We start from the raw sequence: 203,814 nt of genomic DNA, 5'->3' as shown, positions 1-203,814 counted from the left end.
AACATAGTTTTGATTTATTTTGGATTTTGTTTAGTCACAACATACTTTCCATAGTTCCATTTATGTTCCATAGTTTTGATTACTATTATTCTAAAATAATATATATATATATATATATATATATATATATATATATATATATATATAATATATCTAGTGTATCAGTACGTCGGTGATGTCTTAAAGAGGCTAGGCACTGAGTTATGAAAGCCAGATTACCTGATTTATTGTTTAAGCTAATAATACGTAATAACAGTGAACGTTACGCACAAGCGCGGCATATCAAGAAATGTAAAAATCAGGATGTATATCGTGTACTCACTCTCTCTCTCTCTCTATCACAGACACACACACACACACACACACACACACACACGCACACAAGCGCGTAAACAGTGAACGTTACGCACAAGCGCGGCATATCAAGAAATGTATATGTATTTTATATATGTTTTATATATAATATATACGATTTTGTTAATATATCTTCATTATATATTATTATACAAAATTCAGTAGTCAAAACACAGAACATATAACAGAACATAAGTTGTTTATTTTTTACAACATTATGTGCTTATTTTTTTATGTGCAATCTTCATCTTTATAACAGAAGATACAATACAACAATCCTTTACCTTTTCATTGTGGAAGGTTATATACAGCTTCCTTTGCTCGTCAAGTGCAAGGTCGATCCGAGATTTTCCAAAGATTTTCAGTGTAATTTGACACTGGATGTGAGCTGACGACTTTTCATGCTTGGTTAAAGCTGCGGGCAGGTTGTTCAAATCACAATATCCCGCTGAAGTCCAAACAGTCTGACTGGTTGAAAAAAGCAGGCAGGGATGCTGATTGTTAGCACAGCCACATAGCCAATCTTTTCTTACATACCAATCAGTTTGAAATGATCGGAAAATTTTTGGGCCCTTTTGCTGTACTAGTCCATCTGGCGTAGACCTCCCTCTTGCAATTAACTCATATTTGGAATTAAAATCGAGCTTGGAAGTTGGAAAAATTTCTTAATTCCGTGATTACGGCCGGTGCTGTCATTTTGATTTTGAATTTGGCGGGGATTAGGCATAGATGTGGTGTAATGACGTTAGCTACGCAAATGTCCAGGAATATCTCGATTTTAATTGGTCCATGTCTGATACGTAATGGAGATGATTACGGGCATAACATATTTACGTCAAAAGGCACAGCAGATTTGTGCTTTTTGCTGTACATGTTAAAGAATACAGGATCGAAGTGCGCATGCGCAACATGGGTTTTCCGCGTGTCGTCTGCAATGAATGGACCGTAAAAGCACTGCTTATTCTACCATTTGTTTTTAGTTGATTATGCGTAACTGCTACATTTGTCATCATAACGTCTAAACAATTGGAATAACACACATATTGCATATATAAATCACAAGAATAAAAAGTAAAAATACGAATACAAGTTTATTATTTAATAAACATTTTATTTTTGAATTTTGGCAGGGTAGGCAGTGCCTAGTTTGCCTACACAGACCGCACGTCAGTGATATATATATATATATATATATATTATTATTATTATTTACAGAAAAGGGAGTAGGACACTTCGAATGCAGCCTGCAAATTCGACCTTCTTTCATGGGAATTAGGAGGACACATGAGGTGTATCCTTCGTGGGCACTCACAACCCACAATTCTTTGCTTCAACGGAAATGTAAAAAAAATATATAATAAAAAAATGACGCCAATTTGCCCATAAATATGATGTTCAAATGCAAGGAATGTTGAATTACCTCAGTAGATGGGTGCAGAGTAGATAATATGTGTAATTATATTAATATATAATTAAAATTAAGTATTAGACTAAAATTACACCTGTAATATCTATTTTATTTTCTCTTTACATCATAACTCTACTAAAATGTATCTCATACAGTCCCTTCTAAAGGGACTTTGTTTCTTTCTCACTCAAAGCGCTCCCGCTTGTTAAATAATTATTTATTTTTATTAATTGTTTATATTTAGTTCAATTACAGACAAGTACAATGCAAAAAAGTACAAGGCAAATACAAGGCATTATGGTACAGTTCAGCGTATGTGAAACAGAGAATAACAACAACTAAACCATAAAATGAACATGTTTTAGTTGTTGTAGCGCTTGTTAAAGAGTGGCGTGCTGTCATAGCAACCATGTTACGTTCCGTTTCTGTTTGTCCAATGAAGGCTGTCTCATTTAAACAAGACTTGTTTAAAGGAGGACGCTCAGTATACTGCAGCATTCAAAGGACACGTCCTACCTTGCACGCAGCCTTCCAACAAGACACAGCCAGGGAGTGGATGTTAAAAGTGAAGTAGAACGCAGGCCTGATGCATCCCGAACAGCAGCAAAGAACCACCTCTCACCAGTCAATCACCCGCCGAACAAAAGTTCAAACTTGAGTGCGGATTTAAAAGGAAATAACTTGACAACGGAAGTAATGCCCATATTTCTCGCTAAGCATCACAACATTTTTAACAATTAATGTTAATATTTTATTTTAAGTTCACAACAAGCATATTTTTTCAGCTGGGCTGCCTCTATTCAAATATCAAACAAAAATTATTGTATAATATTATTATTATTATGCATAAAATTATGTGTCAGAGACTTTAAATGGGAAATTGTGGACTGGTTCAATTCAAATAAAATGGTGCTGTCTTTTTGGCGAGTTTATTTCTTTTTCGTCATGGATACATTTATTTCCATTTTTGTTCTTACTCTGTCGCTTTCAAAGTTGATTTTAGTTTTTAAGACTACGTTTTGTGTATTTCAAGTTGTTTTAAGTCTTGAAAAGGAGTTTATGCTATGAAATGTCCTATTTGCAAATGTTTGCACTGCTTTGTATGTCATTTATTTGCAACTACAGTGATCTGATTGGTCAAGAGGTCCCAAACTCCTCTTTTCACATTCCATTAATTTTACTGCACATATGTAAATAAATAATAGAGGATTGCACAGCAGTCTTAAAACCACTCAATGTCATTTGAGATAGCCAATCAAATTAGCGATTAGCGAATATATTTAGCTACTTTTCAGACCCCTTTAGCGACTATTTTATTTTTTTAAAGCACCTAGCGAAAAATCTAGCGAATTTTTGGACAAACCTTAGCTACTTTCCGTAGAAGAGTCTCCAGTACTGCCGTGCGAACATGAGGTCTTGCTTTCCCGCCACAGGCGCACCTCTCTCTGCGTCTGCTCTATTCAGTGAGTGCTAGAGAGGAGCAGCACATTCAGTTGACCGCACGGCAGCTGACACAGACGTGAATGAGCTGCGCATGTGCAAGAAGAGTTGCCAAGGACCAATCACAAATCTCTGTTTGCTCCTCCTTTGTTTTAATTTAAACAATTTAATTTGAACATTATTTTTCTTGCTGATCACTCAATGTTACCCCAGAAGGAGGCTGTGCGCTGTGTGAGAGAAGAAAATAGATAATCTGTCGCTTCTAACTTTCTCTGTGTAATAATTTTACATGTAAATATGATGTTATAACATCAGGATTTTAGCAGTGCAGAGTTGCAGCTTGGAGATTGCTTGTAAGTGATTACTGGTTAACATGTAGTCTTTGTGGGCGGTGTTTCAGTCTCTATTTTATACTCGTTACGTTGTCTGACAACAGAAACAGAACCCATATGTACATGAGAACCGCTTTATTGGGAATTTGGTTGTTTTTATAAAACAGTATGTGAGCACAGAGAGTAGGAGAGAAGCAAACAGATGTAAAGGGCTGACACCGGCTGACACTAGGCTGAATGCAAATATGACGCGATGACGTCATGAATATGCTAATTAATGCATTACATCATTTAGCTACTTTTTGAGCGTGCTTTAGCGTTTTGAATCGAAAATTCACCCTCAGATTAAAACTAAAACATGGTAAGTTTTTAGGATGTGGCAAGGACAGTGTCATATTTGTATGCAAATATTATTAGGCAATCATTTTAAAATTAATTTAAGACTTTCAGAATAATATCTTTACGTCTTTAATTAAATCCTAATTGTGTGCAGCATCTCCTAAGAGTCTTCTTTTAAAAGAAGGAGTAGTTCACCTAAAAATGGAAAATGTACTTTTACTCACTCATTTACACACCCTTATGTTGTTCAAAACCCACATGCTGTTACTTTTATAATTACTGAATTTCATGCTATTACTGAACATAAAAATAGATATTTTAAGCAGCTTTATTCCATATAATAACAGTTTACAGTGAGCAGGAGCATTCGAGCTTCAAAAAGGACAAATACTTTCCACCTTCTCAGCGAAATAGAGCGCCGCCATTATCAATGAATATACCACTTATGGTATAACCCAATTTCAGCTATTTTAGCTATACAAAAATACTGCATTATTGATTACAGGCTGGCGATTATTGTCAACATTATTAACATTAATTAAGATTTTCATAAACATCATAGTTTAATACTATAATGCATCAGATCAAACAACTGATTAAGAACAGAAAGTCCACTTGCACTTACTTTACATGCATGCACACCATATCCCAAGGGGAAAACTCAAAAGTACTGCCAACGAACAGTTATTAAACTAACTAAACTAGAGTGAAGTTAGCAAACTGTTCACTCTAACTTGCTATGTTGCATCTGATCAATGCTCATGTTGTGTTTTCACTTCAGGCATGTGAGGCTGCAGTAACATCAAGCAATCTGATTGGTCAGAATTCTCCATCACGTCTGAGAATACCTTGGCCTTTTGAACACACAGCTTCTATTTTGAAAAGACACACAGCCAACTTAAAGATGTCAACTGAAAACAACACAGTCAGTTTCCCTGAGCTTATCAAGCTGAAACGAGATGGTGGTGAACTGAGTCTGGCAGATATACATGCCTTTGTGCAAGGGGTCAAATCAGCAGACATCCAGGAGAGTCAAATAGGTAAGTGCATTATTTTTAAGATCATAGTTCCATACACATCCTAAGGTGATAAGGAGCACCTCATCACACACACACACGATGTACAGAAAACACAATGAGCTCAATACTGTCAAACTGTTCTTTCTTTGGATAATACAAAGTATACAGTATCTGCACCTACAATGTATGACATTAGATGTTGTGTTAATTAATGCTTTGCTGTGTAAGATAGATATGGTGAAGACAGGTCCATGCCTGAGAACTGTTCGAATGAGAGACTCTGCTTATCCTTCAGAATCTAAGAGTATCTTGGAAAACTTAAATGTATGTTATATTTTAGGCATTTCAACTGTCACCCTCCGTTTAGCCTTTGATTTATTCCTGCTTTCTCCAGTCGATAATGAATTGGAAACTGTAACTGCGTAGCCTACTAAACGCCCTTAACGATGCGTGTCCATCAGCGCGGATCTGAGAGGGCGCATTGCGCAACTTAATATCAGCTGTGCGGAACTTAAAACTTTACATTCCCGTGTAAACATATTGGTGATCTTACCAATCATCACGCATGTACATTTGACCGTTTACAGATATAGCTATAAGAGACACACTCACGGTGCATGTTGAGGTGGACTGTGAAGAGAAATCGATCCAGGATTTTACATAGAAACTGACCCAAAAGTTGTTGGGGGGGGCAGCTTTGTCCTGGTTCTCACGATGGCCAGTGCGCTCCTGATCGGCCCCAAAGTGCGTCAGCTCCCCGGGAAAATGCCCGCTATAAAGATTACCAATCCAGCCCTGTATGTTACAGACGCGACCAGTGCTGGATTGGTATTATGTCATAGCGGGCATTTTCCCTGTGGACCGACGCACTTTGGGGCCAATCAGGTGCGGACTGGCCATCGGGAGAACCGTGTGGGCAGGTCGCGAAATGGGCCGCGATAAACTGAAATGAGCCACCGCGTTATGCGGAATAGGCCACAAAACGGTGCTGCTATATGCCCAAGGGGGCAGCGATATGTAGAAAAGAGACCCCCACCCTCCTGAATAAAGGCAAGCTGCTGCTGTCGCCAGCATCTGTACACTTGCATTAATTGATAATTCATTAATTGAATTAATCCCGGGATTTGAAGTCAACCAGTCTGTTGAACAGGTAATGTGACTGGTGTGTGATTGTGGGAAATCTGTATATGTACTTGTAACGTTTACTGATGCTGATGATGTATTGATTACTGAACAGATATACAGTTGAAGTCAGAGGTTTACATACACTTAGGTTGAAGTCATTAAAACATTTTTTAACCACTCCACATTTTTCACTTTAGCAAACTATAGTTTTGGCAAGTTGTTTAGGATATCTACTTTATTAAGTAATTTTTCCAACAATTGTTTACAGACAGATTGTTTCAATTTTAATTGACTATATCACAATTCCAGTGGGTCAGAAGTTTACATACACTAAGTTAACTGTTCCTTAAGCATCTTGGAAAATGTCAAGCCTTTAGGCAATGAGCTTCTAATAGGAGGTGAACTGAATTGGAGGTGTACCTCTGGATGTATTTTAAGGCCTACCTTCAAACTCAGTGCCTCTTTGCTTGACATCATGGGAAAATCAAATCATTAAATAGGCCAAGACCTCAGAAAAAAAAAATGTGGACCTACATAAGTCCGGTTCACAATTACGAGCAATTTCCAAATGACTGAAGGTACCACGTTCATCAATACAAACAATAGTATGCAAGTATAAACACCATGGGACCACACAGCCATCATACCACTCTGGAAACAGACTGAAAAGTTGTGGCAAAATGGCTTAAAGATAATAAAGTCAAGGTATTGTAGTGACCATCACAAAGCCCTGACCTCAATCTGATTGAACATCTGTGGAAGAACTGAAAAAGCATGTGCGAGCAAGGAGGCCTACAAATCTGATTCAGTTACCCCAGTTCTGTCTGGAGGAATGGGACAAAATTCCAGCAACTTATTGTGAGAAGCTTGTGGAAGAATATCCAAAAAGTTTGACCCAAGTTAAACAGTTTAAAGTCAATGTTGCCAAATACAAACAAAGTGTATGTTAACTTCTGACCCACTGGAAATGTGATGAAAGAAATAAAAGCTGAAATAAATAATTCTATCTACTATTATTCTGACATGTCACATTCTTAAATGAAAAGTAATGATCCTAACTGACCTTATTGGCATACAAGGTGTTTATAAACTTCTGATTTCAACTGTATATGGCACATATACAGTTGAATATACAGCATGATTGTTGGTGCCAGACAGGCTGGTTTGAGAATTTCTGTAACTGGGGATTTTCACATGCAATATTCTCTAGAATTTACTCAGAATGGAGCCAAAAATAAAAAACAACCAATGAGCAGCAGTTCTGTGGAAAAAACCGCCTTGTTCATTCATTCATTCACTCATAGACTTTCTCTCAGCTTGAACCAATCTGGCCATTCTCCTATGATCTCTTTCATCAACAAGGTGCTTTTGTCCACAGAACTGCAGCTCGCTGGATGATTTTTGTTTTTGCACCATTCTCGTTACATTCTTGTAAGACTGTAATGCGTGAAAATCCCAGGAGATCAACAGTTACAGAAATACTCAAACCAGCCTGTCTGGTACCAACAACTATGCCACAGTCAAAATCACTGAGATCAGATTTTCCCTCATTCTGATGGTTATTGTGAACATTAACTGAATCTTCTGACCCATATCTGCATGATTTTATACATTACAGTGCTGCCACATGATTGCCTGATGAAATAATCGCATTAATAACTAGATGTACGGGTGTTCCTAATAAAGTGGCCAGTGAGTGCATACTATAGTATGGATACTGTGCATTTTACTAATGCATAAAATTATGCACTCAACTTGACCTTTGATCTTGTCATCAATGATGTAAGATATCTTGTCTGTGTTTCTAGGTGAAGCAGATCCTTCAGGATGTAGGCTGCTGCATTATAGGTCAGACAGAGACTCTAGTGCCAGCAGATCGCATTCTGTACGCCCTCAGAGATGCCACTTCAACTTTTTGATAGTATTCCTCTCATCACAGGTGAGCTTATTATAGAGAACTTTCAGTGGAATGTTAAATGTGAATAGATATATCTTCTTCTCTTGATTGGTTGTGTCTCCTGTACAGGCTCTATCATTTCTAAGAAAGGAGCCGAAGGCCTGAGTGCACTTGTGTTAGATGTGAAGTTTGGAAGGGCTGCTTTGTATAAAGATCTTGACAGTGCTCGTCATCTCGCCCAATCACTTGTAAGACAGCAATCATAAGTATGTGTGTGTACATGGTATGGCATTGTATAATGCTGTGCTTGTCAATGTGCCTAAAGGTAACTGCAGGCAACAGGCTGGGCATGAAGACAGGGGCGGTGCTTAGCCGGATGGATGCTCCCATTGGCCGATGTATAGGAAATGCAGTGGAGGTGTGTGAAGCTCTTGAATGTCTTAAAGGACGGGGGCCAGATGATCTTACAGAATTGGTCACGGTTTTAGGTAAGCAAGACCCATTTTAAGGATAAAAAAGGGATGTGACGTAACTATCTATAAAGCACTTTTAACCAGACTGATCATACTGTGAATTTGTCAAGACTTGGTTGAAAGTTTTGTTGCTGAAATTGGTCTGTTCTTACTGAAATGCAAATCACTGCCCCCAATGGCCGAAGCTGGAAGTGCTGTTGAATGGATTGCCATGTGTGAACTTCAGTTTCCAGGTGAAATGTCCAAAGAGTGGTGCCAAAAGTGTTGTATTTTTAGTTGAAATGACATAATACAGTCTACAGGAATGTATGTTTTATTAACTCTATCCCTAACACAAACCACAACCCTAAAATCTATGTGTCGATTTCCTGTGTGATCTTGTTGCTTTTTATGTCACAGGAATTACACCAGATTTAGAAAAATTTCCAGCTTTAAGTAACACAGTTTTGTTCAGAGGAATAATGTATGTGCGTTATCAAAAAATACAAGCTTGCATTTCTACTTGAGCCCTCTGTAATGCAGAGTAGTTACTTTAGTTATAAGTACATCACTGGCCACTGCTTTAGGTAAGAAAGATCCTTTTTAAAGCTCATGTTATAACCAAGTAAAACCTGGGAGCTTTTACGTGATATCTGGACAAGGATAAAAAGAAGGCCTATGTACCTTAGAACACTTTTAACATTGTGCAAACAGGAATTACACCAGTTGCACAGAAAATACATCCGGCTAGAAAAGTAGTCCCATTTCTAAAAAGACAATTTAGACAGATTTACAGCTCAAATATCACACATTTTTGTTTGTAAGAATTAGTGCAATAGTATTAAATAGTAACATTTAAAGTGCATGGACTAACATTGTAAGTACTAAATGTACATAGGTTTTTTGTTTGTTTCTACAAACTGAAGGATTAGTTGACATTATTGTAATGCCACTGATGCAGTCAATAGGGCTTACCTTGCTTTGAGCAAGTTCACCGAACCTGTCTTAATCTGTGTTATTCAGATCACTAGATTATGTGTGCCATGTTCCTATAAAACAGTTGGTCCACTGGTGTCCAGAATAAGGAAAGCATACAATTATGCACATTGTCTGTTTGTATATAGGTGGGTATCTATTGTGGATAAGTGGCCACAGCTCCTCCCTAGAGATTGGGAAGATTGAGATCACACAAAAACTGATGAATGGGGATGCTTTAAAAAAGTTCCAGGCTATGTTGGTGGCCCAGGGTGTGCCTGAAGATGTTGCCCATTCCCTGTGCTCAGACACCACCAATAACTTTCAGCACATGAAGAAGGCAGCACATCAAACTGAGCTTAAGGTGCTACACGATGGTAATTATATTCTTAAAAATTAAAAAAATAATATGTTAATTAATTTTACATAACACAAACAGCACAGATGTGATTACATATACATATCACACAGAGCTCACTATTAATATTCACTGTTGGTACATCTGCATTGTTATTCATCTACGCACATTTTCAGAAACACATCACCTATTATCTCAGTGGCAGGCATTATGTGAATGTGACAACTGATTTGATTGACAGGTACAGTTTTGGAGATTGATGGTTTGGCCCTGGCCCAAGTGCTGCATAAGTTAGGGGCAGGACGGACTAAATCTGGAGAGAAAATCGATCACAGTGTAGGAGCAGAGCTTTTGGTAGACATCGGACAGGGGGTAATGAAAGGTTAGTAATAAACACTCTCAGTGTATTGCTCTATTCAGAACCAGTAAATGCTGTGTACTGCGGTTTTTTTTAATACCATGTGAAATAGTGTGCAGCCAAAAATGTTTCCAACAGTATTACATTCTTTCAAAAATAGTTCCAAACACAACGTGTTTACTAAAAGTTGCACTGAGGGACATTGTTGACTTTAATTGCAGGCCAAACGTGGATCAGGATTCATCACAACAGCACAGAGCTGAGTACACATCAACATTCTGAACTGCAGACAGCTTTGGTCATTAGTACCAGCAACACATATGAGATGGAGTCACGTGTGGCAGAATTCGTATACCACAAATAATCACAACATCACCATAACACATCTTCAAGATGAATCCTACTTATTGTGGACTACCAAAAAATTTCAGATTTTTGTACATATAACCAGTACATATTGTTCTTTATGTTAAGTACTAAGCAGTTGCTATGATACAAGTAAGCTAAAGATCATTGTGGAACTTTGAGCAATGAATATGTATCTGGAAAATATTTAAACATATTTGCTTTACAATGGCCTCTTAAATTTTACAGTAGCCAAGGTCTGCTCAGTCCTTCTGGAATTCACTTTCCTTCAATGTTCAGTTCTAGCTCTGCTCAAACTCACCTCATCCAACTTAACCTGAAAATTACAGCCAGGTGTGTTGGAAAAGGTTTGGAACAAATCTCTGCAGGAAGGTGGATCTCCAAGAGTTGGATTGAGAGCTCAGTCATAGTAGATGACTCCTGCCACCACACACTCATAGACATAGAAAGACCGCACGCAGCTTTGCTCCACTAAATTCAAGTCCAGCCCATCCTGTACAGAAATGTCCATGCTGGTACCCAAAGATATTTATAGGCTTTAATTTATAATGCATTGATATTCCTTTAGGCTTTCTTTGCAGATTGACACCTAGATTTAAAATTAATCAGATTCATAGCCTTAAAAGGTATTCAGATTTCTAGTTGTTTTTTCAAAATGAGCATGCCAACTTGTATCCATATATATATATGTATATTATTTTAACAATTCAAAATGTCTTTTTTTTTTAGCACATTACTGGTGCTTTTTTTTTCCAGTTAATGAAGCCTTTCTTTGCATATTGAATGAAAAGAACCAGGCAGTGTGATGCATTTTTTAGTTAAAGGGATAGTTCACCCAAAAATGAAAATTCTGTCATTATTTATGCCAGATGCACTTGACTTTCTTTCTTCTACTGAACACAAATTATGAATATTTTAGAAGAATATTTCAGCTCTGTTGGTCCTCAATGCAAGTGAATGGTGGCCAGGACTTTGAAGCTCCAAAAGGCACATAAAGGCGGCATAAAAGTAACCCAGAAGACTCTAGTGGTTAAATCCATGTCTTCAGAAGTGATATGATAGGTGTGGGTGAGAAACAGATCAATATTTAAGTCCACTTGCAGTGAATGACTCAACAAATCGGAGATATCCATCCATCCATCTTCAACCACTTATCCGAAGTCGGGTCGCAGGGCAGCTGCTCCAGCATGGGGCCCCAAACTTCCCTATCCCGAGCCACATTTACCAGCTCTGACTGGGGGACCCCGAGGCGTTCCCAGGCCAGTGTGGAGATGTAATCTCTCCACCTAATCCTGGGTCTTCCCCGAGGCCTCCTCCCAGCTGGACGTGCCTGAGACACCTCCCTATGGAGGTGTTTACCAGATGCCCAAACCCCTTAAACTATAAAAATCTAGTGTTCAGCAGAAGAAAGTCATGCACATCAGTACTCATACGACTAAATGATGAGAGAATTTTAATTTTGGGGTGAATTATCTTTTTAATAAAATAAAGTGGAGGTAGGATGCATTTGCAGCCATCTAGTGGTACAAATCATGTCTACAACATTAGCACAATGTAATGCACATATTTTCTAGATGATTAAAATGACAGCAAGTTTTGTATTCTATCTTGGCATTTTCCTGAAAATGTTTCCATTACGCTTTAACTACTTTTTTTTTTTGCAAAACTTTGGATCTGATTGGGTGAATCTGACAGAAACTGTCAAGGAAAATCTGGGTTATATTTCACAGCAAAATTTTAAAGAATATATTACATATAGAAATATATTTTCTTTATGAAATTATTATATATATATATATATATATATATATGTTTGTATATATTCATATACATTACATTCTTTCGATTTTTGTGTGACGTGATCTGGACATATTTTTGTGAGATTTAACCGATTACATAATTCTCTGATGACAATTAAAGTCTATGATGACAGTTGATGTGTAGAAAATAAGGATTGTGTTTTAATTTACATAGATTTCCATTTGTGCCTATTTAGTGAATTTCACCAATACATCAGTGAATTCATGAATGCAAATATTCTTATCTCTCCTTCATTGAAAATAAAAATAAATACTGAAACCATATCAAATAATTTCTTGATTTTTATTATTATTAATTCAATAAACATTAAAAAAAGGATTTGCAATAACTATTTTCTTGAAGATTAAAAAAAAAAAGCAAATGATGTTGTTGCTTTTCCATGTCTGTAGATTTCCAACAGTAAATTGAAGCCAGGGGATTTTATTTGAACATAAAATTTTCTGTCCTTGTGTGTGTTTGCGAGATGTCAGTGCGCCACAGAGTTGAGTGGCTCTGCTCTTATGTTGCCAAGATCCAGCGCAGAATCTGTCTCTTCATCGACTTCACCGATTACAGCCCTTAAACAGAAACACACTAGGTTGATGCCATGGATATTGAACCCACAATGGTAAAAATTCATAAGACCTCATCTCTGAAGCATCAAAAAAACAATTATGCCTGCAATGGTTTTGCACAATGTAAATAACAGCAGAAACACTAGAATGGTCATAATACATACACATTATCGCCTCTGACAATGTACAGTCCCAGAACCACCTGTTCAACCCCCTGGGAAGAGCTGAACACACGCTCATGGCTCTCATCTAGGATGAGGTTAATTGTTTGATCAAAGCCCTTTAGCGTTCCCTAAGGACAGAAAAAAAACAAAAACATAAAGACTTGTTTGTTATTGCACACATACACAGTTTACTTAAAGGAAAGGTTTACCCCAAAATAACCCAATAATGTTATTACAAAGCCATATTATTTGATGGAAAACAAAAGGCAGAATGTTAAGGACTGATAGCCTCAGTCACCATTCACTTTCATTGCATATTTGTTCTATACAATGCAAGTAAAAGGTAACAGACTGAACGTTCTGCTTAATGTTTGTGTTCCACAGAAGAAAAAAGGTCATACTGGTTTAGGGTGAGTAAAGGATAACAATTGGGAAATGGAGTTGAGAAAGACTTACCACAATCATTCTACCGTCAGAAGTGACGATGGCAACAGTCCCTGAAAAAGTACTGGTTAAGGAAATTTCATAAGGCACATAGAAGACATCTGTAAAAGCTTTGCAGCATCTAAACCATTTGTGGTTTTGGAGCTTATAAAGTTTTCTAAGAATGTGCAATAGACAAGTAAGTTAAGCTCTACCATTCAAATTAAATGGCTATTATATTTCATGCATCTAATAATCAGCTGTTCACATTGTTGATCCAATGCATGGATCCTGAAACATGCTTAAGGGCTAATGGACATGTCATGTATTTACAGTGCATGAAAACTGTACAAAAAAAATATGTGTAAGGCTCACTTTGATAACAAAATGCAATTCTGTGCGTATTATCAAACGCACAATAACATAATGATGACTTAATCATACTAATCATCACAATGAAAGCACGCGAAAACACTCGCTCGCGCGCCAGCTCTAGCAGCCCATCGATACACAAAACCCTGCCATTAAAACTGATCTTAAAAAAAAGCGCTCGTGTACTCATGCTAAAATGCATAGAAGGATACGGTTAATGTAACTCTCAAGGGCGGTAGACATCTCTGCTCGTGCTTGTTTGAATCCACCGGGGCTCCAGCAGAACAATTCAGAAGAAACGCATTTGTTCTGCTGCGATTTGACCCGGAAATGAGAACGGGCAGACTCAAGAAGTCGATGACCTATTCAGCTCAACGACAGGCAGTTTTAGTCGATAGGGAATAAGTGAGCCTGTAATTGTGTTATTGTTCCGTAGATGGCGCACTCGACAGATTTCCAACGATTCAGATCTTGGTCAAAAGGCAAATTGTTCCTTGGTGAGGGACGATGGAAATACTGATGAATGATGATGATGATGATGATGATGATGGTTACAAAAAAGTACTGTGATCGTGCAGTATCTTAGAACAGAGATGGTAATACATGATCAAACCATCTCTGCAGAAGAAAAATAATTAAAAAATAAAATATAAAACAGCTTAAACCGCCCAAGATGGTTGCCTGGTATTAGCTGGTTAAAGCTGGTCTCCCAGCCTGACCAGCTAAAAAGTGCCCCAAACCACTTTAAAGGAATATTCCGGGATCAATACAAGTTAAGCTCAATTGACAGCATTTGTGGCATAATGATGATTACCACAAAAATACATTTAGACTTGTCCTCTTTCTTAAAAAAGAAAAAGAAAAAAGAAGAAGCTATTTGAGGTTACAGAGAGGAACTTACATGGAAGTAAATGGAGACCATTTTTGAAGGATTAAAGGTATCGTGCAGCTAAAAAGTTTATAAAAGCACTTACATTAATTCTTTGTTAAAACTACTCATCTATTATTTGAGCTGTAAAGTTTATATCATCATTTATACAGTGGATTTAGGGTTTGATGACATATCATCATAGCAATTAAGTTGTAAAACTGGATATAACTTTACACAGAAAACATAAGTATGCGATTTGATCGCACTAAAATCAGGTTAACATGCATATGTTTATGTCTTGTGACTATACTTTTGAAATAGTGAGGTTTTTACATTTACAAATTGGTCCACATTCACTTTCATTGTAAGTGCCTCACTGTAACCCAGATTTTAACTTTTTTTAAAGAAAAGGAAGGGTAAGTAAAAATAGTGATAATAAGTATTATGCCACAAATGCTTTCGATTGAGCTTGACTTGTATTGAACCTGGAATATTCCTTTAAAACCAGCCAACTGATCAGCTTAGGCTAGTTTTAGCTGATCCTTTGATGCAGGGATGGTACTTTGATAGCTATATACAGTACCATTACATTAAATGATTACCTATTCATTTACCATGGTTTTTATAATTATTGTACATGGTAGGGTCATTTTTTGTTAGAAGATGACATCATTGAAACATCAAATACACACTTACACATACTCACACACACACACACACACACACACACACACACACACACACACACACACACACACACACACACACACACACACACACGCACGCACACACACACACACACACACACACACACACACACACAAAGTGGTGGACACATGCTGTTATGTTATGCACAACACAAGTGATTGTCAAAGTTAAACATTCATGTTGGTATGAGGAAGTAAACTTTAAGCCTTAAGATGCATTTTAGAAGGGTCTCCAGGAAACCATTGTGTAAACAGACAGCACAGGCAAAGTATAATCAAAGATACTGAAACTAGGGAAGGAAAAGGGATGTATAAAACTAAAAATGCAGAGAGTTTGAACTTTCACCATACCAAATTGGACAAAAAACAGGGATAACTGGTTTACTTTACAGGTAAGCCAAATCTACACCTTTGACATTTCTTGCCTGTGGTGTTGAAGAACTGGACAGGAATTTAAAACATCAGTCCCATTATGTTAATCAGCTGTTTAATTTGGATAATTTGTCTCTAAACACCCTATCTTAGGTTTCATTGGAAGTTGTTGCAGTTTTTAACCCAATATGAAAGCAAACGACAAACTTCAGATCCTGAAATTCTTTCTGATGCTTATCAATTCATTCTTTGTGGTAAGCATATCATAAATCATAACATAATCATAGATAACATCATAGATCTGCATATACCTGTGATTTTAGGTGACATTTTGTGTTTTGTGACACTAGTGTCTTAGATATTCTCTGACCCTTCGTATAATGGACATTTAATTTTAAAACATGAAGAATTGTGTTGTTGTTTTCTGTCAGCACTAAAGATGTAAACGCCTGCTCATGCGATATATAATATCTTATTTCAAATATGACTAGATGTGCATAAAAGTAACACATTAATCTTGACAGATTCTTGGCATCAGCATTTTTGCATGTTCAGCTTGGATATTTTTTGATAAAGACAACTTCATAAGTGTTATAAGCGCTGGTAAGTTTTTCTTATTAAAGTTGATATATTGTTCACAATGCATCACACTGTTTTAACTCACAAACTGTAGCGCTTTTGCAATAACATACAGTGCAAGCAATAGTAATTTTAGGGAGTAATGCCTTCTCCAATATCCTTCAATTAAAAAATATCAATATTTCCTTCAGTCTGATTGAGGAGCATTAATACTTAATGAAGTATCTATGACCTCATAGGGCAGGAAGTAAAGCTGGTTGCTTGGGGACTCTTTGTCATTGGTCTTGTTGTTGTTGGTGTGTCCTTACTGGGTTGTATTGGTGCATGTTTAGAGAACAGATATTTCATCATATTTGTAAGTATGACCATACTGTACACTTAAGCACAATACACAAAGAACCCTAGTGAATCTTTGCCTATTAAAAATGAACTTTTATCCAGAGTTGGAAGAACAGTCATCTGTCAACATTACCTTTTCTCTCTTTTGCAGTATCTGAGCTTCTTAATTGTCATTGTCCTGGGTCAGATCTTCATCACCCTAGTGCTTTTAATACAACGAGGCTTGGCAAGTCTTAGCATGAATTATTTATACTGTTAATAATCTGTATTCTGTAACATTCTGGTAATGCTGTCAGGAGGAAACACAACTGGTGAATGGATTTCATTTACAAATTAACAACAGCCATTCCTCAAACCAACTAAATCCAATGTTGTTTTTTCCATATTAATGCAAGCCTATTGGCTTTAAAGATTACTTATTTAAATAAGAGTTTATAAAACGGTGAGGTATCATGTCTAACACACATTTTTTATGTTACCAGATTGAGAAGTTTTTGACGGAAAGTGTGGCTGGCATAATTGTGAATTATGGAGGAAATGAAACACAATCGTCATGGAGGCTTTTGGATAGTGTGCAGAATTCTGTATGTGCATGATCTAACATTAACAAATGTACTACTGACTATAAAATATTCATAGACTATAGAACCATTCGTCATCTGACAATTATCTATTACTTATAAATGGGCCATGCAGAAAAAATATTGATAAGCATGTTTTTGCTCTAGGGAAAATGCTGTGGTAGAGCAACACCAAATGAATGGATGAATAATACAGTTATTCAGTCCTTGAGTGAGACAGACATCTACCCTTGCTCTTGCTTCAATGATACCTGCCCCGTAATCCTAATTGGAACACACAGCTTTGGAAAGGGTTCAAACATCTATAAAACGGTAGCACATGTTACCTTTTTTCCATCTTCTCAACCTTTAACTAATGGTCTCTTGGTAGTTTTAATTTGCACACTGAACACATTTTTGTGGTTTTAGGGCTGTGGGACGGTTCTGGGAAACTGGCTAGGAATGAATATCAATGTAATATTCGGAATGGACGGTGGGCTTCTTTTGATTCAGGTAAGAGAGACTGAAATAATAAAAGTACATATATGTTTGTATCCCATTAATGAAATATTTCAGGTCAACTAGAAGTCAGCTCCGTACCACAGATGCTCTTGATTACCACAGAAAATACTTTAAAATCACATTTCAATTTCATAAAAAGGCCAATACAAAAACGCACATACAATGGAAATCTATAAGCAATTATTGTACGGTTGCCCTATTGACTTCCGTTGTAAGTTTCATTATTTCCGTGTAAGTGCATAACTTTCCGAGCATTGTCTGATACAACTTAAAGGAATATTCGGGTTCAAAACAAGTTAAGCTCAATAATCAGCATTTGTGGCATAATGTTGATTACCACAACAATTCATTTAGACTTGACCCTTGTTTTCTTTATAAAAAAAAAAGAAAAAGAAAAGGTAAAATCTGGGTTGCAGCTGCATTTATAATGGAGGTGAATGAGGCCAATCCGTAAATGTTAAAATACTCACCATTTCAAAAGTATAGCCACAATACTAACCATTTCCGTGTAAAGCTATATCCAATATTACAACTTCATTGCCATTACGACATAATGCCGTAAACCCTGTAATCCTGCAAAAATTATAATATATAAAACTTCACAGCTCAAATAACACACAAGTTTTAACAGAATAATTCATCAAAGTATTTTTTATCAAATTATAAGCTTCACATTTCTTCCTTAAAACCCTCCAAAACTTGGCCCCATTCACTTCCATTGTAAGTGTCTCACTGTAAATTGTTGAGTCTAAACAATTCTCTGTGTTAATCAACATTATGCTACAAATGCTATTGATAGAGCTTAACCTGTACTGAACCCGGGATATTCCTATAAAATATCATTGGATGATGCTGTCTTGTTTTCACAGGTACTGCAGTTCATCTTTGGCATTTACACCTACAAATGCATTGGCCGCAAAACAAGAGAGCTTCACCCCATTAATCTACTAAACGCTATGGAGGATGAACCTACAGTGGAACCCATAGACCAGCAGTTTCACACAGACACCCATCAGCCTGAAGTTCAAACCTATAACCCGCTAACAGTCTGTGGCAATGATAATGATGGAAATTACCTTGGTGAATATGATCACGGTGGATATGATCGCAGTAGCTATAATTACAATGGAAATGTTGCAGAGAATTATGAGCAGTATAACAGACATGAAGTTTATGAACAGGACGGCAATCTAAATGACAACACTCCTCACAATCTGCAACACACGCCGAGCTACAATGGCAGTTATGATCAGCGATATATACAAAATTACCCTCAAAGGTACAATGGTGATTACTGAAACCAGATGCCTTTCCCCAAGTAATCTGATCAGATTGGGATGGGCACATTTGAGTGCTCCTTTAAAAATAGCACTCTCTACAAAGAGTTAGCAATGATTTTTCTGACTAAAGACACTTAAAACCTTCACGAAAGTCCTTTGTTTTGTGTCACAGGATGGGGTACTGAGTTCAGTACTTCTGACAGGTGGTTAATGCATGTTCCCAAGAGTATCATTTGTCATTTTAAGACAACCACCGTCCGTCATTCTTACAGAATTCATTCCAAACCTCTCCGGTCAGACACTCAACAACTCAACATATTTGAAAAAGTCACATTTTATGGTTTTATGAACACAGACAATGTACTAATTTTCAAGATGCAGATTTTTTAAAACAAGTTTTCAGTTTTATTTTAATGCCCCTTTACAAGTTTAGATATATTGTATAACTGTAGAAGTGTAACAATATAAAAATACTGACCTGAAATCATAACTGGTACATTTTGAGATGATCCTCACATACATACTGTTGTCATTTAGAAATACTGTCATACATATGGGAACAAAATAAAGGTTTTATTGATGAATATGTCAAATAATAATTTTAGTTAATCTTTTTAAATTAAGAATAAAACTGAACCTGGTTTCTACTCATACATAAAACATGGTAATTTAGAATTTGATTGTCTAACCAATAGCCATGATTATATCAGGCAACTTATTCTGCAGTTTGTACTGCAGACGTGAATGATCCCCCAAATTGTAAAGTTTCTAAATAATTTTTTCCCTGGCATGTGAAAACAAACTGCCAAAAAATTTCAGAGACTTGAGGATCAACAGGGAACAAATAAACATTGCATTTCAGATGCATGCACAAGTAAACCATTAGTCATCTTTAGCCTTTCGTGCCATGGATTTTCCATGATCTTAACTTTGATATTTCAAAGGTTGTTTTGTAAATCACTGCATTATTATTTCACCCAGATCTGCTTTATGAGTCAAGTGATGATGTTGATGACACAGGGGGCTGGTGGCGAGACCATTTAGTGTGTGTGAATGTACAGTATGTATCTGTGTGTGTGAAGTTGAGTAGGCAAGTCAAGAGTGGGCTTTGACTGAAGTATGATGGACGACACTATCTATAGGCCATAAAGAGCAGCAGTCTGTCTGCATGAGAGGGTTCTTTGTTAAAGTCGCCCTGCGGTCGATGATAGCCAGGCTGACATTAACGACCTTGTGCAGTGATGAGTTGGCAGTCATGCTTTACGACAACAGTTGACAGTGCATGCATAGATAATGACAAATAGAAAGTTACACGGAGGGGAGCACAATATTTCCCACCCTCAAGAATGATGCACTCAGAATGAGTCAACTGGGAATTTTCAGGACTGTTTGGGATACACTGTGCCATTGACCCAAAAACTTAGAATACAAATATAGGTGTGAAATAATCAGCAAAAATGAAAATTCTGTCAATATTTAGAACTCATCCTCATTTCGAACCCGTATGACCTCTTTTCTTCCGTGGAACACAAAAAGGAAATGTTTTAAAGAATGTTCAGAGTTCTACAACGAAGGCATATTGTGACTACAGCTGGTCAAGCTCGAAAAATGACAAAAAAAGCACCAAATAAGTAGTCTATATAAGACTTATATGCTATAATATAATTAATGCTATAATATATACAACACTTCTACTGTTCCTCAGCTGGTAGCATGGCATTAGTAATACTGGGTTTGTTTCCCAGGGAACACAAAAACTGAAAAATGTAAACCTTGAATTCACTACAAAATTTCTTTGAATAAAAGCGTCTGGAAAATGCATATATCAGATGATCAGACTGAAATTTAAGTCATTTATTCAAACTAAGCAGGAACCAGTGTCGTCACTGACATCAAACCTGATGCAACTTTTATGGTGATTTTTGCTTGGCATCCCCTGGTCATTAAATGCTTTCATTGAATGGACAAGAGTAGTTAAATGTGAATTTTGGAATGACAAGAGGGTAAGTAAATGATGAACATTAAATTTTTTAGTAAACTATCACTTTAAAAGGGAAGAGTTTTTTTTCTCCCTATTCTGATATCCAGTTATATTCCTATACAACTGGCCTATCCGATATTGTTCATGTCATTGCTATGAGGAGAAAAACAGACACAGAGAATGAGAGAGTGATGCTATAAAAAGTAAGATTGAATTATGGGTTATTATGAGTTATAATAGTGTTGTCTATCATGTGATGTGAGCTCAATTCTCATGCTCTCTGGCTCTCCTCATATTGTCATGAAGACAATTAGCTCTTGTTGTGCCGCCTGATTGTGCGAGCATGTTTTTATGTGTACGTGGCCAAAATTAGTTAATAATAAAATGTGAAAATGTTTGAGAAAAGAATATAAGTTTAAATATGTTCATTGTACATGATAGAATTTGAAAGCCACTAAGTGGAATAAACAAGAGCCACATTACCTTTTAATTACTGGTACTACTACCAACTCCTAATGTATAAATATTGGGTCTCATTCACTAACTGTGCATAACTATGTATTTATGTTACTAACGGTTTTTACAAGTTTTACAAGTTTGCACATGCAAGAACGCGCGCACTAACACCCACAAATCACACTCCTATTGGCCTTAGAAACATGAAATGTGTTGAAGGTAGAGTTCATTAAAAAATGAAAATTCTGTCATAATCCCTCTAAGTCACCATTCACTTTCATTTAATTGAATCTTATTCCATAAAGCGACAGTGAATAATGACACATTCTGCTAAACATCATCCTCTGTGTTCCACGGAAGAAAGTCATACAGGTTTGGAACAACAGGAGGGTGAGTATGTAAATGTAACAGATCTTTCATTTTTGGGTGAATATTTATAGAATTTACATGAATAGTCATGAATCAGTAGCTCGATCTGGGATAGGTTTTGCATAAAAATGTAGACTGTTTAGGCATCAGGAAAACTGGCTAATGAGATGGTCTGAAACAATATAATGTGTTGTCTAGGTCTTTATAAAATATTTTTATTGTGTTTCAACTGGTTTGATAATAGCACCCTTGACTTTATTCAAAGATCTTGCAGAGCAAACTTTCATGTGAGCGTGCATCTTTAGAGAGTGGAAGAATAAGTTTGCAAAGAGTGACGAATGACTGTACAGGTGTGGTTGAGCAGGAAGCCCTTATTTGGAGATTGTTTAGGCGTGTATTATGTTGCCAAGTCTTCTAGGGTTAGTTCACCAAAAAATGTAAATTATGTAATCATTTACTCACCCTCATGCCATCCCAAATATGTTTGACTTTCTTTCATCAGCTGAACTCAAAAGATGATTTTTAGAAGAATATTTCAGCTCTGAAGGTCCATACAATGCAAGTGAAAGGGTGCCAAAAGTTTGAAGCTCCAAAATCCATATACGGGCAAAATAAAAGTACTCCAGATGACTCTGTTTTTAAATCCATATCTTATAGGTGTGGGTGAGAAACAGATCAATATTTAAGCCCTATTTCCTTCACTTTCACTTTCTCCTTTTTCGGTTTTTGGTGATTTACATTCTTTGTGCATATGCCCCCTACTGGGTAGGGAGGAGAATGTATGACAAAAAATATTTAAATATTTTCTCACCCACACATATCATATCATGTCTGAACACATGGATTTAACCACTGGAATATTATGGATTACATTTATGCTGCCTTTATGTGGATTTTAAAGCTTCAAAATGTTGGCACCCATTCACTTACATTGTATGGAACTACAGAGCTGATATATTCTTCTAAAAATCTTTATTCGTGTTCTGCAGAAGAAAAAAATTCATACACATCTGGGATGGCATGAGGGTGAGTAAATCATGAGATAATTTTTCATTTTTGGGTGAACTATTCCATTAACCGCAGACATGCTCTCCCTGATTTCGAATAATAATTCCCTTATTACAGATTCATCAGCATTAGAGTGAGACTAAGGACAAATTTAAGTGGAAATGCACCTGTTGTGAATCCGGCAGAAGCTTTTTTGCACAAATAGGAAAGAACACTCATATGCAAATATAAATAAATTAGACCCAATGCTACATCCACTCTCTACAGAAGAAATGGATCAATGTAGGAGCAATGTTTACAGACATGGATCTGATGTGTCCAGGTCCTTTCCATCAGCATCAAGTCAAAAAAGACAAATTAGTTAAAAAACACCAGAAATCTCGAGACTGTTGTCTACGCTCTAAATCAAACGTATTCTAGACAAGCAAGTGCTCTGTTCCAAAGAGGATTTGTGGTGCAACATAAACCGTCTTCCTCATGCAATGTGTTGTTGGCACAAAAAACCATTTATCTTCCAGAGGCCTTTAGGACCAGTGGCTTCCTCAAAGCCAGCGAGCTGCTGCGGGCATTGCAGCAAATGCCTCTCTGCCACTCAACAAGCTCATCAAAGAGCCACACTTCCTGCCGGATGAAGTCATAAAGGTTTTCCCATGGCTGTTTTATACAGTAGGATGGCATACCAGAGTAACAGTCTCTCACTGATTAGTTGAGCTCAACAGAAGTTGCGATTTGCCTCTTCAGCTCAGTATTTTTGTGGTTAGCAGGTAAGGCTTGATGAGTAAGCCTACAAACGTCTGTCTCACAATAAATAATTCCATTGTAATGCTCTCGTTTGCCCCCTGGCACAGTGACAATATTCCAATATTCCATTCCCTTAATTGTTCACTTCATAAATCCAGAGATTTCCAGTAAAAAATACTGCAGTTTCCTTTGATCCCCTCGTGCATTTTAGATTAGACTTCTGTATCTGCAGACCCTGAAGAATCCACCCACACACTGGAAGGATAACATACGGCAATGAAATGGGCTTTGTTTTGTCTTGTTTACCAGCTTACAGACAAAGACTTGTTGGAACAAAAATATTAATCATCATTAGGAAGCAGTTTAACACTGGTACCTGTCCTGTTGACTATGAGGGCTGGACAGCGGGTCCCCTCCTGCAGCTCCACTGAGAGGCTCTCTGTGAAGATGCATATCTCCGCTATGTAGCTCGGGGCCACTTTCTGCAGCTCTGTCGTGGAGCTCATCTAAACTGATTGATGTTTCATGCCTCCTTTGTGGGCAACACCCTCCTCTTCTGAATACCTGCAGATTGAGTAAACTTTGGTGGATTGCACATGCATTTTCTTTCACACTTCTCTTCACTTTAGATGTGACAGTCACCGGCATTCTAGAAGCACAATGCAAAACATGACAGAAATGTCATTTTATGGCTTCAGGGCAAGCTTACGATTAAGACGCAGGGAAAACTATTGTCACTGGTAAACAAAGGTATATTTTGTAAGATTGAGACATGGGGAAAATAATTTGCTTCAAATTTACCGGTTACTTGTTTTTTACAAATTACAAATTAACCCTAGATGATCTCTAGAATGTTCTCAGAACAATTGTACCATTTAATTTAATTTGATATGACTGAATGATATGAATTTGAAAATATTGTAGATTGGGGGCCTGGGTAGCTCAGCGAGTATTGACACTGACTACCACCCCTGGAGTCCTTAGTTCGAATCCAGGATGTGCTGAGTGATTCCAGCCAGGTCTCCTAAGCAACCAAATTGGCCCAGTTGGGAGGGTAGAGTCATATGGGGTAACCTCCTTGTGGTCGTGATTAGGGGTTCTCACTCTCAGTGGGGTACGTGGTAAATTGTGCATGGATTGCGGAGAGTAGCATGAGCCTCCACATGCTGGGAGTCTCCGCGGTGTAATGCACAGCGAGCCATGTGATAAGACGCACGGATTGACTGTCTCAGAAGCAGAGGCAACTGAGACTTGTCCTCCACAACCCGGATTGAGGTGAGTAACCGCACCACCACGAGGACCTACTAAGTAGTGGGAACTGGGCATTCCAAATTGGGAGAAAAGGGGATAAAATAAAATAAATAAAAATGTACGCTATGTCCTATGGAAGCAGTTCATTTTAAAATAGACTTATTTTACAATGTTTCACAGCCATGGCTATTTGGTTAGTCCTCCTTTTGAGAGTCCTCCTTCTATATTTCACTTGCTAAGAATTCAACAGAGCCACACATGTTCTGGTGAGTTTTATAGTATATATATATATATATATATATATATATATATATAATTTTAATTACGTCACAACCATGATATATTAACACAAATCGGGAAAAAATTATTTGGGATTTTAAGATAATTTCCCTAATGTTAAGTACGGTAGGTCATATTAGTAGCTAGCAACACTAGAAAAGCTACAGTATATGGCTGCATTTAATCAACTTGATCACATGGGAGGTTCAAATATCCTAGGATCAGCCAGATTCAGCCACATTATGCCAACTCACTGACAATCGGCATCTCCTATCAGACAGTTTTGCATTGGCTCAGTATACCCGGGACCGGACAGAGCATTGAAACCAGGAAGTTATCGTGTTCGCATAATCAGCGTGATTCGGAGGTTGCATTTTACCCTGTAACATTACATTTTTACTCCACTGATGGTTAGGTTTAGGTTTGAGGTTTCAGTTTTGGGGTACAGTTTATAAAATATGCATATTCTTCACTACAGACTGTACAGCTGAAAACACCTTGCTTCACAACTCGCTTTTGGCACCCTTCTATGGACATTACACCCGAAAAATGGAGCTCACACGTGTCCATACACCCAAGAACACTTAACGCTTTGGCCTTTGAGGGCAGTGTTTCAAATTTCTGCAAGCACAGACCGATTTTACCTAAAGAAAAGTCAACCAAATCTTTCCTATTTCAATTTGAGATCAGCCTGATCTCACGTGTGATAGACAAAATTACCATATTTTGCAAATACTGCAAGATTTCACAGTGGTGACAATTCAATAGGCAGAGCTGAAAATCAGTTTGAAATATTAGTGTGTCGTTCGTGAACGAAGCTGTCTTTGAACTAATCATTTACGTGAACAAATCTTTCTCGTTCACTGCCATTGTTTCATTCATTAACGGCTATGTGTTTTTTAACAAATCAGTGAATGAATTTCATTGGTGAACAGATTCAAAAGACACGAGTTACTGTGATGAATCAAAACTCCCCACCACTAGTTTGAAATCATCCTGTAGTCTCGATTCATTTATTTATTTAGGTGAATGCCAGATTTGTGAATAATTACAATATCATTTTCTTTATATATTTAATGTCATTGTTGACCCATATTGAGTATGATAGCAAATGATGAACACATTTTGTGATCAAAATGGTTAAAGCATTATAGTTGCACCCATAAGAAGGTGAATACCTCTGAACAATGTTGAAAACATAAATCCAAAATAATTACTTTATTCACCGTTTTGTTTCTTGTCTCAAGAATCAGTGAGTTTGCAAACAGCTTCAAGAACGGCACTTACCATTCTGACAGTAAGAACTAGGACTGCCATATATGGTATGATGAACAGTGCCAAGAGCCCATGAAACACTCTGTTCATTCCATTCTGTTGTCTAATTTGACCTACCAAAACATAAAAGCACATTTCCTGTTAAGTCAACTGGTTTTTCATATGTGTATACCATAACAACACAATAAGTGCTACACTCCTGTCTTGCAAACAGAATGTCTATTGATTTATCTGCAGTGGAGTGCATTGTGCTTACAAATGGCCATATTTTGTTTCAACAAACCCACATGGCCCACATGGATTCTAGGCCTGTGGAGCTCCAAAGAAAGCTCCACAGAATTCTGCAGAATTGGATTGTGTTACTGATTAAGTTGTAAGCAACCTCTATCCCTTGCATGCTCGTTCATTCAATAACAATGGGAGTGTAGTGCTTTCCACTTTATTTAACATATTTTACCATGTTCAGATCCATTGCACAGAATTCTGCAGATTTTCGCCTAGACAAATTCTGCAGATTCCATCTGCTCTTTGCTTTTATACAACTGTTCTATAAATAAGTAGTTCATATCAAGTAACTTTTTTTTTAAACACAATATGGCTTGTTAATTTGTCTATTTCTGCACCACTAATGAAAAGAGTTTGAAAAAAAAAAAGAATAAACAGCGAACTGGATCAATGGTGAAGCAACATACAGATTTACAGCCTGTTTGGAATGCTGCAAACAGACAGAGCGATACATCCCAGTATATCAGCACTCCCAGATCGCTGTCCAATCAGATTAAAGGACTGAAACTAATTGTTGTATAAAAATATACATCATATGCATAGCATGACAATACAAAATGTGTCACGCATTTACCTGGTGTGAAAGTTGGGGCTTCACGGTTCTTGCAAGGAGGCGGGGCACAGTGATGAAACTCGCCAAGGGTGGACCCAGTCGCTGTAAGAACATCTTTAACATGGGCAAAGAATCGTCTTGTGGGCCACTTTACCCGTCTGTAGTGACAATTGAATGTTTGCATTGTGAACTCCTATAGAAGACAAAGAGTACTAGAGTATATTTGACTGCCCAAACAATTCAGTTTTAAAGAATATGAAGTGCAAAATGAAAATGAGAGGAAATTACCAGCTCCTCTCGGTCAAGGGTGAAACGAAAGCCCTGCAGCATAGTTATAAATATAGTAATGTTTGCTTTGTTCATGGACAGGTTGCCAAATCTGAGTGATAGTGCCTTTAAACCGCTTTCAACTGGAAACAGGTTCAAATGTAGCCAGCAGGTTCCACCCTTATACATCAGAAAAGGAAAGTGAACAGGTGCCAATGTTGGAAACTTCACAAAGTACAACAATGTGATCCATTAATGTTTTAAATGAAAATGCACCAATTTTAAGACAGCAGATAATGTGGGTCCAAAGGTCTGAGACCACACTGAGAATCTGAGATTCAAAATCTAATTTAAACCTGGGAATAAGCAGAACGTTTCTAGTTTTTGATTATTATTAATTATTTTTTGTGCATATTAAAAAAATAATACAAAATAGATTCTGCACTACTTCTTGGTCACTAAACAAACAGGAAAATCTGAGACATTCACCAAGTGAACTCTGTACAAAAGGTCAAATTTCCTTGCTTCCACTGAGCACACAAAATGCTCTTTGGAAATTTCTGAAATCATGCTGGATAACATTGATCATCATATTTTGCATAAACTTGTGGAGTCCATGCTATAAATTTTTTTTCTCCCCAATTTGGAATGCCCAATTCCCAATGCGCTCTATGTCCTTGTGGTAGCATAGTGACTTGCCTCAATCTGGGTGGCGGAGGATGAATCTCAGTTGCCTCCGTGTCTGAGACCGTCAATCCGTGCATCTTATCACGTGACTTGTTAAGCATGTTACCATGGAGACGTAGCACATGTGGAGGTGTGTGTTTCGCTGTCCTTATCTGCATATCGCGGCATCGTTGTGTGATCCATTCTGCATAACATGGTGGCTCATTTTAGCTTATCGCGGCCCATTCGGCCAGTTTTGCGGGCGACCCACCGGGCCACTCGGTTCTTCCGATGACCAGTCCGCCCCTGATTGGCCCCAAAGTGTGTCAGCCCACCGGGAAAATGCCTGGTATGCCAGATTACCAGTCCAGCCCTGCACACGCCCCACCGAGAGCGAGAACCACACATTATAGGGACCACGAGGAGGTTACCGCATGTGACTCTACCCTCCTTAGCAACCTCAGCATGCTCTGGATTAAAACTCATGACTCCAAGGGTGGTAGTCAGCGTCAATCCTCTCTGAGCTACCCAGGCCACCAAGTGCATGGTATTATTAAAGCAAAAATGGGACATACCAAATACTAAGGTATTTGGCAGTTCATATTGATTGTTCAATTTAACTTTTTACTCAAATTGTCATGCTGATAATATAATGATTTTTTTTTTTTAATTAAAAAATGCTAAATAGAAGCATTTTCACGAGAGGACTCAGACTTTTGGACCCCACTGCATATTGTTGCAGATATAAAAGTGACATTACACACACACACACACACACACACACACGGATAATTGGTTGGCTTATTATTACTATTTTAATTATTTTATTATTATTATTATATCACTCAAACAACGTTTATTTATTTATTTTTAAATGATCATTCATTGCTCTTACCATGTCCTTGGAGATAAAATCCAGAGGTATTCTGTAGTCATTGGGAATGTTCTCACTCTGATTATAATTTAAAAAAATGGTACTGATTAGTTTATTAACACTGTGATATCCAGTGTTATACAGTATAGTCCATTTCTACGTGCAAATCAAGAAAGGAATGAAGTAATAAAAAACTGTTGTGCATCTTACCAGTGTTTCCAGAGTGGCAACATCATCAGTTAAAGGGCTTCCGAAAACACCCGAGCACGTCACGAGCCCAGAAAAAAGCAATACTAGTACACAAATGCTTTCTCCAATCTAAAACGACAAAAACTCGTCAGTGTAGAGCAGTAAAAGTACAGGAACAGCACATACCGCGTAAAATCGAACCGCTAAACACCTCTCCAAGCGGGACCCAAGTATCACATGATACATTTTGAATATTTTCACAAGAAGAACACCAGAGAGTACATCAAAAGGACTGATAAATTGTCTTAGAAAGTGAGTTGATCCACAGCGCATTTGGTTGCGCCGTGGGTGTGCGCGCGCGCGAGCGTCTCCGCGAGAGAGTGTACTCACCTTAACCTTCCTCATGTGGAACATGGGAATATTAAATACAGATCAGTCGTGTCTCGTTATTGTCTTCGCTTTCACTGACAGCGGTATGCAGGCATGATTCCGCCTGAACATATAATGACAAGACGGAGGTCGGAATCGGTGGTTTTGGCGTGTCTGTCTGTCTCCTCCGGTCCGATGGGGAGATAGCATACTTAGCGCGCGACGCCTGTGCGCTATTCTGCCCCACAGCGCTTCTGTGAACAGAATGGGGGCTGATGGACTTCTCCCCTGTGTTTAAGAGAGGTAGGGCGCTTTGACTCACTTTTAATGTGTAATAGAGAGAAAACTATTCAAGTGAACATGCTTGACTCATTCAGACCTCAATCACAAGGGCCACGTGGGAGTTTCGTGTGTGTCACACCTACAAATGTAACTTTCTCCTCTGTCAGAGGGCCGTTACTTGCGATTTTATGATTGTACGTTAACTTCAGTAGACATGGTGTCCATGTTAGACTACATGTAACTAAAATTAATTACCCTGTTTTAGCAATTACATACAAGCAGATAAAAAATAATAATTTCACATTCAGGCAATTACTGTGTATAATGAACTACCTAATTACACAACAAATTAAACACTAATATAAAATCAGACCAAAATGTGTCTACTGTACTATTATTATATAGATATACCTACATTAGATAACATGAACTAACAATGCACAACAGACTAATTTACAACACTTATCTTGGTTTATTTTCATTTGAATTGGCTAGTAACAGCTTGGATGGTCCTTTTCCTCTTTTTCCACTGTTGCACTTTACGTGAAGTCATGGCGCTTCTGGACAGTGCTGATGTATAGCAAATTATTAACTTGCATCTGTGGGTGCAGCACTGAACGTTGTGGACTGACAAAGGTTTACCAAAGTATTCCAGAGTCCACTTTATGATTTCCATTGCAGACAAATGCCAGTTTTTAAGATATCTGAGGGATCAGATATTTATATATAATTTGCCAGGTAAAATATAAAATAATGTTGTTGTAGTGCTTTAAATATAGAACAGGTTGAACAGAAATTACAAATCACTCCTTTTTTATTTTAATTGGCACCTTCCATACTGTCCCAACTTCTTTGGAAGCATACAGCAAGGTTGGATTGTATTAAACAGTTATTACAAATTACTATATTGAAGCACTCAACCAGTTTGAACTCTACCAAGTACAACTTTAGTTATTCATACGAAAAACAACCTACTAGTAAAACATACCACCTGGTTGTTTTGTGCCAATATATATATATATATATATATATATATATATATATATATATAGGAATAGTTGACACAAAAATGTGTATTTGCTCATTTACTCAAACTTATGCCATTCCAGATGTGTATGACTTTCTTTCATCTGTAGAACTCAAGTGAAGATTTTTAGAAGAATTTTTCAGCTCTGTAGTTTTACAATGCTAGCAAATGGGTGCCAATTTACTCACATAGTATGGACCTTCAGAGCTCAAATATTCCTTTAAAAATAATAATTTGTGTTCTGCAGAAGAAAGTCATACACATATTGGATAGCATGAGGGTGAGTAAATGATGAGAGGAATTAAATTTTTGGGTGAATTATTTCTTTAAGTCTTTCATGCGGTTGTATATTTTTTATTAGAAATTTTTGAAGTTAATTTCACTCCTTTAAAGTTTAAAAACACCAATACCCAGGGCTGGGAAGACCCCAAGTTATTAGGGTTTGTGTGCAGTGATACTCTGTATACAACACCACCTTGTGGCGACTAACAATAGTTTGTTTTGCAATTTTAAATTAGGAACTTATGTTGACATATGTATGATAATGTATGATTGACAGATGGATTTATTCTTACCAGAACAGGTGTGTCCTGTGCTTTTTAAGAGACAATACATGGTAAGGTTCAATTTAATTAAAAGGAAAATAACAGCTGCTACAAGACATTCCAACCTTTGCCTTATGAAAAAGAGGCACCTTTCAACATTTTATTTAGGATTTTTTTTTTTTTTTTTACAAACACGAGGGAGGTCACAAAAATAACTCCAGAATAAATTAGTGTATCAACCTTTTAATGAATAAAATGGTATTTGTGCTTTGCTTTAATCTTTGAGACCACTGTGTATAAAGATGGGTGTAACAGACGTCATCTTATAACTTGGCCGTTAACGTTCAAAGCCAATTATATCAAGGACTGTGTGAACTGTCAGTTTACTTCATGGTTTTTACACAATTAGATGGAGGGACATTGATATAAAACATTGTAGTGGTAAACAGTCAAATCTGAGGTGAGAAAGAAATGAAAATCAAAGAATTAATCTTAGAAAAATTTACACCTGAGATAGCATCATGTATCGCCGCATCTGGCCGAACATAAAGGCACAAAGTGGCATCTCATTTCCTCCTGCGGGGGCTCTTTTCTGTGTCCAACTTCCTGCCCTCTGTGTTGTCCTTCCTGTTGTACCGGTTGGACGTGGAGGGCTCAGAGGGCTCTTTGGGTTTCTTAGTCTTGTGATCAGCTGTAGCTGATATGGGCTTTCGGCCCCCTAAAGCCCAAGAGAAGGCGGATTTGACGAGGAAGATACTGGCTAAAGTAGCCAACAGAGTTGACAGCAGCAGGGGCCCCGAGAAGCCTTTCAGGTGACTCCGGATGTGGCTTAGGACTTGGGATACAGGCGTGTCTAAGCGAGGCTGAACTGGGAACTTTTCCTACAAACATAAACACACAAAGACATTTCAACAAGGGTATGGTTGAATGGAATATATTTAGTATATTTACCATACATTCTATATATGGTCCTTAAGTTTGGTCATAAAGCGTCATTAGTCTAGTTATAAGACTAGTTTTGAAATTCTTCTGTCTTGCGAGTATGACAGTGTTAAGACGTTTAAATGTGTTTTAATGGTGTCTCTAAATAAGAAGTCATTAGTAAAAATGCAGACAGATTGTAAATTCAGTCCATTTCCAAGAATCAGTTAAGAATCATATGTTTCAATGAATGATTAATTTGTCATCACTGAAAAAGTCCACACATGGCTTTTTTTATTTATTAAGCTAATATGCTTTAGGAAAAATATTTGTAAATATTGACGTTTATTCATATATATATTATATATATTATATTGCATATAAATAAAAATTATTAAATATTTAGTGTTAATTTAGTGGGAGTAGTGGTGGCGTAGTGGGCTAAAGCACATAACTGTTAAGCAGAAGGTTGCCGTTTGATCCCCTTGGCCAGCACCATTGTGTCCTTGAGCAAGACACTTAACTCCAGGTTGCTCTGGGGGAATTGTCCCTATCATAAGTGCACTGTAAGTCGCTTTGAATAAAAGCATCTGCCAAATGCATAAATGTAATTTAGTAGAAATCATGCCTTGATTACAACCACAATTCCCCAAAAGTTGGGACAGTATGCCAAATGCAAATGAAAACAAAAAGGAGTGACCCTTTGTTTTGGTGAATTAAAAAAAAAAAAAGAAAAAAAAAAAGAAGAAAAATATATATATTTTATTTTTTTTAAATATACCCTCAAATCACATGATTGCAACATACTCCAAAAAAGTTGGGACAGTTGAGTCTTTACCACTGTGTATCACCACAATTTCTTCTAATAACACTTAAGCGTTTGGGACCATCACCCATTCATCCATTATGCAGGTCATCAACTGCGCAACTCTACGTTCCTTCGTTGCAGTGTTTTACGCTTTATAACGCACCATACATTCTCAATTTGAGAGAAGTCAGGACTGCAGGCAGGCAAATCTAGCACACACTATCTGCTTATGCAGCCATGCACTTGTAATCGGGGCAAATTGGCTTTGTCCTGCTGGAAAATGCAGAGATGTCTCTGGAAAAGACGGCGTCTTGATAGCAGCATCTGCATGTTGCTCCAAGATTTTTACATATCTTTCTGCGTTAATGGTGTCCTCACAGATGTGAAATTTACCCATGCCATGGGCACTGACACACCCCCATACCATGACAGACACTGGGTTATGGAACTGACACTGTGAACAGCTTAGATGGTCTTTTTTTCTCTTTGGCCCAGAGAACACAAAATGAGGTTTGGCAGGCCAGATGTACAACTAAACAAGAGGATAAGTACATCAGAGTCTCTAGTTTGAGAAATAGATGCCTCACATGTCCTCAACTGACAGCTTCATTGAATTCTACCCACTTAACACCAGTTTCATGTACATCAGTAAAAACTAGACTCAGGGGTGCAGGCCTTATGGGAAGAACAGACAAGAAAAAGACTCTTGAAACAGAAAAACAAAAAGAAAAGGTTAGAGGGGACAAAGAAACACAGACATTGGACAACATATAATTGGAAAAGAGTGTTATGGATCTAAACCCCATTGAGCTTTTGTGGGATCAGCTAGACTGTAAGGTGTGTGAGAAGTGCCCGACAAGACAGACACATCTATGGCAAGTGCTGCAGGAAGTGTGGGGTGAAATATCACATGAGTATCTGGACAAAATGACAGCTAGAATGTCAAGGATCTGCTAAGCTGCCATTGCTGCACATTGAGGATGAGAACTCTTTGAAGTAGTTTAAGAATTTTTTCAAATTGTAATAGTAATATTTCATGTTAGTAATGTCCTGACTATACATTGTGATCAGTTGAATGCCACTTTATTTCCATAAGAGCAAAATCTGTTTTCTATTCCAAATTTTTGGCTGCCAGTGTAAATCATGAAGTAGCTTTACTTTGAATCGTATTCAAATAAAAACAGTACAAAGTACATTTACAAATCACTCTTTTTTTTTTTTTTTTTTGGCATTTTGCATACAGTCACAATTTTTCTTGGATTGGGGTTGTATTTTAAACCAGATTTTTAGTTCATTTTACTTCATGCTTTACACTTCTGAATCTTTTAGCTAAATTGGCTGTTTAGTCAAAACAATGTTTTCAGAGAAAATGGAAGCTGTAAATAGAGATACACCAAATATCAACAAAATGCTGAAAAATATTGATGTAATAGTTTTAGCTATATCACGGATCTCTAATTTCAATTCTCATTTACAACAAATATGCAAAGCAATAATATCCCTTGCAAAATTCTAAGACCACATCCATATTAGTCTTTTTTCAGTTTTCTAATGTCTTAGTATTACAAACTATGCATTAATGGAGAGCGTTTTCGAAAGTTTCTTGTTTTTAGTGGAGGAAGCACGTAAACGTTGCAAAAAGATTGCGTTTTCGAATTAAACCGTATTAGTTTAGACGAGGCCTAAAAATAACACATTATGGCAATAACTTAACCATATGTTCCAAAGATCTTATTTACCGTCAGTCCAGACTCCTCCAACATTTTGTCTAGAGTTGTGTCACCAAGGTTAACAATGGGAAGAAACTCTCCTGTGTACTGCCTCTTCCACCAGTCCTGCAGATGGGACCTTCCAAAATGGCAATACAAACAGCACAGTAAAACTTAGAGCAGATTCAGACTGTAATGTTGTTTCTGTTCTGTTCAAGATTTCAATAACTGAAGTATGGATCACAAACAAATAAGCCATTTACATGTTGGCTGTCATATAATTACATCATTTCAGTTTTAAAATAACTGCTCAGGGGGAACTCCTACACAAAAGTTTGCTTTTTTAAATCTTTAAAGGTTAATGTTTCATTTAACTTTCCAAACATTCATTTACACACTGCAAGATCTGCATATTTTGCCAGAACAAAAGTATGACTAATGGATCAATGAACTATTCCAATGGATACAATACAATTACCTTTCAATTTACAAAACAATAAAAAAATATAAATACTAATCTAAAACCACAATACAATTAAGTGGAATATGTGGGAATCGGCGTTGAATAGAGGCAAAAAAGCTCACTTGTCTTTTGCAGGGTATGTGAAGTGGTAGTTGTAAAGCTTTGCTTTTATGAAGGCTGGTGGTTTCTGACTAAAAGGGTACTGCGTTTCATCTACCTGAAGCAGACTAACCACTAGAAAGCGAGAGAGAAAAACAGAGGGAAACATAAAGGAATAGTTCACCCATAAATGATAATTCTCTCATCATTTACTCTTACGTCATTTCAAAGTCGTGTGACTTTCTTTTTTCTGTGGAACACAATGATTTTTTCAAGGACATTTGTTGTGTTTACATCTATACAATGCAAGTCAATGGGGTCCAAAACTTTCAAGCTCCATTAAGGACAAAAAGGCAGAATAAAGGTAATCCATATAGACTCAAGTGGTTTAAACCATGACTTCTGAAGCAATACGACTGGTTTTGGGTGAGAAACAGAACAAAAATGTAATTCCTTTTTCACTATAAATCCTACCATCAGCAGTGTCCTAGTAGCGATCATGATTTGAAGTTCAATTAAACTTTGTGCTTGACACATTTGCAGAAAATTTGAAACCGAGCTTCAAATCAAGATCACGCTTCAGCAAACATGGACTAAACCACATGAGTAGTATGGATTACCTTTATGCCGCCTTTATGTCCTTTTTGGAGCAGGAAAGTGTTGGACCCCATTGACTTGCATTGCATGGATATATTCACATTATATCTCCAAAAAAAAACTAATTTGTGTTCCACAAAATTAAGTCATGAGCTTGAGGTGGCATAAAGGAGAGTAAATGATGACAGAGAATAATTCCTTTAATTTCTTAATAACTAAATGTAATTATCTAGCAAACAATAGTTAAAAAAATAAAGTTGAATAAATAAATAAAAATGACATTAATACAACCAAATCAACTTTTGCAGCTTTAAAATGTATGGAACCTACTAAATATTACAATCAAAATAAAATATTTGGTTCATCATTTATTCTCTGATCTGGTCTACAAAGTTCACTAGAAAAGTGACTGCTGCAATATTCGCTCACCCTCTGGTTTCCCCTCTAGGAGGCGCTGAACGAGACCTGTAAACCAGGGGCTTTGATCATGCCCACGCTGAGCGGCCTGCCACATCAGCCACTCTAGCCGCGGCTGGTGGGGTCCAGCTATGGCTGGTGCTACATTCACATATCCTGTCTTATACATGGAGTTTATTTCCTACGAACAAAATAATGCATTGAGAATAACATTAAAACTTTCCTTTGAATGAATTCAATGCAAACAATGTTTTATAAATACTCAGAATGTAAAATTGACTTGGATAGTTGAAATAAGGCACATTTTTTCTATTTCTCATTCACCTTCCATGTCAGGCCATCATAGCTGCCCTCTAAAATGATCTCAGGCCTGCCCTCAGTAGACGTCATTCTATGCTGGATGCCATAGGCCCCAACCAACTGGAGCCTCTCCACAGAGCTGTAACAATCTCTCACTTCAGGCAGCAGTGTTATTCCAGTTAAGGCTGCATATGGAACCTAGCAAGAGGAAACACAAATACTAATGTGCTTGTTTTGGATAGACAAGCACATACACATTTTTATGTGCTGTTCAGAGGTGGGTTAATCTGAAATATATCATTCCATAATAATTGGAAAAAGTTATATGATCAGAATTTGCCCAATTCTGTATAGATAGTGGGGCGTAGTGGCTAAAGCACAGGGCTGTTAATCAGAAGGTCACAGGTTCTAACCCCATGGCCACCACCATTGTGTCCTTGAGCAAGGCACTTAACTCCAGGTTGTTCCGGGGTGATTGTCCCTGTAATAAGTGCACTGTATGTCGCTTTGGATAAAAGCGTCTGCCAAATGCATACATGTAAATGGAGTAATTTAGCATGTGCAGTCCTTAAAGATCACATGAAGATATTTTACATGGACAGCAGAGAGTATCACAAAATTGGGCAAATTCAGACTTTTTTTCCCAATTAATATGGAATGATATATTTCAGATTAACCCACCTCTGAACAGTACATAAAAATGAAAAATAAAACAAAAAATAAAACAAAATGTGATTGATCACAGCTCTGCCTGTTTTAGAGGGCAGGTCTTAGACAGAATAATCAGTGAGGTTGACCAGATATTTTGCTGTTTAAACAAAGGTCTAGCAACTCACCACACTGAGGGTGAATACACCTATAGAGGCCGTCATGATGACTGCCCACTGGATGAGGGACCAAAACTTGCCGAGAATGCCTTGTGTGCACACACACCTGACAGAGTAAATGTTATCGTTATCTTCTTGTAGACAAAATAAATAATTTCCTCACAAAAAATGTGATGTTATCCTTTAATAACTAGTTTTAGTTTGCAATCTTACTTAAGCATGGCTGCCACTGCTTCCCAAGTGAAAGAAAGCACAGCAACACAGATAGTGGGCAAATGAACAATCTGCAGGAACTGATAAAAGTCCTTTCGAGTGAAATCTGAAAGCAAGTTCATGAAAAACCAAAACATTAAATAAAATAATCTTTGGTGGGCATGTTTTTATTGAGAGCAATATGAGGTTGAATAATGCCTATTCATGACAAAAAATATATACTTCATGATCGTTTTGTTTTATTTTATTAAACAATTCAGATCTAAACTATTGGAAATATCTCAATCAATATACATTTTAGAAACATGCTGACACACATTGACCTGGTGAGTATCACAGATATGAAGAGTAACTCACCTACTGTGGATGACAAAGTTTTTTGTTCCCAGTTAATCTGCAGTTTAAAAAGTTTAACTTCACTATACAAGATCAAGGCATACACAGCCAACTCCACAACCAATGCCAAGAGAGAGACCAAAGACCAAAGTGTCAAGCCTGCGAACCAAAACACACAAGAGAAAATAAGGGCTCATAAATGTTGGAAACTCCACATAATGTACCGATAAGAACTAACATGGTACTAGCAGACAAAAAGATTTAATAGGAGTACTTCAAATTACTCATTAAACATCTGATTTATTGTCTACCGAGATACATTTGAATTTTCTCTTAGGTCTGATCATTAGTGGAAATTATTGCAAATGACTACAAAAAAACAGAAGTCATATTGAGAGTTTATGAGGTCATACTCTTGGGTTTCTTCTTTTTCTTTGGACCAACACTAGAGCTGAAGTGATCATCGTCCAATAATGAGAAGCTCAGGGCGATGCTCAGCAGATTCAGAAGACTGCAGTTGCCCGTTAGGATGTGACCAAGCTGGAGAAAAATCTAAAGAAATCGTCAAAAGAGGCAGATGGGTGAAAACAGTGAGTCATGCAGAAGAACACAGAGACTCAACATTAAAGCAATATTCTGGGTTAAAAAAAAATCTAAAATTCTCTAAATGTTGGCAGATGAACCTCCAGGTAATTCCCATGGGTGGATTTTTCTCCATGTACTGTAAACATCCCCTAGGTGGTGCATGTGTGCAAATCATGCTTAAGTTACAGGATTTTTGCTTGTTTTTACAAACTTAGGGACAAGTCTCTATTTTCTGCAGTTATTGTAAAAAATTAGTCAAAGATGCTGCTGAAAGAGCTCAGATCAAAAATGCATTCTTTTAACAAAACACTCAGCAATTTCAATTCTCCAATCACATCATCATACAGATAAGAAAGGTTAAATGAGGTCCATATAAACATGGAAAAAAATACCATAAAGTGTATTTACACTGTTTTCTGCACAAGACATGCAGGTCTCTCTCTGTATAAGCATTAGGGGTAGACTGACATATCTGTTTTACAATAAAACTGTGCCGATAGTTACTATTTGGAACTATTGGTTATCTGCAAAAATCAATGCAGAGATTGAAAATCAGGATTATTCCACAGGTCTGAAAACACTGCATATTTTTGGTTATTTTGACCAGTTTTCATTTTCTGCAAATAAATGCTCTAAATGACAATATTTTTATTAGAAAGTTGGGAGAAATGTTGTCAGTACTTTATAGAATAAAACAATTTTTTATTTTACTCAAACACATGCCTATAAATAGTAAATCCAGAGAATTTTGCAGTGGTCTCTGCATATATGCAGTGGCCGGCGCTGGAGTATTCTAGTTAGAATGGCTTGGTTCTACAGTAAAACAGCAGAATTTAGAGGTGCAATAAAAATAACAGAGGGATTTGCTGTATTTAAATCTCTCATCATTGACAATATTCCTCCATATTTTTATCCTCACATATTTTGTTATTTTGATCATTAATTGTTCTAAATTCAAGCAAATGTATGCAAAGAAAAATGCACCAATATGGAAAAATCCCCAGCCAGCACTTGCATTGTCTTGAATTTCACATCGTTTGAATAAAAATCTTGTGAATTAAACCTAATACTTCTGGTGAATAAATAGACTATAAAAAGCTTAATTGATCAAATACTTAAATATAGCATTGTAATGGAGCCAAGTTTCCTTCATTTCAAAATAAGAGTCCTTGTTTAAAGTTATAAGTCCTGTATTATACACAAAATCAGATTTTTTTTTCCTGGTTATTATTGGGATTTTGGTTAAACAAACTTCACCTGGGATTTTATTCATTTTGGACTCTTGTAAACTCTTGTGTCTGTTCCAGTCATAGTCAGGAAAGACAGATTTTTTTTTTTTAAACTATCGACCAATTAATCTGTTGTCAGCCTTTTCCACCACTTTAGTTATCAGTATCGGCAAAATCCTCTATCGGTCAAACTCAAGTAAGTATGGACACATATTTAGAGTAATATACATAACATACCTGAACATAAAAGCCAAAAAGTCTCAAACGGCGAATGGGAGCAAAGAACGTCAGAAGAGGAACTACAATCTCACACTGTAACAGAACCACTGATCCAAACTTCAACAGCCAATCAGGGAGCTGATGGGCATACCAGGCCAAAGGGGTGGGACTTATCTGGTTCTCAAAATGATGACTCAAAGCTGCAAGAGAAATTGCTTGATGAGTTTTCAAAACACTTATGTAGAGAAGAGTCGTTTTCACCACACAGATGTGTGGCAGTCTACTTTATGGATCATGACTATTTTCACCATTACTTCATGAAAACTCAAAGAACCTATAAATATTATTAGGGCTGTCAATGTAACTCATTAAGCTTGTTCAATTAATAAAAAATAAATATGGTACAAATTAAATAAATGCAATATGTTTGTTCAATGCATTTACATTTTACATGTATGCATTTGGCAGACGCTTTTATCCAAAGTGACTTGCAGTGCACGCAAGGATAACATTTTTTAAAGCTCAACTCATCTGTCACAATAAGGTAATATCTTTGAATTTTCTCATTTGGGGGCTTTTGTCAGCAAATATTGATATGTGATTAATCATATATATATGTTTATACCAAAACATTACAAAAGTAAAATGAATGCATGGCCAACATAAATGAACTTTTCTAGCTTCTAGTATATCTGAAGCACAACAGAATGCATAAATGTAAAAAAAACTAATTAAATACCTGAGAGATTCCACCAAGCTGTGTCGCCACTGGCCAGCTTACTCACACCGGTGCAGAAGGTAAGCCGGAACAACAGCCAGCGGGTCAACCAAAAGGTCAAAGGGTCATGGTACCCGTTAAAGGAGCGACCCCGCAGTAAACCAAGAGGAGCTACAAGCACAGCCAGAAACCCCACCTCCAACAGCAGCATATCCCTAAGAGACAATAATAAATCAATAGACAATGAACACATTTTTATTGCTCATCTTTAAAGGTGAACGATGTAATTTATGGTTTTAACTCACTAGATGTTGAAGCAAACACAGTGGGTTAAATCTTTATTGTGCTTAAAATGATTTAACTACTCTGTAAATACCTGTTAGTTATCCTAAAGCTGTCAGTGAAGGATACAAATGTATAAAAGTCCACAAAACCATTGGTTTTAGTTGAGTCACTGGATATAACTTAATGGGCAGGTGCAAAAATGCAGTAAGGTATGTGGTCAGCCTTCTCTCCGTCATAAACATTCTACACATTGCCATACTTTAACTGTCTGCTGCAGAGACCTTCTTCACGCTAGCACCATCTTTGATTTTTAATAGGAATGACAACGAGGCTGTGAGGGATAGACTTATAGTCTCTTCAATGGGCTGTATTGCAGTTTAAAGTGTTTTTGGATCGTTCCACGGACAAAACATCAGAGGTGTATAGTAACGAAGTACAAATACTTAGTTACTGTACTTAAGTACATTTTAATATTTGTACTTCACTTGAGTAAAAATATTGCTTTTGACTTTTACTTTCACGTCACAAAATTTTTAAGAGAAAATTTATACTTTTACTCCGATAAATTTCTCCAGACTCTTTCATTACTTTTGCGACTGAACACCATAAACAAATAACAGCTGTACATTCAAAACTGCATGCAGATCGGCAATAGTGATGCGTGATTTGTTGAAAGAATCATTTGAGTGAAATCTTTTAAATTTGATTCCTTTGAACTGAACAAAAAGATTTGAATCACAAATCTGAATCAAAATCACAAGCGAAGCATGTGCCATATGTCATCTGTCTCCACTGGGGAAGACAAGAAATTACTCATAGGAATTTATTTTTTTTCCCCCGACTAATTAATTTGATAAGTTTAGGCTTAAACATTATGAAAGCTTTTAAATAATAAAGTTATGTGCGATCAGTCTCCTGCCTTTTCAGGAGACCTGTTCATATAAAAGTAAACCACATGTGTTTACATTTTACATTTAAACAAGGTATGATGTGTATGAATAATTACCAGCGCTCATAAAAATGTCCAACAATATTAATTTTTTATATTTTATGAAGATGTGAATCATCTTTGTTGAAGCAATACTAGTTTTCTGGTGGTAGCTAAAGTGTTATATTTGCTTTGTAGCACATTTATGCTACAGTATGTGGTAACTAGGGTTTTCTGGATGGTTGCTAGTGCATGCTATACAGTTATCAAGGTGATCTGTTGTGTTTTGGTGCATTGCTACAGTATGTGGTTGCCAGGTTGTTACTATGCTGTTGCCAAGTTATTTTCTGTGTTTTTGCACATTGATTTGCAGTTGACAGGGTGTTCTAGGTGGTTGTCAGGTTGTTGCTATGCTGTTAAGTTATTTTAATGGTGTTTCAGAACATTGCTATGCAGTTGCCAGGGTGTTCTGGGTGGTTGCTTATTGGCCCCATATTCCCATAAATATGATCATTCTGGTGTGATTTAAATGTGCCATTAAATGGATAGTTTCTTAAAAATGAAAATTCACTAAATTTTCTCACACTCATTCGATCCAAGATGTGTATGACTTTCAGTTTTTCTGCAGAACACAAAGAAGATTTTCTGAAGAATACCGCTGTTATTTAGGTCAATTCAATGTAAGTGAATAGTGCCCAGACCTTTAAAGCTTCAAAAATCCCATAAATGCAGCAAAATAGTAATTCATAAGACTCCAGTGGTTTCCTCAATGTCTTGTGAGAATAGACCAAAATATAACTCCTTTTTCGACTATAACATTTAAAATTAGCAGTCTTCTTGGCCATCAGGATTTCAAGCTCGATTACACTTCCTATAGCGGCACCTAGGGCTCTGTGCATGCGTCAAGCACTAGAAAGTGAAATCGAACCTGAAATCACAATTGTCCCAAAAGATTGCAATGGCAAGATATACAGTGAAAATTATTTACAATTTTGTATGTTTTCACCCAAAACCAACTGAATCGCTTCAGAGGACATAAATTTAACCACTGTAGTAGTATGGATAACTTTATGCTCCCTTAATGTGCTTTTTGTAGCTTAAAATGTTTGGCTTATATTGAATTGACCTATAAAGCTAAAATATTCTTCTAAAATCTTTGTATGTGTTCTGCAGATCATACATATCTGGGATGGCATGAGGGTGAGTAAGTGATGAGCACCACCAATCAAATAAGTTGCCATGGGTTTAATGAACTGTTCTGTAATTTATGCAATTTACTTGTACTTTTGATATTAAATGTAATATCAGATACGTTAATACTCAAGTCATTTTCTAATGAGCTACTTCAACTTTTCCTTGAGTCAATTCCCATGATCTTTACTTCTACTCAAGTATGACAAATACAACACTGCAAAACATTGATAAAATATCTGACCGAGAACATTCAGTATACAAAGAACTCCAGACAACATGAGTTGTGGAAACTCAGATGTGATATAAGACCCTCCCAGCCTTGTGGTCATTCCCATTAAAATCAAAGATGGTGCTAGCACAGGCTGGAGTTAAACTCTGCAGGGTTGTGGCCCTCCAGGTACTGAGTTTGACACCCCTATATTAATAAGGTCTATGACTTGCAAATGCTCTAATTATCAGGATCAACAAGTCGGAGAGGCACAGTAAACAACAAATGCTCACGTCTGCATCAGTTATAGCGTGAGTGAGACATGCAAGTTGTGATGTATGCACAAAATGTCCAACTTACCATTCAGAGTGAAGGAAGTCCCCCCCAGCCTGTAAAACAAAACAATTGATTATGCAATCTGAATTATGGAGCATTGGTCGTAACGTCAAAAGCCTTTAAAAGATCAAATTTTTATTTTATTTTTTTCTCATCATTTACTGACCCAAATGCCATCCCAGATGTTTATGACTTACTTTCTTTTGCAGAACACATATGAATGTTTTTTAAAGAATATCGCAGCAGGTTCATACAATGCACGTAAATGGTGTCCAGAACTTCAGAAAAATCACGTAAGTCAGCATAAAAGTAACCCATAAGACACGAGTGGATAAATCCATATATTCTGAAGTGATATGATAGGTGTGGGTGAGAAACAGATCAATATTTAAGTCCTTTTTAAACATTAAAAAAGGTCTTAAATATTTATATTTCTCACCCACACCCATCATATCGCTTCAGAAGATGGATTTAACCACTGGAGTCTTATGGATTACTTTTATGCTGACTTTATGTGCTGTTTGGACCATGAGTTCTGGTCACCATTCACTTGCATTGTGAGGACCAGCATAGCTGAGATATTCTTCTAAAATCTCCATTTGTGTTCTTTAGAAGACATAAGGGTGAGTAAATTATGTAAGAATTTTCATTTTTTGGGAGAACTATCCCTTCAGCACCGCAGCTAATGCTTTTATGCACTTAAACAGGCTTTCAAACATCATAGTGATGTGCAAAACTACACATTTTGCCTGAAGGTCTAGTCGACTAATTGATCTAAAGGAAGCTCTGTATAATCGGAGCAAGTGGAAAATTCAATCAAGCAGGTGGAGGTGAAGGTCAAAAGGATAGTATACTAACATTATAGAGTGAGAGGTAGAGGGCCCACAGGCAGAAGAAGGTCAGACTGTCTCTCAGTGGCCCCAGTAGCACAGCACACATGCCTAGAACAACCCCAAGCAGGCAGATGAGCTCCAGGACATGCTGGGGCTCCAGACCCAGAGACGGCCCCAACCAAAGCAGGGATGGGGAGACCTGAAGCTGTTCCAGCAGGGGCCGCTGCACCCGGGGCATCAGTAGGCGGACAGGGACAATACCCTCATCTCCATACAAACCTGTCCAGAGAGGGACACATGCAGAGAATAGTCAACATGAAAAATAATGACACAATTTACTTTCTAAATACATGTTTGTCTTTGTAATCATTCAACAACATGTAATAACTTGCTTGCCTCTGAAAGAACTTTCATCAAGACCACTCATTTTTCAACCACATTCAGATCTGGTTCCGTTATGGTACAGAACGCCCACTTTCCCCAATCCAGTCCCACCCTGATTTTCAATTTTACTTGGAAATCCGCCACATTACAGAAGTAAAATTCCATTTCATGTCGACTTTAACACTACAGGGATGACTGAGATATTAAAAAGTGAGAATATGAAAAACTAATAATATTTTATCAGTGCTCATGCAAATGTACAGCATACTGTAGGAAGAGCTTGCCATGTGTTCAGTGGTGACAGACTGCCCACAGGGCTGCACAGAACAATATGTTGTGTTTGCTATGTGATGGAAAGCCATTGAGAATTAAGCTGCATGTTAACATTAATTCAACAGAACAACATTGTCTTTCACTGCCATGACGATGATCAAAACACAAACTCGTCCTGTGACTTTTAATGCCTTGAAACTGTTGCAGAGCAGACACCAGATGTCTTAACTGTGGGTGCACTTAAAAACTGCTTTAGGCTACTTGCTAATAGGAAGTGTGTAACTGACATATCGTGCTGTAAGAACAGGAAAGACAACTTAACTAAGTTACTGAACTTCCATTCATGGTGAACGAACTAATGAATTTATACATGAAGGTTAGTCTCACTCACCATTCACTTTCACTGTATGTAAAATAGATGCAATCAATGAGGGCTTACATTCTGCCAAACAAAATCTTTTGGGTTTCACAGAAGAGGGAACGTCACACAGGTTTGGAATGACAAGATGGTCAGTGTGTCATTTTTGGGTGAACTATCACTTTAAGATGGTAGGCTGTTGACTGGTTGTAAAGTTGCATTTCCACATTTCTGACAAGCATGCCTCAGCAAGAGTGTGTTTACTGTATAAAACTGGTTTTGGTTAGAGAAACGTTAGTGCATTGTGCCAAGGCCAAAGTATGAATTGTAGTTGCTCTATAATTCTCTTTGAATTACGCCCTTTTGGTGAATGACCCAATTCTGCCACACACAACTCCCTCACACTGCCTAATGGGATCTACTGCATAATCATCAAAAACCCTGAAAAATTACTGGTAGCTCTTATTAGCAAACATTTCCAAAGGAACAAAACTCAGTGAATGTGCACTCTTTGGAAAGTTTTAAATATGCATGAAATATACTATTTTGATATAGCCCAACTTTATCAAACAGGAAGAGAGCATAACATTTTCCTTATCTGTGGGCTTGACATGGTGCTGGTGGTCAGATCTGGTTGTTAATAAGCTTAGAGGTGGGAATCACAAGGTACCTGGCGTTACGATATAATATTGAAATATAGGTCACGATACAATATTATTACGATTCTTTACTTTTGCGATTCAAAACTGATATATTGCAACATTTCACTCAATGTTTCTCATTCGTCTTCATCTGACTTAAGAGAACCAAATCTCCAAATCATCAAATGCATTGTTAAATTAATATAAAAGTGCCAGTTTATTTCTTAACATCTATGTAAAATGCAAAGCCATAAGCATATAAGACCATAATGGATCCCCATTTCTGTGGTTAAGTCAATGTAGCTAGTCTTTCTAAAAAATTAATTATAATATTTATGAATACATTAGTAGCTTAAACAGGTGATTGTGTAAAGCATGATAACTACTAAGGGACTGTTGTTGAATTCATATATTGATTTGGCAAAGAGAAAATTTTCCCCACATCACCACAATATTAATGTGGAAAATTGTAAATAATATGGATAATTGGCGAGCAAATATCGATGCAACATAACGAGGAAATATATTCCGACACTTTAACATATCGATATTTTTCCCAACCTTTAATAAGCTTATTATTAATAAATCCAACACCCTAACCTTGGTCCAAACAGATTGAGCCTATTGAGACTATTATAGCAGTGTTTTACATGTATGTGGCACAAAATACATATATAGAGCCCCATGGAAATCAGGTCAAGAATTTATAAATCTGCTTAGCCAAAACCCTAACCAATGGTTAACTAGGAATCCATCAACACATGTGCAATTCTCATCTAATCTTTACAGTAACCATACAAACAGTATTGAAATCTAAATGGATATAACATAAAAATGAGCAAAGAGAAAATATGCTTTATGTTAATATGTATAAGGGGTTGCATTTGATAATAAAGTGCATAAAATGTTTCAGTGTATGAGTCACAGTATAGATATACAGTATGAGAGATTAAACTAAGGAAGCTGCACCCATGCCAAATTTGATTTGAATGGGTTCATTGTGCTGGCACTTGTAATTGATTTGAAACAGATTGCACATTTACTTAGTTAATAAAACAAAAATATTCCTGCAGTTTAATTTTCTACATGAATGCTCTTACTGCATATCTATTGGGTACTAGAAAGGATGTAGGGACAAAAGCTCACAAGCCCCTAGTGATGATGGGTCACTCTGCTGTGCATTATCAGCAGGACTCCAAACATTCAGCACCAGTTTTGGGTAAGTTACTCTAAAAAGGTAATGCATTACTAACTACTAATTACATCTTCTACAGTGTAATTAGATTACTGTACTAATTATTCTGTCTGAAAAGTAATTGCATTAATAATTACTTTCTGAAACCCTTTTCAACCTCAACCTGATTGAAAAATACAAGGATAGCCATGAAACTGTTTAATTCTTTCAAATAAATCATATAAAATCAAATAAATTATTCATGAACTGGCCAAAGAATTTAAGGGGATTACGTTAAATTAGAAAACATATTTTAACATTAGACAATTTCAATTTGAAACTCACCATTGTTTTATATAGAATTGTTCTGTAATCTAAAGTATTTAACACAATTACAATTACAAAAGTAACGAATTAATTTAAAGTAATCCCTTGTTTTATTTAAATGAAAAAGTTCATTACAGTAATTCATTATTACTTAGTAATGCAATACTCCCAACACTGTTCAGCACATGTGGTGAAGACCGAATCGAATCGGTGTTTTTGAACGAATCATTCTCGTTTACTCCCATACGTTGACTATTTTAGCAGATTTGGGATCGCTTGACCGACTGAACAGAAAGTGCATATCTCAATAGATTTATATAGACGCAAATTATAATAATGGACAATATGACTAGTTTCGATTTCGGACGACTCGGTGCTTTATTAACATCGCTTCTTTACACTAATAAATGATTCGATGACTCACTATCGACACGCTCAGACATACAGAAATGGTCACTGAACAAATCTTTTAGGTGAACGGATTCAAAAGACTCGACTCATTGGGATGAATCAGAATAGCCGTCACTAGCAGGAACTCCGCGAGCAACAGCGGTCAGTGAGATGCACGAGGTCCTTTACAAATGTTACATTTAAAAGTTCGAATTTGACCGTAGCCCAATTTGGCGGGAGAACGAGCGAATTAGCCTTATAAATAAATGAGCTGAAGGCATTCAGTTTTGTTTTCGCCAAAACGCGACATTCCACAACACGAGAAAAGTTCAAGTACAAGCGTAACCTTTATAGTGCCGCGCCCAAAATCCACCATTGAAAAGCGCAACATGCCCCCTTCCAAAAGAGAAACTTCCCTACCTGGTATCTGGACGTAGATGGATGCAAAAGCGCACACGTAAATGACTGCAATACTCCACAAAAACATTTGTCTGGGGATTTTCACTTCCCCCATCTTGTCTGCTTGCTGGAGGGATGAGGTGTCACTTTGTTTCGGGGGACTCGAGCGCAGATGCTCATTGGAAAAATGAAAAGGAATAGAGAGGGTGGAGTTTTAATTTGTAGCACATGCGTGCACGCGCAGCGAGAGCAAAGCAATGTATCCGCTAATAAGAATTTATAAGCGTCTCGAATGTGCTTAGAATCAACAATCTACACTGTTATTGTTTTAGAAATGCGATATGCGTCACTGTTTATGTTACTGATTCGACTGACCTGGAATAACCTTTTCTTGTCCAAATCATGAGTTGTGTGAACTTGTCTTTAACCTATACTTTATTAAATGCAACGTTAAAATGGTAAATAGAGGATTTCTTTCAGAAGGCAGTACAAGTACAATCACTTAAAGTAAATATTGCTTAGCATGAAACTAATCAATAATCCACACAAGGAAATGCATAATATTTTAATAAGCTTTATTACAGGTATTATTTTTGACAAGTTTGTATCCATGAGTAGAAAGCTGACACTCAGGTGAACACAGCTGGTTTCTGAGGTACACATTTTTTTCCCCGCCCCATGTTGACATTCCAACAAGGTAGTAGATGCCATTTTCCTCACACATAAGGGGTGCACCTGAGTCGCCCTAACAAATATGACCCAGACATGTGTGAGAATGATTATTGTTATTATTAGCGCTAACGCCTGTTGAGAAGCCAGTTTACAGTGTGTGCACTCACAGGTAGACTTTCTCGGCCTCCAACCAGTTGTCACACAAGACGATCCATCTTCAATAACCATTTCATCATCTTTATCCATTATACATACTGGGAATATCGTCAGTCCTGTATGAAACACATGTACCACCCCACAATGTAACTCAGATTGTTGAGAGAGATCCCATGATAGAAACAAATAAGCTCAAATGATAGATTCTCTACCTAATCGAGCCGGAACACTTAAGCGGACCATGGAGAGATCAGAGACATGTGGGAAGCTGCCATTATGGGCCAGACTCTGCATGCTTTCCACAGTTACAGTTTGGCTGGATATAAAGTTGAGGTCATAAGCCCCCAAGACCACAACATCTCCAGCCCTGTAGGAAAAACTCTCAGGACATCAGACAACGAGAAGCAATCACTAAGTTAAGCTATTACTTTACGATTAGTTTGAAAGTGTAGAAAACGTATTCCCTGCCATTGAATAAGTAAAAAGAAAATCTGGAAAAAGTGCCTTTCCAGACCTTAAAGGTGAAGTGTGTAATTTCTGTACCACTAGCTTAAACACATGGAATTGCAAAACTAATAGTTTTTCCTCAAAAAGATATTTCATATCTTCTATTGGTCAGACAAACAGATAGTCCTGCCCCAAACTCACACAATCTTGCCATGTCAGTCAGATCAGGATTCACAAACAAACAAAGCAATGTTTAAAAATGCCACAGTGTCACACATTACACTTGTTTGGGGGAATCAACCTACAGTATGAATGCATTATTTACAGTTACCTCACATCGAAAAAATTAAACATCAGCTTAAGGATTTATGCAATCAGAGATGGTGAAAAGGCATCTATATGGCCTTTCATGTGTCAAAATCACTGTCCTCATGTGATTTCCATCTGGCTTACTTGGTATGGCAGTGCCGTGGTGCCAATATCCAGTTTGGGTAAAATGAGGATGCCGCTGCAGTAATGTGTGTAGTGACTCTGCAGGCTGACTTGCCAGGGCCAGGAGTTAGGGCATGCCTCGCTCACATTCTCCACATTGAATGTGCCGTCCTCAAGAGGACTCCACCTGTGCCAAACCACTGGGCAGCAGACAGGGGTCCATTTTGCCCGTGGAAAAGGACATGGATAATGAAACTAAGGAGGAACATGATAGTAACACTGTATTCAGAATGGAATACTAGCTCGTTACTTACTAAATACCCTGAAGTATATACTTTTTTTCAAATACCAAGAGAAACAGTAGGCTGTTTGCAACATTAAATGTTTCAAACAATAGTCTGCTACATTGTTGTCATATGACCTCATTACTTTGTATGCTCAAAATGTAATGTAAACGCAAATTCTTGATGTAAAGATGCAATGCAGCATAAAAGACAGACACAAACATTCCTGCTTCTGTAACCTTTGCGGTGTAAAGATGGCATTAGAGGTCTGGTTCAGTAAAGAGTAGTACATGTTAGTATGCTATTCTGAACATTATCCAAGAGAAGGAAAATCTTACCAGCTTATTCCATTCCAGGATTTTCTTCCACAAATTCAGCTATTAGAGGAAGATATAGCCATTTTAGATACCATTAGAAAAGTCACTGCAACTCTTACTCTCTTATCACTGAAATCACCTTAATGTTTCAAAACTGGAAACCTCAATTCAAATTCGTACCATGTATTGCAGAATCAATCCATCGTTTGTATGGTAAGGGAAACTGGGGTGTAGACTCCTGGTTTTTGAGTCCTACCACATCCGACCCCCCAACTGACCAGTCTAGCAAGCTTGTGCCTTTCACCTGTGAAACATGAAAGTGGACCACCAGAGTCGCCCAAAAAGACAAAGGCACACATAGTTATATGCACACTCACTCACAAATACACGTTCTGGGATTTGGCAGAGAATTAGCTGCAAATGCTTACCTGACAAGCATCCATTCCACCAGTATCTGCCCCAGCGCACATCATTAACGTACGCATTTTCCCTTCGTAAAATTTGCTACATGTTTGTGGGTCAAAAACAGTTACATTAACCTCTTGAAGTCTGGAGGCACGTGGACCATCAATAAAGTGATTCAAATCTCAATTAATCATGGGAATATATATACAGTGGGGCTCAAAAGACAGAGTCCACATTGAAAATCTGGGATTCATAATATAATTTAAACCCATAAATACAGTTTTAGAATTTTGAGAAATTTAAAATGTGAAATAAGAAATATTTAAGATCCTGTATTATTTCTAGGTACTAATCAAATAAGCACATTGGCAACATTGACCACAAACAAAGTAGGGCAAGAGGGATGAGTTATCCGTTTAACTTGGCCTTGAATTTACAGAATCCAGCAGGCAGGGGAAAGACAGGGACTTACAACAGGTTACAACAAAGACAGCTCATGTCCTGCAACCTATAAAAGGCTGTGTTTTGTATGCTATTTGTTCTCTGTGATTTAAAAAGAAAATATGCCACAGTTGCCAAGACTTGAGTCATTATTTCCTTCTAAACTTTGTTTAAGAAGTGGGATCTTTGCAGATACAGGCTGTGTTTAATTAATAAATAAATACATAGTCTGCATGCACAATGCGCTTCAGGAATAGAGTGCTGCTCTGTTGACACACACACACACACACACACACACACACACACACACACACACACACACTAAAAATTAGCAAACACACTTTGAAAATTTTTCAAAGAGAACTTTCTACACAGTGAGGTATTCTCAACTGATTATGAAAAAAAAAAAAAAAAAAACTGGTATCGGATCGGGATTAGCTGATACTTTGAGTTTATTAAATCAGAATAGGTTCAGATGAGAAAAGATTTAATCGGTGCAGCTCTTCACAGTAACCAGCGTAATGTAGCAACATTCCTACCTACTGCATCTCCTTAATGCACTGGTGGAGAAACTGGAGATTGAATGGGAAGAAGAGAAGATAAGAGGCGCCTCTATGGAGGAATGATCATCACCTATCTTGAACTAAAACAAATTCTGGTGTCAGAAACTACTGCTCGCCCCTCGGCCTTGGTGGCATCACAACCGCAACGGGGCAGTGAGCAGGCCCCGGAGAACGTAACTCCCTCCCAGCGCAAGAAATAGGACCCATATTTGACATTGAGGGTCAAATTGTGGAGCTAGGACGCTCCCCACGGGCGAAAATTGTGCCTGTGCCATTTCTTCAACCACCTGTAAATCCAGGAGCTGCTGCTGCTGCACAAAATGAAGCATGGCAACTCCATGTTCTGGACAAAGATGAATGAGCTTTGTCGAATGTTACATGCTGTCATGAAGCCTCATACACAATAAGATACCAGCAGAGGCCATGGCAACAGCAATCTGTAAAGACATGAAACTCTCCGACCTTCCTAAATTGAAGAACCCGAACAAGATGTCTACCCTGATGTCCTACACCTTTAAGAAAGCCCAGAATTTCACCTGGGGCCTTATTGACCACATCCACCTGGCCCTGAGTGGAGACGTGTACGAGTAAGCAGAAAAGAAGTGGGCAACCTTCTAGGCCCATAGCGGCCTGAACAATCCAGAAAGCAAAAGCAAGGTCTTACTGAGGCTCTTCAAAGAAGGCCTCACGAAGGACCACGAGAATGTGTGAAAGAACATGAAGATACCCTTGGAGAATACCTTGGAAAGGGTCCTCCTGTGGGCAGACACAGTACATCAGGCCCAGGGGAAGTACGGCATGGCCAGCACAGCACCAGAGGTGCGTGCCATCAGAACTGCTTACTATGGGTGTGGGCGAATCAGCCACTTCCGGAGAGACTGTCAATCCATTTGATGTCCCAGGTACAGGTGTACCACGCCTGGTCAATCCCTGGCCAAATGACCCGGACGCCAGGCAGGCACCAGAGGACCTCAAGCACAAGACTCCCACCGCAAAGCCTGCACTGGGGAGGAGGTACTCCAGAAAATGAAATAGGTGGTTAACTGCACCTAAATGTGCCAAAGTGATGGCGTTACAGCAGACAAGCTGTATCTGCAGGCATCCTTAGGGGGCCGGGTTGTCAAGTCATGTCAAGTCAAGTGGGTTGTGATCTAATGATAGACACTGGAGCCTCCGTCACAGATTTGAGTCTTTATTTCCTACTACAGACCACAAGAAGGCCTGTTTACAAAAAAGTCAGATTTACTTTCTTGCTTCCAATGAAGCACACAAGATGCCCTTTGGAGCATAGAAATTTGCAAAATAGAAGCATTTCCATCAGTGGACGCTGGACTTTTGAACCCAACTGTATATTTTCCCACGATGTATGAAGCACATCCACAGTAGTTATTTATTCTTGCTCTTAAGGCCCTACTTTCTCTGATGGCACCCCAACCAGTGACTGTGCATGATTCCTGAGAAGGCAAGTCTCCGATCCAGATGGCAACAGGTCTCACACACTCATTAAACACAAGTGGAGTGTGCAGTTTCAGTAGGGCTATGTCATTCTCTTTTGGATGTAGTTCTCATGCTGGATGATTTTATCCACCTTTACAGTCTTTAAAAATACACATGTGAGAGTTAAAATATATATAAAAATCTAATTAAGTATATGCATGATTTCAAAAATAGGGCAGCATTTTAATGTTAAACGTATTAATAAGATAAAAGATGCAATGACTGTGACTGTGGCTAATATTCTACCTAACATATTTTGTGTTCCATAAAAGAAAGCAAGTCATCCTGGTTTGGAACAACATGAGGCTGAGTAAATAAAATGTTTATAACAAGATAAAGAGATACTGACAGATCACACCTTTAGTTTACTGTCATTAAATGTGCACTCAGCAATGTTTTTAAGCATGTCATCTTGGATTTACACCGACACCTAGGGGCATGTATGCAGCACAATTCAAACAATAGTTTTCAGTTACTGATGCCTTTGTTGACATTCACAATTCACTGTCCATCATTACTAATTTAATCAAAGAGTGAAAGTGTCCAATAACAGGGCTGTTACTGAGTAGTATTCAGCTGGTCATGTGATCATATCATGGCAGCCTCCATGAGGGGGCCCTCCCCATGTAGAATCAGTGAGCGAGCATAATTTTCGAAATTATTATTAATTTCTTTAAGAGTACAACTTTTTAAATTTGTAAAAACAATTAATGAGTGCACCTTTAATATTACTGGCAGTATTTCAGAATGGATATGAATGCTGGTCATTAGCTCACTAATGGCTACAGAATCAGGTCAATGAATCAGAAATACGATGAAATAAAGGCATAAACTCATAACCACCTAATTATGTCTTACCATAACAGCCCTCGTCAAAGATGCAGTTGGTCTCCGGTGAAGTACTCACACTGTGATTTCTGTCTTAAAAGAAATATTGGACTTTTAAGTCACGCGATTCTACAATGTCAACAAATCATTACGGATACCAGGACGTGACATGTAACTGTTACAGCTATTTTAAGTCTCACCGGGGTCAGCGTTCCTCCAATTAAGACAGAGGATTAAAATAAATAAATAATCTTTACACATGTTCAGCATATATGCGACTTAAAAATGAACGGAGATATACAACGCAGAAGGAACCGACACAGTAACTGAAGACGGTGCATAAAAACCTGAAAGGCGCAATCAGCGCTTTATTAAGTGGAGTAGTTCAGCTGTTTACCACTAGAGGTCAGCAAACACCAACTACAACCTCTCACATACATTAATCACGAACGCGAACAAGCCCTGTGTGGATCCTTTGCAGCCATCAAAATTGCAAAATTACGTCCATACTTTGCATGAAAAACCAACCATTCGCTTAGCTTGGAAGCTATTATTATATTGTATTAATCATCCAAGTGGTCAATCAGAAAATTTGATGAGAATGCTTTGCATACAGTAGACAGACATTACAAACTATTGCCAGTGTGCGTTAGTTATCTGGCTCCACTGAGCAAGGTTTTAGTTCTGTGCTATGGCCTTTAAAACCCTTTGATTAATAATGTTAAATTAACATAATATATATATATATATATATATATATATATATATATATATATATATATATATATATATATATATATATATATATATATTATTAATATATATATATATATTGTTCTTAACTAAATTATCTGCGTATCAAATGCATTTTATACTGATAAGCTAAAAATACACTTAAACTTTATCGTTCAGTCAGTCTTTAATTTCCATGTACAGTTGAAGTCATAAATTATTATTTTTTTTAACCACTCCAAAGATATCTGCAAACTATAGTTTTGGCAAGTCGTTTAGGACTTTAAAGTAGTAAATAAATTAGTGATACTAACTGACCTAAGATAGGGAATGTTTTCTATGATTAAATATCAGGAATTGTGAAAAACTGAGTTTAAATGTATTTGGCTAAAGTGTGTGTAAACTTCTGACTTCAACTGTAAAACAAATAACTATATTGGTATTTTACAGTTATTGATACACATATATCATTATAAATGAAAATGCATCTATTTTGCATTTTTCTAATTTAATAACATTTTTAGCCCAGAAAATATCAGTATAACAATTTGAACATAAAGTTGAGTTAACATGAATTTCTTAATATTTACAATGTCCCCCTTTTGCTTTAATGACAGCATGCAATCGAACTGGCATTTACTCTACCTTCTTGTTCCATGAAAGCCCATGGAAGCAAACACATGTGAGAGTGGAACAACATGAGGGTGAGTAAATGATGACAGAATTTTCATTTTTGGGTAAACTATCACTTTACAAGGGGAGTTATACAAAAATTAAAGAGGTTAAATATTGTGTATGAGTGAATTAATAGCTGGCCTTGGAAATACAGTTTTAATAAAAAGTTGTAACTTTACGCAGAATGGCACACATTGCAAAATTTCATAAAGCAGTGGCTGCAGAAGAATGACAAACCTCACAATACAAAAACACATTTACAGGTATTGTATAATATTTATTTATTAAATATTCATGCATTACTTCACATTGGTTTCTGCTATGAATGTTAAGCAGGGCTGCTGAATTCAAGAAATGTTCTTGATGATGGTTTCTATGGCAACCAAATGTAAGTGCACAGATTACGGTGTAATCAAGGGTACCTCATGACAAATTCTGGCCGCCAAAAATATGACTATAATCCATTTAATGTCGTGGTGACCTAGTTCAAGAATATACGTATGATATTTATTATCAGAATGTAAAGAGCCTTCAGTATTATAGCTTATTATGAAAATATCCAACTCACTGCACAGGTCAATATGCCTTTAGTCCATGATACATTCCACAATATTGATAGTATGTACAATACAAAAGATAAAAGATCAAATTAAAGCATTCAGTGAATGACCCTGTCATTTTCCCTTCATTTAAATCACTTAAAAAACAACAATAAAAACATGGACGCAAAATAAAACAGACCACCTTCAAAAGCTCTACCATGTTCTTGGAACACACAGTCACAGCACCAGCAATCTCTTATAACTCAGAGCATTTGTCTGCAAAGCTTAGCAATCAATGAAGCAGAGAGGACCTGGAAAGGTTGAGAATAAAAGCTATGGTACAGTTGAGAGCCGGCAAATCCGAGCAAAATCTCTCTCAGAGATGGTGCTTCTGCGTAAATGTCTGATGGTGAGGATTAATAAAAGACCAATCACGGAAAATGGACCCTTCAAACACTCTACGGTCAAATTTAGAAGGACGTACTTGTCAGTTGTGTTGGCCTGAGCACTAGGCTACATTGTTCTGCTCATATTCTGCTCAACAGTTAGCAGAAGCGAATTAAATACTATACAAATAACCAAAGTCAAGCCTCTTTTCTATTCTCGCAATAGCCTGAATAATGTCTGTAACCATTGTGCATTGAGTGCATTACTTTGGTTAAAGTATTTAGTTGTATTCTGCTGCTGTGTGAACCAAAATTAAAATTCTCTCATAACTTACTCACCCCTTCATGCCATTCCAGATGAGTATGACGTAATATTTTTAAAAGAATATATTAGCTTTGTTGGTCCTCAAAATGCAAGTGAATGGTGACAGAACTCAGAAGAATGTCCAAAAAGCACATAAAGGCAGCATAAAAGTAATCTATTAAACACCAGTGGTTAAATCCATGTCTTCAGAAGTAATATGATAGGTGTGGGTGAGAAAAAGATCAATATTTAAGTCCTTTTCAACTATAAATCTCCACCTTTGACCAGCCCCAACCTGTAAGTGGCTGAATGTGGATGTGAAAGTGTAGAAAAAGTGTACATTAAAATATTCAATATTGATCTGTTTCTCATCAACACATATTCAGAAGACATGGATTTAACCACGGAAATCATATGGATTACTTTTATGCTGCTTTTATGTGCTGTTTGGAGTTCTGGTCACCATTCACTTGCATTGTGAGGGCCAACAGAGCTGAAATATTTTTATAAAAATCTTTGTTCTGCAGAAGAAATAAAGTTATACACATCTGAGATGGCATGAGGGTGAGAAAATGAGTAAATGATGATCCCTTTAATGGGCGGTAAAGAGTAAAGTGGCTTTGGGACGACACACAGACATCCTGAAATATGGTGCTGTAAGATACCGCACTGACACACTGAGGTCAATAGTATCGGCATGGTCCAGTCCTGGATGTAGAACTTATAAATGCCAGGCTTTCAAGTCTTAGACTCCCTCTTATAAATTGGAAGCAGTCATTTATCATCTCCTGAGTCCAAACTGTAGTTTGCATGTCTAAGTTCACTCTCCGCCTGCCCTTCTCTCTCTCTTGGTTGCATGTCCTTTGTGATTTGGGCAACAGTTCAAGTCAAGCTGCTCTTCTAGGCCCCTTGTAGTTTTTTCTCTAGTCTGTCCAGCTTGGCCAGATTTTCTTTCAGCAGTTTGGAACCGGGTGAGAGTAGAAGAGCTCTTTGGTAGTACATTCTCGCTGCTGCATAGTCTCCCTAAAAGATTGAAAATAGATGGTAATGCAAGTTATGTATTGTAACAGTTAAAGGATGGGCAAGGAGGAGGCGGGAACCAGCTGAACAGTCAACATCAACTTTTAATGTCAAACTTAACTTAAAACAACATAAAACACAAGACAAACACAGACAAACATGCAGCACGGCTGCATGCGTCTCTCTCTCTCTGGCGTCTCAGGCTCCCCTTTATCTCGCTCTCCCACTGATCATCAGATTCAGCGCCCGGCCACGCCCTCCTCCTCGTCACATATATATTGGCTGACAACAGAATACCTGGGTGAATCTCACTAGGAAATGTCCAGATCATATTTGATTTTTCAAGTTCTTCTTTCAAAGAAAGAAACCTATTTTTAGGAGCATTAACATATTATTTTCACAACAATTAAGCAGCCTCACCTCCAAATTCTAATTACTGTAATGCTTTTTTTGTATTATTCTCATCACTTTAATACTGTTAACAATTTACCTTTTTATTATAATTTATAAAAAATGAGTAATAATAAAAATGAAATGGCCATGCCATATTTCACCCCAAGTAAAAACATTTTTTTTATAAAAAGATGCCTATTTTTAAGTACCATTGAGAATATTTACAAGATAATTAAGCACCTCCAAATTCTCATTATAAAACACTAATTTTATTCTCAATACTATAGTACAGCAATGAAAATCATCCTGTCTGGACACAATTTAATGCTTTTATAACTATTTTAAATATTATATTATATTTAATATAGTATATTAATACGTCATTTTTAATTGTATATACTACATTTACAAATCATTAATTCAATAATTAATTTAAACTCTTTAAATTCATGCAATTAAATCTTAATGTGCCTTCACTTTCTTTATGAAACATTTAACTTCTTTTTAAAAATTGTTTATGATTTGGGGTGAAATATGACCCGGACATGTTCTAGAGACATTAAGTAAGATTCACCCAATTACATCAGAGCACATGATGCTTTATAATTATAGAATTTGAATTTGCTGTGGAGAATCTAAAATGTATTATACCTTGATATGCTGGATGCCGCCCATGTTCATCCAAGCTTGTGATTGGTCAGGTTTGAGCTCAACAGCGAGCTTGTAACTCTGGAAACATTAGGTCAACACAACACATATTATGTACACATCATGTAGCCTATGATTAATTCAACAGCACCTGTTATATCAGTTTTTGGCTTGGTTTAGAAACATGATCCCTTCATGATTAAAAAAAAAAACATTAGGAGGTGCATTTAACAGACTGACTCAACTGCAGTCGTGGTGTCAGACTACACACAAGGGTTTATTGTTTAGAGCTTATAACTGAGCTTTGAACTGGATATCAAATTTGGCACTGCTGACCTGTAAACCTGAGACCAGCCTGTTCTCATCTGTCCCTTTATGGTCAAAATAAAAGTAGTACTACAGGCCAAACAGAAGCAGGAAACCTGGAAAGTCCAGGAACAAAGACTGCAGCCAAAACAGTCCTCTTATGAACTGGAAACTTGAATTCAGTTAATTTAAGTCCTTTTAATGCAGTTCTGATACAGAGAAATACTGAGGTTAAGAACAAAGCTCAATCGTGAGTTGAAGTATGGACTGTTTATATTCAGAGATAAAAGGAGATGGCTGATTTTTGTGTGACAGTATCAGGGCAGTGGAGAGGATCGATGTAAATGTGAGAAAGAAGCTTGGAAAACGTGTGTTGTGTAAGAACAGGGGAACAGAATTAGCAAACACTTTTAGTCTTGCATAGCCAGACATTTGAATTTCAGGATAAAGTCTGGTCCACAATGCAATTATTTCGGACCAAGAACTGTCCATTTAGACAGGAAAGGGATGTCTGATCGTACTTCACCTTTTTGTGATGTTTAGTATCGGGTAAGTTTGGTGTTACCTGGAAGGCTCGGTCAAGTTGATTCATCTCTCTGAGCTGGTTGCCCATGGAGAAGTGCAGCTCTGCTCTCACTGCAGGATCTGTTAGTTCCTGCTGCAGTGCTGTTTTTAATGCATCCAACGCCTGAAATATACATGCACGTACACACACACACACACACACACACACACACACACACACACACACACACACACACACACACACACACACACGTTAACATAGCTACTTTGTAATCAGTATTTTTGTCTTGTTTTCCAGTAAAAATATCTGAACATCTTTAAAACAAGATGCATTTACTTAAGAAGCAAAAATGTGTACAATAAGTAGATCAGAATTGTTTCCAGAGCGTATAGTGTATTTTTTTGTCTCTCACTGGCAGATTGTCTTGTCTTGTTTTAAACATAAACCTCACAAAATTTGGATAGATTTGTGCTTTATAAAAAATAAAAATCAAGAGATAGAGAGAGCGTGAGAGAGATAACAACACCTACTAAAGCCAATGGTGTAACACCCTATTAACACAGGATGCATCAATGGCTTGAGGCCGTCTACTCCGGACGCATCAATGGCTTGAGGCTGTCTACACTGGATGCATCGAAATTAACGTTCTAAACCGTTCATTTGTCTTGCCGGCAGGAGTAGCACCAGCGCGTGCAGCGCAAAATGTCCATTTACTGTCTGCGCGACACAACGTTCGCATCTTGCATAGCCAGGGTGTAAGAAACATAAACTTTTTAACTTTGACTTGACTTTGGTGTAGACAGGGTGTAAGAAACAAACCTAATTAAATATAAATGTATCTTGTTTTAAGGAAGTTTAGATATCTTTACTGGAAAATCTACAAAAATACTAATTAAGTTTTGTTTCCATATTCATTCAGTATTGTTTTGATATTAAGCTAATTATAATTACAATAGACTGATCTTAACCACTTTATTTTTATTTATTTTAATAATAATAATAATACAACAATAAATTAATAATAATAATAAAAAACTAAAATTATTATTAATAATAAAATAAAATAATATTAATTCAAAAGAATTATAATAATAATAAAAAACATTTAGTTATTTATTTAAATTTACTTATTCTTTGTTTATGAATTACCCAAAATGTCCCCAGAGTATGTCAGATTTAGCTCACTTCTGGGGACAAATTTGGCCCCAATTTATAGCCAAGTATGTGCAGTCTCACACTCACACACACACACACACACACACACACACACACACACACACACACACACACACACACACACACACACACACACACACACACACACACACACACACACACACACACACACACAGATCTTCTTCTTTTTGCAAAATTGGACTATGGAAAAATGTAAATGCTGCCTGAATTGATTCACAGAACTCCAAATGAGGAAAAAAGCATGTGTTTGTGTGTTTTCCTATTCAGTAAGGGGCAATAAAAGAGAGCACGCATGGACTGACAAACACAAAAACATGCACTCCCACCTCAGTGTGATTTCCTTGGTTGCTATAGATGGCGGACAACAAGCGGTAACATTCAATGCAGTTGTTGGTCTTTGAAATGAGGCCCAGGGTCATTTTCTCTGCCTCTGTAGAGCGACCCGCCATGGCTAAAACCTGCGCCTGTGGAGAGAAAGAGTGAATGATAGAGAAAGTGAATGATAGAGAAAGTGAATGATAGAGAAAGAAAGAGGGCCTAGCCAATGAAGTTGAGTTTTCTCAGGCCATGATGTGAATCAGAGCAAAGGGTCTTTGAAGACTCAATTAAGCTGACGTCGTACTCTCTGAAACACTACAAGGAAAAGGCGCTGAGCCAACGCTGTCGAATAATGCAATCAAATATACAGGGTCGGGTAGTCTTGGCCCATTTGAACATTCTGTCACTGTGAATCTATGCAATTGTTCAGAGTTTAGTTTGTCCACGGTGCAAAAACTGGAATTCTGATCTGTAAGAAAAGTCACTGCAATTCGAGTTAGAACAGTCTGAAGGTCTGTGCCGAGCAGGGATGTGCACCATTCAGAATTGAATAAAGTTTGCCATTAAAATTCCAATTCAATTCCTGAATTTGGATTGCATGCATAATATGGTTCCATTGTTTGCCCATATGCATGGTTTTATCTACAGTACATTATTGTTGTGGTTGATTTTGTTGTCACTGAAGGTAACTTGCTGTTTTTCAAGTCAGGATGAGTTAGTTTCTATAATAAAATGATCAATTTGTTGATTGTTACCCTTGTTGTGTTTAACGTGCCAAGTGTTGAGGTCTGTGTGTGCCATTTTAATATACTTTATACAGTATGCATTTTTTCCTCAAGTGTTCATGTGATGAGTAAAAATGTGATATTATTGGTTTAAGACAGCAAGCACATCACTCTCCATGAAATATATGTTTATAGAAATGTACATGAGATATATGATTTCAACAAAAATATTGAACAGTTAATAACCATGTAAATAATGTAAGCAGTTGACATAGAATGTTGACAGAATCTTTTTAATGTTACTTAATTTAAATATGTAAGATTAATATGAAATATATGTACAGCTAACATGTAAAAGCCATGGCAGGTTGACATTTTAAAGTTAATTTACTTAAATTGAAATATATTTATTAAACTAGTTCTACAAACACATCCCTTTTTACAGTACTAATGATAAATGATATATATATATATAATCATTTGTTTTGCTTTATTTAAAATGTTTTATTTTATGGACCATTGTGGAAGAATACTTCATTTCCAAAAATGCTTGAATATTGATTTGCTTAATATATTAAGCAATCAATATTTTCAAAATGGTAACCTCTGAAGTTATCTGAAACTTTACATTTACATTCAATTCAATTAAATTCAAAGTCAACTCATGAATTGAATGGGAGTTCATTCTGAAATTCTGAATTTTGCACAACCCTGGTGCCGAGTTTGATGTATGTAGCTTGAAAGCTCAAGGAGACGTTACAATTGAAAATGCTTGTCTTGGTCTAGGGATTTTGATCGCTTTGTCAAGTGATCATAATGATACACAGTTAAAAAGAGTCTCTTTCACCAGTGCGAGCCAGATGTCAGTGCTGTCTGGCTGAAGTGTGGCTGCCTCTCTGTAAACCTCCAGTGCTTCTTCATATCTGCCTGTGTTATAGTACAAAGCCCCAAGAGGGGTCAGGATGTCCACCTTACGAACCACCTGCAGGGCCCTGTGTGGGACACAGAAACACTCTCAGACAAAAACTAGTTTACAGTTCCATTCATTGTAAGCTGGGAACACTGTTAAGTTTATACAGTTTCATTGGATCTCAGCTTACCTTTTGTACCATAACTCCGCCTCTTTATTGTCATTGGACGACCGAAGAAGGCGGCCCAGGTTCACCATGGCAACATAGTGAGCTGGCTTGAGACGAACAGCTTCCTGGTAATGAAAGGCCGCACGGTCTCCATGACCTAAAAGAAAGGGTGATTGATAATATGGAGGCCTCGAAATTATGGTGAGCGCCACTATTACTTTTGCTCATACTTACCCATACAAAATCTGATATATGGCCATTTATAAACATACATACATATATATATATATATATATATATATATATATATATATATATATATATATATATATATATATATATATATACACACACACACAATTAAGGTTACTGTATCTATTTGGGCATATATGTACATTTTCAAATTCCTCTATTATTTGAGAAAATATGTTACATATATATGAAAATGGGCATTTTTTTGCAGTATTTTTAAACATATGATGTATATATATATGTACAATGATATCAATGAAAGCTAATTATGAATAGACATATTATAAATGTATTTTACATAGATTTTTACATAGAATGTGTATTATTTATGTACTATTAACATATATACAATCTAAAAGAGTTTAAAGTGATACAAGCTTCGTACCTGTGTCCACAAGGAATACGGCATAGTTATTATGGAGGTCCGAACTGTCAGGGCAGTTCTCAATCCCTTTTATATAAATTTCATTTGCTTCTTTTGAACGTCCCTATGCAAAAAAAATAAAAAGTATATGAAAATAATTAATAAATATATGTGAATATACAGTATACTATGGTCTTGAAAAAATCCCTCTTTATGTGTGTCATTTACTGTAATTTGAACAAAACCTGACAGAGAATGAGAGACCTGGTCAGCATATAGAGAGGCGAGACTAGAGTATGCATCAGCAAAATGTGGACCGAACCGAATTGATTCCTTCAGCATCCTCTCTGCCTCTTCTTCCTTCCCCTGAGACCTGAAAAGAAATAGTATTATCATCCTATTCTTTATATACACAAGCACAAACATAGTGAGAGATAACTTGGGTAATTTTAGGACTTAGGTTGGGAATCAAGACAGAATAAGAGATTCTTATTCAGAACTGGTTGAGATTTAAAAAAACCACTTGATTCAAATGACTGGAATCAACTGAAACAATGATTGAAGTTTGGTTCCGTTATCGGTTCTGGAACATCCCCCGTTGCGGATGGAACACCGTAATAAAAGATGCACTATAAGCATCAGATCTGTTGCCATGACGATCAGCATGAGTCTATTTTTATTGTCGGCTGTGAATCAACAATCAACTTTCAAACGATTGTGATTCGTTGCATCATACATTGAAAAATATTTAATTAATTAAAACATTTTAATGCCCATTTTTATTTTATATAGGCCACATCCCAGACATTGCAAGACTCACAGACACACTAAATACAAAGTATGGGTTGAAGAAAGAAAACCAAGACAGCAAAGTTGCGTGATAAAATTAACTTTTTGTTTTCAAGAATTGGATACCATTTATTTTAACTTTTATTGTTATTACAGAAATCTGAATTTTTTTTTATTTGAATGCAGGCTTGTGAGGGTAGTGAATGCAATGAGAAATGTTGTCCAAACAGCTGTCAATTCTTTCCTCTTCAAAACTACTAAAAGAATTGTTAACAGAACCATTAAGGAACCAGAATCAGAATTCTTAAATTCCTTTTGATTTTCTTTACTTGCAATTCCACAATGAGTAAATAGTAAATAGTGTGTGTATTAACTTGAGAAGGTTGCCCAGGTTGAAGAGAGCTCTGTTGTGTTGAGGGTTAATGCCCAGCGCTTTCCTGTAATAGATTTCAGCCTCCTCAGCATGGTGAGTCAGGGTGCCCAGATTATTCAGTGCACTGGCATGTCGAGGGTATAGTCTGCAAAAACACAGAGAGACTGTGGCAATGAAAAGTTAGAGGAGATTATACAGATTTTACATAAATCAATGAAAGCACTGATTCTCTTTGCAGAAAAAGAAATGGTGTATTTTTGGCAAATAGAAATGCATCCATCAGCAGACAAAAACATGCAGAATAAAACTTTTCTTAAAGACTCCATGAAATAGCTTATTGAGACACACGAAGCTGCAGGGTTCCCACTCTTTTCAAGGCACAATTTTCCAGGACATTGCCAGGACATTTTATGCACTCATAACAAGGGTAATATTTATGCAAAAACACATGCATCCATTTAAATCAAGCTTTTATTTTGGCATTTCTGTTTGTTTTTGTTGGTAGTTTCTCACCTCGAGACACCAGTTTGCTACATGGCGGAGGATCTCATGAATCTCTCTCATGAATCTCAGTTGCCTCCGCGTCTGAGACTGTCAATACACGCATCTTACCATGTGGCTTGTTGAGCGCGTTACCAAGGAAACTTAGAAACGCTATTCTCTGTGGCATCCACACACAACTCACCACGCACCACACCGAGAGCGAGAACCACATTATAGCGACTACAAGGAGGTTACCCCATTTGCCTCTACACTCCCTAGCAACTGGGCCAATTTGGTTGCTTAGGAGACCTGGCTGGAGTCACTCAGCTACCCCGTGTGAATTAATTTTGAAAACAATCTGTGGTCTGACAGTCATCGTTGTCTGCTAGCTGCCTTGAGATGTCACACATGTCATATAAACTAAAACACATAGAGACTGTATCACCAATATATCATATAGAGACTGTGTCTGTTCCCCAAACTACCAAACAGAAACCCCTCACAAACTCATTAAGAATTTTTTTCTTGAAAAACAAAATAATAATAATTAAGATAAACATCATATAAAAAGTAGGGCTACTATTAGCACTGATTGTAAATTAAATTCTAACAGATCATAGTTTGGGTGTGCTCTGCTAGACTAAAACCTGACTTAAACTGGATGAATATATTAGTTTAAATTAATCTACTTCCACAGTTTATTGTTATAAACATGAGCCTCATCTGAGGGGTCGAGGAGGAGGTATTGCTACAATTTACAGTGAAGTTTTTGGTGCTACTCAGAGAACAGGATATAAGTTTAAGTCTTTTGAACAATAATGCTTAAAATTGCATTGTCAGATTTAAATAAAAAATTTAATTTAATTTTAGATTTAATTCGGTAATATGGAGTTGATGTTGATACTATAGAAATTCTACCGCAGAGCGATGACATCTCAGATCATTACCTCGTCTCTTGTTTGCTGCGATCAGCTAATGTCACTCAAGCTACACCACGCTATCGTTCAGGTAGAACTATTCTTTTGACCACTAAAGATAGCTTCAATAATAATCTTCCAGAATTGCCTCACATACTCAGTAGGCCAAAAAGTCTAGAATAACGATGTAATAACAGAAAATATAAATACAGTCTTCTTTGGCACTCTTTTTCAGATTTTTCATTTTTATTGGTTACTCCTCCAGTATGACACACAACACTTCATGTACAGAGTCAACCATTATCTCCCTTAAATCACATTATTTCCCTTCCCCCCTCCCATGCAATCAACAACAGACGAAATGAGGGACTTAGATATATATATATACATATAAAAATCTATTCTAGGGTAAATCTTATGGACTGATGAAAATTATAGTCCCTACCAGATGGGTTCAAAAGTCTCCAAATATCTGTAAGACCAAGATTTGTACACATTCTGTGAAGCGTCAGTGTTGCTCTAGGGGCACACTTTTGCTTCACTATGATCAAGAACTGAGTCCATCAAATGATTAAAGTCTCCCCCCAATATTATATAGTGAGGGGTGCCAGCGGCTTGCAACATCCCTTCAAGATCTATAAAAAAGCCCTGATCATCGACATTAGGTGCATAAATATAAGCCAAAATAAGACTTTGTCCCTGAATTTCAGCTAAAACATTAATGACTCTTCCTAATTTATCTTTACTCTGTCTGAGAAATTGTAATTGTAAATGTTTCCTTATCAGTGTAATGACTCCCCTGCTCTTACTCAAGCCAGCGCTATAAAAAAAATACCCACCCCATATCTTGCCACATGTTTTAGCTTCCTGTGGAGAAAGGTGCATTTCTTGAAGAAACACTATATCATATTTCTTACGTTTAAGAAGAGAAATAACTTTCCTTATTTTAATGGGGTGCCCCAACCCATTCACATTCCACATGGAGAGAGACAATCCACTCATATTAACATTTGAGAAAAAGACATGATTATAAAGACCACATTCCAACATTAGTGCAACAATCAAACCATGGTCATCCCCTAGAACAAAAAAAGAAAAACGTGCGCATTTAGCATGAAAGCGCCAACTGGCGTCAGTCCCTTCAAACGCCTACGAGAGCCCACCCGACAACCTTGCCAACAGATTGCTCAAGTATGGTGTTTCTAGACCATTTTCAAATCTCCCATTTGTGTCATCCCAACTATGTTCATTTCTGCAGAGAAATGGTATATATGAACAATTTCAGTCAGGATTTAGGCACCATCACAGTACAGAGACTTCACTTATCAGAGTTCCAATTGACTTGCTCTTATCATCTAATTGCGGATGCATTTCTCTTCTAGTGCTTTTAGATCTTAGTGCTGCCTTCGACATGATAGATCACGACATTCTCTTGAATGGGCTGCAGAATTATGTTGGCATTAGTGGACTTCCATTAGCATGGTTTAGGTCCTATTTATCAGACCGCTACCACTTTGTATGTGTAAACGAGGAATTGCCAAATCAAACAAAAGTTAAGTATGGAGTTCCACAGGGATCAGTTTTAGGGCCTCTGTTTTCTCCTTATTTATGCTTCCCTTGGGAAATATTATCAGGAATCGTGGAACAGGTTTCCACTGTTATGTGGACAATACCCAACTTTATTGGTGTTATGTTGGTTCCTGTTAAATGTCGTATTAATCAAACAATTCTGTTAACTACATACAAAGCTTTGAATGGTCTAGCTCCATAGTACTTAAGTGACCTTCAACCACACTATATTCCATCACGTTCATTACGATCACAAAATTTGGGCCTGTTAATTGTACCTAAAATATCAAAATCCACAAAATCTGATTGAACTGCGAAGCACCTCATTGATATCTGCCTGCATCACCTTTGTCTATTGATGGACCACACTCTTGAAATGGAATACATAGACTATCATTTAATTTCCAACAAAAGCCTTCATCACCCAACTAACTAACAAAGTTAAATTTGTTTCAACAAAAAGCTAAAAAGCTCAAACTTAAGCTATTTTAATGATTCAAGTATAGCAAATTATCTGCAAAAGCGTCCTTAAGCTTTGATGTTGTTTCGCAATGCGCAGTCGCCAGCAGTGACAAAAAAATACAAATTTGTGTATTTGAATCGTATTCGGAGTCCCGATTTTTACCATGTGAAACAATTAACAATGGCAAAGGAGGAAGCTGGGACCAGCTTGACAAACATAGACATTTAATAACACTTTTCAGTGTATAAAGAAACAAAAACACACACTGTAGCCAGCTACGTCAAATCATAAAACACACACAAGAACGCAGACAAGCTACGTGCATCTCTCTCCCATCTGATGCTGTCTCTTCTACTTAAATACTCCTGCCTCCCGTCGCTGAAACTCGCTCTGCCCAGATACCACTCGGCTCCGCCCTGCTCACCACACCATGTTTTTGTACATGTAACGAAAACCTTGCTAGCAACAGTCAAACTGTTTTATTATACTAAAATATTTTCCAGGACAAATTATTATTTTCCAGGACATTTAGGTATTTTTCTAATTTTCCATGACTTTTCCAAGACTGGAAAAGTGCATAGCAAAACTTCAGGTTTTCCAGGATGCGTGGGAACCCTGAGTTGGGGTGAGGTTTTAGAAGCTTTTTTTTAAATTCTTTTATAGCCAATAACCTTTAGCTTATGTCACAGCCATGAACATGATTTGCTTATGGAGGGACTTTCTCAATAATAGACATAGACTTAACCAATTTTGATTTATTTTGTTTTTAAGAACTATGCCCACAAGCACACTTACCTGAGGGCAGTTTTATAGTGGTAAACAGCTTCTTGGTTTCGCCCTCTGTCCTTTAGAAAGTTAGCATAGTTGTAATGAACTTTTGCATTGTGAGGTAACGTCTGGATGCCAGACCTGAAGACGGATGGCAGAAAAAAGTTCAGAACTCCACAGAGAACAATCTCCCACACAGATTAAACTATGTGACCCCTGTACCATACTAACAAAAAATCTTGAATCTTATTAACGTGTTTCCAAATATGGAAATAGAAATAGAAAGCTGCTAAACAACAGAAATATTACATTTTAAATCCATATTGCAATAAAAAGCAATACACAAAATGACACATTAGGAAATAGTTCACACATAAATGAAAATTCTGTCATTTGAATGCACGGAACACAGATTATCAGTGAATAAAGACTTACATTTTTATCTGTTCCTTGCTATTGTATAGGTCCATAAGACTTTGAATATAACACTCAAATCATATGAACTATTTTAATGATACTTGTATGTCCCTCTTGGAGCTTAAACATTTAAAATCAGCATCTACTTTTGTTGTATGGAAAAGAGCAGCCAAGATATTCGTCAAATTATCTATTTTTAAAGGGTTTCCAATGACATGAGGGTAGGTAAATGATGACAGAATTGTAATTTGTGGGTGAACTATCCCTTTAAGAATGCTAAGGATCTTTACACACACACACACACACACACACACACACACACACACACACACACACACACACACACACACACCTGAAGAGGGCTTCTCTGGAGAGCCAGATCTCGTTCTGTTGGATGGTCTTCCAGGAGAAGAGAAGGAGGACAACCAGCATGGACACAGTGAGCGCAGCCGCTCCCCATCGATTGATCACTGAATACAGTCTGTTCAGCCCATGCACCACCAGAACACAGTAGCCCATACTGCACAAACACACACAAACACACGGCATGTTTCAATTGTTTTCTATCTAAACATGCACTAGACAGACAGTATTCGATGTGTTTAAAATTAGCAGCTTTTCATATTTTGTTAATTTAATAATAGTTTATCTAACATATTTAATAGTAGTTATCACGGTAAAAACATGACATTTGTACCTAATGCTTTAAATTAATGCAAGATAATCATGAGAAGGATAAAATACCCTTCATTCCATTAACCACAGGAAAAGGGCTGATCTTTAAACGCTGATGTCACTGTGGACACAGTCAGAAATGGCTAAAGTGAAACACAATTACACAGACCTTCTGTGTGGAGATTATTACATATTAACACATGGATTGGTGCAAGAAAGAGCAAGTTATATCAAATCACATATTCCACATTTATTTCTGTTGTGTGTCTTTTGTTGTTTCTTATTTAATGTCTGTGGGCCTTCATTTGGATTCTACTGCCGATATACTGTATGCTCGCAATTTCTTTTTCTTGCTTCGTCCCTGTTCTGCTTCACAGGAAACTCCTCACACACAGAACACATGCAGACTCCTACAGCTTTACACACACACACACACACACACACACATGTTATTCTACCTATCATTATGAGGACTTTCCATAGACATAATGACTTTTATACTGTATAAACTATAGATTCTGTCCTCTAAACCTAACACAACCCCTAAACCTAACCCTCACAGAAAACCTTCTGCATTTTTACATTTTCAATAAAACATTGTTTAGTATGATTTTTAAGCGATTTGAATTATGGGGACACTAGAAATGTCCTCATAAATCACATTTATAGCATAATAACCTTGTAATTACCAGTTTGTAACTTACAAAATTGTCCTCGTAAATCACAAACACACACACACACACACACACACACACACACACACACACACACACACACACACACACACACACACACAAACACACGCACACACATCCACTGCTTCCCACAATCATACATTAGAAACGTAATGTACTTAAGCCCCCATCACTGTCATTATCACATTGCAAGGAAATTTAATTTTCTTAATTTTATTATTTGTTGTTATGCCTTAAATTTATGCTGCTCATTTTTGATATAATTGAATTAAAGTAATGAGAATCTAATTTGAATCACCATTGAGAATAATAGATATAAAATAGGTGTAACACTTCATATTAAGCCCATATTATAATGCATTAGTAATGTCTAATAATATGTCATAACTTCTCATTAATAATTGTAACCACAATCATAATACATTATTATACCTACTTCTTCATAGTTATACCTTAGAGTATGATGATTTATAACACCAGCAACAACACATTTTTATCAGCTGAAATTATAATATATTATATATATTTGAAATATTGAATACTGAATATATATATATATATATATATATATATATATATATATATATATATATATATATATATATATATATATATATATATATATATATATATATATAAGGTATGCTTTAAGAAAAGTGACAAAAGCTGCCTTCTTATAAACATCCATAAGATATTTTTAAGTGGTTATAAGACATTACAACACATGCTGGAAATGATTTATGTTACACATGCACAAAATAAAAAAAAACACACACATTCAATGTACATTTTTAGATATTAAGAAAAACACTTACAAAATATATGTATGTTAATCACACATGTAGCCAATCTTCTTGGTTGTAAATACAAAAAAAATCTAACTGATTCTATAATGGACTCTGTTAAATAAACTTTAATGTTTGTGAATCTTATTTGGAGACTTATTATATAAATAACTTCCATTGTATAAGTGTAACTTGTTAGGGGGCCTGGGTAGCTCAGCAAGAAAAGATGCTGACTACCACGCCTGGAGTCAGAAGTTGCAATCCAGGGCGTGCTGAGTGACTCCAGTCAGGCTTCCTAAGTAACCAAATTGGCCTGGTTGCTAGGGTGGGTAGAGTCACATTGGGGTAACCTCCTCATGGTCGCTATTATGTGGTTCTCACTCTCAGTGTGGCACATGGCGAGTTGTGCGTGGATACCACACGCAATATGTCTCCATGGTAAAGTGCTAAACAAGCTACGTAATAAGATGCGCGGATTGACAGACTCAGACATGGAGGCAACTGAGATTCGTCCTCTGCCACCCGGATCGAGGCGAGTCACTACACCACCACGAGGACTTAGAGTGCATAGGGCATTCCAATTGGGAGAAAAGGGGTGAAAATCCCCCCCAAAAAGAAAAGTTTGACTTGTTATGTAATGTATGTTACAAGTTTATGTTATGGCTGTTTATAAGAAGATTTTGCTTTTGTAACTTTTTGTAACAATTAAACCACTAATAATATGACCATGTCATAAAGCCTTTTGACCGTTTACACCATGCTTTTGGATGACAGCACTTATACGATTAACTTTATTAGCTTCTGCTTAAAATTGGATGTTGCTTGTGTTATAATGCATTACACTCTTATGTATAACTATGAATAGGGGAAGTATTATGTATTATTTCTGTAGTTATAATTATTTATGAGAAGTCTTATTATAAGGTGTATTATGAGACATTATGAATGCAGTATAATCCATGTATAATGCCTTTACAATGCATTATAAATATGGGCTTCATAGAAAGTGTTACTGATATTTAGTTAAAAATCCAACTAAAACATCCCGATTAACAAAAGCAATGAAAATTGTGGAGAAGAAAATGCTTAATTGCCATGTTAATAATGTCCCAATGCAAAAATGTGAAAAGCAGGCTTAATTTTCTTTATGCAAATTATAATTTCTTATTTTTTCTTTTGATTTTGGGGTGAAATGTAACCGTAAAAGTTTTTTTGTGAGATTTCCCCCAGCATGAGTAATGGTAATACCGATGCTTACCTTATCCTTTTGCTCCACACACACACACACACACACACACACACACACACACACACACACACACACACACACACACACACACACACACACACACACACACACACACACACACACACACACACACACACACACACAATGAACCAGAGAGACTGCAAGTTCCACACATTCCTCTCATAGCTGTGTGTTAATTTCTATTGTGGAATGTGAGTGTGAATGTGACTGTATGTGTGCGTAAATGGTTTGGCCTCTAAGCCGCAGTGCCCCTAAATGTCTGATTACTATTGCTGTTAGCGTTAACAAAGGCAGTGTGTGGCAGGGCGGACGGCAGGGCCGTGTCGTAATTCTACACACCCGGTCCCTTATCAGGCTAATCAAGCCTCCAAGAGGGATAAAGGCCGACTGGGGAAGATGGTACGGGGGAGAGAGAGATCGTTTACAGGCATGTCCGTCATGTGTGTGTTTGTATCTTTTGTTTAAGTTTATCATTAAATCTATTATTTATATTGTCAAGCTGGTTCTCGCCTCCTCCTTGGCCATCTAAATCACTTTACACAGTGCAACTAATATTTACTCTGCATGCATAGATAAGGGCTTCCTAAATGCCAAGATAAGTGTTGCGCTGATGATAACAGACCATTAAAATTCACTGAGCACAACCCCTCATTACTTATAACCAAGTGTACTCAGGGATGTAATGCAGAGTGTACATGTACTGTATGTGTGTGTGTTTATTGGGTCACAGCTACTCTCTGAGCTAATGAGATAATTTTTGAACAACCACTATTTAATACCACATCTCATTGTTCAAATTACCATTTAATTTTCTCATTAACACTGTTCAAATTAATACAGACGTTTACTTAGGTACCTAAATAAAGAAATACCTTAGACTTATATTGTTTTTTATATAAACTACTTAAATTAGCTAATTATAATTACTACAGCCTAACCCTAATTCTACCTCTAAATCAAGTCTTTTTGCATTTTAAGAATTTAAAAATACTATATTATTTGCTTTAATTTTTAATCGTTTTCCAAATGAAGACCTTCCTTGATGGTTTTGTTAGATCTAGCTTTTGGGGACACTTCTGTCACCAAACTAGCTAAGTACATACACACAATCTCTTATTACAGATCAGCGGTGCATCATGTGAAACAGGGCTCTAGACAGATGAAGTACTGTAATCAGTATTGTGTTATCTCCACTAAGGGGAAGAGAAGAGGATGAGGGTTGTATTTGTAAAGCATTAGAAAAAAAGGCACCGCAGAGAAAAGAATGGACATTCAGTATACACAAACACACACTACACACACACACACAAACACACACTACACACACACACACACACACACAAACCTGGGCATGTAGAGAACTCTTTCTGCCACCACAAATCCCACGCGGAAGAACAGATTACTGGCTGGGATGAAGGGAAAGACCAAGAACAGCACGCCCACCAACACCTCCTTCCCTTCCATCTTCTACAAAAACAAAGAAACAGACAGAAAGAGATGGGCTGGTGAAACCAAAGGTTTGCTACCATAAATACAAAACACATTAAATTGAATTTTCTGAAGAAAAACTCATCATCCCGATGATAGAGCATTGCTATGCAGTTGCTAAGGTATTCAGAGAGGTATCTGAGTTACATGCGGTTCTGTGGTTGCTAGGGTGTTCTGGTGTCTTATTACAGTAACATCCTAACTCTAGAATCCAATCTTATCTTTTAGTAACCCATGGGAATTTCAGTTATGATCAGTGTTGGGTGTAATCTGATTACAAAGTAATTACTTACTGTAATCTAATTGCTGTTTTAGTCAAAAAGTAGAGTAACACATTACATTTGCAATTTTTTAAATCAGATTACAGTTACTGACCTTCAATTAAGCAAATTACCAGTTGTGTCTGTTTGAGTTTCTGTGACAGCTGAAGGGTGTGAACCTTGTAATGAGTCATCGTAAAGGAGAAACGAGAGGTGCTGGGTATATGAATTGCATGTGACAATAAACAAGGAGGAAATTATGGCATTATTTTGAATTCATTCAAGTGTTCTGTAAAATAGTTTTAGAAAGTAACTTAATAATAACATAATTAGTAATGCAATTACTTTCCCCATTAAGTAGTGAGTAAAGTAATCTCATTACAATTTTTAGAGAAGTAATTCGTACTTTGTAGTGGATTACTTTTTTAGGAAACTTGCCCAACACTGGTTAAGATCTATTTTTTATTTTCTATTTAACTAGTTATGGTTTAACTTAAGACAGGAAGTTTCAGTAATTCGGACCTTGTTCCCTAATCATGGGTGGGGTCCCTTCATAAAATGTCTATGGGGGGGTTTTTCACCCATTTTACTGTCAGCCAGGTGAAAATCGAATGTCTGATCATTTATTGCCATAGCACAAACAGTGCAGATTTATGTGCTACCGAATATTCATGGATTGCTCATTGTACAAAATTACTGACAAGCGCCAACCCCTATCAGACATCTGGGGATCAATTTAGACATGATCACCTTTCACCCTGGTGCAACCACCTAGTCACAGGTTCTGGTCCCGTGGGAACCAGGAAGCAGTCGGGTTCAAATAAAAAATGGTGAGCATGATTTAGAGGTTGCAATTTCACTCTAATTTAATTTTTGAACTACTGTCACCAAAATCACAGTGCAATAAGTCTGAATACTTGGTTATGTGTTGCTTTGACTCCAAGCATCAGCATTAGTAATATTGATGCTTGCTTTAGTAAGCACCACTAACAAGAAACACATCATACACCACATATTGTACAAACACATACTCAAGGACACAATTCACCATTTAATACCTTGTCAATATTTCCACTAAACTGCAATAAAATGAACACTTCACAGTTGCAGAGCTTCCATATATTTACTAGTGTTATCTGAGAGCATATGCATGAAAAACAAGCTAGTGTTGTGATTTTATCGATGTATGAATTGATTAAATATGACAGATGAGGAATGAGATGTCAATACAGAGATATGAAATCTGAGATAGAAAACCAGATATGAAACTGTAGCTGTATCACTCTATGATTACTTTGAATCGCCTGAAATGCTGATTAAAAAACAAACAAACTATAAAACAAACTATTGTCTGGAGTTTAATTCTCATATAATAAAGTCCAACACACACACACACACACACACATACACGATATGAAGGTTTTAATACTCATTTGTGCCTTGCAGTCCATCAGAAACATTAATTAACTTCAAATGGTGACTCTTGACAAGCAATGTCTGTCGAGAAATGAGCAAAAAAAACTTTGATAACATTCAGCCAGCAATCAGCATTATGGACTTGCTCTTTGGCCTGTATGTGTCATAATGTGTCTTTGTGAGAGATAATTAGCCTGGTAAACATTCCTGAGGACACAGATTGGAAAGACATTAGGTCAAATTTCTGGCACAGAGCCCACCATGGCTGATCAGTGGATGGCTGCCAAGGGACGCAAACCAAAATGGCGCGGACACGGATGGTTATGTGAAAATGAACACATTTCATTACTATGCATTTCCAGTGAGAGACATTTTAATCTCCTTAAAGTTTAAAGGTTAAAACAAGTTATTGTTGAGGAGGAAAATACTGTTGATTCAGCTGGCTTATTCTCACCTCTTTATTTCACCTCTATAGTAGTAAGATTTCCCCCTTATAACATGATGTAATTAAGCATTGTGTTTTTGCTACTGTTTCTTTTAAAGTTCACTTTGTAAATGGTCCATACATAGTTCACACTCTCATTCATCAAGGTGGGCCAAGTTGCTGAATACTGAACATGTATTAATATGCAATCATGATATGTTCAAATACTCATGATATCTGAATGACCCATTTATGCATCTTTGCTTCATTGGACTTGGGAGGGATCATTGCATTGTGAGCATTACAGTAAGTCTTCATTGTACATATAATTCTTTTTTGTTTTTAAAGCAAAATCTTGCAAAGACAGATAAAACAGACAGATACACAGAGCTAAAGTGCTTATGTTTTTCTGGGAAATATTAGAAGGGTAAAGCTGGGTCATGAGAATGATGATAGCTTTGGCATTAACCCTCTTACCAGTCGCAATCTGTTGTTATGGCAGCACAAACAGAGGTCACCCGAAGCCTGTCCCAAAATGTCACTGGGCCAAACTCCATTCAGTAGCGCTCCATAGACTCTCTCTCCTATCTTTTTTTTGCTTTGCTCTTTCATTCTGCTTTCTCCCTCAACTCTTCCTTTAGTTTCCTTTTCATTTCTCTTCATCTCTCCAGAGACAGAAATAAACTGGATCACTGCTACACAACATTAAAGGATGCATATCACTCAGTCAAAAGAGCAGCTTTGGGACTCTCTGATCACTGTCTGGTTCATCTTCTTCCGACATACAGGCAGATATTTAAATTAGCTAAACCTGTAGTAAAGACTGTAAAAAGCCCGGACCAATGAAGCAGAGCTGGAACTACAAACCTGCTTTGACTGCACTGATTGGAGTGTTTTTGAAGCTGCAGACACCAAGCTGGAAGAGTTCACAGATACTGTGACATCATATATATTGGTTTCTGTGAGGATATGTGCATCCATACTAAGACTTATTTAACATACAGCAATGAACCAAACAACTAAACCATGGTTTACAGCAAAATTCAGGCAGCTTCATCAGGCCAAATAGGATGCTTACAGAAGTAGGGATACAATCTTGTACAATCAGTCCAGAAACACACTGACAAATGAGATAGAGTGGCTAAAAGAAGCTACTCTGAGAAGCTGGCAAACTAGTTTTAAGCTAATGACCCTGCATCAGTGAGGACAGGCCAGAAAGACATTACTAACTACAAGACACCATCCCCCAACTCTGTAGGGAATCAACAACTGGCTGACGACCTGAATATGTTTTACTGTAGATTTGAAAAGCCCAGTCTCACACCCCACACACAATCTGACCTTCACTTCACACAAACATCAACACCTCGTGCGACCCCCTCCTCCCCACTCCTGCTATTCAATCTGTACTTAATATCTGTGAAGAGGATGTGTGCCGGGTCTCCCAGAAACAAAAGACAAGGAAAGCACAGGGCCAGACAGTGTTTCACCCACTTGTCTAAAATCCCGTGCTGACCAGCTGGCCCCCATCTGCACACAGATCTGCAACAGGTCACCGGAGCAGTGTTAAGTTCCCTGCTGCTTCAAATGCTCCACCATCATCTCTGTCCCAAGGAAACCCCAAATCACAGGAATTAATGACTACAGACCCGTCACTTTGAAGTCTGTGGTCATGAAATAATTTGAGAGAATGGTGTTGGCCCACCTGAAGGACATTACTGGACCCTTTCTGGATCCCTATCAATTTGCTTATCGAGCAAACAGGTCTGTGGATGATGCAGTCAACATGGGATTGCATCATATCCTGCAACATTTGGACAAACCAGAGATAATAAAGGATCCTTTTTGTGGACTTAATTTCGGCTTTCAACATCATCATCCCAGCTATTCTCTGGACTAAATTTAAACTTCCTTTGCCAGTTGAGGAAATTCATCCTGCCACAGGTGCTGCTGATACAGTTCTAATCAGCAGTCAATGATTCTGTCCTCTGCACTTTAATAACTATCTGGTTTGGTTCAGCTACAAAATCAGACATCAGAAGACTACAAAGGACAGTTCAGACAGCTGAGCGGATTATTGGTTGCCCCCTGCCCTACCTTCAGGAACTGTACACATCCAGAGTGAGAAAAAGGGCTGGAAAAATCCCTCTAGACCCCACTCACCCAGCTCACTACCTTTTTGAACTGTTGCCTTCTGGCCGGCGCTACAGAGCACTGAGCACCAGAACTGTCAGACACAAGAACAGATTTTTCCCCTCAGGCTATCCATCTCATGAACAGTTAAAACCGCCACATTTACATATATATATATATATATATATATATAGTCTTATTGTGTATTTCTGTATATACATATATTTTCTATCTGCTTTTTATTTTAATCTATATTTTTATTATCTCTATTAAATTCCTTGTATGTGTAAGCATACTTTGGAATAAAGCTCATTCTGATTCTGATCTTGTGTTTTTTTTCAGTCCCTCTGTTCCATTCTATCATCTTTACCTTCCCTTCCACTCTCTTTGTGAAGAGGACGACAGCATTTGTATTTTAAGATGTTTCCACCACTGCAAATATATACAATGGCCCCCAAAAGTACTTGGACATTTAAAAGGAACATATGGGTGTCATTGAATTAGATAACAAAATATAAAATTGCCTTCTTTATAAAACACAAATCATTTCACAAAATTAGTTGTGTGAAATGATAAAACAATAGGTTTACTGGTCAAAACGACAACACAAATCAATTTTGTCCATAGTTAATGTGTGTGAACTACGCCTGTGCTTGGACACCTATGTGAACTTGAGGGGTACTGAATTCATACATTGACTAAAATTACCATGGGACCAGATGGTTTAAAGACATTTGAAAAATGGCTCAGAAAAGTGAATTTAGTGTATTTGATGACACTAGGCAGTGGCATAACTACTGGGAGGGCAGTGTAGGCAGCCACACTGGGCCCAAGGTGAGAGAGGGACCACAATAGCAGAACAAAAAGGAAACAATAAAAATTACCATGGGACCAATGGGCGATGATAAAATCCTACCAAACCCACTTCGGAAAATGAAAAGTGATCGAGGGGGACCACTGCAACTAGGTTTGATTTTCTTTTATGTAGTGAAATGAAATGTATACATTTTCAAGTGTGACATAAGTGTCCCACAGTAGTCCTAGATAAAAATAAAATACAATTATTATTGAGAGTCAAAGTGTATTCTGTCATATCGATGACAGGTATGACTGTAGGATCAGTTCACTTGAGAAATATGGATCGAATATAAAATCTGAGATTGTTGTCTCTATAAACAGAATGAGACAAACCTGCTTTTCTGCTTGGAAATATTTGCACACATCCACACATGCCTGATCTCAGTCAGTAAAAGCAGATGGCAATTTACTGACATTGGTCTGTCTGCCTGTGTCAAACACACTCTATGAATTATTCAGTCGAGGATATGAGATCTGCTGAACAGGGACAGGAATATTCTCTCTCTCTTTTATTTTCCCTCTCTCTTGCTTTCTCTCTGGCAAGTTGGATCAGCCATTCTAGAAACAGACAAAAAAGAAAACACACACTGCCTTGTTCTTTCCGAAATCTCAAGGTCTTTAGTTAAAGACACAGCCAATACAGCAGCAGGCGACCCAAAGAGAATTCTGGGATCCGTCAAGGACTGACTGACATTCCCTCACAGTTTCTCAAATATTTTTAAAACAACCTGTGACATTTTTATCAGTGGCTTAACTTCTTATGACCTCACAAGAGCTGAGTGCTCAAATACTGTTTTCAATCAATTCTATAACAAATTTTTCCTTTGAAACGCATGTTAAAAATCATGTACACTCACATGAAACTCCAATCATATAAGTGGCCTAATAAATGTTATAATTTATTTTATAAGGATATTTGTTTATAACATTAATAATAACAATAATAATAATGAAAATACATAATAATATTTGTATTATTATAATTAATAATATTAATACAAATCATATTCAAATAATTATATAAAATTCTAAATTAGCGTAGCAACTTGTTGCATTAATGTATAGAACATATGTTCAAATGTGTGTGTTCATCTGCATTTTAAAAGAGTTTGAATGTCGTAACTATCCATTTTATAATACACATTTAAATACACTTTCAATACATAAAATAAAACATTTGATGCAGCTGTGTATTTTTATGCCATATGAAAATGGTGTATAAAAAAATTCCACAGCCAGAGTTTGTGCTTCTTAAAGTCGGCACGACCGAGATGAGTCTAGCAGAAATAATATCCTGAAGAACTCAATATCCTGATGGAAATGTCTCACTTCATGTGTAACCTGCGTGAAGAATGTGCGAATTAGCTCACGGCAAACATCTGCTTTAGGTGAGCATCTGCACACTCATTTACAGAATCATTTCTATTTTTCACGGGTTGCTATGGCGATGTGTAGCAAAGAAATGCACTCCGCTCATGGGATAAAAGGCAGGGTGTGAAACAGTATGTCTGAGACAGTACAGTATGTCTGCGTGTTTTTTTAAAATGTGAAAAGTAGGTTTGTGTGTGTGTGTGTGTGTTTTTCATAAATTCTGTAATGACAGACAGAGTCTGTGGAGATACAGTCCCAGTGGTTGTCTTGACATGTGTAAAAAGGGGTTAAATTAGGCCTGAACGATCTGGATTGACATTCTGACATTTGATTTAAAAATAAGAACAAATATTGACTCCATGTTTGTTAATCCATACCATTTTCCATCTGCTCCAGTCCAGTTTTTGTTTGATCCAGTAAACACATCCCATATCTGTTTAATAAGTGTAATTTGTTCAAAAACTCTCCAAAATGAATTACATTTAACATTTTGTAAAATAAAATAAAAATTACTTTCAATGGTTCAACCTAATTTGTCAGGTTGATTTAGTAAGATTAAAAAACAATTATGACTTGAATACATTTTATTAAGTTCACATACTGTGAAGGATTTTTGTTTATTTTTATATTTATGTGTACATTTATCTTGATTGATCATTTTATTTTATAAAAGACATTATATGTATTAGAAAAAATATACTGTATGTATGTAGTACTATAAAAGGTGTTTTAAGAGATTAAAGAGGTATTTTTATACTTTATAAAATTTATTAAAGAGGTTATTAGACTTTTTGGGGTGGAGGTGGTTCCATGTACTATCTTACCAATGTCACTAAAATCACAACCAGATTTTAGGGTTCCTCCACCTCAAGAAATCCTAATTTGACCCCTTCACGTTAAGTGTGTGTGCGCACTCACCTGTAGTCGTGTAATGCACTGCAGGCTCAGCATCAGCATGACCAGAGCCAACATCAGGGAAGCAATATTCCGTTCGTCCCATAGAGATTCCACTAATGGAATGCTTCCCACCTGTCAATCACAACTCACACTCAGTATTTGTGTTTGTATTGCACTCTCATCAAACCTTCATTCATTCGCAGAGGTTGGTGTGTGTATTTGTGTGGATGTGCAAGTTTGTGTGCATTTTATGCAATTAACCTGCCAGTCGTAGCATAGCACTATGGGAGCCAGTAGCAGCCAGGCATTGAAGGAGAGCAGATAGCAGTATGTGAGAAACCTAAAAAGCCAGATCTCAATTAATGCATCCAAATTCAAAGACTCATTAATGCATCTAAATTCAAATTTAAGCATTTAAATCTACAAATACATGGTACACATTTACAGAAAGTAATAATGACCTCAACCTAACGTCATAGAATAATAAAGCATAGTAAAAGTATTTAAGTAACTTAAACACTAGCACACATAGAAACACTTCAGAAATACTAGAAAAACAACAGTTCTCCTTCAGTAACTGACAGTATACAGTATATGGGAGGGAATGTCAAGGTTTTCCTGCTATTGTGTAAATACTGAGGTTCAAACCTCTCACAGATTTTAAATGCTGTTGTAGTCCATACAGTCTTCATGTGTTTCTCTGTATTAGCTGTACTTATGAGAAAATTCGAACTGACCTGGTGAACAGATACAGAGAAAAGGAAGCTGGATTGTCTTGCTCTGAAAACAGCGGCATGGATCCACCCATCAACCATAAGCGAAAAGACATGATGACTGTGACCTATGCAGGCAAGACAGTAACAAGACATCTGAATCTACAACATATGTGCACACAAGAAGTGATGAAGGTATGATTGAATATACCAACAGTAGGTTGGTAACAGAAAGGTTGCAGGTTCAATCTCAGGTAGGAGGGCATAGGAACCATTGAGTGAGTGAGATCACGATTATGTACCATGGGAGAGTAGCTTGCTAGAATAGCTAAAACACTGCAGCTAGCATTGTGACGTTTAGTGGCTAAAACATGGCTACTTACATGTAAGGAGATGATACAAGCACGTTTGATGAATGGGAAAGATATTCTGATGAGCTCTTTCAACCTGGAGCGTGACAAGTGCCTAAAACGAAAGCATAAACAGATGTGAAAATCTCTTGACTACTTCATACTGTAACTCAATCAACCTACGAACTCATTTTCATTCATTACAGACTTAATTAAACCATCAGCTAATTAGTTATATGGCTATATTAATCTGTTTACTGCTTCTTTTAATTAATGAACTCTCCATCTTATGATAATTAGACAGCAGAGTACCAAGAAAATAGGTGAAAACACGCACATACTGTAGACCTTAGAAGCTGTATTAGCGAGAAACTCTCATTGACACAATAGTTTTTATATGAAGATACAGATATTGACTATACCTGGCCCTCACAAAACCCTTTTTGAGCAATGGCTTTTCCACAATCTTACCAGTCATTTGTGATTACTGGACACAGAATTAATAAAATGAATTTTCAATCAGGCTTCTTCACTAATGAATTATGCAGACCTTTCTGACATATTAACCATTTGGACATTCTAATTGACTTTACACAATAGCAATATATAGCTCATGAAATATTATTCAGAGCAGAGGAAAATCTTTCAAATGTAAATTCAATATATAAATTTCCATTACTTTTTAGACTTGATCAATTTCCATGACTTTTCCAGGCTTGGAAATCACAATTTTAAAATTCCTCAATACTTCGAATCTGGTGCATAACAAAATGTTTGGCATTTCCCAATCAGTGGATGTTTTTTGAAATGGGATGAGCATTTTTCAACCACTTGACCCAATTTTCCTACTACATAGAGATTTCTTACTTTCATTGGACAGTTGAAAAATGCCCATCCTGGGCTGCGTTTCCCAAAACCATCATAAGCCTAAGTACATCGTAGAAGCCAATGGTTTCAATTGTCTCAATGATCTAATTAGGCTTATGATGATTTGGGAAAAACAGCCCTGGTTTGGAAACGCCCACTGATTGGGAAATGCCACTTATTTTTACACAGAGACCTACTGTATACTTTAATATTTCCAGGTTTTCAAATGAAAGTAAATTGGAAAGTTTTATCAACCCTGATAATTACATTTCAAGTAAAATATACTCCCAATCACGAGTAAATGTTCTTTAAATATGCCCATATTAGAAAATTCTGAAGGATCATGTGACACTGAAGACTGCAGTAATGATGCTGAAAATTCAGCTTTGATCACAAATTGCATTTTACAATATATTCAAATAGGAAACTGTTCTTTTAAATTGTAAAAATAGTTCACAATATCACTGTTTTTACAGTATTTTGGATAAAATAAATGCAGCCTTGGTGAGCAGAAGAGACTTCTTTTAACAGGTAATTTAGGTCTTTAAGTCTTTATGTAAAGAAAATGTATAGTCAGATTACTTCTTTTAACTTAAAACTTGATTTTGATCATTAAGTCTCCTCACATTCATTTTCTTTCTGTCACATTCTTCATTGATATGCCCAGGGGAGGGGTCTTTGTCTTCTCATGTGTGAATTACAATCAATATTCATGATAATTCAAGCCTCCTTGCATATGACTTTTCTAACACTAAAAGTGTCTTACAAAAGTTAAAGTACTATATTGTTTTGTATGAATGAGTGATCAGGATGGTTTTCACATCATTTTGTAACAAAAACTCAACTAAAAGCCATGCATAAACGTAATGTTCTCAAAAATACAAACATGTACACACATGTTGCCCACATATTATTGTAGTCCAGTTTTATGCTGAATACAGTGTTATCAGACATTAGCCATTAATATGTTTACAAATGTCAAGACATGTCAAAACTTCTCCAGGGCCCAAAACACCCTCAGACCCAAGAAGGTTAAAGCCGTTTAAATTACTTGGACACTAGGGGTGTTCTCATGAACCACATTTAAAGCATAATACCCTCGTAATTACTAGTGTAGCCTAAAAAAATGTCCTTGTAAACCACACACACACACACACACACACACATGTTGTGTTTCCATGTTTTATGGGGACTTTCCATAGACATAATGGTTTTTATATTGTACAAACTTTATATTCTATCCCCTAAACCTAACCCTACCCCTAAACCTAACCCTCACAGAAAACTTTCTGCATTTTTACATTTTCAAAAAACATAATTTAGTATGATTTATAAGCTGTTTTCCTCATGGGGACCGACAAAATGTCCCCACAAGGTCAAAAATTTCGGGTTTTACTATCCTTATGGGGACATTTGGTCCCCACAAAGTGATAAATACACGCTCACACACACACACACACACACACACACCCTCTTTTGAAAGCCACTCTAAACTAGAACGGCAGCATTCCTCTTTGAAAGTGCCAACATATACAGTGAATTTTAATTTAGCATGACATGACACCATGACAGCTGTGACTAGAGATGTGAGGTGTGATGAATGAAAGAAAAGAAGAGGCAAGAAAGAGAGAGGGGGAGGAGTCGAGCTCAGGGAATTCATCGCACTTCTGCTGATTGATTCAGCAAAAGACCTAGAGAATGCTCTGCCTAAAGACTGTGACTGTGTGTGTGAGAGTGTGTGTGTGTGTGTGTGTGTGTGTGTGTGTGCGCGCACGTGCACATCATTGCTTCACAGAGCATATTGTACCCCAGGGATCTGTAAATGTGCTGAAAGGCAACACAGTCTTTAAATAAAAAAAATGCTAGCCTCCCCCATCTTTCCTTGCCCTTCAACTCTATGTCTGTCTCTCAATTCTTCCGCCATATTTGTATTTTTCTCACTAAGAGAAAAGAATGGAGACAGGACTGGGGGAGGGGTCTTAAAATGAACAGTCACATGCTTAATCAATACACATGACTACACGTTGTGCAACACCGCTGTTTTTCAGAGTATACGCAAAACACTGTGGCCGGTTGTGGTCAAATTAACGTGTTCACATGATGGCCGAAGCCGAACTACAATAGCATTATTTAATTGTGTAAATCTGACTTCGCAAAAATTGGTCCGACTAAAGTGTTTACAAGATATTTTAAAAAGACAAATAATTTTTTTAGTCTGAAATCACCCCAAGTTTATGATGTTCTAGTATTTAGATGTGGGTGTCTGCTTCTGTTGGCACGAACAACACTAAGGTCATGCGTTGGAATGGCCAGAGAATCCAAACATTTAGAAAAGTAATAGTACACATCTTTTCAACAAACTCGTTTGAGGTATCATTCATGTGTGCTGCACAAACAATGTGGGATGTGCTACATGCTGAAGTTTAATTCTTAGGATTAGAGGTTTGCTCAAATGTCTATAGCAAACTATTAAGGAGGCAGTTTACCCCCAAATTAAAATATTTTCATCATTTACTCTCCATTGTGTCATTCCAAACATTAAGTCTCTGAAACTTGAGAAACATTGCTTCAAAGTTAATTAGTTTTAGTATGGATCCTGTAGTTACGGCAAAATGTTTAACACAGATTTATATTTTTCACAGAATCTGATATCAGTCAGAATATTTGTCAAAATATGCGCTTCCTGCCTCCTCCACGTGACCTTACGTCATCCATCTCATGAGCGCGTGTCACAGAGATGTACGGAAGCGAACATTTGTAGTTAAAAAGTATATAAGTATTGTTTTGTTTCTAAAAATAATCAATCGTTTGGGTTCAGAAGAACTTTATTTGTCGACTGGAGTCGTGTGGATTATTTTGATGCACCCTAAATATGCATTTTGGACCATAAAAAATAGAGTACAACCACTTGCATTGTTTAAAGAAGGAGGCCTGAAATAAAATCCTAAAAATCTGAAATTCTGTTTTGATGAAGAAAGAAACTCAGATACATCATGGATGGCCTGAGGATGAGTAAATTATCAGCAAATTGTAATTTTTATGTGAACCATTCATCTAAACAAAAATATTTGAGAAGTGCATAATTAGACCCCCGTCTACACATACAATGTTATCATCTGTTTTATCATTACAATGCATTGGAGTTGATATGAATTAGACAAACATGGCATGTCAAATCATGATAGCAGCACCAGCAAAAATGCAGATAAACAATGATTTTAATAGCACTGGGAGATTTTAGATACTGTCAGGCATTTCAGAGTGTCTGATAGGACACTTATGAATATTGCACTAGTGCAGAGTTACAAGAGCGAAAACAAGTGTCAGCTTATGCATTTAATAATAACAGAACCCACATGAGACACTCCTGCCCCTCACTTCAACACACACTAAAACATGCAGACAGGGAGACAGCATGTCTACAGGCATTACGACGACTATCAGTCACAATCACGCACTCACACACTCAAACTGTGTGTGTGTGTGTGTGTGAGACAGTTTGTGTCTTGTGTCCTCCCCAGGGTCATGGGTAGCGGCAAAGGTTTATGGGCACTTTTGAAAATCAAATAAAGCTGCTTTCCCTTGAGGAAAATGGAGAAAGCAATCTTTCCTTGCTGTTCTTCAAGGCTGTGAGTGTTATCATCCCTGACAAAATCCCACTCTGTTTGTGTAACTGTCACAGATGTTCTTTTCTGATGTCACTGAGGGTTCACTGACCTCCTGTTACACGGATGCCTGATTGGCTCACACACATTCCTTTTATAACGAATAAAAGTCTAATAATGAAAATGTACAAAGTCTAAAACGCACTAGTGAAAATGCTTCTATTTTGCGTTGTTTTTAATTTATTCAACATATATTAACAGCATAACAATTTGAGTGAAAGTTGAATTGGTTTATTTTTATATTAAATTTTCAATCAAAATCCTAAAACGTTCCATATAACAAAATAATAATAATTAAATTTGAATGATAATTAAATTTAAATAATACATTTTACATAAACACAAATGTTTACTACCCAACATTATATTTTTCATATTAAATTACATTTCTTAATAATGGGTAAAAAATGACTTCTTGCACAGGATTTTTTACTGATTGGAAAGTTTAACTTTTATTATTATTATTATTATTATTATTATCATCATTTTGAATTAGAATTATTTATCAAAATCAAAAAACTTTCTATTTATTACTAAGTTTAAATAACAATAAACATATTTTTAAATAAAATTGATATAATAATACATTTTAAATAATAAATTTTACATGAACACATTAATACTATCAAAATAATATTATCCATAGTAAATTACATGTCATTTTAATTGGTAAATAACAGCTTTTAGTACTGGATTTTGGAATGGTTCAAAAGTTGAATAGATTTAGTTTTTTATTTTGAATTTGAATTTTGAAAACAAATCCTAAAGCTTTCTATTTATTTATCAAGTTTAAATAAAAAAATGTTTTTATTAAATGACTATAATAGTAAAATGTAAATAATACATTTAACATAAACACAAATACTAACCCAAACCTCAAATTATGCATATTAAATTAATTTACTTAACTATGGGTAAAAATTACTTTTTGGCACTGATTTTTTATTTAATGTTCATTTGGAATCCATGTGACAGCACATCAGTGAGGTTTTCGCTGTGTCTGAGGTCATGTGGTCTGTGACTAACATATCAGAATAGATGCATGTCTTGTGCTTTTGATCTCTGCAAAGCATGCAGGATTGCTACAAGACTCAGATGAGCAAAAATGGTCAGAACTGAAGTCAGTGTAACAACACAGTGATGCTATACTGCTTTGGGCTGGACAGGACAAATGCATTATTGCAAAGGGATAAACATCCAATTATAATAGTTCAGGATGCAAAATATATCAGTGACCACATTGGTATAATATAATATTATAATTTTTCTAATGTGTGTGTGGGTTTGCAAGGGTGTAATGTTTGCACACAGTAATCAAGAATCAGTCTGGTAACAGTCGTGAGTCTCTTTCAGTAATGAGAACCCATGAGCCAGTCAAGGGTTCCCTCTCTATGACAAGCCCCTTTGTTCAGCGATTCACACTCTCTCATAGTGAAGACCCATGACACAGAGCCGATTTTAAGTAGCTGGGTCTGTAATTGAAGCAAATGAGGTTCAGAGACAGAGAATAAACGAGAGTTTAGGTGCAGACGGGTAGTGAAATTCTTGTTTGTCGCCTGATTGACTCTCCTCGAATGCCAATTACCGCCACATAGCTCGATAGAGCGAGCCGTAATTGGAAGATTGCTTTGTGTATTCTCCGTCAGAGTTCTGCGTGCTGATCTTTGGCAAGATAGTCTGGGTGCACAATTTTATTTCAATGATTACAAAAGCAGAAAATTAATTTGTTGTAATCATAAAAAACATTTTGGGCGATTCTAATTACCTGCTTGTAACTAAAACATTTAAATAAATAATACAAATATGTTACACGGAGACATCCGCAAACATTTTTGCATGGAAAAATCGTTTCACGTATGGCATCTAGACAAGGTCAGACTGTGTTTCTGACAACATTTGCATGTTTTGATGAGCAAAGCTAATTTTCAGACCATACATATAGGCTGTAACCAGTCAATGTCTGTCTGGGGACTGCCGATCTTATAAATTCAATGAGTATGCATGCTTTGTGATCCGATTACATGTAATTAATGTGTATTGGTCTGATTGACCTGTTGAACTATTCTGAATGAATAGTCTTGCTCGTCTGGGTTGAAGATTGAAAGCATATGGCTGTTTGGCTGGACCAGTCAACAGAGGAATTCTCAATTCCTCTTAAAGTCTTAAAGACATTCAGCTTCTCTTAGACCTCTATATGCCATTAGTTCACACCAATCAGAGATAAGAACTGTGCTGTTTTAAATCTAAATCAAAGCAGTGTTAAGAGATGATCCTTAAAGCTGGATTAATGTCACTCTAGAGATGGGTGAGGGACTTTGCTGTTATGTCTATATGAAATACACTTGAACTTGTGATGAAACCCTTTGATAAAAAATGAGATGTGAAAAATATGATCCATCCACAAGAAATGCAATTTAAAGTTAAATGTGATAGACATGACATGTAATTAATGTATGTCATGGTGTCATGGATGCTGATTTGCAAAAATATCAACAGAATAGCATTCAGTGCCCCCAAAAGCCATGCCAGCCAACAATCATTACTGCCAAAAAAATAACTTGGCAGATAATAAGTGCAGTAAACACACACAGAGACTTACGAGATGAGTGGCTTACGGCAGATCACCAGGAAATCATAGAGGATGCAGACTTCAAAAACAGTAATGCCAGTCTCTTTCACCAGCATGGCACAGGTGCCCAAAAACAGACTGAGAGCCAGTGAAGAGACAGACACTGTGGGGGGGAAAGCGTCAGCCATTCTGCTCACTGACACACTCCTGAAAGACAAATACATGAAAGTTACTAACTAAACATTTTCCACTGAGAGGTTTAGATATGCTGAAAATAACCATTTAGTAGAGAATCAGAATCAAATGCATCAAGATATCTGAAACTTGATTCATAGTTATTTACATAAATATGCTAAAGATAACCATTTAGTACAGAACCAGAATCAAATCATTTAATCTGAAACTTGGCCATGATTCGGTCTGATTCAATTCAATTATTTTTGTACGATTCAAAATTATTTAATAACATATGCTAAAGACAACCAATTAGTAGAGAATAATAATCAAATGAATCATTAAGTTTAAATATTTGGCCATGATTCAGTCTGATTTGATCCGTTTCAATTATTTTGGTACGATTCATAATCATTTTCAAAAGATAAACATTCAGTAAAGAATTATAACGAAATCTTAAATTTGGCCACAATTTGTTTAGACTATTTTGGTACATTTACTATTATTTCAAAAACAAAAAAAAAAACATGCTTCAGCTACAAATGTAACAGGAGGTATACTTTGCACAGTAGAGGACTTTAAAACAAACAAAAAAAAAAAACACCAAAAATTGTATTTCATATGAGAAAAGAATACAATTTATTTGGTATATTATAGTAATTACAATTGACTATTGCATTTAATAATAGATGCATTAATGTTTAAATCATTGCTGTTACCTAATATAGGAGAGAAATGCCAAGAGGAACAGCATGCTGGCTAACACATCTGCTCTGCCAACAATCCCAGACACCTGTAACACACATTTACACACATTTAAAATTCATTCCATTAATGCAACTAAACAGTTCAAAGCCATCATACAAACTCCAAATAAACAGAAAAAAAATATATGTCGCAGAGGAAATAAATTGAACCTCTTTATTTCTGTCGGGGAAATTATTCTAATAAAGAAAGACTCATGAGAAGTCTTTGTATATTTCCCAAGAGAAGAACGTTTATTTCGGTACTGGGTGAAGTTCTCATCCACAAGTGCAAAATCAACCAGACACAATTTATAACTTTGAGTCAAGGATTCTTGTACATCAAGCAGTTCTAAGGATTTACTCTGATTGGTTACATTTCTTTAAACAAACATCACACCTTGATGGAAACAGGGCATATTTACCTCACAACTCTGATAACGTGTGTGTGTGAAAGTCTATGTTATGTTTAGCCACTTGGCACCTCAGAGACAGCTCTGAGTTCCTGTTGGGACACCTCAGTCATTGAGGGGTCAAAATTCTGTCATCACCTTTTTTTTTCCGGTGGTACACAAAAGGAGATTTTAAGCAGAATGACAGCCTTGGTCACCATTCACTTTCATAGTAAAAAGATGCAATGAAATTGAATGGTGACTGAGACTCACATACTATCATCTCTATTTGTGTTCCATGAGGAAAGAAAGTCTACTTGAGGGTGACTGCGATATTTTTGGGTGAACTATCCCTTTAAGTAAGAAAAGGTTGGTCGTCCATGGTGTGTGTGTGTGTGTGTGTGAACAGTGAAGGTACATTTAATGATAATTTCTTAATAAAAAAAATAACAGAAGAGGCAAACAAAATCAAATGTAAGAGCAGGAAGCAGAAAAGGGAAATGAGACAATTTATTTCCCTGGTGCTGTCCTCTATGTGTCATGTCATCTTCCCATCCCCCTAAAAACATACATCATCCTTAACATCGTCCTCTCCTCTCCTCTCCTCTCCAAATTCTGTTTCCATGCATGTTTGGCCTGTTTGGTTTTGCCAGAGGCACAAGTGTTAAAATGATCCTTCAGTTGACACAATCCACATCTGGAGGGCTTCTGGAGCCCATCCCCCTCAAGGCAGAATTCCAAGGAATTATACACACACTTCCAGATGACACGCCCCAGAGCAAGAGGAAATACATGCACTGCTGGTAAGGGACAGGGAGCGCATGTGTATTTTTGCGCTATTCCGAGACGAGAGTCAGCTCAAATGTAAACATATAAAAGCCCTCTGGTCCATAATACAACTCACCGTCTGTGTGGCATTACAGTCTGGCTGCTGTGTTAATGGGCTGGAACAAGATGAAAATGTTGGGAGTAGTGGAGTTATCAGCAAACTACCAAAATTGCTGCAATAAAAGGTAAATAACAAAGGCACTTGCAGACATAAAAACGTGCACTAAACACAACTGAATGTGCATAATGCCGCATTCCTCATTTGTAACTTTTATGGGGATAAAATTAATAGGCCTAAGTAATACATTTAAATGGATAGTTCACCCAAAAAAGAAAATTCTGTTATCATTTAATCACCCTCATACTGTTCCAAACCCGAATGACTTTCTTTTATGGAGCACAAAAAAAATAAGTTAGCTTCAGTCACCATTCACTTTCATTGCATCTTTTTTTCCATTACAATGAAAGTGAATGGTGCCTGAAACTAGTATGCTACCAAACTAACATCTCCTTTGTGTTCCATGGAAGAAACCGGACTATAGATAACTCCTAAACATTTTCTCACTTTTCTATACAAGCAATGATAAGCACATGATAATCTTTACAACTAATAGAACTTGTGCGTTTATACAAGGCTGCAAGCCAGCATAACACTCTGACCCCGTTTCCTGATCAATTGTGTTTTAAGGTGTTTGGTGCAGGAAATGGATCCATGGATCTCTGGGGCCCCTTTAAGGGTGTGGATTTAAGTGGGACTCATATTTCAGCTAACCTCCCTCTGCTTAGATAGGTGATTAAATACAAGAACACACAAGCAGCACAAATTAATTGTATATCGAGCTGACAATCTGAAACACTGCACAAGAGATCCACAGCTATACCTCATTTCAGCCAATTACCTAATTATACAGGAATTTCACAAGAAAAGCTGCAGCAGAGCCCTGTCCTGCCAACAGAGAGGTTCAACACACATACATGGACACGTTTACTTTTGCTATCTGTGGCGAGCAGGGCGGGGCTGAGCGGCATCTTGGCAGAGCGAGGCCGGGAAGATAATTGGTAAATGAGTTCCTCCTGTGTGCCACACCGGTCTCGAATTCCTTTGAGGAGCGGCGGGAGTATTGAAGGAGAGGCGACAGCAGCAGGCAGGAAAGAAAGAGATGCACAAAGCCTAAGTTTGTCTTTATGTTCATACGTAACTGTCTGAAAAGCAGTGCGTGTTTTTGTTTTGCTATACACTGAAAAGTGTTTATTTATTTTTTATCACCTTGTCTCCCCAATGTGTAATGCCCAATACCCACTACTTACTAGGCCCTCGTGGTGGCGTGGTTACTCACCTCAATCCGTGTGGTGGAGGACAAGTCTCAGTTGCCTCTGCTTCTGAGACAGTCAATCCGCACATCACACGGCTCGCTGTACATGACACCGCGGAGACTACCAGCATGTGGAGGCTCATGCTACTCTCCGCGAACCACTCACAACTTACCACAATCGTGACCACAAGGAGGTTACCCCATGTCACTCTACACTCCCTATCAACAAGGCCAATTTGGTTGCTTAGGAGACCTGGCTGGAGTCACTCAGGCTCAGCACACCCTGGATTCGAACTCATGACTACAGGGGTGGCAGTCTGCACCAATAATCGCAGAGCTACCCAGGCCGCAATCTGAAAAGTGTTTATTAATTGTACCACCTTTCATTTTTACACTATCGAAATGGGGACATGCCATAGACTTCTAATGTTTTATAAAAAGCTAATTATAATCACAACTTAAACCCAATCCCTAAAGGAAGACTTATGCATTTTAGAATAATAGTAATAATAATAATAATATTAATAATAAAATGCATTTTATATTTATGAATCCATTTTCCAATTGCTGATGTCCTCAAATGTCCACAGGCAGAGATTTTGGCAGATTTAGCTAACATTTGGCAACGATTTTTTCCCCAAACTACAGCCAAGTACATACCCACACACACAATCAGACCTCTGCAAATGTACATTCATAAATAAAATAGACAGAACAGAGTTTTCCACTCAAACTTCTTGACCCCATTGAACATAAACCCTTATAAGGAACAGACAGTATGGAGACACTTACACAAACACTCTTTATCTCTCTCTCACACTTCTTGTATTCTCTTGAAATCTGAGCAGGTCTGGGACCTAAGCCTGAGTGATTTAAAGAAAAAACTGACAGTAAGGTGCATGAGAGTGTGTGTTAGCAAAGGTTAAGGCCAGGAATCATACATCTACAAATTAAATACTGAGACTGCATGAATAGCTGAATAGAGTAAGATACAGACTGACAGATAAAGTGGCTTTGAATGGATTTTTTTACATATTAATCTGTAAGCAAAAACATTGCTGTCTAAACTCATAAATCCACATATTGACTGGACAAGGTGATTTGGAAAACAATCAGCTATTTTTCAATTAGAAGACACTATGACATCATCAGCAGTGGGCAGCACTGGATGCCGGTGGGTGGCTGTGCAGAATTAAGTCAGGCAGATGGTCAGCAGGTTGCAGGCAGACTTAAGTAAAGTCTCCAGGGAGAGACAGAATGCAAGTGAATGGAGCGCTTTCATTCTTCGTCAGGATCCTGCTGACGCCTGAAAAGTGATGCTCCTCTCCACTAGCAACTAGCCAATGGGCCTGCTGTCCCAGCTATGAGGACAAACATTTGGTTGCAAGCTAAAGTTAGAGAAGGGGTTTGTGTTTGTATGGTCGGTGTGGCAACAACACATCTATATTTCATCAAATTTGAAAAGTGATAAAAATGTCATCCAATGTTATATATATGTATATTTCTGATAGATACAACAAACAAGACAGTTTTATTTATGTATAGTTTGAAAATTATTGCGAATGTGTCAGACTCATGGCTTAGCAGTTACCATAAACTCTCTAAGACAGAGCTGTGGCGCTCATGTGAGAAATACAATTTCGAACTCAGCTTGCAACATTTCTTGCAACACACAAAAAAGTTATTTTTATTTATGCATAGTTTGGAATGTATGCTTCTGTATCAGATCCATGGCCAAGTGGTTAGCACAAATTTACTGACACACCGAACTGTGGTGCTCATGTGGAAAATGCAAGTTTGAATCTGGCTTGCAACTTTTCTTGCAAAACACAACAAATACATTTTAATTCATGTATAGTTTGAAAATGATTGTGAATGTGTCAGACCCATGGCTTAGCAGTTCCCAAAAATGATCTAACACATAGCCATGGTGCCCATGCGAGAAATACAAGTTTGAATCCAGCTTGCAACATTTCTTGCAACACACAAAAAAGTAATTTCCATTTATGCATTGTTTGGAAATTATGCTTCTATGTCAGACCCATGGCCTAGTGGTTAGCATAAATTTACTGATACACCGAGCTGTGGTGCTCATGCAGGAAATGCAAGTTTGAATATGGCTTGCAACTTTTCTTGCAACACACAACAAAGAAATTTTCATTCATGTATAATTTAAAATTATATTAATGTATCAGACTCATGGGCTAGCCATTATCACAAATTCTCTGAGCCATGGTGTACATTTGGCAATGCGAGTTCGAATTCAACTTCCAGCATTTCTTGCAACACACAACAAAGACATTTTCATTTATTTATAGTTTGAAAGTATGCTAAAGTTTCAGATCCATAGCCTAAAAGATAGCACAGATTATCTGACACACAGTGTCGTGGTGCTCATCAGGCAAAGCATGTTCGAATCCGGCGTGTGACATTTCTTGCAACACACAACATGTTATGTATGAATAGTTTGCAAATATGCTAATATGTTAAACCCATGGTCTACCGGTTACCATGAATTCTCTGATGCAATGAATCGTGGTGCTCATGTGGGCACTGTGAGTTTGAATCAGGCACAACACATGCAACACGTCTTGCACAACACAGCAAATACATGTTCATTTATGAATAGTTTGAAAGTTATGCAGAAGCTGCTCATCCATAGCATAAAGGTTAGCACAGATTATCTAACACACCGAGTCAGTGCTCATGTGGGCAATTAAAGTTCGAATCCAGCTTGCAACATTTCCTCATCCTGTTACCCCCCCTCTTCTCCCACCTTATCTGTTCCTATTTCACACCATCTATGAAAGTACAAATAAATAAATGCAAGAAAACAGACATTTATGCCAATCTGTGAACAACCATGCTTGCAGAAAAACTCACAGTACCTCTACATCATATATTCATCCAGAGACTAATTATATTTCTGTCCGATCAATCAAAAAATGGAGGTCACCACCTCCAGCAGTTGTGTGTGCAGTGTGAATGTGTGTGTGTGTGTCTCATTATTGCTGATAGGATGCAGGGCAGCTGTTGATGTATGGTGTTGTTTACAGAGAGCTCATGATCAGAATATGTCTCAGTGGCATGGACTCACTCCTGTCCCATGCTTTGCTGTAAACACATTTTTCAGCTCTGCGAGTGACTGACGCTTAAAGACATAACATCTCCTATATACGCCATCAAATTACAAACTATGGGCTGACTCAACAAGAGCTCTTCAAAACAATATTTAAACAGACATCCAGAAAAAAAACTACACATTTGATTTCTGAAAATATATCAAACGCATTTTTCATTCAAATAAATGAAAATTCTGTCATCATTTACTCATCCTCATGTTGTTTCAAAACAGTATGACTTTCTTCTGTGAACTATAAAAGTAAATGAATCTCTCTTTTGAGTTAGATCTTTTCAATTAATAAGTTGATCTGGTTGACAAAACCAATTTGAATGATTGGGCATTACTACTTTTCTCGAAATCAAAAAATTAGCAAAAAAGTGTGTGCACACTCACTGCTTCAGTGTGAATGGGATGCACTGAGAAGAGGAGGGCTGTGAGGAAGGAGAGGTTGCTGTCCTCGAATACACACTGTTCGCAGGTGTGCATGAGCAGTGTTGTCACCATGCAGTGCAGACACACATTCACCAGATGGAAGTAAAATGGAGTCATGCCACCCAGCAAAATATTTAACCTGTAGTGAGTGCAAAAGAGAGACAGAATTAGTGTTAACAAGACATTGAAATATGATATCCAGCCAGGTGATACAGAAAAGAAAATGCAAAAGGAGCTCTCTCTTCCATTTAAAACTGAAGGTGTGTTCACACAGCAGTTTGCAGCGACAAAGTGAACAGAGGACATTCATTTCCAATGACATGAGCAGTAGCGACTATTGGCAAAACAAGGTAGGTGACAAAGTTAGAGTGGGATCACAAGACTTTTCTACATTTAAAGGCACAGTTCACCCAAAAATGTAAATACTCTCATTTACTCATTGTCATGCCATCATAGATGTGTATTTTTTCTCTGCAGAACACAAAGATTTTTAGACAAAAATATTTCAGCTCTGTAGGTCCTCAAAATGCAAGTGAATGCAAGCACATAAAGACAGCATCAAAATACTCCATATGACTCTAGTGGTTTAATCCATGTCTTCTGAAATGATCTAATCAGTTTTGAGTGAAAACAGACCAAAATGTATCTCTTTTTCACATTACATCTTGCCTTTGCAGTCTCTAGGTACAATCATGATTTTGAACCGACAACCTTCTGCTTAACAGTTTAGTGCTTTAGCCCACTACACCACCACCAATTTATATTCTCTGATGAATTACGAGATATTTCCTCACCTCAACCTGATAACCAATTAAATTAGAAAGTTCTATTTGATTGTAGGAAAATATAAAGATATTATACAGATACAATATTACATTAAAGAAGCTTTGATTGGGGGAAGAAAGCCAGGGCACTGCTATGTGGTGGCTTAATTGTGAATCTGAGTGCTTAGTAAAATAATAGCACACATCTCTACAACAAGCAGCAAGAGATGATTTTTAGAGGGATTGTTGAGAGTACCTGATTATGAAAAGAAAAAGTGCTATGAACTCGTAAGGCTAAATGTCAGTTCTTGTGCTTGAGGACCAGCTTGGACAGCAAACTTTTTTTTAGGCAGGTATAAAAAGCTGTCCATGAAGGTTGTGGTTCAAATTAATTCTACACGAGTCACTGACTACACCTGCCACTTAATATTTAGCTCCGAGCTTGACGTTCAGTGCCCAGGGTATGAGCAAGCGAGAGACAGGATGGAATGAGAGCCAGAATGATAACAGTTAATTGCATGATGGAGGGAAAACAATAATGACAGTAAAACAGTTTGTTCATCAGCAGGCAATAAAAAGCCAGTGTTTGTTGAGACAGAGCACAAGTGTGTGCAGAACTCTCTGCAGGAGAGAACAGAAATGTCTTCAAGGCTCATCACATTTATTTAGCAATCAAAGAGCCATGGAGAACTCTGGGCAACATCTAACATCAGCTAATTGCAACTATTCCATGTGATTTGGATCTGAACGAGGAAAATATTATAAAGGAATAGTTACCCCAAAAATGAAAATAATTTCATTATTTACTCACGCACCAAACTATATGCAAATATATGAAACATATATAACATATATTTTTTCTATTAAAGACTCTTTACATTGCTCATGCATAAAAGAAAAGTTCAGTGTCCTGGGCTCAAAAAAAGGTTGCAAAAAATAAAATAAAAACACATCAAAAGATCACTACTCTTGCACTATATTAAAAGTCTTCTGAAGCCATATGATAGATTTGTATGAGAAGCAGACCAAAATTTTAGTCATTATTCACTGATAATCTTACCCCTGCCCCAAAGCTTGATTTTAATCCAAGTCCAGAATTTAAAATATGAGTGTCAAATTCCAATGCTTTTTTGGTGTCAGTGTCATTAATACGCCATTTTTAAATCTGAGCTAGACAGAAGTGTAGGCAGAGGTTAAGAGTATCAGTGAATAATGACTAAAAATTCTTAATAGAGGTCTGCTACCCTACCCGAACCAGACAAGCCCATCAGGTTTTGGTTAGGGTTCTATTTTGTTACTTTGTAATAAAAAAGTTCAGGTGGCAAAGATAACCATGTTACTGTCACACATAAATCAAAATTGCTCTGCATCCAGCAAAGTTTCAGCATTTGATAAATGGTATAAGCCAATGTTTTTTTCCCTTTTAGACTTTTGCGCTGAGTAGGGGTGTAACGGTATGATAACCATCACAAAAATTACCACGGTATTACTGTAACAAGGTATTGAGGTGCATTGATGATAATATTAGCAGTTTAATATTTGGTAATTAAATATGCCAGATAAACAAAGAGAGAAATATTTCAGCTATAACCAATTCTTGAACTTTATTTTGGATTTCTTCAATGTTAATCCTTTAACTTTGGATCTTGAACATCAGTACTCTTATTCTGACATCACAAACAGGTTAAAAAAATAAATAAATTCAACATCTACAGCAGTCAGATGATTACAATTAAAAAAATATGTTGTTATTGTTATTATTGTTATTTAGTACTATGTTTTACCAGTAAAACATATTATTACTAGTATCAAACACATTGTTAGCCTATTGTTGCGCTGCACTTGAATAAGTGAACTGTTGTTATTGATATATATATAATATATATTCCATCCAAGTGATGTAAAACATTAAATAAAATAGCTGCTTGTGTGTACCTGTCTTTTTAAAGATAAATTCTCACCTAGACAAGAGGTTTCTGCTGGCTGGTTGCCTCCAAAAAGGCAGCTGCCCCGAAAACAGCACCATTCTTCCTGGAAGTCCACGATGAGCTCGCAAAGACCATGTCTGTCTCACATCCAGATCGGAGGAGCTGCGGTCCTCACAAAGGTGGACCACGCTGAGGAAAAGGGATACGCTAAGCTTCCCCCTTTTGAAGAGGCGGTTGCAGCTCATTTCTGTCCTTCTGCCACTATGGGATGGAAATCCTACACCACCCACCCCTCCAAGCCATACCGACTAACGTCCACATTGGCTGAAAGAGCTTATACAGCAGCAGGCCAGGCTGGCTCAGCGCTCCATAGCATGGCAGTGCTTCAAGTCTTTCAGGACAAGCTCCTCAAAGATGTAGATGAGCAAGGCCCAAATCCTGACATTGGTAAAAAGAGCCACTTATCTGGCACTGTAAGCTTCTAATGTTACTGCGCAGGCCATCAGAAAAGTGATGGGTAATCTGGTGGTTTTGGACCGATATGTCTGGTTAACACTCACGGAGATGTGTGATGCTGAGAAAGCCACCCTGCTTGACACCCCTGTCTCCCCTGATTGCCTCTTCAGAAATACAGTGGAAGTCTTTCTGATGATTTTTGTCCAAGAGAAGTGTTTCCTCTCATCTCCCCGCTCACGCTCTGCTTCGAGCCAGTACCCGGCAAAAAACCCCACAACCAAACCTTTATCAGCAAGGTGTTAGGCCAGGTTTTCAGACGGAAAGTGGTGACCATGGATGCGTCCAATATGGGTTGGGGTGCGCTGTGCGATGGACACCCCGCTTTCGACACTTGGACGGGTGCAAAACATCCACTAATTGGAAATGCTAGCCGTCTTCTTAGCTGTGAAGGCTTTCCATTCCGACATAGTGAATCAACGCGTTCTGATTCGGTCAGGCAATGTGTCAGTTGCAGCATACATATATCGCCAGGGCGGCTCTCGATCACTACCAATGATGAAACTGGTGCAACGCCTCCTCCCCTGGGCTGTCTAAACTGCGGAGCGTACATGCTGTAGTGCCAAGGACCAATGGTGGAGGAATGGAGACTTCATCCTTAGATGGTTCTGAGGATTTGGGAAATGTTCGGCAAAGTGGAAGTCGACCTATTCGCCTTCGTGGAGACAGCCCACTGTTCTGTTTGGTACTCCATGTCCCAAGCCCCACAAAAAGTGGCAGACGAAACGCAAATATGCGTTTCCCTCTGTATGTCTCTTTCAGTCTGTCATTAGCAAAGTCTGAGAAGACAAGGAAACGGTTCTGTTGGTTGCCCAAATTGCCCAACCAGCCATGGTTTCCGATGATGGAAATATTAGACGGCCCTCCATGGTAAATACCACTACGGAGGGATCTGCTCTCTCAAGCGCAGGGAAAAAGTTCAAGCTCTCCAGACAGATGATGATGGACGTACTTGAATGTGAGGATGCAGAGCGGCCGGGAAGATTTATGGCTGGTGTTTTCAGACATCCTTTTGCCCCAAAAGTCATTGGTGAAGATGCTCCGGAGACTGGACCCAGGTCTGACACCTGGATTGTTGGTGATGGCCCATATGTCATCATGCACAAACTCCCCCATAGAGAGTTACTGTAGCAGAGCGCACACACCACCACTAGCAAGGCATACTGGAGTGACCAGACTCCCACTCCCGCCAGCAGCTGCTGCAGCACAGGAGGAACGGCTTTGTCCCGCGGCTGTTCGCTGTCATGTCGGTCCTAGTCTTGCATGCTGGTAGAGGTAGCGAAAGAGAAGAGACGTGTCCGTTTCCATTGCCCATGTGTGGCACTGACGATCTGACAGCGTATCGTCTCTGAAGGCATAATATCAGTGCTGAATGTGTGTTAAATGTTGAAATATTTGGCATCTGCAGCCAGAGCTCTGGAACCTACATGTATGGCCCCAGAACGGAGCACAGCGAATGAGCCTGAATTGGCTCAGTCTGTAATGAACAACTTTTTGCAGGCTAGAGCGCCGTATACTAGATGAATGAATTAATGAACGTTACATTTATATAGCGCTATATAGATCTAGAGATATTTATATAGAGATGCCTCTATGCACTATAATGGCATGTGTTTGCATATTGGTGCTCTTCACACAGGAAAGACCTAGTGAATTGCTCCATAACAGAGATCCTTACATTCCTTCAAGAGTTGGATGCAGGTCTTACTCCATCAACGCTTAAGGTTTATGTAGCGAACATCTCTGCATTTCACACCCCAGAAGCTGGCTCCTCTATGGCAGACATGATCTGATCCTAAAACTCTTTAGGGGAGCGAGGCGCTTGAACCCCCCCCTCACCCTGCTATGGTTCCAACATGGGACTTAAACCTAGCGCTGAGGGCGCTCACGAGCCCCCCGTTCGAACCACTGGAATCCGTTGAGTTGCGTGTGCTCTCTCTAAAGACTGCACTGCTGTTGGCTCTGGCCTCAGTCAAATGGGTTGGTGATATTCAGGCACTGTTGTTTGACAGTTCGTGTCTGGAATTCAGACCGGGGCTTTCGAAAGCCAACATCGCACCCAAAAAATGCTATGTGCCTAAGGTACATTCCATGGCCTTTAGGGCTCAGATAGTCCACCTACAAGTTTTCTCTTCCCCACTGTCTAATTCAGATAAGGAGCAGTTAGTGCATTTATTTTGCCCCGTGTGGGCATTGCACACGTATGTGGAGTGCACCCACCAGTTTAGACTGTCAGATCAGCTCTTCGTTTGTTATGGAGGATGCACAAAAGGCATGTCCTTCTCCAAACAAAGGCTCTCTCACTGGATCTTTGATGCGATCACCCCCAATTATTACACCTTATATTGGGCAAATGCGCACCTAAAAGGGCTTGGCTCAAACACCATTGCCAATCATAAGACTGGTGTTATGATACAAGGGATTCAACTAGGTTGTGGAAGGAATTCCCAAAAGCGTTTCATAGCAATGAGATTACATGTGTAACTGGAGACGATTTTCCAAAAATATCTAATTACATGGATACAGTTTTCAATTATTTTAGAAAAAAACACCACTAAAATTCATCAATATGTAATTTTTAAATTACAAAGGTTATTATTTTGCCTTTGGATTTGCCATTGTGTTTTTATATTTGTTGTTTTGTTTTGCACTTCATGGCCACCGTAATACATGGACTAAAAGGTCATAGATTAGAGAGGAACGCCCGCACAGTGAATTGGGAGTAAATAAACACACGAGCTTATCCCACACGCATCCAGGTCTGTTTAATAGCACTACTTACAAGTGTGTTTGTAATGATTGCTGAGTTAGTGTACTCTGGGAAAAGTAAATCACTTATAATAGCTCTCTCCGAAAAACTGCAACAAGTGCTTTTTGACACTGTAGATATGTCAACAACTGCGCAATCACATAGGCTGAATGTGTTTGACGTTTTTAAACATATTAAGTGTCGTTCACACAAGTGTTAGTCGGTATATACATGCGTCAGTCTCGCGACACAAGCATTGCGTTTTTAAAACGCCGCGTCAAGTTAAATACAGTGCACCTCATTTTGCTGTTGTGGAACACAAGAACGTATCATATGTGAACGCCCCCAACTGTTTAGGTTACCAAATTATAACGCCCCATGTCAAAACTGACGACAAAGATCACACTTTAAAGTTCCGTGATCGCACATAGCTCAGATAGAAGCTCAATCTCTCCAGACAGATGATGGACTTACTTGAATGTGAGGATGCAGAGCGGCCGGTAGGATTTATGGCTGGTGTTATCGGACATCCTTTTGCCCCAAAAGTCATTAGTGAAGATGCTCCGGAGACTGGACCCGGGTCTGACATCTGGATTGTTGGTGATGGCCCATACGTCATCATGCACAAACTCCCCCCAGAGAGAGTTACTGTAGCAGAGCGCGCACACCACCACTAACAAGGCATACCGAAGCGACCGGACTCCCGCTCCCGACAGCAGCCGCTGCAGTGCAGGGGGAGCGGCTTTGGTCCCGCGGCTGTTCGCTGTCATGTCGGTCCTCGTCTCGCATGCTGGTGGAGGTGGCGAAAGAGAGGAGACGCGACCCTTTCCATCGCCCGTTTGTGGCACTGACGATCTGACAGCGTAACGTCTCTGAATGCGTAATATCAGTGTTGAATGTGTGTGAAGTGTTGAAATGTAGCTATCCGCCTCCTGGCGCATGCGCGAGAGAGAGAGAGAGAGAGAGAGAGAGAGAGAGAGAGAGAGAGAGAGAGAGAGAGAGATGCAAATTAGAGAAATGAGATTGTGAGAAAGAAAATGAAACAGAAAAACAGAGATAAATGCAAATTAGTAAGTGAAAGAGAGCGGTGCAAATGAGATCACATTTACCATGAGAATAGTTTAAAATAGTTACTACAGAGAATGGTAATTCGTACAGGATTCCCACACCACAATGACTTTTCCATTCATTCATGATTGAGGATCTTGGATAACACTAAAATAAGGTGTAATTAGTTAACATGAATTTACAATGAACAATTATTTTACAGCATTAGCCTAATCTTGGTTATTTTCAATACTAACACATTGATAATAGAAAGTTGTAGGCCTACATTAGCATTAGTTAATGTACTTTGAACTAACAATGAACGTTATTGTTAGTTCATGATACTTAAGGCATTTTTCTAATGTTAATAAATGCAACCTCATTATAAAGTGCTACCGGATCTTGGATAAAAAAATAAAAAAGAGAGAGAGAGATTGCATTCACAAAGAGCACTTTCTGAGGAAGATATATTTTAGAGCTGAGCATATAAACAACAACAAACAAAAGTATTATAATAAAAAAATGGCAGACATGATCTGAGTATTCTACTTAAAGGAGTATTCTGGGTTCAATACTGGTTAGCTCAACGGCATTTGTTGCATAATATTGATTAGCGAGCCCACACGCTCAAGCTATAGCAACAAGACGTAAACAATGAGAGTGTTAGCATGATTTTAATGTAATAAAATCACTTACAAAACTTTTGTGTGTAAAGTTTTATTCAGTTTTACAACTTTGCCATTAAGACGTAACACATAAACCCTAAAACGACTGTAAAAATTGTTTTAAAACTTTACAGTTCAAATAAGTTTTAACAGAAGAATTAATGCAATTGCCTTTATAAAGTTAGACGATTACACACATCTTAGCCAAATACATGTTTCACAATTCCTGACATTTAATCATAGAAAACATTCCCTGTCTTAGGTCAGTTAGGATCACTAGTTTATTTTTAGAATGTGAAATATAAGAATAATAGTAGAAAGAATTATTTATTTCAGCTTTTATTTCTTTCATCACACAGTGGGTCAGAAGTTTACATACACTTTGTTTGTATTTGTTAGCATTGCCTTTAAATTGTTTAACTTGGGACAATTAGTTGCTGGAATTTTGGCCCATTCCTCCAGACAGAACTGGTGTAACTGAATCAGGTTTGTAGGCCTCCTTGCTCGCACACGCTTTTTCAGTTCTGCCCACAGATGTTCTATCGGATTGAGGTCAAGGCTTTTTATGGCCACTACAATACCTTGACTTTGTTGTCCTTAAGCCATTTTGCCACAACTTTGGAGGTATACTTTGGGTCATTATCCATTTGGAAGACCAATTTGCGACTAAGCTTTAACTTCCTGGCTGATGTCTTGAGATGTTGCTTCAATATATCCATTTAATTTTCTTTCCTCATGATGCCATCTATTTTGTGAAGTGCACCAGTCCCTCCTGCAGCATGATGCTGCCACCCCAATGCTTCACGGTTGGGATGATGTTCATCAGCTTTCAAGCCAAACCATTTTTCCTCCAAACATAATGATGGATATTATGGCCAAACAGTTCAATGTTTGTTTCATAAGCCCAGAGGGCATTTCTCCAACATGGAAGATCTTTGACCCCACGTGCACATGCAAACTGTAGTCTGGCTTTTTTTATGGTGGTTTTGAAGCAGTGGCTTCTTCCTTGCTGAGCAGCCTTTCAGGTTATGTCGATATAGGACTCATTTAACTATGGATGTAGATACTGGTCTACCTGTTTCCTCCAGCAATTTTCACAAGGTCCTTTGCTGTTGTATGATCTCAAGCCTATCAGATGCTAATTGCCTAAAGGCTTGACATAATTGTTTTTTTAAAGGAAACAAGGGACAAGTTGAAATTACATTTTGTGGTAATAATCATTTTGCCATAAATGCTGTCGATTAAAGGTATAGGTCACCCAAAAATGAAAATTCTCTCATCATTTACGCACCGCACCCTCATGCCATCGCAGATCTGTATGACTTTATTTCTTCAGCAGAACACAAATGAAGATTTTTAGAAGAATATTTAAGCTCTGTAGGTCCATACAATGCAAGTGAATGGTGATCAGACCTTTGTAGCTCAAAAAATCACAAAGGAATCATAAAAGTAATCCACATGACTCCAGTGTTTAAATCAATATTGTCAGAAGATATGTAATATGTGTGGGTGAGAAACAGAAAAATCTTGAACTCCTTTTTTTACTCCAAATCTTCACTTTAACTTTCAGATGTGAAAGTGAAACAAAACAGGCATCACATGTGACTTTCAGATGTAAAAGTGAAAGTGGAGATTTAGAGTAAAACATTTTTTTTTTTATCTGTGTCTCACCTAAACCTACAATATTGCTTCTGAATATATGGATTTAACAACTGGATTCTTATGGATTACTTCCTTTTTGTGATTTTTGGAGCTACATAGGTGTAATCACCATTCACTCTTGTATGGACCTACAGAGCTGAGATATTCTTCTAAAAATCTTCTTTTGTGCTCTGTTGTAGAAAGTCATACACATCTAGGGTGGCATGAGGGTGAGCAAAATATGAGAGAATTTTCATTTTTGGGTGAACTATTACATTAAGTTTAACTTTTATTGAACCTGGAACATTCCTTTAATTTTGTATTAATTGCCAGGTCACAATTTAAAAACTATTTCCAAATATTTCCATGTTTTCTATGACCCTGGGCACCCTGCTGCCACAGTAAAACCTAAAGTCATCAAAATACAAAATTAAACAAATTGACAGAATTATTCTGAAAGCTTTTTACACTGTTTCAAGGAAATCCTATATTATGGACATACAGTAGTATGAGAATATTGGTAGACACTATAGTTTCCATGGTGAATTTATGTAAGGGAAGAGAGAATGAGAATGTGAGAGAACGATAATATGAGTTAGAGAATGAAAGACAAAGAGAGAAAGCATGAGATAGAAATGCAAATTAGAGAGACAGAGCAAGCACATAGATCCTGCAGCACTAAGACAGGAAATCATTAAAGAGCTTTGGGATATTTCGCAATGATTGCAATGCCTTAATCGTGACTCGTGTTCCCAACCAGTCAAAAGGAAATTGCTCTGGGTTTGGACTTGCTAATGGAACAGGGTCACAGGGATAATGGATCATAATGATAAACACTTTTCAAAATTAATTCACAGGTGAACATCTGGCTAAACATAACTTAATACAAGAATTGTTAAGATTATCCTTTCTAGGAGCTGTTCAAATATATATGGTGGCTCCCTCTCAGGGGCAGATTATGATTTGCCCTGGGGACAATTATCTCCAAGTGCCCCCCTCCACTCAAAAGTTGTTGAGAAGGGGGTGTGGATGTGTGCATGTGTGTGTGGGGGATGGGTTTGTTGCTCATACCCAAAAGGGTTTTCAAGCAGAGGGGGATCACCAAACTAGATCACGCAGCCTTAAATCCCAGGGCAACCCCCGGCCAGTCAAGGGCCCCAGTCAAGGGCCCCTGGGCACTTGCCTGGTCGGTAATCTGTCCCTGCTCCCTGTGGTCAAATAACTCTTGCAACCAGATGTGTATTACAATAATTTATAAACAAATTAGGGCTGTCAATCAATTTTATTAATCATTTTAATTATATCACATGCCGATTAATTGCATAACAACATTTGCCGAAATAGTCGCCCAAATAAATATAATTATAATAATAAAAATAGATTCTGTATATATAATAAATGTAATAATTCAGACAATTCAAAGACATTACATAATTGTGGTAAACATGTGAAGTATTGACTAGTATAAAAAAGGTGCGTTGCCTGTAAAGCAGGAGCTGCGCTGACTGCCCCCTGCTGACATATTATTAGAGTTTACTTATGGTCGGGGGCATGATGAATTGTGTTACATTTTTCTCTCTATGTGCTATTTTTATATTATTAATTGCACTGAATTAACACATCAAATTGACAGCCTTAAAATAAATAAATAACCTTTTTGACAGATACCTTGAGTTGAACAAGTAAATGAAAAAACAAGTTAATTAGAAGATGCAAATTTCAGTGAAAAAGTTCAGTCTTTTCCACACACAAAGCTATCGTACAGCTTGAGAAGACTTCGCAAGAGTCACATTGACACATTTTATGCTGCTTTTTTGTCATTTTTGTAGCTCAAAAGCCCTTGATAGCTATACTTTCATTGTATTGAAAAGAGCAGTTTGAATATACTTCAAAATTCTCCTTTGCTTTTCACAAAAGAAAATAACACGAGTTGGGGCAATAAAATAATGGCAGGTAGCATTTCCATTTTTGGGTAACTATTCCTTTTAGGATCTCAGAAAATATGCACATGGATCTGTAAATGCCCAACATTCTCAGGGAAGTTTGATTCTTTTGAGTTCCACACATTGCAAGAACACACACAACCATGTCACCACACGGTTAGTGTTATATTAATTTACGAAAACAAACTCTGAAACATACAAACATGACAATTATAAACATCATCCTTCTGACATCTCAGCCAGTGCACATTTCATCTGTGTGGGAAAAAATATGCCCATGTATTTCCAAAGGCACTGACCAACACCATAAACCCCCCATCTATGTGCCTGTCTCACTGTATGTCTATCTCTCTGGCTGGCTTTGACATGTCTCTCCGCACTGTGTTGGTCGAGTTCCTCGCCGACTTGTTGTAAATGGATTAGAGACTCAGAGAAACAGAATACATAACATTCTTTTCTGAGATTTCTGCACAAAATCGCAAACACACATAATTTTGCACAGATGGGCACAGATGCACAATCTGCTCCGGGGTAAGAGTTCAACCTTTCTGGGACCTCAAAAGGCCTATCCATGTCTCTGTTTTCCTGTTAAGAGTCTTGGATCTGAAGATGATGCCACTCATGCCAGTTGACATGGCTCTATAGTATCTAGAGTTAACGTTGGGCAGTTTCAGTGTCTGAACCAGATCCTGGGTAAATTCTTTACAGATCAAAATCCAAAGTCTCTTCTGGAGAGAGGGTGAGATAATATTGAATTAATTCAAGATTCTTAAAAAAACTAAAATCGGACTCAGAAACAACAACAGTCATCAGGCAGATAATATGAATGTTCCATGTGCCACTTCTAGCTTTTGGGAGACACAAGCCCACAAACACACATGTATACACACCATATAAAGGTAAATTTAAATTTGTATAGCAGGGGCCGTTCACGCACGTTTTTCAGCATCTTGCGCATAAACTGTTTAAGAACTGGATCTTGTAAAAATGCCTCTCAAGATGCCCGTGTTCGGTTCCATTGGTTGCGCACCATCACATTTTTTTTAAAAGCAACAACGCATTCAGTCTGAATGGCCCCTAACCCTACCCCTTAAAGAAAACTTGCTCTATTTTTATGATGCCAAATGTCCTCAAAAGGAGGAATTTTTCCAAATGTTTTACTCAAACTAAAGCCAAATAGCCAAACCTACATACTCACCACATTCCCTTGACTCCTGCGCTCCTCTGCTGAGCAACATTGTAGATCTCCTGCAGTTGTTTCTTTTGGTCTTCACTCAGAGAGGACGTAAGGGACTGATACCATCCTGCATCTGAACATTGAACACCTGGAACAGGAAATATTTCCAATTACTTTTGGAACACTTGTGGTGTCAAGAGTTTCTTTTATTAATTTACTAAGCAACTGACATGTAAAGAAAGGATATAAAATACATAGGCTTATCAACTTATCCTAATGCAACTAGTATTCAAAAGAAAAGTCTGTTGTATCTAGAAGACATAGTAGTATGTCCCAATACTGACGAACTGTCTTACTAAACACTCACACACAAGTATGCAAGTTTTTCCATCACCAGCAAAGTACAAACTAGAGCTTAGTATAAGCATGCGAATTAGAGTGCAAACTATGTCTTGGCGCCATTAGGGAAGCATTGTATAAGTAAATCTAAAACCCCCAAAAATGTAAATTCTCTCATCATTTACTCACACTCACGCCATCCCAGATGTGTTTAACTTTCTTTTGCTTAACACAAACGAAGATTTTTAGAAGTAAATTTTAGCTCTGTAGGCCCTCACAATGCAAGCGAAAGTTGGCCAGAACTTTGAAGCTCCATAAAGGCATCTGTAAGACAGTAGTTTAATTTATGTCTTTAGAAGGGATAGGATAGGTTTGGGTGAGATAGAGATAAATATTTAATCCTTTTTTCCTATAAATTCTCCTCCCTGCCCAGAAGGTGGTGATATGCACGAATAATACAAATCCCCCAAAACAAAAGAAGAATATGAATGTGAAAGTGGAGACTGATAGTAAAAAAGGACTTAAATATTCACGTTTCTCAACCACAGCTATCATATCACTTCTGAAGTCATGGATAAAACAACTGGAGTCGTCAGGAATACTTTTATGCTGCCTTTATGTGCTTCAAAATGTTGGTACTCATTCACTTGCATTGTGAGGACCTACACAGCTGAAATTCTCTTCTAAAAATCTTAATTTGTGTTCTACAGGACACAGAAATACATATATATGTGGTACGGCATGAGGGTGAGTAAATGAGAGATTTTCAGTTTTGGAAGAAATATTCCTTTAACAGTAAAAAAGGGCTTTCTACCTCACTACAAGCTGTAAGAATGAAGGACAGTGATTCGGGGTTATAAGGTTGTAATTAATTCCTGCAAGTCAAACGTCTGATGTCTTTGGTTCAGAAACGTTTTAAACTAACACTCGCCAGTCATTCCTTCATTCCCTCACGTCTCAGGGCCCAGTTACCGGGATAAAATCAGTTCTCAGTCATCCGTAATGCTTGATGGCTAAAGACTAACCTCAAGCAATATGCCACAAATAGCACTTCCTGTGCAAGGATTAGTTTACCTGAGGTAGAGTGAGGTAAGGACTTCATGAAGCGGCAAGATTAGAATAACCATAAAAACCTCCAAAAGCAACAACAACAAAATAAATTGGACTTGAAAGGTCAAAGCTTAAAGACTTTAATACATTCAATGTGCTCTGTTCTGGTAAAGGGGCCATTTTCTATCATTTTGGAGCATTTTATTTTTCCATGAAGAACACTTTTGATGTTCAAGTTTCTTGCATCAAAAACAATCTTTTTACACAACCATTTCCCACCCTCTTTCTGACCCTTAGAATTAAACAGGATGTTTTGCTACTGCACCTTTAACACTTCAAAATGCAAATTAGGTCATATTTCTTATAAAACATTTTAAAGGTACAGTAGCTAATCTCTATGCATGTGAAACGTATAATCCAACTCTTCCGATGACACGTAAAAATGGGTACATTTTTGAATTGCAAAAAAAATTTCATTTGCAAGTCACTTTGAATAAATGATTAAAATGACAAAATTTTATCTAATGTAAAAAGTACATTTGCTAATGCTTTTTGTTTTTAACGTTTAGTCTCCATTAATGATCTTGGTGGAGCTTTGCGTTGTAAACCAAGTAGGTCTACTTAGTAGATTATGCGATTTTATTTCAAAAGTCCTGTTTTCCATGATATGGCCCCTTTAACCCCATTCTGTCAGCATTTAAATATCTTTCCCTCTCCCCACAATCTCACCATTCTCATCCTCCTCTGAACCTTGATCTCTCGAGAGCTGCTCTGGCTTGAAGACTCTGGAGGCATATATGTGCTTTAAGCCCAGGAAGAGGAGCAGGACGGAGGGGACGATCTGTCTCACCACTTCCACCAGGACTGCAGGGCGGCTGGGCAGCTCCATCAGAACACAGAGCCCAATGATGCACATCTTACGATCGTGCAGTCTGCGGAGTTAATGACACAAAGCAATCACATCTTTACAAGTGATTTTGATAATAAATGCAGTCATTGGCATCATCATATACTGACATGGCTTATTTTGTCCAAGCAATTTAGGTGTGTGTAAATAATTGTATATGTTAAGGGCAAATTATGATCCTGACCCCACTGCTGATTCATGCAGTTATACACTGCCCCGATGCCTCGTTAATTTCTGTCTCTGCCAGCTGGACATCTCTACTTTAGAAAACTTAAAGAAAGGTCAAATAAAAAAAAGCACCTTTTTGCACATTGTGTATATGACCTCCAGGTACTTGGGATTTGCCAGCAGCATATTTGTATCCATAGAAACATAATTGTGCAAGAGAGGCATCATATCTGCATAAACAGGGTAATATATCATATTATTAATAGAGCCGTCAATATAGCCATAACCATTTTCTAATGACTCCAAGCAAGTATGCACATCCATCATATTTATGACTATTTCAACCTAGTTCAATCATGGGCTGAATTATAGTTTAAGGTGGAGCAGAGAGATCAAGTCTAGGCCTGGCTCTTGGCTGTGTTTCATATTGCTCTACAAGCATGTCTGACACCTGTGAAGTAGTCAAAGCAGTCAGTAGTTGCCACATCTGAGGGGAGATAGACTGACAGGTGAGTCCAAATGCCAGTGACATTACCTCCTCATAAAACTCTGAGAGAGACAAGACGGGACATGAATGACACCACCAGAAAAAGACAGAATAATTTTCACGGGCAAAAATAATAAGATAAAGCCTATACATGAAAAATGTATCAAATTATTTGCTTTGATATTCGAGTGAAATAAGATGTATTTTATATCAGAGCTCCACCATGTGGTCAAATGTTTTAAGAATTCTTTATGTACATTTCATAATTCCCGTTTGTACTGACAGCACTAAACTTGGATGTTAAAGTTTAACACTGTTAAAACTTTTTTGTAACACCAACGGTTACTGCTGCTCACTGAAAATAAATAGACTTGTCATTACTTTGTCATTGCAAAGCGCTGTCAGTGTGAACGCTCCTTATGTATTGTTTTTGGGATGTCTGGATAATCTTAAAAAAACATTTAATCTACTTCATGAGAAGTCATGAAAACTTTTATCTTTAGCCAAAATGTAGGTTAATAAATCATAAATATGAAAACACCAAACCCCCCCACACACCTGCCATACATATGATGGGTTTCTGCAGCACAAGACCAATGACCTGCAGGCATATGCCCTCCAGCTGCTGAGTGATCTGTCACACAGAGAGATCAAGAGCACAATAAACTCTTAGTGACTCTCCTTTTGGGGTCAGTTTATTTGATTTTCAACTTTCAGAGAGAAAACCTGTTCAGATCGAGTGTGATTAAAAATAACTATATAGTCAATATTTTTCACCAAAAAACAAGTCTGTTAGAGAATTTTATCTTCTCTGATAACATTTTGACTTGTCATGATTAGACACAGAGCACATTTCCAAACCTCTTTGTGGTCCTCCATGACGGTGAGTATGGTGTCTATAGTGCTGAGATTGCCCAGTGCCATCACTGTCTTATCTTCACTCTCCTCATACTCTTCACTCTGGAGAACCTTGCTGAAGATCTCAGCCTGCAACAAACAACACATACATCAAAAATATTCTGCCAGAATGAATCTACCACCTTTTAACTGATAAGCTTAGAAACACAGACTAGAGCAGTACCAGATTCTGTGTCATAACCACAGCTATCACAGCCACTTCCTGGTTATATTCACAGATCATTTTCTGGATGACGCTGGTGAGGTCGTCATTTTCTGCTTCTTTAATGACGTACAGCAATTCCTGCATCACAGGCCTGATATAGAGCTTAGCTACACTCCCAGGAGACAAGAATGTAGAAAAAAAACGTGGGAGAAGGTGCAGACAGCATCCAATCGTGCTGCATTTAAATAAATGGATTAATCTACTTGTCTCTTAAACCAATTACCCAGAGTAAACCGATTTGGGGGAATAACAAATCAGGATGTCAGAGATGTTGAAAAGTAGAAGTCTTTTAAAATGCATGCATGTATTGTATATGCAATCAATATAATATACGTATTCATACCATTGTAAAAAACTTTGAGTTAATACGAGGTGGTTTAACAAAAAAAAAAAAAAAATAATGCAAGTAACTAAAAAATGTCAGTTGATATAATCAAGTCTAAGGGATTAAAGAGTCCTTACAGCTTGGACAAATGCAAGTGTGCACAGGTACATAACCTGACTTTTTTTACTTCATGTCTCGCATGCAAAAATCCTCATGATATAACAGGTGTACGTGTGAATCACATTTTTTTTCAAGACGCCAAAGCTTGTGTGATGTTATTGACCTTTTAATTTAGTTTATACATTATGTTCTAAACATCAGTCAATGAAAGCGGAGTCATATTTGTATTTGACACCGTTGTCTCTCTCCTAGTGCTTGGGGTGTAGTGTGTGTGTGTGTGTTCAAACCTTGCTCCTGGTTGCTGACGAGCGTCTGTAGTGCAATAGCTGCTTCCACTTTGACAGGCATCTCCTTATCATCCACCAGGTTCTGTTTGACCAGCTCCACAGCGTTCCTCAGAACCAGCTCATTATGAAACTTCAGAGGACTGAACGAGTGCAGCACCCAGCACGACTACACGCAGACAGCAAGAAATACCACAAATAGGTCTTCATGGAAACCACAGTTGCATTGAAAATGGACTTTAACTAGTGAAGTTTTGATATCTGAAGTTCTAAATTAACATTGCTGTCAGGTGCACTAATACAACCTAGACACACTCACTCACCCTGGCCCGTAGGTAGCACAGATTCGAGTTGAGCAGAGGAAAAACATAGTTTTGTAAAATGATCTCCATCTGGTCCCTGTACACTCGCTTCTGCAGAAAAAGACACAGAACATATAAAGAAACAACTGGAGTAACCTTGTAATATTCCAAACTGAGAGTTTGGCAGAATATTTCATTTCAGACACCAAAAACTCTCAGACACTTGACAGTATCTGATATGATGCGGTGGTCCAAGCATTTTGTTTGATATGAAAAAAAACAAAAACGAACCTTTAGCAAAGACTGAGCTAACGTGCCGATTACATGCAGGGCTCCATCCTTCCTGCGAGGGTCAGCATTGGGGTCTATAAGGATCTGGTGACAAAATTCCATCATCTGAGGCAAAACCTAAACAAAAAGCACCAGAAAAGGTCAAGACTTCTGCTCCAATGACATTACAAATGCATAATATTTCAAAGTAATGTTAATTAAAAATAGAAAGGCTGTACATTTTATGCATTCTTGTACATCACTTGAGCAAATAACTCAAAGAATATAAATGCTAATTTAAACAAAAGCTCTCGCCATAAATACTGGTGTGAGGGTGGACTCGCCTCCTTCTTCTTCCTGGCTGCTTTACACAACAGAGTCTGAGCAGCCGTGGCCGGGAACACATGATCGTCATATATATCTACAGTAGCACAGGAACAGGAACCACAAATTAGCCAATCAGATCATATTTCAAGAAATCACCATTAGACAAGATCATACACCAAAAAGAGGGAAAGATTTAAAATGTATTTAAACTCTAAACACACTGACTGAATTTCATGCGGATGTACTCGTATGGATCATCCTGCCATAGTCTTTCATCTTCATCTTTATAGCACATGAGATTAAACACCACCTCCTGAGTTACAGTGAGGAAAATAAGTATTTGAACACCCTGCTATTTTGCAAGTTCTCCCACTTGGAAATCATGGAGGGGTCTGAAATTGTCATCGTAGGTGCATGTCCACTGTGAGAGACAATCTAAAAAAAAAAATCCAGAAATCACAATGTATGATTTTTTAACTATTTATTTGTATGATACAGCTGCAAATAAGTATTTGAACACCTGTCTATCAGCTAGAATTCTGACCCTCAAAGACCTGTTAGTCTGCCTTTAAAATGTCCACCTCCACTCCATTTATTATCCTAAATTAGATGCACCTGTTTGAGGTCGTTAGCTGCATAAAGACACCTGTCCACCCCATACAATCAGTAAGAATCCAACTACTAACATGGCCAAGACCAAAGAGCTGTCCAAAGACACTAGAGACAAAATTGTACACCTCCACAAGGCTGGAAAGGGCTACGGAGAAATTGCCAAGCAGCTTGGTGAAAAAAGGTCCACTGTTGGAGCAATCATTAGAAAATGGAAGAAGCTAAACATGACTGTCAATCTCCCTCGGACTGGGGCTCCATGCAAGATCTCACCTCGTGGGGTCTCAATGATCCTAAGAAAGGTGAGAAATCAGCCCAGAACTACACGGGAGGAGCTGGTCAATGACCTGAAAAGAGCTGGGACCACCGTTTCCAAGGTTACTGTTGGTAATACACTAAGACGTCATGGTTTGAAATCATGCATGGCACGGAAGGTTCCCCTGCTTAAACCAGCACATGTCAAGGCCCGTCTTAAGTTTGCCAATGACCATTTGGATGATCCAGAGGAGTCATGGGAGAAAGTCATGTGGTCAGATGAGACCAAAATAGAACTTTTTGGTCATAATTCCACTAACCGTGTTTGGAGGAAGAAGAATGATGATTACCATCCCAAGAACACCATCCCTACTGTGAAGCATGGGGGTGGTAGCCTCATGCTTTGGGGGTGTTTTTCTGCACATGGGACAGGGCGACTGCACTGTATTAAGGAGAGGATGACCGGGGCAATGTATTGCGAGATTTTGGGGAACAACCTCCTTCCCTCAGTTAGAGCATTGAAGATGGGTCGAGGCTGGGTCTTCCAACATGACAATGACCCGAAGCACACAGCCAGGATAACCAAGGAGTGGCTCTGTAAGAAGCATATCAAGGTTCTGGCGTGGCCTAGCCAGTCTCTAGACCTAAACCCAATAGAGAATCTTTGGAGGGAGCTCAAACTCCGTGTTTCTCAGTGACAGCCCAGAAACCTGACTGATCTAGAGAAGATCTGTGTGGAGGAGTGGGCCAAAATCCCTCCTGCAGTGTGTGCAAACCTGGTGAAAAACTACAGGAAGCGTTTGACCTCTGTAATTGCAAACAAAGGCTACTGTACCAAATATTAACATTGATTTTCTCAGGTGTTCAAATACTTATTTGCAGCTGTATCATACAAATAAATAGTTAAAAAATCATACATTGTGATTTCTGGATTTTTTTTTAGATTATGTCTCTCACAGTGGACATGCACATACGATGACAATTTCAGACCCCTCCATGATTTCTAAGTGGGAGAACTTGCAAAATAGCAGGGTGTTCAAATACTTATTTTCCTCACTGTATAGTCTGCAAAGACAGATATTAAAGGAATAGTTCACCCAAAAATGTAAATTTTATCATGCTGTCCCAGATTGTTTTTTTTCTTCTGCAGAACGCAAACAAAGATTTTTTAATAAAAGAATATTTCAGCTCTATAGGTCCATATAATGCAAGTGAATGGTGACCAAACCTTTGAAGCTCCAAAAAGCACATAAAGGCAGCATAAAATATTCAATAAGACTCCTGTGATTTAATCCATGTCATTTGAAGCTATCCAATCAATATTGGATGAGAACAGACAAAAATAGAACTCCTTTTTCACTGTACATCTTGAAAGCAGTCTCCTTGGCGATCATGATTTCAAGCTCGATTACACTTCCTAGCATCATCTAGCACTCTGCGCATGCGTCAAGAACTTGGAAGTGTAATAGAGTATGATAGTGCCTAGAGACCGCAATGGCAAGATGTATAGTAAAAAAGGAGTTACATATGGGTATGTTTTCACCCAAAACCAATAAAATATCTTCTGAAGACATGGAATAAACCACTGGAGTTTTATAGATTACTTTCATGCTGTTTTTATGTGGTTTTTGGGGCTTCAAAGTTCTGGCCACCTCTTACTTGCATTATATGGACCTACAGAGCTGAGATATTCTTCTAAAAATCTTCTTTTGTGTTCTGTTGAAGAAAAAAAGTCATACACATCTAGTATGGCATGAAGGTTAGTAAATAATGATAGAATTTTCATTTTATTTCATGCTGTTTTGGAGTCTGTTCTTCTCACCGGCATGTGTGGTTTCATTTGTTTCCATGTGATCGAGTGTGAGACACCCTGAGTCATGTAGATCAATGCCTGCTGGAGGACCCCGAGGACTCACGTACTGCTTCTGTCTGTACTGATCAATCACCTTCAACAATACCTGCAGGAATACAAAGATAAAATCTTTTTTAATGCACAATGATGACCAATTTACATGCACAAACCCAAACTACACATGCAGTCCTTACTTGTTGGATTCCTGTAGCATAAGTCTTCCAAGTAAAAATCTGCAAACTCAAAATACTCCTTTGTAACATTGCCGGGACTGCCATATCTGAGAGCAAATCAAACAAAGAGTACAAATCATACCGAATAATGAATACTGGGTTTATTGATTGTATTCTCATCCCCTGTCATTTACTATTGTATTTCACATGGTATATGTCAGACATTGTAACAAGCGATGTCTTTTTTTTCTGTTTCTATGATAAAATGTATCGATGTCTTATAAACACCAAAATGTGGTTTGTCGTTTTGAATCACCTCTCAAACATTCTCATGATGATGTGCAGAGCCCATTTCTTGCACTTCCACCAGATCAGTTCAGGTCTGTCATCTTCATCAGCTTCCAAAGTCTCCTAAGAATCATTGAACACAGAGTCATGCACTTGTATCTGCTCATAAGATCTTAAAGGGATAGTTCACCCAAAAATTTAAATTCTCTCATCATTTACTCACCCTCATGCCATCCCAGATGTTTCTGACTTTCTTTCATTTGCTGAACACAAATATTGATTTTTAGAAGAATATTTCAGCTCTGTAGGTCCATTTAATGCAAGTGAATTGGTGCCATAATATTGAAGCTCCAAAATCCACATAAGGGCAACATAAAAGTACTCCAGACAACTCTGATGGTTAAATCCATATCTTCTGAAGTGATATGATAGGAGTGGGTGAGAAACAGATCAATATTTAAGTCCTTTTTCCTTCACTTTCACTTTCTTCTATTTTTGGTGATTCACATTCTTCGTGCATATCGGCCCCTACAAGGCAGGAAGGAGAATTTATGACCAAGAATGACTTAAATATTGATCTGTTTCTCACCCACAGCTATCATATTGTGTCTAAACACACAGATTTAACCACTGGAGTCTTGAAGTAATGGATTACTTTTATGTGTATTTTGGAGCTTAAAAATGTTGGCACCCATTCACTTGCGTTATATGGACCTACAGAGCTGACATATTCTTCTAAAAATCTTCACTTGTGTTCTGCAGAAGAAAGAAAGTTATACACACCTGGGATGCCAGGAGGGTGAGTAAATGATGAGAGAATTTTTGGGTGAACTATACATTTTAATCCATTAAAGTATTTTCTCCTGGTATATGAAGGCCTTAAACACAGTATAGAAACTTAAATGGCTACTATTACCTGCCTGTCGCACAGGAAACTCCACCTGATCTGACACAATGATCTGTAGCAGAGTGGGGGCGAAGTTGATGATCTTGTAGGACTGCAGAAATCCCAACATTTGAAATGTGAGAGCTTGATGACAGACTTTTAAAATTCTTCAAAAGCAATTAATTACATTAATTCCAATCCAATCCTGGCTGATTATTTTTAAGTTATCTGTTGCTGTGTTTCATGTCATCAACTCTATGTCAACTACTAAGAACAAACACTAGATTGGACATTAAATTGAATTCATGGCTCTGAACTGACAATTCATTGAAATGGATTTAAACATGAAAATTCAACAACTCGATAAAGCAACCGTGAACTTAGTTTACTCAGAATGGTTTATACTGGCTGTTGAGAATGCGTGATTGCACAGAATTGCATCAGTGGTCTATGCAATGATGATTTATATGGGTCAGAACCAGGACACAATGTAAAATATCCCAGAGAATAGCATTCCACCAAAGGCAGATTTATTCTTTCTGCAGTAGTGTTCAATTTCACATCACTAATATGAATATTGAGGGATTGTTTCTCTATTGTATAAAAATAGAATTAAAACTTTAAGATCTTAGAATAAAGCATATAACATTAACTTTACATGATTTAGTCCATAATGACTAAGATGATGGCAGTTGCATATCCCCTGCATCTGATTCTATTGTTGCACATTCAACCAATGCAACTAGTTTAAAAGCAAAACAACACGAAATCAACCAACTAAACAACAACAACGGTGAGACAGGGCTGTGATCAGATATATTAGGTATTACCCTCCTTTACGCATTAGATTCAGGCTTTCTTATAGCAAAGACAATGTTCTTATAGTGCTTCTGTTCTCCAAAGTAACAACAAACTTCTCCAGATGAATGACTGACCTGGTTGAGTTCATTCTCAGCCTCTACCCTCAGATTGGGGTCTATGGTGCCTTCCAGAGCCTGTGTGATTCGATTGGGATCCATGAGGGCCGATATGATGGATGAATTTGAATAAACTTTGGGATTATCAGACAGATACACGGGCGAGATTCAGATGTTTCGAATCTCCAGATAGCCCTGCTCACTCTGCCGCAAAGCGACTGTCATCGTCGCAAAGACCAAAGAGCCGAAGCTAAAGGTTTACGGTAGCAAATGGGTGTCATGACAACGTCGGTGATTAAAGGACAAGTTCACCCCATTTGACAAAATGAAGAAAAAGAAAAGAACAAGAAAATAAAATTCTGTCAACATTTACTCACACTCATGTCGTTTTACAGTCAGAATTCTGGCCTCAATCACAAACTTCCGTTTGTGTTCAACGGAAGAAATACAATCACAAAGATTAGGAATGCAATACAGGTGAGTTAATGTACATTACATTTAAGTTTAACGCACATTATTGTATTTATTTATTTATAATTGTTTAGTAACTAAAATAAAGGAAACACAAATTTGATTGTGGAGAGGAAAATGTCATATGTAAAACATGAATAAAAAGTATTAAACTGTTGGATTGTTGAGGTGCTTTAAAACGAAGTACGTATAGGCCTAAAAGTGATAAATGCCACTTTTTAAGCAGATTCATGGTGCAAGCAATGCAAAGATATATTCTTCAAAAATATTATCTTAACACAGTGCTGAAACCAGATAGATAAACAAACAAACAAATAAATGTTTAAAACAGCTACTAGTTGAAATGTTAAAATATAACAAAAACTCTATAATATACCCATCTAATTTAATATTTAATTACATTTTAGTTTAAATTGTATTAATATTTAAGTAATATATTAAAAAAACAATATATATATATATATATATATATATATATATATATATATATATATATATATATATATATATATATATATATAATTACTTCAATACAATTTTAGTAAAGCATATTTAATATTAATTAGCTGGTGCGCCTAATGGATTCGCGTTTCGTATAGACAAGATTTGTCCCTTGCGTCTCTCCGTTGTTGTTATTCTTGTTTGAAGTGTCATGGTGGTGATGAAGACTAAACATGTACGTTTCACTTGCAGAAAACTGTCTGAATACTTAAAATTCGTTTTTTTTGTGAGGTATTTAGGTCTCTTTTCCATTGACCGTAAGTATTGGCTACATTATCAAACCGATCAACTCCTTCATAAACATTTCTTTACAGATAGTTAGTTCGGCTCATGAATGTGCAGCAGTTGTCAGCTGAACTCAAGCCTGTCTGATCTGAACTGAGCTGATATCTCTCTGTATAAATAATGACTGACACTCAGCGCGATGAAGAGTTGCGCCCGGTTCCGAAAGAGCGAGCCGTCCTCGAGAGTTTCTTCACCCAGCTCGGCATGTGCTGGTTCGACAGGGCAAAGGATTATGTGGAGAAGGAGAAGGACGCCAGTAAGAGCGCTGGGGCCATCTGGGTGGCATTGCTGGCCGCCCTTGCCCACCTGGCAGCTGCAGAGAAAGCCTACCACAACATGACTTTCCTCGGGCAGAAACTGGGTATGAGAGAAGCATTTTCAGTGCTGTTCCGTTACAGAGAAGTACCGTGGTACAGTACAGTGATGGTATTAGATGGCAATACCATGTATTTATTATACATCATACAGTAGGACTGATTAATGGTTGTATTCACTTACCATGGTATTTACATGATATTCCAAGGTACCTCAAAGAATACCGTTGTACACATTCCATCGTTGCCTCCAGGCATCCCGAGGGTACCACCCTCATTTTTGAGGGTACCACCCTCAAAAAGCATGGTTTTGCAATGGTACTAGTACGGAATGATTACCATGTTCACGTAACATGGTAATTACTCAGTATCCCATGGTACTTATGTGCCAGGGTATCTACATGGTACATCTCAAAAGCGCTATGGCATAATGAAAGTACCATGTTTTAAAAAAAACAGGATAATGCCATGGTGCTATGATATATACAACAGAACTGAATGGTTAGGGTATTTATGTAACATGAATTTTACATGTTACTATATATAATTTTTCTGCCATGGTACATGAAAAAATAAATAAAAACATGTCCAAAACAGCATGGCATTACTATAGTACTATGTGAAAACAACAACAAAAAAACATGGTAATACCATGGTACTTCCTAGGGCTTTCCCAACCAAAGATTTTCCTAGTTGACTAGTAGTCGTTAGTTTAAGCCATTAGTCTACTAGTCGCACATTTATGATATTCATTTAATTACTTAAATATATATTTTGGGGGCATCAGAATATGGTTTAAGTTCCAGGACTGAGAAAGAATGTTATAAGTAACATTGCTAACACTGTTCTACATTACAGAGAAATATTAAACTGTAATTATGGGCCTTTAAAATATACATTTTAAAAGTGCACGCAGGAAGCGAGCCCCAGCGACAATCCTGAATTCTGAACGTCTCGGAAAAACCAGCAAGGAGACTGTCTGAACATTTTGTTAAATTATAGTGAGAAATGCACATTAGGGTTGTGCCGACAGTCGATGATCTCGGAGATCGATGATGGTCAGAGTGATCGCCAATAGCTGATGATGCCTTTGACCATTCCAAGACAATATTTGGCTTGTTTTTCCATGTATTGTATTATATTATATTATTATTATTATTATTATCAAATTAATATTACAAATAATTTGCCCGGTGGCACACAGGCATGCGCTTGAATAAATTCACTTCATTATTTTATTCAGAACAGATGACCGAAAAGCTGTCTATGCGCATATATGATGCACTGATACAGAGGCGTACAGTCTCATGGAACACGAGCATCTAAAAGTTTCTGATTCTTTGTTTGTCTTTTTTTTTTTTACGTAATATAATAACATGATATTGTTATTTTGCAATAACAGTATCATCTATGAGTGCTGCAAATGATCTCAGACATCTCAGCTCAGGAGGTGTTTTGAGTTCAGTTCACTTTATTTCCACAGAGCAGTTTGTTGTGAACGCAACTCTGCAGCCTGTAAAATAATACACAAAATATAAAATAATACAAAAACACATTCACCTCGAACCATGAATTATATTTCAGTGATTATTTTCATCATTATAATTATTATTTTTAAATGTATATTTGTTTTTCTGCCTGCAAGATTAGTCGGATAATTGCCGGAAAGGTGGTATATATATATATATATATATATATATATATATATATATATGAAATCAAAGTATTTTGCTTTATTGTGTAGGCTTAACCCATAAATTAACCCATAGTACCACTTAGCGTCCAACCAGCAGTAATGCCGGTGTTTGTCAACCTGTGGAGTTTTTTTGTTTTGCGACCAACCGACCAATCAAAACTTGGTCGACCAAGACTCTTCTCATCAACTAAAGTTTGGTCGACTATCGGGGGCAGCGCTAATACTTTCATATATATATCATGGTCCTATAAGCTTACCATATTCATGTACATGTAAAAACACCATGAATTAATGTATTAACATGTACAAAAACCATAGTAATACAATGGTATTTGATATACCATGGAACTAAATACTATGGTATTTACATGGTACTCCAAGTTACTTAAAAAATACCATTGTTTTACCATAGTTCATATCCAAAAACCACATATCCAAAACAGCATGAGATTACCATGGGACCATGTCAAAAACATGGAATAACTTTTTTGTTATTGTATTGACAGAACATAGTTTATTTTCCTTGTTGTGGATGGAGTCTTACATTTTCAATAATTTATGCTTAAAACGTTTGAAAACAAAGTTACAAACTAGGACCCACATAGTGTATGCACAAGTGTGTGTAATTTTAATACAGCAGATGGCAGCATGTAGCCAAAAATCTAACTAATAATTCTTTGAAACACTAAATATGCCCAATGAAGAGTGATTATTACGTAATGTTTTTTGGTAAACATTGTAATGCTTAAATTAGCTCTGAGATTTAACATCATTTACAGTAAGTGTGTATGTGTGGTAACGCAGGTGGCCAGTCATTCTTCAGCCGGAAGGATTCTATCAGGACCATCTATACGTCTCTGCATAATGAACTGAAGAAGGTGGTCTCCATGGGCCGCCACACATCCGGGGGATCAACACTCAATCTGGAAGATCTGCTGTCGCATTTGTCCGAGCAGCTCTGTCACTTCACTCAGGCCAGAATGGAGATCGCTGACTTCTACGAGAAGATGCATTCGCTTGGCAGCCAGAAGACAGTCAACTCTGAGGAGCTTGTGAGCACCCTGGAAACCATTTTGCAGAAGTACAGTTCCAGGTGAGCTAAGTGTTGATGGTGTGTGTGCAGACCCCATATGTGTTTAGGTTTAATATAATGGGGGACAATGCAGATTACTAAAATTGTTGAAGAAACTGTTGCGTGCATATTGAAAGTGTTACTGTGTTGAAGACCATTCAAAGAGGCAAAGTGTGTTTTGACTGGTAGTATTTACCTTTATATCCCAACAGGGATAGCCTGAGCTTGCCTTGCTAAGGCTCTCTCCTGATTTTTTTAGCAAAACAGTGCTTTTATTTTTTGTACCACGCAAATATGGAATAAATATGAAAATATTGATTAACCTTACAGGGCTGTTATGCTTTTTGTTGACCGATTCGAAAAAAAAAAAGAAATTTGTTTCCACAATCTGAGTGGGACAATGTGAACATACAAAAAATGTTTTGGACTTGATTCAAAGAGTTGTGTAAGTGGTTGTTTAAAAAAAAAAAATGCAACACTGTTGCTCTCTCATTCATAGTAAATGAATGGGCGCAGTGCTTATATATATATATATATATATTTGTTGAATACAATCAATAAATCAGTCACCGTGGAAAACACACACAATCACAGGTATGAAGAGGTGGGACTATAAAACATCCAGAGTGCAAAACAAACATACAAATAAATTGGTGAGAGTATAACACAGAACAACCTTTTGAAATGTGTCAAATAAAATCAATAAATAAGCCACAATGCAAAACACACTGAAATGAGTGAAACTAACACAACCAGAAGACAGAAGACAGAACACACACACACACACACACACACACACACACACACACACACACACACACACTCACTCAGAACAAAAAAACAAACTCTGACCCCAGTGTATATTCTTAGATTAGGGACACTTCAAAACTATTTTATAACTATTCAAAACACAAATGCCAAACTTTGACAAATAAAAGTTTGATAATATCTCAATTATTTATATATATATATATGTTAGGGCTGTCAATCGATTACAAATTTTAATACAATTAATTACATGGTGTCCCGATTAATCGCATTTAATCGCATATGCAAATATTTGCTGAGAAAGCCCCTCATATGACAATAATTCAATATATAATGATGAAATAATTTTACATAGCTATCTTTAAATATTTAAAAATTATATATATATATATATATATATATATATATATATATATATATATATAAAATATTCAGATAATTAAAATGCATTACATTCTTGTGGCAGAAGAGTTAATCATTGATAAGACAATACAAAAAGTGGATTTAGAATACAATGTATTGTTTACTACCAAAAATCTTTCAATCAGTTCGAGATTTATTATGAGGGCTTGTTTAAGGACCGTCAATTTCAACAAGTGTCAGACATGCTTGTGGAGTGTCTTGGATGCGTTGCATCATAAACATAAAATATTTAGGTCACTGTGTCAAGATAAATATAGTTTCATACTTAGAACACATCTTGAGATCCCTTAGTTCAGATTTGCGCTCCATCAAGCATTTTGAACGCAAGAACATAACGCATGTTTGTGTTGTTCTGTCTGCTGGATGGTTGTTTTCTTCACTGTATAAACTGTGTGTTGCCCATACAGCTGAAATATCACTTACGGCCCTCTGGAGTAAACAGGTGGTACTACAAGCTTGAATTTTTCAGGAATCTTCCTTATTACGGTCCAGGGGCATTGCAATTATTTTCATAAAATTAATCGCACTGAATTATCGCGTTAAATTGACAGCCTAATCTAATCTAAATCTAAAATTAAGTTACAACAGGCAATAAATCACACATTCTCTGTAGCCATCTACTGGTTATTATTGTAATGACATGATTTTCTAGTCTTGTAATTGTTCTTTTATTCCACTAGATGTCAGCAATCTGCCCCTAAAACATGACGTACTCTCAAATTGTCTTTTTTTAAACTTATAGAAGTGTAGGTTTTTATTGAAGTTAACATAAATTTACTTATTTGCATATGTAAGAGAATGGCGTGATTGAGAAATTTACAGGTAAATAAGATCAAAATAGCATAAAATTCCAAAAGAATTGCAGAATTTTAAATAGAAAAGGTGTAATATTATACAAACAGTATGTATAGGTTGATTTCCCAAAAAAATGTAAGAGACACTTTCAAAACATTGCTCTGTTTATTTGAGCATATCAACAAGCTTTACATAGCAACATTGACGCTACCAATGGTGTGAGTTTGGGGTGGGACCATCTGTTTGTTTGCAATTCCATTTGGTGATGCTAGTGTTGCAGAAACACTTCAGCTTTAGAGGTGCAAATCTGTATGTGAGCTCAGCTCACCTGATAAACGACATCTGAAGCTGAGTGCTCTCCCACTGTCTACTCAAGGTGAACTCTACACTTGGTTAAGGGGAAGATAGAGAGACTGAATAGAGTAGTTGATTCCGACAGAGAGGAATGGAAAGAAAGATGACAAACATTGAGTCATTGCAAGAGTGGGAGAGACAAGATCATGGAAATGTTTTCTTATCAATTAATCAGGCAGCCATGTGCTTAGATTCAGATTTTCAGCCCGTTTGACCTTGAGAAATGAACAGTGAACTTGATCATGTCATTCTAAACCTGTATGACTTTCTTCTATGGAGCACAAAATTAGATGTTAAAAGGAATGTTAGCCATTCTCTTTCATTGTATAGAAAAAAGATGCAGTTGAAGTTAATGATAAAGTTAACCTTTTGTGCTCCATTGAAGAAATAAAATCATTTTTGGGTGAACTATACCTTTAAGCTGGGATCGGATATTTTTTTTTCTTCCAGTCCCTCTCATCAAGAAGCTCTCTTTTTCAGTCGCTTCTTTCTCACTCTCTATTTCTCTGTCATTTTCTCATTCTCTTTTTGTCTGCCTGCTAAGACATGTAATTAATGATCAGTCAGGGGTGAAGAATTTTCACGCTGCTGCTGAATGCAGGATATGTGATGAGGTCTGTGCAGCTCTGCAGTATTCATGACTCGCTCCAGCACTAATGAGCAAAGAGAACACGCTGGTGCAGCCTCCCTCATTCACACACAAAGAGAGCACAGATTGCAGGAATAGTCTTATAATGTCTGAAACTGATATCAGATTTCCATTTTTCATTTGCTGGTGGCAACTAAGCCGATTTATCTCACCATTCATTGTATATGTAATCCATAGTCTCACATAGCCAGACTTTTGACTATCGCATTAAGTCTGGTCCGCACGTTATTCTGGCCAAGATCCACCTACTTGGAAAGAGACCGACTGACTGACATGTAAAGTGATGAATAGTTTGTTTTGATTTTACATGGCTATTAGAATTAGGACTGGGTTTATGATTGAAAAAAGCAAAAAATGTGTAAAACTTTTGTGGATATTTAGTCAACCTACTAAGTGCCTCAAATAAAACTCTGAGTGTATTTCAAGGATTTGATGCCACTAACCTGGTAACTGCTGGCTAATACAGTGATTGTTCTTCCACATAGCACAGCATAGCATTCAGGGTCTCAACCAGGTACCTGGTAAACTTCCTGAAGTTGTGTAAAGCCAGCTAAATAGATTGGAACTGGTTTGTTTACACAGATAAACAATAGGGGAAATGAGCGCGGATGGACAAAAAAACATGTTCGGTGTGAACACCCCTCTACAATTGCTGCAGTATACATTATATACATATAGATATTTTTATACAATATTGGAAATAAAATTGTCAGCCTGATCTCATGAAAATAACTTGTCTGTGGCAACATTTCTGCAAAATATTACGGTGTTCCTCACACGTATTGTGCTAGTTCCATGGCGAAATGTCCACTGTGTGGCGCTAATAGAGAGTTAAATGTTCTCCCAAACAGATGAGGTTTTTAAGGTTGATGCTCTGATTTTTAAATAAACAAAACCTACCTCCCTACCCTAAATCTTAAACCTAAACCTAACCGATAGTGTCCTCAAAGCAAAAATGGACACAAAAAATCCAATTGCTGATGCAAACCACATAATTTTATTGTACTTCTATGACACTTTCGCCTCACAGGTCGACTTCGGTGCTCTTCAGGACTCCCGGTCGTTTGCATTGCTAGTGCAACGCTCTTATCAGTTGAGCTACTGTGCAGTTTTGATTGCACTCGAACTAGCTTGTAAAAGTTGTTGGTTATGCTGTTGTATTCGTGATTTGTGCCCCTGCTAAGGTCTCAAGTGTTCATTTCACCAGGAAACTGCCTCGATGCGTATTACAAGCCAAATAAATTATTTTGCAATAATGTAGGTACTGTATATTAATGTGATTCTGTGAGGCTGTATTAAAAATTATATTCATTTCCAAGGTGAAAGCTGGACTTTGCTTGCTGATTCAAGCATGCAGCGTATTGAGGACATGTGACAATGATGTGGAATAATGCATACTTTTTTGCTTACTGTTTAAAAAATGAATAGCATAAATTTTTTACTGCACTGCACAGTAGCCAACAAGTAGTAGTGTTCCATTTCAATCATAGCCTATGTAATCCCTGACAGCCACTTTATTTCTTTCCTGTTCTGTGCTCAGATTTTACCATCCGATCCTGAGCAGTCTTGAAAGCAGCTTTCAGGTTGAGGTGGACGTTTTGACGCAGCTTTTGCGATGTCAGGCGCAGATCTCAGAGTGGCACTTCCTTCCATCTCTACTAAACCTGCATGGGGCGCATTCAAAACTGCAGGCGTGGGGCCAGGTTTTCGAACGCCAACGTGAGACCAGAAAAAATCTTTTTGGAGGACAATCGCAGAAGGCTGTGCAGCCACCACACCTGTATTTGTGGCTACAGCGTCTCGAAGCGGCTCTCCTCGCCAAGTTCAGCTTCTATTTCCACGAGACCCTCAGCCGCCAGACGTCTCAGTCCGAAATGAAGACCCTGACGGCTCGCACCTCGTCCGATTACTTCGGCAAGATCTCCGGCTTCATTCGCAAGCACGATGCTTCCAATGTCTCGTTGATCTTTGACAACCGTGGCTCGGAGAGCTTTCAGGGACACGGCTACCATCACCCACATTCGTACCGTGAAGCCCCCAAAGGTGTGGACCAGTTTCCTGCTGTGGTGTCACTTCCAGGCGGGGAGAGACCAGTCACGCACTGGCCTAATGTCATCATGATTATGAGCGACCGATCCACTGAGCTGAACGCTCTGGATAAGGTGGTCCACTTCTACGACGATAAAGTCCAAAGCACTTACTTTTTAACAAGGCCTGAACCCCACTTCACTATAGTGGTTATCTTTGACGGGAGGAAATCTGAGAGGGACTCACACATTGTGGCATTCTTACAGGAGTTAACAGGATCTTTGAGAAACTCGAAACCCTTTACTACGCTCAAACCAGGGTCCAAGGGCTGAAGTTCATAATTAAAGCTCATCATTTCAGTATTAGAATAATAAATTGGTTGTCCAACCCAAATATATATATTATTTTAGAAATTGCACAATTACCTCAATATCAATTCCCCTCACTTGCACATCCCTGGTTAGCATGTTTAATACATCACTGATGTAATTGTCTTTTATGATTTGTGCTGTTAAAACGGTTGTAGAATATAAACCTTTTATCCCATTTCACCTTTGATGAATATTAATGAGGTCCAAATACTTCATGAGCTCAAACATTGCAGACCAAAGACAAATATCACAGTTGTTATAGACAATAATGTTTGCCTCGTTTTTAATTTGCTATCTTCTAATGGTTTAAATTAGTTTTCTTGCCTTCCTGCTCAGCAAGTGGACGTGCTTTGCCAAATGTGAAAGGGACTTATTGCCAATAATTATGATTTTCCTTTTTATTGTTAATTTGCCATGTGCAACACATTTTAATAATAGCTAACCCTTTGATTTTAACATTTGATTGATTTATCCATTGTGTAGTTCTAACACTTACTGAAATAAAGTTTTTAATCATACTATACTGAGTTTATTTGTCCCTAAAAGAAAATTTGCATTGTGATGACATTTTCATACAATCAAGTACCCCCAAATTCTCATTACTGCAATACGACAAAATAAATAATAATACAAAAATAAACTTTTTTTTAAAATAAGAAATACTGCAATAAATATTTTTTTATTTATTGCAGTAATGAGAAATGGGGTGATCGTGATGCACAAGACAGAAAACAGGCTTCACAGATGACTGTATAACTAATCTAAAACTGTCTAATTTAACTGTATATTAACTTCAGCATCAGCCCAGTTGAGGAGAATGTTGTGAAATGATGCCCTATCAAATGGAGGGACATTCCTCCACTCACACAACGCACTTACATCCATCACATGCACTGCGCATTCAGCTGTGAATGGCTTTTGTGTGAGCAGTAAAAGCATCCTTGACTCTAAATTTTTTAACAGTGAGACACTGGAATAAGAACACAGGTTATTATAAGTGTCTGTGCATGTGTTCATTTTTGTTTGCTTTTAAGTAAATTAAAATAAATGTATCTTGTTTTAAGGATGTTTAGATATTTTTCCTGGAAATCAAGACAAAAATATTTAGCGTCCATCTTAGTATCCATGTGTGTATCATTCAAGCTCTACAAACTATAGGCTATAGCACTAAGTCTATGAAGACATTACCAAAAAATAAGTAAATGACACTGTTGAGACATATCAACTTCCTTTATTTCAAAGACATTCAGTTTCGACACATTTTTAAAATGCACTGGAACATGGTTAAATGCTACATGCCAATACAGTCCTATACATGAAAGTGCGACATCACAATTGATTAAATGTACATATTTATTATTCGTTTAGATTATTAAACATCTGGAAAGAGCTCTATCATTATTATTTAACTTGTGGAACAACCCTTCAGAGAGTGACGGGGCACACACCCTCGGCATTTGACATGCATCCTGAAAGGCACTTTCATGTGAAAAATGGGAGGGGGGGGAGGGGGGGTGTTTGTCTGATGGTCTTAGATATGCAGGTCACTTGTAAAGGACAAGGTGGGCATCTGATACAGCAGCAAGTGTAGGGATGCACGGACGCAGTCGTATGAAAGAGCACCATTAGAAAGGAAAACACCCAGAATCAATAAATAGGTAGAAAATATAACAGGTAGAAAATGTAAGGGCAAATCTGTCAATTCAAGTGAAAAACAGTAATTCTGTTTGTGTATTAAAAAAAAGTGAACCAAGGCTTTGTTTGGTAGACGCAGTGTCGTATTGGCATAAAACAATGTCCACACCTTCATGCATATTTACACCAGACTAAAACACACACACACACACACACACACACACACACACACACCGTCTACAAGCTCAGTGCACTCTAACTCACATACACACAAACTAACATTCAAACACTTAAATGCATAGTTCATGCAAATAAGAAAATTCTGTCATGATTTACTCACCCGTCATGTCATTACAAATCTGTCTGACTTTCTTTCCTGGAACACAAAAGGACACGATTCTCCACCACCATTCACTTTCAGTGCATCTTTTTTTCCACAAAATGAAAGTGAATGGTGACTGAGGCTTCTAACTTCTGATTCAGCCTAACATCTTTTGTGTGCCATGGAAAAAAAAAATAAATAAATAATATGGGCTTAAAACATCATGAGGATGAGTAAATGACAGAATATTCATTTTTTTGCGTGAACTATCCCTTTAAGTTTTCATACATGCAGCTGCATGTGTGCAGCTCTCCTTGTTGTACAAGCATGAATTATCTATCATTTTAGTACTCTGCACTACTCAGTGCCCAAAACGGTGCACATCTATCTGCACTTTATCATGCAACCCCCCAACCCCACATCCACACAGGAGAGCCTGTTAATCATGTATAGTTAGTGTGTGCCAAAGAGAGTCTGCCATTGACAATATTGTACATACACACGTACACTGGAAGCACAGGGGACATTGAAAATGAAGGATTGAACACCATTATAGTCCATTAGTGGAGCAGCAGTGGACATTTTTTACAAGAACGACCTGAGGGAGGGTGTGGCCTGGTGGCAGAAGTCAAGATTCCTTCCAGCGAATTTCCATTATTTTGTAATTTTCTTCGCAATCCTCCCTTATTTTTTGTTTGCCGAAACCTCAGACAGGTGTGACCAAATTTAGCTTTTGGAATGTTATGAGTTCCATCCCTCCCACGTTGTCCAATCAGGCCTCAATGTAACATTTCCACAGTAAAAGGGGAGGTTTATCTGGTATTTAGTGTGGAAAAAACGTGGAACATTCATTTAATACATTCTATCTTCTTCTTGTTCTTCTATGGAAGGCTAGGTGCGTGGCTTTGAAAACCACATTCCGTATCAATTTTCAATAAGTGTATAACCATTTTCCCAATAGGCAACAGTATCCCTGTGGCTCGGCCATTTGAATCGAAGCATAAAAGAAAGCAGCAGCAACTTATAAAGAACAACTCAATTGCTTTTGTGGTATTAAGGCCCAAATCATAGCATTGAAAATACATTGCACTAAAATTTCCCATTCTACAGCTCCCGAATAACAGTACTTCCTGGACAAAAAAATCTCTCTCCACTGTCTCTGAATATGTTCCTTATAAATGTATCTACACATGGACACCTTAAAGTCCTATTCGCTTTGAGAATATACACACACACACACACACACACACACACACACACACACACACACACACACACACACACACACACACACACACACACACACACACACACCACACACACCACCCTGACAACATTTATGAATATAATATCATAGACTAATTCTAGCTAAACTTTCTGCATGTAAACTAGCTACTGGCCATAAAATCGTCTCATTATTAAGATAATGACCCTGTTTACGTTCTTTAGTCTAGACCAGTTTTAAACCCTGTTTCCTTCAGATGGACCCTTTGGATTGGCTCACAAAGTGCCAGACTTGTCACTGCCAAAGCTTGGACTGGGATTAGGAGGTTGCTGGGAAGGTGGAGGGTTGGCTTTGGGGAGAACAGGCGGTTTGGGGCGTAGCACGGGTGGGCGGAGAGTAACGCCCATGCGGGGCGAAGCAATAGGTTTGAAGGTGGCCACAGGGTCGTTGGAGCGGCGGGACAAAGGGCCGGGCAGTGGGGGGAGAGGAGGTAGGGGGCTTATAGGGCTGAGAGGACTCGGGGAATCAGACGGGCTGGATAAACTGGAGGGGGTGGAGCCTGATGGGCAAGAAGGGCTGCTCTTCACCTGCTCCAGGGTGTCCAGCACCAGGTCAGGAGCTGCGGTCTTGCCGTTCTGCCTCTCCAGCTCACGCAGCTCGTTCAATGCCAGACTCATAGTTTCCTGTAATTCCTGGAGAGAGAGCGTTAACTGTACAGTTATTACTAACATGACATGCTGTGTTAATTCAGCTTTAAGGAGTGTGTATTTGGTTGAATCTCAAAAAACCTGTCAAGAAATTAATTTTTGATTCATTAATTTTGAAGAATATATATGTGTGCATTTATATATAAATATATATGTATTTGTTACATAATATTACATACTATGATGTATAATTAAATTGTAGTATGTACTGTATATATATATATATATATATATATATATATATATATATATATATATATTTTAATTAAAAAGCATTAGATTACACGCATAAGTAAACGGCATGGCCATAAAGTTTGATTTTTTTTGCAAGAATGCGCCAAGTCTACGTGAAATGGGTTTGGCAATTGCATGCACAAAGCGCTAATGAGCAGGGTCAATTGCAATTTAATTTGGAAGTTCTTCTATGGTTATTGCTTCTCTGTCTCCATCTTATTATGTAATCCATTCCCAGTCAAGCACCAGTGATATAAACAAAGAAAGCACATGCATAAGAAGTTGGTAGTGTAAACGGACTATGCAATGAATTAGAAGAATAGAATGGACATTAACTTTATTACCACCTGTTGGTGGAATTTCCAAACTGCAAACTGAATTTATAATTTGGACTGAAAACAGACATGGTTCTGAAACGTCTTGCAATGACCTATTTCTAAGGAAAATAGCAAATTGCGCTATCGCAAACACTCCCACCCAAACACAAAAGTTGTGCTCAGAATTAGCGCTCTCATTAAAATTAGATAATATGTTTAATATGTATAATTATCACTATTGATAATAATGGCAATTATAAAAAAACTAAAAAAATCATCTGGATGCATTATAGTTATGAGAATTTGCATGGAATATGTGCTTAAATGTAATGAAAATAATGTCACAATGTAAAAACAATTGTCGAAAAAAGTCTTCATTTTCTTCATGCAAATTAATACTTCTTATGTGTCTTTTGATTTTGGGTTAAAATGTGACATGGACATAAGATTTCCATTAGATAACCCATTGGTATATCGGCACCTAACAAACCTGTGTCATAGTGTGAGGGTTCAACGTCTGAGAGCGTTGCACGGGTAGTCCACAGTGCAGTATGGATGGTGACTGGCGTATTGGAGGACTCTCTCGCTCCCTCTCTCTGCGCAGGGATTCGTGTCGGCTGAAGTTGGCTGTCACAGTGCCGTTGGAGGTGGCGTTGTGTCCAGTGCGTCTGTGGTGCTCGGGACTGTCCAGGGCACAGCTGTTCCCACGCAGCAGCTCCCGAGGGCTAAAATGCCCCGTTACGGTCACTGTTACTGGTGGAGAGCTGCGCTCCAGCCCGTTGCCATGGCAGTGGCCATCACTTAGACGACCAGGGACCCGGCGTAGGAGGGCCTCTGTCCTCTTCCTGTGTCTGAAAGTTATGAGGAGAGAAAAAGAGAGTGAAATGCAAAGTCAGTCAAATAAAGGAAGAGAAAAGTGACTAGGAGACTATCTCAACTAGTGGTAAAAATAGTCTTATTATCCTTCATTAAAATGTCTGTCTACAAATCTTCAAAGAGTCTTGAGAAATGGCGTTGAAACACCAAAAGCATTTTGTCAACTGGTTGGATCGACATTAATCAAGCTATAGAAAAGATAACAATTATAGCCTATTCAAATGGATTATGAGTTTCAATAACGTCAATACGTCATTTTAATTGTGTATAGTAATCAGCCCATCAGTAAAAGAAACAGAGGCATGCGCTTCAACACAGATTTGTTCTTGACAAAAACAAAATTAATCTCAACAAACATTTGTGTGCTCACCGGCTGATGAAGGTCTCTGGTAGTCTTGGTTCAGTAGGGGATGTCAGGGAGAGTCTGGAGCTCACTTCATCTGAAGGTGTGGTGCTGATCTCACTGTCTGCTTTCTGACTCAGAGTATCTGACATTGCCTCATCACTGAAATACATCATCCATCAACTTATCCATCCATCAAATATCTTATTGCTCAATTAAGAAATTATCCAAGTTTATAAAACTTTAATGCGTAACATTTTACCATATAACCACAGGATACTGCCAAAGTACCAGAGATACCACAATGTATCGGAGTTAACTTTTAATACTAATCAACAAAAATCATAAACAATATTAAAGCAGACATGGATACACAGAGGTTGGATCTCATTTTAAAATCAAAATGGTATTTTTTCCTTAAATGCAATACGAAATATAGATACATTATCACCTTTGTTACCATGAATGTGCTACACAGATGAAACTTTATGTTAGGTGTCTTTAACTACTATGTGCTAACATTCAAATACATACAATACAATGTATTTATTGTGTAACTATGTGGTGTTCTACTAAATTCTCACATAATTCACGTTTGCTGCTACTAAGGTTAAGGTACGGGAAGGTTTAGGGGTAGTGGTAAGGTTAGGGTTTAGGGTAAGGGTTGGGTTAGGGGTAAGGTTAACAGTGTAAGTGCTGATGTAATTAGATACATGCACTTTAAATGTAAGTACAATGCAACAACACATTATTACATGGTATCAAATTCTTAGGTACATAGTAGTTAAAGGCACCTAATATAAAGTGGGTCCATGTTTGTAAACTCACTCCTGCAGTGTGACGTATTGGTGTGGTATGAGCCCATCGATGCCGTTGTGTCGTCCCTCCCACCAGTCTTCAGACGCTCTCTGGAACAGCAGCAGTGTGGCACCTTTTTTAAACGTCAACTCTCGTCCAGAGCGGCCCACATAGTCAAACTTGGCTATGGCCTCTACAGGCTCACCCTCTGAAAGAGAGACCAAAAATTCAGGACTTTTTGAAAGACTTTGTGGCTTACCATAAAGAAAAAATATTTGACTTATTTTTATATTTAGGATATGCTTTTATTTGTACAAAAGATTTTTTATTGCTTTACACTAAAAAAAAAGTCTACTTTTTAAGATTAACTTTCATTTGTAGGACAAATTATACTAAATTTCAATCATACTAAATAGAGTAATCTTTAAAATATGTACATATTTTGAAGCATTGTAAATTAAAAAAAATGTATAAAAAATATAGCAATAAAATAAACTAAATATTTTTTTAGATTAATGCGATTTTTTCTCAGAAATTGTAAAACATTTCAAAGTTTGTGTAATACCGTCTATTAAATATCTAAAATGTAAAATCAAAAGATAAATAAACACCATAAAAATGTATTTTGAAGAAAATTTTGAGAATGAGCTTTATTTCAAAGTATGCTACACATACATAGAAGCTTCCAGTGCAACAACAAGACAGAGATAACAAAAAATACAATAAAAATAAGTATATATATAGAAATACACAATAACATACGCACACATTTTTTTATATATACAGTGCATCCTGAAAGTATTCACAGTGCATTTTGTTATGTTACAGCCTTATTCCAAAATTTATTAAATTCATTATTTTCCTCAAAATTCCACAAACAATACCCCATAATGACAACGTGAAAGAAGTTTGATTGAAATCTTTGCAAATTTATAAAAAATATAAAACAAAAAATAAATCCACCTGTGGTAAATTCAGTTGAATGGACATGATTTGGAAAGGCACACACCTGTCTATATAAGGTCCCACAGTTAACAGTGCATGTCAGAGCATAAACCAAGCCATGAAGTCCAAGGAATTGTCTGTAGACCTCTAAGACAGGATTGTATCGAGGCACAGACCTGTGGAAGGGTACAGAAAAATGTCTGCAGCATTGAAGGTCCCAATGAGCACAGTGGCCTCCATCATCCATAAATGGAAGAAGTTTGGAACCACCAGGACTCTTCCTAGAGCTGTCCGCCTGGCCAAACTGAGCGATCGGGGAAGAAGGGCCTTAGTCAGGGAGGTGACCAAGAACCCGATGGTCACTCTGACAGAGCTCCAGCATTTCTCTGTGGAGAAAAGGAGAACCTTCCAGAAGAACAACCATCTCTGTAGCACCTCACCAATCAGGCCTGTATGGTAGAGTGGCCAGACGGAAGCCACTCCTCAGTAAAAGGCACATGACAGCCCGTTTGGAGTTTTCCAAAAGGCACCTGAAGGACTCTCAGACCATGAGAAACAAAATTCTCTGGTCTGATGAAACAAAGATTGAACTCTTTGGCCTGAATGGCAAGCGTAATGTCTGCAGGAAACCAGGCACCGCTCATCACCTGACCAATACCATCCCTACAGTGAAGCATGGTGGTGGCAGCGTCATGCTGTGGAGATGTTTTTCAGCGGCAGGAACTGGGAGACTAGGGAAAGATGAATGCAGCAATGTACAGAGACATCCTTGATGAAAACCAGCTCCAGAGCGCTTTGGACCTCAGACTGGGGTGAATGTTCATCTTCCAACAGGACAACGACCCTAAGCACATAGCCAAGATAACAAAGGGTTGGCTATGAGACAACTCTGTGAATGTTCTTGAGTGGACCAGCCAGAGCCCAGACTTGAACCCGACTGAACATCTCTGGAGAGATCTGAAAATGTCTGTGGACCGATGCTCCCCATCAAACCTGATGGAGCTTGAGAGGTCCTGCAAAGAAGAATGGGAGAAACTGCCCAAAAATAGGTGTGCCAAGCTTGTAGCATCATACACAAATGACTTGAGGCTGTAATTGGTGCCAAAGGTACTTCAACAAAGTATTGAGCAAAGGCTGTGAACACTTATGTACATGTGATTTAAAAAAATAAATATAAATGTAATACATTTGCAAAGATTTCAAACAAACTTCTTTCATGTTGTCATTATGGGGTATTGTTTGTAGAATTTTGAGGAAAATAATGAATTTAATCAATTTTGGGATAAGGCTGTAACATAACAAAATGTGGAAAAAGTGAAGCGCTGTGAATACAGATGCACTGTATACACACACACATATATTACAAAGACAAATCTGTTATATACAGATAGTGCAAGGGATTGTAATGGCAGAAGAGGGAGGATATGTTGGATAAATATAAATATACTAAGCCGTGTATTGCACATAATTATTTCTCAATGGGGCAGTTTTAATGGTTCGTGAGATGGATAGCCTGAAATAAAAAATAAAAAAAACTGTTCTTGTGCCTGACGGTTCTGGTTTTCCAGCCCTTTTCCTTACTCTATATGCCTTCCAAATGCAGGGTGGTTGAAGGAGGTGTTGATGTTTGTGTCAAGTGAAGGTCAGCGATTTAAATGAATAGCTTAACAGACCATATTCTAGCAAGACCATAGTTCTATGCCTTTATAATACTGTTAAATGTTGAGAGCACAACAAGCACACAAGAGTGCATCCATGTACCGGCTGCGTGAAGCTCTCCGCTCGCACGCTGAGTCGTTTGGCTCTCGGACAAAACTGGATGCACGCTCACAAATATACGCTGCTCTGTGAAATCTCCCTGCTCTCACTCAGAGAGTGTGTGTGCGCACATTTTAAATATTTAAATTAAATGTATTTAAATATGCTTATCCTACTATTGCTAGAACTCATTTCTGAGTGCAAGCTCTTGGCCCTCTCCAAATTCTGTGTAATGATGCAGTTCTGCCAAAAATATGCCTACATATTTGCATGCATATTAATTACCCTCCTCACTCGTCTGTGTTTCTGTCCCACCATCCTGTTCTCCCTCCTCAAACGCTCCCGGTTCACTGTATGGACTTTCACTAAAAACACAGCAATATTTTAGAGAGTACATTATATCCAAAATGCTGCAATCCACATTCAGCACACACACAAATACACACTCATCTCACCAGTACTCAGTATTGCTCATGCATTTCTCATAAACTGGTCCTTCCAGCTCTTTGGTGTCAGGGAAGATGGTCTCATGGTGGATTATGATTGTTTTGATGATCTCGTTGACGTGTGCCTGACAGGAGACCTGGTCTAAGAGGTCCGGAGTGGGCATCAGAGTCGGACCAAAGCAGATGGCGAGATTTCCAGGGTCCATCATGTTCTCGTCACTGTACTGGGACAAACTGGAGAGAAATTGACCCAATAACTGTGTAAACTATGCAACTAATAACACTTTCCTCTGTATTCTAATCAACAGTCAGGAAGGAAAGATTTTTCTTCTATTACTTGATAAAACTTCTGACCAAGCACCAGTAACTAGTTCTTTTGAGGAGTAACATAAGGACCTACATGATATGATGGATGTCTAATTCCTCTCGAGTGCACTGCTATAACTATGCTTTCTCAATCGGAGTGGATCAGCCTCTCAAATTTCTTGTGGAGGAGTCATAAAAATTCCATATCGCACCTTTTCTCTTTGCACCTTTACTCATCCCTTAACACTCTCTTTCTTTTGCACTCATTCCCTCTGTCTGTCTCACGCCACCTTTCACAATCTCTCTCTCGGCACAGAGGTGGGAGTGCATTTAATTTCCACTGTGAAAACGAATGCTTAGTTTAGATGCCTTTCTCCTATTCACAGAGACACTTGCGATTTTCTGTTGTGTTGTGTACAGTAAGTGTGTGTGTTTAGTAGAAACGTTGATGAATATATAGAATATACATAAAAGAGTACAAACAGGCACCACAAGATACATACCCTTATTTTTTCCTAGATTCTTAGAGGGGGTATGAGAAAGAGTTTCTCACCTGATCTTGTTATAATTGATCATAGTTAGTTTGGTCTGTTTTGAGTATGTGGGTCATATGACTTGGTTTAAATGTTCTATGAGTGTTAAGTCAGCCTGTCCTAAAACCAACATGGTGCAGGATATGCTGACTTTATGATAATTAATTATATTTCAATCTTACATTTCTTCAGTAACAATAAAACTGCTTATATTAATTGTGAACATTGTCTTAAGATGCAGAAGAAAATCAAGTAATTTTTTGTTCATGTTGTTATTTAGCACATTTTGAAGTGTGCGTATCATCTGAGATATGTTGCCAGACTGAGGCAAGTAAAAGGGATAATCCACAATATTACACATACACACTTATTACACTTACACATGTCATACATGCAACCTTAAAGCTAAACTTCTCTCAATTTTGTCTCACACACACACACACACACACACACACACACACACACACACACACACACACACACACACACACACACACACACACACACACACACACACACTGACATTTTGCTCATTCTCACATTTGTTGTATTTGAAGTGGATAATTGAGGCTATGATTCATAATGTTTGTCAGTTGAGGGTGCTATTGTGCCGTTGTTGAATTCGACCACCACAGTATCAAACAATGGTGCTCTTTTGCTCTGTTTGGTTTCAAAATTATCTTTGGTGGGTGGAATTTTGGAATGAGGGGGCGTGGTTAATTCAACAGCTCAGTCAAGTGAAAGCTTCAGAACTACATTCGCTTACAGCACCTTTAAAACTACATTCTAAAGTTTAAATAAGATTAGTAGCGAAGCTGAATAGTTCAAATATTTTGGTATTTAAATAGTTTCTCCTATCCCATCTTAATATGCAAAGACAACAATAAATAAGCCATTTGTAGATTCATTTTCTCAAAATCTGTAAACACCTTTGCACTATTAATCTTCCTCTTAGTTTTGAGTGATCCGTCCAACCTCAGAAAGGGGGCATATGCGGAGGGCTGTTTGAAAACTGTACATTTTTGCAATTCCATTTGGTGGCACACTTCAGCTTTAAATAATACAAATTTAAGTCTATGGTAAATTATGTCCTAATTTAGATAGCCAAGTAAATTTGTGCATGTACGTGTGCTTATACTCACTGGTTGAGGAATGCAAACAGGTATCTCATGACCACCAGTGTTGGTCGTGGTGTCATCATCAGTATTTTCCGGATGGAGAGGGCACGCTCATACAGACTTTCAGTTCCTGTTGAAGGTACGTGAGCACACAAGTTTGTAAACAAGGCCAATCAGAACTTTCACGTGCTTAAATAGGCAGGACTCTTTACAGACATGTGAAAAGACGCCAGTTGTCTAAACTCCCCAGGAAAGCTGAACATTGTCATTTCCTGAACGCTTGTAACACCATTTCTATCATCCACCTTTCCTTTCCTTCCTCTATCCTTCCTCACACACGCACACACATGCATATAAACACACACATATGACTGCAGAGGAAGACAAGCACTCACGGATGCAGGCGATGAGATCGTTGAACTTCTCCTTTGGAAAAAGAGGGTTGTCCAGGTTTCTGAAGTGCATTTTCAGCACACCCGCCACTGAGTTAATGTCATGGTTATTTTCCTCGTCAGTCAAGGGGTCGTTGCCTGGGAAACAGCCACTAAGATGAGAGTGTATCCATGGTGGAAGATCTTTTAAATTTTAATCTGTGATTTTCACATTTTAATGAAGATCTGAGCTTCTAAAAAGCTGCTGGTATTGGTTAATATATTACACATATTACAGTTTTAATTACATTTAATTGTGTTTGTCTGTACTCCATAATCTCTGCTGATGTTCAAAACAGTGGAAACAAAGACTTTCACTTAATATATGGTGTTTCTTCAACTGCAGACACTTTTATCTCCCAGTAGTTGATTTTATCAAAAACATTTGTCTTTTGCTAATTAAGAAATGAATTTTTCTCCCATTTTATGATATATAATTGTCATTTCCACCACAGATCAGTCAAATACAATTCATCATTTGAGATGTGGTGAAAATGATCTTAATGTTTCAGAGAAAAAAAAGAGAAAAGTAAAAAGCATGTTTTAAAGAGTTAACTTTAAGAGTCTAAAAGTACACAAACCTCGTTCAAAAGAGTTCTTAATGTCATTGACTTCAACCTGTGAGCCCGAAACCCTGAAAATACCCTGGTGTTGCAGACCTGGAAAAAGAAAAATAAGAAATCATAACCACATTTAAGTGCAAGTGGATCCATGCATGTGTTGTATTCATTATTTCTTTGTATTATAATTTATAATATATAAATAATCTGAATGACAGTGAAAGGCCCCCAGATAAAGGTAATCTAGAACATAATGATTAAAATAATTATAAACATATCATAAATATTATAATTCAGATAATTCAAATACATTACATCATGTACATATATAAATATTGTGCCAACAGACAAGTACAGCCATTAGACAAAGCAAAAAGTGGTTTTAAAACCAAAATATTGTTTTATTATTTCCATATTCTTGAACATTACCCAATTATGGGCCTTCTTCCCTCTGCTCTAGTTTTAATTGTTGGTATATGTACTCATAAATCAGACGGACACTTGTAGTTTCGTTGCATCTCACTAGTTTTCAGCGCCTCTAGTCATGAGCACTGTATTTATAGGACCATATATTAAGTTAAACATAATTTGAAACAAAAAATCACATCTAGAAATCCTTGTATTCATTTTCATGTAATTAACTGCATCAAAAGAATGCCATAAATCTACAGGGCTAATTTATATATATAGGCTTGCAGTGTATTCCTCACCATATAGATTAATAAAGCGAATGCAGCTTTCCACAATCAAAGGGATAGCCTTCCCAGAGTCCTGAAAACACATCATCAAACATCAGTTCATGAACATTGTAAACAGTATGACACAAATGTTGATACAGTTGTAAGCACACAGGTGTAAACTGAACACAGACTGTGTTACCTGGTGTCTGCTGTGGGAGTTGCGTCGACGGCTAAATGATAAGAGAGAAATACAACTGAAACAAGAGATTTAGCATTCAAAAAGGTCATGAGGACCTTTACAAATATCAAGAGGAGCCTTTGATTTGGAATAGCATATGCAAAAAATAAGGGCAATAAAGGAAGGTCGGACAAAGACACATAGATGACGAGATATACCTGGTTGTCATGATGTCAGCTCTGTATCCTGTGGACAAAGACATTGTATTAGGTGACATTTGATTGGATGGAAGGAAACCAGGAACATTTGATTTTGGGAGAAGTGCAATGTCACCTTCTGCTATGCTCCTCTTTAACATGTCGTGTTTGGCTTGCAGTTTAGCGACAAGATTGCTTCCTTCGAGATACTCCTTTAGTTTCTATAGCCACAAAAATACACGCACAGTCAATAATAATCTAATTACACTGGTAAATTAATGATCTAATCAGTCCTGGTCATCCTTCAGTGGCCATAAAATAAGTTGAAAAATACTGACGTTGAATCAGGTTAAGACCATTAAACTGTTGATCACAGCACTACAAATATGCAGCATGGACAGGACATCAGCATTAAGTCTGAACTGAAGCAAGGAGGATTTCTATTTACTTTCATTGTATGGACAAAAGTTACAATGAAAGTGAATGGTGACTTAAGCGGTCATTCTGCCTGACATATCCCTTTGTGTTCCATGAAATATTGTAACATGGATTTGGAACAACGTAAGGGTAATTGATGACAGAATTTCCATTTTTGGGAATTTTTTTGAACCATCCCTTTAAACATTACATTTTCAAAATGGTTGTGTCTTACAGTGACTCCCAATTAGAGTCGGTCTTGCTGTGTGTGGGCCAACATTTACTGTGAAATAGAAGAGCTCGGTTTCCTGCTGGTTGGCACGTTTCTTGGCCAGGCTGGGTTTGCTGAGGTAAGTGTCTGATATGCTGGATTTGACAGACTCAGTGGAGCGACTGTGATGGAAGCTCTCTGACACATCATAGTCCTCCATATTCACCATGTCCTGGATAGTGCTGAGGGTGGCTTCTGATGTCTTTTTCACCTTCAGTGGGAATACAGAATACAATGGTATAGAGAAGTTATCAGATGGTAATGCCATGGTGCTTTGCTATATGACACAGTACTGAATGATTACTTCAAAATGGCATACTACCTAAACATTTTTAAATAATTTTTTATTTAGTTTTTGTCTTGTTTTCCACAAAATATATCTGAACATCCGTAAAAAAATTTTATTTGTATTATTATTAACAAGATATTAAAAGTGCGCTCAATATTTTTTAAGGTGCACTTAGTATTACACTGACACCTAGCGGTGTGGATGCAGCATCATTTCAAACACAATAGTTTTCAAAAATGGCATTGCAGAAATTCACTATTTACAGCTATGATTAATCTAATCCATGAGTGAAATTGCCCAATAACATGGTGGTTACTGAGATTAAGCTTGTGGCAATTCAGTTGGTCAAGTGATTCTAACATGGCAGCCCCCATGAGGGGACCCTCTACATGTAGAATAAATGACCATCCTCTCAGTGGCAGACCACGTACAACAACACCTGCACAGCCTTTGACACAGTCAACTATCAGATCCTACATTCCACCCTCTCTATTCTGAATTCCTATCTCTAAGGCAGGTCCTTCAAGGTAGCCTGGAGAGGTGAGGTGTCCAAGTCACATCAGCTACTTACTAGGGTACCTCAGGTATCAGTGCTTGGGCCACTTCTCTTATACACAACATCACTGGGACCAATCATACAGGCACATGGTTTCTCTTACCACTGCTATGCAGATGACACACAGCTCTACTTGTCTTTCCAGCCCAACGACACCACGGTGACTGCTCGACTGCTTGTTTGGCAAACATCCTGGCCTGGATGAAGTAACACCACCTGCAACTTAACCCAGCCAAGACCGAACTCCTTGTCTTTCCAGCCAACCCTGCAGTTGAACACAACATCACCGTGCAGCTGGGTCAACTACAGTAACGCCTTCCAAAACGCCTTCCAAACATTTCATAGACCACATCTCAAAGACAATAAGATCATGTAGATTTACACTCTACAATATCATGAAGATAAGACTCTTCCTCTCTGAACATGCCACACAACTGCTTGTTCAGTCATTAGTCATAACTAGATTGGACTACTGTAACTCTCTCATTGCAGGCCTCCCTGCATGCACAATTAGACCCCTGCAGATTATCCAGAGTGCAGCAGCACGTCTGGTCTTTAATGAACCAAAGAGATTGCATGTTACACCCTTGTCTCTCTCCACTGGCTGCCGGTTGATGCACGTATCAATATACAGAACAGTCACTGGGTCTGCTCCAGCATACCTAAAATCATTTCTGCAGAGCTACCCGCCCACCAGAAGTCTGCGTTCGCCTTGTTGTACCAACACAAAGAGGCACCGAAACACTTTCCTGGACTTTCGGTTTCATAATACCACGTTGGTGGAATGACCTTCCCAACTCCATCCGTGAAGCTGACTCACTCTCTGTCTTCAAATAAAGGCTAAAAACACATCTTTTCCATGAGCACTTAACCAGTCACTTTAATCTGTCTTGATACTGTTCTGATGCTAGTGAAACTTTGTAATACAGCACTTTTCCTATTGCTGTCTACTTAAGATAATTCGCTTATAATGTATTCCTCTTTTGTAAGTCACTTTGGATAAAAGCGTCTGCCAAATTAATAAATGTAAAATATATACACAATAGTCACTTATTCTTTTTTTCACATTTAAAAATAATAGTGAAGTCATCACAACTATGGAATAATAGAAATGGAAATATGGGAATTATGTTGTGACAAAAAAATTAAAAAAAAACATCCAAAATAAATAAAAACTGTGTTATATTTTAGCATCTTCAAAGTGGCCATACTTTGCCTAGATTTTGCAGAAAAGTACTCTTGACATTTTCTCAAACAACTTCTTGAGGTATCACCCTGGGATGCTTTTTAAACAGTATTGAAGGAGTTCCCATCTATATGCTGGGCACTTAGTGGCTGCTTTTCTTAATTATTTGATACAAGTCATCCATTTCAAAAACTTTTTTTTTTATTATAACATTTTAGTTTTGTAATTAAAAACATTTATATGTTGGCACAATTATATTTTTGTCTACAAAACTAATTTCAAGCATTTAAGCATACGCCTTCAGATCAAATGATTTTAAGATAACGAGGAACATTTCAGTGAAGTGACCCCAAACTTTTGAATGGCAGTGTGTGTGTGTATATATATATATATATATATATTTATTTATTTATTTATTTTTACTAGAAAACAAGACAAAAATAAAGTTTTTTGCAGTATATACTAATTTGTATATATGCATGGAATGTATTGACCTACTACATTTGCCTAAAAGTGTAGTATACAATCGAGGTTCACTGAAAAGAATACTGTATCACTGTACACAATTCGTTGCCCTCTTCATTTCATGTGTGCCGAATAAACCTGAACACACAATCAGATTTTTTTAAAGACATTTCACATCTCCTTCTTGACCTATTTGATCGGACTGCCAAAGATTAAGACATTTTGGCACAATATTTGGTAAAAATGCTAAATAACTACATTCACTTCTTAATCACGTTATAATGTGGTACTTTTTGTTTAGTGACACTTTACATACTCTAATCAGGAACTGGTCTTTAGCTAATTAGATAAGGAAGAACAGAAAAATATCAAGCAAACACATCCACACAACTCTCTCCGTTCAGTCTAAACTCTGCAGTAAGAGCTTTCATCAGCACTTCTGCTGTGTCCTTCAAATGCTGAGAGCTGCAGGAAACAGCTGGCCTGCCAACAACCAGCCATAAACAACCTCACAACTCCAACAGAGACAGAGAAGATGGAAACAATATGTATGAATGCGTTTGTGCCTGTCGCTGTGAGGGAGAGTGCTGGTATGCATATATAGTACCTGATGACATGAAGAGAAAGAATGAGGGAGAGAGCGAATTGGAGAAATCGCGGTGTATGGCTGTCAGCTCATTCTTTATCCTATGGGGGAACCGCAGCTGCCGATGTGCTCATTCGAGAGGAAGGTATTGTGTGTGTGTGTGTGTGTGTGTGTCTCACCTCCTCATTTTCGATCTTCAGTGTGGAGAGGCGAGACTGCAGCTGCTGGAATCGGAGAAGGAGCTCGGCTTGCACCTGCGGCAGTGCCGTGATTTGACTCACCTAAAACATCAACACACATTTATTACTGAAACCATTCACCAATACAAACAATCATATACATTTGATATATTGAATTGGTCAATTAAAGGGACAGTTCACCCACAAAGGAAAATTCTGTTATCATTTACTCACCCTCATGTTGTTCCAAACCTGTATGACTATGTTCAAATGGAACAAAAATGGAAATATTAGGTAGAATGAACGCCTCAGTCACCATTCACTTTTACTATATGGAAAAAAGTGACTGAGGCTATTATTCTGCCTAATATCTCTTTTTGTGTTTCATGGAAAAAGTAATGTGGGTTTGGAACAAAATGAGGGTGAGAATATGATGATAAATGTATATTTTTAGGTGAAATATCAACACCAATTATAAAAACAATCAGAATTAAATGTATTGCATATACCATATGTTCTTTGCAGCTTCAGAAATTAACTTCCATAAATAGCCCCATAAATTTTTCATAAAAATAATACTGTCATCCTTTTATCCAGATCCTCAGATATCATTAACATATGTTATCAATCTGTAGAATCTGTACCCATATGATTAAATCAATATCAAATAATATTTCATGTATTAATGTTCATATTATTTTAAGAACTACATCAAAAATAAATGTTACAAAAATAAGTTACATTTTGGATCACTTTTGAGGTTTATGGCAAACTTTTATGCTGCCTTTATGTGCTTTTTGGAGCTTCAAATCGTTGTTCACTATTAACTAGCCTTGAATGGACCTACAGAGCTGAGAGATTGATGTTGTGCATTTAGCATGAGATAATTTTTGGGTGAACTATTTCTTTAATTTCTGACCATGGTTCCTTGCTCCTGTGCAAGACATAACTAGATTTTGGTTTTCTTTTTTCAAATTGCATGTGACCTGGTCTCCTAAGTGTGGTTGAAAGTTGAAGCGTGCAGGAGGAGTGAACGCTGTGGGGTACGTTTCCATAAACCGCTGCCGGTCACTGCCGGGGTCCAACCCCTCCACTGCCCCCTCCAAAATATCAAGGCCCTCGTGTCGAGAGGTTTCCAAGCTGTATTCCGCCGACAAGTAGGTCCGCAATGCCCTGCTCAGGCCCGCGTGGTAACCGAGATCACAACACTGTTAAAATACACATAAACACAATTGTTTTCCACATTGAATAGATTCATGTAAAGCAGTCACTCAAAAAGGATTATGAGAGGCAAACCTTTACTTTCAAGCGTTTATCTACAAATTATCCTCCCCTGCTTCTGTTCTCAGGGTTAATTTGAAAAATGTTTCACCTAGGCTTCACTGCAATTCACATCCCACCCCCACACTCTCTCTCTTTCACCCACCCACGTGCTGTCTTTATCTCTGTGTGAGCAGGTTTGACCTCTGTGACACAGCGCTCCGATCAGACAGATCAGAGCAAACCCTAATGAGCAAAACTCCGGACACAGCAAATACCGGAGCACAAACGGGATGTGTGAAAAATAGCTCCTGTGGAATCTCTTGTCCTTGCTGCACACTTCATTGAGTGCGTGTATGTGGGTAGTATTGAATAAATTTGTCTCTGTGAGATGTATTTGAAATGGCATACTACCAAAGTCTTTCTAACAAGTCAGTCCACTGTCGCCCATCTTTGGAACACCCTTGGGAGGCTATTTCCAATCATGACAGTGCAACTCCTAGCTACGTGAATGGGGGAACACTGAAATCTCAAAAACGGTTGGTCAAGATAACGATCAAACAACAAACAATTCTCTTCAAATACGCAATAAAATTTGATAATTTTGGAATCATAAATTGTGCTTCTGTACCTCATATTACGCTATAACACGCAATTTTCCCGGCTTGTATAGCTAATACGTATGCAAATTTTTTAGATGATTGACAGGCGATATCTGTTTCTAAAAGGTGATTGGCTCTTTTACCTGTAAGATGGGACTTCTACATCTGTTGATCATTGGGTGCTAGAGCTTCTTGGTTGGGTGTTCCAATTTCTTCCATTCATTTAAATAGAAGTGGCCCATCTCTGCTAAATAATCTCTGATACTACCTACTATTTTCTAAAAAGTTGTACAGTATGCATTATACATACATTGAAATGGTATGCACATTTTCTATATGGATGGATGACCTACTACACTTGCCAAAATGTATAATATGCAACCAGCGCATGTACATAAAATACTCTGGCTACGTTTCAGAATAGCATCTTACCATACTATTAGTCCAAATTCTGCAGTATGTGGTACGTATGTTGCGCACAGTATGCACATTTTCTGAATGCATGACCTATTGCATTGGCCAAAATGTGCACTATACTTTTCCAACCATAGCACATACATGAAATACTTAGCTACATTTGAAATAGCATACTACCATACTATTAGTATTGTTTCAGTAGTATGCAATATGTATACTGTGCCCAATATGCACGTTTTCTAAAAGCATGGAATACCTAGATAACCTACTCTATTTTCTAAAATGTGCAGTATCATATGGAAAAAAACACAGGACATATTCAGTCTGGCCATTCTCCATTGACCTATACACACACATACATATACACTGTATCTCCTTGACAAATTATTTGACTGGAGTGCTAAAACGTAATTTTCACACAAGTAAAAATGCAAAATAAACGCATTCAATTCCGAGACATTAACTGGAAGCCACTAGATGAAATAAAGTGTATTTTCTTTTTTTGTAACATGTTAAAATTCATATATTGCTAAATATAGCATAAGTACTTGTACTTTGTATCCATCATGTATTTCTTAATTTAAAGGTGGCAGCATGCTATCTACCAAAACCAAAAACGCAATAAAAAGGAAAAAAAAAAAAACACGCAATCTGAGATTATATGTCAACAATGTAACATAATAACATTTAAAATATTTAGAGCATACAGTTATGCATACTATTTCACATACTATTTTTAAAAATATAGTAGGCAGCATAGAGAATATACTGTACACTGGGCAGTAATCAGTAACATCTATAGTATGATAGTATTGCATTCCAAAAATATCCTCAGTTCGTGCTACTGTTTCACAATCTGCTAATGTGTGCTTGTAATTAAAGGCTTAGTCTCCATCCCATCCTCCCTGTTACAGGGTGCATTTGTGCCTAATTAAAAACAGTGGAGACTTCCTTAATTACTAATTATTAATCAGGACTATCATTCATTACTGGGCTGGTGAAAAAGCAAATAAATGCAACCATAACACCATTCCCTTCACGCAGCTGCAATTTCCGGCCGTGGATTCACTGTCAACATGAGCAACAATATATGCCTTCCAAATCAGATACTCACGTCAATCAAATGCGACAGGTCGTTGATGTAATATTTAAACAGAGAGGCGTTGGTGGCCTCCAGAGTCAACAGATACTCGTTCCGGGCTTTCATAACCTTCAGTTTGTTCTCCGAGTACTTGGCTTGGCGCTGGAGGAAATTGATAGAGGTAGAGGAAGAGGGGGAATTGAAGGAGAAAGAAGGACAAAGTGTTAAGTGCAATATCTCCATCAAGGCAGAAGATAAAATGTTTTTATTGACAGACTAATCAACTGTCTTGCGTCTAATGCTTGTGCGTTAGCACAGTGAAGCTCTGTGATTTGCAATCTCTCGTTTAATTAAAGTTGTTCAGCTGCTGGTAAAACCCACAGATCTTTCAAAGCAACCTTTTTTATTAAATTGAGCAAGAATCCTTGAATAAGGGAGGGGTTTTCAAACTTAGAGCATCTAGTTGGTCTCTATAGGTTTCATGCAGTAATTCATAGTAGCTGGGTAAAAAGATGTTTTGCATCCTGGTTCTGACTATATAGTGTGTTTTAGCCTAGCTGTATAAGCCAATTAGCATCCAGGACCTGAGCCATTCGTTTAATCATTGAATAAGTCTGAATTTGCATTTGTTGGGATTTCAGTGTAATTGAAAATATATTAATGCATGTATGCATATACATCGATCAGCCTCAACATTAAAAGCACCTGCCTATTATTGTGTAGGTCCCCCTTGTGCGGCCAAAACAGCACCAACCCGCATCTCAGAAAAGCATTCTGAGATAATATTCTTCTCACCACAATTGTACAGAGCAGTTATCCGAGTTACCGTAGACTCTGTCAGTTCGAACCAGTCTGGCCATTCTCTGTTGACCTCTCTCATCAACAAAGCATTTCCATACACAGAACTGCCCCTCACTGGACATTTCTGGCACCATTCGGAGTAAATTCTAGAGACTGTTGTGCGTGAAAATTCGAGGAGATCATCAGTTACAGAAATACTCAAACAAGCCCATCTGGCACCAACAATCATGCCACACTCTAAATCACTGAGATCACATTTTTCCCCCATTCTGATGGTTGATGTGAACATTAACTAAAGCTCCTTACCCATATCTGCATGCTTTTATGCACTGCTTCCACACGATTGGCTGATTAGATAATCGCATGGATGATTGTTGGTGCCAGGGGCTGGTTTGAGTATTTCTGTAACAGCTGATCTCCTGGGATTTTCCCACAGTCTCTAGAATTTACTCTGAATGGCCAAAAACAAAAATATCAAGTGTGCAGCTGTACTGTGGATAGACATGCCTGGTTGATGAGAGAGATCAACAGAGAATGGCCAGACTGGTTTGAACTGACAAAGTATACGGTAACTCAGATAACCACTCTGTACAATTTTGTTGAGAAAAACATTATCTCAGAATGCTATTCTCAGATGCGGTTTGGTGCTGTTTTTGGAGGGAGACCTACACAATATTAGATGGGTTGTTTTAATGTTGAGGCTGATCGGTGTAAAATGTATGCATCCATGTATATATGATATATAACATGTATGTAAACCAAGGGGAAATTGTTTCATGTTCCTGCTATACCTCTAAACAGAAAAAAATTAAACATTTGCAGAACACTTGACTTTGCCCATCGGAATATCGTGACTGGCTTTTCTGTCCAACACTGTAACAATTGTTCATTCAAGACCCTCCTCCTCCCTAGGTTACAAGAGCAAAACTAATGTAAGTGAACACATCGTCTGTTATGGGAGTGTTTTTTACTGGAAATCAAATGCTCTGAAGAGAGACTATACTGCATATAAATAGTTTTATTTATGCACTGCGACACTTTCTAGAGTTTCCTGGCAGGAAAGCTGTGTGCACTAGCCATCTTATTCCCAGAGCACTTTTGTCAATGGCTTGCAGCTACAAAAGCAAAATGGCCATGCTTCTTTGATTCTTCTCTAGACTCCCCAGTGATATGCTATGATACTATTAATATATCATGTTCTGATCGCAGATGCTGTACAATGCTGTCCTGGAATGGGCCCATTACACTAAATCAACCAAGCATCAAGTAATACATTTTTTTTTTTTTTTAAATCAAATAAAAAAGTTTTACAGCATGTAAAACTTCATAGCATCACAAAAGTGAAGAATCAAATCATTTAAAGCATAACCAACAAAAAACAGCTTATTTTCAGGTTGGGTTGGATATGCTTTTTTGTTTATTAAAAACAATGGAAAAAATATAAAACTATAAGCTGTTGATAATAAAGTAGGGAAATGATATATTTCTAATTATTACAAAATATTCATATATATTCAAATATATGAGTAGTTTGAGATAGAAGGGAGACGTGGGATACGTGAGATAGAAGGGAGACGAGAAGTGGGCAGTCGCTGCAGATCTCTTTTGGTGAGCTTTGTTGGTCGCGGCTCTCCAATTGGTGATTTAAATGAAGCTGAAATAATGCGGACTGATGGCTTTAACAGAAGCATAAACCATCGATTAAAAACCTCAAAGCTCACTGTATGTCTATCTTTAAAGGTTTATAAGTTATCGTTAAAAGTACATTTATCTATGAAAAAAATTCCAGAGCCCGACTATTGTGCTCTATTGAAAATGCCCCATTTATGAAAGTTAATAGAAAATCGTAAGTTTTAATTAATTTGTGGTGGCATTAATTTGCATATCTCATAAATATTATAAATGCTTAAAAGCGGCATAACATGTAAAGATTTGTCAAACAGCATGATGACAACATAACATGATGAAGATATAGAGCTCACCTTCTCTTTCATCTTCTGGATCTTACGGGAAGCATTGCGTCGTTGGTGCCGATCTTCAGTCCGCAGGCTAAAGACGGCCTCTCCACCCCAACCCTGACGTTCACCCTGCCTCTCAGCCTCCTTCAGCTTATTCTCTGCACTTAGAGTCTCACTGTGATACATGTGATAGGTCTTCATAACCTGCAGAGTCAGACCAGCCACAGAAACATTACCCATAATGCCCATGCACACATCTGCATTTAAAAAGCCAGATTTCATGTGCATACTTATACGGTTTGGAGACTAATTTGTCCCCATAAGTGAGCTAAATCTGAGAAAACCACCCTTTAAATAAGAAATAAGAATTCTATGACATTTCCCTATTGAGTAAATGTGTGTGCGCATGCATGTGCGCAAATCGTTCTTAACAAAGACACAAAAACTACTTCAATGAGGTTGCACTCAGGTTTAAACCCCTCAAACCTTTCATACTTCTGTTCTGTGCACTCATATCATTTTCAGCAAGCACTCCTCATGATAGCAGTAAGCTCGGCTGACAGAGTTAAAGCATGCCGTGGTTTTAAAGAGTTTATTTATTCAAGAGCTGCTGGCTTTTAAGATTTGAGTCCTGTCAGAAAAACTCACATTCAGGTAAAATATTTAAACACAATTTAAGGCAGATAAAATGGTACATAACAGATGGAGTTAAACAAAAAGAGTACAGAAGTTACAGGCAAAAAGGAAATTGAGAAGAAACATCACTAAAGCGTAAGAAATGCTAGAACAAGTTAAAGAAAGATGAAACTGATGCGGCTGAGTTTTGGGGTGATCGAAGACCAGAGTGTCAGTGATGGAGGGAACTCACATATTGATGGAATGATGAAATGAGAGATGTGGAATGAGAGACAGAGAGAACCAGGACAAAAGTGATGGGATGAAAAAGTAATCCAAAAATAGATTGAGAGGATGATGAGAGAGAATGAGCTCACTGTGTAGAGTTCGTTAAGAATCTTCATTAGGTCCTCTTGCAGTTGGAAAATGATCTCTTTGCTCTGTGGGTCAAAAAAATGCACAGGTTATATTAAGAGGACCGAGAGCAGGGCAGTCTGGGTTAAAGTCAGAAATTGAAGTCAAGCTGTCAATTCTAAACATACAGGATGGATCGAAACGACTTAAAAGCCCACTTATATGTTGTTTTACTGCTTTTAACATGAAGAGTGCAATTTATTTCAAATGTTCAAATGCTATCTTCTTTCACAGCTTAATGTGCATAGACAACTACAAGCAGGGCTGTAAATGGGGGTGAATTTTGTGGGGGAACAGTGTTCCGTTCAAACTGGCTACTGGCAAACTGTTAGCGGGAATGAAGAGTATTGATTTCTTTTCTTCACTAAATAGCCTACGAAAGCTACATAAATGCGCAATGTTGACTATACCGTGAGTGGCCAGAACACATGCAGCTGATCGACAAATGCACACAGGTATACATGGGCAACCGATCCACGCATGCATGCAACAGATCCAAACACGCTCAAATAAAAAAAAAATCTACACACCAAAAGAATGCACAGATATTAGTTTTTTTTTGCTACCAATACCATCTACAAGTCATGTGTAATTTAATGCACAAATAAATGTTGAGCTGTTTGTATATTGGTATTCTTCTTCGAGAATGTCTGTTTTGCAGTCTTGACATAGACACACACACACACACACACACACAATTCCGGGGAGTGTCGTTTAGCATGGCTTACAGCAACGTTCAGAATGTTCAGTTTTGACCAATATTACAGAGATAATCTATAATATATCTGTATAATACATGCCACCATTCAAAGATTTTATATTACTAAGACAAAGAAACAAAAACAATTGATGCTTCTCCTCACCTTGGATGCATTAAAATGATGCAAAATACTAGCAAAATTGTATTATTACTGTTTGAAATGAGTTTATGTTTTTTGTTTAAAATGAAATGCCATTTTTACCCATGAAGGCAAAGCCTCATTTTCAGCTGTTATTACTCCGGTGTACTAAGAAACTAATGTGTCACATAATTCTTAAGGAATCATTTAATGTGTTAACTTAGTACTGATGTAACATTTCTTTATGTTAGAATGGTTCAAATGGTTGTGTGTCTTAATGAAGTGTGGAAATCGCAATATAGTGTCTTTTCCCGCTGAGGAATTGAAGACACTTACATTTTTGACGTTACTTTACACTTGCAAGTCAAATTTCGGTTTTAAACAAATAACCTAAAAGAAACATATTTCTCCTCAAATTCATCAATCTATTGTTCTTTTGAGAGATATTCCATGCACTTCAGTTTTGAAAGAATATAACAGACTTGATCTAACTGGGACAGAGAGAGAAGTTGTTGACAACCAGATGCACAACGACAAGAAGACAAGTACATCAGAGTCTCTAATTTGAGAAACAGACTCCTCACAGGTCCTAATACTAACAGATTTTAATGAACAGTATGTTTCAAATGTTTGCATTGATGCAAGTAGAAGATTCTTTGATGAAAAGAAAGTTTGAAGAATATAGCATTTATTTGAAAAGAAATGGTAATTTGTAACATTACAATGGCTTTACTGTAATTGTTCTATTATTTTCAATCAATTTAATGCATCCTCGGCTAACAAAGCCCCCCAAGTGAATCTCAGCCATTTCCACCACTGACTACAAGCCAACAATGCTTTTACTTATATGCATTGTTATACAGAAAGAAATGAGTATTATTGCATCATTCATGTAAGTAGGAACTTGTTTGTACACAGATGTTGCTCTATATTTTAATATAAAGAACAAATGTACCATGATGCATTGATGGTAATAAAATGGTACTTTGATATTCACCACAGTACTGAATGATTACCGTTTAACCTGGTATTTACATGGTCCTACCATGGTATTTGCTGTACTATGTCCATAAAAGCATGATATTACCATGGCATCATGTCTAAAAACATGGTAATTCCATGCTACTACATATCATGGTATCAAAGTGAACATTCTTTATTAGTAATTGCATTTTTTCTGTAGGTCAATCTACTGTAATGACCAAAGTTAAAGTATTTTAAATGTACGAGGCTGAAAGTGACACACATGTTGCATATTTTCTTCCTAATGCCATTATATGTGCATGCCATCACATTATAGCACTGACAGGGAATGCGGTGCATGCTGACCTGTGTTTGACCTCACCTTCTTGAGCAGACGCATGTTGTCCTCGCTGACGTGCGTGAAGCGTGTGATTACGTTGTTGAGGTAAAGGTCGCTTAGTGTGGCGTGATCTTTACTCTCTCTCCTCACCTGGTTCAGCAGCAGGTACCAACAGTTTACTGGAGAAAGCAAGTTCTGGTCCTTTCTGAAAGCCACAAGGATGTATGTTTTTGGGTAACCAAGCTTAAAATAAACACAAAATAGCCAAGAGTTTAAATGCAACTGGTATATACACCCATTTTTGGTAACTGACACAAAAGCATCACTATTTTTATTTTCGCATGCTATTGTCATTGAGAATAAAGATGACTGCATACCTCTGATGTTCAACTGCAAATTGTCTATTTATTTTGGAGAGTAAAGAGGTTAGTATATCTAACCATCTGCAGAGGTGTGGAAAAAGACGCCATTTTGTTTCACACTCTTGATCCTCTATATTAGTAATGGCTGTGGCGAATAGACAATGGGAAGCCATTTTGGACCAGAAAGGCGAATGTCTCAGCCACCAGTGACTGATCACAAAGCTCAGCAGGCATCCGATGGGACATCCCCATGAGGACTAGCACACTAACAGTGCCCAGCATGAGAAAAAAAAAAAGCAACAGAAAAGAAATTGTGAAACTCTCTCTCTCTCTCTCTCTCTCTCTCTCTCTCTCTCTCTCTCTCTCTTTCTCTCTTGTCCCTATTTTCCCAGCAGAATGTTGTCTGCGTTAATGAGCTACCAAATACACAGATGCCCATACATGCACACACACACACGCACACACACACATACACATACACATACACATACACACACACACACACACACACACACACACACACACACACACACACACACACACACACACACACACACACACACACACACACGTGCAAATAATAAAGAATAAATACAGCACACACAGCTATCGCCTTTCCTCTTCCAGACATGAAATTGAGGGTAGAGTCATGGGTAAAATATTCTAGACGTTGCCTTTGCTCTGAAATCCACTGCACACCAAAAATCGAACAAAGGGGGAGAGATTGTGTGGAGGTGAATGAAAGGAAAGAATTTATCAGGGAGGGAGAGACAGAAAAACAAAACAATTTGATTGCCACTGTCATCAGTCTCTGGAAAATAAATTTGCAATCATTAATGTGCATTTAAAATGTTGCGTTCACATACCAGAAGTGTCACGCCCTTTCAAACTGAGATTTTGAGAAAAAAAAATAAAAACAACTAAACAAATAAACGATTGTATCTTTGATAATAGAGTTGCGCGATTATTAGAAGTCTGTTTAAGGCCACGTCCACACTTACACATTTTCAAAAGAAATCGCATTCAATCCGCTTCGCTTTGGCCCTCCTCCACACATAGCCTGTTTTTGTCCAGCTAAAAAGCTATGTTTTTCTAAAAACATCTTGCAAGAGGATGCATTTGAAAGCACCGTATCCACATTGTATTTTAGACAAGGAAAACTGAGATATTCAAAAATGATTACCTATTTATTGTCATGTGATCTATTCAAACCAAAACAATCAAGATGGTGGCCTTTGTTGTAGCAGCGTTGTTGTACCGGCCATCCACTTTGATAGCACTGGCAAAAATACATTTTACTTTGGACAACCTTCACATTGCTCTCCTTTAAAAGGTGCATTCAGTAATTTGGTGAAGTTGTCATCTAAGACTTACACTGACACCTAGTGTTGTGGATGCAGCATCATTCAAACACAATAGTTTTCAGTTAACAATGCCATTGTTGAAATTCACCATTCACATACAGCCATGATACATTTAATCCATGAGTGAAAGTGTCCAATATCTCTAGATTCTAACATGGCAGCCTCCATGAGGGGACCCTCTCCATGTAGAATAAAACAGCTTTTATATGGTTACTGATATGACTGGAGACTTCATCTTATGTGAATTGTCATGATTTTATACATCTGTTTTAAAATTACAGTTCATTTCTTTAAGAGTCAAAACTTGTTTAAATGAGGAAAAATTTCAGACCGCTTTCTAACGTTTTTAATGCATGCGCAGTAAGGTGATTTAAGCAGTTTAAGACGTTTTATTGTGGACGAGATGGACGGAAACGAGTCTCGAAAAGGAAAACGTTGTTTTCAAATTTATCCGAATGAATGTGGACGTAGCTTAAAATGATAAAATGCAGAAATCTTGCAACCGTGTCTACATTTGGTCTGCTCAATTAAGTCGCACCTTCAAAGAACATTTGCTTATTTTTAATGGGGCATGTTGTCAAAAAAGGTCAATGTGTGTTCAATGAACTGTATCTTTTCTCCAGGTCAAAAATTTTGGAAATGCTTTTTTATAGCCAAGACTTGAAAAGGAGACATGATATGCCTAAAATGTGCCATGACATGTCCCTTCAGGTTCTCTTACAACATAAGATTTTTTTTTTTGGCACAAAAACGATCATACATTTGTAAAGTGTGATCATTTTTTTTGCCCTCATTTTGACCCACACTCGGTTTGGTGCTTCTTCTCCTAAGACTTGACAGTGAACGCCCATTGTTCTGATTAGCACTCTGCTCTTGACTGACCTACTCTCTCTCTCTTTGCCATCTCACTGCTCACCACTACTGGGTGGGGCTAATGAAGTGATAAGGAAAATGTGTCTATATAGAAAATATGCCCTTGTCCTTGAATGTGTCCTTCAAAATTAAATCTACGTTGAGAAATACTCACTGGAGTAAATAGTACATTTACATTTATGCATTTGGCAGATGCTTTTATCCAAAGCGACTTAAAGTGCAATTATTACAGGGACAATCCCCCCAGAGCAACCTGGAGTTAAGTGCCTTGTTCAAGGACACAATGGTGGTGGCCATGGGGCTCGAACCCCAGTCTCCCCTGTATTAGATGGGCATTTGAACAAGGGTCCTCTTTCACACTTATGAAATTTTGTATAGCTAGACTAAAATATCTTACCCTTATTAAATTAACTTTTGAAAGTTGTGTTCAAGTTTTGAAAATGTTTTTTTCCCAATTCAGTCATGCCGTATGTTGGGGAACCAAACGATCTAGGACTATCACTGGTGCCCACTCCTAAAAACAAAAAAAACAACAAAAAAAAAGTCCTCCACTCACTTGTATTGTTGGTGGTCCTTGGTGCTGCGCGTTTTGGCCATGAAGCGTTCAGCGAGTTTTTCCAGGTTGCGTGAATATTCGCTCTCGATCTCAGCTTTCTTCCTGAAGAAATCCTGCAGGTCCAGCAAGAGCTGAACTCGCATGTCTGTCTGCTGCTCCAAACATTTCTGCTGCTCCACCAACTGAGATCGGATCTCTGCTCAAACACACATATATGACACAATTAACCATAACTAGTAAAATGACCTACGTTGCGTTCTTGCATACATCTTTGAAGTGTTTTTGTATTGTTTTTCCATGCAAACATGTGCAAACGTTGTGATGCATCTCGCTGTTTTTTTTCAGCATCTTGAACCAGAAGCACCACATTTTAAAGACACCGTGTCAAGTTAAGAGACATTCAACTTGAACTGAATTCGGGACACCTGAATGGATTCCCATTTTGTTGTGATGCATAAAGCTGTTTTTGAACACAAGAATGCATCCTATGTGAACAGACCCTATAGCTGAATGACATCACATGTCATGTATGGGAGCAATTGGAACATAACGTAGGCAGTGATGGGTGAAGTTGTGCTCTCTGAAGCAAAGGTTTTCTCCTAACAGTCTGAATACTTTCTTAACAACACACTGGTTATCACACTCACTGCCGTTACCAAGACAACAATAGTGGAGTGGAGTATCCCATGGGGATTAGCGCATGAGTGTATGTGTGTGTGTGGGGGGGGTATTCAGGTCTCTCCATCCTAGTTCTCATCTCCATCCTAGTTCTCATCTTCTGCTTAAATGCTTAAACAACAATGTTTTGATAGCACCACAAGGTCACAGAATATAAACTTTCACCAAAATGAACCTACAATGGCTTACTTAAAGTTGTCTCTGCATATTAAACTGGGATAGGAGAAATTATTTTAACATTACTTCAGCTTCAATGCTCCTTTTTCCTCCCTTGTTCTCCTCCACCAGCTCTCTTTCTCTCTCTCTCTCTCTCTCTCTCTCTCTCTCTATCCACAGACCAACTGTTTAATGTCACACTTCCTCTCTTCCACCAGCTCAAAATAACAGATGAGACAGCAGGCTTGGCGTGAGCTCTGTGTGGGTGTGTGTTGGAGGGTGGTTGGGACTTTCAGAACTGGAGACACGTAACTGTATGTGTGTTGCATGTACAGCATAAGTGATGGTGGCATGTTGAGCAAGATGACTCTTGTTAAACAATCCAAGAACGAATACAGACAAATAAAAGGAGACATTCAACAAGAGACTTGACAAATCTCAACCCATCTGAGTGGCACATGTGAGGTTTTTTTTTTTAATCTCAATTGGTGTGTTGTGTCACAAATGAATCATAGGTCTGTTCTGATTCAGTCACAGCAGTAAAAATGCTCAATCCAAATGATAAAATTCAACTAACTATATAATCAAGCATATTGATCAGTCTAGTAAAATCTACCTTTCAAAGAGGAGAAAAAGCTGTGTTATATATATATACACATACACATATACACACACACACAGGCAGACAAAAGTTTGGAAAAATGTACCAATTTTGCTCTTATGGAAAGAAATTGGTACTTTAATTCACCAAAGTGGCATTCCACTGTTCACAATTTATAGTCAGGACATTAATAACATGAAAAAGTGCTATTACAATTTGAATAGCATTCTAACTGTCAGTTTGTCCAGATACTCAGGTGACATTTCACCCCACACTTCCTGTAACACCTGCCATATATGTGACTGTCTTGTCGGGCACTTCTCACGCACCTTACAGTCTATCTGATCCCACAAAATCTCAATGGTTTAAGATCCATAACACACTTTTCCAATTATCTGTTGTCCAATGTCTGTTTCTTTGCTCACTCGAACCTTTTCTTTTTGTTTTTCTGTTTCAAAAGTGGCTTTTTCTTTGCAATTCTTCCCATAAGGCCTTCACTTCTTTACTGTTGTACATGAAACTGGTGTTGAGCGGGTAGAATTCAATGAAGCTGTCAGCTGAGGACATGTGAGGTGTTTATTTCTCAAACTAGAGACTCTGATGTACTTATCCTTTTGTTTAGTTGTACATCTGGTCTTCCACATCTCTTTCTGTCCTTGTTAGAGCCAGAGTTGTTCTTTGAAGACTGTAGTGTACACCTATTGTATGAAATCTTCAGTTTTTTGGCAATTTCAAGCATTGTATAGCCTTCATTCCTCAAAAAAATTATTGACTGATTAGTTTCTAGAGAAAGCTGTTTTTGTTTTTTTTGTTTTTTACTATTTTTGACCTAATATTGACCTTAAGACATGCCAGTGTATTACATACAATGTTAAGCTTCATTTAATGAACCAAATAGCTTTCAGCTGTATTTGATATAATGGCAAGTGATTTTCTAGTACCAAATTAGCAATTTAGCATGATTACTCAAGGATGTGTTGGAGTGGTGGCTGCTGGAAATGGAAACTGTGTAAAAATTACTTTTTTCAAATAGTGATGGTGTTTTTCACATCAGTAAGTTTCTGACTATAATTTGTGATCCACTTTGGTGAATTAAAGTACAAATTTCCTTCCAAAACAGCAAAATCTGTACATTATTCAAAATTTGGTGGTCTAATATATATATATATTTGTTGTTGATGTTGTTAACACTGTGCATCCCATAAAATGTTACGGTCAATTGGTAGACGCTAGCCAAATAAAGAACATGCCAACATCGGACAGTTTGTGTGGCATGTTGTTATCCTTAAAAAACATGAATAAAACTACACAAGGTAAAAGAAAATATGGCCCAGACTACATTCAATAGGGGCCACATGTGGTACTGTGTTGGGTGACCACTTGAAGTCCAATGTAAAATCTGGATTCTGACAACTGATCTTAAAAACAAACTGTTCTTTTTGTTTCAATTAATGAATTAATATTTTTTCAATTGCCAGTGTCGATATCTAGAGAGCTGTGTAGCCAATGACCTTACTTATACAGTACAAACACATACAATATATATCTTATATTTATTTTTACAAAATGTTTACTTCAAATATTCTCTAAAAATATTTTGAAAACAGAAAACGTGCATTATCCACTGACAAGGCTGTTGGTAGCTTTTAAATCTGACACAAAGTGGCGGCAAAACTTCTGTTGTTCCACGGTTCATAATCTCAAACTGTCAAAAAAAGAAGCCAATTTATCGTCCTTGCAGATATATCCGTCTATCACCAGTACAGTTGTTGCTGAAAGAGCAGATCACAAGAAAATCTCTAGGGAGATCCAACTGCAACAGACCGTATCTTCACATGAGAGCCCCCTGTCTCCACTCCTGTTCATCCTCGAAACATACTTGTCTGTCAAACGAACAATGTGCATTCACTGTGTCCAAACTTACAGGAAAAATTCAATGATAAAAACTTGCTTAAAATAACTGCAGAACTGGAAGTGAATTGAAACTGACATCAAATCTACAAATAAATATGGGATTTATTTCCACAAGTCTTTGAAATACACAATACAAGACATGCAGTGTTAATTCAAACCAGATAAAAGCATAAGATAAAGGTTTGTCTATGAATGGATTTCATCAAGTGGAGAAAGATGAAACCAAAACCATTTTGCTAAATGGCTGTGAATGTAAATTAAGATTCTGTGAAAATATAACTATAACACACACACACACACGCACGCACGCACACACACACACGCACGCACACACACACACACACACACACACACACACACACACTTCTAAATTCTGGTTTACAAGCACTAGATCAAAATAGAATAGTTAGACAGGAAAGGTGGGATTGTCATTTGCAAATTCCCCCCTCGTTTTCATCTTCAGAAGTCGCTGTCTATCTCATACGTGACCTTTGAACTTGTGACCGCGGTGAGCATGTCTGATACCCTGCGGCATGCACCCGACTCAGACTGTTTCCATGGCAACAAGGCTTCTGCTCCACAACCTGATAGCGCGAGTAGTGTGCAGGCATGCTGTATAGCAGAAACGCGCACATACACTCGCACATTCACATGATTAAGAAAAAAAAACAGGAACTTCAAAACCACAGCAGCACAAAAATACACACATATGCCATCCAGACACACAATAACAAAAGTAACCTGGTGTATTTTTTGAGGAAGAGCGGAAATTTAATATGTCAGTATTCTATACGCTATTTTGCCAATTCTAATTTATTTCTGTTTTCTGCTTGGACTTCTAATTTGTACCGCTTTTTCTCTCGTTCTCTTTTCACTTCATCAGTGGCCTTGGTTCCAAAAGTCATTTTCCCATTTAATGACATGGATTTTAAAAACAAATTGTTGAATAAAGAATTTTAAAGGGATAGTTCACCTAAAAAAAATAATAATAATCTGTCATATTTTACTCACCCTTATGTTGTACCAAACCTTTATGATTTTTCATCCAAGGAACACAAAAACAGATTTAGGCAGAATGTTAGCCTCAGACACCATTAACTTTCAATGCATCTTTTAGTCTGTGAAACAATGATAGTGAATGGTGACTGAGGCTGTCAATTATTCTAACATCTTCTTTTGTGTTCCACTGAAAAATAAAATCTTACAGATTGGAACAACATGAGGGTGAGTAAATGATGACAATTTTTATTTGGGGGCAAACTATACTATACTATACTATACAACACAACAAGACTCAATTATGTTATTCGCGATACGTTCTGGGAGTGGCCAGTCACTGCTGAGCTGTTTTGGCCAATTACTGTTTCCATGGTAACAGTGACTTCTCTGATTGGCAGATCTCTCTTCAGGATAGTTTTCATCGGGAATTCAGCTTTATATAAAATGACTTTTTGAAGTTTAATGAAGTTTAAATTACACTGACTTACAGCTTCTATGGCAGTATACTGTATATCATTGCTTAACAACATTACACGCTCATGGTAGAATGTTTAGAAGATATCAATAAATACATTTCTCTTTGGAGAAAGTGAATGGGTTTTTTTCTTCCAGAACCAGACTATTCATCTAAAGAAAATGTAATTCTTAAGCTCTTTTCCTTCAATCCTCTCTCAATATCTCTTTTTATCTTACAGGCACACTTTCTCTCTGCCAAAATAATTCTCATTAGAGTTCCGGAATCTTTGCTCATGAGTCTGAAGTATCGTCATGTGTCAGACTTTCCCTGTACAGTCCTCTCATTTACAATCTGAAAGTGTGTGTGTGTGTGTGTGTGTGTGTGTGTGTGTGTGTTGTCCTTTAAGACTGCTGCTCATCACACAAAAGCTGTTAACTGCAGGAAATCTCATTCTGCTTATTAAATCCGGCTAGGAGAATGAGACAGGACAAATTAAAGACAGTTTGGAGGTGGGGAGAGAGACTGAGTGAATATATTTGTGTAAAGGGTAAAGAAGAACTCATCATGTTAGGCTTCAATCTAGTACACAAGACACAACAAAATGCAGATTCAAGATACAAACAGCTACAGTGGATATGTAGGGACTAAATACACAAATTGCTCGCTGGCCAGGCAATTACATTTATTCATTTGGCAGATATTTTTATCCAAAGCGATTTACAAAAGAGGAATACATTATAAGTGAATCATCTTAAGGGGACACAAAATGTTCACAAACATCAGAATAGTATTCAAAACAAATTAATGTGCAACAAGAATTTTTTTTTAGTGACTGGTTAAGTGCTCATGGAAAAGATGTGTTTTTAACCTTTATTTGAAGACAGAGAGTGAGTCAGCTTCACGGATGGAGTTGGGAAGGTCATTCCACCAACGTAGTATGATGACGCCAAAAGTCCGGGAAAGTGTTTTGGTGCCTCTTTGTGTTGGTACAACAAGGCGACCGCAGACTTCTGGTGGGCGTGTAGTTCTGCAGAAATGATTTTAGGTATGCTGGAGCAGACCCAGTGACTGTTCTGTATGCCAGCATCAGAGCCTTGAATTTGATACGTGCATCAACCGGCAACCAGTGGAGAGAGACAAGGGTATAACATGTGCTCTCTTTGGTTCATTAAAGACCAGACGTGCTGCTGCACTCTGGATAATCTGCAGGGGTCTAATTGTGCATGCAGGGAGGCCTGCAATGAGAGAGTTACAGTAGTCCAATCTAGTTATGACAAATGACTGAACAAGCAGTTGTGTGGCATTTTCAGAGAGGAAGGGTCTTATCTTCCTGATATTGTAGAGTGTAAATCTACATGATAGTGCTGTCTTTGAGATGTGATCTATGAAATTTTGTTGGTTATCGATGGTTAACCCTATATTTCTGACCGTTTTGGAAGGCATTACTGTAGTTGACCCAGCTGCACGGTGATGTTGTGTTCAACTGCAGGGTTGGTTGGAAAGACAAGGAGATCGGTCTTGGCTGGGTTAAGTTGCAGGTGGTGTTACTTCATCCAGGCCGAGATGTTTGCCAGGCAGGCAGACCGCACTTAAAATCAACATTGTTTGCGACCCGTTTTGCATTTGTAATATGATGCATTTCTGAGAGAAATAATATATGAGACGAGAGATTAAAAAAGTAGGGTGGGACTTTATCCATCGTGAATTAATTGGATCATAAATGAGGTTTCTATATGACAGGCATTTAAAGGGTAGGGGTTGAAAAATTAAGAGGGTTTGGTGATGTCAGGCAAAAAGTCAAGTTGCTTCAGAGGCAGAGCAAGTTTTTACACTTTAATGAAAGACTGAAAAAAAGAAAGTGCACAGATTAATAGTTTGTAATAAGATCAGGAATGCATATTAACAAAGCAAATAGAGTGAATTTTGATTTCATGTGTACTCTTAGTAGCTCATATCTGTTTTTTTAAGGGATAGTTCACCCAAAAATGCACACTCTCTCATCATTTACTCATCATGCCATCCCAGGTGTTTATAACTTTCTTTTGCAGAATGCAAACAAAGATTTTAAGAAGAATATTTCAGCTTTGTAGGTCATAAAATGCGAGAGGATGGTGGCCAAAACTTTGAAGGTCCAAAAAGCATATAATGTCAGCATAAAAGTAATCCATACGACTCCAGTTGTTTAATCCATATGGTGAGAAACAGATCAATATTTAAGATCAATTCTCTATTATAAATTCTAGTCCCTGTCCCATTGGGTGGGGTGATACATTAGGTGTGAGTGAGAAATGTATTTTTTACTATAAATCTCCACTTTCACATTCTTCTCTTGTTTTTGGCAATTCACATTCTTCTGTCATATTGCCACCCAATGGGACAGGGACTAGAATTTATAATAGAGAATTGATCTTAAAAAAAAAAAATGAAATGTCTGGTAGCAGCGTGGATCCCCTGCGATGTCCAAAAATATTGATTTATAAAGTTGCAGAGGAAGTACACCATTGAGTCAGTCCGTGTAATATGATGTGTCTGTCTGTGATGCAATTGTTCATGTGTCTGGTCCGAATGCAGGCTTTGGTTTGGACAGCAGCCAGAACTGCAATACAACGTCAAGTCTTATGATAGAATAACAAGCTAAAGAACAGCAGTAAGACATCTAGTCATCTTTCCATTTCTCTCGCTCTCTTTATCTGTTGCTTTCTGCTTATTTGGCCTCTTCTCTTAAAAGGATAGTTCAGAAAAAAATTAAAATTCTGTCATCATTCATACACCCTCATGTTGTTCCAAACCTGTATGATGTTTTCTTTCGTGGAACACAAAAGGCAGAGTATTATTCACCTGAATCACTTTCATTGCATCTTTTTTTCATACAATGAAAGTGAATGGTACTGGCGACCTGTCCAGGGTGTCCCCTGCCTTTCGCCCAATGTTAGCTGGGATAGGCTCCAGCCCCCCGCGACCCTGTACACAGGATAAGCGGTTGACGATGGATGGATGGATGGATGGATGGATGGATGGATGGATGGATGGATGGATGGAAAGTGAATGGTGACTGAGGCTATCAGTCCCTTACATTAAGCCCAACGTTTCATATTGTGCCACATGCGGGCAGGGTTGGGGAGTAACAAAATACAAGTAACGGGAATACATATTTAAAATACCAAATATAAGAAACTATATTTCACTACAGAAACAACTGAAATCAATGGTATTTAGAATACAGTTACATTCAAAAAGTATTTAGTATTTAAGTATTTAGCTTAGTATTAAGCTAAAATGCTATTTGTTTTAGAAACAACACTGCATTTGATATTTAGGTTTTTAAGAGAATGTATTTTTAATATGTGTATTTTGTCTTACTGTACTCACAGAGTTTTTATAGTCAAAACAAGTGAAAAAAAAATCTACCAGTGCTGAAGAAGTAATCCAAATCATTTAGATTACGTTACTGACCTTGAGTAATCTAACAGAATACGTTACAAATGACATTTTACATCTTGTATTCTGTAATCTGTAGTGGAATACATTTCAAAAGTAATCCTCCCAACCCTGCATGTGGGTTTGAAAGAAAATGAGGGGGACAAATTTTTGGCTAAACTATTCCTTTAATGTATGAATGTTGGAAAAAGACCAAGACTTTCAGGAAAACATGGACACACATCGTTACACTCATGCACACTGGCTCACACTTGTGCTAGTCGGCATGAGGGTGGGGCTTACAGTAATGTTTTTGAGTGTGTTTGTGTGTCTAAAGCTGTTTTATAATACAAGCATCCCATGTGCCTCTACCAAACTGAAAATCCCTCTCACATGAGTCCTAGTACTTGCTGATCAAGCACAAATATTTTGAGTTATGTGCCAAGTGTGCATTCTCTTTCTCTCTCTCTCTCTCTCTCTCTCTCTCTCTCACACACACACACACACAAATTCATACAGGGTTTTTGCCACATTAAAATGACTTGCCATCTATGTGCGCACTGCTTGTGTGATTGTGCATGCGTGTGTATTTCCAGGTAGAGTCAAGGTCATGTGCCTTCCTTTTCTTCTAACTTCCTCCCTCAGAGAAAACCATTTCCTGTTCAGAAAACTCCTACATGATCCCGAGTACATTTTTAAAGAGTCTTTTTGAGTCATATACCATATAGGAGATGCACCATCACAAATCAAAACACACACAAAGTGCATCTCTTCAAGCAATCACATTTGCACAGGGTTGGGAGGGTTACTTCAGCAATGTATTCCACTACACATTAGCGAATACATGCTGTAAAATGTCATTTGTAACGTATTTCGTTGGATTACTCAAGGTCAGTAATGTATTCTAAATACTTTAGATTACTTCTTCAGCACTGGTAGATTTTTTCACTTGTTTTGACTATAAAAACTGCCAGTACAGTAAGACAAAATAAACATAAAAATACATTCTCTGAAAAACCCAAATATCTTATTCAGTGTTGTTTCTAAAACAAGATAAATCAAAATTATATTGTTTTAAGGATTTGTAGATATTTTTACAGGAAAACAATACAAAAATTATTATCAAGACTATGATATCAAACTCTTAATAGAAAAAAAATTATTATGATCTAACGTTAATTTTCTTGATAAAAAAAATATGATCGTGTCTGGTAACATGTGCATGTAAAATGGCTAGAAATAGCATTTTAGCTTCACGTAAAGCTGACGAATTACACAAGATTTATTTCTATTTATTCGATTTATTTCTATTGGTATTTAGAATGTAACTATTCTAAATACCAATGATTTCAATTTTAACTGTATTGGAATACAGTTACTTATATTTAGTATTTTAAATACGTAATCATGTTACATGTATTTAGTTACCCCCCAAAGGTCATATAGATTTGGAACAACATGAGGTTGAGTAAATAATGACAATATTTCCCAAAAATGAAAATTCTCTCATCATTTACTCACCCTCCCACTATCCCAGGTGTGTCTGACTTCCTATCTTCTGCTGAACACAAACAAAGATTTCAGCTCTGCTGGCCCATACAATGCAAGTGAATGGTGACCAGAACTTTGAAGCTCCATTAGTATACAAAGACAGCATAAAAGTAATCCATATGACTCCAGTATGTTAAATCCATGCCTTCTGAAGCTGAGGTGTGGGTGAAAGAAAGATCAATATTTAAGTCCTTTTTTAATATAAATCTCCACTTTCACTTTTTTCTTCTGTTTTTGGCAATTTGCATTCTTCATGCATATCACCACATACTAGTGTGAGCTGGTTAATATATTAATATAAAAATTACTTTTATATTTATATAAATATTACTTAATTTACCTATTTCTCATCCACACCTATCATATTGCTTCTAAAGATATAGATTTGACCACTGGAGTCTTATGGATTTATTTTATGCTGTCTGTGTGTGCTTTAGGAGCTTCAAAATTGTGGTCTTTATTCACTTGCATTTTGAGGACCTAGTACAGAGTTGAAATTATTTGTGTGCAGCAGAAGCAAGGAACACATACGCATCTGGGATGGCATGAAGGTGAGTAAATGATGAGAGAATTTTTTTGGGGGTGACTTATCCCTTTAAGGACTATTAGCTCACAGCACATTAATTGTCTGACCATGTGTCTGTTACATCTGAGAATAGCAGTGTTGTTCCTTATGACCATAAATCACTCATCTGTCTCAGTCCATCCTTAGTCACACTACTGTATGCCACACACACTGCTGTACGTGCAGTCCATACTAAACAGCACTGCTGCAGCAGGAGGATTCCCTGATCCTGCTCTCTGACACACACACACACACACACACACACACACACACACATCGCTTTCCCATTGGACATCCACAGACAGACTGGTGGTTGAGTATCCATGGAAACATGTACAATGCAGCAAGAGCCTGTTGTCTTGTTTAAAAAGGAGTGTACCTAGGCACAGAGAGCGCGCACACACACACACACACACACACACACACACCAAGAGCCCAGATATTTGACAATCAAGAGATGGCCATATGTTCATCTTTCTTGGCAAAGCATGCAAGCACTAGTGCAGTGGCCCAAATACTACGCCAATCTATCAGCATAAAGGTACATGACTTGAGTTGCCTGGAGACCACCTTCACCCTGCCCACCATTGGCCAATAGTAGCTGAGACAGCAACTCACACAGTAGCTTGAATGCGTGAAAAACGTGCCCTTGTTGCTTCAAAATAGTCCTAGAATAAACATTTCCCCTTTAACAGCTCACTTAATAACATGCCGACTCTGTCTAGGTGAGCCGTACACCTTCACCTGACTACAGCTCGAGCGCGGGAGACAGGGGTTTCCATTCCGGTTGCCATGGAGCCTGCACGCTGCTGCGCGCGCCCCTCTCCATTTCATCGATTAAACGCCGTTAAACGAGCGCGCGCGCAAACAGTCGCCCTGCTAAGGGCAAATAAATGATAACGGGGCGGACTGAATATATTAAGTGTGTTTATTAAATCATAGTGCACATATTTCATTAAACGAACCATGTATTTTTAGTAACTCGTTCTTTTAAACATATCAACTAAGTAAATTCTGACTTGCAATGTTTAATGTGCTTTTTGAGAATTGATACACATTAAACAAAACAATTAGCCTATTTGGTTTTGGCAATATATAATATAATTTGGCCTTGTATTGACAGTGCATGTATTAAATACAAAAAGCAGCATGCATTTTAGAAACTCACTCTATTATGCCCATTAATAAAGAGATGCACGGATTACAGTGTTTAATGCTTTTAGCCCCCCTATCCCTTAAAGCATATCAATGAAGAGTTGCATGGATTAATACACCTTTTTAGAAATTGTATATATATATATATATATATTGCACAATGCGCTATAATGTGATTATATATATAAAACGGATAGTGAATTATAATTTGCCCATTATCTTGTGAATTATTACATAGAAAGTGCATATATTTAATTAAAACTAACATGCATTTTTAGAACTCGCTCCCTCAACCATATTAACCATTTTTGTAGTGTTATTCATATTGCACAGGCAGAAATGATGTGATTATACAGCCTATCTATATAAAACATGATTAAATATTAGTTGGCCATTATGCTGTAAATCATGCAAGGCTCGCATGAGTACAGATGCCTGAGATCCAACCATGTCCAGGTACCTTTCAGGTGTGAGACTGTGTTCTTACCTTTCACTTGACTCTCATACTCAGTAATGATTTCTTTCTCCTTTTTGCTCTTCGCTGTGTTCGACATGACGAGCAGGTGAACGCGTTTCGCCGATGTAGTCCAGATTTGGTGATCACTTTTAACTGCAACCCTTCTGCTTCTCCCAGACGCGTCCCTACTGTGACCGATGCGTCATATCTAACCACAGGTTCCGTGCGGGCGATCCGCAACAACAGGAAACTGGAGTCCGTAAAGAAATGCAGTGACATTCAATCATACATATCAATGCTTAATCGACCCACACCCACAGAGACCCACGAAAGTAACGGAGAATCAAGGAATTATCCAAGTGGCACTCTTTGAATGAGCCTGCTCAAGAATTATTGGAGATGCAAGTGGCCGCATCAATATTACGCGTGGGTTGAGCGCGCACCCAATAAACAAGAAAGATGCACACGAGGTTATGAAAACTGTAGCTCATGCGGTCCCTAATCTATGGTTTGAGTGTGAATGTGTGTGTATCTGATTGTGTACGTTTCTCCAGTGTGCGCTCTCTACAATGTCAATAGGTGGGCGTGGCGGGTTGGGGCGTGTGTGTGTGTGTGTGTGTGTGTGTGTGTTTGAGTGTGTAACCGGTACACGCAAAATTGACACCCTCCAGTCCTATTGTTACGTCATGCCTATTTTAGGAAACCATTAGACTGGGTACTTGCCAATTAAGGGTTGATTGGTTAATTGGTGATATTTAATGAAAGCAGCTCTATAGTGCCAACAGAGCGCGTGTGCTCTGAGATGAGTTGCACATCTTATGATATGAAATAAAACTTCTGAAATGTTGTTTTTATGTAGATTTTTTTTATTTATTTTTATTTTAATAGTTCAAATGTTATATTATTAAACTATTATTATTTTAACTGATCTTCTAATGTCTGATACAAATTTAATTTAAAAAAAACAAATAGGCCTACAATAGTTCTGACTCGAGTTGAAAATAGGCAGGTAAGTATTTTAGACGCATGAGTGCAATTTCATAGCCAAATCTGGTATTTAATGCACATAGATGCACACCAGATTGATTTTAACCTTCGAGATCGATGGAAAAACCCAGCAGATGTAGAAATTACAAGTCTGCCCTCTGCAGGTGGTTTTTCACAACTACAGATTGCTAATACATTAAACAAATGGAAAGGATCTTGTCTGCTCTTAAGTTAGACTTAAAGTGGATGAGTGGTGTAATTGGTGTAGGAGGTGCTGTTATGCAGTTATGGATCACTTTTGCACCCCCACATACACCCTAACTAGGATAACATTGTGCTGTGTCAGTAGGGGGAGACAGAGATCAGAAAATCAGCACGTGGACCAAATAATGTTAACACTGATCTGAGTTCATTGAACAATAAAAAACTAAAATAAAATAAAAAGGCTAAATAAACTGAAAGAGTGAAAAACATTTTTTTTTGTGTGTTTTGTTATGCGTGTATGTGTATGTATGTGTATATATATATATATATATATGTGTGTGTGTGTGTGTGTGTGTGTGTGTGTGTGTGTGTATTTCAATGGTCCCTTAATTGTATAAGCTGCTATGTCTTGTTAATTTGTGTTTTGTTCAATAAAAAATAAAAAATAAAAATGTTTGAGCCTGTCATTAACCTATACCCACGTCATATTGCACCCTAAATGTAAGTTATTATGGATTATGTAATTATTTAAAATTCACATTACTGTAATGCATCCCGATGTTATACTTTTGAGTTTGTATTTTTGCTTGCATTTCAGAAATAGTAAAAAACATGATAATATTTACTAATTTTAAATTATATATATATATATTAAATTGTCAAATTTTCATCATGGTTGTTTTTGTTGTACTGCCTGTGTGATGATGTTTCTCATTATAACTGTGATTCTCATTCTCAACTGTGAAGCATGTGTTTAACTTTCATGAAAATGATGTCACAATGCAAAAAATCTTAACGGTCCTAAATGGTCTGTATTTTATTTATGCAAAATATTATTACTTATTTTTCTTTTCAATTTTGGGTTGAAATATGGTGCGATAACCGAGTCACTGTGTGCATCCTAATCAATTACTTTATAAAAAAATTGTTCAATAAAATACAAATTTGAGAATGAATTTAAATTCTAAACTTACTGAATGCTTGAAACATGCTCTCTTGATAAAAATGAGACCATCCAGCATAACCACAATCTCATTACTGTTTAACATACAGTATATTAACATATGTCATGACCTTGGTTACGTAAGATGAAGACTTGTGTTCAGGGTGTGTTAGTGTTGTTAGTGGGTTATGAGGATATAGGGCCTCTCGTATGACACTGATGCGATGTTAACATCCTTAGCAAGCTCATCTCTTCTCAGTTATGCGTCTATTTAGGATTATTTGACATCACCAGGCCAGGGTAGGAAACAAACTAGTGACAAACTCAAATACACTCAAGCCATGACTATTCAGGAAATGTATATCTGTTCCAATCACAGAGCACGCCCACACTCTAATGATGCATTTAAGCACTTAAATGTATTTTTAGACATCAGAGGGTTGTTTTGGAGGATTTATTGGACCCTGTATCATGTGACTGAGCTTAATTTTTAACCTCGTGTATCATACAAATTGTTTAGTTCTCTGTCAACAGAACATTTAAAAGTGTCCCCCGGGCACACCCCTACCCCCCATTGAATGGATCATTGCAGGAATACTTTCTATGTCCAGTGAGGGCTGTTAGAGCTTCTGGGTATGTGTTAAGTGTGTGTGAGACACATCAGACAGTGTGTTTTTATATCTGCTTTCATTTAGTCAGTTATTGATAAGCCTCGGGACAGAACATATTGTTACAGCCGTGCTCACGGCAGAGCAGCTGTGTATGTTCAGCACGTAGTTGCCCGTTTCATTTGTGGATTTCAGGTTCTCAAGTCGAAATACTGGATAAGCTAAAGGATAAGCCATCCACAAATGCCAGAAAAAATATTTTTCTCACCCTTATGTTGATCCAAACATGTTAATGTTTTAATATTGTCATCATCATGATGACAATCAAAAGATTTAAATTGGAAAAAATAAAGAGAAAAAAAATAAAAATACTGCAAGATTCTTTTTTACTCCACTGATGGAGGTGCAGCAGGCAATAATGCACAGCAGGTTTAGACAGCTACCTGCGCATTTGATTAAAGAAAAATCCAGAAAGAATTGACTCAAATAATACATTCCAAGTATGTTAGTAACTTTCCCACTTCACAAACAAGTTAATTATCTTTCTCAAATGCATCCTATGTATATTGGATTAATCAGCTATATTAGAAACATAAACCCAATATTACAACTCACATCTGCACAGACACTGAAGCGAATGGACAGGTGAACATGAAATAAGTTACGTACTAGCCAGAATGTGCAACTTGTCAACTGATCACAATGTATAGTCAGGACATTAATAACGTGAACATTTACTATTACAATTTGATTTTTTTTTTTTCTCATCAAAAAATCCTTCATGTGCAGCAATTAACAGCTTTGCAGATCTTTGGCATTCTAACTGTCAGTTTGTCCAGACATTTCACTCGACACTTCCTGTAGATGTGTCTGTTTTGTAGGGCACTTCTCACACACCTTACACTCTAACTGATCCCACAAAAGCTCAATGGGGTTAAGATCCATAACACTCTTTTCCAATTATCTGTAGTCCAATGTCTGTTTCTTTGCCCTCTCAAACCTTTTCTTTTTGTTTTTCTTTTCAAAAGTGGCTTTTTCTTTGTAATTCTTCCCAGAAGGCCTCCTGAGTCTTCTCTTTACTGTTGTACATGAAACTGGTTTTGAGCGGGTAGAATTCAATGAAGCTGTCAGCTGAGGACATGTGAGGACATTTCTCAAACTAGAGACTCTGATGTACTTATCCTCTTGTTTAGTTTTACATCTGGCCTTCCACATCTCTTTCTGTCCTTGTTAGAGCCAGTTGTTCTTTGTCTTTGAAGATTGTAGTGTACACCTTTGTATGAAATCTTAAATTATTTGGCAATTTCAAGCATTGTAGAGCCTTTATTCATCAAAACAATGATTGACTGACGAGTTTCTAGAGAAAGCTGTTTTTTGTTTTTTTGTTTTTGCCTAAAATTGACCTTAAGACATGCCAGTCTATTACATACTGTGGCAACTCAAAAACAAACACAAAGACAATGTTAAGTGTCATTTAATGAACCAAATAGCTTTCAGCTGTGTTTGATATAATGGCAAGTGATTTTCTAGTACTAAATTGTCAATTTAGCATGATTACTCAAGGATAAGGTGTTGGAGTGATGGCTGCTGGAAATGGGGTCTGTCTAGATTAAAAATAGCTTTTTTCATATAGTGACGGTGCTGTTTGCATCAGTATTGTCCTGACTATACTTTGTGATTAGTTAAATGCCTCTTTGGTGAATTAAAGTACCAATAAAACAGCAAAATCTGTATATTTTTCCAAACTTTTGGTCACCAGTGTGTATATATACAGTATATATACACTGTGTGTGTGTGTGTGTGTGTGTGTGTGTGTGTGTGTGTGTGTGTATATATATATATATATATATATATATATATTTGCTTGTGCATATTTGAACTTCACGGCAGGTTTGATGTCAATATCACAAAATTGTTTCTTTCTTGATTCCTAACCAAACACAAATCGCAGCGGCAAGTTAAAATCAGGTCTGGAACAACATGGGGGTGAGTAAATAACAACAGAATTTTCATTTTTAGGTGAACTATTCCTTTAAAGCAGCCTGTTGCGGAAGTGTGAACCTGTGGCCCAGATGCCATACATGTGAAAGGAGCAGATTAGTGTTATCTGTTTATCATATAGTTTCCTATACAATAAACACAATTATCTCAACCTAAACACTATGCCCCATATTTGGACATGGGAAAAACATCTACAACATCCAGTCAGTAATTACACGGCTCTCATTACAGTGGGGGATAACCCAAGACAAACAAAGAGAAGGGGGGCACATATGTTTCATACTGTAAAGTGTACAGTACAATGTGTGTCTCCGGCAATTTGTTTTCCTCTTTCCAGTCATCTTTCTCTATTTCTTTTGAATGTTTTGTTCCAGTCAGACAATGGTGCTAATAATGATAATGGTGATGATGTGATTTTTGTGTTCAGCTGTTCTCCTATGCTCTCACAAACCTGACAATCACAGCTGTGTAATAATGCTGTGAAATATCTCTCTGACTTTCTGTTAATAAAACAGTGAAGGTGACCTAATTAAAGGAACAGTTCACCCACATTTTTTAATAATATGAAATGAAAATGTATGAGGATGCCTACTCATCCTCATGTAACCTTATTTCTTCTGTGGAACCCAAAAGGAGAAGTTTAGCTAAATGTTTACACTCTTTTCCATACATCGGAAACAAATGGACAAATAAGAACAAAAAAGCAACTAAAAGTAGCCCATACGAGTCATGTGTAAATGAGTAAGGTTTAAACAAATTTGTACGTTTAATGGTTTATGTTAGATTTACTTAGAAATAATTAAATATTCTGAGTATGAAATTTGTTTAATTAATGCCAAACTGTATTGTTTAAAAATTTGAAAGTTTTAAAATCAAGTTTTAAAAGTTAATTAAAGTTTTTTGGATTAAGTTTTAAAAGTTAATTTTCCTTATATATTTTAATCACTTCACATATATATTCTTGTAAAGGGGGGGTTCAGGGGAAAGGAGGAGGCAAGAACCAGTTTGACAATATCAATATTTTAATAATAAACTGAACCAAATAGACAAACACACAAAGGTGTCGGACAGCTGTCCGTAAATCTCTCTCTCTGTCGCACTGCAGCTTCCAGTCAGCCTTTATCCCTCTCTGAGGCTTGATTAGCCTGATTGGGGGCCAGGTGTGTGGAATCATGGCCCCGCCATCATGACCCCTGCCACATTCCTCCCTCGTTCTCTTCCACGGCATGACATACACCCTTCCTTTCCTGGGGAGGGGCGTGCCTTCCACACCGTCTGCCAGCAGGTCATTCCGTGTACCTGGATGAGGGAGGGGACAAGGGGAGGGAAACAAACAAAAACAAAGTGTGGCACCTTTACGCCATAACGGCGATCGTGCCAAATTAACAAAACATAAAAAAAAGAGACGGAAAGTCCAACACTTTCTCATTGGTTCTCCAATATGCCATAGCTTGGTCCACGGCCACTCTTCCACACTCTAATTGACGACAGCAGCTCAACCCTGGACGGATCGGAGGCAGACCTCCGGCCCTTGGCAGACAGAACACCCCGCCACGTTTTTGGTGGACGGTGGGGTTTCCCATGGCAGCAGTAACCGCTCCAGGTGGTTGGGCCTCCAGGTGGCCGGGCTCCTCCGTACTCTGGCGAAAGGCCGCGGCTGCTCTGTTGGGGTGGATGGTAGCGGCAAGGACTCTACAATGGCGCATCCCTCCTCCTTCCAGAACCAGTGTAAAGGGGGGTGCAGAGGAAAGGAGGTGGCGAGAACCGGCTTGACACTATAAATAATATTTTAATAATAAACTGAACCAAAAAGACAAACACACAAAGGTGTCCGTAAATCTCTCTCTCTGTCGCACTGCAGCTTCCAGTCGGCCTTTATCCCTCTAGGAGGCTTGATTAGCCTGATTAGGGGCCGGGTGTGCAGAATCACGACCCCGCCCTCCACCTTGCCATAATTATTTACTCTTTTATCTCTGAATTATGGTGCCTTGATCCTGACTGAAAATCTCATAACTGCGACTTAAATACTCATAATTGCAAGTTTATATCATGCATCATATATTCTCATAATTACAATATATAAACTTGTAATACTTGAAATTGCAAGATAAAAACTAAATTATACAATTATGGAAAATAAAGTCACAAATCTAAGACAAAAAAATCATATATTTTTTTTGGTTTGTTTGTTTTTTTGAGTGTAATAAAAGTCTTCTAAAGTCATTTGATAGCTTTGTGGAGGAACAGACCAAAAGTTCTGTCTTTCTCTCTGTTGTACAATAGCTCTCAAATTGTATTTGCTCTTGCACATATTCAAATTTGAAGTCATTGACACCAAATGGCATTGGTTTTGGCAAGTCTTGTAAAAGTTTGAATAAGTGTAATGAGATTTGAGACTGAACCTAGTGGAGCTAAATAAGTTTTAATTTTAAAAGAACAAATTGAACAAACAAAATGAAATATTATTTTTAGGAATACATTGGATTAAACTCAGAAAGTCAGACACAGTGCAATAGCTTCAGGGGATGTGACCCTTTAGAGTGGCCCTCCTCAAACTGGAAAGGCTACAGAGGTCATTTAAACACTGTGTTTGATATTTCCTGTAGTTATTTAACCCTGTGGTGTACACACAGTAGGAGACTAAAACAAAAACACTGCATTGAGCTGCCACTGACATCTCCATCGATGTCATCCTTTGGCCTTTGAAACTTTCGAAATTTGTGTTGGGCTTTTCTTAAATATCGCTATTTGTTTGTTGCCGCTATCTGCTCCAAGGCAGGGTTATATAAAGGTCAGATTAATATCACCAGCACTGACTAGCGGTCGATCCATATCCCCTCTTTCACCCATACTATCATTTCCTGCTGTGTAACCTCATTAACTATATCCCCTTTCCTTTTGGGCTGACCAGAATTACAGCCCATGGCCCTCAATCTCTGCTGCCATGACAACAGAGCCAAGGACATTCTTTGTAGTTCAGCATGAAGGGGCCAAATCTGAGATGATCATGCCTTATCATGAGGTTTACGCACAGGTGTTTGAAAAGTTCTCATGATTATTTTAAGATATTAGTATGGACTATGTATCTCATCTCGACTGATGTCAGTGACATTTTCAATGCCTAATTAACACAAAGTTATGCTGCATGATTCAAAAAAAGAAAATGCAAAAGTTATACAATTATCATAAAATGAATCTTCCTGTACTGATGCAGAATGGTATTTACCAGCAGAGGGTGCCAGGATGTCTGCATGCAATAATATTCTGCCTAAGAGTAACTTACTATAAATAAATAAGTAAATAATAAATGGATTATAAAAAGCAATGTGGAAAAAAAAAAGCAAAGTCACTCGTAGATTAGTCAGGTAATTATTACGTCATCAAAATGGAAAAAGCCATACTGCATCAACATCAAACACAGAATGTGAGTATTATTAGGACTTAAGAGGATCTAATTATACTGCAGTGAATACAGTGCTAAAGTTTTTCATTTTCTGAATTCTGAAATGCTATAGCAGAGGATAGTTTTTATTTGAGAATTCTGTGCAATAATTTTTGCAGGACCTTTAGAGACCATCTTTTAGAAATATTTTGTAACCCTTTATGCAATAACTTTTAACCCCAGAAGGTCAGAGGTCTTCATCAAAGACATGAAAATGTATCATTGTTTGTGGGTTATGTTTAAGCAGAGTGTGTTTGTCTATTGTATTGACTTCAATAAAAAAGTTTAAAAAATACAAAATTCCAGGGTCAAACACAGCACAGGGGTTAATGTTTATTCACACAATGGACTCCGTTTCTGACATGGTCAAGACCCTCCTGGCTGTGTATCATTTGTCCAGACCTGAACCAGTGACCACAGATCCATTTGTTTAATTGTTTTCTTCCAAGCTAATCATTAGCTATGTAGAAATGCACTAAATGACTGCAAATTAATGGCTTTCACTCACACTATGAGCTACGTGATCTTCAAATCAAATCAGTAAATTCCAACAGCAGGTGCATTACTTATCAACATAACTGACAGATTTAATTACTCAATGAAAGCATCCAAATTCCCATCAAAACATTGTTACTTCATATTAAATTTTAGCATCCTTATAAGCTCTGCAATGATGCATAAACTTTAGTTCTACAGCACACAAACAAAACAGAGGACACGCTTTGATGCTTGACCACAAAACGGTCAAGCCTGCACTCATTATTGGTATCATCTTAATAATGACAGGAGAATATCTTGGCCTCTGTTGCGCTGAGTTTAAAAAAAAGCTGTGATGTTTGTGTACTGTTCAAATATGATGACTGTTAGTGTGAGACTGGAGATACTTTTCATTAGGGCAATCGGAACAAAACCGCAAGTTGAATTTAAACTCGCACTTAACTACACATTGAGAAAGGACGTCATTTGCAATCCTAAAGACAAGGTTGTGGGGAATGTCAGATTCATTAAATGTTGAGAAGCACCATGGCCAAGCAGCTGACCAACATCCTGCTTGTGTCAATATCGTTATAGGGCTCAGAGCCACATATTTGTACATCAGGCTAACCATTATGTCTTACGGTTCCTAAACACAACATGCTAGAGGTGTACAGGACTGTGAAAGATCTTTTTTGAAGGTATAGAAAGTGTAATGACAGTTTGTAGTCAATTGAAAATATAGCAAATTGGACTTTCAAAAGCACAATGGGAACCACTTGCCTGAAACTCTCATTGGTTTTGAAAGTTTACATTTTGGATAAAGTTGGATAGATAAAGTTGTATCCTAAATGAGCTTGTATGTGTATGTGTATGTTTGTGTGAGGATATTTATATACGTGTGTGACCCTGGCTTCAGGGTTATTGATAAGGAGTTGTTTACATAGGTGTAATCTCTACATACTGAATGTGTGGGAGGTAAGCCTGTCAGATATAAAAGTGTCACACAGTTTATAACACTTAAATACACACTCTATATGAGACACTCACACAAAAATATATGTGAAAAAAAAGTAAAGAATCAGTTACACTTTAGAGTTGATGAGAGAACGGAGTGGATGCTGTCCACAACTATGCTTGTCTGAGAAATTAGATGCCTGCTTGGCATCAGTCTGATAGAGTTGTGATTGGTGAGAGAGACCTGAATGAGTAGGAGGAACATTCCAGAACTTCACATTGTGATGGAGCCAGTCTGAATTTATACATCTACAACCTCCAAAACTAGAGGGAGAAATGAGATGAAGCGAGAGAAACGAGAAGAGAAAGACCCAGTCCCATCCATTGTAATTCTCAGATTATGCCAACATAAGAAGAGAGAAGAGAAGAGACATAAGAGAAGGGAAGACTGTAACAGTTCAGCCTGACACTCCCAGCACTTTCACTCCACGTTCCCTCTCTCCAGAGTACTAATCACCCGCACCTGAAACCTGTTCCCACATCAATCTGCCTCACAACATATAAGCTCCACTCTCCGTTCACTCTTTGTCTGATCTCACATGTGAACATAGACTCACTTACCTGCTCCTTCTCCAAGACGTTTCCAGGCTTACATCTAACGCTCCTTGCTCCTTTGTTCCAGCGACGTTCTACGAGATTCTCCTCTCTAACGCTTCGGCGTGTTCTAAAGCTCCTTACTCCAGTGATCCAGCATCACTTTCCCGAGATCACCATTCCGAGCTCCGAGCTCCTTCATCCCAGCTACTTACTACGAAGTTCTCCTCTCCAACACTCAGGTGTGTCTAAGCTCCTCACTTCATCGCCCCTTCATCAAACTCTCTTCATCTCTACTCCATTGCACTGCAGTGTGCACTCAGTTTCTCCAACTCCCCTTTTCCCTTCAATAAACTATACCTCCGGGTTCAACACTATCTTCGAGTCTGTGGTTCTGTTACAAAGACAAAGTGATGAGGCAATAATTGATGAAACAAAAAGAGATAAATCTAGATAAGATGAGACGATAAGAGACGAAAAGAGATGAATCTAGATGAGATGAGACAATACAAGAAGAGAAAAGATGAAAATTGACAAATCTAGACGAGAAGAGGAAATAAGAGAAAAGACAAGATGATTAGAGACGAATATAGACAAGAAGAGACAATAAGAAACAAGACAAAAAGAGACAAATCTAGATGAGAAGAGACAATAAGAGAAGAGACGAGACAAAAAGAGACAAATCTAGATGAGAAGAGGAAATAAGAGAAGAGATGAGACAAGAGACAAATCTAGATGAGAAGAGGAAATAAGAGAAGAGATGAGACAAAAAGAGACAAATCTAGATGAGAAGAGACAATAAGAGAAGAGACGGTAAGAGAAAAGACGAGACAAAAGAGACAAATCTAGATGAGACTACAGAATAAGAAAAAAGATCAGAGGTAAAGAATCTAGATGTGATGAGACAATATATAAGGAGTCGAGACGAAAAGAGACAAATCTAGATGAGATGAGACGATAAGAGAAGAGACAAGATGAAAAGAGACTAATCTAGATGAGACGAGAATAAAAGAGAAAAATCTAGATGAGTCAAGACATAAGGAGTTCAGATGAAATGAGACAAATCTAGATGAGACAAGACAAAAAGAGAGAATTCTAGATGAGTCAAGATGTATGGAGTTCAGATGAAAAGAGACAAATCTAGATGAGACGAGACAAAAAGAGAGAAATCTAGATGAGAAGAGGAAATAAGAGAAGAGATGAGACAAGAGACAAATCTAGATGAGAAGAGGAAATAAGAGAAGAGATGAGACAAAAAGAGACAAATCTAGATGAGAAGAGACAATAAGAGAAGAGACAGTAAGAGAAAAGACGAGACAAAAGAGACAAATCTAGATGAGATGAGACGATAAGAGAAGAGACCAGATGAAAAGAGACAAATCTAGATGAGAAGAGGAAATAAGAGAAGAGATGAGACAAGAGACAAATCTAGATGAGAAGAGGAAATAAGAGAAGAGATGAGACAAAAGAGACAAATCTAGATGAGATGAGACGATAAGAGAAGAGACCAGATGAAAAGAGACAAATCTAGATGAGAAGAGGAAATAAGAGAAGAGATGAGACAAGAGACAAATCTAGATGAGAAGAGGACATAAGAGAAGAGATGAGACAAGAGACAAATCTAGATGAGAAGAGGAAATAAGAGAAGAGATGAGACAAAAAGAGACAAATCTAGATGAGAAGAGACAATAAGAGAAGAGACAGTAAGAGAAAAGACGAGACAAAAGAGACAAATCTAGATGAGATGAGACGATAAGAGAAGAGACCAGATGAAAAGAGACAAATCTAGATGAGAAGAGGAAATAAGAGAAGAGATGAGACAAGAGACAAATCTAGATGAGAAGAGGAAATAAGAGAAGAGATGAGACAAAAGAGACAAATCTAGATGAGATGAGACGATAAGAGAAGAGACCAGATAAAAAGAGACAAATCTAGATGAGAAGAGGAAATAAGAGAAGAGATGAGACAAGAGACAAATCTAGATGAGAAGAGGAAATAAGAGAAGAGATGAGACAAAAAGAGACAAATCTAGATGAGAAGAGACAATAAGAGAAGAGATGAGACAAAAAGAGACAAATCTAGATGAGAAGAGACAATAAGAGAAGAGACAGTAAGAGAAAAGACGAGACAAAAGAGACAAATCTAGATGAGATGAGACAATAAGAGAAGAGACAAGATGAAAAGAGACAAATCTAGATGAGACGAGACAAAAAGAGAAAAATCTAGATGAGTCAAGACGTAAGGAGTTCAGATGAAAAGAGACAAATCTAGACGAGACGAGACAAAAAGAGAGAAATCTAGATGAGACAAGAAAGTGAAAAAGGTTCAGATAAAAAGATAATCTAAACGAGACGAGATGAGACAGTAAGAGAAGACACAAGACAGAAAAAGATTAATCTTGATTAGATGAGACAGTAAGAAAAGAGACCAATCTAGATTTGATGAGACCATACAAAAAGAGACAAGAAGAAAAGAGAAAAATCTAGATGACATTAGACAATAAAACAAGGGACTAGACAAAGCTAAAAAATTACAAGATGATGAGACAAGACAAAGCAAGAAATGGAGAGATTATTATTTCTCTAATATCATCTACTATACATATCATATTTTAACCATTTTGAAGAAGACTGATCGCACAAGAATTATCATAATGACATACAGATGTCAACACAGACACACATAACAGACCCATGTAGAATCTATATATGGAATGTAAATAAACAGAACATGTGCTTCTCAGAGACTGCAATATGAGCCCATAGGGATTCAGAGTATATACCAGGAATTTGCTAATGTTTGCAAAACCTTTCTGATCTGAATATATGTCAGTACCTTTCAACAATCTGGAAATGATTACTGACATGATAAGGATTTCTTCTTTAAACATCTCTTAACAGAAAGCCATTTGAGACAGAGAAACCCTTATACTCCATGACATGTATATTCAGGTATGATAAAGTGGGATGCTATAAGGCAATGCTTCTCTACATATTTCAAACAGTGGAATAAGCTTTTTTCCACCCCTTTTTAAGAGACAGGGTGTTTTCTCAGAGGTATAAATTTAAGCAGCCTGATTAACTACTAAATGAATAGTTTTAAGAGTAAGAGGTTCTCTTGTAATAATGATCACAGACTACTGAACTTTCCCTGATCCCCAAACTCTATCATTGTCACTTTTATTACTGTGTTGCTTACATTGCAGGGAACAGTTTATGAGAGTACAGAAAATTACTGTGGTGAGATGCAGCATCAGTAACAACATAATTCTTGAAATATGAAGGGTGTACCTTCTGTGGTATGACTATCATATTTTAGGAATGCAAAACAATTAACATGAAAAATACCTCTCTCCAATCTCACTTGTCTTTTTCATCTCTATCCTGTTGCTATCCCTACATTAATTTTCCTAAAAAGGCACCGGCAACATGAGGGTTTGTGTGTGCTGCAGACCACCCTGTGATCATATGAGAGATGTCCCTTAACATAACACAAACATATAGAGTAAAAACTGTAAAAACAGCTTTGGTTTTAGGGTTTCTGTATCTGAGGAACCTCTGATTACATAAAAAGGTTGAAAACTGTTTTCTAGCCTGATGTCATGAGAACTTTTTGAAGATCCACAAAACGTATTACTCTTTGGATCTTTAGAAAACCATCAACGTTCTGGTGCTTTAAAGAAACCCAAAACCAACATGAGGATTGAAGAACCATAATATCAAGAACTTTCTGAATCTCCAAAGAACCATGAAGCTAACCGAAGAGCCCTATGTAAGAAACAAAATGTAAATGTTGAAACATGTTTAACACAAGATATATTTACCTGAGAATCTAAATTACATAATGAAGTTCCAAACATAAGTTTTGGAGGACCTTGTTCATCTAGGCCTGCCAATCATTCCTAAGGAAACATCGGTAGCTGCTTCCCTCGCACCAACAACGATTCTTCCGGCATCCCTCCAACTCCCCATCTCCACCATTTTTTATTTCAAAATAGTCTTTCTCTTTCCTGTTATAGCCTCATGGTTTGGGGGGATCTCAGATCTCAAGACCAGTCCTGTGCTTGAGCCCCTCCACTATGAACAGCACCCCAAATACATTTACCTTAATGCGCTCCAGGACAATAAGAATTTCACAAACAACACTTGTGAAACATATTCAGTATACATTCTTTGAAAATAAGTATTTTTTATTACTGTCATTTGTGTTCCATTCAAATTTGTGTACCATTTCTTTCTTCAGCAGAACACATTTGAAGAAATAGAAAAATATCTCAGCTCAGTAGGTCCTTAAAATTCAAATGGATGGTGATCAGACCTTTGAAGCTCCAAATCACAGACAGTCAGCATATATATCATCCACATGTCTCCAGTGGTTAAATGAATGTGTTCTAAAGTAACATGATCTCTTTTGGTGGGAAAAATATAAAAAATGTTATACGTTTTAACTATAAATCATCGCTTTTGGTCAGCAGCGGTATGCGGGTTCACAAGAGGGTGAAGTTCACGAGGTCTCTTGTGTGACGTATTCCCATTGGCATGTTAGCTTCAAAGGTCTGATCACCATCCACTTGCATTTTAAGAACCACCTGAGTTGAGATATTTTTCGTCAAATGTGTTCTTACGTCAAACACACCTGAGATGACACATATGCCTTTGTGGATTTCAAATGGTAAAGGAAAAATGAATGAATGAAGAGGAAAACCTTTCTGAAAAAATCCCTCATTCACTTAAAGAAGGATTTTATCAGTTCATGAGCAGTGATAAAGTCCCCTCCATATAACTCGTTTTGGTCTGGGTGCGTGTGACCGTGGAAGTAGGCCAGATATATGGGATCAGCTACACGTCTACAAGTATGACACGTTTACTTAGCTGTCTAAATGGGAACATAGCATAGACCTCTGTTGTTTTTCTATGAAGCTAAATATAATAACTGTTGATTAACTATTACCCAATTTAAAAAAAAATGCTTTATTTTTTTACCAATAGATAAATATTGGCAAGGCTGATAAATTGGCTGTTCCTTTTTGTGTCCATATAATGTGAAATAAATGCTCATTTAATTGCAGCAACTTTCATCTCATTTGCTATCATCAGATTGTATTGCATATGTAAGCGATGCTTCGTGTCTGGGTTTATTTAGCTATAACAACTGGCTGACTGTACATTATCCCACTTATTACATGGTAACTGACCAAATAAATAAATTACTGGATATAAAAGATTGATTTGCATTGAAATTATGCAATTATATGAGTAGTAAATCACTGATCAGCTGAAATCCACCTCCAGTTTGCATCAGAGTTCTTATGGTGTTTATTTAGTAAATAGGCTAATGACTGTCTGACTGTACATTAAGCATCTTATTACTACTTAAGACTACTTGCCAAATGAAATAAATAAATCAACATGAAACATTGGTTTAAGCTGAAATTAATTTATTCGCTTATTTGTGGAGATCGCAGTTTTTCGAGAAGCAGGAAATATGACTCGCAATAACCGAATGAGCGGTCTAATACGTCTTAATGCCCGGATGTGCAGTTGTTACTCAGAGAAATCAGACTGTTATATGGCGCATTTGACCAATCAGAATAGAGTATTCCAAAGGGCCATATAATAAATAACAGTATTATATCAGCCATCTGCCACACTGCTTTATAGATAATGGCTTCAGTCATTAAAAAAACCCACATCTGTCAACAACTACTTTACTGTACATTTAGGAACCAATTTTGCAATAGAGGACTTCCCTGAATATTTGGTCAGATTTAGCTCATGCTTGGGGACTTGTATGTCAAGTCACATAAAGTTGCAAATGATCATCAACCAACTGACAGATAAAAATACAGGACAGACTCTTTAAAACACAGACACATTAGCTTCTAAAACACATGATCCAGATCACAAACTCGCCTTTATGTATCATTTCGAGTTTGGTGAGGTGATGAGAGAGAATGAGAGAGAAGGTAATAAAAGCAAGGTGGTAATCTGGGTTAAGTGCTGGTCTCAGTGCATCTCTTAACATAAAGCTTGTGTAATAAAATGGGGATCAGAGTGGGAATCGCTGATTGCTCAAGCTTTGATGAGTGCCGTCGACAAAAAAGACCACCAGTCCTGCTAAACGCCTATTAAAAGAGCATTAGAGCCCACACACAAAAGAGTATACAGTACACAGTCTTCTTTACAATATCTTGCTCCTATAGCATTCTCATGTGAATAGATGCATTAGAACATAATGGATTTAAGTTATGTGGCTATATATAGAACATTTAATAAACTGAAAAATAGGCCTTTAGGGGATTTTGTGTTTTACAAATATAAATAATCATAAACTGTGCCATGGGATCAGTTCTCATGATATAAACTAAAAGCAGCATGTTATAAACATATCTTAAGAAATCTCCTTTCACAGCACTGATGCATCTTGAAAACAGACAGTGGAATGCTCAAACAGAGGTCACCAATAACTACATTTGACTTTTATGATTAAGAGTAAAAACCATTAGTTTTTAGCGAAAACACTTCTCTTATTCTTTAACCCTGCTTTAGAGTAAATGGGGTCTACACATATTTTAATCTATTTCTTTCCATGTCTAAACCTTGGGATTATATCCCGAGGTTCCCAGAGCCTGCCAGATCCATCTCTGGTCCTGCCTGATGCCCGACTCCCACTGTGTCGCTGAGTGATGATGACCAACTGCAGCATGTGCCAGCCAGACTTCATTTCAGTCTACTAAGACCCACAGAGGATGAACTGATGCAAACTCAAAGACATGGGATTCTTCATGAGCCACTGTCTGAAGCATGGGCTCAGGATGGAGTTCACCAACATTGACTGCGATTCTCCTCACTGAATGATACTTATACCAACTTGGTCAAAGGAGGGACAAAAAAAAGAACTACATAAAATTGAATTAACCGCTAACAATAGCCTGCATCGGACAGTGCATTAGGACAGTGCATCTATTTGGATTTCTTCAGTTAATTCGGGATGAACACTAAAACATATAGTTCATACAAAATAATTTTGTTTAACCATTGACCCAGAACATGTAATTAATTTACTAATTTTATTCACTAATAGTTCTAAGCATAAATATCTAATATTGGAAATTATATTCATAAATGTTCTGTTATAGCATAATTTCATGCACAGCTGCTTTGAAACAATTCCTGTTGGCTATACAAATAAATTTGACTTGACTTAACTTTGAGTTTCTTTCAACATTTCTTAAAAGAGCAACAAAGATGTTGAGTTTCCTTCCTCACTCTGCTTCTGACATGTGACTGTTGATTGAGAAAGGCCACTGACTTGAGAAATGGTTTTGAATAAATATCCTTTTCTAACATCTTGGTATTCACACTCAAAATCAGCTCGAGAGTGAAGACAGCAACAAAGTCTGTTTATTTCATTATTCAATAAACCTTTGTGTACTCAACTCGCTGAAGGAAATCAACGTTTATATTAATTTGTATTCATTATTATAAGTAGTATTCAAATATTAATAGTGGAGACAATAAAACAGAATGGGAAATAGTGGGACCATGGGTCATTCTCATGGAAAAAAGCACATCCACACCGTTGTTATCTTGCCATCGCAGACTCTCTTGGATCGCAGTTTGTCTTCAATGTTTCCACGAGACTTTTGCAGAACAAACTACACTATATACTGTATTAATATACAATATAATATTGTCAACCTAGTCTCATAGAATTGTGTTAATAATATACAAACATTTTGCAAAATGAGTTTTCTGTGGCTCTCTGTACATTTCGTGGGCACTTTCATGGTAAAATAAATTAAAACAATTACTTTCAGTCACTTTCACACAAATCAACAGTAAAATGGCAGATTATTGGATCATAGACACTTCATTTTTTATCCTGTTCCTCACACTGTGCTGTCTTATGACATCTAAACACTTTTACAATAGTGCATGATTTGTAAGGCAATACATTTTAATTTGCATTACATTAACAACTACATTTCCAATCTTATTCAGTGATCAAATTGTGCAGCAATGTAATGAGGACTGCACTTGCATCAAGGACCATGGTTTGAGTCTTGAAGAGCAAACGAGACAACATGTGAGCTGAAAGTGCCAAAGAAGCACCACAAAATGAAATAGTTGCTTTAGCAATTCCGTTAACCACACTTTTATTTTTATGGCACTAATGGTTAGGTTGAGGTATCACTTTTTGGTAAAGAAAGTCGGTTTTGTTGATTTAAAACTCAATAAAGCATTAAGCTTAAAAACCTAATTTGTTCGACACAGTTAACTAATTTAAATAATAAAAAATACACTGGCAGTCAAAAATTTGGAATTTGGAATCTTATGGAAATTAATTGGTACTTTCACCAAAGTGGTATTCATCTGATCACAATATATAGTCAGGACAATAATAACATGAAAAATGACTGTTACAATTTGAAAACAAATGTCAGAATTTCTTTACCTGCTTCAAAGAGTTCTAATAAAAAAAATTCTCCACATGCAGCAATGACAGCTTTGCAGATCTTTGGCATTCTAGTTGTCAGTTTGTCTATATACTCATGTGACATTTCACCCCACACTTCCTGTAACACTTGTCATAGATGTGTCTGTCTTGTCGGGCACTTCTCACGCACCTTACAGTCTATCTGATCCCACAAAATCTCAATGGGGTTTAGATCCATAACACTCTTTTCCAATTATCTGTTGTCCAATGTCTGTTTATTTGCTCACTCGAACCTTTTCTTTTTGTTTTTCTGTTTCAAAAGTTGCTTTTTCTTGTCAATTCTTCCCATAAGGCCTGCACCCCTGAGTCTTCTCTTTACTGTTGTACATGAAACTGGTGTTAAGTGGGTAGAATTCAATGAAGTCGTCAGCTGAGGACATGTGAGGCATCTATTTCTCAAACTAGAGACTCTGATGTACTTATCCTCTTGTTTAGTTGTACATCTGGACTTCCAAACCTCTTTCGTGCCTTGTTAGAGCCAGTTGTTCTTTGTCTTTGAAGACTGAGGTGTACACATTTGTATGAAATCTTCAGTTTTTTGGCAATGTCAAGCATTGTATAGCCTTTATTCCTTGACATTGATTAATGAAGAACCTACCTTTATAAGCCTGCAATTTCAGTTATGTGCGATGTATTTTCAGTTCAAAATGGTCTTAACCTAATTCTCACACTTTTAACTCATATACATACATCTAGAGTAAAGCTTCTGTAGGCTTTTAGAGGATTGAAATGCTCAAATGTCAATTGAATGAAAAGCTCTGGGCAAATATCATCTGGTTATATCTGAGCTGCATATTTCAGACTCATTCTGATCTGGTTTTACTCTTCATTTTATGCCAGTGTGAACAGTAGTGGCCGTAGAGCTTTTCTCCAAAGACCACATGCTTTGATAATAAGACATAGTTAAGGGATAAGCATATTATGGCCTCTGTTGTAACTCCCTACTGAGTCGGTGATGAATGCATGTGTGTGAGACCCTTACTCCCTGGCCAGCTGACTTTTATCCCCCAAAGCCCCAAATCAAACCCAAATGGCATCCAATTTCAAACATTACTCTTTCTCCCATCTGTCTATCTCTCTTGACGCTCTCCTCTTTCTTTTTATCTTCCTCTTTGTCCTTCTGTCCCACATTTATGCTTTGACTTCCTCTGTAGTTTCCCACATCAACAGCTTTTTGATACATACATTCCCACATTCCCACATGAGGCTGGAACTCACGATGACTCTTGGATCAACATCTTTTGTTGTCCTTTGGACAGCATTCCAAAGTCCTGACCTCACCCCTACCTTTCACTCTAAGCATAACCTATCCCTAAAATCTAAGAGAAATAAATGGTTGAATGGTGTACTGTAACAAGCCCCTATCCCCAGCCTTGATCCTAACTCTAACCCTACCCTTTCCATAATTTTGACTGCTTGATGAAAATGTTGTTCCAGGACCTACAAGGAAAAAGTAATATAGGCTTGAAACAACATCAGGGTGAGTATGATGACAGAATTTCCATTTTTGGGTGAACTATGAACTATGTAATATGCAAGGTTTCTGTGAGGGTTAGGTTTAGAGGTAAGGGTAGGGTTAACAGATAGAAAATATATTCAGTTAGCAACAATTTAAGTCTAAGGAGAGCCTCCACTATGACAGCAAAACAAAAAGCAGTGTGAGTGTGGCTGATTATGTGTGTTCTCCACTTTTTGTAGATGATTGGCCGTAATAAGCAGCTAAACATTGGGCAGGACATGAAGGACTCAACGTTGTATCCCAACTCCCTGAGCACATGACTCATCCCAGATTGTCCATATACAGACACATGGTTTAGTGACTGAAATGTAAAAATATTTTCACACAAGATTAAGTAAGGACAGGCATGGTTTGTACTGATTGACAGATTATAGAGGTTTGGATCTGTAGTTTCAGATCGATCTGTGATGGTAATAAGGAGAAATAGTTCAAAATGGATTAGAATTTGGCTATACAATCAATACAGAGATTTTGCTGTTGTCTTGACCACTCCATAGCCAGACTGTCCAAAACAACTATGCACAAAACACTTCAACTGCAGTGAAGGTCATTTCACTTTAACACTGAAATATTTTTCTTTCCAGAGAGAGAGATAGAGCATTATAAAAATCTCTGAGATGGGCTTGGATGGCGGCCTTTTGCCTGTTACATGAGATAAACTGAAAATGCAGAAAAGCTTTAGCACTCCTTAACTGATTATTCAGAAGAACAAAGGTCTCTGAAAGCTTGTGATATGAGGTGAGATAGATGTACTTTATGTGATTTCAGATTTAGCATGTCATTCTCACAAACTATTCTTATCTTTGAGCAGTAATATTGGATGTACTGTATATTGTGCACAGCATGAAATTTGTATGTATGCACATTGCAGAAGATATTGGATTCCATTATGACGAATGAACCGGAAGTAACTGCAACCACGATTTTCACTACGAAAGACCGTTTAACATACAACATAATTAAACACAATTTAAATAGAAATGTATTCCCTAGATGATATCTGGATGCCACCTGCATCCATGTGAGGTCAAGTAACATCAATGTAGCATAATTCGAAATGTTTATTCTTGCATAATGTGTACTATTTCATTTACCATTTTGTTTTTAAATAGTAGGCAATATAATGAATATACTGGGCAGTAAGTCGAAAGATAGTATGCTCAGTACTGCCGCACCCTATAAACAGACTATGCAGTCTGCGTAGGGCACCAACTCCCTAGGGGGGCACCATCTTACCCTAGGAGGGTACCAGAAAGTCCACCGGCTGCCCTTACTCACACGTTATACGTTATTCAAGGAGCCGAAAGCAGTTGCAGAACACAGATGATCACTTCACTCTCATATCACCCAAAACTATTAATAATAATTATAAATTATATTTGTTCTACACAGAAAAAATACAGGCTTTGAACAACATGAAGGTGAATAAATGATGACAGAATCTTCATTTTGTGGGTGAAATTTCCTTTAACAGATGCGCACACACTCTACTGAGCACAAATAGAATTCTTAATATATTTTTAATTGTTTTCCCTGGGACTGAGATTTTAGCTTTGCATATTTTTGAAGTATTTCATCGAGCAAGTTTTTAATAACTGTGTCTCTGATTAGTCAGGATTGTAACAAACTCTTCCCTTCATAATACACTAAAGTCTAACAGCAGCAATAATCTTTCCCTTCGGGTGTAAAATTGACAGTTCTTTTAAACTCAAGAGCCCAGAACTTGGATCAAACTCTCTGATCTGTCCATCTGTACATCTTTGGCCTGGATGCAAAAGCTCTTCTTTTCCCTACTCTTCATTTTCTTATCTGTTTGTCTAGTTTGTCTATACCGTACATTTCCAAACATAGACTTATCCGCTATCTTAACTGTAACGGTTACCCTGTCTTGTTTCACTGTTGCCCTCTTGTTTTCCATCTTGTCACTTTTGCACTTCTTAGTTTTCACTTTAGTCCCTTATGTAACTCCATAGTCCTCTGTTAGCGTTCGTGTTTTCTGTCATTGTTTTCACCTGCCCTCATTAGTTTGCCGTTTGCTTCTGTTAATCACCTTATTATCTTGTTTGAGTTCTGTTCGTTCATTGGCCCCTTTCCCCCTTGTTTATGTATTTATACCCTGTGTCTTTGTTCAGTCTCCGTCGATCGTCGTTTGATGTAAACCCGGTGTGTGTTTCCTCCTCGAGTCCCCTGTTTGCTTACGTCGTGTTTAACTTACTACTTTATGTTTCATTTCCCATCGTGGGTTGTTCCTTTGTGTTTTCCTGTTTGGTTCACGCAATAAAGTTCAGACTGCGTTTGGATCCGCATCTCCTCGTCTGCCTCGTTACTCAAGCATAACATTAACAGGAACAAACTGTAGACCTCAGTTTCTTTAAATAAGCTAATTATTATGAATATAGACTAAAGCTAACTAGAATTATTAGGATTAAACAAACAAAAAACAAACACTTTATTTGCTGAATATAGAAATACATTTCCCAGTAAAGTGCAACAGTGTGTTTATTTAGTTTTTGTCTTGGTTCTGGAAGTGTTTTCTCCTTTCATTTATTTCCATAGGGATTTGAAACACTTCAGCTCTGAGGTGAATCACAAGCAAAACAGTTTTTGAAAATTAGACAAAACACGTAAACGATGAAAAACACTGAACAATACTGCATATAGAGGGTTACTTTTGAAATATATTCCACTACAGATTACAGAATACATGAAATAACAAAAAAACAAAAAAAGACAATTTACATTAAATGTAATTTGTAACATATTCCATTAGATTACTCAAGGTCAGTAATGTATTCTAAATACTTTGGATTACTTCTTCAGCACTGGTAGATTTTTTTCACTTGTAGTTTTGACTATAAAAACTGCCAGTACAGTAAGACAAAATACACATGTTAAAAATACATTCTCTGAAAAACCTAAATATCTTATGCAGCGTTGTTTCTAAAACAAGATAAATCAAATTGATCTTGTTTGAAGGAAAACAGTACAAAAAATATGATCAAGAATATGATTTTTGCCCTAATATCAAAGTCTTACTAGACAAAAATGTATTATGATCCAACATGAATTTACTTGATAACATATAATAATATGATCAGGTCTGGTAACATGTGCATGTAAAATGCCTAGAAATAGCATTTCAGCTTAGCGTAAAGCTGACAATTTACACAAGGTTTATTTCTATTTCTACTGCTCCAAACGTACTTCTCTGTCTGCTCGTATGAATGTAACACATCAAAAGAAAGTGTTTCACCGCTGTTCAAATGAACTTTGGATCTCATCATTTATATGTATAAATGTTTTCCATCTGAAAGGACTAAATATCAAATGACAATAATATGCAAAGTAATCTCTACAGTAATCAAAATACTTTTTGAATGTAACTTTATTCTTATTAGCATTGATTTAAATTGTAACTGTAGTGGAATACAGAATCAGTATATTTAAAGTATATCGCAAAATATTCAGATATATGCAATATTAACAGTAATAGTTTGTAGTGAGAACAACTTGATTGCGTCATGGATGTGGACGGGTGTTGCTAGACTCTTTTGCTGCCATTTTCTGATTGTGGATATTCCATCTCCGAGTCATGGGTAGTCAAGTTCTTCACCAAATTTAGCTATTAAACACTACTGGCTTCAAAAGGAAGCAAATACCATCAATCAACAATCTCAGAAATCACCGTTGGACTGTCTTTAAAGATTCATAAATTATCGGTAATAATCAATTCCCAATACGGAAAAAATTTATGAGATTTTTACTTCAGGAACCAGTCTGTTCCACTTTAGTGAGGACATCCCATAATATAGTGTATTGTCCATTTAGCTCTAATCCTTGAAAATACAGAGTATACTAATTGAAAAATACTAATCTAAATAACGCACAATAAATTCTCAGAGTCAATTGGAAAAAATTGGCCAGTCACTGTGTTAGATTATACAGCGCTCTAGGTCTATGTCTACAGGGGTCTAATTAGAGTAATTAGGGTGAATGACTAAACAGAAAAGATCCCTGCGGATTCATATAAGGGCAACTCTGAAATTCAACTCAAGATCCTATCAAAGTATCTAAAATATCTCTCCCTGCTTCTGTATTCATAAGTAATGTTTCATTGTTGTGGAGTGCTGGGAAGATTGAACTAATTCAAATTAGATTAAAATGAAGCCTAATTTGAAACTCATCACTTTATTTTCCATCATTTTTGATGCAGTGCAGATGCCACAGAAAGTGTACAGAAAAATCCTACATTTCAATACATTCACAGAATGACCACATTTAGATGAGAACCAATGCTATGCCAACCCAATCTCATGAAAAGTCATACATCATTTATGAGTTGGCCATTTCATATGGTCTCGCACAATGTTGTTCGCTTAAACTCCATGGACTTCATCACATGCACATTCCCGATGTGTAATACTGAAGTGTGAGATCTGCGCATGAGGTGTTAAGGAAATACCTATTAATATTATGACCTTACCCAAAGCCCTTATCTAGACTTAACCAATCAGTAGAGTGTGTAAACATGTCACATATTAGATGGAAACGATGTCCAGCGACGTTATTGGCCCACTGAAAGTCGTAGGAATTCAAACGAGCGCAGTCGCACAATATCATACGAATTAGCCAAAAGTAGAAAAATCGTACAAATCCTGATGATTTCGCCTTGAAAGTGTGTTGGGTATGCAGCACATGAATAAATGAATCATAAACTGTTATTTGTTTGGCAGTGCAATCCAGCAGCTCTTCAAAGATAAAAAACACAGTTGGTGACACAGGTGTTGACTGTTTGACGCAGATCTAAAGTTGGTACGGAAACAGACGCATTTCCTGTGTTTGTCCTGTCAAATATTGCCGCATTCAAGCATGTGAGTTTGGAAGTCATACGATGTAATGTGTTCAAGTGATTATATCAGAAATATAATGGATTCATTGAGCAATATAATATTTCTTTCTCTCTTTTACACTGACTGACAAACAATTTGTAGTATTTATTATATTTATCAACAATTTATTATAAACCAAATATGACCAAATACTGTAATGAGAAGTATTTCCTGGCAAACTGTAGCACTATGCTTCATTAACAGTAAAAATCCATACTAAATAAATTATACAGTCAACGTTCACAAGTAAAACTCAATTATGACCCAAACCAATTAGCTTCTGTCGTGATTCTTTAACTGAAATTCAACTCGGAAAGGCTGGGCTTAAAAAAAATCCTGAGAGTCCAACTGATTATTTCAACATTGCGGTTGCACATGCTCTCATCTCGTAGATATATTCATTCAAACGTGTCCTGAAGGCAGAATAACAACATAGAAGACTGGCACATTTCTCAGACACGTGGCTCTCGTTGGATAGATTCCTGCATAAATAGACGTATGGGGTCAGTTGGTGCATTGAGTGAGATGAAGTGTCTGGAGGTGTACTGCTATTAAAGCTAGGTCACGTGTTTTACATTTATATTGTATAGTGATTTAATATTGTGAACGCATAGAAGGGTTGTAGCTATTTTAAGTGCCCTCATATGGGGAAAAATATATGCATGTTTAATCACATATGCAGTATATAGTGTACATGTGCGTGTAATTCTATATCCATGAGAAAAGGTGAGACATTGTAAATTATGTAAAACAACAACAGCATATTTTATTCATGCCAAAGTGCACGTTGGCAGCATTATACTGTGAGCATCACATTTTTTCAACAATTACAACAGTGTTTGTTACTTGATAACAGGTACGGTATGATTACACTTCCAGCATGATGATTTAATTGACATGCCTTCAATTCTGAGATCTGGGCTCTGGGAGAAAGAAATATGAAATTGCCAAATGGATTTCTTTCATACCGGCCAAAATCACTTGAACACGCCACATCGTAATTACAACTCCAAACCCATAAGAAGGAACTTCCCAGGAGGGCTTAAAAGGCAGCATGAGATCAAAATGCAAGTTATTTTTTCCCCCGTATATTCTGGTGTGTGACTATTGAAACAACATCTAAATGACTAGCTTATTATAATTGACTTGTCTGGAGTGAATAGGATTCATTTAAATACAGAACTCTGATACGGTGTAATGTTGTCATAGCAACAAAGTTTTCAAATTGTATATAACTTTACACAGAAAATAGCAGTACATTATTTGATCAAAATCACGTTAACGCCCATATTGTTTACATTTTTGGGCTTTAATTTGGAAACAGTGAACATTTTAACATTGAAGGATTGGCCAATTGGAAAATTATTTTTACATAATGCTGCAAATGCAGTTGATTGAGCTTAACTTTCATCAAACCCAGAATATACTGGGTTATACAGTACACATTATCAAATAAATTAACATCAAATCATATTTTAATTTGATGGTATTCATATGACCCCGTACACAGGATAAGCGGTTGACGATGGATGGATGGATGGATGGTATTCATATGGAGAACTTATGCTAATGAACTGATTAAATTATGCTCTCATAAACATTTACAAAATGCCCGTGGAAATCAAATCAAGGGAGCAATGGTTGCCTCTTCATGAAGCAAATACAATGTTATTTCTGACACTGGTCTAACCTCATGTTTAATTTTCACAACCAATGCTTTTTGTACAATAGATTTTCCAATTTGTAGTAAAAATATTTTCAATGTTTTTCAGCTAAAATGATTGACACCAAAATACACTTGAGTCAACATTTAAAGTACACTTCAACATCAGCCAGAGAGTTTCTTTTCTCCCAAGTAAAGCTACATTTGGCTTCACATTAAGCAATGAAAATGCTAATGGACATTCCACTCACAATGAGGGAAACTTCTTTCAAACCATGTCACATACAGATATGCACACGCACTCACAAAAATGCACGCACAAGCCCACACACACACAGAAGAGTGCATGCACGCGTGCACACACACACACACACACACACAGAAGAGTGCATGCATGCGTGCGCACACACACACACACACACACACACACACACACACACACACACACACACACACACACACACACACACACACACACAGTTTCAATTCTTTAAAAATAGCTTGAGGTTGAGTGAGTGATACCACTCTAGTGACTTTATCATAATTGTCTTTCTATGTTCCATGGAAGAGAGTAAATAATGACAGAATTCAATTTTTTTTTTTTACATAATTATGAGCACACGCACAATTTAACTCACAGACTGTCTCTGGTAAAATGTTATGCTAAATGTCTTTGTCTCTCTGTGTAAAGCTGATAAGAATCTCTTACCTCCCAAAAAAAAAAATCTATTCTTGGAAAACTCATTAACGGAGACCAAGTGTACAAGTGTGTGTTGCGGTTGCTATGAAAATTAGTACCTCTTTATCAGTAGTCTTTGCTCTTAGTTCCCTGGTGGATTACACAAACATTTTCTGATCCAGAGTCCAGTCTTTCTGACCACCAAAATAGGGCCTACCATTTCAGGTTCAGTGATCCTGTCAGTCCCAATACATGCATTTAACATATCTGAAGTGTGCGTTACAGACCAAAAAGGGTGGAAACAATAAGATAATCAGAAAAAAGCTCAGAGAATAATAACATGCATGAGTCTGACATTAAATCCAAGGCACACATGACAATAGATTTAGTCAGAGAATAGACACCATCATAGACTAGACATGCTCTCACACATATCTGATCTCACTCCAATGTATTCCCTCTATTCATATACTTACATACTAACATTCTTTGTGTCTTCACCTCTGAGTCTTGTTGCTAAACAAAGAGCTGCTGCTTTGTTGTATGGTCAGAATCCTCTCAGCTTAATTTGCTATGCTAATCACATTCTCAGAGCAAACAGTTCTCTGAACCCATGACTGCAGGGCTGAGTGCATGGACATAAGAGTGCACTTTGCAAGCTTATCAGCCGCACTGGATTGCCTACCTTCAGAGAAACACGAATGCTTTTACACTCAAATCACGTACGACAAGCAACATGTTCATGTCAAGGTTTCATGATGTTTATGAACCGCAGATGTGGCCATTTTGTGATGTGTGTGCAAATCCATAGTACTAAAAGTGTGATAGTAAATCTCAAAGGCAAACTGACAAACTAAAAACTAATACAATTTCACTGAAGCTGAACTGAAATCTTAAAGGTGATGTAACTTTTCATTGCTTAAATACTTTCTCCTGAACCATTTGTGGTCGATTCCCCAAAAACTAAACAGTTTCGCCAATTTTGCGCATAGTATTTTAGCTCATAAACCTGCGTTTAATCAAAAACCTAGTTTAAGCATGCACATTTACCACTAAAACAGTGATGCATCTTGAGTATTTAAATGAAGTCAATGTCATTCATTTCTGCAAATAAATTAGGCTACTTTCAGATTGCGCTTCATTCACAAAAGTCATTGGAAAAAGCTATTTGCCCAGCACTGTTAACATCATACACTTAACACCTGAGTAAAACAGGTGGTAAACTTTTATTTAAAAATAAATGTTTGTGTGCATTTACTATAGACGGTGGCAGCAGTAATTCAACAAAAAATTACCAAAAGATGGAGAAGAGTTATAACCTGGCAAATATCCAGATGCACTTTGTAGTCAAGCGATTACATTTGATCCCGTTAGTGGCGCAAAATAAATTGCACACTTCATCTTTAAAGTCACCTGAAGAATACCAAAGTGCATCAAGTAGGAGTCGTATGTAGTATAGCATATTGAAGTGCTTTATATTCACTAAAACAATATGGAACATTCAAAGACAATAATTTACATTACAATTATTCTTGAAATGCTTCCCCTCTGCCATAGCTGTCAAATGATATTTGCGCCTGAGCATATTCAAATTTAGTGCGTTGCATTCTTAACATTCTTAAAATTTCTCCTTTTGTGCTTCCCATAAGCCAGTCGGTCATATGGGTTTGGAACGACAATAATATATAAATTATACATATCATTTATAAATAAATGATCATAGAGTTTTCATTATTAGACTATTCCTTTTAACTATTCTCTTAATAACTACTCCTGTAGAGAACACATAAGCCAAATAAGTACTCACACTACATTCTTGCTCCTTTATCCTCTATTTTATTCTTTTTTTAATGAGACCTACAGCATATGTTGATCTTCAAAAAACCTGAGATTGAATTAAATGTATGGGATATCAAGGAACCCTCTTAACATCTATCTGTTCTTGGCTCACAAGAAAAATAACACCCACTATTTAAAAGCAGCTTCTTGGCCCCAGAATCAGTCTCCCTACATGCTGTTCAACATTTCTTCAACAAACAAATGATGGGGGATAAAAGGACCTTGAACATTGTGGATCTACTCTGGTACCTGGCCTCAGATAACACAAAGCATGTTTCCACAACATCTTCACTGACAACTGCTTAGGCAACCAACTCTGACATCTGAACAACAGCCAGATTCCTTTCTTTCTCTCTTGTCGATGTACTGTTGACATCTGGTCTGCTTTTAAAGGGATAGTTCACCCAAAAATTTGAATTCTCTCATGATTTACTCACCCTCATGATATCCTAGGTGTGTATGACTTTCTTTCTTCACCAGAACACATTTGAAGAAAAATAGAAAAAATCTTAGCTCAGAAGGTCCTTAAAATGGAAGTGAATGGAGATTTCTCATTGAAGGTCCAAAAATCACAGACAGTCATCATAAACTTCATCCATACAACACCAGCTGTGAAATGAATTCTTCTAAAGCGACACGATCACTTTTGGTGTGAAAAAGATAAATATTTAAGTCAATTATTTTACTCTAAATCATACTTCTGATCTGCAGCGGTGTGTGCGTGTGATGTAATCATATTAGCACATGAGACACGCGAGAACTGACACATTGTGCGTCACAGCTGGAGGAGCTGCGCGGTTTACAAATGAGGAGGAACGCTATACAGTAGATTGGTTGATTTTGGTTTAGATCTGTTATATCTGTTTCTTTACTCACAATGGTGCGTTTGTGAGCTTATCTTGAATGTCCCAACCGAGTGGAGAACGTGAGATTACATTGGTATCCATGGCAATACGAATACGTCACACGAGGGACTGCTTGGACTCCACCCTATCGTGAAGCATTGGATTCTAGTTCAAAAGTACTTAAAGTCGGCATGAAGTGATAATTCACACTATTTCTTCTGAACTATCCCTTTAACACAGTCATCAGCATCATTTCCAGCTGATTAGTTAAAAAAGCACCATAATCAGATATCTGATTTAGATATATATAAGAACTTTAAATGGATAGCTATGGCCATTCACACTGCAGTAATCATTCACACACACAGTGCAGTAACATTAAAGCACTTAAAATAATTATTTTAATGGGCTTATAGACAACAACAGACCTGTTCTCAGACTAACACACAGATTGCATCAATTTCCATGGGCAAAATATTATTTTTCAGAAATATTAGCCAGCTTTGCCTGATGAATGACTGATAATATATGATCATGGAAAATAATGAAAACAAAGAGTTTTATTTGATCCTAAAGGGCTCATATGCCTAAAGAAATGTACCTCTCCAGTTACTGCTGTAATACACAAACTCTTTCATAACCTTACATTTTTATTTACTGCTCTGCAGCCTTCAGCTGAGCTTGACATGAAAAACTCTTACACCAGATGCTGAATTTGTGTAGCCTGAAACCTTATGCATATAAATTGGGCATTAAAACAAATTCTAGAACTCTGAAAAATGACAGAAGTCATATTTTTTTGTTCCCCAGAACTCTCTCGCACAAACGCGTTTGCTCTCATTCCCTCCTTTATACACACATCTTTATGTCTTTCACTTTACATCTTTAGGTTCTTTCATGGTAAAAGAAAAAAAAAAGTGCAATCCCAGTTACAAAAACGTTGGGACAGTATGGAAAATGCTCAATAAAAACAAAGTAAATGTACATATCCATACACACACACATAGATTTGAAATTGGTTAATTGCAACACACTCAAAGGTTGGGACAGTCGAGAGCTTACCACTGTGTAATATAACCATTTCTTCCAAGAGTACTTACGCGTTTGGGAACTGAAGACACAAGTTTAAGTTTAGGAAGCAGAATTTTCCCCCATTCATCCCTTCCGCAGGTCTTCGGATGCACAATTGCACAGGACATTTGTTGACGTATTTTGCGCTACATAATGCACCGCTCGTTCTCAATTAGAGACAGGCAGGACTGCAGGAAAGCCAATCTAGCACCCTCATACTATGATTACAGCCTTGCACTTGTTATCTAGACAGTAAGTGGTTTGGCCTTCTATCAGTGAAATGCTTTTGTGAGGGTGAACTTCATGTGCACATCAAATGGTGATTGTAGTCACATGGATGAGGCAGACAGAATTATCAATAACACTTGTGTGCAATGGAGGCTCCTCAAGGAGAATGGGCAAAAAGGATATCGGTGATCAAGACAGGTGAATGGTCTTCTCAGAAACCACCTAAATTTGGCCACCTGACATGTGTCACACTTGAATCATCACCACACTCCTTAAAG

General features: G+C 37.4%; 8 protein-coding genes and 2 pseudogenes across 14 annotated transcripts; 3 read left to right on the top strand and 7 right to left on the bottom strand.

Moving 5' to 3' along the window:
• Positions 1-4,777: 4,777 nt before the first annotated feature.
• On the top strand, positions 4,778-12,386 carry LOC127638837 (thymidine phosphorylase-like; annotated as a pseudogene).
• A 175-nt stretch (positions 12,387-12,561) lies between these two features.
• Positions 12,562-14,106, bottom strand: LOC127639186 (U6 snRNA-associated Sm-like protein LSm8). The gene is made up of 4 exons (XM_052121083.1): positions 13,970-14,106; positions 13,419-13,459; positions 12,963-13,090; positions 12,562-12,801 (listed from the first exon to the last, which is right to left on the bottom strand). The coding sequence occupies exons 1-4, from the start codon at positions 13,998-14,000 to the stop codon at positions 12,711-12,713; spliced, it is 291 nt and encodes a 96-aa protein (XP_051977043.1). The 5' UTR covers positions 14,001-14,106; the 3' UTR covers positions 12,562-12,710.
• A 1,487-nt stretch (positions 14,107-15,593) lies between these two features.
• LOC127639158 (CD82 antigen-like) lies at positions 15,594-22,690 on the top strand. Its single transcript, XM_052121036.1, has 9 exons — positions 15,594-15,727; positions 15,861-15,961; positions 16,232-16,310; positions 16,526-16,641; positions 16,777-16,851; positions 17,108-17,209; positions 17,354-17,518; positions 17,615-17,698; positions 18,577-22,690. Exons 2-9 carry the CDS (start codon positions 15,896-15,898, stop codon positions 19,003-19,005), a joined length of 1,116 nt encoding a protein of 371 aa, XP_051976996.1. The 5' UTR covers positions 15,594-15,727; positions 15,861-15,895; the 3' UTR covers positions 19,006-22,690.
• Positions 22,691-22,784: 94 nt separating this feature from the next.
• On the bottom strand, positions 22,785-30,345 carry LOC127639253 (uncharacterized). Of its 2 annotated transcripts, none has more exons than XM_052121168.1 (8): positions 29,572-30,345; positions 29,203-29,310; positions 29,014-29,070; positions 27,474-27,632; positions 27,207-27,378; positions 26,360-26,460; positions 23,919-24,106; positions 22,785-23,797 (listed from the first exon to the last, which is right to left on the bottom strand). In XM_052121168.1, exons 1-8 carry the CDS (start codon positions 29,593-29,595, stop codon positions 23,755-23,757), a joined length of 852 nt encoding a protein of 283 aa, XP_051977128.1. In that variant the 5' UTR covers positions 29,596-30,345; the 3' UTR covers positions 22,785-23,754. The 2 variants fall into 2 exon arrangements, with proteins under 2 accessions (XP_051977128.1, XP_051977129.1); XM_052121169.1 differs by having other exon boundaries at positions 27,474-27,506.
• A 1,286-nt stretch (positions 30,346-31,631) lies between these two features.
• On the bottom strand, positions 31,632-48,764 carry LOC127638990 (lipase maturation factor 2-like). The gene is made up of 14 exons (XM_052120775.1): positions 48,597-48,764; positions 44,655-44,908; positions 43,821-43,849; positions 40,867-41,060; positions 40,146-40,327; positions 38,508-38,646; positions 38,116-38,253; positions 37,759-37,864; positions 37,555-37,651; positions 36,743-36,916; positions 36,431-36,599; positions 35,428-35,539; positions 34,873-34,981; positions 31,632-32,285 (listed from the first exon to the last, which is right to left on the bottom strand). The coding sequence occupies exons 1-14, from the start codon at positions 48,688-48,690 to the stop codon at positions 31,971-31,973; spliced, it is 2,112 nt and encodes a 703-aa protein (XP_051976735.1). The 5' UTR covers positions 48,691-48,764; the 3' UTR covers positions 31,632-31,970.
• A 398-nt stretch (positions 48,765-49,162) lies between these two features.
• Positions 49,163-50,505, bottom strand: LOC127638836 (chymotrypsin A-like; annotated as a pseudogene).
• Positions 50,506-56,272: 5,767 nt separating this feature from the next.
• LOC127638916 (protein O-mannosyl-transferase TMTC1-like) lies at positions 56,273-113,662 on the bottom strand. 3 transcript variants are annotated; one of them, XM_052120671.1, is made up of 23 exons: positions 113,545-113,662; positions 113,242-113,317; positions 111,851-112,053; positions 109,754-109,880; positions 97,267-97,444; positions 91,193-91,266; positions 90,330-90,506; positions 83,232-83,313; positions 82,873-82,976; positions 82,397-82,475; positions 82,157-82,267; positions 74,634-74,755; positions 70,216-70,383; positions 69,474-69,587; positions 65,248-65,391; positions 64,349-64,457; positions 64,106-64,208; positions 63,490-63,625; positions 63,237-63,381; positions 61,673-61,810; positions 60,189-60,311; positions 59,321-59,398; positions 56,273-58,279 (listed from the first exon to the last, which is right to left on the bottom strand). In XM_052120671.1, the coding sequence occupies exons 2-23, from the start codon at positions 113,292-113,294 to the stop codon at positions 58,157-58,159; spliced, it is 2,691 nt and encodes an 896-aa protein (XP_051976631.1). In that variant the 5' UTR covers positions 113,295-113,317; positions 113,545-113,662; the 3' UTR covers positions 56,273-58,156. The 3 variants fall into 3 exon arrangements, with proteins under 3 accessions (XP_051976631.1, XP_051976632.1, XP_051976633.1); XM_052120672.1 differs by lacking the exons at positions 111,851-112,053; positions 113,242-113,317; positions 113,545-113,662 and adding an exon at positions 103,734-104,191 and having other exon boundaries at positions 56,274-58,279; positions 109,754-109,855; XM_052120673.1 differs by lacking the exons at positions 109,754-109,880; positions 111,851-112,053; positions 113,242-113,317; positions 113,545-113,662 and adding an exon at positions 101,463-101,483 and having other exon boundaries at positions 56,274-58,279.
• On the bottom strand, positions 113,587-120,478 carry LOC127638917 (importin-8-like). The gene is made up of 9 exons (XM_052120674.1): positions 120,433-120,478; positions 118,640-118,734; positions 118,345-118,430; positions 118,121-118,256; positions 115,452-115,528; positions 115,129-115,245; positions 114,859-114,948; positions 114,539-114,704; positions 113,587-113,670 (listed from the first exon to the last, which is right to left on the bottom strand). Exons 3-9 carry the CDS (start codon positions 118,426-118,428, stop codon positions 113,666-113,668), a joined length of 675 nt encoding a protein of 224 aa, XP_051976634.1. The 5' UTR covers positions 118,429-118,430; positions 118,640-118,734; positions 120,433-120,478; the 3' UTR covers positions 113,587-113,665.
• Positions 120,479-121,540: 1,062 nt separating this feature from the next.
• On the top strand, positions 121,541-130,653 carry LOC127639114 (KICSTOR subunit 2). Its single transcript, XM_052120971.1, has 3 exons — positions 121,541-122,032; positions 124,486-124,774; positions 129,283-130,653. The coding sequence occupies exons 1-3, from the start codon at positions 121,792-121,794 to the stop codon at positions 130,100-130,102; spliced, it is 1,350 nt and encodes a 449-aa protein (XP_051976931.1). The 5' UTR covers positions 121,541-121,791; the 3' UTR covers positions 130,103-130,653.
• A 1,857-nt stretch (positions 130,654-132,510) lies between these two features.
• LOC127639184 (SLIT-ROBO Rho GTPase-activating protein 1-like) lies at positions 132,511-172,571 on the bottom strand. Of its 4 annotated transcripts, none has more exons than XM_052121079.1 (22): positions 172,125-172,571; positions 160,145-160,340; positions 157,032-157,194; positions 154,811-154,873; positions 153,843-154,022; positions 151,093-151,221; positions 148,686-148,907; positions 147,700-147,801; positions 144,452-144,649; positions 143,887-143,971; positions 143,772-143,799; positions 143,575-143,605; positions 143,406-143,466; positions 142,717-142,794; positions 142,100-142,234; positions 141,729-141,834; positions 139,757-139,981; positions 139,587-139,666; positions 136,629-136,806; positions 135,828-135,962; positions 135,072-135,432; positions 132,511-134,015 (listed from the first exon to the last, which is right to left on the bottom strand). In XM_052121079.1, exons 1-22 carry the CDS (start codon positions 172,189-172,191, stop codon positions 133,599-133,601), a joined length of 3,240 nt encoding a protein of 1,079 aa, XP_051977039.1. In that variant the 5' UTR covers positions 172,192-172,571; the 3' UTR covers positions 132,511-133,598. The 4 variants fall into 4 exon arrangements, with proteins under 4 accessions (XP_051977039.1, XP_051977040.1, XP_051977041.1 ...); XM_052121080.1 differs by having other exon boundaries at positions 139,596-139,666; XM_052121081.1 differs by lacking the exon at positions 172,125-172,571 and adding an exon at positions 157,367-157,616 and having other exon boundaries at positions 160,145-160,209.
• Between the last annotated feature and the right edge of the window lie 31,243 nt (positions 172,572-203,814).

The sequence above is a fragment of the Xyrauchen texanus genome, chromosome 47 (assembly GCF_025860055.1).
Source record: "Xyrauchen texanus isolate HMW12.3.18 chromosome 47, RBS_HiC_50CHRs, whole genome shotgun sequence".
In the NCBI taxonomy this organism is placed as follows: domain Eukaryota; kingdom Metazoa; phylum Chordata; class Actinopteri; order Cypriniformes; family Catostomidae; genus Xyrauchen; species Xyrauchen texanus.
The sequence above is the reverse complement of the archived record's forward strand: the minus strand, read 5'-3'. Positions and strand labels throughout refer to the sequence as shown.

Excerpts from the sequence above, each read along its gene's own strand:
- LOC127639186 (XM_052121083.1), bottom strand. The coding sequence starts at position 14,000 with ATGTCTACCGCCCTTGAGAGTTACATTAACC. Across the intron at positions 13,091-13,418 it reads CTGACGGTAGAATGATTGTG|GGAACGCTAAAGGGCTTTGA; the intron begins GTAAGTCTTTCT and ends TTCTGTCCTTAG. Across the intron at positions 12,802-12,962 it reads ATTGTCAGAGGCGATAATGT|GGCTGTAATCGGTGAAGTCG; the intron begins GTATGTATTATG and ends TTTCTGTTTAAG.
- LOC127639158 (XM_052121036.1), top strand. The coding sequence starts at position 15,896 with ATGAAAGCAAACGACAAACTTCAGATCCTGAAATTCTTTCTGATGCTT. Across the intron at positions 16,311-16,525 it reads CATAAGTGTTATAAGCGCTG|GGCAGGAAGTAAAGCTGGTT; the intron begins GTAAGTTTTTCT and ends ATGACCTCATAG. Across the intron at positions 17,210-17,353 it reads TGGATAGTGTGCAGAATTCT|GGAAAATGCTGTGGTAGAGC; the intron begins GTATGTGCATGA and ends TTTTTGCTCTAG.
- LOC127639253 (XM_052121168.1), bottom strand. The coding sequence starts at position 29,595 with ATGTTCCACATGAGGAAGGTTAAG. Across the intron at positions 29,311-29,571 it reads TCCACATGAGGAAGGTTAAG|ATTGGAGAAAGCATTTGTGT; the intron begins GTGAGTACACTC and ends TTGTCGTTTTAG. Across the intron at positions 24,107-26,359 it reads TAGTTCTTACTGTCAGAATG|GTATTCAGAAGAGGAGGGTG; the intron begins GTAAGTGCCGTT and ends CTCAATCTGCAG.
- LOC127638990 (XM_052120775.1), bottom strand. The coding sequence starts at position 48,690 with ATGGGGGAAGTGAAAATCCCCAGACAAATGTTTTTGTGGAGTATTGCA. Across the intron at positions 43,850-44,654 it reads TCTACCTCTCACTCTATAAT|GCTGGGGGGGACTTCCTTCA; the intron begins GTTAGTATACTA and ends TTTGTTTTACAG. Across the intron at positions 38,254-38,507 it reads GAAAAAGAAGAAACCCAAGA|GCTTGACACTTTGGTCTTTG; the intron begins GTATGACCTCAT and ends TTTGGTTCGCAG.
- LOC127638916 (XM_052120671.1), bottom strand. The coding sequence starts at position 113,294 with ATGCCTGCAGGTCATTGGTCTTGTGCTGCAGAAACCCATCATATGTAT. Across the intron at positions 82,476-82,872 it reads TCTCTGTATCTGTTCACCAG|GTTTCTCACATACTGCTATC; the intron begins GTCAGTTCGAAT and ends CTGGCTTTTTAG. Across the intron at positions 69,588-70,215 it reads TCCAGAGAAGCCCTCTTCAG|GTCTGGCATCCAGACGTTAC; the intron begins GTGTGTGTGTGT and ends ATCCGTCTTCAG.
- LOC127638917 (XM_052120674.1), bottom strand. The coding sequence starts at position 118,428 with ATGGCAGTCCCGGCAATGTTACAAAGGAGTATTTTGAGTTTGCAGATT. Across the intron at positions 118,257-118,344 it reads ATGCTACAGGAATCCAACAA|GTATTGTTGAAGGTGATTGA; the intron begins GTAAGGACTGCA and ends GTATTCCTGCAG. Across the intron at positions 115,246-115,451 it reads CAGCCAGGAAGAAGAAGGAG|GTTTTGCCTCAGATGATGGA; the intron begins GCGAGTCCACCC and ends CTTTTTGTTTAG.
- LOC127639114 (XM_052120971.1), top strand. The coding sequence starts at position 121,792 with ATGACTGACACTCAGCGCGATGAAGAGTTGCGCCCGGTTCCGAAAGAG. Across the intron at positions 122,033-124,485 it reads TTTCCTCGGGCAGAAACTGG|GTGGCCAGTCATTCTTCAGC; the intron begins GTATGAGAGAAG and ends GTGGTAACGCAG. Across the intron at positions 124,775-129,282 it reads TTGCAGAAGTACAGTTCCAG|ATTTTACCATCCGATCCTGA; the intron begins GTGAGCTAAGTG and ends TTCTGTGCTCAG.
- LOC127639184 (XM_052121079.1), bottom strand. The coding sequence starts at position 172,191 with ATGTCGAACACAGCGAAGAGCAAAAAGGAGAAAGAAATCATTACTGAG. Across the intron at positions 147,802-148,685 it reads AACCACACTTAGGAGACCAG|GTGAGTCAAATCACGGCACT; the intron begins GTCACATGCAAT and ends TTGATGTTTTAG. Across the intron at positions 134,016-135,071 it reads ACCCTCACACTATGACACAG|GAATTACAGGAAACTATGAG; the intron begins GTTTGTTAGGTG and ends CTCTCTCTCCAG.